General features: G+C 37.3%; 12 protein-coding genes across 16 annotated transcripts; 10 read left to right on the top strand and 2 right to left on the bottom strand.

Annotated features, from left to right (window-relative positions):
• Nucleotides 1-13: 13 nt before the first annotated feature.
• On the bottom strand, nt 14-3,373 carry LOC125256420. Its single transcript, XM_048172404.1, has 11 exons — nt 3,159-3,373; nt 2,848-2,977; nt 2,664-2,726; nt 2,529-2,582; nt 2,032-2,415; nt 1,793-1,894; nt 1,478-1,710; nt 1,188-1,360; nt 1,002-1,095; nt 365-712; nt 14-238 (listed from the first exon to the last, which is right to left on the bottom strand). The coding sequence occupies exons 1-11, from the start codon at nt 3,306-3,308 to the stop codon at nt 14-16; spliced, it is 1,956 nt and encodes a 651-aa protein (XP_048028361.1). The 5' UTR covers nt 3,309-3,373.
• Nucleotides 3,374-33,253: 29,880 nt separating this feature from the next.
• Nucleotides 33,254-35,966, top strand: LOC125257087 (keratin, type I cytoskeletal 19). Its single transcript, XM_048173526.1, has 6 exons — nt 33,254-33,993; nt 34,264-34,346; nt 34,751-34,907; nt 35,041-35,205; nt 35,375-35,500; nt 35,742-35,966. The coding sequence occupies exons 1-6, from the start codon at nt 33,541-33,543 to the stop codon at nt 35,964-35,966; spliced, it is 1,209 nt and encodes a 402-aa protein (XP_048029483.1). The 5' UTR covers nt 33,254-33,540.
• A 28,093-nt stretch (nt 35,967-64,059) lies between these two features.
• krt95 (keratin 95) lies at nt 64,060-67,784 on the top strand. The gene is made up of 8 exons (XM_048173419.1): nt 64,060-64,919; nt 65,000-65,082; nt 65,212-65,368; nt 65,541-65,705; nt 65,878-66,003; nt 67,019-67,239; nt 67,351-67,364; nt 67,465-67,784. Exons 1-8 carry the CDS (start codon nt 64,443-64,445, stop codon nt 67,524-67,526), a joined length of 1,305 nt encoding a protein of 434 aa, XP_048029376.1. The 5' UTR covers nt 64,060-64,442; the 3' UTR covers nt 67,527-67,784.
• Nucleotides 67,785-79,747: 11,963 nt separating this feature from the next.
• Nucleotides 79,748-106,583, top strand: npepps (aminopeptidase puromycin sensitive). The gene is given in 24 exon segments (XM_048172068.1): nt 79,748-80,073; nt 82,592-82,676; nt 82,822-82,899; nt 83,106-83,227; nt 86,130-86,237; nt 86,637-86,837; nt 87,443-87,539; nt 87,637-87,670; nt 87,899-88,013; nt 88,137-88,301; nt 88,559-88,663; nt 91,701-91,761; nt 93,155-93,264; nt 93,688-93,751; nt 93,868-94,007; nt 94,824-94,916; nt 94,918-94,959; nt 95,632-95,851; nt 100,220-100,362; nt 100,560-100,616; nt 100,702-100,809; nt 102,138-102,293; nt 102,420-102,467; nt 104,863-106,583. Coding segments are annotated over 24 exon segments (2,781 nt in total). The 5' UTR covers nt 79,748-79,791; the 3' UTR covers nt 105,010-106,583.
• A 1,105-nt stretch (nt 106,584-107,688) lies between these two features.
• Nucleotides 107,689-113,409, top strand: mrpl45 (mitochondrial ribosomal protein L45). The gene is made up of 8 exons (XM_048172142.1): nt 107,689-107,880; nt 108,133-108,322; nt 111,506-111,623; nt 111,730-111,828; nt 112,418-112,466; nt 112,589-112,738; nt 112,835-113,008; nt 113,217-113,409. The coding sequence occupies exons 1-8, from the start codon at nt 107,818-107,820 to the stop codon at nt 113,313-113,315; spliced, it is 942 nt and encodes a 313-aa protein (XP_048028099.1). The 5' UTR covers nt 107,689-107,817; the 3' UTR covers nt 113,316-113,409.
• A 600-nt stretch (nt 113,410-114,009) lies between these two features.
• Nucleotides 114,010-138,892, bottom strand: gpr179 (G protein-coupled receptor 179). Its single transcript, XM_048172139.1, is given in 14 exon segments — nt 114,010-116,331; nt 116,398-118,486; nt 118,488-118,712; nt 119,263-119,412; nt 119,984-120,070; nt 120,072-120,087; nt 120,171-120,309; nt 123,295-123,533; nt 124,066-124,175; nt 125,679-125,747; nt 125,995-126,206; nt 131,059-131,155; nt 136,536-136,644; nt 137,085-138,892. Coding segments are annotated over 14 exon segments (5,607 nt in total). The 5' UTR covers nt 137,975-138,892; the 3' UTR covers nt 114,010-115,156.
• A 1,060-nt stretch (nt 138,893-139,952) lies between these two features.
• socs7 (suppressor of cytokine signaling 7) lies at nt 139,953-157,947 on the top strand. Of its 2 annotated transcripts, XM_048172140.1 has the most exons (10): nt 139,953-141,872; nt 143,605-143,669; nt 143,933-144,037; nt 149,067-149,198; nt 152,141-152,286; nt 152,508-152,676; nt 154,684-154,812; nt 156,049-156,184; nt 157,186-157,326; nt 157,415-157,947. In XM_048172140.1, the coding sequence occupies exons 1-9, from the start codon at nt 140,509-140,511 to the stop codon at nt 157,304-157,306; spliced, it is 2,367 nt and encodes a 788-aa protein (XP_048028097.1). In that variant the 5' UTR covers nt 139,953-140,508; the 3' UTR covers nt 157,307-157,326; nt 157,415-157,947. The 2 variants fall into 2 exon arrangements, with proteins under 2 accessions (XP_048028097.1, XP_048028098.1); XM_048172141.1 differs by lacking the exon at nt 149,067-149,198 and having other exon boundaries at nt 139,957-141,872.
• Nucleotides 157,948-161,562: 3,615 nt separating this feature from the next.
• sp2 (sp2 transcription factor) lies at nt 161,563-176,408 on the top strand. The gene is given in 10 exon segments (XM_048172572.1): nt 161,563-161,706; nt 163,007-163,083; nt 164,390-164,791; nt 164,793-164,843; nt 164,845-165,153; nt 167,773-167,991; nt 168,141-168,426; nt 168,583-168,769; nt 174,244-174,437; nt 174,530-176,408. Coding segments are annotated over 10 exon segments (1,833 nt in total). The 5' UTR covers nt 161,563-161,699; the 3' UTR covers nt 174,631-176,408.
• A 5,384-nt stretch (nt 176,409-181,792) lies between these two features.
• Nucleotides 181,793-183,435, top strand: LOC125256419 (serine/threonine-protein kinase pim-3-like). The gene is made up of 6 exons (XM_048172403.1): nt 181,793-182,202; nt 182,315-182,395; nt 182,738-182,832; nt 182,910-182,960; nt 183,065-183,238; nt 183,424-183,435. The coding sequence occupies exons 1-6, from the start codon at nt 182,175-182,177 to the stop codon at nt 183,433-183,435; spliced, it is 441 nt and encodes a 146-aa protein (XP_048028360.1). The 5' UTR covers nt 181,793-182,174.
• A 1,991-nt stretch (nt 183,436-185,426) lies between these two features.
• abcc10 (ATP-binding cassette, sub-family C (CFTR/MRP), member 10) lies at nt 185,427-201,026 on the top strand. 4 transcript variants are annotated; one of them, XM_048172032.1, is made up of 24 exons: nt 185,430-185,520; nt 185,741-185,789; nt 185,879-186,102; nt 187,037-188,408; nt 189,310-189,537; nt 189,699-189,855; nt 191,276-191,439; nt 191,630-191,709; nt 192,397-192,568; nt 192,679-192,777; nt 192,906-193,095; nt 193,224-193,298; nt 193,391-193,570; nt 193,685-193,814; nt 194,677-194,869; nt 195,168-195,511; nt 195,829-195,998; nt 196,433-196,437; nt 196,510-196,593; nt 198,007-198,260; nt 198,586-198,731; nt 198,885-198,982; nt 199,076-199,188; nt 199,819-200,284. In XM_048172032.1, the coding sequence occupies exons 3-24, from the start codon at nt 185,915-185,917 to the stop codon at nt 199,958-199,960; spliced, it is 4,584 nt and encodes a 1,527-aa protein (XP_048027989.1). In that variant the 5' UTR covers nt 185,430-185,520; nt 185,741-185,789; nt 185,879-185,914; the 3' UTR covers nt 199,961-200,284. The 4 variants fall into 4 exon arrangements, 3 of the variants coding, with proteins under 3 accessions (XP_048027986.1, XP_048027989.1, XP_048027987.1); XM_048172030.1 differs by having other exon boundaries at nt 185,457-185,520; nt 196,433-196,593; nt 199,819-201,026; XM_048172029.1 differs by lacking the exon at nt 185,741-185,789 and having other exon boundaries at nt 185,427-185,520; nt 196,433-196,593.
• A 14,239-nt stretch (nt 201,027-215,265) lies between these two features.
• Nucleotides 215,266-232,349, top strand: wipf2a (WAS/WASL interacting protein family, member 2a). The gene is made up of 8 exons (XM_048172538.1): nt 215,266-215,714; nt 218,192-218,317; nt 221,116-221,248; nt 221,330-221,482; nt 221,557-222,180; nt 223,408-223,635; nt 230,966-231,067; nt 231,168-232,349. Exons 2-8 carry the CDS (start codon nt 218,258-218,260, stop codon nt 231,203-231,205), a joined length of 1,338 nt encoding a protein of 445 aa, XP_048028495.1. The 5' UTR covers nt 215,266-215,714; nt 218,192-218,257; the 3' UTR covers nt 231,206-232,349.
• A 5,190-nt stretch (nt 232,350-237,539) lies between these two features.
• cdc6 (cell division cycle 6 homolog (S. cerevisiae)) lies at nt 237,540-244,410 on the top strand. The gene is given in 14 exon segments (XM_048172537.1): nt 237,540-237,708; nt 238,338-238,489; nt 238,491-238,605; nt 238,710-238,979; nt 239,061-239,260; nt 239,508-239,662; nt 239,819-239,925; nt 241,663-241,802; nt 241,893-241,993; nt 242,110-242,180; nt 243,441-243,616; nt 243,736-243,846; nt 243,849-243,878; nt 243,988-244,410. Coding segments are annotated over 13 exon segments (1,692 nt in total). The 5' UTR covers nt 237,540-237,708; nt 238,338-238,363; the 3' UTR covers nt 244,078-244,410.
• The last annotated feature ends 5,331 nt before the right edge of the window (nt 244,411-249,741 follow it).

The raw sequence follows: 249,741 nt of genomic DNA, 5'->3' as shown, positions 1-249,741 counted from the left end.
CCTCTAGGGATGATCAAGTGTCAGGTAAAAGTTTAATACTAATGCCATTTAAAAATGAATGGATTTTTTGAGTCCCATTAGGTAACTTTGCATTGAATATGTTTGTAGTTATGCACTTACCTCCTTTGGTCATGTATTTACTGCATATAGCAGTTCTCGACAAGAAGCTGTTTACTTGTTCCACCTCTTCACCCAAGGTGGTGCCTGCTCCTTCTTGGTTTCGGCCACCCCACTTAATCTTGTGCACGGAGATCAAATATTTAACAAATAAAACAACCACATCTTTTAGAATACACACACAAATTCACAATTACTGATCATAAATACACAAGTCACAAATTTCATGTTCTGGAAAACTGTTTACCTCACATTTCCAAGAGTGGGCCTTTGCATGCATCACTGACAGGAATGGCTTCATGTGCAGGAGAGGAGAAAGCTCTGGACAATCATTAACAACTCTCTGCAGGTATGGCCAGTACTTGCATATTACGTCAGTGCACATGAACTGAACATTCCTTGGCGTCAGCTCCTTTTGGAGAAACAACGGATATGCAAATATTTCCCCCCTCATCATGTTCAGACTTCTCAGCAGCACACCATGCCGACAGACAGCCACCTCCATCCCCTCCTCATCCAGCTTGTTGATTTTCTTTGGGATGGACTCCCGTGCTGCAGTCCACTGACTCGATCCACAGACACCTTTTCCAGCGGACTATCAAGAGGAGAAAGAAATGTGATGATCCAACAACACTGTATTAAATTATGTTTGTGGATAAATGTCTAAGGAAATAAGTGGGGTGAAAAAACGCCAACAGACAAACATTTCAAATGACCACATGTTGAATTTTTGCTTTACTGCAAGCCATGTGAGATAGAAATATATGACAATTCAATGCATTGGTCTTAATTTTGCTATTGTGTTTACATGAATATGTGCATTGCTATTTTTTGTTCAGGAAATACAATTTTTGAAAGCACTATGACAAAACAATACAACCTACGTGCTTTGTCTTCTTATTAATGTAGTCCACGAACTTGGAAACATCTTCATCCTCACAGACAAAGACACCCTTGAACAGACCATGATCTTCAGCCCTTGAATATAATTACATAATTACTTAATGAAAAGCTAATTGGCATTAAATATTATTTTAATGCTTTTCACAGTGTTATAGAATTTCTGCTACCCTCTTTTGAAGCGATACAATTTCCTGTTACCATCGACTGACACAGCAAGCATAAATGGAGAACAGGCTGGACACTCAAACACTTTCAGTCCACAGAGCTGATCAATTTGGAACTGGCAGTATCTCCATTCGAAAAAACTTCTTTGAAAAGCATCTGTGCAGATCTTTCCATCCTGTGAAATAACACACAAAAAAAACATAAACCTTGTAAGAATGTAAGAGTAATCGCTCACTCCTAAACATGAAAAGATGAAAAAAGGAAATGATTCAGTAGTTCATTTAATTAATACTCGGCCAAAGAACTCCGTCCGCTGTTCCAATAAACTGACGAAGGACTGTCTAGAAAGTCCAGGAGCAGTCAATTTCATGTGGTCGTATGACACAAACACATCAATTTTATAAAGTGTTTCACAGCTTGCTGTGGCAGGCCAGTAACCAGACTTGATCAGGTGTGGGATGCTGGTCGTTCTGCTCATATGGCATGTTGAGCATGTGAAGGTTGGCAAGCTGACGTTGTAGCGACCTATTGAAATAATGTATAGTATAAAAACAAAGTAATCAAAAATTTTTTTATTTATTTATTTTTTTAAATACACTGGACTCACCATCAATTCCAATGAGAATAGCCTTTTTACCTCCTGACACCACAATGGTATCAGTGGCGCAGCTGCAAATTTGATCAGGTGTCTCTAGAGGCAAAAGACAATCTGGGAAAAAAAGTAAGGCTAGAAAATTCAACCTTTACCAAAAAACTATAGCTGCGTTATTATTATGATTACATGGAAATTCACATGATAGATTAACATGAAGGTATTATAAATTCTAAAACAACTGAATTACATGCCTTTTTCCTCAAAATGGAATTGGTCGTCAATATCCACCTTCACCAAAGTAGACGGGGATATGGCCCGAAAGAATCCCTCTACATCTGTCTCTCGGTTGTGCAGTTTCCTTTCATGGGCCAATATATCGCAGTCTGCACAGTACAGCTGTTTAGGAACACAGTCTTTACAGCGGATAACAGATCGCTTCAGTTGGCAGTGCTGGCACGGTCTGATCTCTGTGTACTCAGCTGTTAATAAAGATTCCACCATCTCGGGCCTCAAAGCTGCCCACTTCTTTTTAGCCTGGGCCATGCGAACTGACCATGTGTTTGAGGAGGTCGGATTTGAGCACTGAATGTCTCCAGTATCAGCCAACAGATCCTCTACCTCTTGATGAAGAGTTTCTGGATTAGAAAAAAAACTAAAGTAATTATAGTGTTCATGGCAGTTGGTTAGACGGATCATTACAAAGCAGTGATTATACTGAGAACTCTTTAAACAATACAAACATACACACCTATATCTTCAACTGCTGGCCAAACAGTGTGAGAAGGCTGTGATGGAACTTCACCTAAGAACAATGAAACAACAAAAAGTCACTAATAACTCTGCATGACTAGTTATTTTGAAAAGTGTTGATGTCATTACTCACCATGATCAATGTCTACTTGCCCAGACTCCAAAGATGACATAGCTGGACTGTTAATCGTTGTAGCTAAAAACAAATTAAGAGTAATTGAAGCATACAGAACAGCCAGATTATGATGCTACTCATTATGAGAGGAGAAACATGTATAAGCTGCAAGAATACATTGTGTAAAATATAACAAACATACATTTGGAAATGTTTGCCTTGGTGAGTTTTGGCCTTCTCCGTTTTGGCACAAGATGCCCAAACTCATCCCTCTCTACAAAAGAGACTGGTCTGACACGAGTGCTACAGGCTTGTTTGGTCTTCTTTTTCAGCTAGAAAAAAAAGGACATATTTTTTCTTTTGTAAATTCATGTTGAAACAAAATGCAAAGATGACCGTAAGCTAGGTCTTTTAAATATATTAACAGATAAAAATACAGCAAATTAATTCGAATTAAAAAGTAGTTAAATGAAAACAAAACAAAAAATTGAAATGAAATGTATTCATCATTACTGGTGGAGGGTTGAAGGTTTGTAGAATTTCTTCAGCCTCCTTGGTAGCTGCTTCAAGTGCAGCACTGGCAGCTTTGAGTTCAAGTTCCCTTGTAATAATTGCAGCTTCCTGACATAATTGGTCAAAACCTGAGTTTTGACAAGATGCCATATTGAAGATGAGAAAGAGAAATAATCAAAGAAAAGTCAAAAGACAGAGAGACAAAGGAAGAGAAGAGGGATGGATGGAGGGAGGGAGGAAGAGAAGAAGGATGGAGGGAGGAAGAGAAGAAGGATGGAGGGAGGAAGAGAAGAAGGATGGAGGGAGGAAGAGAAGAGGGATGGAGGGGGAAAGAGTTGCTGTGTATGTATGTATGTGTGAGTGAGTGAGTCAGAGAGAGAGAGAGAGAGAGAGAGCTTTTGAAAGAGATGGCTCTTAAAAGAGCCGTTGGGTTGATATGTCGAAGGAAGTCTATATGAAGGAGTAGTGTAGGATCTGAAGTAACTGCAAGGTAGAAAAAGAAATGCTGAATTACAATTTTGTGCATAGTAAATAAAAGGAATTAACAGCATAAATAACAAGGACTATATATAAATAAATGCTTGTGCTTTAGCTACAGATTAACACAGTAGAATAACAGTAACTATAGTAAAAGCATAGTAATCATTGCCGTATTGAGCTATAATTCCACCAATATGAACATAATAAACTGATCGAAGCTAGCTAACGCTAACGAGTTTAATCACCCTAGCTAGCGATATATGTTCAACTTTTTGGAACAAAACATGGTAAGAGATGGCAGATTAAATCCAGCGAGCATTATGGAGCCGATTTGATTCATAAATAACATATAATGGACTTATATAGAACATTATAAAAGGACATTAGGACAGCATATGACAGACTACTTACCGAGATGTGGCACGTGTAACTGCTGTTTAATATCGCGATGCTTTCCAATCGAGAGTTATTCAACGCGAACAAGAAATCGTACTATACAGTACGATTTAACCACGTAATTAAATCGTGCGAATTAGTACGAATTCGCCTTGCCGAGGTTGTTTTAAATGCAAGGAACAAATCGTACGAATTCGTACGACCCAGCTCGTACGAATTCGTACGATTTAGCCACTTGGTTAATTCGTACGAATTAGTACGAATTCGCCGTGAGATAGGGTTGTGGATTTTATATTTTCTGCAGGTAGATTTGAAACATGAAAAGTAATGCAGTTTTCATAATACCATCAACTGTTAGTATTTCGACAGTCATTGCGCTTTGATTGACTATATGTTCAAGTTGGATAGAAAACTGCTAGTTTTTTGACAGAACAACTTGATTTTGAATCAGGTTTGCTGTGTTTTGATAGTGTTAGTAAATGTTGAAAAACGTTTTTAGCATTTTGAAATGTAGAGTTTGTGTTTATTTAACAAAATATGGTTTTGGGCAGAAAATTAACTATTTGGCTGATTGTGTGATGTAGTGTTGCTGTGTTAAGAGTTTAGAAAAAGTATTTTAAGTTTTGGTAAATGATGTTAGCAATTGTTAAAAAAAAAACTAATAATACACACAACACAGGGAATTCAGTTTTCCTATCTGTTTACACATTTATCACAGTTGCATAACAGGAAAAGTATGAAAGGGAAAGTATACATAGCAAGAAAAGAATAAGAATATGCAAAATTAGGGAAAATAAAGAGGTGTAAGTGTAAAGGTGGTGGTGTGGGTAGAGGAAGGGGTGTAATGAGAAGCAAAGGAAGAGTGGAACAAATGAGGAGAGAGGAGGATTTAAAAAAAAGGAGGAGAGGAGAAGAGATGGATGGAGGGCATTGGTGTAGTGGTGTTTTATTTATAAGAACTTCAAAATAAAATACATTGGCAATATAAATCTAAACAATTTTTTATAGTTTTAAAGCAGTTGAGATAATTGAAAACTTTTGCACAGCAATTTGTATATTCTCAAATGTCGGGGTGGCTCAACTGCAAATATGGCTGTTTTATATGAATTGACAAGGTAATAACATTAAGCCTGATAATGCAACATCCAGAGCAAATCAATAGATCATTGTGGCAGAGTGAAAAAGTTTGTAGATCTCTCTCAAATACTGATAAAAACTACTCATTTCAAAAGGTTTCAGGCAGAAAATTAACTATTTGGCTAATTGTGTGATGTAGGTGTGTTGCTGTGTTAAGAGTTTAGAAAAAGTAGTTTAAGTGTTGGTAAACGCTTGTTAGCACACAGCAAAATCTCCAGAGTTAAATCAACTCTGCTCAGAGTACATATGGTCCCTCTCTAAATAGTGTTAAAATAACACTGAAGCAGAGTTAAAGTTAATGAGATAATTAAACAATTAATTAAGTTCGCAGACGTCCACACTCCCCGTCCGTGTGCAGCCCAATTTTTGTGATGGCACGGACATTTTTTGTACTGTACAACAGCCCATGCGAAAGTAAATTGAGTGCATGAAAACATAGGCGTAATTTGCGGGTGGGACGGGTGGGACATGTCCCCACCACTTTTTGAAAGGGTCGATATTGTCCCCACCACTTTTTGAAATATCTCACGGCACAGATATCTACAAAAGAAACACCTCTAGTTGATTATCAATTTGTGTTAATAATAGGCGATCTGGCGCTAGGATGTGTTGTTTTTGAAATCATGTTCAGTGCTCATTGTTGCTGTTATCAGAGGCGCAACAGTGTTCTCTTTGCGCTCGTGCACACTGCGGATTCACACGGACGAGCGCTTCAGTCTATCGCTTAACTGCTGCAGAGACTCTCTATTCATTACGTTGAAATCACAAAACAAAATACATATAAATGCGTCCCTGTTCTTGATATACAATCACTGATGAACATCTTTGGTTTTAATGAGAAAAAAAATTAAACATGGATGGATTAGAACCCTGAACCTCTTGCACGCTAAACAAAAGTGCTACCATTAGTCCATCAGGACAACACATTATTAAATGCGGATCCACATATATATTAACTAATGTACATACTCTCGAGATTAATGACATATTGTATTATAGCAGATGTAAGGAAAAATAATACAATTACAATCCCCCCCCCCCCCCCCCCCCACACACACACACACACACACACATTTCTGTCCCACCCACATTTTAAAACAAAGTTATGCCACTGCTTGAAAACAAAAGTCCACTATAGTGAGCAATCCACACGCCGAACGCATCTTTCCGCAGCCAAATACTTTTAAAGGCTCACACGCGCGTCCGTGTGCATGTTCAAAAAAATGAAGTATAATAGAAATAATGTTGTCAATAACTTGCTAAAGCCTATCTATGTTAAATGTTACTACTAAAATCATTAAGAAGCTGAATAAATGGACAAAGAAAGGGTCCATTACCATGTCTTAACGATGATCTATTGCATTTGACCGTCATTTTTAAAGTGGGTTTCTGAAACTTGTGCATGCAGTAATGTAAGTAGTACAGAATTTTAAATGAGTCATATTGGTTTTCTGAAAAAAACGTCTGCACATTTTAAGATACTGCAAAAAATGTGAATAAATGTAACTCACTCGTTGGGTTGGATAGTTTTTATTCAAAAATAAAATGCACATAATATGTGATGGAAACATATTTAGAGAAGAAACTAATAGTACATTTATTAGGAATAAAACGTGCATTAAAAAAGTCTGAGACAGAATAATTAATCAACTAGAATAATCTTCGTACTTATTGCATCTGAAATGATGATATGATCATTCTGAAATTCCAATCGGTCGAATTTAAACTTGGACTTGTTAAAAAGCCACTAAACTAAACTTAACTATTGTTTATTTTTATTGTAATGTCCTGTTGTCGACTGGGTGGATGCATGTATTCTTTTTTGTTGCCACTGTCTGCAAAACAATAGATTACAAATAAAAAGATTACAAATTTGAAAGTGAGAGGAGCTAATATCTGGAGTTAACAAGTAAATTGGAAATGCACGGTCATAAATTTAAATTATGTAGTGTAGTCACATTATTCATCTATAAACATTTCTTCTTCTTTCAATTCTATCCTAATGGACAAGAACAAACACAAAAGACTGAGTCTCTCTGTATCGCTCGGGCTGCACTGCAGTGTCTATTCACAGGCGCGATCCCACTACTGATCGGTACGGGGGTTTTGACCTGCTCCGTCTCCGACCTGGGCCGGTTCACCCCTCCTTAGACGACCTGGTGGTCCCGAGCTCCCCCAGGAGCACCATATCGATGCCGAATTTAGAGCGGACACCCGATCGACATAGTCCACTGCAGCCCAGAACCCCTGAGCTCAAGCGATCCTCCAGCCTCAGCCTCCCAGTAGCTTGGATTACAGGCGCGCGCCACTGCACCCGGCGAGAGCTGCGAGAATCAGCGCTGCTACTGAATCTAGTGCGCTCACAGCGACCTCTAGTGTGTGAAAACAGTTTAGGTTACAATTACAGTTTTGTTTCGATTGTGACTACAGAATTGACAAAGGTATGTTAGCATTTTCAAAACTCTAAACACATTTAGCAGAACATCCGTCTGTTGATGGATTTCATATTTTCTGCAGGTAGATCTGAAACATGAAAAGTAATGCAGTTTTCATAATACCATCAACTGTTAGTATTTCGACAGTCATTGCGCTTTGATTGACTATATGTTCAAGTTGGATAGAAAACTGCTAGTTTTTTGACAGAACAACTCGATTTTGAATCAGGTTTGCTGTGTTTTGATAGAGTTAGTATATGTTGAAAAATGTTTTTAGCATTTTGAAATGTAGAGTTTGTATTTATTTAACAAAATAGGGGTTTGGGGCAGAAAATTAACTATTTGGCTGATTGTGTGCTGTAGTGTTGCTATGTTAAGAGTTTAGAAAAAGTATTTTAAGTTTTGGTAAATGATGTTAGCAATTGTTAAAAAAAAAACTAATAATACACACAACACAGGGAATTCAGTTTTCCTATCTGTTTACACATTTATCACAGTTGCATAACAGGAAAAGTATGTAACAGGAAAAGTATGAAAGGGAAAGTATACATAAGAGCAAGAAAAGAATAAGAATATGCAAAATTAGGGAAAATAAAGAGGTGTAAGTGTAAAGGTGGTGGTGTGGGTAGAGGAAGGGGTGTAATGAGAAGCAAAGGAAGAGTGGAACAAATGAGGAGAGAGGAGGATTTAAAAAAGGAGGAGAGGAGAAGAGATGGATGGAGGGCATTGGTGTAGTGGTGTTTTATTTATAAGAACTTCAAAATAAAATACATTGGCAATATAAATCTAAACAATTTTTTTATAGTTTTAAAGCAGTTGAGATAATTGAAAACTTTTGCACAGCAATTTGTATATTCTCAAATGTCGGGGTGGCTCAACTGCAAATATGGCAAATATTTTATATGAATTGACAAGGTAATAACATTAAGCCTGATAATGCAACATCCAGAGCAAATCAATAGATCATTGTGGCAGAGTGAAAAAGTTTGTAGATCTCTCTCAAATACTGATAAAAACTACTCATTTCAAAAGGTTTCAGGCAGAAAATTAACTATTTGGCTAATTGTGTGATATAAGTGTGTTGCTGTGTTAAGAGTTTAGAAAAAGTATTTTAAGTATTGGTAAACGCTTGTTAGCAGTTAAAAAAACACTAACAACAGGGAGCATTACATAAATGATGAACTTTGATCTTTGAGGTTTGAATGATTTTTCACATAAATCAGTATTTCATGGAATAAGAATAAAATCTTTCCATGGTACTGACTGCATAAATAATGAATGAGAAATCCAGCAATTCATTTTTTCTATATCTTGGCTATATAGCCTAATTTAGCTAGGCTACTTGTGAAAAATATAAAGTTGAAACAAAATCCTGAAGTAATAATTACAAAACAACAACAACAACAACAACAAACAAACTGAACAAACAAGCAAAGAAAATAAAAAAAGAATCAAAAGCTAGTATAATCACATATGTGCAGCATTGGAGTTCCAGCTGTGCCAGGAGTCTTTCTGTGTGGAGTTTGTATGTGTCTCCGTGTTGACGATGGTTTCCTCTGCAGAGGGTTCATCCACAATCCAAACACATACTGGACAGGTGATTTGGAGACTGTAAGTTCGCCCGTAGGTGTTTGTGTGAATATGAATGCTGGGAGAGGCTCCTGCCTCCCCACGACCCTACATAGGACTCTGACACTCTTCTTTCCCCACCTAGGGCCGCGTTATCCTAATGGGCAACATGGGCTGCAGCCCAGGGCCCCGAACACTGGGGGGCCCCCGAGACAATCCTCTTTTGCATTTTAAAATGCATCGTCGTCACACACCCGAATCAAGAGTCACAGGTGCAGCGGACACGCACGCAGGAATACAACCAGGACAGTGGCGTAGCGTCTGGGTATGCAGGGTATGCACGTGCATATGGGCCTGGGTGGATTGGTGGCCTGCTATTACGGGCTTAACACCAAGCATCGCGTAATTTTCGTCATCAGGAGGGTTCGCGGACGTCCGCACGCCCCGTCCGTGTGCAGCCCAATTTTTGTGATGGCACGGACATTGTTTGTACTGTACAACAGCCCATGCGAAAGTAAATTGAGTACTTGAAAACATAGGCGTAATTTGCGGGTGGGACGGGTGGGACATGTCCCCACCACTTTTTGAAAGGGTCGATATTGTCCCCACCACTTTTTGAAATATCTCACGGCACAGATATCTACAAAAGAAACACCTCTAGTTGATTATCAATTTGTGTTAATAATAGGCGATCTGGCGCTAGGATGTGTTGTTTTTGAAATCATGTTGAGTGCTCATTGTCGCTGTTATCAGAGCGCAACAGTGTTCTCTTGGCGCTCGTGCACACTGCGGATTCACACGGATGAACGCTTCAGTCTATCGCTTAACTGTTGCAGAGACTCTCTATTCGTTACGTTGAAATCACAAAACAAAATACATATAAACGCGTCCCTGTTCTTGATATACAATCACTGATGAACATCTTTGGTTTAATGAGAAAAAAAAATTAAACATGGATGGATTAGAACCCTGAACCTCTTGCACGCTAAACAAAAGTGCTACCATTAGTCCATCAGGACAACACATTATTAAATGCGGATCCACATATATAATTATAATACTAATAAAACTAATATATAATACAATAATAATAATACTATATAATAATAATAATATAATAATAATAATAATAATAATAATACTATAAATAATACTAATGTACATACTCTCAAGACTAATGACATATTGTATTATAGCAGATGTAAGGAAAAAACTATCATATTAATTTTAATATCATATTATTATTATTGTAATAATACAATTACAATTCACCCCCCCCCCCACACACACACACACATTTATGCCACTGCTTGAAAACAAAAGTCCACTAGTTAGTGTGCAGTGCACACGTCTAACGCATCTTTCCGCAGCCAAATACTTTTAAAGGCTCGTACGCGTGTCTGCGCGAGACAGAAGCCATGTGCATGTTCAAAAAAATGAAGTATAATAGAAATAATGTTGTCAATAACTTGCTAAAGCCTATCTATGTTAAATGTTACTACTAAAATCATTAAGAAGCTGAATAAATGGACAAAGAAAGGGTCCATTACCATGTCTTAACGATGATCTATTGCAGTGGTTCCCAAACTGGGGTACGTGAGGTGACAAAAGGGGGTAGGCTACGCGAACAAAATGCTGGGTAGTTCATTTAATTCTACCTTAAAATAATATTAAAATCGAGCATGTATTTCTAACTGCCAAAATGTCGTAAATCCAGCACATTTAATCAAATTACCTCATCATTTGCAGTCAAAAATGACTCTATCCACACAAGCAGCATGATTATGATTTAAAATTTGCATTTGACCGTCATTTTTAAAGTGGGTTTCTGAAACTTGTGCATGCAGTAATGTAAGTAGTACAGAATTTTAAATGAGTCATATTGGTTTTCTGAAAAAAAAAAAAAAAAAAAAAAAAACGGCTACGTCTGCACAAAGATACTGCAAAAGATGTGAATAAATGTAACTCACTCGTTGGGTTGGATAGTTTTTATTCAACGAAATAAAATGCACATAATACGTGATGGAAACATATTTAGAGAAGAAACTAATAGTAAATTTATTAGGAATAAAACTGCATTAAAAAAGTCAGTGACAGAATAATTAATCAACTACAATAATCTTCGCACTTATTGCATCTGAAATGATGATATGATCATTATGAAATTCCAAAGCCAGAATCGAATCGGTCGAATTTAAACTTGGACTTGTTAAAAAGCCACTAAACTAAACTTAACTTAACTATTGTTTATTTTTATTCCTATGTTTTATTGTAATGTCCTGTTGTCGACTGGGTGGATGCATGTATTCTTTGTTGCCATTGTCTGAAGCCAATCCCCCCATTTACCAAAAGATGACAAAAAATAAATAAATAAAAATAAATAGGCTACCAATAATTTGATACAGTACAGCACATCAGTGCAAATCAGCAATTGTCATTACGGAAAAGATTTAACACTTCAGATTTTAAAAAGATTACAAATTTGAAAGTGAGAGGAGCTAATATCTGGATTTAACAAGTAAAATGGAAATGCACGGTCATAAATTTAAATTATGTAGTCTAAGTCACATTATTCATCTTTCACTTCTATCCTAATGGACAAGAACAAACACAAAAGACTGAGTCTCTCTGTATTGCTCAGGCTGCACTGCAGTGTCTATTCACAGGCGCGATCCCACTACTGATCGGCACGGGGGCTTTGACCTGCTCCGTCTCCGACCTGGGCCGGTTCACCCCTCCTTAGACGACCTGGCGGTCCCGAGCTCCCCCAGGAACACCATATCGATACCGAACTTAGTGCGGACACCCGATCGACATAGTCCACTGCAGCCCAGAACCCCTGAGCTCAAGCGATCCTCCAGCCTCAGCCTCCCAGTAGCTTGGATTACAGGCGCGCGCCACTGCACCCGGCGAGAACTGCGAGAATCAGCGCTGCTACTGAATCTAGTGCGCTCACAGCGACCTCTAGTGTGTGAAAACAGACTGTTTTCTGTTTTCATAAACTAAAGACAATAAACAGCGTGCACTGGGAAATGGGATGGGATTGTCAAATGATGACACATCCCTGTAATGCTCTAATGCAGTAAAACATTTTGGCACCATAAAATAATCTCCCGAACTGCTGTCAAAATCAAACAATAATAATATATTTAATTTCAAGTGTTTTCAATCATCAGAGATGAAAAAGTCGAAAGTAGTTTGTCACAATTGCCTTCTGAACTTTGTTATTGTGGGTCACAATGAGGGGCTACGGAAACTCTAAATGGACATGGTGATGGGAGAAAAAAATATGAGATTGGAGGAAAAATGAATTTTAATGCTTTTGTGTTTTCTCACAAATGTTTCCTGTTCCCCCAAGAAACTTTGCATTCACTCTCAAAATTTGAGTTCTTTGCAAATTAAAGTAAAGTTTCTTTGGGGGAATGTAAAACTTTTGCGAGAGAGAACACAAAAGAATTAAAATAGCTACAATTGTTCTCCCCTTTCATTTTTTCCATCACCATAGCCATTTAATGCCTCCGTATAGGGGTCTGATTGTTGAAAGGAAACTGAAAATGGAAGGGGATGGCTCGGTTGTTTATGTTCTTTTCACTCTTCATATAAAACACTTAAAGTGACCCCACATTACCTCTTCTACCTGTCTTTGCATAGCCTAGCTAACAGTCTACATTGTGGAATGTGATCCAACCCTATTTTGCTTTGAAAAAACAGCACAAAAGTATTATGGATTAACAGAAACATGGTATTTCTAAAGATAATTCTAATCCTGATTAATATTTTTGAACAAATGGTTCAAGAAACTGAGTTTAGCACCCTCTGCTAAACGCAAAAGTCTGAGTCTCTCTGTATCGCTCAGGCTGCACTGCAGTGTCTATTCACAGGTGCGATCCCACTACTGAACAGCACAGGGGTTTTGACCTGCTCCGTCTCCGACCTGGGCTGGTTCACCCCTCCTTAGACGACCTGGTGGTCCTGGGCTCCCCCAGGAGCACCATATCAATACCAAACTTAGTGCGGACACCCGATCGACATAGTCCACTGCAGCCCAGAACCCCTGAGCTCAAGCGATCCTCCAGCCTCAGCCTCCCAGTAGCTTGGATTACAGGCGCGCGCCACTGCACCCGGCGAGAGCTGCGAGAATCAGCGCTGCTACTGAATCTAGTGCGCTCACAGCGACCTCTAGTGTGTGAAAACAGATGTTTAGGTTACAATTAGGCAGGGTGAATTGTGATTCACACAATTCACCTCTGCCTAAAGCAAATACTGGAGGCAAATATTTTCACAAGCTGTTCATTTTCATCACTGTTAGTACTAATCTCCAAACAGGCTAATCAAAAAATCAGTTTTTCAACAAGCACAATTTCAACAAGCACACTTTTTCACCACACCTAAAAGTTTCATTTAGACACCTTTCATTTAAAGTATATAAAAAAGTGATATATAGCACTTAAAGTGGTTCTTGGCTCATAATCATAGAGGAATCACTTTTGGTGCTATCTTTAAAGGTGCTCTTCAGCACCTTTGTCAAATGGTGTTATGTAGAACCCATTAGAGGTGCCATATCACATTTTATTTCTTCAACAAAAATGGTGCTAAACAGCACCAACAGTGGTTCTTTGGCTCATAAAGAACCTTTAAAGGGCTTAACAGGTTCTTTTTATGGCAGTGGTGCTATATAGCACCTTAACCACCCCAAAGAACCACTGAAGAACCATTCAGGGGCTTACAGTTTTTCTCAATCGATTTGACAAATTTCTCCAAATGAATGTAGCTGTTCTCAAAACAATTAACACAGCAAACTAAACACACTCTTATGTTAGCAAAACAGTTCAGTATTCACTGCATAATGAAACACTTTTTTCTATTACAGTTTTTTTTCAGTTGCTAACAAGCATTGTTCAATACCGAAACCACATTTTCAAAACTCTTCACACAGTCAGCGAAACAGAAGTCAATGCAGACCAAACTGTGAACCATTTTTCATTGCTTTCAGACAAAATGCATTCAGTGACCACACTTTTCAAAATTCAGGAACTCTTTTCCCATTCGTACTCCACAACATGCAAAATACTATGTATTTTCAGCACATTTTTCTAATGCTAACACACTGCATTCAAAATGATTCAAAATAGAATGATGGCAAATTCCAAGCATTTATGCAGTAATTATTTTAAAATATTCTCAATTTTATAGCCAAAAATTTTAAAAAATAATCATTACAAGCTAGTTGCAATTTTAGCTGAAATTCCACCCACTCCAAAGCAAGAGAGAGAGCAGACTAGAACCATCACTGTAATTCACTATAATGAACAACTACACATGTTGTTACAGTAATGTGTAGAATGTATTTTATTTATTCTTTTTTTATTATCATTGCAGCCCTGGAGTTTTTTTCCCTCTTTTTTCACCTTTTGGTTATAATTTTCAAGTACTATATTCATATAAAAAAATGAAATTTTGATTTCAGTATTTCACAATTGCTAAAACACTTTCTTGAAACCATCACTCATTTTCTCAAAACATTAAACACAAATCCAATCTTCAAACTAATTTCACAAAACCTCTGACTCTTATGGCAAAATCAAACAAAGCTTTCAGATCATACACACATTAAACAATATATAAACACTACAGATCATTCATTAGACACTACGTTACAGTTTTTTTCAATTGCTAACAAGCGTTTAACAATACTTAAAGTACTTTTTCTAAACTCTTAACACAGCAACACACAAACATCACACAGTTAGCCAAATAGTTAATTTTCTGCCCAAAACCATATTTTGTTATATAAACACAAACTCCACATTTCAAAACGCTAAAAACCTTTTTCAACATATACTAACTCTATCAAAACACAGCAAACCTGATTCAAAATCGAGTCGTTCTGTCAAAACATAGCACTAGTTTTCTATTCAACATGAACATATAGTCAATCAAAGTGCAATGACTGTCAAAATACTAACAGTTGATGGCATTATGAAAAATGCATTACTTGTCATGTTTCGGTTCTAACTGGAGAAAATATGAAATCCATTGTTTTTATAATTCAGTTTCCTTTTACTACAGTGATAGTATAATGCATGCAAGCCATTCTACATTTTTGGTTGAGTGTTGAATGTGCATTCTTGGCAACAGAAGTGAATCATTATTTTATAGAATGTGCAGTAGAAAAAGAGAAGAAGAAAGTAACAGAATTGCTCAGGGCATGTGTACCCTATGCAGAACTTCAGTTGGCCCCTTGGTCGAAATTTCTTTCTGGGGTTGGGTGTGTGGTGTTGATGTTGCCCTCATAGAGGTTGGGATGGTGTCCCCTTGGTAGTTAGTGCCGCAGACCACATATTCTGCATATATGGAACAATGGTAGTGGAATCGTTGTAGTAAAAGATTTACAAGCTTTTACTGAAATGAAAACATGAAATTGATGCCATTGATCAACAACAAATCCAACATACATGGCCTTTGGTTACTGTTGAAGTTTTTTTTCACCACAGAATAAAGAAAAAGTATAAAAGGTAATTGTGACTTTTTATCCCACAATTCTTTTTTTCTTTTTTTTTTTTTGCAATTGTGAATATACATCTCACAATTCTGACTTTTCCCCCTCAGAATTGTGATATATAAACTATAGGAATTGAGTTTAAAAAGTCAGAATTGTGAGATAAAAAGACATAATTACCTTTTTTATTTTCTATTCATGGCAGAAATAAGCATAGGTTCCACGTGTAAGTGAAAAAACAGAGATGCACAGTCCAGCATTCTTCCTCCTCTCCCATACCTCTTCTTCTCCCTTGTCCTGATCCAACTTCTCCTTTCCTCCTTCATCTATTCTTCTCCCTTACCCAGATATTATTTTCTCTCTGCTCCTCTGTGTTGTTCTTCATCCACACTGAACAAATCCGATTCAAAGAGTCCTATTTTACTGTGTGTGTCCATGTAATGGAAAGAAGTTCAACCCCTGACTATACTTCCAACTGAGACTGGAATCTGCTATATTTCAGTGATCTGCTAATTAAAAATGCTTATCAGTTGTTTCAGTATTTGTTTTATATATGTTTTTTCAATACTTTTGAGCTGCTGTTGTTGCAGAAGTAGAGGTTTTATACTATATTTAAAGATTGGAACACTGGGTCTTCATTTCTGACTTGCTGTGTTTAAGCATTTGTAAATAAGATGAGAAAGATCCATGATTGTGGTATGAGGTAAGCATATATGAAAAGAAAATTTAAGCATTTACAGTGTTTTTCGATTGCTAAACGACAGTGAACACAACTGGAGCTACATGTGCAAAACTCTAACTACAGTCTGCACTACCAACAGTCACCTGAGCTAAACAGTTCACATCACCTGCAAAACTCATTCCAAGCAACACAACTCTTAACACATGGCTCAAAACAGGCTCAGTGCAGCCAAACACTATGCACAACCCTCACTGAGATAACACACACTGTCACTCAGAACACACTGAGAGTAAAAACACTAGCATCAAACTCCAACACAGAAAATACAAACTTTTCATCTTTACATTTTGAACAATTTCAGTGACTTCATACAAAGTAATATTTTCTTCAAAGAAAAGAGTGACATTCTTTCACATGATTTATTTACAGTTTTTTCGATTGCTAAACGACAGTGGGCACAACTGGAGTCACATGTGCAAAACTCTAAGTACAGTCTGCACAGCAGCAGTTCATGTGGACCAAACTCTAGTTTGTTTTTCATTGCTTGAACACAGTTTTCAAAACTCTACACACTTATCCCATGACTTTAACCACAACCTGCACAACACTGTGGATTTACAGCACTTTGTTCAAATGCTAACACACTGCTGTCAAAACTGTGAACCACACATTCAAAACAGAATAGATTTCAGCCTTGTGCCTTTCAAACACTGCTGATTGCAATTTCAGCTGAAAGCCTAAGCAGGTGTCTTTTTTTTTTTTTTAGACTTGTTAGTGAACACACACATACATATAGGCTATATATAGTTTCTACCTTTTTTTTTTTTTTTTCCTCATTACTGTAATTCCGTAAATTACTACAGACTATTGAAGCAATTTTCATTTACCTTAAAGAATTGTTGAATCGTGAAAGAATGTCACTCTTTTCGTTGAAGAAAATATTACTTTGTATGAAGTCACTGAAATTGTTCAAACTGTAAAGATGAAAAGTTTGTATTTTCTGTGTTGGAGTTTGATGCTAGTGTTTTTACTCTCAGTGTGTTCTGAGTGACAGTGTGTGTTATCTCAGTGAGGGTTGTGCATAGTGTTTGGCTGCACTGAGCCTGTTTTGAGCCATGTGTTAAGAGTTGTGTTGCTTGGAATGAGTTTTGCAGGTGATGTGAACTGTTTAGCTCAGGTGACTGTTGGTAGTGCAGACTGTAGTTAGAGTTTTGCACATGTAGCTCCAGTTGTGCTCACTGTCGTTTAGCAATCGAAAAAAACTGTAAATTTTTAGAACATAACAATTCTTTAAGGTAAATGAAAATTAGCAGTTTGCTTCAATAGTCTGTAGTAATTTACGGAATTACAGTAATGAGAAAAAAAGGTAGAAACTAAAAGTACATACTGTAATTCAAACAAATAATTGAGGGGCTAATCCTGCAAAATTGCAATCAGCAGTGTTTGAAAGGCACAAGGCTGAAATCTATTGTGTTTTGAATGTGTGGTTCACAGTTTTGACAGCAGAGTGTTAGCATTTGAACAAAGTGCTGTAAATCCACAGTGTTGTGCAGGTTGTGGTTAAAGTCATGGGATAAGTGTGTAGAGTTTTGAAAACTGTGTTCAAGCAATGAAAAACGAACTAGAGTTTGGTCCACATGAACTGCTGTTGTGCAGACTGTACTTAGAGTTTTGCACATGTGACTCCAGTTGTGCCCACTGTCGTTTAGCAATCGAAAAAAACTGTAAGAAATGTGTTAATTGATTGCATTTTGTGTGAAAACGACATGAATTGTGTTAATGGTATGGTCACAACAGACGGATGCTGTGCTAAATGTGTTCAGAGTTTTGAAAATGTGACTAAAGAATGGACAAATGTATGTTAGCAATTGAAAAAAACTGTAACTGTCTGAACACCTGACGGCTGTGTTTGATCAATTGGTTTATAGGGGTGGTATTTTGGAAAGCAGTGTCTTGAAATGGCAAAGAAGTGACATTATGTTAGTTTTCTGTGTCTAATGTAGAGAAGTGTGTTTAGCGTTGTGCAAAACAATGTGTGTAGTGGTTTGCAAAAAGTGTGAGGCTGAGAATGTGCTTAAAGTTGTGCAGATCTGAGCTGAGGTTTTGCTCCTTGAGTGTAGAGTTTCAGTAACTGTGTGCTATTTTAAGCAATCGTAAAAAACTGTAATGAGAATAGATGAAGATAAAATCTCTTATGGTAATTGCATTATGAAAGACAATAACTTTATGAGGAAAACCTAGGCTACATGTGATGAGTTATTACTTGAAGCATGAATTTGTAAAAATGCATTTTTGAAGAAAATGTAGCTACTTTAGGCTACATTACCTTCTTTGACACTATAGCTAGCCTACCAAAGAGTATGTAAAACTCTCAACTCTCTAGTGCACCCTACCTAGGGTGGTCGAAAGGTCTGTTTTCACACACTAGAGGTCGCTGTGAGCGCACTAGATTCAGTAGCAGCGCTGATTCTCGCAGCTCTCGCCGGGTGCAGTGGCGCGCGCCTGTAATCCAAGCTACTGGGAGGCTGAGGCTGGAGGATCGCTTGAGCTCAGGGGTTCTGGGCTGCAGTGGACTATGGCGATCGGGTGTCCGCACTAAGTTCGGTATCGATATGGTGCTCCTGGGGGAGCCCGGGACTACCAGGTCGTCTAAGGAGGGGTGAACCGGCCCAGGTCGGAGACGGAGCAGGTCAAAGCCCCCGTGCCGATCAGTAGTGGGATCGCGCCTGTGAATAGACACTGCAGTGCAGCCTGAGCGATACAGAGAGACTCAGTCTTTTGTGTGCTGTTCTGTGAACTTTATAAGCTGAACATAAAACGAAGCATTGTTGGTATTAAATTAAGTAGTCATATATTTACTGGTATAGGCTAAACCATGTCAGTTGCATTCCTAATTCCTAATAATAATAATTCGAATTATGTTTTGTTATCCTGTTTCACTCATTCATACGGAGCCCCTAAAGGGACATGGTGGTAGAAAAAAAAATGGGATGGGAGGATTTTTTTTTTTTTTTTTTTTCAAATCTTTTGCTTTCCCTCGCAAAGATGTTTTGCGTTCCCTCGCAAAGATTGCATTCCCTCGCAAAGATGTTTTGCGTTCCCTCGCAAAGTTATAATCGTTCCCTTGCTGTGAGCTCGGACGAACACTTCCTCTTTAATGTCCCGCTGGCTGGCAGTGGAGTTTTTCAGTTAGTAACATACGTTAATAATGCACACAAATAATGCGCGGCTCATAGAGTTTGAACTTGTTGGACTCAAAAATGAAGAAATGCAGTCAGTGCTGTCAAGCAGCTCAGTTGGCAATATATTCACAGATTCGAGCTTCCCGGATTAATAACTCGTGAGCTAAACGTTGTTAAAACACAAATGCAGCTACTTCCAATCATAGTAACCTAGACAACAAGCTACAACAACCCAATTTTCCTCAAATGTGTTTTATAATAAATTGGTCTCTATGAGCAGGCGGCGGAGATACACGCCTGAAGGGACCGTCTGAAAAGTGCAAAAAAATCTTTTTAGATTTTAGAGCTGTACAGCCAAAATGAACCCTCTTTGCATTACTGATCATCATGTACCTGTTATCACTGTAAAGCTGCTTTGACTATACTATACTATACTAAAAGTATACTAGACTAGACTAGTATCTGTGTAGTATAAACTGCAATTGAAATAAAGGTGACTTGATTTGATTTAGGCCGGACCCAACATGAAGACGTGATGCTGAAGCAGAATGAATCTCTCACTGACTCTGAACTTTGTTTTTGTGTGTGTATGTGTGTGTGTGTGTGTGTGTATTGTATCATGCTTTTCATTTAGAGTTTTCTTTGACCTTTTAGTCATTTGCATTTAGACTGCTGTATGTTTGCAGTATGTAAGTACTGTATATACAGACATTCAATACTATATAATATTGAATATAATACTGTACTTGCAGTACATACAGTAAATTCACATTACTTGTGATTTCTATACATTTTATGTAATGGCAAAATGTGTTTACTGTGTATACTTTTTTTCTGTAACTTCATGTTCTGGATGTTATGTTTTCCATTTTTTACAGTTTTTTACAATCGCTATGACAGTTTTTTCAATACATTTAACAAGTTTCCTAAACTCTTAACACGGTTAGCACAACATCCATCTTTGTAGGCTATACAATTAACACATTTCTTGTTGCTTTGATACAAAATGCATACAGTTAACACCAATTTAAAATGCTTGAACTTCTTTTACACACAAGCTCAACCAAGACCAAAACAATGTAATTTTACAGTCAAATTTACAAATGCTTTCACACTGTGTGTCAGAACAGATAACATCATGTTCTAAACATAACTTATATAGGCTAAAGTCAAAGTGAACAGCTGTTCATATTGTGAATTGAAACACAAATATATTCCCTGTATTTTATTCCATTGCTAATGAGAAACAGCTTATTGCAATTATGCAAATATATAAATCCAACATCACCATGTGCTCCGCAATCTCCAACAATGGTGCACTCCTGCATAAATGTGAGATTGGCCCCTACAACACCAACCGCCTTCTCCTGTTTTTAGAAGACCTGCACGAAAGACTGGTGCCAGAGGTAGAAAGGGGATGGGAGACCACTTGCCAATATATGTTATCACATGGGACAATGTGGCATTCCGCCATTCCCGTGCAGTCACAGCCTGGTTTGACGCCCATCCAAGGATGATGTCCATTTCCTTGCCCCTTACTCCCCTTTCCTCAACCCCATTGAGGAGTTTTTCTCAGCCTGGAGATGGAAGGTTTTTGACCATCGTCCACATGACCAAATGTCCCTCCTGGATGCAATGGATGCTGCATGCCAAGACATCACAGCTGAACACTGCCAGGGGTGGATAAGGCATGCCAAAAGATTCTTCCCACGGTGCCTTGCCAGAGAAGATATCAGGTGTGATGTGGATGAGAACATGTGGCCAAATGCAGAAGACCGGGCACATTAGAAGATTACTTTGGTTTTTTTTATTATAATTCCGGTTCTTTTTCTGTTTGTATATCTTGCAGTAATGTCCTTTTGCAAATAAAGTCTTCACTGCAGCAATTCTGTGTCTGTATTTTTTTTTTTTTTACATAAACTGTACATTTTATAAAGCTGCTCTGAGATGGTCATTCATTTTTTGTATTGAATTTCTGCAGCAAAAGAAACAAAATGCATGCATTTACTAAACCTCAACAAAACAAAAATACAGAGAGGCTTCAAAAGAAACTACAATGCAAAACACAATCTATGATCAATACAATATACTGTCTATTGTATAAGGGCAGACCTGACACCATAAAATAATGCAGTTTCTGTAATTTTAGCTGATGATAGTGTTTTTTTTGTCATTGTGTTATGATTGACTAAATGTGGAAGAGAACATGTGTTAGTGTTTTGAATAATTATTTGATTTTAAAACATGTTTGCAGTGTTTTGTTAGACATAGTGTATTGTGTTAGTTTATTATTGTATGTTGAAAGTTTTGGGGTTTAGTTTACAATGTGTGATTTTGAGCATGAAATTAACCGTTTTGCCATTTGTGTGTTTTAGGTGTGTTGGTGCGTTAAGAGTTTAGGAAAATTGTTAAATGTATCGAAAAAACTGTCATAGCGATTGTAAAAAACTGTAAAATTGTGCTAAAGCAATCGTAAAAAAACTATAATTGTACATCAAATTATTTTTTAAATCCAACTGAACTCAGTTCAATCAATTTGTCATTTGCTATCTGAATTTTCAGCTGGTTTGATAATTAAATGTGTGCATTATATTTGTAAAATACTCAAATCTAAATTACATTTGTGATACAGCGTAATAAAAAATGTATTGTTTTATTTCATCTAACAGGGTAGCCAGCAGGGGCGATTCTAGGGTCAGAGCTTTAGGGGTGCTGAGCACCCAATGAGCCCACTGCCACCACCCACCCTCTTTTCACACAAAAACAAAAAATATGTCTATTGAAAAATAACTTTATCATTTTAACATTGATTCAACTAACTCCAAAATCCAGATTTTTTTCTTTTTTTTTAGCCTAGTTATTAATTGAATAACGAGACACAAATTCAATTGTGTTTGGTCCCATTTATTTTTGATCACAGTGCATACACACAAACTTTTAGTCCAAAAGTGTGCACACTTGGAGAAATGCACGTTTACCTCAGATTTCATTAGATAGAATAAGCCGGGCCGCACGCCGGGTTTTAATTACCGAGGTCAGAAAATGTAGTTTCCTAGGGGGGTTCGGGGGCATGCTCCCCCGAGAAAATTTAGATTTCCCTGGTGTACATATGTGCATTTTAAGACGTTTTAAGGCCAACAAATTGGATAACAATAGCTTTAAAACCATGTCAACGAATACATGCCTGCACAGTTTTGAGGCAGCTTTAATCGCATGTTTGGCAATTTCATGACTTCACTTACAACAGAACAACGACCATCATTGCTCGCAGTTTCTTTTGCGCTTTATTTAAGCTATAATAAAGTAATTATGCAGCACGCGCCGGCGCATTTGCGCATGCAATTCTTGAGAGCGCGCCGCGAGCACAGTAGCTATAACGGCTGATTGGACAGTCGTGTTCATTTTTCTGAGTTTTACCGACATAGCCTGACAACATCTCAACCGCAGTTCACTGTTGTTCAACTGAAGCTCCCTCGTTTAACTTGCGACTGGCGCTGAGGCGAGGTCGGAACGCGCGTCTGAAAAGTGTCCCGTTTGTTGTGGTCGTAAAGAGAGCGTTTTACTTGGCGATGTTTTAAAAAAAGATTTATATTTTTGGTATTTTATATGCTCTGTTGGTGGTTTGAGGAGTAGCATCACCCAGGGGGAATATTTCCAGTACTCACCTATATGGTTTCGGAATCGGAACAACTCTAGGTAAAAGGAAAGAAGTGTGAGACACAGCTTTGGAGCAACTTAGTTGATTCACAACACTAGCCTACATATCGGGTTCTCACTCTGCGTGTGTTTCGCGCTGGATGACGGTCGTGCTGAGCGGTGCAGGTACAGAGGAGAAGTAGAAGAAGAGAAGAGGATGACATCATTTGCTAAGGGGGATGTTTTCATTTTCATCCTTAACACATTAGGCTACATTTTAAAACCACAAACTACGGAGTATGATTTGGACATTATTTAACCTTGTAAAAGACGAACAAAAATTTTAGAATAACATTTCTTACTCCAAGTTTTAGGGGTGCTGAGCTCCTTTTTAGGGGTGCTGAAGCACCCCTAAAAAGGGCTAGCCTCGCCCATGGTAGCCAGTAATCTATAAGCTACCATATTTATAATCAAAGACTGGATAACTTAATTTGGCCAGTTAGGGCTTTATTTAGTGTTAAGTTGTTGTTGCTGCGGTTTTTACCACATAATAAATGTGCACTCACAAAAGTCTGAGTCTCTCTGTATCGCTCAGGCTGCACTGCAGTGTCTATTCACAGGCGCGATCCCACTACTGATCGGCACGGGGGTTTTGACCTGCTCCGTCTCCGACCTGGGCCGGTTCACCCCTCCTTAGACGACCTGGTAGTCCCGGGCTCCCCCAGGAACACCATATCGATACCGAACTTAGTGCGGACACCCGATCGACGTAGTCCACTGCAGCCCAGAACCCCTGAGCTCAAGCGATCCTCCAGCCTCAGCCTCCCAGTAGCTTGGATTACAGGCGCGCGCCACTGCACCCGGCGAGAGCTGCGAGAATCAGCGCTGCTACTGAATCTAGTGCGCTCACAGCGACCTGTAGTGTGTGAAAATGGAATATTAAGAAATGATTAGGCTACGTGTAGCAGGGCGAACATTCAATTGGCCTGTCCAAATGGCCATAGCCCACACTAGCGGTCTTTGCACTTGACCACTTGTCTACTTTCATGACGTATTTCCTGTATTTGGCCCAAGTGTTTTAAGTAGACGTGAAGACTGTGTGTGTAGAACGTTTGATAACACCATGAGACTAGGTTGCAAAAAAAGCAAGTTTACAGAGCTTTTTTCATTTTTATTTTCAATACTTTTCATTTTAAAATAAACTTATAAATGTCTTTTCAGTAGTCCCTATAGCAAAAGACACAATTTAAAATTGTGGTGCTCTAATTAAGTCATTAAAAGCATGTTTTACTACCAAATTATATGCAATATCTAGGCCTAATTAATTGAACTTACATTGGAATGTTTTCCTCAACATCTCGCACTTTCAGGCCATGTGATTTCCGATCCTAATGCATGACGTTATACCTCGAATACTGCTTCAGAGTGGTGGATTTATTGTGTGTTCAGGGCACTGCGCTTTGGCATTTTTAAGACATGGGACAGGACAAGTATTAATTCATTCCTCATTTACGGGTCACACTCATACTCCTTCTGGTGAAAAGTGGCTGAACACCTCAAATTTAACTTTTTTTTTCCTCAGTAAAATCAGATATATGTTCAATAATATTTTTTATTTAGCCTAATATTTTGAATTTTTATATATATATATATATATTCTTCCAAATGAGACAGTGACTGACTCAACAGAAATTGTATTTGCCCTTGTCTTATTTATTTTTATGGTATGTGATTGCAAGAGACATGCATCACCAACAGGTGAGTCAAACTCCTAATTGCATCTTACTCTCATTTAATTAATTCTTTTAATTAATTATTGCACATAAAATTACACATGATTCTATTGAGTCAAGATTCCATTGCTTTGCGAGTCCTTTTCTAAAACTGAGTGAATAAGTTCATGAAGACGTGATGCTGAAGCAGAATGAATCTCTCACTGACTCTGAACTTTGTTTTTGTGTGTGTGTGTGTGTGTGTGTGTGTGTGTTTACTGTATCATGCTTTTCGTTTAGAGTTTTCTTTGACCTTTTAGTCATTTGCATTTAGACTGCTGTATGTTTGCAGTATGTAAGTGTATATACAGACATTCAATACTATATAATATTGAATATAATACTGTACTTGGAGTACATACAGTATACTTTAAATTCACATTACTTGTGATTTCTATACATTTTATGTAATGGCAAAATGTGTTTACTGTGTATACTTTTTTTTCTTAACTTCATGTTCTGGATGTTGTGTTTTCCATTTTTTTACAGTTTTTTACAATCGCTATGACAGTTTTTTCATTTAACAAGTTTCCTAAACTCTTAACACGGTTAGCACAACATCCGTCTTTGTAGGCTATACAATTAACACATTTCTTGTTGCTTTGATACAAAATGCATAGTTAACACCAATTTAAAATGCTTGAACTTCTTTTACACACAAGCTCAACCAAGATCAAAACAATGTAATTTTACAGTCAAATTTACAAATGCTTTCACACTGTATGTCAGAACAGATAACATCATGTTCTAAACATAACTTATATAGGCTAAAGTCAAAGTGAACAGCTGTTCAAATTGTGAATTGAAACACAAATATATTCCCTGTATTTTATTCCATTGCTAATGAGAAACAGCTTATTGCAATTATGCAAATATATAAATCCAACATCACCATGTGCGCCGCAATCTCCAACGACGGTGCACTCCTGCATAAATGTGAGATTGGCCCCTACAACACCGACCGCCTTCTCCTGTTTTTAGAAGACCTGCACGAAAGACTGGTGCCAGAGGTAGAAAGGGGACAGGTGGGAGACCACTTGCCAATATATGTCATCACATGGGACAATGTGGCATTCCACCATTCCCGTGCAGTCACAGCCTGGTTTGACGCCCATCCAAGGATGATGTCCCATTTCCTTGCCCCTTACTCCCCTTTCCTCAACCCCATTGAGGAGTTTTTCTCAGCCTGGAGATGGAAGGTTTTTGACCATCGTCCACATGACCAAATGTCCCTCCTGGATGCAATGGATGCTGCATGCCAAGACATCACAGCTGAACACTGCCAGGGGTGGATAAGGCATGCCAAAAGATTCTTCCCACGGTGCCTTGCCAGAGAAGATATCAGGTGTGATGTGGATGAGAACATGTGGCCAAATGCAGAAGACCGGGCAGATTAGAAGATTACTTTGTTTTTTGTTTTTATTATAATTCCGGTTCTTTTTCTGTTTGTATATCTTGCAGTAATGTCCTTTTGCAAATAAAGTCTTCACTGCAGCAATTCTGTGTCTGTATTTTTTTTTTTTTTACATAAACTGTACATTTTATAAAGCTACTCTGAGATGGTCATTCATTTTTTGTATTAAATTTCTGCAGCAAAAGAAACAAAAGGCATGCATTTACTAAACTCAACAAAACAAAAATGTTGAGAGGCTTCAAAAGAAACTACAATGCAAAACACAATCTATGATCAATACAATATACTGTCTATTGTATAAGGGCAGACCTGACACCTAAAATAATGCAGTTTCTGTAATTTTAGCTGATGATAGTGTTTTTTTGTCATTGTGTTATAATTGACTAAATGTTCCTGTTGGAAGAGAACATGTGTTAGTGTTTTGAATAATTATTTGATTTTAAAACATGTTTGCAGTGTTTTGTTAGACATAGTGTATTGTGTTAGTTTATTATTGTATGTTGAAAGTTTTGGGGTTTAGTTTACAATGTGTGATTTTGAGCATGAAATTAACCGTTTTGCCATTTGTGTGTTTTAGGTGTGTTGGTGCGTTAAGAGTTTAGGAAAATTGTTAAATGTATCGAAAAAACTGTCATAGCGATTGTAAAAAACTGTAAAATTGTGCTAAAGCAATCGTAAAAAACTATAGGCCTACATCAAATTATTTTTTAAATCCAACTGAACTCAGTTCAATCAATTTGTCATTTGCTATCTGAATTTTCAGCTGGTTTGATAATTAAATGTGTGCATTATATTTGTAAAATACTCAAATCTAAATTACATTTGTGATACAGCGTAATAAAAAATGTATTGTTTTATTTCATCTAACAGGGTAGCCAGCAGGGGCGATTCTAGGGTCAGAGCTTTAGGGGTGCTGAGCACCCAATGAGCCCCACTGCCACCACCCACCCTCTTTTCACACAAAAACAAAAAATATGTCTATTGAAAAATAACTTTATCATTTTAACATTGATTCAACTAACTCCAAAATCCAGATTTTTTTTCTTTTTTTTTAGCCTAGTTATTAATTGAATAACGAGACACAAATTCAATTGTGTTTGGTCCCATTTATTTTTGATCACAGTGCATACACACAAACTTTTAGTCCAAAAGTGTGCACACTTGGAGAAATGCACGTTTACCTCAGATTTCATTAGATAGAATAAGCCGGGCCGCACGCCGGGTTTTAATTACCGAGGTCAGAAAATGTAGTTTCCTAGGGGGGTTCGGGGGCATGCTCCCCCGAGAAAATTTAGATTTCCCTGGTGTACATATGTGCATTTTAAGACGTTTTAAGGCCAACAAATTGGATAACAATAGCTTTAAAACCATGTCAACGAATACATGCCTGCACAGTTTTGAGGCAGCTTTAATCGCATGTTTGGCAATTTCATGACTTCACTTACAACAGAACAACGACCATCATTGCTCGCAGTTTCTTTTGCGCTTTATTTAAGCTATAATAAAGTAATTATGCAGCACGCGCCGGCGCATTTGCGCATGCAATTCTTGAGAGCGCGCCGCGAGCACAGTAGCTATAACGGCTGATTGGACAGTCGTGTTCATTTTTCTGAGTTTTACCGACATAGCCTGACAACATCTCAACCGCAGTTCACTGTTGTTCAACTGAAGCTCCCTCGTTTAACTTGCGACTGGCGCTGAGGCGAGGTCGGAACGCGCGTCTGAAAAGTGTCCCGTTTGTTGTGGTCGTAAAGAGAGCGTTTTACTTGGCGATGTTTTAAAAAAAGATTTATATTTTTGGTATTTTATATGCTCTGTTGGTGGTTTGAGGAGTAGCATCACCCAGGGGGAATATTTTCCAGTACTCACCTATATGGTTTCGGAATCGGAACAACTCTAGGTAAAAGGAAAGAAGTGTGAGACACAGCTTTGGAGCAACTTAGTTGATTCACAACACTAGCCTACATATCGGGTTCTCACTCTGCGTGTGTTTCGCGCTGGATGACGGTCGTGCTGAGCGGTGCAGGTACAGAGGAGAAGTAGAAGAAGAGAAGAGGATGACATCATTTGCTAAGGGGGATGTTTTCATTTTCATCCTTAACACATAGGCTACATTTTAAAACCACAAACTACGGAGTATGATTTGGACATTATTTAACCTTGTAAAAGACGAACAAAAATTTTAGAATAACATTTCTTACTCCAAGTTTTAGGGGTGCTGAGCTCCTTTTTAGGGGTGCTGAAGCACCCCTAAAAAGGGGCTAGCCTCGCCCATGGTAGCCAGTAATCTATAAGCTACCATATTTATAATCAAAGACTGGATAACTTAATTTGGCCAGTTAGGGCTTTATTTAGTGTTAAGTTGTTGTTGCTGCGGTTTTTACCACATAATAAATGTGCACTCACAAAAGACTGAGTCTCTCTGTATCGCTCAGGCTGCACTGCAGTGTCTATTCACAGGCGCGATCCCACTACTGATCGGCACGGGGGCTTTGACCTGCTCCGTCTCCGACCTGGGCCGGTTCACCCCTCCTTAGACGACCTGGTAGTCCCGGGCTCCCCCAGGAGCACCATATCGATACCGAACTTAGTGCGGACACCCGATCGACATAGTCCACTGCAGCCCAGAACCCCTGAGCTCAAGCGATCCTCCAGCCTCAGCCTCCCAGTAGCTTGGATTACAGGCGCGCGCCACTGCACCCGGCGAGAGCTGCGAGAATCAGCGCTGCTACTGAATCTAGTGCGCTCACAGCGACCTCTAGTGTGTGAAAATGGAATATTAAGAAATGATTACGTGTAGCAGGGCGAACATTCAATTGGCCTGTCCAAATGCCCATAGCCCACACTAGCGGTCTTTGTACTTGACCACTTGTCTACTTTCATGACGTATTTCCTGTATTTGGCCCAAGTGTTTTAAGTAGACGTGAAGACTGTCATGTGTGTGTAGAACGTTTGATAACACCATGAGACTAGGTTGCAAAAAAAGCAAGTTTACAGAGCTTTTTTCATTTTTATTTTCAATACTTTTCATTTTAAAATAAACTTATAAATGTCTTTTCAGTAGTCCCTATAGCAAAAGACACAATTTAAAATTGTGGTGCTCTAATTAAGTCATTAAAAGCATGTTTTACTACCAAATTATATGCAATATCTAGGCCTAATTAATTGAACTTACATTGGTAATGTTTTCCTCAACATCTCGCACTTTCAGGCCATGTGATTTCCGATCCTAATGCATGACGTTATACCTCGAATACTGCTTCAGAGTGGTGGATTTATTGTGTGTTCAGGGCACTGCGCTTTGGCATTTTTAAGACATGGGACAGGACAAGTATTAATCACTCCTCATTTACGGGTCACACTCATACTCCTTCTGGTGAAAAGTGGCTGAACACCTCAAATTTAACTTTTTTTTTCCTCAGTAAAATCAGATATATGTTCAATAATATTTTTTATTTAGCCTAATATTTTGAATTTTGAGGGAATATATATATATATATATATATTATTCTTCCAAATGAGACAGTGACTGACTCAACAGAAATTTATTTGCCCTTGTCTTATTTATTTTTATGGTATGTGATTGCAAGAGACATGCATCACCAACAGGTGAGTCAAACTCCTAATTGCATCTTACTCTCATTTAATTAATTCTTTTAATTAATTATTGCACATGAAATTACACATGATTCTATTGAGTCAAGATTCCATTGCTTTGTGAGTCCTTTTCTAAAACTGAGTGAATAAGTCATAGATAATTACTTGATTGTCAGGTTGGGCACACATTTACACCCATGTTCAAGGTATTTTTCTTGTCTGGTTCTTTCTGGGTATCTGAGTCTTAACACATCTGACTGAAAGAAAATAATGCTGGAAGCTAATAAATCCAAATAAGATGATGAAATAATGCAACAGGGATCCCTCAATCTGAACATACAAACAGTTTTGCAGTCTTCTTGTCTTAACAGTTCCTTAGAGTACCTTTTTAGAGTACTAGCAAACCTACAAACCCATGAGTTCATTCAGTATGTTAACATTCAGTAAGCTTCCCAAAATATTTGAAAAAAGGAATTTTGTGTAACACTGTGACTACAAAGTTCTCAGTGGGTTCCTATGATTTCTTATGCTCTTTCTCAGCATACTTCTACAATTAAACACACACTGTTGATGTTGACAGAAAAAATGAAAGAATAAAAAACAGAAAGAAAGAAGAAGAAGAAGGGTGTCTTATAGTAACATAAACATGTTTAAAACAGAAAGAAGTTTCAGGGCATTTCTGTATGTCATGAGAGAGATTTCGCAAACAGCTTCAGTTTGTTCTTTCATCAGTTGAAATGGGGCTTTTATTCTTTAAATATTTACATCTATGAATAAAGTCTTTACTTATTAGGATCAGGTTCTTTATCAAAAGGTCTAGGTTGTTATACTGCAAAAATCTAAGTTACCTGAAGATTCAAAGGAAGAGAAATCCGTACCTGCGTACCTCCTTCCTCATGTTCATTTTTATAATCTTTATTCTGTGGTGTACATGTTTTCAGACATTCTTGTTTAATGCAATGTTTAATACACACACACACACACACACACACACACGTTTGTTTTTGTGATTTGTGGGGACATTCCATAGGCGTAATGGTTTTTATACTAAACCGTATTTTCTATCGCTCTACACTACCCCTACCCCTAAACCATACCCATCACAGAAAACTGTGAATTTTTTACTTTCTCAAAAAAACTCATTCTTTATGATTTATAAGCCTTTTGAAAAATGGGGACATGGAGTAATGTCCTCATTAGTCACCCTCTCCTTGTAATACCCATGTAATACTGTTAGATAAAAATTTCAATCATAGGTAGAATATTTGTAGTCTCAGTCATCAGTTTAGAAACAGGCGCCTCAACCCCTGTGATGTGTGGCAGCAGCAGCGCGACATCTCTGGAGAATGACCAAGCAGACATAGACATGTCATGTCATTATACAAATTTGTGTCCTGATATGTCACAAGAAAGCACACACACACTCACACACAGGCATACACACACTATATCTATCTATCTATCTATCTATCTATCTATCTATCTATCTATATAATGTCCCCACAAGGATATGAAATCACCTACATTGTGGGGACCAGCTTGCAGTCCCTACGAGGGTAATGGATTAATAAACATACTAAATTATGTTTTTTTGAAAATGTAAAAATGCAGAATGTTTTCTGTGATGGGTTTAGGGGTAGGGTTAGTGTAGGGGATAGAATATACAGTTTGTACAGTATAAAAACCATTACGCCTATGGAGAGTCCCCACAAAGGCAACAAAGGTGTGTGTGTGTGTGTGTGTGTGTGACAATGACCTGATTTTTTCTTGCTTGTGATTTTAATGAGTATAAAATTTGTCAATTTATGTTTTGAAATCTGGCAAACACACTATTATTATAACTTTCTGAGTTTCCCATAAGTCTCAATATTAAAAGTTTAAATCCGGAGAAATCTGTGAAAAAAACAGATTTCTTATTGAAATGAAGCCTCAAGAACCTTGAAAGCCTTTTTAGATGCAGCAGGTTTGAATATCCTTGGTAAAATCACACATTTAAGCCACATTTTCAAATTATTTTAATTGGTTTCTCTGACCTTACCATGAAGATTAAGCTTTGTTGTGAATGCATTAGTCTGTTCAGTGACCTTTGAGTCACGTGTATAAATGAAACTCCACCCGAAATATCTTCATAGTGTAAAATTGTTAAAATTACTCATACGTGTCTGCTTTGTCCACTTTGGGCACCATTTTTTATTCAAACATAAATACACACACACACACACACACACACATACATACATTCCTTTGCAGTTTCCTCATTAGGGTGGAAACTCAACTTTGGTCCTTGAGTACCAATACCACTGGTGCTGGCTGCAGGATCTGACACACACACATACACACACCCATCGACAAAGTGTAGAACCCGCCCTCAAGCTCCAACTATATAACAGGACAGAGCTTGGTTCAAAGGCACCATCTACTCCAGGACAACTCTAAAGACCTTTTGTGTAGTGTTCCTTTTGCCTTCATCCCATCTCTGCATTTATCCACCATGTCATACTCGAAAACCTGCAACGAAACTTGTCTGAAGACCTGCCCTGAAACCTGCTCCATCACCTGCCATGACACTTGTCTGAAGACCTGCCCTGAAACCTGCTCAATAAGCTGCCCGGAGACTTGCTCAGACACCTGCTCCAAGCCCTGCTCCTTCACCTTCCCCAAGACCTGCCCTGAGACCTGTCTGAAGACCTGCTCTGAGACCTGCTCAGACACCTGCTCCAAGCCCTGCTCCTTCACCTTCCCTGAGTCCTGTCTGAAGACTTGCTCTGAGACCTGCTCAGACACCTGCTCCCAGCCCTGCTCCTTCACCTTCCCCAAGACCTGCTCTGAGACCTGCTCAGACACCTGCTCCAATTCCTGCTCCTTCAACTTCCCCAAGACCTGCCCTGAGACCTGTCTGAAGACCTGCTCTGAAACCTACTCAGTCACCTTCCCAAGACCTGCCCCGAGTCCTGTCTGAAGACTTGCTCTGAGACCTGCTCAGACACCTGCTCCAATTCCTGCTCCTTCACCTTCCCCAAGACCTGCCCCGAGTCCTGTCTGAAGACCTGCTCTGAAACCTACTCAGTCACCTTCCCCAAGACCTGCCCCGAGTCCTGTCTGAAGACTTGCTCTGAGACCTGCTCAGACACCTGCTCCCAAGCCCTGCTCCTTCACCTTCCCCAAGACCTGCCCCGAGACCTGTCTGAAGACTTGCTCTGAGACCTGCTCAGACACCTGCTCCCAGCCCAGCTCCTTCACCTTCCCCGAGACCTGTCTGAAGACCTGCTCTGAAACCTACTCAGACACCTTCCCCAAGACCTGCCCCGAGTCCTGTCTGAAGACTTGCTCTGAGACCTGCTCAGACACCTGCTCCAATTCCTGCTCCTTCACCTTCCCCAAGACCTGCCCCGAGTCCTGTCTGAAGACTTGCTCTGAGACCTGCTCAGACACCTGCTCCAAGCCCTGCTCCTTCACCTTCCCTAAGACCTGCCCCGAGACATCTCTGAAGACATGCTCTGAGACCTGCTCCATAACTTGCCCTGAGACATGCTCTGAAACCTGCCCCAAGTCCCTCTCCAGCACCTTCTCCAATACCTGTTCCATGACCTCAAAGTCAATAATCATTCCTCGTCATTGTGGTATAGCTGCACCCAAAGCCTACAGTGTGTATGGCTGTGGTTTTGGAGGAAGGACGCGCATCTCTTCCTGCTCTTTTCGTTCGAATACTTGCTCCCCATGTCCATCACACAGAATTGATGGAGCATACAGATGTCACAGTGGACTGCTCAGCGGAGGACATGGTGAAAGATTTGGTGCAAGAATCATGGCTGGAGGGTGCTATGGAAGGGATTATGACTACCTCCAGAAGACTGAGAAGGCCACCATGCAAAACCTGAATGACCGTCTGGCATCCTACCTAGATAAAGTGGACTCTCTGGAGGCTGCCAATGCCACACTGGAGAGGCAAATCCGGGAGTACTATGAGAAGAAGGGGCCGATCTGCCAGAGAGACTACAGTTGCTACTTGAACACCATTGATTGCCTTCAGGAAAAGGTATAACTTGGAATATTAGAGACAATTAAGGGTGGAAATCTTCAAAATATATTACAAAAATTGTGTCTGATGTCTGAGATTGTAATAAATATGGCACTGATTTCTGATCCATATTCAGATGTGTACTGAAATATCTTTGCTTTGTGTATAAAAACTGTTTGCAGAGAATCCTAAGTAACATAATGTAAAGTGATAAGAAAATACTTTGTTTTAAACAAATACATAATGTTTGTTTTAAAGTTATAAATGAGCCAATGCTTTTCATTGCAGATTAAAGATGCTACTATCAACAACGGCAAAATCCTCCTGCGTATTGACAACTCTAAATTGGCTGCTGAAGACTTCAGGATAAAGTGAGTTTTATAAAGACATTTTCACATGTAGTTCTTTTGGAGCATTTGATTCAAAACATTGTGGAAAACTAATAAAGATCTATAAGCTCTAATTTGTGTTCCTTTTTAGTCCAAACAGTAGGGATATTACTTTTTTTTTTAGGCAAATAGAAACAGAATAAAATGGAAACGCAAGCAAATGTACGTTCATACATACATATACAGCTGTTAATTTGAACAGATGTAATCCAGCTATAAATATAGCATATAGACATTGATAGAGGAAACAATGAAAAATAATGGCTCACACTCTAATCTTTTAGATTTAACAAAAGTTATAGATGTGTTGCTATATAGCTTTTTGATAGATAATTGTTACATTTAGACATGATCATTTCACTCCCCTCCGACTTTCTACCAATCAGGTATGAGAATGAGTTGTCGATACGGCAGTGTGTGAAGGCTGACGTCGATAACCTGCGTCGCATACTTGATAAGACATGCCTGGCTAAGGCCGACTTGGAGATGCAGATCTGCGCTCTGCAGGAGGAGCTGGTATATTTGAAGAAAAATCACCAGGAGGTATGTAGAGGTTTGCCTGTAGCAAAATAATTGAAAAACTACAAAAAGCACAATTTTGTAATTTTGTGTTTTTAATGCAATAACTTGAATTCACATCTTAAAGCCATAATGCTTGAGCCATGTCTGGTTACAGGATGTGGCAGCACTAATGTGTCAGCTGACAAATGCAAAAGTGTGTGTGGAAGTGGATGCTGCTCCTCAGCAAGACCTAAAAAAAGTTTTGGATGACATCCGTTGTCATTATGAGACCATCATAAACAAACACTGCAGAGAACAGGAGTGCTGGTTCAAAGAGAAGGTGAGACTTCTAATTCCTCTACATTGTGAACACTATTTAGCCATCATACACTGTGACTAATGGTTTCAAATTGTTGTTGGATTTGGTATTAATACAGTGAAACAATATAGTTCAGTGACTCATGAGTTAAATAGCTCACATGATGTGTACGTTTATGACTCTCTTTAAGACGGCAGATCTGTGTAAAGATGCTTCCACCAGCACAGAGTGCCTAGAAACCTCCATATCACACATCTCAGAATTGCGACGTAATTTGCAGAACTTGGAGATCAAGCTACAGTCTCAAATCAGCATGGTGAGATGCAGGAAATACAGAAGTGTGACAGAGAAAAAGAAAGAAATTAAAAAGGATTGTGAGAGGCAGTGGTAATAAATTATCTGAGGCATAAAAAAGGCTTAACTAAATGTTAAATGTTAAAAGTTATCTAAGGTAAAAATGTATTTGCAGGTTTCTATTCAATAACTGTATAGTTTATTGTCTTGGATTAATGGAAATTTGTCTTTATTCTTTCTTCCTCTTCTCATCACGTACACAGACAGGAGCACTGGAGTGCTCACTGTTGGATACAGAGGCTATGTACAGTGCTAAGCTAGCATGCTACCAGAAATACATCGACACATTCGAGGCAGAGCTTTGTCAGGTGCGCTCTGGCATTGAGCAGCAGGGCAGAGACTATGATGCACTGCTGGACATCAAGAGCCGTCTGGAGCAGGAGATCGCCACTTACAGGTGCCTCCTGGAAAATCAGGGCAGTAGGTAAGTTCATATTTTTATATCACAGATCAAGGGTTTTATATTACATAATTTTTCCTGGCTTGACATGTATCTTTCCATCTTTCTTTTTTTTAGGTCCAAAAATTAAGGTAATTACAATCTCTATCTTCCATGTATATTCACAGCAAAATCCCCAGAGTTAAATCAACTCTGCGCAGAGAACATATAGTGTTAAAGTAACACTGAAGCAGAGTTAACGTTAATGAGATAATTAAGCGATTAATTAAGTGATGATTGAGCATTAGTGATGAACACCTGCTGTTAACAAGCAGAATCACTGAAGAAAAGAGAAACACAAAAACCACAACTGACTTTAACTCTGTTTCAGTGTTACTTTAACACTATTTAGAGAGGGACCATATGTTCTCTAAGCAGAGTTGATTTAACTGTAGAGATTTTGCTGTGTAAAATAAATAAATAAATAAATGTTATTCTTCTCTGCAGGTGGGCTGTAAACAGTGAATGCAGTGGATGGTCCTGGTTAAAGTGCAGTTTTAAGTACCACCACTCTGTAATGACTTTCTTACCATTAATTGTTATGTAATGACTTTCGTACCATTAACATTAACTTTCTTACCATTAACTGTTGTAACATTATGGGGTTGCTATACTGGGAAATGTATGGTGTGCATTCCTTATTAAAGTTCAATATCAATATTTTGGCTTTTTAATTTTTTTCATGTTTACTTATTTTTTGTTTATATCACAACTTGAAAGGAAACACACATTTTCTGCCATACATTTCCACATTGCACTACATTTTTCCATTAAGAGATCGTGTGTAAACAGTTTCATGTGTTAAATGCTGGTAAATGTAATATATTTGAATCTGAAATGGATGGAGCTCATGCATTGTAACAACTGAAATTGTACTATGCATCAATAAGTGTGCATTTTAATAATCTAAAAAAAAAACAAACAAAAAAAAACAAATAAAGTACAATGGAAAGGTAATAAACAAACTCTCACCTTAACCAAACAAGTTCAACTTTACTGCAAAATAAAGCACTGCAATGTCTAAACTCTCTTTCATTTAAAAATATTAGAGAAAGTTGTTTGTATACAGCTGCAATCTTTTTTTATGGCATTTTTGAAGAATGTCAGTCATGTTTTAAAACTCATAGCACACACACAAAAAAAGTTTGAAAAGTTTTTAATGATCTATTAAAGGTCACAGACTCAGGGGATTCTGCCATTCTTATGCTTTTAGATCTGACAGCTGCATTTGACACCATTGATCTTAATATCTTAATCATCGGCTGAAACACGTTGGTATTAAATGTATTGCTTTGGAGTGGTTTAGGTCCTATCTATCTGACAGGAATTTTTCTGTCCACTTTGGAGACTTTGTTTCCTCGTCTCACCCCTTCCATGTGGAGCGCCTAAGGCTCTATTCTTGGCCCAATGCTGTTGGCCCAATGCTCCCATTAAGGGTCCATTAGGCATTTCGTTTCATTGTTGTGTAGATGATGCACAAATTTATTTGCCGCTGATATGAAAAGATGCCAGCTCTTTAAAACTATTTTTTGACTGCCTTAAGGACATTCAAGCTTAGATGGCCCTAAATTTCTTCCATTTTAATGAGAGCAAGACTGAAATCATGATTTTTGGCCCAAACCGTACTTATAAGGCCTTCCAACAACATCTGCGCTCTCTACTTCCCTATGCTAAACCCTCTTAAAAATCTGGATAAAATAATGGACATAGACTTTAAATTTGATAAACAGATAAATTCTGTGGTAAAAGAGTTTTTATTAGTTAAGACTTTTATCTAAAATTATCTCTTTTTGTCATTTAATGAATTTGACAGGGTTATACATGTCTTTTTTTTCATCTTGTTTAGAATATTATAATACCCTCTATGCTGGTGTCAGCCAGGCCTCTTTCTCCTGCTTGGAGTTTTAACAGGAATGCACAAACATGAATACATTTCCCCCATATTGGCTTTCCTGCACTGGCTTCCAGTGCATTTTAGGATTGATTTTAAGGTTTTGGTGTTTGCTTATAAATCCTTATATGGTTAAGCCCCAACCTACCTTTCTGGCCTTATACAACTGCACGTCCTAACAAGGTCTCTGAGGTCTGCCAACCACATAATTCTGGCTAGAGCAGGTTGAAGCACAGGGGAGATTGTGCATTTGCAATTGCTGGACTACCTTACCATTGTCTGCCAGGCTGGCCCAGACACTGTCTGCCTTTAAATCTATAGTCTTAAAACATATTTTTATTCTTTGGAATTTAATTCAGTTTGAAAGCTGTGTTTTTTTCTCTTTGATTTGTTGTTGTTTGTTTTATGACTCTATGTACAGCACACCTGTTGTTTTTAAATGTGAAATAAATTAAACTTGAAACTTATTGGGTCTAGGTCTATCCATCTCTAAAATGCTGTCTTTTACTCTGCTTATTGGCAACTGTCCAGTTAGTATTTCCACCTAAAAGCCTTGGTGTTATATTTGATGATTTGCTGGTTCTTTTGGCTCTCATATTAATAATATTTCACTTAGGCCTATTGAATTTTTTTCATTTACATAATATTGCTAGACTCCGTTCCTCACTTTCTCGGCATTGTACTGAAGTCCTTATTAATGCTCTGGTAACATCATGGATTGATTACTGCAATTCTTTTTTATTTGGTGTTCCTTAAAAACTACTTCACCGACTGCAGTTAATTCAGTACTCAGCTGCAAGGTTTGTTACCAGTACACATACTCCTGACTATATAACATCTATTCCTTTTCAACTATACTGGCTTCCAGGTTGTTATTGTGTCCATTACAAAATTTTGTTGCTCACTTTCAAAGCTCTTCATTATTTGGCTCCTCTTTATCATCAGACCTTCTTCAGTCATACATTCCTTCACGTTCTTCATCCTCTCCTCGGGTCATTTTGACCCAAAATGAATATTTTTTTAAAAAATTAAAAATTGAGTGTTCATCAGAGTGGTCCAAAACCTTCTGACTTTTGTTGCACTTGAACTTGGAATACGCAAAACAAATTTACTGGATTTGAGGAGTTTATGTGGATGAATGGATGGAATGAATGGAACATCAGGAATATTAAAAAAAAAAAAAATGTAAAAAGTCTGGCACAATCCAGAACAAACACACACACAAATGAAGGCATGTGTTTATGTAAGAAAAATATCCATATTTAACACGTTACAAAGTAAAATAACTAGCTTCTGCCAGACCACCTTTATATTCAACTTAAAAAGAAAGAAATGAGAACTGACATCATGTCAGTTACACTTGTTTCATAAGTTGAATACGGAAGGTGTAGGACGCAGTGTAAGCGTTTTGAACTGCTAGAGGTGTCACTTTCTTCTTAGTTGAATAGCAACAACAAAATTAACACAAAATAAAGACCTTACTGGCCAAATTAAGTAATCCAGTCCAGTCTTTGTTTATAATAATAAAGTATATTATTCTTTATGGCTACTCTGTAAGATAAATGTACAACAATCCATTATTTTTTATTATATGTGTCACAAATGTAAGATAGTGTTTTACAAATATAATACACATTTAATGTTCAAACAAGCAGAAAATCTATAGATATAACAAATGATTAATTGGTTAAACTAATATCAGTTTATTTAAAAAAAAATCAGAAGTATTAAAATTAATGAGAATAGATTCAAATAAATAGGCTACTCTTATGGTAGATGGAAGACTCAGTCTAGTGCCTACATATGGTTAAACAGCTATTATTTGATTTTGTGTATTGTGCTAAACTAATTTAAAGCAGTATAGCTAACAATATAGCTACTAAAGAGACTGTAAAATGAGTCTGTAAAATGTAAAACTGTTTTCATACACTAGAGGTCGCTGTGAGCGCACTAGATTCAGTAGCAGCGCTGATTCTCGCAGCTCTCGCCGGGTGCAGTGGCGCGCGCCTGTAATCCAAGCTACTGGGAGGCTGAGGCTGGAGGATCGCTTGAGTTCAGGGGTTCTGGGCTGCAGTGGACTATGTCGATCGGGTGTCCGCACTAAGTTCGGTATCGATATGGTGCTCCTGGGGGAGCCCGGGACCACCAGGTCGTCTAAGGAGGGGTGAACCGGCCCAGGTCGGAGACGGAGCAGGTCAAAGCCCCCGTGCCGATCAGTAATGGGATTGCGCCCGTGAATAGACACTGCAGTGCAGCCTGAGCGATACAGAGAGACTCAGACTTTTGCATTTAGCTGGGGGTGTTAAACTCAGTTTCTGGAACCATTTGTTTAAAAATATTAATCAGGATCAGAACTATCTTTAGAAATACCATGTTTCAGTTAATCCATATTACTTTTGTGCTGGTTTTTCAAAGCAAAATAGGGTTGGATCACATTTCACAATGTAGACTGCTAGCTAGGCTATGCAAAGAATAACAGGTAGAAGAGGTAATGTGGGGTCACTTTAAGTGTTTTATTTGAAGAGTGAAAAGAACATAAACAACCATCCCCTTCCATTTTCAGTTTCCTTTCAACAATCAGACCCCTATACGGAGGCATTAAATGGCTATGGTGATGGAAAAAATGAAAGGGGAGAACAATAGTTTTTTTTTTATTCTTTTGCGTTCTCTCTCGCAAAAGTTTTACATTCCCCCAAGAAACTTTACTTTAATTTGCAAAGAACTCAAATTTTGAGAGTGAATGCAAAGTTTCTTGGGGGAACAGGAAACATTTGTGAGACAACGCAAAAGCATTAAAATTCATTTTATCCTTCCATCTCATATTTTTTTCTCCCATCACCATGTCCCTTTAGAGTTTCCGTAGCCCCTCATTGTGACCCACAATAACAAAGTTCAGAAGGCAATTGTGACAAACTACTTTCGACTTTTTCATCTCTGATGATTGAAAACACTTGAAATTTAAATATATTATTATTGTTTGATTTTGACAGCAGTTCGGGAGATTATTTTATGGTCCCAAAATGTTTTACTGCATTAGAGCATTACAGGGATGTGTCATTTGACAATCCCATCCCATTTCCCAGTGCACGCTGTTTATTGTCTTTAGTTTATGAAAACAGAAAACAGCCTGTTTTCATACACTAGAGTAGTGTTTCTCAACGGGGGCGTTCAGTGAACATCGGGGGGCGTTGGAAGCAAAATTTTTAAAAGGGGGGCGTTTACGAGTTTACACCAAAGATCCAGGGAAATGGTAAGACTTTATAATAAGATTCCATCTGTAAGGTTAATAAAAGTATTGTTCATTGTTAATTTCAACATTTCAACATTTTACCTCATTGAACGTTTTCAGAAACTGTATTTTTGCATGATTTGTATTTTTATTGGACTACTGACGACTGCAGGGTTCAGTGAGTGAAGGGTCGCCATCGGTCGAGAAGCGTAGCGCCGCACCACGTCTTTAAAATTCGAACACATTGTCTTCTTTGGGGCTGTTCACACAGAACGCGCTTTTCTGCGCTACTTTTTCTTTGTTTTTCTATGTAAACATGCGCTAGAAGGACGTGCAGAACCGTTGCGCTCGCGTCTTGATGCATGACATGGCGTTCTAAAGCCATAAATCAGTTCAGCTAAGTTAAAAAAAAAGTTTATAAAAAAAAGTTTTGTACGCACACAGGCAGCGCCACTGGGTCTGTCCGCGTTGCCCAGATACTGATACTAATGGTGCGTTCAAGTCATGTCGGAAAGATCGTATTTACGAGCAGAACCGACATGAATGCCACCACAATGTCGTAAATACCAGTGGGAAGCTCGTAATTTTCTGTAAGCTCCGATCTGTACGAGTTGGGGGCGTGTCAGTCAGAAACATAGCGAAATACCACAATACTTGCAGGTATTTAGCAGTGACATTGTCAGGCTTTTCTATTTACAACGAAGTAAGCTGATTCCCAGCAAAAATACGATAGCATCACAATATAAAAATGTAATATGTAACAATAAATTTTACAATGGCTTCATAAATTAATTAAAAACATAAAAAAGCAACATACAACTAATGCACATTCTTTGCTCTACATTTTCTAGAAGCAGAAGTGTTGTTATTTTGTGTAATTAATTTAGAGAAGGCACACCGCCATCTTACTCCGACGAAAGTGACTTGAACGCACCTACCGTCGTACACACGACTTCCCACCACGTACATACGAACTTCCCAGGAGGACTTGAACGTACCATTAGTTGCTTGCTGCTAGACGCGGTGCGTCGTAATGAACTTCACGCGCAGAACAGCAGATGTATTCAAATCAAAGCGATGTTAAAGGGACAGTCATCACATTATAAAATGCGGTTATATTTTTTTCCGGCATCACCGGGGCCCTCCCTCAGCCCGGGGCCCTGGGCTTAAGCCCAGGTAAGCCCGTGCATTAATGCGGCCCAGCCCCTCACTATTTCCCAATGTCAGATTTTGTTTTGCATTGCCTGCCTATCTCTGCCGATTTCAGAGTCTCCAAATTAATCCATTCTGCAACTTTTAAATACATAATTAAATTTTTAAAAACGAAATTATAGGCTTAAGTGCAGGTTCCTAAAGTTGGTCGTTTTGTCGCTATGGTTACACACACACACACACACACACACCGTTGGCGGTGCGCTCAAAGTCTGTCAGTTGTGCAGTTACCCAAAATCTCCTGAATGAAGTTAAAACCCATCATGTCACTGGATGAAATAAAATCGACTAGCAAAGATACAGGAGGCCGCCTTATAAACGAGTGTGTGGAGGATATTGTCATTTCGCCATAAGGTTTTGATGGCGTCATTTATTTATAAGGAGGGCAACACTCCAGTCCAAAAGGTGGCGCTAATGCACCTAAAGCGGTTTATCTTATGTATGCTTCGGCAGCTCAGTACCCAAGGAAGTCGACCGGAAGTTGAAGTCGGCCGCGTGCCGCCATCTTGTAGCAGAACTTCACTTGCGTTAGCGTCCCATTGACTCCCATTCATTTTGGCGTCACTTTGACAGCGAATAACTTTACATCTGAGGCGTTTAAAGACTCCATTTGTCCATTATTTATTTCTAAAGATACACGACAACGTATAAAGGGCTCCATTACCTTCTATGTTACATTATGGCCCCGTAGAAACAGTTTTTGTAAAAATAGGCTAACGATTGCGTCATAACCACTCGACTCTCTGTCGCACAGTAGAGAAATTACCGTACAGACAGGAGGAGAAGCTCGCAGGCAATAGTATGCATTAACTTAATATGGCGTACTGGCGTTACATTTTAAAATACTATACAAAATAATTAATCAGAATACTTACTCCTGCTCACTCACGCCAAAGAACTCCCCGCTCAAGCTCGCCGTCTCTGCAAGATTAACGATGGCAGTTTGCACGCACAGCTACCATAGACTGTAAAAAATATGGACGTAGTGTCCGTGACGTCACCCATAGAGTTCTGAACAGCAGTTTTGACGCAAAAATGAGGCTGCGGCCATCTTAGCTGCACGTGACCGCACGTCACTCACGGATAACTGAAAATGGGCAAAGAGGCGGGACGTAGTTGGAGCCCATGCGACTTGTTGCTGAAACCACGCCCGCCCTAGCTATCTATCTTAGACACTATCTAAAATATTAATAAAGATAACAATATCATTAGAAAGTACTAAAGGTTTACTGTCAATCTACAGTGATTTTTAAGATAACGTTATAGATGCTCTAACACCAGTAGGCTAATTAATTTGTGTGGGGTGTGCAAATAACACAAAAAAATCAACTGGGACTTCATACCTTTAATGAAATAGAAATCGCGAGATGAATCCAATCCGTTGCACTTGGGTAAAATGTCCATTTCAAAACGTAAAACATCGTTTATAATGTAAAACTCTATATGTACATATATAGGTACCAGATATCTGTATAATGTTCTCTCAAACTAATGAGCACGTGTCCAAAGTATAATTTTTCAAAATAGTGCAGCAGTTTTAGTTATATCCAAGCAGTGCTGTCGGAGTTGTATATCCTCCTGGTATTGTCATTGTAGTAAATCTCAGAAACAAAACTTTTAGCCAATGCCACGACGATCCAACAACGTGTGTTCCGCATGCGAGCACATGTACACAGACTGACATCTGTCTCGAGTATGCAGCAAGCCATATATTGTATAAAATAATCCAGAAAAAAGGCACAAATACGGCTGAGATGCCAAATTCAGCGGCTGGAATAGAGTGCCCTAGGGATGACGCGTTTTTGTAGGCCAACCCGGAAGTTAGCGGCGCGCAGGTTCCCTCGACTGAAAGCCTATTCATTTTTCCCATAGACTTTTGGAAAATCGCAGAAAATAAGCTCTGTGTTTAACAAAGGGTTATGACACTTACACGTTTTGTCTATCAAGATAATCTTTACAAGTTAACACAACATTTATAGATTTTGAAGCCTAAATAAAGTCGTCAGATATAAAAGGCTAACAGTAGGCTATAAACGGACTACAGCACACCATGGTCGCGGATCAACGTCGTCACCACCAAGCGTCCTCAAACTTTATTTAGAAAACAACTCTATTTAAAAACATGCTCACTGATTATGATCTGCGCTGTGTATGAATACTTATCCACTTTTTCATGAGAAATGCTGTCCAAATGTCCCGTTTTTAATGATGACGTCTAAAGTCCCCGCCAAAGGAAGTAGTCCCTTTTAGCAATTTGTTAGCAACCGCCGATTTGAAGACGCAGTAGAAGTTTAAAAAATCACAAGTGGGTTATAACTGGTGTGTTTTATGTCATAGATCAAAACGTGAAAGTATTTAGAGGCTTTGTTTACCACAGACCTTATTTCAGGCGATTTAGCAAAAACCCATTCAAAAAACCCATAGACTTTATGGCGTTGGAACCGGAAGTCCTAAAATGCTAACTCGCTTCCGGGTTTTGCCTACAAAAACGCGTCATCCCTGGGGCACTCTATTAGCTGAGGTAACATGACGGCTCACAGACAGCAGTGCCAATCCACCTGTCCCTCAAGTGACCACGCCCTTAATTATGCAGAAATTTAAGGCTTAATATAATTTAAACGGATGAGTTATAAAAAAATTCACCCCCCTCAGAGTTGTCATGAAGGACAAAATAAGCAGTATAGACCAAAACACAATGTGAACCAGAGTGTAAACATGTTTTTTTCTGCTGTAAACTTGGCTATTTTAACATGATGGTCAATGAGATTCTGCTCCCTTTTGCAGCCTGTCCCTAGCGGCCAGTCGATGAATCACAGTTTAAGTTACTTCCGTATTGGCTTCACGAGAAACTGGGGGAGGTTGCCGCTTGACAGCTACTAGAAGATTTATGCTGCGTTCACGTCACCTCGTATTTACCGGAATCTTGAAATGACAACACGTGACGTTATATTCGGAGCTGTTCACGTCCTTTTGGTCCTTGGACTGGGAATTATGCGTTTCCATGGCACCACTATCAACGCCTAAATGAATCTACAGTGGTCAGGTGGTACAAGCGCCCACGTGGTACATCTGGGAGCTTTCAGAAAACTCCCAGCTTACAAGCTGTAACTACGATCTCTACGAGGACGTGAATGCTTTTTACAAGCTAGAATCTCGTAACTACAGGAATTACAAGGCCGCGTGAACACACCTTTACATCTGTCAGACAGGTTGCTGACGTCATCAAGCTTAGTTTGAGTCTGCGCGTCAGAAACGGAAGTGCTAAAAATCGCTAAAAATGGGCTTCACTTGTCTCAATTGAGTTCCAATGGGGTCGATGTGTCCATTTCTTCGGCAGCCGGTGTTTATTTCTTGTATGTAAATGTAACCAACCGTAACATAGTAGGAAAGAAAAACGTGGTAAAGTAAAAATACTGAAATAAATACTGATCAGTGATAACATATTTTTGGTGGTTTTGTGTGCATTTTGGCGGTTTTTGAACAGTTTTGGGGCTGGAATTCATCAGCTGGATCTGCCTCAGCCTCTCTCCAACCTCTTTATCACAAGGCTCTGTCCCAGCCCGATCATCTTCTAAATGGTGTGCTTTTATTTATTTGTTCTTTATTAAATAAAGTATGTTTTTATACAGTTCATAGTATGTAGTCATTTGGTTGTAGTTATATTAGATTGCTTCTCTCTGTTTTTATAATCTACCCAGTCTGTCACTTCATATACCCTCCTACAAACAAAGTAGTACAATCCTGTGTTTCCCATACATTGACTAGACTGTGGCGGCCCGCCACATAATTTGTCCCGCCACAGTCTCAGAATGAAACGGAAATGAGGTTTGTCGCGATATATAAATTACCGTCTGATAATTGCGCTCTTTTATATGGCAAAAGTGGGAAACATAGAGCAAAATAAGTAGACTAGCACCAATTAAGTTTTCGTGCACTATATTCAAAGTCATCTGAAGCCATTCCATAGCTTCATGTGAGGGACAGAAGATTCACGGTCAGAAACTCGTCTTCCCTCCGCTACAGCTGTCAATCATTCAGCATTTAAACAGCGCGTCGCGTTCGGTAACGACAGTCAGCACGGTAAAACTCTCCAATATGATATATTCCCATTATAATACTTGATATGTAGATAAAGAGCTGTGGATTTGCATAAAATGACTTTCTCTTGCTGGAGTTTATTGCTGTTTCTGAACGATGTCATCATACTGGCTACAGGATGTCTGTTAGATCGCACAACACAAGGACTATGAATTCGTGTCACACGCGCAATAACTGGAATTTAAAAATGAAAGAAACATATGATTAATAAACTGTTAGATACAGTCAGATGTACACAGGGATTCTCTTTGTACCGTGAACTTTTCAATGCGCAGCACAACTGCGCGCTCTGACTCAATATAGCTTCAAGCGCATCATTCTGCACCCGGGATGCGCATTAGCGGTTTTTTTGCTGTTGTTTTGAAGCTTTTCATATTATCATGGTTTTGCACACTGAAAGATTATTAATAGCCTATTTTGTTCTGTCGTATCTATAGCTTGTTGCCCCATTAAAAAGCTGCGCAATACATTTAAAATAAGCGTCTTTTAATGTTACATTAATATAAATACATATAATCATTTACATATAAATCTAATATAAATCGTTTTTTCATTTCATAATACAAATAGTAATTTTAAACTTTTTATTAACATTTGGATTTATAAATTTACTGTGCAAAGTTTTTAGGCTAGAATAATTTTTGCTGCTGAATTATATACTCGCCTAGTTTACTTATTTATTTATTGGTCAGCTTATGAATATATTTTTATTCATTTGTTATTTTTCTCTATAATGAGATGGTGTGTTTAGTACATTCTGGATTGGTTAACAAATCAAAGATACAGGCTCCCACTAATAAATTAATTCAACAAAGGTAACCTCTTTTGCTACATATTTTTAATGGTTTAAATGTGTACTCTACATGTTTGACCACTTATGAACTATCATTTAGCCTACTATATGTTGTGTACATGACTAATGTGCCCTACCATCACCAATAAATAAATTACTTTTAGAGCACAAAATTGTTTACAAGAGAACAAATTTCTTTATTGATCTAGTCACGTAATTTTGCTCTCAGAATACACCAGATTTATGCATTTAAATTTAAAATGTACAAAATTTTCCTCCGGGGGGCATGCCCCCGGACCCCCCTAGAGGAACCGATGTCCACCCACCACAGTCTCACAAAATCCTGTGGGAAACACTGCAATCCATTCCCAAAAGTCATTAGAAATTAGCATATATATATAGAGAGAGAGAGAGAGAGAGAGAGAGAAATACGGGGAATTTCCCCCGAACCCCCCTGGCAGAACCACTGCACTAGAGGTCGCTGTGAGCGCACTAGATTCAGTAGCAGCGCTGATTCTCGCAGCTCTCGCCGGGTGCAGTGGCGCGCGTCTGTAATCCAAGCTACTGGGAGGCTGAGGCTGGAGGATCGCTTGAGCTCAGGGGTTCTGGGCTGCAGTGGACTATGTCGATCGGGTGTCCGCACTAAGTTCGGTATCGATATGGTGCTCCTGGGGGAGCCCGGGACCACCAGGTCGTCTAAGGAGGGGTGAACCGGCCCAGGTCGGAGACGGAGCAGGTCAAAACCCCCGTGCCGATCAGTAGTGGGATCGCGCCTGTGAATAGACATTGCGGTGCAGCCTGAGCGATACAGAGAGACTCAGTCTTTTGCGTTCTCCTTCATTGGGATAGAAGTGAAAGATAATGTTTATAATAATGTGACTACAGTCATTTTATGATCGTGCATTTCCATTTCTACTTGTTCACTCCAGATATTACCTCCTCTCCCTTTCAAATTTGTAATCTTTTTTAAATGTTAAATCGTTTCACTAATGGCAATTGCTGATTTGCACTAATGTGCTGTACTGTATCATATTATTGGTACTATACCGCCTCTCTCTGGAAGAAATGTGATATGTCTGTTAGTATTCATTGACTGCATATTCTATGTCCGGATGGAGGCGCTGTTTCACACTTTATTACAGTTTTTTCAATTACTAACAAACTGTTCAATACTAAAGCCACATTTTCAAAACTCCTCACACATTCAGCGAAACAGAAATCTGTGTGGACCAAACTGTGAATCATTGTTCATTGCTTTCACGCAAAATGCATTCAGTGACCACGTTTTTCAAAATGAACACTTTTGCACAGCTGGAACTCCAATGCTGCACATACGTGATTGTACTATAGCCTACTTCATTTGATTATTTTTTCTTTGCTTGTTTGTTCATTTTTCTATTATTATTATTTTTTTTTTCTTTGTAATTATTACTTCAGCATTTTCTTGTTTTTGTTTTTTCAACTTTATATATGTAAATTTAACTCTATATATGTAAAGATATAGAAAAAAAATAAATTGCTGCATTTCTCATTCATTATATGCTGTAATACAGTCAACCATGAAAAGATCTTATTCTTACTCTATGAAATACTGATTTATGTGAAAAATCCTTCAAACTTCAAAGATCAAAGTTCATCATTTATGTAATGCTCCCTGTTGTTAGTGTTTTAGGTCAGTGTGTTATGAATGTAATGTATGTTTTTTGAACGTGAATTGTTGCCAGTGTTATGATGGAGCTTATTTTGAGATATGAAAAGTTTTGTTGGTCTGAGTGAGTTTTGGAGGTAAGATGAACTGCTTGCCAATTCATGATGGTATCAGACTGTATGAAGAGTTTTGAAAATGTGGCTTCATTATTGGACAATGCTTGTTAGCAATTGAAAAAACTGTAATAATCAAACCAGCTAAAATAATTAATTGATTAACTATTATTAATTCATTGTAGCTAATAAAATAGTCAGATATATTAAAATGAATGAGAACAGATGAAAAATGAAAACTCTTATGCAGTTGCATTATGAAAGACAGTTACTTTAAATGAGAAGTGTCTAAATTAAACTTTTATGCATGGTAAAAAAGTGAGCTCGTGTAGGCCCATTGTACTCTAGTCAATTGACAGTATGCTTAAAATTGTAGAAAAATTGAATTTTTGCTTAGCCTATCTGTTTGGAGATTTGTACTACTGAAAATGAACAGCTTGTGAAAATATTAGCCTGCACAAGCTATCGTTCACCCTGCTTACCATTTTTTCAATTGCTAACATACTTTTGTCCAATCTATAGTCACATTTTCAAAACTCTAAACACAATTAGCACAACATCCATCTGTTGTGACCATACCATTAACACAATTTGTGTTGTTTATACAAAAAAATGCAATCAATTAACACATTTCTAAAATGCTTACATTTTCTTTTCACACAAGCTTATACCTAAATCATGGATCTTTCTGGTCTTATTTACAAATGCTTAAACACAACAAGTCAGAAATTACAGTTTTTTACGAGTGCTTACACACTAAAATTAAAAATAACACACAGTTACTGAAACTCTACACTCAAGGAGCAAAACCTCAGCCTAGAACTGCACAACTAAGCACACTCACACTTTTTGCACAACACTAAACACACTTCTCTACATTAGACACAGAAATCTAACATAATGTCACTTCTTTGCCATTTCAAGACACTGCTTTCCAAAATACCACCCCTAAAAACCAATTGATCAAACACAGCCGTCAGGTGTTCAGACACTTAAGTGCTTAACTGTAAACTCAACAATCAGGTGCAAGTACTATAAAAAGGAAAAAGGTGAGTTTATGTGTCTTCAACAAAATGGAAGGAAATGTTGCAGTAAGAGGGAGAGGGAGAAATATCATTTTGAATGTCCCGGGCCAACGCAGTGGTAACATCACATTGTATGTTGCAATCACGCAGAACGTGGTCCTCCACCAGCATGCCAACTTAGGCCCTTACAACAATGCCCACATATTCACATTTTAGACAGACTACACAAAATCATCACAGCAGAAGACCAAATGGATGCAGAGCAGATGAAATACATTGTCATATGGGACAATGTAAATTTCTCTGGTCCAAAACTGGTTTCATGAGCATCCACAATTTTCACTCACCATACTGTCCCTTCCTTAAACCCATTGAGGAGGGGTTTTTTTTTTTGGCATGAAAGGTTTACATTCTCCAGGTCTATATCAGGATATGCCTCATTCAAGAGAAGGCCTGACCTAATTGATGCAGGATCTGTGCAAGGATGGATTCAAGAAGATTCTTCCCTCTCTGTCTTGATTGAGAGGACATCGCCTGAGATGTGGATGAAGTGCTATGACCAGATCCAGCTAGGCCAAGAGATGATGCTTAGGTTTTTTTTCTATTTTTCATTTAAAATTATGCTTTTGTTTTGTCTCTACGGATGTTTTTGTTCGTGTAATATATTGTATTTGAATATGTTCTGATTTTCAGTCCAAAATGTAACTTTTGGAAAGGCATGGAGCTATTGAATGGTTTTACAATGTGGTGAGAAATAAATATTTTCATCAATGTGCAGTACTGATCTTGTGTTTTTGTTTGTTTGTTGTTGTTTTTTGTCAAATATATTAATGTACTTTACTCCAACAATATCTCTGAAAAAAAAAAATCAAACCCAGACTATATAATTAGAAAAGTATAAAAGTTACAAGTGTTTAAGATTGAGCACAGCAGTGTGTAAATGAATCAAACAGAATCAGAATGTATGAACCATGTGTGTTCCATACGGTGTCAAAGTTGGGTTTTGTTAAATTAATGTAACGTTTTGAATGAAGTGTTTCATTTTGCCAAAGAACTGAGGTGTTCTGCTATTTGTGTGTGTGGATCTGTGAATTATGTGTAGTGTTTTGACAAAATGAGCCTTATTTTTAAAATTGTGCTTAAGCAATCATAAAAAACTGTAACACCTAATGTTCCAAACCTTAAATATAGTATAAAGCTACTTTTGCAACAATAGCAGCTCAAAAGTAATGGAAAACTATATATTAAAAATATTGAAACAACTGCTTTTAGGTTAGATTTGTAGGTTAAAGACCTCTGAAATATTGAGAAAGCTGATTCCAATCTCAGTCAGGTGTTGAAATTCTTTTCATTACTTGGACATATATACTTTTGTTCAGTGTAGATACCGAACAACTCAGAGAAGCAGAGAGAGAAAAAAATAAGAGGAAGAGGAAGAGTTGAAGGAGAAGAGTTGGAGAAGAAGATGTATGGGAGAGGAGGAAGAATGTGTGCTAAACTCTTCATCTTTATATTTTATAGAAAGTAAACAAAGTAATTGTGACTTTTTATCTCACAATTCTGACTTTTTTCTCTAAATCCCTAGTTTACAGCTCACAATTCAGAGGAAAAAAAGTCAGAATTACCTTACTTTTTTTTTATTCTGTTGTGGAAAAAAGTTTTCACAGTAACCAAAGGCCATGTATGTTGGATTTGTTGTTTATCACCAACTACCAAGGGTAAAAAACATCATCCACCCCACCTCCAGAAAGCAATTTCAACCAAGGGGTCAACTGAAGTTCTGCATAGGGGACTCATTTGACCAGTAGCTGCCCTGAGCAATTCTGTTACTTTCTTCTTCTTCTCTTTTTCTACTGTACATTCTATAAGATAATGACTTTTAAATAGTATGTTGCCAAGAATACACACATTCAACACTCAACCAAAAATGTAGAATGGCTTACATGTAAGCATACTTTTACTGCTAGAGTTTTGACAGAATGACTCGATTTTTCAATCAGATTTGCTGTGTTTTGATAGTTAGTATATATAGAAAAGGATTTTTAGTATTTTAAAATGTGTATTTATTTAACAAAATATGGTTTTGGATAGAAAATTAACTATTCGGCTAATTGAGTGAAGTGGATCTATTGCTGTGCTAATAGTAAGCACTTGTTAGCAGTTGTAGAAGACTGTAATTGTAACCTAAACATCTGTTTTCACACACTAGAGGTAGCTGTGAGCGCACTAGATTCAGTAGCAGCGCTGATTCTCGCAGCTCTCGCCGGGTGCAGTGGCGCGCGCCTGTAATCCAAGCTACTGGGAGGCTGAGGCTGGAGGATCGCTTGAGCTCAGGGGTTCTGGGCTGCAGTGGACTATGTCGATCGGGTGTCCGCACTAAGTTCGGTATCGATATGGTGCTCCTGGGGGAGCCCGGGACTACCAGGTCGTCTAAGGAGGGGTGAACCGGCCCAGGTCGGAGACGGAGCAGGTCAAAGCCCCCGTGCCGATCAGTAGAGGGATCGCGCCTGTGAATAGACACTGCAGTGCAGCCTGAGCGATACAGAGAGACGCAGTCTTTTGTGTGTAAATTTATTCATTGTTTATTTATAATGAACAAACATCAATAACAAAATGAACACAGAATGTTATTGATAATTAACTCATTGTTTGATTCCCCAGATTCTATTTCTGAAATTCATTTTAAGGGTCAGTCACACTTTTCAATCTATTGACTTCCATGTAGCCTAGATGTGAAAGCAGAAGACCGGAAAAAATAAGATCACGTGACCAATACAAGATCAATGTCCTGGTGCGCCATCTTAGCTTAAAAGAGTGCAAGCTTTAAATCTACAGTACTGCAATAAAGTGGAGTAGATATTGTTAGATTTTGGATGTATTATATGTTGAATTATGTTTTTAAACAAGATGCCACTGAATGTTACATCATATCATGACAGTTGCAGTTTCTGTTCAGATTTTGCATGCTCAAAGTTTTTCCAAGAATGGATTTTTTCCAGAATTGCTGGGGAAATGGTTTATATGAAATACAGTGCTGAACTATTAGCACCTAAACCAATTGTGTTGGTGTAAAAACTGCTGAAATAGTCAAAACTAGAATAATCTCAGCAGGCCATATCATGCAGAGTATCATTTTTATTTGTCAAGCTTGCTTTACAAATATCAGTCTCAGGGAGGTTCATCAGGGAGGTGTCATTTGACAATCACATTTTACTTTAGTTAACAACAGTTTTTAATTCACATCTCCTCACAAATTAGGTGAAATGTTGTCAACTTCTGCCTACTAAAAAAGATTAAGATTAAGCAAAAAAAAAAAAAACACCATGTGTTCTAAATGTGACTCAAACTCATTTTGTGTAAAATGCCATTCATTTACTGCGAGTCGTTGCAATACAGTGACAAGGTTTTACGATTTCAAAAAGCAGTGAGTGAAAACCAGTGTTGGTTCAGTTGCATTTGTAAGATCTTAGAAACAATTTTAATGCCAAACATTTTAATGCTAATTAAGGCCTTATTTTTACTTTAATGAATTAAAGGCTCCACGGACATGTATCCAGCGACGAAGAATTCTTGATACCGTTGACTGATGAATCCTGAAAAGGTGACCTAAGAATTCCTCGGACAGATTGAGGCGCAGCTTCATCAGTGTAAGAAGAAGTTCCTGAGTAGGCTTGAGCGAATGTTTTGTAGTAACAGGAACAACTGATGACACAGAGCTGAACAACAGCATGAAAGTCTGTAAACTGGGCAGTCCTGTGAAAATTTTCATTTTGCTGTCATCAAATTATGAGGGATCAAGTACATTAAGTTTCAACTCGCTTTCCAATTCATTAACTTTTTCTCTCAGTGATTGACATTCAGAGTTTAAAGATTTAATCTGTTCATGTAAAGAGGCGATGTCACTGTGTGTTTCATCCGTCTGGACCTCAGTGCCTTGGACTTCAACCGTCTGGACCTCTTTCTTTAATGTGGAACTTTGATACAGGTTCATGAGAGCTGTTGCAGCTAGCTCTTTACTTGTGTTGGCACTGACAAATCTTTTCACAGAAACTTCTTGTGCTTAAAGGGTTAGTTCACCCAAAAATGAAATTCTGTCATTAATTACACACCCTCATTTCGTTCCAAACCCATAAGACCATTCATCATGGGAACACAAATTAAGATATTCTAATGAAATCCGAGAGGTTTTTTTAGCCTCCATTGAAAACAATGAAATTACCACTTTCAGTGTCCAGAAAAGTAGTAAAAACATCATTAAGTCAACGTGAAAAGTGGTTCAACCTTAATGTTGTGAAGCGATGAGAATATTTTTTGTGCAAAAACAAAACAAACATAACGACTTTATTCAAGAAATTCGTCTCTCCCGTCATTCTGCTACACTATATTCGTTGCAGCGTTTCCAGGTTCTACGTCCGAACTGTGACTCAGTATTGGCTGACGCCTGTTCACGTGAGCAGCACGAGGCATGTGTGTGATGCTGACGCAGGAGCCGTCCAATAATGAGCTGGCGTTTGGACGTAAACCCGGAAACGCAGCACTGTGCCAACTGTGCAACAGACTGACAGGGAAGATGAAAAATTGTTGAATAAAGTCGTTATGTTTGTTTTGTTTTTGCACGCAAAAAGTATTCTCATCGCTTCACAACATTAAGGTTGAACCTCTAGTCATGGTGACTATTTTAACAATGTTTTTACTACTTTTCTGGGCATTGAATGTGGTAATTTCATTGCTTTCAATGGAGGATAAAAAAAAAAAAAAAAAACAGATTTCATCAAAAATATCTTGTGCTCCAAAGATGAACGAAGGTCTTACGGGTGTGGAACGACATGAGGGCGTGTAATTAATGACAGAAATTTCATTTTTGGGTGAACTAACCCTTTAATAAAACACAGCAAATGGATTCAACTACTCAAGTGAGTCAGTCGTCATTACATACGCCTAAAAACTGCCCATTTGATACACCTTGTTTGTGTCATTTTTTAATGCATAAGTTGTTATGACCCAAGTTAAAAAATGAATCATCCCTGCACCCAATAATTTAGCAATAATAACTAAATGGCTACTTCCCTGTAGCACTCACACCCACATAAAGTGTTTGAGAGCTTGTCCTGACAAACATCAACGCCACTATCCCACCCACACCAGACCCCTTACAGTTTACCTTGAGGCAACACTCCACTTCAGGTGTCATATCACACATCATTCTCAGCCTGTTCACTCTGGGCAATAAAGACACTTACATCAGGATGCTCTCAGTTCAGCACGATATATTAACACACATAGAAACTCACCAGCAAACTCTCCATACTTGGACTTAAAATTTACACAAAAATGGATATTCAGTAAATAAACTTTCAGATAGTGCTTTGTTGCTTTTGTTGTATGAGAAAGATCTTGTGCATTCAGCATATCTCCTTTTGTGTTCAGCAGAGGAAAGAAAGTCAAGCGTCTTTGAAATAGCATGGATGAGTATAGGAAAATACAGTTTTAATTTGGGAGCAACTATTCCTTTAACACCACACTTTGTAGCATAATCTTGACTTGCCGACTAAAGGCCCTGATATGTGGTTCGTTTTGTTTAAAAATTGTATAAATGTATGAGGTGGCGATAATATTTTGAGATAGGTTTACAGTAGTAACAATAAATGATATTCTATATGATAAATATCATATGGGTATCATAAATAAATATGGGTATTATCTCTAAGGTGGATACTCAATTTGATATAAGCCTGTGATAATTACCATCTTAATCTAATAAATACCATACTTTTACATATTCTTCCGTTATTGAAAACTGTTGCTTGAATTACCTTGAACAAAACTGAAAATCTGTAAGAAGACCTTTGTTTGAAAATACAATAATTAATTTAATTGATTCTCATTGGCTACTTAACAACATTTTTAAAAACTTCAAACATTAGATCAAACTACCTCAGAATCAACTTTGCGCTGCTGCCCGTGATTGCGCCAAGGATCAGACACATTTGCACATGCATCTTGAAAAGCGGATGCTCTTACAACAGAAATAATCAATACTGAATTTACTTAAGTTGACAATTACACTATTTTCTTTAAGAGCTGCTGTGCAGCCAAAATTATATAGCAGTTATCACTGTAAAGCTGCTTTGACACAATCAGCATTGTAAAAAGCGGTATATAAATAAAGGTTGACTTGACTTGACAAACATACTTAGACTTTTCTGTCAGTACAAGTCAAGTATACTTCAATTTTAAGTACATTTCTGAGAAGTACATAAAAAGTAGACTGAAAGGATACTGTTACAGTTTTGTTATGTTCGTTTTAGTTTTCATGGACTTTAAGTTTGTTTTCATATGTCACGTCTTCCTTTGTTCTGTTTTCCCGCCACCTTTTAGTTGTCATGGTAATTCATTTAATCAATACAGGTGTTCTTTATTAGTTCCCTCATTTGCTTTGTATTTTAGTTCCCGCCTTTGCACTCTTTAGTTTTCTGGTATTCCTTGTGTTGCTGGTGTTAATGCACTGTGTTACGCTTTTGGATTATCTTTGAGTCTTCTAAATAAACCTTGTTGGGGTTTTTGTACTCATCTTTGTCTTCCTTGGAGCCATCGTAACATAAACTTTCTTATTTTTAGTTTAAAAAAAGTATACTAATAGCACACTTGAATGAACTTATTTTTGTAAGGGTGGCCTGTGATCAAAATTGGTTGGCAAGTTTCTTTGCATATAAAAGATATTAAAACCTTTCATGCAAAACCTTGCATGCAAATGTTCATCAATGTTCATTTTATCTTACCAAATTTTGACACCAAATATCTGTCTTGGTGTGAACAGGCTTAAGATCATAATGATTGCATTCAGGGTTACTTGAGCACAAGTACAAAATTAATGACAGCTTTTAGTTAGATTATTTAAAGATTAAGCAGGACAGCGTTACTGTTTTATGACATTTCAGGAATTTGGAAAACATGAGTTCATGTGAATCTCTAAACATAACCATGCATTAGCAGATTGTACAAAAATCAATTAATGATACAAATGAGTTACAATGGTTTAACCACAAATTTGCCAAACTGTTATAAAATGCCATGAGATTGTTGAAATTTCAACTAAATTTTGGATGCCGCAGTGGGTTTTACAGAGAATCACAGATTTTGTTTGAGAAATTATCCATAAGTGAATATTTTACAGCAAATACAATTGTGAACACGACTTCAGTTCACAAGCATTCTGTAGGCTTTGTTATTGCTAACCAGCCATGTTGTATTATATCCAATCTGTAAGCCAGTGCAAAAGTAAATCTTCATTTATCAATAGTAATAATCATTTATCAGAATTAACCCTTGTGCATTGTTCAAATTTACTACCCTTTCGTTATGTTCGTGGATGAAAACATCCACTAAATTAAACTGCTGTAAAAATGTATCAGATAAATATTTTTTTCAAATTTTTTTGCATAAATGTGTTAATCAACCTCAGTCCTGATCAAAACTACTAAATGTTTGAAAAAAATCCAGGATTTTTACTGTTTTATTGCCAAGTTTATGAAGTGATATCACTGATTTGGGGGGAAGAAAAACACAAAATTACTTATTTTTAATATAAAAAGTGATTGTGGACTGGATTTTTTTTTACCTTTTATCACAGTCTTGGACATGTGAAAGATTAGTAACAACATTGGTTTTGATGCATTGTTAGTTTTTGTGCAGCATCAGATTTCAGATTTTCATTTACTGTTCGTGGCTGTTTTTGCCCCATTGACTTCCATTATAACGACATTTTTTGATTGCAAAGCCATGACACCATATAATCATGCATTCTTGATTGATGGTGGTTTTCCCTGTTGGGAAGAGGTAAAATTTCTCATTTTTACAGTTGATCACCAGGTGGCACCATTAACCCTTTATATAGGCTTGTGCAAAAAAATGCTTAGTTTCTGGCTTTATATGGAGTTATATGGAGTATAACGGTATATTATAGTATGTGTGTGTGTGTGTGAGAGAGAGAGTAAGACCTTTGCACACTTACTTTGATGCGTCTGAGAAAATCAAAATATGCACCTCAGCTCTCAGAACTACATGGAGTAAACAAAAACAAAGTAAGTGTATTTATGCGCAAGGTAAGTGCGCAAAGGTCTTACTCTCTCTCTCTCACACACACACACACACACACACACACTATAATATACCGTTATACTCCATATAAAAGCCAGAAACTAAGCTTTTTTTTGCACAAGCCTATCTAAAGGGTTAATGGTGCCACCTGGTGATCAACTGTAAAAATGAGAAATTTTACCTCTTCCCAACAGGGAAAACCACCATAAATCAAGAATGCATGATTATATGGTGTCATGGCTTTGCAATCAAAAAATGTTGTTATAATGGAAGTCAATGGGGCAAAAACAGCCACGAACAGTAAATGAGGGAGAAAAAATTAAAATCTGATGCTGCACAAAAACTAACAATGCATCAAAACCAATGTTGTTACTAATCTTTCACATGTCCAAGACTGTGATAAAAGGTAAAAAAAAAATCCAGTCCACAATCACTTTTTATATTGAAAATAAGTAATTTTGTGTGTTTTTTTTCCCCAAATCAGTGACATCATTTCATAAACTTGGCAATAAAAGAGTAAAAATCCTGGATTTTTTTCAAACATTTAGTAGTTTTGATCAGGACTGAGGTTGATTAACACATTTATGCAAAAAAAATTTGAAAAAAATATTTATCTGATACATTTTTAAAGTTTAAATCTGTAACGAAATTTGCCCATCAGTGTATTTTTGAGGTTTTGAAAATTTTCAAAGCATTTTCCCAAATATGTATCAAAATAAGATTTGTCACCAAAAATCATTCCATTTGCTGAAACACAGAGAAAGTTGTGGCCAAATTAAGACTCAAAAACACCCCATAGTGGATGAAAACATCCCCAACAACACATAAGGGTTAAGAAAATATTTTCACAGCTTTGTGGAGCTTGTGTGGGTGTACCTGGGTAAAGTCCCGAACTGAAACTTTCTTTGATGCACACAAGTGTGGCTTGTAGGGCTGAGTGAGTGTGTGAAACTCTTTACCGCCCTAGTACATTAGTAATCCATTTAAAGGTATACATGTGAATTAAAGGTTTGACAATGCTCTTCATCATCAAAGTATGCTAAGACTTATCTGGTTCAAGGGAATCATAAATATGCTGAGTGAGGACTGTTGGGATAATCCGGGGAGAGGATGGTTCTGTCTGTGGATCCAATGCCTCTTGAACCTCTAATCCACATCTGTACCATTTGCTTCACACACTGTAAAATGTAATACGTTATATCTACTCTATAAAATATTGGCAGCAGATTACAAGCAATATTATTAATTAAATTCAATAAATAATATTGAGTTAGAAAAATAGTTAAATTAATTCCTTAAATAACAACCATTTAAAACGCGTAAAATTTAAGTGAAATTTAAACAAAAATGCCTGAATAACAGACAGACGTCAAAGATGAAATAAGGACTCTTTATTTTATATTGTTAGCATTGAAGACACCTGATGATAACAAGCAGAATCACTGAAGGAAAGAGAATGAACAGAGATTTAGATGTTGATGGTATTGAAAATGTTTGGTTACCATTATGGTGATCAGTGTTTTATTTAGTTGGGCAGTTTGACTCTTTGCTTTTTATGTCAGTTTGTGGTTTTTGTAATGGTGTCTGCTAAATGGTTGACTTTTAAGGAATTAATTTGATTTATTCTAACTCAGTTCTAAGTTGAATTCAATTAATAATATTGCATGTAATCTTATTTTATTAATTAGATAGAGTGTATTACTTTTTACAGTGCAGAACACATGTGCTTCCCACATACTTTTTTATCTTCTTGTGTTTTCTAACATTTTTTTAGAGATTAAATTAAATTCCCAACCAGATCTCTTGGGATCTAAACGCTTGGGTTAAATCCTACATTCAGTTCAAAGAAAGACATTTACCTTTAAAGGATAAGAGGTTCAAAAATAAACTTAAATGGGGTCAGACTAATTATATTGGGAACAGATAAAAAACTGAATTATGCATATCATCCTTAAATTTCTTTTTGTTTCTGATACAAAATAGCTGTGTAAGCTTTAAGCCTTACAGGCTCTTTCTGAAGTCACCGTTTCTCCACACCATACTTTTTTCTGCTGAGTTGACTTACTACACTCTTACTAATAAGTGGACTAAATCCCTTTTTAAATGTCTGACCTGTCTAGTCAAGCACCTGATTTAATTAGATTATGGAAATGGACACTTTCCAATACTACAGTCACTGTAGAGAAAATTATTGTAACGATTCCAGTTCTGTCTTTTGTTTTGTATGGACTCTTGCACCACACTAACTTTTGCACTTCACCCCAGACTATTTCCCATTCCCAAACTTTAAGGCAACCATGTAACTTACTTTTTTAAGTTAAACCAACAATTCTTTTTTACAGTGCATTTGAGACTAGGCATGTGACGGTATCAAATTTTCATGTTGCGATTAATTGCTGAAGCTTTTATCACGGTATAATGTATTATCACGGTATTAAAATAAGTTGCAAAAAAAATGTTGTCATAGTTTAACAGGTTTAAGAACTCTTTTTGAAATAAAACAGAAACAACTCTGAATGTTTAAATACAATAATACACTACAAAAATATATATAAAGTGAAATTTTCAAACAGATTAAAATGCAAAAGAATTAGGCTATAAAGAACAACAGATAACACTTTACAATAAGGTCTATTTAATGCATTAACTAAGATTGAGCAACAGCTACATATGTTACAGAAAGTTTAATTTTTTTGTTAATGTTAGTTTAGAAACACAACTGATCATTGTTAGTTTTATCTCAGGTCCATTAAAAAAGTTCTTTTGATTTTAGTAATGTTATTAAACAGTAACTAAGAAATGAATATTAACTAAGAATAATTAATGCTTTATAAGTATTTTTCATTGTCAGTTTGGTAATAATAAATTAACATGTTAACTAATGAAGCCGTATGACCAGTGGCGTAGCGTCTGGGCATGCAAGGTATGCACGTGCGTATGGGCCCGGGCGGATTGGGGGCCCGATACAGCCTACCCCAAAGTAGGCTATAGCCTAGGGCGTCCGCGCACCGTCCGCATCATGAAATTTTCGTCATTAGGAGTGATCGCGGACGACCGCACTACCAATCCACGTGCAGTACAATTTTTGTGATGGCACGGACAATGTGTGTGTACTGTACAACAGCCCATGCTGTACAATAGAGTGAACTGAGTGCTTGAAAACAAAATCCACTAGATAGTACGCAGCGCACACGCCGAACGCGTCTTTCTGCAGCTAAATACTTTCAAAGGCTCGCATGCGCGTCTGTGCGCGCGACAGAACCCGTGTACATGTTCAGAAAAAGAAGTATAATAGAAATAGTGTTGTCAATAACTTTCTATAGTCTATCTATGTTAAATATACTGAAAAACATTAAGAATCTTAATAAACGGACCATAAAATGGTCAATGCAATGTCTTAGCGATGATCTATTGTATTTGACCAGTATTCGCTTTCTGAAAACTTGTGCATGCAGTAATGTAAGTAGTACAGAATTTTAAATGAGTCATTTTAGTTTTCTGAAAAAACATCTACGTCTGCACATCTTAAGATACTGCATAAGATGTGAATAAATGTAACGCGTACACTCGTTGGGGTGGATACTCTTTATTCAACGAAATAAAATGCACATAAAACGTGATGGAAAAATATTTAGAGAAGAAACTTATAGTAAATTTATTAGGAATAAAACGTGCATTAAAAAAGACAGAATAATTAATTCATAACTGGAATAATCTTGATGCTGAAATGATGCTATGGTCATTCTGAAATCCCCCCCCCCCCCCCCCAAAAAAAACAAGGTGGGCCATAGACTGTAAAAGAGGGGGGCCGTAAAAGAAATTTGCATATGGGCCCGGTGCTGACTTGCTACGCCACTGCGTATGACTTTAGGTTTTACTAAACAATAACAAATAATCAGAACATTTCTAATCATTAGGGCATGTTGTAGTCCAGATTAAAATATAAAAATGTTTAGGTTTGAAAATAAATATCTTTTAAGTCTTTTTTAAGTATTCAGTATTTGGTGCTGTGATGAACAACACTGAGATTACAAAAAAATTAATGGCTGTTTGAAGCATTTTAAAAACGTAACCAGCGCAGTTACTTTGTTTGCACGGTTTCCGTGGTAACCGCTGCATGCTGCTGTTCCATCAGCGCCCTCTGCTGTCAGAGTGAACGTGCACTTTCATTTAGTGCGTCTCCTTCACTCTTCCGCCATGTGCTTCTCATGCACGATGGGCTTGTTTACATCTGAGCGCATGTCCTTTTGACGCAGAATACAGCGGTGTTGTACATTTTATACGAGTGATGGGTAAAGTATTCTTAATTGCATTATAAAAAATTAATAATTGGTAATAAATTATTATTTACGGTATTCTGAAGTGCCCACGATTACAATATCGTATATTCATTATCGCGATTTATCGCATTACCGAATATCGGCACAAGTCTATTTGAGACAGTAGAAAAAACAGACCATGTTACAGAAAATAAAACCAAATGTGCTAGAAAACACAAGCATCTCTCCATCATACTGTACATTTCTTTATCACTTGATACTAAATGCAATGACCACATCTATCAAAATTAATGAAATATTTTATCCATATTGTTATATTTATATAACTTACATTTAACTATACTTAATAATTATTTGTATGCTAATTCTTTATTGAAGAATTTTCAAAATAGTATTAAACAAAATTAAATATTTATTTATTTATTTATTCATTCATTTTGCTCAGTACTGAGAAATTGGAACTGTGGTCAGTGAGTGCTCTTATACTAGTCCTCCATAGTTATGGTCAGTTTAGTTCACATACAAGGCAAAACATTGTCGAAAATCAAATGTCAAGTGTCCCCAACTAAGCAAGCCAAAAGCAACGGCGGAAAGGAACCCAAACTCCAAATGGCTGCGTTGCCATTGTGTAGGCGCAGGTCCTCGATCTCACCTGGATAGGGCCCGGATTCGGCTGACTATGGTAAACCTTGGGATAAACAGAGAAACTAATATTAGTGTAGATGCCATTCTTCTGATGTAACGAGTACATCTAGTGTTGTAGGAAGTGATTCCATTTGGCCTATACTTATACTTAATCTTTTGATCGAGATATACTTAAAAGTATAATCAAGTAGGCTATTCTAAGAATAATTAGATTGTAGTTGTGTTTACTCTTTTGATTGAGTAGCCTTATAAAGTCTTATAAACTTATGAAAAAATATATACTAAAAATGTACTACTAGTATTAAAACAGTACACTACTAGTATACTCATAAGTTCACTTGCAGTGCAAATGAGAAAAGTAATAATGAACTAGTAGTGCACTTAAAGTTTCCTACTGTTACACTTATAGTACACTCAAACGTATACTTTTATATACTAAAAGTGGGCCAATTTAGTCCCAAGTGGTATTAAAATAGTACACTTACAAAGTTTACTACTAGTAAATTGACATTAGTATACTTGCTACATAATGTATACTTAAAAATATACTTAAACATTACTTAAGTATACTTCATAAAATGAACTTGAAGTATACTTCTTTTTCATAAGGGCAGAGTTGCTTCTGTTTCATAAATCTATATGAACAGGCCAACATTTTGCTAAGCGACAGTGAACAGCAGATCTTTTAACCTTTCCATTCAACTTTTTAAGAGTACAGTAACCCAATAGTTTTACTGGGACAGGCCATTTGCCCTACTCAGTATTAACTCAATCAAACACTGGGAGAAAAAGATACAATAAATGGTAACACTTTACAATAAGGTTCATTAGTTAACATTAGTTAACTACATTAATTAACATGAACTAATAATGAACTGCACTTATACTGCATTTATTATTTACATTTACTAATACATTATTAAAATCTTGTTAACATAGTTACTGCACTGTGAACTAACATGAACAATGAACAACTGTACTTTCATTAACTAATGTTAATGAAGATTAGTAAATACAGTAACAAATGTTATGTTCATGTTAGTTAATACATTAACTAATGTTTAACTAATGAACCTTATTGTAAAGTGTTACAGAATAAATAAAGGAGAGAAATCATTTTAAATGGACAGCAAATAACCAAAAATGGCATTCATTTCCCACAAAACCACATCAGGTGTGGAAGAATTTCATAGATCAAGATTTGTGTCATATATTCATTATCCTTGCATAACTGACAAAGGGCGTTGAACTGGCACAAATCACTTCCACACACCCTACCTCCTTCTCCCATGGACAAAGTACAGGAGCCGCCCTGCATCTCCGTCTCTATAAGAGATCAGAGCCGGGCTCAAATGTTCCATCCTCGTCAGGACAGCTCTAACGGTTTCCTTCAGTGTCCTCTCTGGGTTCATCTCATCTCTGCATCCATCCACCATGTCTTGCTCTCTCCGTACGTCATCCTGTTATGGTCCCAAGACCGTGACCTGTAAATCCGTAGTTACTCCAATTAGCTGTAGAACAATAACTTGTGCACCCAAAGCATACAGTGTGTATGGCTGTGGTTTTGGAGGAAGAACTCGGATCTCTTCCCCCTGTTATCGCCGCCCTGTTATCAATTGCTACCCAGATCTGCATTGCAAAATTGGTGGAGGATATGGACGTTATGGCGGACTGAACAGTGGAGTAATCGGAATCACCGCTGGGAACGGTGATTACATCCAGCTGAATGAGAAGGCCACCATGCAGTGCCTGAACGACCGTCTGGCGTCCTACCTTGAGAAGGTGCGCTCCCTGGAGGCTGCCAATGCCATTCTGGAGAGGCAGATCCGTGAGTTCTATGAGAAGAAGGGGCCGATCTGCCAGAGGGACTACAGCGCCTACTGGAACACCATCAACTGCCTGAAGGAAAAGGTACACTTGTGTACTTTTATAAGGGATGAAATGGTGGAAAACTTGTAACATATTAATGTATGATATACGTCTATTGATAGATTAGAAATGCTACCATCGACAACGCCAACATCCTACTGCAGATCGACAATGCTAAACTGGCTGCTGATGACTTCAGAATAAAGTGAGTTCTCTTAAATTATATTCCTCTGTAACCATAGTTTGGAAGCTTTAGCATCTTAAAAGTTCATTTTGGTCATGTTTAAAACATGATTGGTGAGTTTATGCCCCATCCTGCCTCTCCACCAATCAGATATGAGCATGAGCTAGCAGTGCGGCAGTCTGTGGAGGCTGACATCGCCAACCTGCGTCGCTTGCTGGACCAGATGACCCTGACAAAGGCCGACCTGGAGATGCAGATCGAGACTCTGCAGCAAGATCTAGCATGTTTGAAGAAGAACCACCGGGAGGTTAGTTTGCTTGTAGCAGATTAAACTATGAATCTTGAAAGTTTGTGCTATGTGCAAAGTGAAGCATGCTTAGAAAGGATTGCAATGGAAATTCTTTCATTAAATGAAAATTCAGAAGCCATGTGTAAATGAGTTAGTCAAGACCTGATGCATGAGCCATGTGTGGTTACAGGATGTGGAAGCGCTAATGTGTCAGTTGACAAACACAAAAGTGTGTGTGGAAGTGGATGCTGCTCCTCAGCAAGACCTGAATAAGGTTTTGGATGAGATCCGTTGTCATTATGAGACCATCATAGACAAACACCGCAGAGAACAGGAGTGCTGGTTCAACGAGAAGGTGAGACTTCAGCCTCTGTCTCTTTGACTCCTCTAGAGGTGAATCCCAATTTGCCATCACATATAGTAGCAGACATTTGATATTAAAACAGTAAACAGTAGGGTATGACAGTAGAGTGCATAACAAATTATACATAGTTCATATGTTGTGTGTCTTTCTTTCTCTCTTTAAGACGGCACAACTGTGCAAAGATGTGGCCTGCCGCACAGAGTGCCTAGAAACTTCTAGGTCACAGATCTCAGATTTGCAGCGTACCTTGAATTGTCTGGAGATCGAACTACAGTCTCAGATCAGCATGGTGAGAAAATCATCTGTTAATTTGAATGTGCATTAGCTGAACTAACCTGAAAAAAATATAATTGTTTTGTGTGATTTGAGCTTTAAGTAAGCAATAAGGTACAAGAGGCTGTGCTGTATCTTGAACAAGTCTCGGGTTATTGCTTTTATAAAACAGTTACCACACAATACAAAAATATGCATCAATGCAACTTTCATGAAGTAAACTTTCACTAAAAGCCTTCCTTCTGCCTGGATAAAATAGTCCCTGACTGTGAACAGCAACAGAAGTTACATTATTACGCCATTAGATGGCGGCAAAGACTGTCTTTATGAGTGTGTCAGTCAGTAGCGAAGACTTTTATATTGAAAATATTGAATTGTTGTGAACACAGAACAAGATGCAACTAAAAAATGCTTTGACTAGTGCTGTCAGTCATGGGAAAACCCCTTAACTGTTAAAGGACAAGATAATACATCAGACATTTAAACAGATTTATTATTATGAACATAGGACTGACCTGAAGGAAAATGATAAATCTGAATGCAGGTAATAAACTCGCTCACTCGATCTCTTTCTCATAATACTCTTCTACATAATACAGTAAGCTTCAATGAACTCTAATATCAATTGAGAACAAACAGTTTACATTGCTAAGGGTGTTGTGTAGTGATGCACAGAACTGTTGAGTGAAGCGGTCATAGCTGTGTTTAATCGTGAATAAAACACAGCTATTGATCAATCAGAATCAAGGACATGAACTAACCATTTTATAAGGCTCAACATATTTTAAAACACTAAGCATCATAAACTTGCCTACACTGTAAATGGTTAAAGAGAAAAACTGAGTATCACACTAAACCACTGAGGATCACACACTAACAGACTTTTATGCAATTTTACATATATTTCGGTCGGTTATGAATATGGCCCCTGAGTTAACTGACTTGCCTTAAAGAGACTTTGGTGACTAGAAATAACTATAAATTGTCTAGTAATCCTTTATTCTTTCTGCCTCTTCTCATCACGCACACAGAAAGGAGCACTGGAGTGTTCACTAGCAGAAACAGAGGCTAGGTACAGCACTATACTAGCAGGCTTCCAGAAACACATCGACACATTGGAGGCAGAGCTTTGTCAGGTGCGCTATAGCATTGAGCAGCAGGGCAGAGACTATGATGCACTGCTGGACATCAAGAGCCGTCTGGAGCAGGAGATCGCCACTTACAGGTGCCTCCTGGAAAATCAGGGCATCAAGTAAGTTCATCTTTTTATTCCAAAGACCTGAACATCACAAGGGTGGGAAAATGTGTGTTGTTCTTTCTGAAGTGACTTCACTAATGCACTCATCTTTTCCCCCTCTTATAGGACCCAAGGACCGGGTAATTAAAATCTCTCTTTATATTTTGTGATTGTGGGTGTGGTTTTGGTCAGCTTCAGATTGTATGTTATTTTTTAATATCTCTTTTATCTCCCTTTCAGGTGATGTGTTTGTGTGTACAACCCCAGTCGAAAAAGTGGTCAAATGTAAACAAGTCATTTGAACAACATCAAATGTAAACAAAGAATGTAACAAGGTTGTAGTGCAATGAAACATTCTGTACTGACAGTCTTACAATTCACCATTAAAGATCAGTTGAGAAGCAGTTTTCTTTCCTGTCTTAATGCACGTATTTCTTGTTAAAACAGGAAGTTTGGGCATCTGCAAAATGTACATTTTGACTATGTTTAAGAACTCTCATTTTATTTTAAGAGGCCTTTTATTGATATACTGATTGGAAGAGCCATTATGACCTTTAATAAAATTCAATCGCATTATTTTAGTCTTTGTTCCTATATTTAGAAACTTTAATTCACTCAATGGAGTGTATAAATCAATACTAGAACACCACCTTGAGATTGTTAGATGAAATGTAGTATACTTGAGAGGTTATAGTAACATATTATAGGCTTTTTAACTTTATTAATGCACTTTATTTATTAAATATTAATTCATATTAATAATAATATATGCATGTTTAAATGATAGACAAGATTTACATGTGTGTATAAACAGAATCGCTGAAATATATATTTCCATATTTATTTTTTATAAGGTTTACAAATTTACAAACATTTTAAGACAAAATAAATATTTGACAATAACTACACAACTGGACTGTTATAAGTGAAGTGGAAGTGGAACTGAAAGTGACATGTGAAGGCCAAGTATGATAACCCATTCTCGGAATTTTTTCTCTGCATTTAATCCAATTTAGTACACACATTAGGAGCAGAGTAGTGAACACACACACACACACACACACACCCAGACACAACAGGTTGATTTCATTACAATGCTAAAATCTTACCCCTTCGATAATTAAGTAATTAAAGAATATGACGTTAGACAAACGCAAAAGACTGAGTCTCTCTGTATCGCTCAGGCTGCACTGCAATGTCTATTCACAGGCGCGATCCCACTACTGATCGGCATGGGGGGTTTGACCTGCTCCGTCTCCGACCTGGGCCGGTTCACCCCTCCTTAGACGACCTGGTGGTCCCGAGCTCCCCCAGGAGCACCATATCGATACCGAACTTAGTGCGGACACCCGATCGACATAGTCCACTGCAGCCCAGAACCCCTGAGCTCAAGCGATCCTCCAGCCTCAGCCTCCCAGCAGCTTGGATTACAGGCGCGCGCCACTGCACCCGGCGAGAGCTGCGAGAATCAGCGCTGCTACTGAATCTAGTGCGCTTACAGCGACCTCTAGTGTATGAAAACAGATGTTTAGTTTACAATGAGGCAGTGTGAGCGATAGCTTGTGCAGGCTAATATTTTCACAAGTGGTACATTTTCAATACTGTTAGTACTAATCTCCAAACAGTTAGGCTTATCAAAAATTCAGTTTTTCAACAATTTTTTCAACAATTTGTGTTTTTCTAACACAGCTAGTCATTCTTTCAAAACCATGATCTCATGCTTTCATTCTAGTTGTACATATTTTCATTGTTTCATAACACAAGATCGTTGTGATAAAGAGAACATTTGGTTTAATCACAGAAACACAACAGTATGTTCTTCTTTCAGTTTTTTTTTAACATTCAGTTCATTCAATAGCAAACAATGCAAGATACATGTTTCAAATCATACTTGTTGCTGAAATAATTACAGGATACAGATGCCACATTATAAAATACACTTACATTACCTAAATTATAGTTGACATAAAATCCATAATGTTTGTAATAATATCTATTCAGTGTGTTATCAAAAGGTGTGATGAATTATGACCCAGTCATGAGGTTTTGTGTAGAACAGAGTGTGCTGGAAATACAGTAAATGTTCTCACTGTACCATATGACTGAATTTATACTGTAGTTGATCTTTACAGATGAAGGGTGAGTTACAGTAGTGGCAGTCTCTCTATACCATAATGCATCTAACTTGTCTAATGTTATAAAGTCAGTCCTTACAGTCATTTATACAGTCACTATCTCCTGCTCTGTTCACAAATTTCAACACCCGCACCCCCCTCTCTCACTCACACACATGTGGATTCCATGTTTTATGGGGACTTTCAACAGACATAATGATTTTTAAACTGTATAAACTATTATATCACCTAACTCTAAACCTATCCATCACAGAAAACTTTCTGCATTTTTACATTTTATAAAAATATAATTTTGTATGATTTATAAGATGATTTCCTTATGGGGACCAAAAAAAAAAAGTCATGGTAAACCCTGTGTTGAACCAAATGAACCAAAAGGATGGTAATACCAGTAATTTTAGACCTAGTGGGGACATTTGGTTCACAACGCAGGGTTTATCATGACCCCACACACTCACTTTGACAACTGTGGTCATCATCTAAGATGCTTATAATGTAAAAAGAAATCATTACATTTGGTTATCCATATCGGAAAATGCAAACAAGTTCTATAGAAACTATGCCTATAGAATCAATATCTATAGTTTTTGTATTAAACTAAACGAGAAGAGATGCAAATCAAAAGTTGGATAGTAATAGCATTATGAAAGGCAGTTACTGTGAATGAAACATTTATATAGATGAAACACTTATTTTGTGTAGTGAAAAGGATACTTTCTGATTTTGTGTATTGTACTAAGACAATTGAAAATACGCTGAAATGTTTGAAAATGGTGCACTTTTGATGATCTGTTGTGATATTAATACTAAGAGTTTTGAAAATTTAAATTGCACCAAAGCAATTAAAAAACTATTAGTATCTATGTGTTATCAAAAGGTGTGAAGTATGATGTTTCTAAAATGCTTGGATTTTCTTTTCACACAAGCTTACCCCATACCAAAATTGTCATAAGGACAAGAGAAGAGGTATGGGAGAGGAGGAAAAATGTGTGCTGGATTGTGCTGGATCTTTATGTTTTCCCCTTTACACGTGGAACCATAAGAAAGTTTATTTCTTCCATGAACAGAAAATAAAACAAGGTAATTGTGACTTCTTATCTCACAATTCTGACTTTTCTCCTCTAAATCCCTAGTTTATATTTTACAATTCAGAGGGGGAAAAGTCAGAATAATGAGATGTAAACTTGCAATTGCAAGAAAAAAAGTCACAATTACCTTTTATACTTTTGTATTCTGTGATGGAAAAAAGCTTCTATAATAACCAAAGGCCATGTTGGATTTGTTGTTTATCAATTTTTCATTTTTCGTTTTTTCATTTCAGTAAAAGCTTCATGTAAAGCTTTTACAACGATTCCACTACCGCTGTTCCATATGCAGAATATGCAATCTGCGTAGGGCACTTACTACCAAGAGGACACCATCCCACCCTCTATGGGCACCATCAACACCACACCGCCAGAAAGAGATTTCAATGGAGGTGGCATCTGAAGTTCTGCATAGGGGACCCATTTGACCAGTGGCTGCCCTGAGCAATTCTGTTACTTTCTTCTTCTTTTTTTCTACACATTCTATAAAGTAAAAAGAGTAGATTTCATATAAGGTAGAGAACAGAAACATGACAAGTAGCCTAATGCAGTTTTCATAATGCCATCAACTGTTGATGGTCATTTCTCTTTGATTGACTATATGTTCATGTTGGATAGAAAACTAGTGCTAGAGTTTTGACAGAAAGACTCAATTTTGAATCAGGTTTGCTGTGTTTTGATAGAGTTAGTATATGTAGAAAAGGGCTTTTTAGCATTTCAAAATGTAGAGTTTGTATTTAAGCTATTTAACAAAATATGGTTTTGGGCAGAAAATTAACTATTTGGCTAATTGTGTGATGTAGGTGTGTTGCTGTGTTAAGAGTTTAGAAAAAGTAGTTTAAGTATTGGTAAACGCTTGTTAGCAATTGAAAAAAACTGTAATTGTAACCTAAACGTGTTTTCACACACTAGAGGTCGCTGTGAGCGCACTAGATTCAGTAGCAGCGCTGATTCTCGCAGCTCTCGCCGGGTGCAGTGGCGCGCGCCTGTAATCCAAGCTACTGGGAGGCTGAGGCTGGAGGATCGCTTGAGCTCAGGGGTTCTGGGCTGCAGTGGACTATGTCGATCGGGTGTCCGCATTAAGTTCGGTATCGATATGGTGCTCCTGGGGGAGCCCGGGACCACCAGGTCGTCTAAGGAGGGGTGAACCGGCCCAGGTCGGAGACGGAGCAGGTCAAAACCCCCGTGCCGATCAGTAGTGGGATCGCGCCTGTGAATAGACACTGCAGTGCAGCCTGAGCGATACAGCGAGACTCAGTCTTTTGTGTTTGTTCTTGTTCATTAGGATAGAAGTGAAAAAATAAATGATTTTTGATGAATAATGTGACTAAATTAAGTTTATGACCGTTCATTTTCATTTTACTTGTTAACTCCAGATATTACCTCCTCTCACTTTCAAATTTGTAATCTTTTTTAAATGTTAAATCTTTTTCAGTAATGGCAATTGCTGATTTGCACTAATGTGCTGTACTGTATCATATTATTGGTACTATACCGCCTCTCTCTGGAAGAAATGTGATATGTCTGTTAGAATTCATTGACTGCATTCTATGGCCGGATGGAGGCGCTGTTTCACACTTTATTACAGTTTTTTCAGTTACTAAGAGGCATTGTTCAATACTAAAGCCACATTTTCAAAACTCTAAACACATTTAGCAGAACACCCGTCTGTTGTGGCCATACCATTAACACAATTCATGTCGTTTTCACACAAAATGCAGTCAATTAACACGTTTCTAAAATGCTTAAATTTTCTTTTCACACAATCTTACCCCATACCAAAATCATGGATCTTTCTGATCTTATTTTCAAATGCTTAAACACAGCAAGTCAGAAATAAACCTAATGTTCCAATCATTAAATATAGTATAAAACCTTTACTTCTGCAACAACAGCAGCTCAAAAGTATTGGAAAAATATATCAAACAAATACTGAAACAATTGATAAGCATTTTTAATTAGCAGATCACTGGAAAAAAAAAGTAATTGTCTTTTTATCTCACTATTCTGACTTTTTTTTTCTCAATTCCTATAGTTTATATTTCACAATTCTGAGGGAAAAGAGTCAGAATTGTGAGATGTAAACTCACAATTGCACAAAAATAAAGTAAAGTAAAATAAAATAAATAAATAAATAGTATTGTGAGATAAAAAGCCAATTACCTTTTATGCTTTTTTTATTCTGTTGTGAAAAAAAAGCTTCCATAATAACTAAAGGCCATGTATGTTGGATTTGTTGTTGATCAATGACAGCAATTTCATGTTTTAATTTCAGTAAAAGCTTCATACTACAATGATTTTACTACAACAATCTACTACCACTGTTCCATATATGCAGAATAAGTGGTCTGTGTAGGGCACTAACCAACAAGAGGACACCATCCCACCCTCTATGAGGGCACCATCAACACCACACACCCACCCCAAGAAAGAGATTTCAAATAAGGGGCCAACTGAAGTTCTGCATAGGGGACTCATTTGACCAGTAGCTGCCCTGAGCAATTCTGTTATTTTCTTCTTCTCTTTTTCTACTGCACATTCTATAAAGTAATGACTTATTCACTTTTAGATATGTTGCCAAGAATGCACACATTCAACACTCAACCAAAAATGTTGAATGGCTTACCTGTAAGGAAACTGAATTTTAAAAACTATGCATTTCATATTTTTTCTGTTGGTAGAACAAACAGAGACCTATAGGGTTGTGGGGAGGCTGGAGTCTCTCTCAGCATCTCGGCTCATAGGCAGGAAAATACCCTATGGCCGGTCCATCACAAGGACGACACACTCGCACACATTCATATTCACACAAACACCTACGGGCAAACTTACAGTCTCCAAATCACCTGTCCTGTATGTGTTTGGATTGTGGGATGAACCCTCTGCAGAGGAAACCATCGTCAACACGGAGACACGTACAAACTCCACACAGAAAGACTCCTGGCACAGCTGGAACTCCAATGCTGCACATACCTGATTATACTATACTTGCTTTTGATTATTTTTTTATTTGCTTGTTTGCTCGGTTTGTTTGTTGTTGTTGTTTTTGTAATTATTATTTATTATTATTACTACAACTTTGCATTTTTCACAAGTAAATTTCCATATGTAAAGATATAGAAAAAAAATGAATTGCTGCATTTGTCATTCATTATTTATGCTGTAATATAGTTAGTACCATAAAAAAGATCTTATTATGAAATACTGATTTATGTGAAAAATCCTTTAAACTTCAAAGATCAAAGTTCATGATTTATGTAATGCTCCCTGTTGTTAGTGTTTTAGATCTGTGTGTTATGAATGTAATTTATGTTTTCTGAATGAGAATAGTTGCCAGTGTTATGGTGGAACAAGCTTATTTTGAGATATGAAATGTTTTGTTGGTCTGAGTGAGTTTTGGAGGTAAGATGAACTGTTTGGCCAAAATTCATGTTGATATCCGACTGTATGAAGAGTTTTGAAAAATGTGGTTTCATTATTGGACAATGCTTGTGCAATTAAAAAAAACTGTAATAATCAAACCAGCTAAAATAATTAATTGATTAACTATTATTAATTCATTGTAGCTAATAAAATAGTCAGATATATTAAAATGAATGAGAACAAATGAAAAATGAAAACTCTTATGCAACTGCATTATGAAAGACAGTAACTTTAAATGAAAAGAGTCTAAATAAAACTTTTAGGTGTGGTGAAAATTGTGTTTGTGTAGGTCCATTGCACTCTAGTCAATTGACAGTATGCTTAAAATTGTAGAAAAAAATGAATTTTTGATTAGCCTATCTGTTTGGAGATTAGTACTAACAGTATGAAAATGTACTTAGCCTCCATTTGACCAGCCCCCACAAGCTATCGTTCACCCTGCTTAATTATGAAAGTAAATCAGTAGCAAAACCCGAGAGGTTGCTGATTTGCTGACGGTTGCTGAGAACTTGTATTTGTAAACTGAAATTTACACTCACAGCCCTGATGTGAAAAGCTGAATGTTTCGATTTGCACGCACAGACAACAATCAAAACACCCCTGTTACGAAGTTGCAGATTAATAGTTACAAATGTGTAAAATGGCATTCACATAAACAAAATGACAGACACAAATGTGTGAGACATATTGCCTTTACGCTTTACTTCAGTTTTGCTGTACAGCTTCAAGTCGGCGCTTACAACCTCTCAGATCTGGCAGTACAAGTTCAATTCCTGGCGCTTTGACTTTTGCTACTCGTTTTGCGATATTCCTGATGCAAAACTGACTTGAGCACTTGAAAGCAGACGTGAGAGAGCAGAACAGGGGTGGGGGTGGGGAGCCGTTTTATTGGTCGATGCCTGACCAATGAACAACACCATCCAGTGTGACTTGGTATGCGGTAATAAATATTTGCATATGTATGAGACAATATGTTCATTAAAATGTCATTAGTTTTAACAGGTTTTTATATAACACTAAAAGAGTAGTAAAGTCATTTAATTTGGTGGCTGCTACATGGACCACCAAAACGGAGCGATCTGCTCTATATAGTAACGTCATTGCGTACAAAAACGTCCCATTTCATTGGCTGACTCCAACCAATTTAGACTTTACTACACTTTTACTATAAAACTAATGATATTTTAATGAAAACAGGGATTTTATCTCAGGGCACAGAACTACCCCAAATGTGCGTACAATAAAATTACAGCACAATAAAATAACAGCACAATTTACTTGCATCAAACAACTCAGTAGGCTATGTATTATTAGTAATTATTATAATTATTCTTTTTGTTGATCCATTTCATTTATTGCCAAACTGTAAGAGATGAATTATTTTACTGAAATTTACATATTTAGCGTTAGGCTTTTATTTGTGTGATAAAACAACTGCTGCGATCTCAGGTTTATGGCTGCAGTAAATTTTACCTGCCACAAGATGGCAACACTTTTGATGCTTTGAAACCTTTCCCGAATCGTTTAGAGAAAAGCTTCAAATATTTAAGAGGTTTAATTTTTCCATCCCTACTCAATGGTTTTAGACCTTTTTGCAAATGTTTAAGACGAATTTAGCTGTTTTATTGAGTGTTTACTCATTTTGAGCCTGTTTTTTTAAATATTAACTATCTGTAACGTCATATCCAATCAGATTTCTTTTCACCCATATCCGCCACGCCCACGATGCAAGCACATACACACATTTGACTTTACAACACACAAACGCACACCTTTATTTACCTTGCTCTCCTCTCTTAATATGTAATGAGTTTACATAGATAGATTTTAATAATCAATTTAAAAATGTTGTTAAAAAAATAAATTAAATAAAAATAGTGCCCTCTCATGGCGCCCTCTCCCCCCCACCCCCGTTCTGCTCTCTCACGTCTGCTTTCAAGTGCTCAAGTCAGTTTTGCACCAGGAATATCGCAAAAAGAGTAGCAAAAGTCAAAGTGCCAGGAATTGAACTTGTACTGCCAGATCTGAGAGGTTGTAAGCGCCGACTTGAAGCTGTACAGCAAAACTGAAGTAAAGTGTAAAAGTAAATATGTCTCACACATTTGTGTCTGTCATTTTGTTTATGTGAATGCCATTTTACACATTTGTAACTATTAACCCTTTGAGCGGTACGGTCCCACATATGGGATTTTTATTTCAGTGCCCCTGGGCGTACGGTACCACATATGGGATTTCGAACGTTCAGCGACGTCACATAACTGCCAGATTCAAATTGTGCTTTCGCGCTCTGGCTACAAGACGGACGCGCGCAGCTCTTGTCATATATCACAGCTATGCAGTGTTTTCAGGCACATAATGTTTATTTTAAGGTTTCAGACATTTAAATATGCATAAGCACCATTAAAACAATACATTAAGCGTTTATAATTTACACATTGATGTCCGACATCAGTGGAAGCAGCAATAACAAATATAATTTGGCGACATTTATTCATATCAGACACACATAATGGGCCTAAGTAACTATAAAGTTTACTCTATTATTCTTCCAGTTCACCAGCCACTTACTTGCATATATTTCGGAAGAAAATGATGAATTAACCTGCTGTAATCCGACTGACAGGACTCTTGTGAACTGCAGCGCAAACTAAGATGGCGGCGCCCATCTCGCATTATAGATCAAGATAAAGATCATTTATAAAGGTTTTAAAACGACAAAGCACACTCACTTACACATATTTGAGAATCGGAATATCAGATAGTTGATGACATGGTAAGCAATTTTGCGAATATTTTAAATAAAAAAGGAAAACTAAATAATAGCGATCCATCTGTCATACAGTGTTATTGTTGCTGCATTCAGCGCTCGTGACACGCAAGACGCGTCGCCATGGAAACATTAAAGGCGAACGTTCTAAAATAACGGTCGCCTTAAAAAAACTCACTCTGGGGGGACAGTTAGAATATTTTAAACTCACGATCGAAAGGATTAATCTGCAACTACAACTTCGTAACGGGTGTTTTGATTGTTGTCTGTGTGTTCACATCGAAACATTCAGCTTTTCCTATCAGGGCTGTGAGTGTAAATTTCAGTTTACAAATACAAATATTAATATGACAAGTTCTCATGTTCAAATCAGCAACCTCTCGGGTTTTGCTACTGATTTACTTTCATACTTAATTGTGAACTAAACATCCGTTTTCACACACTAGAGGTCGCTGTGAGCGCACTAGTTTCAGTAGCAGCGCTGATTCTCGCAGCTCTCGCCGGGTGCAGTGGCGCGCGCCTGTAATCCAAGCTACTGGGAGGCTGAGGCTGGAGGATCGCTTGAGCTCAGGGGTTCTGGGCTGCAGTGGACTATGTCGATCGGGTGTCCGCACTAAGTTCGGTATCGATATGGTGCTCCTGGGGGAGCCCGGGACCACCAGGTCGTCTAAGGAGGGGTGAACCGGCCCAGGTCGGAGACGGAGCAGGTCAAAGCCCCCGTGCCGATCAGTAGTGGGATCGCGCCTGTGAATAGACACTGCAGTGCAGCCTGAGCGATACAGCGAGACTCAGACTTTTGTGTTTGTTCTCGTTCACTGGGATAGAAGTGAAAGAAGAAATGTTTATAGATGAATAATGTGACTGTAAGTTTATGACCGTGCATTTCCATTTTACTTGTTAACTCCAGATATTACCTCCTCTCACTTTCTAATTTGTAATCCTTTTTAATTGTTAAATCTTTTCAGTAATGGCAATTGCTGATTGCACTACTGTATGTCATGTCATATTATTGGTACTATACCGCCTCTCTCTGGAAGAAATGTGATATGTCTGTTAGTATTCATTGACTGCATTCCATGGCCGGATGGAGGCGCTGTTTCACATTTTATTAACACTCTTTCCCAAAATGAGGCCAATCTGACTTCTGAAGAACCTGCTGAAAGGTATAAAGCAGTCTTGCATACACAGATGGTTAATAAATAAAGGTTTACAAAATGCTTTGTATACAAAAGAGATGACCAAACAAAAAGAAAGACCAAACTATTACAGTTGAATACAGCTGGATTTAAATGTAGTGTAAAAACAAAGACTTGCCTAATCTGGGGTGCGTTTCCCAAAGCGAACTATGGTCGCAAGTTCCGTCGTTACCAATAGAGTTCAATGGGACTTACGACCATGGTTCACCAACGATGCTTTCGGGAAACGCACCCCTGACCGTTTCCAGGTTACAATTTATACAAATATGTTACATCATAAGTCATAACACATATTTATTCCTAAAATATACACAAAATATTGCTATTCCTATTTGATAACTTTAAAGCAGTAGTTCTCAGATTTATTTCAGTGATATCATCCTAATGATTAGCAAGAAGCATCTTCACATTTTTAACTATAATAGCAAAATTGCAATTCAAATATTTTATTGCTTTAAGATTTTTATTTTAATGATACAGACTATACTTTTAGCGTTGTGGACCTTGATTGATGATTTTTCAACAAGTTTTCTTTTGTATTCCACAGAAAAATAACAACTGTAAGTAAACGATGACATGTATTGTAAAATCCAATGAGATTCTAATCAAAACCGCTAAGGCTTGGGCCATGGAGCGCTCTCTACAGATTTAAATTCATATTGCACGAGTATATCTTTTTTCCCGTCCAGATGTGTATATTTCTGTTCTGCTCAGTCCATCAGTAAAAATAGTGACAAGAGGTCCGATTCATTTCCGCGAATCGGTTCTTTTGAACAGTTCATTTAAAAGAAACGTTCAAAACGGATTAAGCTAAATTTGCGTCATGACTTGGCATATTACATGCATATTAGGCTACATATTACGTGTAGGCACACATTGCTTTTATTATGTTTTGCAGTGTGCCAGGTCAGTTTCTTGTAGGCCTAGTCAAATTTCTGCAGCTCATAAAAACAAAGTCATTTAGAACTTATAAGTATAATTTGAATTTTCCTTTAAATTGCCTATAAATTATCTATTGGCTGAAAAAGTTTTTGCCTGTTGTAATAACATTTCTTATCATAACTGCTGTCATCATTTTAACAAAACATTTAATAATATATATTACTAAAGTAATATAATTTATTTTTTAAAAAAAATTGTAACATTTCTGCTCTTTGAATATTAAAATATCTTGCTTTTTGCCAAATCAGTCAAATCCTCGATTTTCGGTGCGGTCACAGTTTTTGCCGAATTTTCACATTCTAAAATCTAAAAATGCTGGGTTTATATGGACAAACTCAGGGACTGGGTTGTTTTCACCCAGCGATTTTTTTTAACCAATTTTGGATTTATTTTTTTAGCCAGCAATATATTAATATAGTAAAAGGCATGTTTTTGCTCACCCCCAAATAGGGGCAAATTTGTGGGGTATTTTAAGCTGAAACTTGACCAGACCAGAGACTTATATTACATCTTGTGAAAGAGGGCATAATAGGTGCCCTTTAACTCAACCTGCTGGGTTTATTTGCGCTCGAGGGCAAAATATTCCCCCTCGGGTTCAAGTTGATCACGCAAATTCGCCACTTTGACCAACAGAAAGCGGCTTGGTTTGAAAGTGACTTCTGTTATAATTGTGCTTCAAATATTGCTACGTTATTTTGTTGGACAACTGACCTTTTTTGTCCGCGAACTTTCACCTTAATTTCGCTCATTTGAGCTTCCAATGTTCCAAATGCAACGAATCGGTTCTCGGCTGATGATAACGAATCGAAAATATCTTCGGTTCAATAATGAGTCTGATTCGATAACTCGGTCCGATTCGTGAACGACTCGTTCAGTTCGATTCCTGAACGAATCATTCAGACCGGTTTTATGAGCCAGTTCAACCGATTCACTGAAAAGCTCCGACTCTAAAGAACGATTCGGACATCTCTAACCGAAGAGGGGGCGGGGCACAGCGAGGACCATCTCCAACGGTTTGTATGTTGTTTTTCATGAGTTGTCGGGTGTCTCTGTCAGTCATACGGCTAGCCCTACCCCGCAATCCGACTCTAACAGCGAAGCCCGTGTCTCTGACTCTCCGAGCAAGCAAATACCTAGTCCGTTTTAATTCGGTCTCCAGTGTATCGACATTATTCAGCATGCCCGAGCGGAGGCCCTTCGTGCGGTTGCCTACTGACGTCTACCCCGTCAACTACGGGCTGCGCCTCAAGCCCGACCTCGTCGACTTCACCTTCGAGGGCAAACTGGAGGCAGTCGTGGAGGTAATGTTGAACCTGATGCCATGCACCCCCTCTGCCCCCTCTGGTCTGGGCCCCAATGTCATGCCATCTTCATGTTAAGTCTGGTTTTCACTTTGCATTTTTATAACTCCTGATACTGTTGTTGCTGCTAATCTAACGAGCTACCTGCTAGTGAACCAGACAGCGGCTTTACACACCACGTCTTTCATTTTTACGAGTTCCAGTATGTTTGAATTGTATTATTTGTTATTAAGTACTTAAACCTAGTGTCCTCTGAGGTCTGGTTCTCACAATAAAGAGAATTAAGCAGTTAGTTTGTTGCCCCGCAAGCTAAAGCGCTAACTGGCGCCACACTGCTAACCATGTTAGCCTGCAGAGCTGCTGTCATAAAGCACGTAAATACAGACATAAATGTCGTAATTTAACCTCCTTCCAGGTGATATTTTTCACGTACATAGCTGAGACGATGAATCAGTCCTGTCTACAAGCTCCTGAGTCACTCTGAGCCTGTCTGACAGTTTACATGATACTTTATAGCTTACCATAATCACAGTGTAGTGTAGCGCCCGTGGAAACACTCAGGTGAAGTATGGACTTTGTGGCTGGGGATAAAATACGTTTAAAATACATGTAAAACTTCAAAATATGAGGTTCGTTAAAACTGATAAAGATCATGCATTATCATAATTATTCTCTTTTTTTTTACGTCTTTCTGATCTATATCTATAATGTATGTGTATGTAACTGTGTATATACACTGATTCAGAATATATATATATAATCTGAATCAGTGGATCTTATCAGTAGAATCACAGCAGTTATTACTGGGTAAATTACTCTGGTTGATCCTGTAAACAGATAGAAAAGATGATAGAGGTTAATGGAGGCCAGATGTGATGAAATTGAGGTTCGGCGTCCAGAATTGCCCTTTGCGTAAGATTGTTTGTGAAGTCTTTTTATAGATCAACAGCTTCACATGTTAAGTCATGTTGTACCCCACTCTCATGCAGCTGTGTTGTGAAACTCGCCTTCCGGTTGATCTTGATGCCAAGACTTATTGGAGCATGAGATTAACTACATTCCCCACGATGCTATACGCATTATGACTTGTTCCTGGAGAGATATGGCTCATGTTTATGAACGCCATTAAAATAGTGTAATGCTAGTGGCAGCCTTTTGTCACATGGCCAGTGCACTCATTGCATCCAAGTCACATCCAGCTTCAACAAGCCACATGTGCCCTCTAAAGCTTTACCTTGGCAGGTTCAAGCCTTTAAAACAATGCGTGTCTTTATGTAGGATCCAGTTCACTGTAAATGAAGTGTGATAATAGTTAGGTTGAGGAATAATTAAAACAGTGCATTTACAGACTCTGGGATGTATTGTGTCTCTTTGTCCGTGAAAACCATTTTATGGACATGAGAGCCTGAAAGCTATTGATCGTCCTGGGAAAGTTTCACTTCAGCAATAAATGCAGTCTTAAAACAGCCTATTGCAACATAAGAGGCTATGTTGGTCTTTTTATTCATAATCTGATTATATATGCACACGTCAGAATTTCGTAGCAGCAGCAGCAGGAGATGGCCCTTGAGCCTCCGAAAAGCCGTGAGGATTCAGGCGGTTCTTTTTCCATGTGCTTCGCATTTGCTTGTACTCCTGGAGATTTCCTACAACAAAACAGGAAGAGGGAAATCGTATGCACTATGATACGAGCAAAGATAAAAACAGCTGAAGTAGATGATCCCAACACAGTCGCTCACAGATTTTTCCCTTTTTTTTTTAATGTTTTTTGAAAGAAGTCTCACCATTTATTTGATTAAAATTACAGTTAAAACAGTAATATTGTGAAATATTATTACAGTTTAAAATAAGTGTTTTCTATTTTAATATATTTTAAAATGTATTTTATTCCTGTAATGGCAAAGCTGAATTTCTTCAGTGTCCATAATCCTTTAGAAATCATTCTAATAATTATTCTAATATCCTGATTTGGAAGCATTTTCTTCTCATTTTTATTATCATTGTTGAAAACACTTGTGCTGCTTAATATTTTTGTGGGGTCTGTGATGCATTGTTTCAGGATACATTGATGAATAGAAAGCTCAAAAGAACAGCATTTATTTGAAACAGAAATCGTTATAAACGCTGCTTGATCAATTTAATGCATTCTTGCTGAATAAAAGTATTTGCTTAAAAATAGTCTTACTGGCCCCAAACTTATATACATCGTTTTAAAATTTGTGGTTAGTTTGTCTTTCTGCATCAGAAAGACCCTGGCTTAGTATTTACTAAACCAGGAAGAATTTTCCAGCAGTGATTGGCTGGATTGTATGTAGGTGACGTGAGATTGTTTCATTTTTTTTTTTTACGACTGTTATCTGATACAGTATGAAACAAAGGAAGGTTCACAAAGCTTGCAAAAGGCAATGAAGTGTTATTAGAAAAGCAACCACACACCAAATACTGAAAACTGAGGATCATAAAATGACTGGACCCTTATAAATGTTAAAACTGAACTGTATGTCATTGTTCTTGACAGGTTACACAAGGGACAAACCAGATTGTGATGAACTGTGCTGATATAGACATAATTACTGCTTCTTTTGTGCCTGAAGGGGGGGAAGGTGAGTGCGAAACTCAACTGTAATCCACATTTAGTGATGTATTTGCTCGACTTTTGCCTGATTGCTGGTTCGACCTGCATTAAATGCTTTATAGTCTGTTTTCTTTTTAGGATTAACTGTGCTCATTTTCTCCCCATCCATTTAGAAATTAACGCTACAGGATTTAACTATCAGAACGAGGATGAGAAGGTGACCCTATGTTTCCCCAGCACTCTGCAAAATGGTAAAGAACTCATAATGTGGCCTGGAAGAAGCCTTCTGCTGTCATGTCAACAATCTCTGTGTAAAGAGTTGCTATAGTCAGTTTATTGACGCACGAAAGCGGCTTCAACAGCTTCCTGTTAAAAGATGAATGGCCTTTCTTGCTTTGTGCTTCTGTTTTATGTGCCTTTTGTTTTGTTTTTTAACCACGGGCTTCTTGTTTTTCAGGGTCAGGATCATTGAAAATAGACTTTGTTGGAGAGCTGAACGACAAAATGAAAGGCTTCTATAGGAGTAAATACACGACTCCTTCGGGAGAAGTCCGCTACGCTGCCGTCACACAGTTTGAGGTAAACTTCACATCAGGGTACGCGGTTCGTTCGTTTGTTTGCTCGCTCACTTTCTCTGCCACTGTTTGCTTTAGCCCTATCATTTGTCATGTCCCCCTCACATTCTGCCTGCTCAATCATTCACTTTCCTCTGAGATCTTGACTGAGGAAAGATCTTTCAGTAAAGATCTTCACAAGATCTTCACAAAGTCCTACAGCATACGCTTTTGTCCGAAGCGACTTGCAAATGAGGAAAAACAAGCAATTTATTATATAGGAGCTGATAATGGAGTCAAGCATAAGTAAAACTGTGAATAGCGGAGAACCTTTTTCAGACCCCTGTTACATAATGCATGTCTGGCCCATAATAACATGCTTATTGTTTCGTTTTAATATATTTACTGGTTTTATTATGATGCTTGTGTTATAAATCCAATAAAATAGTCATTATTTAGCTACTCATGCTTATTTCTTTCATGCTTGATGGATTTTAATGTGGGATGGACATTTAACTGAAAGTTTAGCCTCTTAACTTGAGCTTTGGTTGAAGTTAACTTAATCAGGGCTCAATGATAAGGATGTCCCGCTGGCTCGGGGCCAGTGTGAGAGAGTTGATGGAAAAGTAATTTGCCTTTTCAGTTCTGATGCGTTGCTACTGAAAAATTTACATGCATTGATCTTGTGCATCTGTTTTTATGCCTTGCTGAGTTTAAGCATTTGGTTTTCGTTGATGTTATCTACATTGTGTTGTTGTACATTTCACTGATTTGTCTGCAAGGCAGTGTTATCTAGCTGACTAAGAGCCCATCCACATGGAGATGTGTTTAGCTTTAAATGCAAAAATTTTGGATTGTATAGACGTTTTGTCCAGACGAATCCTGGCATTTTAGGAGCCTGAAACTGCTATTTTTTTGAAACCGGGTCCCAGAGAGGATAAATCTGAAAACGACACCCTTGCATTGATGTCATCACCCCACGTCTCGACCCTAGTCAGACACCACTACTTCATGTAACAGCAACAGCAACAGCAATAGCGGACTACATGCTTGTGTTTGTGCCGCAGAAGCTACCGAGCCTATTAGCTTTACTAAAATAAAGCTTCATTTCTAAGCTTTACTAAAGTTTGTTACAGCGCACAAAGTTTATGCACATGCTCCAAGTCTTATTCTCTGTTTTTATTTTAAAGTGGCAGAATTATAGTACCACATACTGATCTGGCATGTATACTATATCGTTTTGAGTTCAGTTTCAGTGGTTTCGTGTGTACGCAGATATTTCTTGAGACGAAGAAAAAAAAGAGATAGGGAAAGCTCTGGCTTCGTGTGGATGTGGCCTAACATAGAACTGGTTTTGTCAAAATTGCAAAAAAAAAAAAAAGATTTATTATAGTCTTGTTAAACTACAAACCGATCAGTAATGTTTTGCATCAAATGTCATCGTTTAAAAGCAAAAAGCATTATTTATATAGCATTACATTTTTACGTTACATATGTGTAATTTCCAGCTTGTTGCAAATGTTAGTTTTTTTTTTTTAGAATGAAAACAAAAATAGTGCCTTTAACAAAATATTTAATGGAAAATTTAATAAAAATGTTTGTAAAACAAATAAAAATATAACATTCTTTCATCACTAGGCTGGTGAAAATGTTGGCAGGGCAAGTGATCAGTAAAGTTTTGCTTTGCAAGCCATCATTTTCCAGCAAAAGTGTTTTATGTATGGAGTTACATTACAGATTATATTACAGGATACATTACAGTTTTCAGCTTAACCATTTCTTGAATTTAACAGAAAAATGTATTAAAAAATTAAATAGTTATAGCAAAAATAAAAATATATTGCTAAAATGCTGGGTTCCAAGTCACATTGGACTTTCTGGTGGTGAGAGAGCAGACACGGCTGCCAGAGATGCGCTTGACCTGGAAATATCTGACTGTCAAATTCCACCTTGGATTTTGACAGTCAGATTTTAAACCAGTAATTAATTTATGTATCACCAGTAAGTGGCAGAAAGAATGGGATGAAAATAAAAATAATAAGCTGTATGAAATAAACCCTAGTATAAAAAGAAGTACCTTCCATAACTTCAAATCAAGACATGATCAAGTCTAGGTGTTCACTAGGTGTAGACTGGGGCACACAAGACTTACCCATGGGTTTTTATAAATAGGCGAAGTTCCTCCTTTATGTCTCTCATGTAAAGTTCCTTTGACTATTAAGCATATTCTGTTGAATTGTAATTTTTATGATGCTGCTAGAAAACGCTTTTATTCAGAAACGTTGCTTGCATGGAATATTTCAAAATGTATCACCTGAATGTATTTTAGATTTTCTATCTTATGTTAAGTTGAATTTTTTTTTATATAATAATGTAAATTTTATGAATGATATTGACCTTTTTGTTTGCCATGTAAATAGCCATGATGCTAACATGGCGTAAAAACTTAATAACTTAACAAACAAACATTGCTAAAAGTAAAAATGTAGCATTCTTTTATCACTTGGTCATTGAAAATATTGACGAAAGGGCAAATTACTTTTCCATCAACTCTCTCACACTGGCCCTGAGCCAACGTGGTACATCCTTATCATTGAGCCCTGATTAAGTTAACTTCAACCAAAGCTCCAGTTAAGAGGCTAAACTTTCAGTTAAATGTCCATCCCACATTAAAATCCATCAAGTATAAATGTAATAAGCATGAGTAGCTAAATAGGATTTAATGGCAAGTAAAAATCAAAACTGCTGGCCCAACTGGGCAATTAGAAAAAAATGAGAAAAGATCAGAATGGGGTGCATCTACAGTTTTTGATGCCATGCAAATATTCCTACTCATGTTTGAATGACTGCAACCCAATCTAACCCTGAGTCCTCTCTTCCTTTCTTGCTGTCTCCATCTCTCTTCGACGTCTCTCACCTCGCTCCAGGCCACGGACGCACGTCGAGCTTTTCCTTGCTGGGATGAACCAGCTATCAAAGCCACTTTTGACATCACCCTCATCGTCCCAAAGGACAGAGTAGCCTTGTCGAATATGGTATGTGTCATTTTTTTCTTTTCTAATCCTTCCCTCTGGAAACAAACGTCCCTAAATGGCTTGATTCGCATTACTGTCAGATGTGTGCATTATCTAACCCAGGCCTAGAGGCATTGTGCCTCCCCTCGCAAGTCATGACACTTGCCGCACATTAGGCTTGCTGCGGTAGTCGGTGTTACACTGTGTTTGTGTTACCGCGGCACTGTCCCCAATGTTGTTTTGCTTTTCTATAGAATTAAAAACCATTTAGTTCAGTTGGACAACGGATGCTACAGTTATAAACTGAAAGCATCTTCTCTGCTCATGCTGACTTTATGATGATAGTTTAATGTGTGGTTCTGGGAGACTAGTTCCCATACTGAACACACTTATTCTAATCGTGTTTCCCTTTCTGTTCAGAATGTTGTTGATCGAAAGCCATATCCAGAGGATCACAGTCTGGTGGAGGTGAAGTTTGCCACTACACCCATCATGTCCACCTACCTGGTGGCATTTGTCATCGGCGAGTATGACTTTGTGGAGAGTCAGTCGTCGGATGGTGTGACAGTCCGTGTGTACACCCCTGTCGGAAAGGCAGAGCAAGGGAAATTTGCACTGGAGGTATGCAAACAGCTTCCTTAGTCTGTGATGGTTTCTTTTCTTCTATTTATATATATATATATATATATATATATATATATATATATATATATATATATATTAAACACCACAACTGTTTTCAACATTGATAATATGAAATGTTTGAACACCAAGAGCATTTTAGAATTATTACCGAAGTAATAGAAAACAGTTACTTTTAACTGTAAATATATTTAACTTTTATTTTTGATCAAATAAATGCTGGTGAGTATGACACTTTTTTCAAAAACAAAAAAAAAAAATTACCAACCCCAAACCTTTGAACGATATTTACAATATGATTATTTTATTAATATTATTATTACCATTATTATTATATCTATATGTTATACAGTGTCTATTTTGATTTATAACTGATAAGATGATATTAAAATTGTATAGTACTTGGTTTAAATAAAAATAAAGCACTAAAAATAGTTTTAAATGCCACAAATGAATTTAAACATCACAACATTATATTGTACAGTTTGAGAAATAGTTATTCATTTATTTCATATATTATTTATTGCTAGCTGTGGTTGTAATAATACTTTGGTACATTTTTTTTTTTTTTTTTTTTTCCCCAGGTTGCCACAAAGACCCTTCCGTTCTACAAAGATTATTTCAATGTTCCTTATCCGTTGCCTAAAATTGATCTAATTGCTATTGCTGATTTTGCTGCTGGTTTGTATGATTTTCATTAAACATGAAACATCTGTCATAGTCGACTTTGTCTATTATGTTTAGTTGTTTTAACTTTTGGTTCTCTTGTGTCCTGTAGGTGCCATGGAAAACTGGGGCCTTGTTACTTACAGGTGAATTTACGTTTTAAATGAAACAAACCTGAGATTTCATAAAACATCATGAAAACACAGAACCTTTTGCTTTTTTGAAAGCAGCTATTCAAGAGAGCTTCATTAATATTTCATCTTTCTTGGTCGCATTTTAATCCCCAGCATACCTAACAACATTAGCCTCATTATGTTCGTTCTTATGCATTTTTTATTTGTGGATTTTAAACTTTTGTGATTCTCCCCTTGCAGGGAGACAGCTCTGCTGATTGACCCAAAGAACTCGTGTGCGTCGTCCCGGCAGTGGGTCGCCCTGGTAGTCGGCCATGAACTGGCACATCAGTGGTTTGGAAACCTGGTTACCATGGTGAGTGTGTTCAAATGTTCAATGTTGTAGGTTCATACCATGCTACGTACTGTTTTAGTAGGTCACAATGGTATTTGAATATAACTGTTATTCAGGGTGCTGAGAAAATGTCTCTTGCTGCAGGAATGGTGGACTCATTTGTGGCTTAATGAAGGCTTTGCATCTTGGATCGAGTATCTTTGTGTAGACCACTGTTTCCCTGAGTACGACATCTGGACCCAGTTTGTATCTGCAGACTACACCAGGGCTCTGGACCTGGATGCGTTAGATAACAGCCACCCTATTGAGGTCTGCAAGAGATGGGTGTATCTCCCCCATAACCCCAAGTTCTCCCAGTGTGTGTCTCTGGTGTTTGTTGCTTTTAAGTGTTTGTGTGGACAGCAGGAAGTTTTGATTTGCACTTTGTTTGTCAGTCGGTCTGTCTACTCAGCCATATCCCTTACAGCATTTAAATTCCAGACCCAGATTTAGCCTGATGAAATATTGATCTCTGTGTCATGTTTCAGTGCCTGTGTGTGTGTGTGTGTGTTTCTTTGGAATCATAGGTTGATGTCGGACACCCTTCAGAAGTAGATGAAATATTTGATGCCATATCGTACAGCAAAGGGGCCTCTGTCATTCGCATGCTGCATAACTACATTGGCGATGAGGTGAGAGTCACGCTTTTGGCCAGCTGCAGAGAGACACTCGCAATGTAAATCTGTCAGACTGGTGGTCAATGTGGGTCCCCCAAGAGGATGTATGGAAATACATATTACTTATCTGTCTATTGTGCTGGAGTTTAAGATCTTTAAGCATTTGTAATCTGACAGATGACTTTTGTTGGTTGTTGCAACCATAGTTCCAGCCATCATTAATTCTAACAGTTAGGGTGTGTTCACACTTGGCAGGTTTGGTTAGATTAAAATGTCCGAATGCTGTTATTGTGGTTGATGTGAATAAGTGGTTTGAGTGAAATATGAGCGCAACACTGACCAAAGACATCTAAAATGAAACAAAAACAGGATGTGATGTCACAAAATGCGACCCTAAAAAGGACAGAATGCTCAAGGATACCTGGTTCTTCTTGACATAAGAGATATTTTGTCCATTACAGTTCTTAATTTTCTTCATTTCATCCCCTTGGAATTATAAGGTTCTATCTGACATTTTTGTCAAAATTAAGTTATTCACATATTCTTATTCTTTGACAACTTATTTACATTATGTGAAGTTTTTTTTTTTTCCCATGTTGTGTACATTTTGGGACTTTTTATTTAGAAAACAAGAAGATTCTACCTACAAAGTCAAATGGAATGCAAAAACTTTGAAGCTCAATATCTCAACTGCTCAGAATGCAAATAGAACCTTATAATTCCGAAGGGATGATTTGTATGTGTAACGGAGGAATTCCTGCTGCTGTTTGACTGATTTACACATTTTATAAGCTCTTTGTGTGTTCTCAGCTGGTAACAATACCATCATATGCCAAATAGAAGCTGTTTTTTGTTTTGTGTCTTTAGGTTTGGTGTTAACCCTTTGATGCACAAGCTATGAAAACCCCTTCTAATGCGCAACATGGGTCAAAAATGACCCGTATTCATTTCCTATGTAATTTTAATAATGGTTGAGTGTTTCTTTGCTGAATCTTTAAAAGAAATGTATTTTATCATTCATTTATTCCAGGTATTCTTAAATTCTTGTTTTTGATTGACAAAAATAAGTTCATTTTTTTTCTTTCTTACTTTATAAACAAACACAGTTTTTGTTTGTCTACATATACACACATTCAAAAATGACCCGTATTCATTTCTATGGAATTTCATTACAGTGTTTCTTCGTTCTTGAAAGAAATGTATTTTCTTCATTTTTCAGGTATCTTAAATGTCTTGTTTTTGATTTTAACAAATCTTGGTTTATTTTTTCTTTCTTTTTTCATAAACAAACACAGGTTTTGTATTTCTACATCAATTTTGCACAATGGGTCAAAAATGACCCATATAGAAACCTTTGCAAATTTTTCAAGTAGGACATATTTACTGCAGACAACTTTCATCCGCCACACATTTCACCTCTCAACATGGCTGCTTTTGTAATTTGATGGATGAAAGTCATATTTATTCATATAATAGGCTATATATTATATTCATAATTTTATTTTTTGTCATAAACCAATGATACTGTCACCTTTTACATCTAAAAGGTGTTCCTGAAAAGTAACAGTTTTGAACAAGGTTTTTCCAACTGAAAATATATAATATGTATGATCAAAGTGCTTTTGATTTTCTTTTTAGAGTTTAGTGGTCCTCAACAGAACTGAGGTGTGATGACATCACTGTAAAAAAAAAACTGAAAGTATATTTTGCACAGTCAAACGCAATTTAAATTTTTGCAGGTTGCACATACACAGTTACAAAATCCGGCGGAAATTATAAAAAGTTACAAAAATCTGTACGTGACCCTCACTATCATAAAAGTGAGGTATACATTGGCCTTTAGAATGGTAAGACACACACACACAAAAAAATCATTCAAAAAGAAAGGAAAAATTAAAATAAGGATTTGGTTATTGAGTAATAGATGGAATAATGAATGATGAAATTAATTTATTGTAAATGCAATATAGAAAAAACTCTTCCGGTGACTTTAGACCCATGTTGTATATGTCAAAACTGTTACTTTTCAGGAACGCTGACAGACATAAAGGATGAAATTGCATTGATTTATGCAAAAATGTAAAATTATGAAAAATATAGCCTAATATATTAAATATAATAAGACTTACATCCATCAAATATACAAAATGCTTGTTAAGATGTGAAATGTGTGGCAGAGAACAGTTGTCTGCAGTAAATATGTTCCTATTCAAAAATTTGCAAATATTAAAGATTTCTAAGGGTAATTTTTGACCCATTTGTAAAATGTGTAGAAACTGTGTTTGTTTATAAAGTAAGAAAGAAAAAATAAACATAAGTATTTGTAGAAAATCAAAAACAAGATATTTAAGTAATACCTGAAATAAATGAATGATAAAATACATTTCTTTCAAAGATTCAGCGAAGAAACACTCAGTCATGACTGAAATTCCATAGGAAATGAATACGGGTCATTTTTGACCCATTTTAAAATATGTAGACAAACAAAAACTGTCTTGTTTTAAAGTAAGAAAGAAAAATAAACATAATGATTTTTTCAATCAAAAACAAGATATTTAAGAATACCTGAATAAATAAATGATAAAATACATTTCTTTTAAAGATTCACAAAGAAAATCAACGTTATTAAAATTACATAGGAAATGAATACGGGTCATTTTTGACCCATGTTGTGCATTAGAAGGGTAGTGATACAAAAATGATTTTTATTAAAAAATAAGAAAGAAAAAAGAAAATGAGAATTTTGTGATCAAAAACAAGTTAATTGAGGAATACCTGGAATACTGAATGATGAAATTAATTTCTTGCAAAGATATAGAAAATTCGGGTCATTTTTGACCCATGTTGTGCATCAAAGGGTTAAAAATGACCAGGGCTAAATTAATCATTTTCTTTTTTCCGGACCAAAAGAACTAAGTGAACTGAAATACAAGTCTGAACATGCCCTTAGATTCATTCAGTTTGTTTGTTTGTTTGTTTGTTTGTTTGTTTTTTGCAGTTATCTTTAGAGCTTTGGTTTTGAATAATATTTGATTGAATTTTCTTTTTCTAGGATTTTAGAAAGGGAATGAATGCTTACCTTTTGAAGTTTCAGCACAAAAATGCATCTACTGGTAAGTTAACTTGCCATAATCGTTGTGAAGATTAAGCTTTAACCTCTAATTTTTATCTTGATGACTGGACAGCCTAAGGTTCTTGTTAAACCCAAATCAGGATTCTTTATAGCAGTTTTTAGGCCCGTTAAGATTATTACATAATCACCTATTAATAACTATTTGAAATCCAAATTTAGTGCTAGAATTTTAAAGAAAAAACTGGTCTTAAATATCTTTATAAATTGTAATAATAGTTGTAGGGCTGTCAAACGATTAATCGCGATTAATCGCATACAAAATTTGAAGTATGCGATTAAAAAGTTTGAGTTTGCCTAATATATGTGAGTGTACTGTGTGTAATTATTATGTATATATAAATACAAACACATTCATGTATATATTTGAGAAATACATGTACATAAGTATATCTATTTATTTATATTTTTATATATATATATATATATATATATATATATATATATATATATATATATATATATATATATATAAATAACACATTTCTCTTAAATATATACATTAATTTGTGTGTATTTATATATAAATAATAATTACACACAGTACACCCACATATATTATGCAAACTCAAACTTTTATTTTGTATACGATTAATCGCGATTAATCGTTTGACAGACCTAAATAGTTGGGCTTTCATCATGAAAACTGCCAAAGAAGCTGGGATTGTGGTAAAAAAACAGTCCCCATCATACATTTTTTCTCTTTGGATATTCCATTACAGTCAATGCAGTAACAATATGGAAGACAAGATCTGTCCACTTCTGTTTCATTGCAACTTTAAATATGAATAAATGACTTATATTGCTATGGGCATACACTGTATTTGACATTAACACAGCTCAATTAAGTTGTAAATCCCAGTTATTTGTTTGACAATTACTTATTAGCCTATATTCAAAATCATGACCTCTCTAGCAGTTTGATCTTGAACTGTGGAACGCTTACAGTGTGTTATTGAGGGAGTGACCTGTGTACCAGGTCAGAGTTTCACTGCATAAAAATAAGATGATATTTCTAACGTTTAGTTTGAGCTTGATTTTTGTCTGTACCTTTATGATATTTTCAAACCTTATACATTTTAATACAGTATTACAAATTATATTTTAGTAATATAAATTAGCCATTCATTTTCACTTGTGCTCTGTGTATATAGGAAAGTGTATCCATAAGGAAGTGATTAAGCATTGCCCTGTGGCCCATGATCTGATCCAGCTGTAGTAATTACATAGTGTGTTACATTGTAATTCTGACACAGCATAGTATTTGGCGGGAGTGTTGTGGGCGTGTGATCTGGCAGCAGCGTTGTTGTTATGCTTTGTTAATTGTTGTGTAGTCAGAAATAAAGGGTGTGACGTTCTCTCTTTCTTCATCCCAGAGGACTTATGGGAGTGTTTGGAGCAAGCAAGCGGGAAGCCTATTGCCGCAGTGATGAATTCCTGGACCAAACAAATGGGCTTCCCTATAATAGTAGTGGATCAAGAGCAGGTAACATTTACAGATCCATTCTCATCGTTTTTGTTTTGTTTTTGTTTTGTTTTTTGTTTTGTTTTGTTTTCGTTTTGTTTTCGTTTTGTTTTGTTTTGTTTTCGTTTTCGTTTTCGTTTTGTTTTGTTTTGTTTTCGTTTCGTTTTTCGTTTTTTGTTTTGTTTTGTGGTTTGGTTTTGGTTTGGGTGTTTTATTTTGTCACCATCCAGCACAGTGGGACTGTTTTTCTTTCATATTTCTCTAGATGTTCTTTCCCCTAAAGTTTTCAAATATAATTTAAATAACCCTCGGGGTATTGAGAAGTCTTGCTGAGATGGACTATGAGCTTCTCAGGGAGCATCTGGTAATAACAACTGTTGTCTTGGCAATACAAGATTTAATCAGAGCTGAAATAATTGGTTTTGATTTTTTTTTTCTCTCCAGCATGGCAGTGACCGCGTGCTGAAAATCTCTCAGAAGAAGTTCTGTGCTAGCGGACCACGTAATGGTACATGGCATGCAAAAAAAAAAAAAAAATAGCAGTTAAACTATGCACTGAACCTGCTGATGGTTTAACAATTTGTTTATCTGTCTTTTTCTGACTCTGTTTTATCTGTGGCCTAGATGAGGACTGCCCCAATTGGATGGTTCCCGTCAGTATCTGCACCAGTGAGGACCCAAGCTGCACTAAGATGAAGGTTCTGTTGGACCAGCCTGAAACCACAATTAACATCACCAACGTTGCACCTGACCATTGGGTCAAGGTCAGATTGCTGTGTTTTATGTATTTTATGAAAAAGGCTATTTATAATTTAAAAACCAATGATCTCTGAAGGATGACTTAAAGATTGACACCCTGTCTCATGAGCATGACAGTGGTGGAAAATGGACATATGCACTGTGACCCAATTATTATTCATGTGACGTATCAGTGGGATTTCACTACAATAAACATTCAGATTTTAGTTTTTCAAAAAGTGTTTGTTTGCTTTAGTTCTCCATATCTTTTTAGATTAATGGTATCAATCTCAGACAGGTTTTGTAAATAGTTTGCAGAGGTTGTTCCACGTTAAGTCACAGCTTCAAATACTTGTTTGCTGCTCAACAGTGGCTTTTTATACAATAATACAAATTTTTTTTTTGACTGCAACTTTCTTTAATAAGCCTTTATCTGACCAAGTTCTCTTGTGCTGTAAATTTCTCACAAATCTTATGATAGTTCAATATTCTCCATTCAGTTTTCACACAATATTAGTTGTTTTCATCAGAAAGACATTTCTTCCTCCCCATATTGCATGAGAACTGTAACTTGCTTAATAATGCGGAACAACAAGTAGGGTTTCCATTTACCCAAGAAGACCTGGCAAACAAACCTGTCCGAGATTGATAAGTTATCTAAAAAAAAAAAAAAAAATGAAACAAACACTTTCTTTGAAAAACTGGATGAAATCTGGATATTTATTATACTGAAATCCTACTGATTTGTCACTTGCATAATAATTTTGAACACAGTGTAAACCTAAATTACAGCATTATGCAAACTGTATGTTTAAACTGTGTTTATTTTCTTCCATGTGCAGATTAATCCAGGTACCGTGGGATTCTACAGGATCCAGTACAGTTCAGCCATGCTGGAGAGTCTGCTGCCTGGTATCCGAGACCTCACACTACTGCCCTGTGGACCGCCTGGGTCTGCAAAACGACCTCTTCTCTCTGGTGAGACGCCACACATGAGCCTGAATCATTGTTTTGCAAGTCAGAGTAGAGGCTCAGGTCTCCACTTGAGATCAAGAAGACTTGAGTGAAGTGTCAAGTTACACAGTCTTATGGAAGTCAGGTTCTTTCAAGCCTCCAGGTCTGACTAATACATTATAAATTATGAATCAAATCGTGTGAGTTTTGCAACTTAAGCTCTAACAAAACAAAGCCTTAGTAAAACTGTATGGCTGCTGAGAAATATTAAAGTTGGCTTTTTGCTGGAACAATAAAAGTGTAGAGAAAGTTATCAGATACTGTACCATGCAAGTATTTTTAATATCCATTGGCTGATTTCTGTTGATTTTTATAATAATGAACTATTCGTACAGCATCAAAAATCCAATTAAATGTAATTTTTTTTTCTTAACAGTATATCTAATTGTAAAGTTTATTATGTGCTTGTCTGTTTGAGTGCTTCATTGATTTAGTATTGGTGTTTCACTGAGCTCTTTTATAGGCTACAGATATTTTTTTCAATGTCGATATCATTGTGTTCAGTGTTGCTGAAAGGTTTCTTGGGAAAAGCAATTTCAGCAATATCATTAATCATTTTTGTCTCTCATCTCCGTCTGTGACCACCTTCTGTTTTTAATAGTGTTGTGCTGTCTCCTCTGTCTGTCATGCCCTCAGGCTCGAGCAGGTATGATCAGTACTGTGGAGGTGTTGAAGGTGATGGAAGCATTTGTGAATGAGCCAAACTACACGGTGTGGAGTGACCTGAGCTGTAATCTGGGTGTTCTGTCCTCTCTACTCTCACACACTGACTTCCACGAGGACATCCAGGAGTTCATCCGAGATCTCTTCACTCCTATCGGCATGAAGCTGGGATGGGACAGCAAAACCGGAGAGGGTGAGAGCCAGAACTCACAATTCATAAAGGGATAGTTCACACAAAAATTAAAACTCTGTCATTATTTGCTGACCCTCATGTCGTTCCAAACCTGTATGATTTAACTTTCTTTCTATGGAACGTAAAAAAATGAAATATTAAAAATTTGGAGCCCATCTACTTTTATTAAATGGACCAAAAAATATTCTGTTCCACAGAAGAAAGTAAGTCATACAGGTTTGAAACATCATGAGGGTGAGTAAATGATGTCAGAATTTCAAATGTTTGGGTCAACTGTACAATTATAGGGACCATATCCTGCATCTTTTGCTCCAAAGTCCATTTGTTAGCAAATGTTTTTATACTACAACAGTCATGATTTAGTTTTACATGACCATTTTCTCATCCTCTTAGATTTAAGGCTATTTTTGTACTTTTTTTTAATAAATGTTAATAATCTTGGCTGATATCTTTACATGTGCAATGAGAGACAACTTGCCTGCTAAGTTGCAAATGTTGCAAATAAATGCTGCATGTAGTTTTTATGTATATTTAAATGTGGGCAAGCATATGTTAATGTTCTCCTAGTTAGGATGTCATAGCCATGGCAATTTATACAAGCCTTTTTTTTTTTAGCTTATAAATGTTTTTAACCAAATTATAATACCAAAATTTCTTTGGTCAATACCAGTACCTGTAAAATTGCACTTTGCATTTTCAATACAATACAATTTTGATACTAATGCAAAAACAAATTTTATTGATTTAAGTTGAATTCATTTAACATTTATTAATAAATAAATGTTAATATTAATATCAGTTCAATTAAATTTATTTATACTTTTAAAAAATGCCATGTAGCCTTCAAGTATTTATTATTTTTTAAATATATAAATATTAGTGCAGTCAATTGATTAAAAAAATTAACTAATTAATGACAAATTTTCTGTAATTAAGTGTGCCTCACATTACAATTTGTAATATATTTGTATATTGTAATACTTATTTTCACATTGAATCTCCAAATTAATGTAGAAACAACATAAAGATGATATATTTTTAAATTACACTGTGTTCCAAATTTTTATGCAAGTGACGTATCGGTGGGATTTCAGTACAATAAACATTTAGATTTTAGTTTTTCAAAGAAAGTGTTTGTTTTATTTCTCCATATCTTTTAAGATAACTGGTATCAATCTCAGACAGGTTTGTTAAAGGTCCCGTTTTTCGTGGTTTTTTGAAGCTTTGATTGTGTTTATAGTGTGCAATACAACATGTGTTCATGTTTCGCGTGTAAAAAAACACAGTATTTTTCACATAATTTACTTATCTGTATACCGCTGTTTCCACTGTCATAAAAACGGGCTGATGACTTCCTTGTTCTTTGAAGTCCCTCCTTCAGAAATACGTAACGAGTTCTGATTGTGCCAGCGGTTCCTGTGTTGTGATTTGACAGCAGCTTAGCGAACCTTGCCCGGAAAGGTCACGCCTCTTACCATAACGTGGAGATGCACGCGCTCAGTGTTGTTGTAAACATGTCTTTAATTTTACCCTATCAATTTGAGCCGGAATCAGACCCGGTGATTGGACTGCGGGATGAAAATAACAGCGTTTCAACGACATGGCGACAAACACACTCTACAAACGCAACTCTTGTGTATTCCTGTGGGCGGAGGTTAGCCAAAAACCTGTTTAGTGACGTCATTAAAGAAGGAAGTAGAGGGATGTAGTCCAAACTGGCCGTTCGATGTAGGCGACTTCTGTTAAATAAAATATCTCGCTTGGCATTGAACTTTGAGCTTTAAAATTTTACAGATTTTATTTATACTCTAACAACAACATTACACACTAACTAAAGTTTGAAACATGGGATCACGAAGAACGGGACCTTTAAATAGTTTTTCTTGGGTAAAAGGAAATTCTACTTAAAGAGGTTGTTCCACATTATTAAGCAAGTCACAGTTCTCATGCAATGTGGGGAGGAAGAAAGATCTTTCTGAAGATGAAAAGCATGAAATAGTGCAATGTTATGCAAAAGGCATGAAAACAACTAATATTGTGTGAAAACTGAATGGAGATTATTGAATTATAAGATGTGTGAGTAATTTATTGCATAAGAACTCGGTCAGATATTAAATGGATTTTTTTCATCAGTTTCTAGGCAGGGGTATATTTAGCACATTTCATTTTCACAATAAGAAAATTGCTAGTTAATATTTGGTACCAGTATTTTTATGTGAGAAAACATCAGTATAACAGTTATTTACACTTATGCAATGGTCACATGTTCGTCTAGCACGTTTACATTGAATGAAAAACTATTTAAAAGCTACAGAGCTTACTGAAAACAGCTCCGACAGAGCCCAAAGCAGACTTCTTACATCAGCAATGTCCTGCTCTCGTACACGTTCATACCTGTAATCTTATGATTTGTTGATACATAGAATCTTAACTGTAACACTAGCCAAAGGATGTGGGGATACATCAGCATATCACTACTTCAGGAAGGGAAAAAACATAAATTGTGTTAAATATTTTTAATACGTTAAAAAGAAAATATTAATTGCAGAAATTAACTTTTATTTTTGACAGCCTTTATAACTGTATAAATATAAAATAATAACTTGAAATTTGAAGCAATATTTATAGATCAGTCAGTAATTAAGAACACAGTCAGTGTTTTATTTTTATTTTTTTTTAATTTCGGCACATCTATTAGGCTACATTTACACTGTAATAGTTCACCCAAATAACATAAAATCTAGACTGTTTCTCACACATACTTCCCTTAAACATAGTCTCTGGTGTCCCCAGAATATGTCTGTATAATTTCAGCTCAAAATACCCCACAGATCATTCATTATAGCTAGGGCCCTATAATTTCTGCAATCACAGAATCGCGGAATCCATTCATAAAAACGGAATTTACTATATAACGCGGAATGTCACGGAATTTGTCAAATTTTTGATGAATGAATTAAAAACAGGTCAGTACACTTAAATTAAATCGCGATATAGACTAGCGTCTGTGCAAAAATATTAATCCTGCACCGCCTCAAAAATGTCTATTTACAACATGAGCGATCCTGCATGCCTGTGTGCCTCTGAAATTAATGATGCGGAAGCGCAGTTTCATTTACCTCACACCGTGATTAAAAGATAAATTAAATGGTATGTGTTCATTTGATTGCCAGAAAAATTTAAATACAATTTAAATACACAAAAATAAATAAAATTTGAGGGGAAAGAATTAAACGTTTATCAAAGGGCCCTAAAAAAAAAAAAATAAATAAAAATTGTTAAACTTTTATTAAATTGTTGGTAAATTGGACAAGATTCATTATTTCAATTAATTAGACATGCTTTTTGATTACTAAAATGTAATTTAACCATTAAAATGGAGTCAAAAAATAAATAAAACTGAAAAAACGGATTCCAGAAAAATTAAAATGGAAAAAACGGAATTTGGGAAAAAATAAAACGGATTTCATAGGGCCCTATATAGCATGTCAAATTTTCCCCTATTTGGGTGTGAGCAAAACACACCGTTTTTGTGTGTGTCCCTTTAAATGCAAATGAGCTGCTGCTGCCAACCCCTTTCCAGAAGAGGGCAGAGCTTTAACAGTTTGCGCTTCGGTTGCTCAACAACAACAAAGCTGGAGAATCTCACGTAGCCAAAATGACGATTGTCAGTAACAGTGTTCAGCCTTACATTGTTCAAACTAGAGTCAGACACTGATGGAGAGACTCAGGAAGAAGTTACAACTTTTAGAATGCATCTGGATGGTTCTGAATGGTTAGTGGATAAATTTAGGTAGTTGCTGTTGAGTTGATTCAACTCATCGACTAGCATGTGGCATCATGTTAATCTTTTGAGCAAATCCAGCGTTGAATTGACCCTCGTTTGTGAAGCAGTCCGGCGTAAAAATACGACAACTCTTCCTCTTCTCTAAAGCAGCCCAACATGGCCTCACCCCCTTTGTTATATGTTTTGCTATGGCGTTAGAACTGGTACATCGTTGTCGCTTGCGAAAACAAACTGACGGCGCCGTGGATCGAAACGTGCAGATTAAGGGGCGGTAATATTATAATAAGATCCCTTTCCTGCGTCACAGGGGAGCGAAATCTGAACGGCTTGATTTTTCACATCCTTGCAAAGAATGTAACTTTGCCTAGGTTGTCCTTTTTCATGTTTTCTGAGTTGGTAGATGCACTGGGAACCCGATTATAGCACTTAAACGTGGAAAAATATTTTTATTATATGTCCCCTTTAGTGCTGTTTTATTTTAGCTCAGTGTTATTTATTTGATTAGTTGTCATTCATTTGTAATGAGACACTCAAATGAAGTGCACTTTTGTTTGATGCCTCTCTCCCTGTCTCTTGTTCAGGGCATTTGGACGCCCTGCTGAGAGGTCTGGTGCTGGGGAAGCTGGGTAAAGCGGGGCATAAGGCCACTCTGGAGGAGGCCCGGCGGAGATTCAAAGAGCATGTGGAGGGTAAACAGATTCTGTCTGCAGACCTCAGGAGTCCAGTGAGTCCTCTAGCATTACCATTTATAAGACAGATACATTTGCATCAAGGTTTAATCAGCATTTATCAGCCCTTTTTTTTTTTTTTTTTTTTTTTTTGTAAATGATGGTCCTGTATTGTTTTTATTCTGGATCAACATGTCCCTGTAAACATGTTTTTGTTGTTGTTGTTGTTGTTGTCGTTGTGGTTTTTTTTTAGGTGTACCTGACAGTTCTGAAGCACGGAGACAGCACAACACTTGACACCATGCTCAAGGTGACAATTAAAACGTGTCTGAACATTAGTTACAGCGTTAAAGCTGCAAACAAATAAAATGGCATCTTTCATTTTCTCTGCTCAGCTTCATAAGCAGGCAGACATGCAGGAGGAGAAGAACCGCATCGAGAGAGTGCTGGGAGCCATTCCCGCCCCTGACCTCATCCAGAGAGTGCTTAACTTTGCCCTGTCGGTACGCAAATACACACACACACACACACACTGTAGAAAATAGGTCAGACTGTGGAAAATTTTAAAGCACCAGAAACACACTTTGCAAGAGTGTGACATTTTTTTAACAGATAAAGGGAAAGGCAGGAAACATTAGTCAAGTCTTTAGTCAAGTCCTGTCATTAGGGGTGGGTGATATGAGCAAAATCTTATATCGCAATACGAGAGATTATATTTCACAATGACGATATATGTCAAGATTATAGCTATTTTATTTTATTTTAGCTATTAAAACTAAAGAAGCAAATAATACAACAAGAGGAAGAATACAATAGAACAAAGATACAAATTAAATAAACTTTCAGGTACAGTAGGTCTTTTTGGCAAGTAAGAAATACTACAGAAATTGAATAATCAAATGTAAAATTAAAAACTGAATATTCTTCTCTGTATGAATTAAATATAAATTGATTCTTACTAAAGATACAAAAGTTTTTCAGTCAAGAGCAGTGAGTGATTTTCTCTCTTTTGTTGTTTGATTGACATTAATAAGACAGAAGCAGGTATATTAAGCTGCTGTCACTTTAAGAACGAATATACTGGTACACATCAGTTTTTGTGTGCAACTGTTCATGTTCATTTAAGACAAAACTGACTGTGTTTAAATGTGAGTACTCCACACGATGGCCATTTTGACATCATTGTGTGTGTATTTGACCATTTAAGCACAATAAGCCACTAAAGAGAACTGAATTCGGGAGCGCATGCTGTCTGAGAGTCAGTTCGGTTGTGTGTCCGCAAGCGCCACATTGAGATCTTTTTTCATGACTTATTGCTCTTAACAGCTCATGCATGTCCTGTATTTCATCTTCTACTATGCAGATTTATTTACATACCATGATATAAACACAACAGCAAAATCTCAAACAATAGACACTTTATATCACCATATATATATATAATTAGTCAAACCACCCAGCCCTACCTGTCAGTGATATCCCGCCATATTTTACCTCAAAAAAGAAAGATAATTTTTTTTTTGTAAAATATTACAAATCTATTTTATATATTTTTATATATCTTTAATATTGTTTTATTCATTTAATTCATGTATTAAAGGACCAGTATTATTTCTGTCCCTTTGATTCATGTTTAAATATCCAATGCCTCAATTTTCCCCAGGAGATCAATAAAGCACCATTTTCATCTCTCTCATCTTTGAATTAACATTCTCACAAGAAATCCAATCTGACACACTCATTCTCTGAGCTCTAATCTGAGTCTGTAGGAATTAAACATCTCCAGTGACAGTGTGAACAGTGACACTGATTCTGGCTGTGGTATTTTTAGGAGGAGGTTCGTCCCCAGGACACTGTGTCTGTAATCGGGGGCGTAGCTGGAAGCAGCAAACAGGGGCGCAAAGCTGCATGGAAATTCGTTAAGGACAACTGGGAAGAACTTCATAACCGTTACCAGGGCGGCTTCCTCATATCAAGACTCATCAAGGTGAAACAAGTGCAATACACGAGTAGAGATGAAAACAGAGAGTAAATTAAATTAAGTAAATTAAATTAAATTAAGTAAATTAAAATGTTTATATGTTGATCCATTTTTTTTGTTTCTTCACCGCAGCTGACAGTGGATGGGTTTGCAATAGATAAAATGGCTGCTGAAGTTAAGGTGAGCATCATGTGCTTCTTTCTTATGTCACTTACAAAGCCATTTTAGCCTTTGACTGACAACGTTGTCCAAAGTGAATGGAAATTTACATAAAACACATTTTTAGTTTTAGTATGTTCTGCTATAAAATTTAATTTCATTGATTAGATAATGCTTAGAGTGTGTGAAGAAAATCTCTCTTGTGTTGAATTTAGTTAATGCGACAATAATACATTAACGGTTAAAAAATAGTGACGTTAAAGGGATAGTTTACCCAAAATGAAAATTCTGTCATTATTCACCCTCAGTAGTTCCAAACCTGTATAAATTTCTTTGTTCTGCTGAACACAAAGGAATGATATTTGGAAGAATGTTTGAATTTACTACCATAGTAGGAAAAATAACTACTATGGTAGTCAAGTGAGACATTCTTCCAAATATCATCCTTTCCCAAGAAATTTGCATACAGGTTTGGAATTACTGGAGGGTGAATAATGACAGAATTTTCATTTTTGGGTGAACTATCCCTTTAAAGCAGGCTCTGTTTGACCCTATGAATCACCCATAGTTAAAGCCAAGATCCAACAATCACAAAGAGTTTTGTGCTTTCTTACTTCTGATTAAAAAAAACAAAGTCTCAGTTTTGAAATTCTGACAATTTTATCATGAAATTTAAACAATAAATGGTACCAACCGCTGTAGCGCCTCAGTTATAGCGCGAGTCTTTTCTTCCGCGTTAATACAAAAAAAAGTTATATCTCGAAAACTATGCATGAACTTCAAAAGGTATGTTGAAAGATACAGTGCAACTTACTGGAATGTATCATGTCTCATGAAATTGCTTAATCTGTGTTTCAACTGTGGAAAGACAACTTGTGAACAATGTCACTTTACGTCATGTTTACCTCAGGAATGCTTTCCAGTGTTCATGGTTCCTTAGTTAGCTTTAAAAAAAACATGAGGAGCTTATTTACTGATAATTTTATGTTTGAATAAATTTGCCATGAAGACAAGTGGTTATGAAAACTACCTTATGTGATACTGAGTTTTATACAAACATTTCGATTTTTATTTGTGTAATCATTACGTAACTTTTTATTTTACAGTGCCATAGTTACATGTTACTACATGTATTTACTATAGTAATTACAGTAAATTATGTATAATTACAAGTAACTAACCCTAATTCCAAAGCCTAACCCTAACTGTAACTTTATAGTAAGTACATGTAATTAATTAATAGTACTCAGTACTTATTTGAGTAATTACAATGTAACTACGGCACTGTAAAATAAAGTGTAACCAATCATTATATCTGAAAATAAATATAGCAGCTGAAAATAATTGCTCTGTTTGTTAATCGAAAAATCTAACTATCTTTATCAGCAGAAAAATTTTGTATCGGTGTTATCATAAATGACTGGAAAGATTATGGAAATTCATTGTTCAGAAATGGATAAACCCTGTACAGGAGCACTTACCTGTTAATATAATGTATTCAAATAAGATTGAAAATGTATATATATAATCACACAAATGTATGCTTTAACTTAATGTATGAATGCCACCCAATTATTTAACAAAATATGTAACAAAGTAGTATTTATTTACAAAAAGAGTTTAAAAAGTCTCAGGGTCTAAATCATGCCAAACCTGTCATTCAAATGCCCTGGTTATATTTTCCCCTAAAAATCAAAAAAAGATATTATATATTTTTATATTTCCTTAGATATATTTTAAAATTATTTCTCTAAGATAGATATATTTAAATGTCTTTATTTTCTTTATTGTTGTGTTCATTTATATTATATTCTGTTGATGCTTATTTTCTAGTTATGTTTCTGCTATAAAATATTTCAGACTAGATATTGCACTTGGGTGGAGTAAAACTTGCTTGCAAAAACATGAAGTTATTTCAGTTCAGTTTTCAACACTGATAAGAAGAAGAAATCTTTGAGCTGCAGATCAGCATATTAGAATGATTGCTGAAGGATCATGTGACTGCTGAAAATTCAGCTTTGAAATTATAGAAATAAATTACATTTAAATTTTTAATAGTTTTTTTTATTATTAATATTTTTTGTTTTGTTTTGTTTTGTTTTTTGTTTTTTTCCCCTTCATGCAGCCTTGGTGGGCATAAGAGACTTTCTTCAAACAAAAAGTTTGAAGAAAAGAACAATATATTTTATAATAAAAAGTTGGATCTTTTTTCAAGAAATATAGGACAAGCAAACATTTCAAACAAAACTTGTCTCAGAAAGATGTTTGTTTGGTTTTTAAATGATGAAACAATAGATATCCTGTTAAAAATGAAGATCATTTGTATTGCCACACAAATGTATGAGTGTGAAAGAAACTGATAACCACTGCAGGTTGCTGCTGTTCACAGAAATGTCGGTGGTTTTTCTGCTTTCAGAGTTTCTTCGAAAGTCATCACGCGCCAGCAGCCGAGCGCACGGTACAGCAGTGCTGCGAGAACATTCTCCTGAACGCTGCCTGGCTCAAGAGGGACGCAGATGACATCCACCAGTACCTGCTGCAGCGGAAAGCGCCCCCAGTCTGACCTCTGAACTCTGACCCCCTCCCTGACCTGCTCACTCACTCCAAAATGAGCATCATCTGGCTATCTTCTGCGAAAACAGAAATGATTTCAAAACTGCAACTCCATCTTAAGAATTACCCAAGAGTCAATAAAGAGAAGTGAAACTAGGAAACAAGACTGTTGTTCACTCTTGAGTGTTCCCCATTCTGCCAGAGGGAGGCGCAAGTGCACTCGAGCAGAGCTGTGACTGAAACGCAAGAGATTCTCCATGTTATTTTATGAGCTGGTATTGCATGTACACACATCGTTCCCTCAGTATGGCACTCCTCTTATGCAGTGATATTATAACGCAATCATCTCTCTTTCCTCGCATTCACCGGTAGAAAAAAAACAAGCATGATGTTGAAATGCTCAATTTTAAGTTTGTTTGTTTGTTTGTTTGTTTGTTTGTTTGTGTTTTCTTTAGTTCTGTACAAATGACGATCTCCTCCTTCAGTTTTATTAGTAATGGCTATATATTTACCCAGTATATTTACCCAGAATCCTCTGCGGCGTGACTGGGCAGAATGGAGGTTAAAGGTTGGGATGCACTGGTAACCGAACGGACTCTATGGTAACGGCTCTGAATCCCATCGTTAGTAACGGTTAGGACTGAAGACGCATAAGCATGGTACTGTGTGTATATTGTAAACTGCGAGCATTAGTTCTGAGACCTTCAATTAATCTGAAATGTGATTATATATACATACGTCTTTGCCCTTGTCTCCTGTACGTCACTATCACCTGTTCTTCAGCACTTCCTGTGGTTTATACCTCCAGAAACTGCGAGAGAAATCAACACAGTGGAAGAAATGTCATTAGCATCTGCCATGATAATACAAAGCTGTTAGAGATACATTTTATAAGATTTATTTTACGGTTGTTGAAATCAAAAAAGCCCACAAAAAAATCATGATTTAATCTGGTTTCAAACTCGGAGGCCTTAAATTGGTTAACCGGATTGTTCGATGGCATGGTAGCCTTGTTGAACCTACAGAGAATTTGTTATCTGATGTGGCGTCCAACGCGGGGTTCATGATCATCAAATTCTGTCACTAAATCGTTCCCTGAAATGTGCTTTTGTTTCGAAATATAATTGATGTTCATTAAAGAAGATGAAAAAAAAAGATAAAAGATGGGCACAGCTGTATTGTTGGAATGCTATACTGGATTTATACATGTGCGGAATGACTCTTCATGCTCTTATGTTTGTGTGCATTTTGTAAACGATACACAAATGAACATGTATCCCTTAAATGTAGATTATGCCATTCACACAGTTCAAATGGGTGTTTCGAAAACATATCACTTATGAATATAAATGTAAATAATGATTTCAAATCATGTGCAGCAGGTACAATGGGAGGAAAGACAGAGGACTTTGATTTTATCAGCATTATAAATGCTCAGTTTTTGGACACTGAAGCACAGATATGATGATGAAGGTTCACTTGTGTTTGCACAGATTTTGTGATGGGAGCTTGTGTTCACTGTGCAACATGCAGACTGAAGTTTGCATGTCTGACCGAATTTCAATAGCAGATTTCAAACATCAATGATAGTGTCAGAGTCTGATTTCATAAGATTTTCTTTTACGTTATTGCCGAAAACAGAAACTAGGCAATAAAGAAAATCACATCTGATGCAAGAGAGGAACCTTGTGCAATGGACTGCTTGCATTTATAAAAGTATTAAAATTTAATGAAGTGATTCATCTGTACTCCAGCTTTAACATTAGCTGGTAGCTTATCAAATGCAGTCGTGAAAAAAATGGAAATAAGATTTAAGTCATGGGAAATAAAGTCATGAAAAAAAATTATACATTTCTTTAGTGAATATATGCTGTTGTTTTTTAGATATGCTCAGGGAGTAAATATTTTGTCGGCTGTAAAATGTTCTTTGAAAATGCATCTATATAAAATTGTTCTTAAAGGGTTAGTTCACCCAAAAATGAAAATAATGTCATTAATTACTCACCCTCATGTCGTTTCACACCCGTAAGACCTTCGTTCATCTTCGGAACACAAATTAAGATATTTTTGATGAAATCCGATGGCTCCGTGAGGCCTCTATATTCAAACTCTCAAGATCCATAAAGGTACTAAAAACATATTTGAAACAGTTCATGTGAGTTCAGTGGTTCAACCTTAATATTATAAAGCAACAAGAATACTTTTTGTGCACAAAAAAAACCAAAATAAAGACTTTTCAACAATATCTATATGGGCCGATTTCAAAACACTGCTTCAGAGCTTTACGAATCGAATCAGTGAATCGGAGCGCCAAAGTCACGTGATTCCAGCAGTTTAGCCGTTTGACAGGAGATCCGAATCACTAGCTCAGCTTAGAAGCTTCATGAAGCAGTGTTTTGAAACTGAAAAAAAGTATTCTTGTCGCTTTATAATATTAAGATAAAACCACTGAACTCATATGAACTGTTTCAAATATGTTTTTAGTACCTTTATGGACCTCGAGAGTTTTAATGGCTTTGCTCTCAATGCAGGCCTCACTGAGCCGTAGGATTTCATCAACAATATTTCAATTTGTGTTCCAAAGATGAACGAAGGTCTTACGGGTGTAGAATGACATGAGGGTGAGTAATTAATATCATTATTTTCATTTTTGGGTGAACTAATTATTTAAAAACCCTCATACTGCAATGACAAATAACTTTGAAGTGAACGAGTTCAGATACTGTAGTGCCTCTCCTTTCCACCGGAGGGCGCTGAAGATAGATCCGCATATGTTCGCCATTTTTCTGTTACACGAAGGAGTCAGTGTTGGAAGAACATGGCGACATCCATTTGTAGGACGTTGAAATACTTTCAACCGATAACGTGTCAAAATATTAAGGTATGGAGTTATTAAAATATTACAGGACATCTTTAGGAAACATTTGAATGTGAATTACTGCTCGCATAACTTGAGTGAACATGCATCTGCATGATAAAATGATATTCATTGAGTGTCAGCTAGAGACTTAAGTGCATGTTACAAATGTTTAAGTGATTTCCTTTGAAAAAACAAGGAAATAAAAGTAACGATTTTTGTAAAAAGTCAAATATTCATTTAATTTATATTCATTTATTGCCAAAATCCCTCCAGTATGCCGTGTCGTTGCTGGACGTGCGGCTGCCGCAGCCGGTGTTTGTTCCAATCCGCTCAAAGAAGCGCTACTTCATTCCTCCAGCGGTGAATGTGAAAACACAACCCGAGCAGGAGGCTAAAGCCCGGGCTGCGGGTGTGGTGGTCCGACAGCAGTACATAGAGAGACCCATCAACATCTCGTGCACAGGTAACGTTACGCGTGTCAAACTACTGTCATTGCCTGCACATTTACATGCAAACTCTTCCAGTCCAATGTCTAGACACACCTACTCATTCTTTAGTAAGTAAAAATAAATTGACTACCACTAGTTATATATTTTTATTAGAAAGGTGTACATTGGCACAATTCATTCCAATGTCAGGCATAACCATAATAAGCCTTCCTTATCAAACCCGTTTTAAAGGGTTAGTTCACCCAAAAATGAAAATTCTGTCATTAATTACTCACCCTCATGTTGTTTCAAACCCATAAGACCTTTGTTCATCTTTGGAACACAAATGAAGATATTTTTGATGAAATCAGAGAGATTTCTCTTTCTGTTCCTCCTTTGAAATCTATGCAACTTAATCTTTTGATGCTTTAAAATGTTAATACACATAAACATTCATCAACTCACAGATCAGCTGAGGTAAACGGAAGCTCAAGCATGTTTGCTTGATGCGTGCGAACCATTGAGGTTCATTCTCCTGTGTTTGAGTTTCTGCTAAAGGTTTGTTTTCACATGTCAAATAGTTTTTGTTGAGCTTCTGTTTATGTTCGCTGATCATTGTTTATATGTGAATAAAAGCCTAAATTTAATCTGTTCATCATATAAAGCGATTGAGTCTCTTCTGAATATCTGGACTAAACCGCTCAATTCATATGGAATAGTTTTACAATTTATTTATGAACTTTTTATGAAGTGTCAAAGTGTCAGTTGAGTAGTTGTCAATGGAGGGACAGCAAGCTCTCAGGTTTCATCAAAAATATCTTCATTTGTGTTCTGAAGATGAACGAAAGTCTTACAGGTTTGGAACGACATGAGAGTGAGTAAAATAATGATAGAATTTTCATTTTGGGGTGAAATATCCCTTTAAGATAGTCAACTGAAACATACACTACAGTTTAGGGTCAGTATGATTTTTGTTTTGTGTTTATTTGTTTGTTTGTTTGAAATAAATACATTTATTCAGCAATGATGCAAAAAAAGTCATAAAGTGGCAGTAAACTTTAATTGTGATGTTACAAATGAGTTCTATTTCAAATAAATTATGTTCTTTCAAACAAAAAAGTATCAGTTTCCACAAAATTATTAAACTGTTTTTAACTTTGTTAATAACAAGAAATGTTTCTTAAGCACTATATCAGCATATTAGAATGATTTCTGAAGGATCAAAAAAAAATCAGCTTTGATCACAGGAATAAATTACATTTTAAAATGTATTCAAATAAAAAAGTTATTTTAAATTGAAATAATATTTCACAATTTTAGTTTTTACTGTATTTTTGATCAAATAAATGCAGCCTTGGTGAGCATAAGAGACATAAGAGACCAACCCTAAACATTTCAATGTTAGTGCACAGTGCTCAGCGTAAATAAGTACACCTCCTTTGAAAAGTAACATTTTAAACAATATCTCAATGAACACAAAACAATTTCCAAAATGTTGACAAGACTAAGTTTAATATAACATCTGTTTAACTTATAACATGAAAGTAAGGTTAATAATATAACTTGGAGAACTAAATTTTCAGTTTTACTCAAATTAGGGTGATGCAAAAATGAGTACACCCCACTGAAAGTCTCTGGAGCAAAGCTAAATTTTAGACAAATGTCAAATTTAACAAGAATTCAACCACAGGTGAGTCTAATTATTCATTACACAGGTGTCCAGCAGACAGCTGACTATAAAAGGGTGTTAAAACCCCTTCCCATTTCATGCTGTCAGCAATGGCACCACATGGAAGAGAAATGTCACAAGACCTGAGAAAGAAAATAATTTCTTTACACCAGAAATGTGAAGGCTACAGGAAGATCTCCAAAGCTTTACTTGTCAGTCAGAATACTGTAGCAAAAGTGGTACAAACATTAAAAAAGATGGAACTGCAACCATCTCACAGAGACGTCCAGGTCGTCCACGGAAGTAAACACCTCGACAGGAGCGTCTTCTGATGAGAAGGGTTAAAGAAAATCGGCATGCAAGTTCACTGCAGTTATCTAAAGAAGTAGAGAGCCAAACTGGGGTGACTATTTCCTGTGACACAATACGGCATACACTGCAGAGGAATGGCATGCATCGGTGCCGTCCACGAAAGAAGCCTTTCCTAAAGCCCAGGCACAAAAAAGCCCACCTAGAGTTTGCCAGGGCCCATGCTGACAAAGATGAAGACTACTGGGACTCTATACTCTGGAGTGATGAGACCAAGATAAATGTTTTTGGAACTGATGGCTTCAAAACTGTATGGCGTCGCAAAGGTGAGGAATACAAAGAAAAATGCATGGTGCCTACAGTGAAACATGGTGGTGGCAGTGTCCTTATGTGGAGCTGCATGAGTGCTGCTGGTGTCGGGGAGCTGCATTTCATTGATGGCATCATGAATTCACAGATGTACTGCTCTATACTGAAAGAGAAGATGCTACCATCACTCCGTGCCCTTGGTCATCATGCACTTTTCCAACATGACAATGATCCTAAACACACATCTAAGGCCACTGTTGGATTTCTGAAGAAGAACAGGGTGAAATTGATTCAGTGGCTCCTGATTTGAACCCAATCGAACACCTATGGGGAATTCTGAAGAGACAAGTTGAACATCACTATCCATCCAGCATCCAGTCTCTAAAAGAGGTCATTCTTGAAGATAGATTTTGCAAAATGTCGCCAACTTGTTCATTCCATGCCTAGAAGAGTTGGTGCTGTCATTAAAAATCATTGGAGGCCATACAAAGTACTAGATGTAGTAGTTTTTGTTGTGGGGTGCACTCATTTTTGCATCACTCTAATTTGAGTAAAACTGAAAAATGTGTAATCTAAGTTATATTATTAACCTTACTTTCATGTTATAAGTTAAACAGATGTTATATTAAACGTTCTTGTCAACATTTTGGAAATGGTTTTTGTGTTCATTGTGTTCATTTTGTGTTCATATTGTTTAAAATGTTACTTTCAAAAGGGGTACTCATTTACGCTGAGCACTATACATTCAAGTGTGTCCTAAACTTTTACTGGTTCTGTATTAGTGCATTGAGTTTTGTGATATGTTTCTTGTTCAGATTCATCTTCAAAACCTTTTAAATCTTGAGCATTGCTCTTAAGATGTTCAGATGATAAATTGTTAAATAAGTGATGTTGGATTTTCATATTAGATGTGATCTTTTTTTTTTTTCAGCCGGCATCTTTGATCCGTACGTTCCTCCTGAAGGAGATGCTCGCCTCTCCACTCTGTCCAAAGAAGGTCTGAAACAACGCACAGAACAGCTGCGTCAGAGTGCAGCGTCACAGCTGTCGTAAGACCCACCTCTACCTCAATGTTTCCCTGTAAACTTCATACTGCAAGTCTAATCCAACAGAACTATGCTGGTGTAATATTGGTATGGTTTTCTGTTTGACCAGGTTTCGTAAAATAAAGGATCATGACCCCGATTTCTCCACTAAAGCGTTTCCAGAACTAGCTCAACAGATCTTCATAGACGCTCATGCAGCACTCACACAGTAAGAAACAACAATAGTTACTTCTTCAGAGTTTGCACTACATTTCAAAGCTTTTGTAGCATTATAAATGTCTTTACTGTCACTTTTAATCAATTTAATGCATCCTTGCTTTTGAATGGTAGTGTATAATGTTACAAAAGCTTTCTATTTCAGATAAATTGTTCTTTTGAATTTTCTATTTATCAAAGAATCCTTTTTTCAACAATAATAATTATAAATGTTTCCTGAGCAGCAAATCGGCATATTAGAATGATTTGTGAAGGATCATGTGACAATGAAGACTGGAGTAATGATGCTGAAAATTCAGCTTTGCAATAACAGGAATAAATTACATTTTTATTCAAAAATAGTTCTGTTAAATTGTAAAAAATATTTAACAATATTGCTATTTTTGCTGTATTTTGGATCAAAAAAATGTAGCCTTGGTGAGCAGAAGAGACTTATTTTAAAAACATAAAAAAATCATACCGATTTAAAACCTTTGAATGGTAGTGTATGTGGTATTTCTGTGGTATCTTTTGCAATTTTTCCCCACTTATAACATCTATGTTAATCATTATGTATTTACATAAATGTCATCTTTTCCCAGATTTAACAAAGAAAAGCTCCATTCTTTGGTGACAGAGAGGTGTTACCCTGTAAGTAAATCTCTATATGAATTTGAGTTAATTCTCATAATAAGAAGCAGCCTTATTTTAGTGTCCAGTGTGTCCTTGTTCAGCATTTCAGATAATCCAACCTGTGTGTGCATGTTTTGCAGGAAATGGTTCGGGGGAACCGTTATAAGACTCTGCGCTGGCGCTTCATTGAATCACTGGAGCCGCCGCGGGTGGTTCATGCACGGTGTCCTGACATGATCAGCAAGGGCAACCTGTACGGCCAGGTGACTCTCCGCATACATTCTAGACAGGTGAGTGAAGAAGAATAACAGTTGTGTGTAGGAGTGTGATTATATGGTAGTACTGAGTTTGGGCTTATCATATCGCTTCATCAATTCATCTCTCAGACATTAGCAATCTATGACCGGTTTGGCCGGTTGATGCTCGGGGATGAGGATGAACCCCGGGACGTCCTGGAATACCTAGTGATGGAGAGGCATCTGGTCAACCCTTATGGGCGCTGGAGACTTCACGGCAAGATTGTTCCAGCATGGGCTCCCCCAAAAGATCCCATTATTAAGGTAATTGTCTGCTATTTGTTTCCATAAGTGATCATTTACTTCATATGTATTTTTTTCAAGATATAAGAGGATTTTTAAAACACAATTTATATGTAATTTAAAAATGATCTAATAAATGTGATATTTGGATTGGGTGTGTAAAGGAGCAAGACATGGAATATTTAAAAGTGAGAGATGTTACTTAATATCTGACATCTGATTTCAACAGACTGTCATGATTCCTGGTCCAAAGCTGAAGCCCGAGGACGAGTTTGAGAACCTGAATTACCAGATACCAAAGCCGAAGGCAGTGCAGTGGTATAAGTAATTCTGAAAGTGGCGCCTTACTCCACCCAACACAGGTCCACTCTGTACAGACTGATCCCTAATAATTCAAAATAAATATTTCTGTATTTATAAAACCTTGGGTTGTTGCTTTTTTGCTTGTTTGTCTTTAGCAAAGTTAATTGAACTCAACATGCGATCAACATGCTGTTACTTCATTACACATGGAACTTAATGAAAATCGACACCTTGCAGTTGAAAAGTTTATTTCAGAATGCTCAATTGACAGTTACAAGAATATAAAAATAAAATGTTGCATTTTTACATTGACAGAAGTTAGTGGAAACTTCCTTTGGCTACTGTTGAAAATTGACTGTTTGTTCTTACAAAAATCTTACTTTATACAAAAGCACAGTCTTTATGTTCCTGGTTTGAAAAGCTAACATTGCAAGTACATTCAAAATGACAGAATAACTCAAAAACAAACTCTAACTCTGGTAGGAATTATAAGTGCAATCTAGTCATTACCTGTGCTAATCACTAAATATTTTAAGAAAGCAGCATGTAAATGGACTGAATTAAACATGTAGAAAAAGATGTTTGTAAACCCTCATTTAGTTTCACATGCTCACACAATGGGACTTGAAATTGTATTCTACAAAACAACAAGATGTAATTAATGTTAACACAAATCAAGAGTTCTTGAACAAGAACAAGATTAGATTTTTTTGGGGGAGGGTCACACTTTACATTACTGTCCATTTTACTGTATAATTTAACATAGCATACAGTTAAATACCAAGTCATGGATCTCATGTGATTAATATTTAAATGTTTTGTGAAAATATTTGTAATTAATGGTGCTATAAACTATATTATGAAATCACAACAGTTGTGATTTTTTTTTTTTTTTTTTTTTCCCCACAATCATAAACCTTGTTTGCCTTTATATCACTTTGCATATTAAGGTTTGCTAATATTTAGTTGACTGACATTTTTGGAGTTTGGAGTTTTGGAGGAGAAAGTGCGTCATTGAAATAACACCGGAAATCACACAATTACAACACTATTGTAATTACATTATGTTATATGGATATGTAGTAGCTGATAAAGTAATGTAAAGTGTTTGACAATTATGAGAATTTGAAGTAAAATGCATAACATGTTTGTCTAAACCAGTGTTTCCCAACCCTGTTCCTGGAGGCACACCAACATTGCACATTTTGCATGTCTCTCTAATCAAACACACCTGATTCAAGTCATCAGCTTATTAGTAGAGACTCCAAGACCTGAAATGGGTGTGTCAGACAAAGGAGACATGCAAAATGTGCAGTGTTGGTGTGCCTCCAGGAACAGGGTTGGAAAACACTGGTCTAAACCATTCGAATAGTGTGTAGACTAAAGATCTGTTTAAAATATATAGTGATGAACAGTCGCAACATGGAATTTTTCTTCACTTACTTATTTGATAATATTAGTGCATTGTTTTTTGTGTGAAAATGTGTGAAATTAATCTTTCTAAATGTTCCACCCAAGGTATGTTGGTGATACAGATTTTACTGACAATATAATCTACATAGCCATACAAACACAAATACACACAAAACAATACAAAATTAAACAGGGGGTTTGTGTTAATATAAGGCCAAAGGGAAATGTGCACAGGAGAGCAGTCTGTCTTGTTATCAGTCTTCAATTTATTATGCTGAGGAGGGAGAAGGTTGCTGTTCTTAGGTGAAATCCGTTCTTAAATAACAGTCAGTGAAATGTGCTGATGGAAGTGGAGGGATTTTCTGCTTAAAGCTGAAATGTGTGTCCAGTGGTCCATTTTGTAATAACGATTCTTTCAAGGTATATAAAGCACAATGATACTGCCCTTGTGGGTCACAAGTCTGAAGGAAAGATGAAGGCCTCTGCAGCAGTTTCTGCATCACCGTCATCTTCCTCTGGTATCGCCTCCTCCCAAGTGAAGACATCTGAATTATCATGCACTGTTATAGATTCTTGTCTGCCCCCTTCCATTTCCCAAGGGCACATTGCATCACGCCGAGCCAGAGGAGGGTTAACCCTCGTTTCCTCCACGGCCCGTGTGTCTAAGTCTGAAGGGTGTATGTCTGGGGCAGGTTGACTTTTGCTGCTTTCTGTTGTTTCTGCTGTCATTTCCATGTCATTTTCCCTGGGATAGACAGATCCTTGAGTGCTGTCTTGCCTTTTTGATGGGAGAGCATGAATGCAGTCTTGTGGCTCAGATTGTTTGGGTGATGCTTTTGCCTCCTGTGGACAGACATCTGAATAGACACTTTCTTGCTTTTGCAAGGTTTTCACTGGCTCAGCTGTCTCCCATGGACAAACATCTGCAAGAACACTATCTTGTTTCTGCAAGGCCTTTGCGGGCTCTCCTGTCTCCCAAGGACAAACATCTGCACGGACACTTTCTTGTTTCTGCAAGGTCTTAGCGGGCTCTCCTGTCTCCCATGGACAAACATCTGCAAGAACACTCTCTTGTTTCTGCAAGGCCTTTGCGGGCTCTCCTGTCTCCCATGGACAAACATCTGCACGGACACTTTCTTGTTTCTGCAAGGTCTTTGCGGGCTCTCCTGTCTCCCATGGACAAACATCTGCAAGAACACTATCTTGTTTCTGTAAGGCCTTTGCGGGCTCTCCTGTCTCCCATGGACAAACATCTGCACGGACACTTTCTTGTTTCTGCAAGGTCTTTGCAGGCTCTCCTGTCTCCCATGGACAAACATCTGCAAGAACACTATCTTGTTTCTGCAAGGCCTTTGCAGCCTCTCCTGTCTCCCATGGACAAACATCTGCACGGACACTTTCTTGTTTCTGCAAGGTCTTTGCGGGCTCTCCTGTCTCCCATGGACAAACATGTGCAAGAACACTATCTTGTTTCTGCAAGGTCTTTGTTGGCTCTCCTGTCTCCCATGGACAGACATGTGCAAGAACACTATCTTGTTTCTGCAAGGTCTTTGTTGGCTCTCCTGTCTCCCATGGACAAGCATCCTCATGGGCACTTTTTTGTTTCTGTAAGGCCTTTGTGGGGTCTTTTGTCTCCCAAGGACAAACATCTGCATGGACACTTTCTTGTTTCTGCAAAGTATTGATTGACTCTCTTGTCTCCCTTGGACAGACATCTGCATGAATACTTTCTTGTTTTTGCAAGGTTTTCGTTATCTCTCCTGTTTCCCATGGACAAACATTTTCAAGAACACTTTGCGGCTTCAGAAAGGTCTTGACATTTTCACTTGTCTCCCATGGACAGACATCTCCACAGACACTTTCTTCTTTCTCTATGGACTTCACAGACTCACTTGTTTCCCATGGACACACAATTATTTTAACAGTGTCTTGCTCTTGATCTACTTTCATTGATTCCTTGTTCGTAGCACCTTCCCTCTCGTCTAACTTCTCAGAATCCTCTACTTCCCATGGACAGACAGTTGCTTTCTTAGGCATTGTCTCTTTTAAAGAGGGTCTTTTAGTGCCTTTTGTATTTGACTCTGATTGCCAAGGACTTATGTCAGTTACAGGTGGGGGTGGTTCAGGAAAATCACTTTCTTCTTGCCTCAGTGTTTCACTTGTTTCTACGGAACATGCATCTCTCTGAGCCGGTTCTTGGTGTACTGGACTTTGTCTAGCATTAACATAAATTACCCTTTCACCAGGTTTTATTGTGTCACTATGAGTTTGGATTGATCCCTGTCTAACCTGAGAGATATTTGTGTCTATTACATAAGAAGGACATGCTTCAGGCTTCACATTTACCTGCTTCTGGGTGTCTCCAGACGTAGGGACTTCAACAGTGGTATTACATAAATTGTCTTCGGTGATCCTTGATGGGTCACAATCTGTTTCCCAGGGACAGACATCAGTATGTATGCTCTTAGTTTGCAATTGCTCTACTTCCACAACTTCCCAAGGACAGACATCAGAAATGCTGGTTTGATGAAAAGGTTTTGGGACATCCCATGGACACACTTCTGGATTAGGAACAGACAATAAAGATTTTAGTTGGAGCTCAGTTGCTTTGAAGCCATCATTATTTACTGTCATAGAGAGTACTTGCTTGTCACTGTATTGTCTTTGTAAGACACTGTCGTTCACATTCTGCTTCTTGACCTCCAAGATAACCTCTTCTGACTCCCATGGACAAATGTGAACTGGGGCAATATGTTTGGGGCTCTTTTCAGGAGAATCTGTAGATGGCAGCCGTATTGCTGTTTGCTTCACAAGGCTAGGTTTTGTGCCTACGGTAGTCATAGCCCGTCTGTGTGTCTGCGGGGTACGTTTGTCTGAAGTTGCACTGCCTGGGGACAATCTCATGGATGTGGAAAGGGATTTTTGTAGTGTTCCCTCCTTAACATTACTTTCTTGTAGGCTTTTCTCTCTACTCATACTTCTTCCAAGTTCCCCAATGCCCTTTGCTGCAAGGAGACTGTGGGTAGCAGAGTGGAAAGAGAAAACCCGAAAATCCTTTGGCTTGCAGGAGACTGTATGTGGCGACCCTGGAGCGCTACAGGAGATTGGAGGCTTGGGTTTTGTGGAATCAATATCTGACTGTATACCATTGCCAGTTTCTGTTGCAGGGGGAGAAGGAGGTGGTAAGTATTCCCAAGGACAAACATATAGTAGCGTTGGTGACGAGATGGCACCAGGTGATTTGGGTTCATCTTGATTTGAAAGAGAATATGTGACATGTTTTTGATTCTTGTTTGCAGGGAGTTCCTCTGGAACCTCCCATGGGCAGACCTCTGCCTTGTCAAATGACTCTGAGAGCAAGGCACTTGAAGTCTGCTTCTTTATGTCGACATCCACAGTTGGCAGGGGCTTTTCTGCTGGGGCAGCTTTGCCAGGAAGTGACACATTTTCAATGCTTCTACAAGTAGTCACAGAGCGGTGGTCATTTCGTTCTATAACGCTGAGTGACTTTTGAAACCTGGTAGGCTCGGGAAGTAGAAGGTTAGTGTCTAACGATAGATTGTGGGTACTGGCAGACTTGCAGACCAGCAATGTTGTATTGATGGATCCTGCATCAGAATGCTGGGAAGCCCTCTTGGCTGTTGTGCTCTTGATGGAGGAGCTTAATAGGGAGACCTCTCTTTCTGGGGTACAGTCATAGGCACTATGGGACTTCCGCAGCTTTGGAGAGGGCTGCATTAAAGTTTCAGTCATTGTGTTAATGCTTGTGGTTTGATGGACTTTTGTAATAAGATCCAGATCGGGATATAGTTCCTATTGCAGCACTGACATCCTTGTCTTCACGGCTGCATTGCCTGCTTAAACTTTCTGGGATCTCAGTGATCCGTTTTATAAGGGATCGTCCAATACTGAGGCGAGAGCTGCGCTTCTTCGGAAGGTGGGGATTGCTGTTTGCCATCCTCTTGGTCTTGTGGACTTCCAACTGAGAATATAGTTTCTTCAGCTCATCCTGGTACAGAGGAGAAAAAGGGTTTCAGTTGAGGAAAGTCACTGGGAGCAAAACAGTAGGATAGTTTTTGTGATGGTTTGTACTGTACAAAACATGATGTTCAAAAGTCACCAAGTTAGGGTAATATTTCAAAAGAGGACAAGTAAAGGCAGAGGAGGAGGAGAAAGCTAACATAGGTAATAATGCTGTCGTTTTTTTACATTGATTTTTAATAATGGAGATGCTCAGGGCATGTTGGCTCATGGGGACCATGAAAGGCAAACAATTAAATTATATTTTAAAAATATATGTGCGCCAGCATCCGCTCCTTTGGCACGGACTGCCAAAGTATACATTGGGCTTTAGTGAAATTTTTATGAAAATTGTTTATATGAGAGTTTAGACTTTGTTAATATTAGTTTGTTGACTAATTTACTGAAAAGTTCAAATTACGCTTTTAATGTAATTAATAAGCAGACATTGTCATAAAGTGTTAGTGTGTGTGCTTTTTTAAAATGGAAGTGTGAGCATGTGTGTGTTAGTAGGGGTGCAGCAGGGCAAGGTTTTTTACCCGAATGTCATCAGGGTCCAGGCTGTGGTCACTCCAACAGTTAGAGGTGAAACTGCTGTTGAGGTAAGAACATGAGCGTCGCAATTCCACCTCCTCCTCATATACCTCTGCAGCTATTTCCTCTCGGCCTGGCCGTGACATGTGAAGAAACTGCAACAGACACCAATGCTGATTTGTACTTGAGATAAGCTACATAACATAAACGTGAGAAATGTGTACCATACAAAGTTTTTCAGACAGTATTTAATAAATAGAATCCAGTTGTGCATGATTATGCTATGCATTAAAAAGTATGTACAAACTTTTGAGTTTGCAATAAAAGAGTATGGTTGTAGGACATACTACTCCATCATAAAAGGTTCTACTTCGTGTTCCTTTCTATTTTAAATTTCGAAAGAATTTTACAAACAGTTTAGGCGATATTAGCCAGAAAGCATTCATAGATGCACACCTCAAAAGATCAACAAAGAATTCATCATGCAAGCTCAGCTCATGGCTTACTATTTTCAATATACTACATTTTCATTCTAATCTGGCATAATATTTAGGACATTATACAGAATGTGAATTGGGATGCAAGAAGTGTTTTTTTTTTTCTGTTATTTAGACCGTTAACTTTATGCCAATATATTTACCTATTGCAATCGGATGTCATTCAAAATGATTAATGGATAGGTTAAAATAACATTGCATAAGTAAACAATGATACTTTTGACAGTACCTTAGGTACAAAAAGCAGGCCGAGTGTTACAGTAATTGTGACATGCGTGTGAGCGAAGAACAGCAAGAGCATCCAGTCAGGATGAATTCGATGGTCTGGCAAATCTGAAAATGACAAGAACAAAGAAGTCAACAGAACAACCTCTTATCATTATAAGTGTTCAAGCAAAACAACTTTATTACCCCACCTGAGAAGATGAAACACGGAGGAGAGCAGTAGCTCATTGTGGATAGCGATGGTCATGTAACGTGGTTCGTGAAATGCTGAAGGTACCGCCTTCACTGCACTGCACAGGAAACTGCCCCAGCACAGAAACAACAGCTCCGCTGAGAGTGAAAAAAAACTTTTTAAGCTTCAAAGGTTTTATTTGTCACATACACAAATGTACACAGCAGCAATAAGGAAATTCTTTTTTATGAGGAAAAAATGTGTAAGGACAATATGGTAACACTTTAGAATACTGATCTTTCATTAATGAATAACTACATAGGAACAAATGAGTAATGCATTATTAACACTCTAGTAACTACTATTAACTAACAAGTAACTCTGATGAATGAATTAGTAAGTAATAGTGCTCAGTTGAAGGTGGTAGTTCACTATTAACTAATCAGTAACTACTGTTTTTTTTTTCATACCTCCCAGAGAACTACTAAGAACTACTATATACATATTCATAATTAATGTGAATAATGAATAATGTATAATTAATTCTAGAGTAAAGGCCTTGGTAACCCACTAGTAATGACTGAAGTATTACCAAATACTTAAGAAGGAATTACTAATTATTTGGATCAGTATTCTAAAGTGAAAAACATGATAACTCTCTAGTAACTACTGAAGTCTTTGTAAACTTTTGAGGTTTTTGTAAAGTATTGGATAGTAATAACTCAAGAGTTACTATATAACTCTAAAGTAACAACTTCTTATTTGGATCAGTATTCTAAAGTGACGATCATAGTAACCCACTAGTAATTACTTAAGTGTTACTACATCCTTCTAAAGGAACTACTAATTATTTGGATCAGTATTCTAAAGTGAAGATCATGGTAACCCACTAGTAATTACTTAAGTGTTACCAAATATATCATAAGGAATTACTGTACAAAAACATCAAAAGTTTACAAAGACTTCAGTAGTTACTAGAGAGTTATCATGTTTTTCACTTTAGAAAACTGATCCAAATAATTAGTAATTCCTTCTTAAGTATTTAGTAATACTTCAGTCATTACTAGTGGGTTACCAAGGCCTTTACTTTAGAATTAATTATACATTATGCATCATTCATGTTAATTATGAACCTGTATATAGTAGTTCTTAGTAGTTCTCTGGGAAGAATTAAAAAAAAAGTAGTTACTGATTAGTTAATAGTGAACTACCACCTACAACTGAGCACTATTACTTACTAATTCATTAATCAGAGTTTATTGTTAGTTAATAGTAGTTACTAGAGTGTTAATACTGCATTATTCATTTGTTCCTGTGTAGTTATTCATTAATGAAGGATCAGTATTCTAAAGTGTTACCGACAATATAATATATACTCCATTTGGTCTGAACTAATGTTACTTTTTCAAAGTCAAAATATCTAATATTTAATGTTTTCTTATATATATATATATATATATATATATATATATATATATATATAAAAATGACTGGCACAGTTGTGAATGTTTATAGAGGTTCTTTCTGTGATATAATTTCCTGTTTTATGTTTTTCTTGTCACATGTTACAATAGTTGCCACAATAGTTTTGATTTAGTACTTGCCAACCAACGTAAGTTTTTCCCAAAAAAATAAAACTGCAGTCTGTAACTTTTTTTGGTTAAAAGTTATCCAAAATCAATTTTTGAGCATGTACATAACCAGCCAGTGTTCAAAATCTCCTTACCTTAGCCCAATTCACAACCGTAAGCTTGTAATAATGTTTTCTAATTTGGGAGGTACTGGTGGGTTTCCGCGGGAAATTCGAGCATGCAGCCGTTCGCTTTTGCGTCATTACATCACGTCTGTTTACATAAAGAAGGAGTCCTAGCTAGTAGGCTATATCATGTGAGGATGCTACTGGTAGCAGATCATTTATAGCCTTTTCTCACAGCAGCTGCAATAATTAAACTTATCATTTTGATGGCGGATTGTAATCCATAAAGGTCCAAATGACAATCGTCAGCGACAACTGGACATTCACCCGTAGTCAAAAAGCAGAAGACTCTGGACTGCGGAGTGGCTACACAAATTGAAATATACAGGTAACGCTAATACACACTAGTCACGCAATGTTGATGTTGTTAACATTAACAATTTGAGAACAAAGTATAACAATAATAATAATTTGCACGGCTTGACGTGATCTGAACTAAGCGATCGTTAGATTTAATCACCATTGGCAGCGCGATTTATTGTAATGCTTTTGGTCAGAATAAACTTGGCAGACATGTTACTTTTTGACATTTTATTGTAAAAATTCTTATTTTGGTCATACTTCCAAGATTACAATCTGTGATTCCGAAGTACAGTATCCACACCGATGTGGTGACTGACAGCAAACATTAGATTCATCCACGCTGAGGAGCCATGCCGAGGCACAACCTACGTAAAGATGATAATTTTGCAAATAACTGCAATTGCAGGTTTCAAACAGAGATGGCGACAAAGAGGCAAAACTTACGGACTGCAGCTTTAACTTAGAAACTGAAAATGGAAGATGTATTTGAGTTGTGTGAATTGCATTTGATGTATTTTTGAATAACATAACAAGTCCAGACTTAAAAGAGAGCATCATGACAAAATGGAAGAAAGCTATTTATGTACAACGTATATAAGATTTTAAGATCAATAGAAGAAGGAATATGCAATTAAAACAAAATATACAGTGTTAAGTATTATAGATTAGTGTAGCAGTATAAAAAATGCAAGGTTCGTTTTGTGTAAGCTGTCTTTGAATGTTCAAAGGAATTCTGAATGTGCCGGACTGATTGTATAAATGCATTTTATCTCCTGGTGTCATTTCAGTTCAGTCCTTCATTTACTTAGTCTAATTTATAACATTATAGCAGTAACATTATTATTATTTGTTGTGGTATTTTATTAGTATGGTAGGTAGTGGTTAATGCTGAATCATATCGAATGACAATGGTACTGTGTTCAAATCATCAACTAAATGCTTCAAAGAACATTAAATTATCCAGGACCATTCATCCTTTCATTTGTCTGATCTACTAATGTGCCCCAATTTCAATTAATCTCTCTGCCAGACACCCAAGAAAACCGATGAACTACTGCCACCAGTCAGAAATGACATAACTTACCCACAGCCATCATGTAGTCCCACCGGTCCAGGTCACACACATTGAAGCCTTGTCCTTCTGAGGTGGTGGAAATGATCAGCAATGGCACATTTCGGTCTCGATTCTGCAGGACGCCCACTGTCCATGCACACAGGAACCAACTGACAGTAAGCACTATAACTCCCAGCATCCTCAGCACACCCCTGGTAGTGATGTATGGCACTCTCTGGGCTGTACGTGACAGGAAAACCCTCAGAACCCTGGAAACATGTGCCCACATATAGGCTGATTAATTTTGGGAGTTTAATTAGGTTCCTTTGAGCTTTTTTTTAAATACCGATCACAGACTTCTAATGTAGTCTTAAATGTGACTCAGTTATTTTCTCTAATTACATAAAAAACAATAAAACTTTTAAAAAAAGATGTGCACTCATCTGTAGCTTAATAAAAACTGTTTTATTGTAGCAGGAGCGGGTCAACTCATGGAGGCCGACATGTCGTTGCAACCTTGTTATTGGACACATATGGTAACGGACTAAATTGATTCTAAATTGATTCTACAATGGAGAAATTAAATGTATACATATCAATCAATACATACCTATACATCTTTACGATTCTACAATAAACCAGTACCGCAAAAACTCAAATAAAATTACTGAGTGCATCTTTAAATTCCTTGAGAATTACATCTTATTACACAACATTTCGTCTGACAGATGTAGGTGAGACAGTTAGAAGGGAGGGCTGGGTTTGATAAATCTCAGATGACAGGACTGAAGTGCTACAGACCGGTACATCTTGAGCGTCACAGTTCCATAAACAATGGCAAAGCCAAGCAGACGGACCCAGCGGAGTAGAATACACCGGAAAGTGCTGGGTTTGAAGTATAGAATAAAGACCTGAAAACAAAAGACAAGAACAGTCATAAAACGAAATGAAATTATTGGTGGAAGGTGCAAAAATGCTAATTTTACAATGCACATTAATGAGGAAAAATGTATATTTTCAAACTTTTCCCAAATGACAAAATCCTTTGAATGAACTACACTACTAAAAAATGCTGGGTTAAAAACAACCCCAGTTGGGTTGAAAATTGACAAACTCAGCAATTGGGTTGTTGCCCAAACTGCTGGGTAGTTTTATTTAACTCAACTATTGTTTAAAAAGTACTGTATTGCTCACTTAAAATTAACCAAAGTCCCTTTAAGACAAGTCATTTCACTCGGCGGCCATCTTTGAAACGCCTCTCGGGCATCCTGGGCATCATGCAGCTCTTTGAATGGGGAAACATAAAATTCTCCAAAACTGTTCGCCAATCTTACGATTAAATTTCATATTTGTAATCACCAATCAAATCTAAAAAAACTGTATTTTTTAGGCTGGATCAAGCTAATGCGCATGCGCAGATGTAAATGCACGTCTCCTGTGCCTCATTTCAGAGGCGCGCGTCTGACTGTTTCTATAGAAACCAGTGCTTCTAACGGCTGCTGCAGTGACGCGATGACTTTACCAGTCGGCGATTGGCTCTTATTTAGAAGGCGGGACTTATTCCGCCATATTGCCCGTTTCACTTTCTCCCATTCAAAACAATACGAGTGACACGTCTTGTGTAGTTTTATTTAACTCAACTATTGTTTAAAAAGTACTGTATTGCTCACTTAAAATGAACCCAAAGTTGGAAATTAGCATTTATTAATATGTTTAATAAATTAACATTTATTAATACGTTTAATGAATAATAATTAAACAATAAACATTTATTAAATTGCTTATTAGTAAATGTTCAACTTTTGAATATTGTTGTTTCCCTATAATTATCTGTCTGATTTTTGATTTTCAACCTATTTTGGCTTCATTTTAGGCCAACCATATAATAATTTTTAAACTATAGTTGGGTTAAATAAAACTGCCCAGCATGTTGGCCAAACATTTAACTCAATGGTTGGGTTAAAACATCCCAATCGCTGGGTTTGTCCATTTTTAACCCATCTTGGGTTGTTTTATCCCAGCATTTTTAGTGTGTAAAGTTTGGGGTTGTTAAGAAGTTTTTTATGCTCACCAAGGCTGCATTTATTTAATCAAAAATACAGTAAAAAGTAATATTGTGAAATATTATTACAATCTAAAAGAACTGTTTTTTACTCAAATATATTTTAAATCTCAGTTTATTCCTGTGTTGGCAAAGCTGAATTTTTAGCAGCCATTACGCCAGTCTTCAGTGTCACATGATCCTTCAGAAATCATTCTAATGTGCTGATTGTTCAGTAACTCTAACCTAGTAACCAGTAACTAGTAAATTGTGTAATTTCTTGATCATTTTCTACCTCTTAAGTGCCATCCAGCTATTATGATTTCAGCTGCAGTGCAGTAATCTGAAAAGAAGATTTGAATCCCACACTCACTGGGAAGTAAAGCAACAGAGAGCCACACAGGATCATCTCCAGCAGCAAAAGCCCTGACGATCGGATCCGCTGAGAGACACAAAATGGAGAGAAGAAGAGGTGAGAAGTGGAGAGGGGAAGCAGAGGTGAAATTATAGAAGCTGTCAAGCATGCATCAAGTTTGTGCACATGTGGGACGTCTTTGACTTTGTTTGAAATGAAGCTTCATAACACATGGGTTTGTAAGATATATCATGTTAAGATATGCTATATATCATCATATGTGCTGAAATCTATATATATATATCTATATATCAATCATGTGCTGAAATCTTACCTTGGTACTTCTGCACTGATATGCTACCAGCATGCTAATAAGCACAAGGACCATGAAGAGGCCCTGCACAGCCAGGACGCCTGTTCTCAAGAGCCAGTCTTCCTGCACCCAACACGGGCCTCCATCCTCACACTCAGCACAGCCAGGCCAACAGGGCAGACACACAGGGACTTCTGGGTAACAAGCTTGGGTACTATTTACCTGGTTGTTCCCTGTAACACCATATATCATCATTTTTCTTTTTTAAATAAACCAATTTTTAATTAATTTAATTAATAGTTTCACCTAGAATAATCATAGAGCATAATTATGAAAAATACAAATAAATAAGTTGCATTAATAATGCACTTGGACTAAAGTCATGTCTGTTTGAATGGGTGTATCTAGGGCTGATTTTATTAACCTAAAATCGGTGTTGGCGAGTATATGAAACAGTGTCAATCAGCAGTTGGCCGGTAACATTTTTATGAATTCTATCAATGCAATGTTGTGAGAACATACAGTCAAACCAAAAATTATTCAGATGTTTTTGATATTTTTGGTATATTTTTACTAGTGGGTGTAGGACACTATAGTTCATTTGTGTAACTGAGGATAGCAAAATAAAGTAAACTGTGACATGTTATACCCAAAAATTCTTCATACAGTGGACTACCAGTAAAATTGATAAAAATTTGGAACCAAAAATTATTCAGACACTTTGACCTGCCGGTGCTGCATCGTCACGAAAGTTTAAGCCTTGCTAATTTAAATATTTAAGCGCAAGAAGACGCGAAAGGGAACTCAATTGTTACTCGCGCATTATGTGGGAAGTTTTCTGTGCGCAAACAACCGAAGAGCACCCAGAAATCCATGTCTCAGATAGCATGCGAATACTGAGAAAAAACTCGTTAAATTTCAAGAAAAAAGTCGAGATAAAATGTTGAGAATAAAGTAATTAAATTACGAGAAAAAAGTCATTAAATTATGAGAACTTTTTTCTCAAATTCGTAATTTAACGAATTTGTTCTCGTAGTTTATTTCAACATTTTATTTAGACTTTTTTCGAAATTTAACAGTTTTTTCTTGTAATTTAATGAGTTTATTCTCAACATTTTACCTTTTCTCGAAATTTAACATTTTTCTCATAATTTAACATTTTATTTAGAATTTATTCTCGTAATTTACGACTTTTTTCTCGACTTTATTCTCAACATTTTATCTCGACTTTTTTCTCGAAATTTAACGAGTTTTTTTTCTCGTAATTTAATTGACTTTATTCTCAACATTTTATCTCGACTTTTTTCTCGAAATTTAACAAGTTTTTTTCTTGTAATTTAATGACTTTATTCTCAACATTTTATCTCACTTTTTTCTCAATTTAACGACATTTTTCCCATAATTTAACAAATTTGTTCTCGTAATTTAACGACTTTTTTCTCGTAATTTTATGACTTTATTCTCAACATTTTATCTCGACTTTTTTCTCGAAATTTGACGAGTTTATTCTCAACATTTTATCTCGTAATTTAATGAGACTTTTTTCTCGAAATTTAACACATTTTATTTAGTTTTTTCTCAACATTTTATTTAGACTTTTTTTCTCGAAATGTAACAAGTTTTTTCTCGAAATTTAACAACTTTAATCTCAAGATGGTTTTATTTTTTTATTATTGCTTGGCCCTAATCCTCTTCCATACAGGTGCGCAAGGAAAACCCTTAATGTAATTTAAGAAGGGGTCCCAGGTCTTGTAAAATGATTTAAGTGAACCAGAGAGTGAGCATCTTAACTTTTCAAGTCCAAAACAGTAAAAAAAAAAAAATTCCTGTATCCACCTGTCATGCATTGGAGGGAAAGCATGTTTCCACTTAAAGGATCAGTTCACTTTAAATACAAATTACCCCTAGCTTTACTCACCCTCAAGCCATCCTAGGTGTATATGCCTTTCTTCTTTCTGATGAACACAATTGGAGTTATATTAATAAATATCCTTATGCATCCAAGCTTTATAAAGGCAGTGAACGGGACCAAGGAGTATGAAGCTTAAGAAAGAGCATCCATCCACATCCATCCATCATAAACATATTCCACACGGCTCCGGGGGGTTAAACAAGGCCTTCTAAAGCAAAGCGATGCGTTTGTGTAAGAACAACATCCATAATTAACAAGTTATAAAATAAAATGGCTTCTAGCTTCCTCCAGAATTCCTTCCATATTCACATTAGGAAGAAAGTGTAACACCTCTCGCAGTTACAAATGCTTAAGCTATACGTCCTACGCCTTCCGTATTCAACTTACGAAAAAAGCGTAACTGACACAACGTCAGTTCCTCTTTTTTCGTAAGTTGAATATGGATAGCGGTCTGGCGGAAGCTAGATATTTTAATTTATAACTTTTTAAATATGGTTATTTTTCTAACGCAAACGCATCGCTTTGCTTTAGAAGGCCTTGTTTAACCCTCCGGAGCCGTGTGGAATATATTTATGATGGATGGATGCAATTTCTTCAGCTTCATACTCATTGGTCCCATTCACTGCCATTATAAAGTTTGGATGTGTCAGGATATTTATTAATATAACTCCGATTGTGTTCATCAGAAAGAATAAAGTCATATACACCAAGGATGGCTTAAGGGTGAGTAAACCTTGGGGTAATTTTAATTTTAAAGTGAACTACTCCTTTAAGAAGGATAGACCGCCTGGCCAAGTTTGTAGTAAAAGCAATAACTTTACAATCTCATGCCACCAAATCAGGCCAAGGGGAGACCCAAAATAGGCTATAAATAGGTCAGGGTCAATATTAGTGTTGAGAGCTTTTTTAGGTGTCTCAAATACATTGGACCAAAAGGTAACCAGCTGCAGACATGTCCAAAACATATGCAGATGGTTAGCAGGTGAATGTTTGCAACGGTTGCAGGCAGCACTTTTGTCTGGGAAAATTTTGGATTGGAAGAGGAGTGTACCAGGTTCAAGATGTTTGGCCATAGATCCTCTGTAATATAGTCAGTTATGTCTTAAGTGAACTTAAACAGTTGAGAAAGAATATGTATGTTTATCAGTATTTTGGATCTGTGCATTAGCTCTTAAAGTGACAGCAGCCTAATATTCCTGCGGCTGTCTGTGTTTTGAATGTTAATCAAACAACAAAATACAAAGAAAATCAGTCACTGCTCTAGACTGAATAACTTTTGTAACTTTAATAAAGATTAATCTATGTTTCATGGCTGGTAAAAAATATTTATGGCCAGTAAATGTTTTTAGGTCACCAACCATTGACTGGTATGGCAAAAGGTTAGGCCCTTGGTGCAGTGTTTCTGCCATATATACATAAAGAGAGGCAAAGCTCAACTGTTCCAAAGAAAATAATGTACAAAAAATACATCAAAGCTAATGTTTTAATGCCTTTCTGCTATAATTTTGCCCAATCATTAATTGAGATACTTTTATACACTGTGTGCAGAATTATTAGGCAAGCTGACTTTCTGATCATATTTTTTTTCCAAGCACATTTTACCAATTTCAATCCACATCAATCTTAATAACTACTATTAATAATGTTTTTAATCATTTATAAGTGATATATAATTGTTCATGAAGGCTGGAAATGAAAAACGCTTTATATTCAGGTGTGCAGAATTATTAGGCAGGTTTGCTTTTACAGGCAAAATGAGCCAAAAAAGAGATTTAACTCAGACTGAAAAGTCAAAAATGATTAAATACTCATGAGAAGGACGCAATACTAATGCAATACTAGAAATTGCAAAGTTAAAGCATGACCAAGGGAAAGCAAAATGCTCATTGGGTCAGCGGGGTCATACAAAAACAGGTGGAAAAGAAAAGACACATGTTAACTGCAAAAGAGTTAAGAATTAAGGTGAAGAATTAAGTGTGAAACCATCAGGAACCCTTTAGTCTCCAGCGCCACCATTTTCCAGAACTGCAACCTACCTGGAGTCTCCAGAAGTGCAAGGTGTCAAGATCTCAGAGACTTAGGTTAGCTAAAGAATCCTAAAAAATGCCCGCTTTTAATAAGAATCACAAGCGGAAGTGTTATAAAATACATGAAGACTGGGTTTTTATAGGCCTTATAGACAGACAGATTGAGAGTGACTCCTGAAGGACCAGCACCACATCCTCTTTTACCACTGTTTGAAGAATTTATCTTCCAGAATCTGGTAGTAAGTTTTGGAAGATCATTTTTAGTCCATCTCTGCAAGACGGATATTTCAGGATTAGAGAGGGACTAAAAGTGAACTCCCACACTTTACTGCCAGATTCTGGAAGATAAATTCTTCAAACAGTGGTACAAGAGGATGTGGTGCTGGTCCTTCAGGAGTCACTCTCAAGCTGTCTGTCTATAAAGCCTATAAAAACCCAGTCTTCATGTATTTCACAACACTTCAGCTTGTGATTCTTATTAAGTGTGGGTCATTTTTTAGGATTATTTAGCTAACCTAAGTCTCTGAGATCCTGGCACCTTGCACTTCTGAAGACTCCAGGTAGGTTGCAGTTCTGGAAAATGGTGGCGGTGGAGACTAAAGGGTTCCTGATGGTTTCACACTTAATTCTTCACCTTAATTCTTAACTCTTTTGCAGTTAACATGTGTCTTTTCTTTTCCACCTGATTTTGTATGACCCCGCTGACCCAATGAGCATTTTGCTTTCCCTTGGTCATGCTTTAACTTTGCAATTTCTAGTATTGCATTAGTATTGCGTCCTTCTCATGAGTATTTAATAATTTTTGACTTTTCAGTCTGAGTTAAATCTCTTTTTTGGCTCATTTTGCCTGTAAAAGCAAACCTGCCTAATAATTCTGCACACCTGAATATAAGGCATTTTTCATTTCCAGCCTTCATGAACAATTATATATCACTTATAAATGATTAAAAACAATATTAATAGTAGTTATTAAGATTGATGTGGATTGGAATTGGTAAAATGTGCTTAGAAAAAAAATATGATCAGAAAATCAACTTGCCTAATAATTCTGCACACAGTGTATGGCTACATGTTAGCTATATATTATCTAATAAAATAAGTCTAAACCCTATGTAGACTGTTTCTGTGTGAAACAGAAAGCCTTACTTTTGTTTTGTATGTCTGGATTTGGACTGTAATAGCCCTTTTTGCATCGGCAGCAGTACTGACCCATCCGGAAGCCCTGTTGTGGGATGGGCTCACACTGGGGGGAAGAGAAAGAAAGAGAGATGAAGTCATTAGTCTGCTCATCTCTTTTACTTTTATCGGTAAGCAAATGTCTTGTTCCTAGAAATGGGAAATCAACACCGATGTTTCTGCCAGGGATTGTGGATGATTGTGTTCTCTCTGCTTTCTGCCATTAATTGCATGTGCAGTCTCTCATCAGCGGTTTATCTGTGAGAGTCGGCTGACCCACACATCAGACTCACTCTTGAGTTAATCTAAGCTAAATCCTAAATGGAGGGGTAATACCTCTATTGGTGGAGCTTTATCTTTTTATTCAAGGAAATCCAGCACTGTTCACATACATTTTTATGTTATTTTCACTTAGGAACAAGATTCTTATAGGATATATCAAGAGGATATTGTCCTCTTGAAGAAGAGCAATTAGGAATAAAAAAAATACTTTACACTCTATGTGTGTCTCTATTCAGTCTCTGTTTTGTTGTATTTTGTTGATTCTTAAAATGGAGTAATATTTTATTTTACAGATCTTTACAGTGTCAAATAATTCTTCAGTAAAACCAACACATGTTCTTGTAGAGTATATATATATATATATATATATATATATATATATATATATATATATATGATAGAGTTTGTGCCCAACATCATATGTAACCTTAATATAAATGGAAATATTTCATACATCATATCAATCTAATGTTTCATGCAATTAATGCAAAGTCATGACACAAAACCGTTCTATTAATACGTTGCTCCTTTCATTTATAGGCGGATCAAGTCAATTCTCATTAAATTCGTTCAGTGTGCCAAATCCTGCCGTTGCTTAACCTGCCAACACCTGTGAGCTTGTACTCTGGTAGGTCAGAATGATGGGGGGGGTCTGGGTCTTGTGGAAGGGGGGTGGGGGGTGGGGTGTATGAGGCTCTGCCTTCTGGAAGGGGGTCGGAGTGTGGTAGGTGGGTGGGGGGTGGGGGGGTGGTATGTGAGCATCACAGGATTATCGACCTAATCCTTCAGATCATCCTGCACCCAGTGCTCACATCTTTAAATAGAAGGTCTGGATGAAAGTGGGAGGATGATGATGGAAAACTGTGGGAACAGGAAATGGGAAATGTATATAACAGTCCAGCAATATAATGAGTAAAGCAGATATTAATATATTTCTTAATAATAACTTTTTTTTTAATATATAGAGATGCCAGATCTGATGGCATTATGAAACAGTGTGCAGTATTTAAAGGGATAATTCACCCAAAAATGAACTTTTTTTTCATCATTTACTCACCCTCATGTCACTCCAAACCTATATGACTTTCTTAAAGGGTTAGTTCACCCAAAAATGAAAATTATGTTATTTATTACTCACCCTCATGTAGTTCTACACCTGTAAGACCTTCGTTCATCTTCGGAACACAAATTAAGATATTTTTGCTGAAATCCGATGGCTCAGTGAGGCCTCTATTGCCAGCAATGTCACCAAACTTCTCAAGATCCAGAAAGCTACTAAAGACATATTTAAAACAGTTCATGTGACTTCAGTGGTTCAACCTTAATATTATAAAGCAACGAGAATACTTTTTGTGTGTCAAAAAAACAAAATAATGACTGTTCAACAATATCTAGTGATGGCCAATTTCAAAACACCGCTTCATGAAGCTTTATGAATCTTTTGTTTCGAATCAGTGGTTTGGAGCACATCTGTGAAGTCACGTGATTTCAGCAGTTTAATACACGATCCGAATCACTGATTCGAAACAAAAGATTTGTAAATCTTCGATGCAGTGTTTTGAAATTGGCCATCAATAGATATTGTTGAAAAGTTGTTATTTTGTTTTTTTTTTTGGTGCACAAAAAGTATTCTTGTCGCTTTATAATATTAAAGGGGTGGTTCATTGTGATTTCACTTTTTTTAACTTTAGTTAGTGTGTAATGTTGCTGCTTGAGCATAAACAGTAGGCTATCTGCAAACTTACAGCACTGTAAGTTCAATGCAAACGGAGATATTGCAATTTAATGCCTACAAAAATGACCGGTTTGGACTACAACGAACTTCTTCCCGGGTTGGTGACATCATAAACCCTGCAATTAACATAAACCCTGCCCATGAGAACACACAACAAAGTGGACAAGGCCATGTCACGTGGCATTATGGAAGCGGAAGAGTTGTCTACACCGGACGTGTGCGCTGCGACGTGATGCGTCAAAAGATAATAGAACCCATTATAATCAGTCATAAGGCAGGAACACACCAAGCCGACACCGACAAACTAGTGGCGACGAAAGCAGACTGCGGGGTTGGTTCACGTCGGCAGCGTCTGGTATCCAAAGTTGGCCTGAAACACCAAACCGACGCTCGACAGCAGACGGCCAAGTAGCACGTCCATTCTGCGCCTTGCGTAAGTAGAAATGCCTTTCCGTACCAGCAGGTGGCAGTAGCTGACCAGCCAATCAGAATGATCAGATGGCCCGACGGACCGACGACCTCCGACGCCGATTCGACATGTCGAATCGCCCGAAAAAGAGCAGACGAGGACCAACTTCAGCCGACGGTGCAGAACACACTGAGAAAACTTAGTCGGTCGACGAAAACTGCCCGACGGCCGACCGTCGGCTTGGTGTGTTCTTGCACTTGTCTACACTGGATACGGCGCAGAAGACAGCTTCCAGAATCTACACAAGTTCAATGCTGGATTTGCACCAAGGCTATTACTGAAAGATGAAGCAATTCCCACTTTAAAAGCAGAAGCTGCTGTTTATGGGCCCCTAACTGTAAGTATTTTTTATTGTTTGTATATGTCTTTTAAATGTATTATGTTGCTATTGTTTGGTTGCATCAAGGATGTAAACAAAGACCAACGCGTTTTTGCTTCGCTAGCCAACTAAGTTCTATTGCATACTTCTTTAACAAATGGCAACAAACACCAACAAACTTCTATGTTCATAGACAAACAGTTGTTCATGCTATAAATTAAACGATACCATTACAAGAATGCTACTACTCAATCATGTATTCAGCTACAGTAAAGCTTTAATCAGGATAAAACCGTATATTGAAAGCTAACAAACAGCAGTGACATTTACAATTGACAGCATATCTAAACACTTTAAAGGTCCCGTTTTTCGTGTTTTTTTGAAGCTTTGATTGTGTTTATAGTGTGCAATATAACATGTGTTCATGTTTCGCGTGTAAAAAAACACAGTATTTTTCACATAATTTACTTATGTGTATACCGGTGTTTCCACTGTCATAAAAATGGGCTGATGACTTCCTTGTTCTATGAAGTCCCTCCTTCAGAAATACGTAACGAGTTCTGATTGTGCCAGCGGTTCCTGTGTTGTGATCGACAGCAGCTTAGCGCATCTTGCCCGGAAAGGTCACGCCTCTTACCATAACGTGGAGATGCACGCGCTCAGTGTTATTGTAAACATGTCTTTAATTTTACCCTATCAATTTGAGCCGGAATCAGACCCGGTGATTGGACTGCGGGATGAAAATAACAGCGTTTCGACGACATGGCGACAAACACACTCTACAAACGCAACTCTTGCGTATTCCTGTGGGTGGAGGTTAGTCAAAAACTGTTTTAGTGACGTCATTAAAGAAGGAAGTAGAGTGATGTAGTCCAAACTGGCCGTTCGATGTAGGCGACTTCTGTTAAAGCGCTTGGCATTGAACTTTGAGCTTTAAAATTTTACAGATTTTATTTATACTCTAACAACAACATTACACACTAACTAAAGTTAGAAACATGGGATCACGAAGAACGGGACCTTTAACACAAGTACAAATGGAAATACTTACCATTCATAAACATCCTTTAAAAACCGTGCTTGCAGACGTTCTGCTTGACCCTCTTCATCATTACTGCTATCTGGGCTCTGATTTGGGCTCAATTTGATATGGCAATATAGAGGCTATTATTTGAAGCACATGTAACAACTAATGGTAAGAGGCGTGGCGTTTCCGGGATGCTTCAGCGAATCACAATACACTGGGCCAGCTAACCAATCTGAGCACATTGCGTATTTCGGAGGGAGTGGTATCATAGAATCAGGAAGTCAAACCAGCCATTCAAATGACAATGGAAACAGCAGTGTAGAATAAAGGTAAAATGCAGCATTTTTTTAAAAAAAAACAAAGCATTAAGACATGTTAAACTGCGCCCCATAAACACAATCAAGCCTAGAAAAAAAAACACTGAACCACCCCTTTAAAGTAAAACCACTGTACTCACATGAATGGATTTCATCAAAAATATCTTAACTTGTGTTCTGAAGATGAATGAAGGTCTTACGGGTGTAGAACGACATGAGGGTGAGTAATAAATTACATTATTTTCATTTATTTGGGTGAACTAACCCTTTAAGTGAAACACAGAAAGAAAGAAAAAATATTTTTGAAGAATGTTGGTAACCAAACAGTTTTAATTACAATTGACTTCCACTGTATGGACAAAAAAAACCCCTGAAACATTTATCTCCCACAAAAGAAACAAAGTCATACAGGTTTGGAACACCATAAAGAGAAAGTTATGACAGTATTTAAATTTTTATATGAACTACCCTGTTAGGTAATTGCCCAAGTATACATATACTCTAAAATGTGTCAATTTGTAAGGAATGTCAATCTAAAACCCTCATCCTGTCACATAATTTACAGCGAAAAAATATTAGAGGAGAGCAGCTGATAACAAAATTTTAATGCTATCATAATAGCTACATTACAGTGGAGAATCAAACATGCTCACAGAGACACGTACAAAAATAAATCACTTCACCACAAATGTCCTCTTGACATTTAGTGACAGAGTGTTTGGAGTGGATCTCTGAATGTGTTCTGCTCCTGCTTGTCCCTGGTTAGTGAAATCCACTCATGCAGATACAGCCTATAATATTTCATTCTGACCATCTGAAGAAGAGCTCTGAACCTACAATGTAGCAGCTTCTTGTATGACAATGAAAACATTTTCGATGACCTTTAAAGTAATTTTAAATACCCAGATAGTGTTGAGAACCTCTTTTCAATTTTTATTAAAAAAATTTGGTGACACTTTACAATAAGGTTCTATTCATTATCTTTAGATGATGCATTATAATAATCTTTATTAATCTATGTTAATTTCTAAATATGCTAATACATTTTAATAATAATACAAAACAATGAGACATTCTTCAAAATATCTTCTTTTGTGTTCTGCAAAAGAAAGTAAGCCATACAGGTTTTGAACGACATGAGGTTAAGCAAATAATGACATTTGGGGTGAACTGTCCCTTTAACTAATGAATTAAATCTTACTGTAAAGTGTTGCCAACATTTTAATGAAACTGAGCCCACTGAGGTGTCTGCAGCAGGTCCCATATGGCAGTATTGGTCAGTGACAGTGTACACTCACCTCCATGCTGGTACGATTACATTGGTGTGTGTTTGCAAACCAGAAATCTCCACTGGCACAATGATCCACATTGAATCCCTGGACATTGACGTCAACACGGATCACACCCCTACCACCAGAACACATAGAGAGACGACAAAGATACGGTAATGACAACAAAGTAACAGTAATGACAGAAGACTTATAATGAAATTAATGGGATAGTTAACCCAAAAATGGACATTCATCATTTACATACTCTCGAGTCATTCCAAATCTGATGACTTTCTTTCTTCTGTGAAATACAAAAGAAGACATTTTGAAAAATGTCTCAGTGTTTTTTGTCCATACAATGGAAGTCAATGGGGTTGACTTTCTTCAAAATATCTTGTTTTGTATCCCACAGAAATAAGTTAGTTATCAAGATAAATAATGAGTAAATGATGACAATGTCCATTTTTAGGGGGACTATCCCTTCAAGTGAATGAACACTAAGAGATGATTGAAAGGCGTTAATATTTGAGCATACAAAAATTCATTTAAACGAGAAGTTGAAGAAAGTGCACTGACCTGAACTCTGGGCTGAGGTCTGGCTTCAACCCGTAAAATGGCATTGAGAGGCTGAGTAACCACCCTGGCAAAAAGCGTCCATCAACACACTCAAGGAAAGGGGCTTCGCCCCACTGAACCCCGCTGCTATTGATCACATAACTATCCCCACGTGCCCACTTGGGAGTATCTAGGGTGCTTAGGTCATTTAGAAGAACCCGCTTAGACAAGGCATGGAGGGGTGGAGAGCTAGACTTGAATGAATCAAACCAGCTTTGGTCAGGGGCAGGAGGACGGAAGCTACTCCAGCCAGACGTCAAGTCCTGCAGGAGAATGTCCTGGGTTGTCCCTTTAGAGGCACGGAGCACCAGTTGGGGCTGTTGGATTATGGGGTCTGCGTCGAATGTTAGAAAAGCTCGTCTGACCAGGCCGGGCCTGTCCCCTTCGAGCATGGCCCGGACCAGTGCATGGTACCACTCGATATCTTCTCGTACACTTGTTTCTCTCAGCTCACTTGCTTGAAATATCAGGTTGAGAAAGTTGGCCGCATTGGTCAGAGACGCTATGGCTTGGTGCAAGAGAGGGAGAAGTTCTCTAGGTGGAGATCCCCGCTGAACAGGCAGCTGGAATGCTTGTGTGCAGGTAGAGGCAGCTAAAGAGGATGAATTGGCAGTATAGAGGTAGTTCTCCACGGCAGACCGGTCCTCCTCCGTGCTCACTTTTACAGGAGCCGGACTGGTTGGTAGGGGGCTGGGTGACGAGCTCTTCCCTGCTAAGGTATTTGGGTTAGTAGGTGTTGGGGTGAACTCCAAACTGGACGTGTCCTCAACTTCAGACACATTGCTGAGCTGAGCAGAAAGTAGGCTAGGCAATAGCAGCAGTAGAGGTAGCACACAAGCACACAGGCCCATCCTTGTAGCAACTGCTCCTCCAATGCTATTTGTGAAGGAAAAGATCGGCTTTGTGCTTTCTCACATCTTGAAAGATGCTTTCAAAGTGCAGGCCTCCATTTCTTCTCTTTTCCTGGCTTTGTTTCTTCTTTTCTTGTTAACCGATTGACACAGGTGTCAGCGGTGATAGTTAGAGTGCAACCGCACTTTGCTGCCAACTGTGTCAAATAAGTGCACTCCTCATATTCGAAGCTGAAGATGAAGCTCAAAGGAGGAGGCAACATTTACGTTCCATGCGTCCTGCAATCAGTTGGTCAGGTCCTTCCTGGATGTGACTCTAAACTCCAGCCAGTGTGGAGTTAATGGGCCTGCAAGAAACTGGAGTGAGAAACGAAGATCAACAAGAAACCGACAACATGTGGAATACCCCTGTTTCTCTCTCCGCTTACCTCTTCACTTACTCTGCAGTCCTCCTGTAAATCTCTCCCACTTTCCCATCTCTCTCGCTCCCTCTCCCAATCTCCCAGTAGTGGTGAGTGCTGAGAGAGGCACATCTGTTAATGTTGGATTGTTATGATGAGTGTATGTGCATGAGGAAGGGCTGATGGATGAGAGGATGGGAGGGTAATCCTCTCGGTTGGGTATGCATCAGAATTTCGCCGCTTTGTGGATTAACCCAACACTCCCCGGCTGGGTCAGTCATGAGTGGTCTTTTATGGACTGTGTATGTGTTTGTGTGACTTTGTGCATCTGTGGATATGTGCATGAAGCGCTTTACAAGTCTGCATCTGTTCAGCAGATGAAGTGCACTGAAATGTTAATCTCTGATAGACAAATTGCATTTTGAACTACAAATGTTTTGTACATCAATCAGGGAATTTTAAAAAATAAAGAAGAAAACATGTTCCACATGTGTACTACATGAATGAACGTCTGTCAGAGATGTGTGTGTGTGTGTGTGAGAGAGAAAGATGATTCAGACAAATCCAGTCATACTGGGTAATGCAGGCAAATCCTTGTTTTGGTGCCATGGCAACAGGGTTCTGAGATTCAACACTCATTCCTGTGGGGCCCCACCCCCACTCAGGACTGCAGAGGCTGTGACTGTGTGCCCCTATACATATATGTGTATATATATATATATATATATATATATATATATATATACACATATATATATGCACACAATTCTCAAAACCTATACTGTGTAAATGTTTTTTTATGGATAGATTTGTGTGTGTTCTGCTATGTGTCACAGTATTGTGTGGAGAGGATGTTGTCAATGCATGTAATATTTCTCAGATAACGTACTGTGAAAACAATTTTCTTCTGGATATTTGTGTAAACCCATAACTATAATAAACTCTTTGTGAACATGGCACGGTGTAAAGGGCTCTATGGGCATGTGTAAATTTTTTGTGTACAGCGACATCATTCGGTCCATCAATGAAATTGCATTTCACAAACACCGCTCAAATGTAAAGTCTTGACCACAGAACAATGGCTGAATGTAAACAATAACTGTATTTTGTCTCAATAGGCCTTTAATTGGCATGCACATCATGTGCAATGATTTTACAATATTTATAGGCGTAGATGATATTAAAATACTTTTGGAAAATGACTTAGTATATTCAATCTAAAACTAGCAGAATTATGCTACTTCTTTTCAAATTATTATTGCTGCAGCTTTTATTATAACATATTAATTAATTAAAATGCATTTTTGTACTAAATTGTGAAAAACATTTCCATATACATCCACAGCCTATGTTATGATGCATTATCATAAATTATTGTCATTAAGTTATCATTTATACATGCTACACATGTATAATTGGCATGTCCATCATCATGATATTCTTTTGGTTCTATTAATAGGCTTTGAGTTTGAGATGATTCTTTATTTTTATTTATTTATTTATTTGCATATCAGGATGAGAGTCATTATGATGATCAAATGATGATATCATGCAAGTCAATTGTCTTTGACTCATAATGAAACCGATTTGCAAGGAGAGTTTCATTTGTGTTGGGTTCGTGCGGTAAGGCGATGCCACAACAATTGATGCATCATAAACATCAGTTGGTAAGGCCATCTTCCAGACAACAGCGCGGTAAATGACATGAAAGCAACATTACAGCACGGTGCACGTCACTAAGGGGGACAGCACATAGCCTGCAGCCAAGTGGACAGCAATGGCACCGATAAGACCAAACACGAAACGCATCGAATTTGCGGAAGTGAGCGGGCGGGTGGGGCCTCGACAGTAATGTGACCACAGACGCCGTTAGGATTGCGTGAAACGAAGCGTTATGTATGACCCTACAAAGACCCGTGGAGATTTTTAAGGCCGGACGCGAAATGAGACGAGGACGTGCGCAATGTTGAAGGAGCGACTGAAATAGTGTTTATATGCACTAATTGTCTGGCGCTGAGTGAGAGGGCTAACTAACACCAAGAGGATTACCATCATCACACAACCGAGATCTCATGACTGGAGCAATGTGAAACGCTGATATCGCTCATTCCTTCAGTATATTGAGGAATAATAATGAACAACGCGCAAGATATGTCTCCCGATTTTGTCTTGATGCGCCTGGTCTCCGCGGCCGAGGATGACCGCTTGGACGAGGAGAATGGGAATCTGTCGTCGGGCACTGGACTGACGGTGGCTATCAAGGGGAACTTTGAATGCACGCAGAATCACGGCCACATCTCGGCGGTGAACAAAGCTCCGCAGGCCAGCGGAACGGAGGCACCTGACGCGGGAGTGATGGCGACTAGACCTGCGCTGTCTGTGCCGCCGCCTCCTCTTCATTCAACCGAGGCCCACGGGTACGATCTCACCCACCGAGGTGGAATGGGGCCTCAGCTGTTGGTATTCAGAAACATATCGAGAGACTCTGATGGATTTGCCGAGAACAGCTCGGAGGATCAGCGCAGGGCTTTTGAGGACCAAGCGGTACTCGCTTCGGAGTCTGGCGCTGTGGACGCTCAGCATCCGCCTACATGGACGCTGCATCCACAGCTCAAACTGCCTGCGGTTGCTACGGATACGGAGGGAGCCGAACTGTGCCACCGGCATCGCTTGATTACAGACAAACAAGACTGGCCGCCGGTGGTGGATCACAAAACGAGCTCGATGACAGAGTCGGGCTGGAGCTGCACGACGGCGCAGCGGCAGCTCCAGCTGCCCGACGGTCCTGTCCTGGAGCTGGCGAGGAAATTCGGCGAGCTGGGAGTCTCTCCGGTACCCGAATTTCTCCTCAAGGATGGCGAGCTGCAGCACTGCTCGTGTCAAAGCGTGCTCGGCTCGGCTGGAATTAGACAGGGAGAGGACCCGACCGAGACCAGCGATGCTCTGCTGGTCCTGGAGGGCCTCGGGTCAGAAGAGGTGAATGGCCTGGGCATCAATACCTGTCAGAAGACCGAGTCCCAAAACAATGAGCCGGGTGCGTTTGCGCTCAAGTGTTTCCCGTCGGTGTTGTCCGGACAAGCTATGGCGGTGTCCGGGGGACTTTGCTCACCGGCGTGTTGTTTGTTGCGAGACTCGGTAAACACCAGGCCTCAGGCTCCCACCACCGACAAACTGACTCCCGAGGTCCTATCCCAGGTCGTTTCCAGCCAGGACACCCCGTGCTCCAGCCAGGCGTCCACACCGAAGGCCCGGCCGGACAGGAGCACGACACGGGCGCAACTTTCCGCTGCGAGCGGAGGAGAGAAGACTCTGAAAGTACCAGGGAAATCCAGGAAGGGCTCGCTTAAAATACGCCTGAGTAAACTTTTCAGAACTAAAAGCTGTAGTGGCTCTAACAACCTTTTGGACAAGAGACCTTCAGTCACGTTCTCCATATCCTCAGCGGGCAGTTTAGTTGACATGTCTGGAGCGAGCGGAGGGGAACAAGACACGGCCAGGTGAGTTCTTCTGCCCAAACATGAATGAAATATTGAAGATTTTATGATTCTATTGTTGTATTCTATTTTTTTTTTAATTTGTTCTATTAAATTCGACAACAAGATTTAGAATTTTCGAGCTCTCTCAGGAATTGTTTTTTTTTTTTACAATGGAATCTTATGATTAGGCTAGTTATTTTAGTTTAAAAAAAGAACTGAGGTAAACATAATTTGAAAACTATTTGTGGTTGTTTTCATACAGCATAAACTACACTGTCATACTTCAAACGTGAATTTTCAGTCAGTTGTGTTCTTAAATATTGCTTTAAAAAAGCTGCTAACAATTTTACAAAATAATGACTACAACTTTCACTAGAACATGCGTTTTTGTGCAACCATTGTAGTCTTGATTAGCAATCTTTGTACAGTTCATTTAAATTTGTGTGCAATTTTATGGAGTTGCTTACACTGTCAGAAAAAAAATGTACAAGAATTTTATCTTTAGGGGTACAACAGCTTGGCACTGGGGCAGCACTTAAAGGGAATGCCTATAATATAGAGTAGTTATGTGTACCCTTAATACTATGAACCTTAAAGGGGTAAATATGGTAGAGTTGCCCCCCCATTGTTACAAGCTGTTGTATTCCTAAAGGTACAAAATTTAAACATTATCTTAAGAGTGTAGAAAAACACAGACCTTAATGTACTATTTAATCATAGACTTTTTCTAAAAATTGAACATTGCATAGAAAACCCTATATATTTAAAATACATTTATTTCATACTAAGTATAGTTTAAATCTATAGTAAACATACTGACATATCACTTGAGACTTAAAATTCTAATTAAACTTAATTTCGAGTAGGCTACTACTTGTGCACAATGCACATTTCTTAATATTAAGCTTAAAAAATGTATTTTAATGTCACTGATGTATGATCTTTGTATAAAGAATGCAAAATATTTAAAGTGTACCTAAAGTATACATGCAATAGTTCCACTTTAGCACAATCAAATATACTTAAGTATATCTTTAGTTGGACCTCAGCACTACTCCTGCACAAATAAAGTGCATTAAGTACAAAATTAGTTGTTAAAATTTAGCAGACTTTTAAGTATACCAGTTTAATATAACAAAAGTACATTTGCAAGGTATTTTTATTAAGTACATAATATGCAAATGTATTTGTAGTTTACTTTGCATGAAATAAATGTGTTTCAAATACATTTTAGTATATTTATTTTTCACTAGGGATGGTGTATTAAAGCATTCAGCGTTTACAGCATTATGGAACCAACTATGGTCTTTCACCTTTGGCTTTTCAGCATGTTGTGCAGCTTAAAATTTTATCCCAAAAATATTTAACATTTCAATCAACGATTTAGCCCCACCTCACACCTAATAGTGATTGAAATTAACTCGGAAATTGGACACTTTTTGCACACTTCACATTTTCAATAAATATTTTTAAAAAATTAAATTAATTTCATAAAACACATTTCATTAAACCTGTTGTACTTTAAAAATAATGATTTTTAATAGCTTTGAATGTGAGTCGCAAAATCATAATTGACCTAAGGATCACAGGTGAGTGCAGTTTATAATGTGATTATATGTGTACTTCTAATTCATTATAAACTCTAGATTAAAAAAGATAAATAATGCTATGAGATATAAAACAGAATTAATGTAAATGAATATGTGGTCTTTTTTTCATTTTAGTAATTAAAATGATGATTGTCTTTCTGCAGCCAACCTGGACTAACAAGGGCACAAAGTGCCTTCTCTGCGGCCTCTTTTACTCCCGTTTTCACAGGTAAACGAAGATTCAGGGGAACTTAATGGGGTGGAAGCTAAAGGAATCCTTGGAATACATTAAATGAAGGCACATTTGCAAGCCACTAATGAGCTTACACAGTGCATGGGAAATATAATGACTCAGGCACACGATTTGGATGAGATTAGTCTCATTTTAGGCCAATCTTTGGAATTATGCTACATTATTGTAACAAATGTTGTTAATGTCGTTCTTATGGCTCTTGTCATTAAGTTCTATTTGTACTATTGCTCTGGTTGCAGGAGAGACGGTGTCTTTGGTGGATGTGGACATCTCTCAGAGAGGGAGGAACTCCCCTCACCCTCCCACTCCTCCACCTCCCCCTCGGCGGAGCCTCAGTCTGCTAGGTGAGCTCCACTACGGATGTTCACACACCCCCTTGATCTCCTTTGTTTCTGCTTTCCTTCATTCTTACCTTTTACATCCCCATCTGTTTCACACTTTTTAAATATTTCTCCAGTAACCTCCCCCATGCCTCTGGGTTCCTTCCCTTCATCATTTGTACTGTCACCTCTATCTATACAGTTACATTCAAAAGTTTGGGGTCAGTAAGATTTTTTTTAAATTTTGAAAGAGGTCACCATTCTCAGTAAGGCTGCATTTATTTAAGTAAAAACAGTAATATAAATCACCGTTCTTTATTAATGCGCTGCTTTCATTGAAGCACACACACATACATCACTCATACACAGAGATCTTAGATTGCACTGCACGCACAGAAACATTCAGGAGCATAGGCGCCGATTTATGTTTGTGCCGGTGGGTGCTCAGTCCATATTTAGACAGACCCATGCTAAATTTGTATATTCCCATGTGGTCTAGTGGCAGAACTTTTGCTATGCGAGTCAGGCATTCTGGGTTCTAATCTAATAGTTTTTTTTCTTTTCTTTTCTCAATAAGACCAAAGATGTTCATTAATGATTGTATATAAAGAGGCCAGAGCAGGGACACGTTTGTGTGCAGTTTCAAAAAAGTGGTGGGGACATGTTCCACCCGCAAATTACGCCTATGAGTGTTGTCGCGAGTCGCGCTCTCACTGATATCTGATGATCAGTAGCGGCTCACTAAATAAAATAATTCAATAAATATCTGTTTACAATAAGCACTTACAATAAGTAGACCATTCTAGAGAAAGAGCAAAAAGAGAGTTTGAATGCATCAAACTTGGCATTTTTCATTAAAATAACACAATAGAAACGGCCTCAAATAAACTATAAAAAGGTGAAGATAATTGTGTTTGAAAGATGCAATCGATTTTTCATTGGTTAAATCAATGGAGAATATCTTGTTTTTTTCTGTGGGTGCTCGACCATTTCCGTGGGTGCTCGAGTCCCAGAGTCCCCACGGGATCGGCACCTATGTTCAGGAGCACAGAAACTTGTTATCAACACTGCCCTGTGACTTTTATTAATAAAATAGCTTCGCTACTGAATTGCTACATTTGTATTTCTCAGCAACAATGAGGTAAAGTCGCTGTTTTTGAAGTAATTAAACTCACAGCTTCATTGTTAGTAGAGAGAGACGCAGGTAATTCACATGCATTTCTCATCTCTTTCTCTAGAATCTAGAATGCTAGATGTAATTTAAGTTTCAATTCACATTTATTTGTATATAACGCTTTTCACAATGCATATCAAGATTACAATTTAGAGTGATTTGTTATCAGAGTTGACTTTTGTGCAAGTTATGTAATTTCAGAAATGTACATATAAAAATCGCACAGTTAGCTAACAATCTATTAATTTAAACAGTGTATTAATTTAAGGCAGAAACACAAGCCGTAACTGATGAAAATAACCATTATTTTTGCGCTGCAAACATCAATAACAGCTTTAACTTGTCAGTGCTGGTAACTGACCATGGTATAAGCAGATATTCCACAGCTAGTGATTTGAATGCACTTCACGTGGGGTGGTTCTTTGCCTCCACGTCGTGCATTAAAGTTGTTTAATGCACAGCTAGCCATGGATTATCCCTTATATATTTGCTGAATTTTCAGCAGCCATTGCTTCAGTCTTTAATGTTACATGATCCTTCAGAAATAATTCTAATATGCTGATTTGGTGCTCAAGAAACATTTCTTATTTTTAGCAGTGTTAAAAACAGTTGCTTCTTAATGTTTTTGTGGAAACCGTGATACATTTTTTTCATTATTATTTGATTAATAGAAAGTTTAAAGGTACAATATGTACGATTTTTGGATTCAAATATCCAAAAACCACTAGAACAGTGTTATATGTTTTGTTGACTTACGTACTTACATTATCCCAAATGTTTTCAAGAATGATTAAATCCAGAGAAATAAGCAATTTTAACCAGGACACGGACCATGTCCGTGCATCGCCTATCAATGACAATCACAAAGAACATGATTTCTGCCCGAGTCCTGTCCCGATTCTTTTCCACCAGCTGTAGACGTGAAGACAACACCTCACAAGCTATGCTTTTGTTTTGAATAAGTGTCCTCTAGCGGCGAAAATTTACATAGTGGGCTTTTTAAAGAACAACATTTATTTGAAATGTATGCTTATAAATGTCTTAACTGGCCCGTTTCATCAATCTTGCTGAATACGAGTATTCATTTCTTTTAAAAAATCTTACTGACCCCAAACTTATGAACGGTGGTATAAATAAATATTAAATGGATAAATAAATAAATGGAATTAACATCCATTCTGTGAGATTCAATCACAAGTGGAGAGCATTAATAAATACAAACATAAACATAAATATGGTTAACATATTTTGTGATTCTGTCATTCAAACCACATTGAGAAGTCCAAAACTAATTTGACCACATCACATTTGTAGTGTGAATGCTAATCCGTCTCAGACAACATCAAAGGACTGCTTACTCAACTGTCAATCAAATATTCCTAAAATTGGCCAGTTATAATCTGATTTTTTTTTTTTTTTAACTTTTTTTACATTTAAAGTAAGAGATTAAAGACCCTCCCCTCAAAATCTGATCACAAGTATTTGAAAAAGACTCTATTAAGATTCATGTTTCTACCAGCCAAACGCTGATCAGTTTTACCTCACCTCTGTGATCGAACCCAAGGCGGATGTTAAAGATGCCGTGTAGGACGTCAACCTACTTGCTTATTCTTTCACTTTGTCCTTTCATTTCCCCTTTTTTATTCGACCTTCATTCTTTTCATTTCATGGTAATCGGTGTCTCTGATTGCATTCTGCAAGCATAAAATTTGCAGAAGCGCCACTAAAAATGAGTTATTGTGTAGGTGTATGTGTGGTTAAACTTTACCAGTAGTTGGCACACAGATGAGCAGTTCCTTTTCTAATAAAGTGAGGCCACTGCACAGTTTCTTCCTGTTCATCAGCTCAGAGTGGTCTTTGGGATTGAGGTTTGAAATGATCTCAATACTGGTGAGATAGATAGTTAGATCTGAAGCAGTCTTTGTCATGAGTGAATTAAGATGATTAGGTATGTGGGATTTTTTAGTCCTTGTGTTTTAAGTTGATGATTAGGTGAGCAATATGCACATTTCCAGTAGAGAGGTATATAGGAATATTCTGGGTTCAAAACAAGTTAAGCTCAATTTACAGCATTTGTGGCATAATGTTGATTAGCATAAAAACAAACCTGTATTGTTTAATTATAAAAGAAAAATGGAGGTTACAATGAGATACTTATAATGAAAGTGAATAGTATGGAAGCTTGTTTCCGGCAATGAATAATAATAAAAACAGGTAATTGCGACTTTTTATCTCAGAATTCATGACTCCTTTTCTCACAATTGCGAGATATGAACTCACAATTGCGAGTTATAATGTAAGAATTGCAAGATATAAACTCACAATTGTGAGAAAAAAAGAATTGAGAGATATAAAACTCACAATTGCGTGAAATAAAGTAAGAATTGCGAGTTGTAAACTCAAAATTGCGAGTTATAAACTCAAAATTGTGGGATATAAACTCGCAATTGCTAGAAATATAATTGCGAGTTTATATCTCACAATTCTGACTTTATAACTCACAATTGCGAGTTTATATCATGCAATTCTGAGAAAAAAAGTCAGAATTGTGAGATAAAAAATAGCACCTTTTTCATTTTTTATTCAGTGGCAAGCAAGAGGAAACAAGCTTCCATAGAATAGAGCCAATTTTCGGGTATTTAAAAGCAGTAATTTGAAGCTTACAATTTTATAACAGTCACTTACATTAATTTCATTGTTAAAACCTATGTGTTTTTGAGCTGTGAAGCTGTTTAAATATTTTTTACAGATGTTTGAGAGTTGTAAAATCGGATATACTGTAACTTTACACTGTAGGTAGGCAAGTGGTTTTTCCACACTACAATCATGTTTACATTCTTATTGTTTACATCTTGTACTTTTGAAACAATGATACATTTTTAACTTGTACAGATTGGCCACATTCACTTCCATTGTAAGTGCCTCACTGTAACCCATAATTTTTTTTATTTTTTTTAAAGAAAAGGTAAATAATTAAAAATACATTTTTGTGGTAATCAACATTGTCACAAATGCTATTAAACAAGATTGTATTGAACCAGTGTTATTATAGTTAACTGAAACTAAAACTATAAAAAATAAATTTTTTGTTTCTTGAAATAAAATAAAAATGAACTGAAACAAAATATTAAAAGACTGTTTTTTTTATTTCAGCTGGTTGGCAAGGCTCATTACTCATTTTCATTTTGTTTGTTAAAATTTGAACTACAAGTAAAATGAAAACAGAAAATATAAAAAGAAAATCAAATTCATTAAAACTATAATAGTATCTCAATGATACACTTTATTGAACCCGTATATTCTTTTAAAGTTGCTCCACATAGTTTTTTCATAGCTGGGAAAAAATGCATTTTCCAGTGTCATGAGTGTGTGATTGAATGCAAATACCAGCGTGTGGATTTGCTCATGTTGTTTTCCCATGTTTCAGTTCCCCATGTCATATGCTTCCTGTCACGCTGTCTTAGTCTTCAAGTGCTATAAGAGGATCAGATATTGTCACATAATTGGAGGATTTGTCTTGCTTCTTTATGGTTCAGACAGGCAAAACTGTGTTATTCATACATAAAGCGCAGGTCACTGAATGTAATATTCACGTTAGTTCCGATACTGCAGTTTGCAGTTAGTCTAATCAAAATCTTCTGAAATCTGGCTGCATTTTGATCTATTTTTTAGTAATATATGCAAGAATATTGTTGCTGTCCCTTTGCTCTGAAGCTGAATGGTGTTAGGGTTGATTTTAGTCATGTTCTGATTCCTCTTCATCGCCTCGGGCTCCTGTCTCATTCTAACAGACTTTAACCTTCTCTACACTTCCATTGCTTTTTCTATGACATCTCCTTATTCTCCTGGCTCTGAACCCTCCCTCCTGCTCTCTTCCAGACGATATAGGTGGGCCGCAGCCTGGGCCTTTCCTAGTGAGTGTAATGGGGGCCTCCCTGCAGTCTCTCCCTCTGCCTCTTCCTCCTCCTCCCCCTCTCCACGCTACCATCCAGCATAGTCTCAGCCTCAATGGTAAGACTTGGGTGCAGTGGAGGGGGCGGTGTGTGTTTCAAGGTGTTTCAGGGCGCCTTTCTGGTTCTGAGCGCAGATGCCAACCTCCCCTTCCTTTTTCGCGAACCGGGTCATTCTCTACCCTCGGAAGCACCTTTATTCCATCGAATATAAAGGGAAATGGAATAAAGTGTGAACGTAACTGTGATGTTCTTGTGAAAAGCAAAGGCAAAGACAATACATGCCATCAGCCGCATGTATCGTTTTGTCAAACAAAGCTTTGGTTGACCGCGTGGTTTCATTTCTCACTTCCTTTTGCAGTTCGGAGAAAGAAGGCAGTGTGACTAATGTGCGTTTATAAAGAGAGGAAGTGTGAGCGAGATGGTGCCAAACCTAAGCTGTATTGTAGTTCTTTTGCTGAATAACTCGTATAGCAATATAACTTTTGTATAAGACATAAAGGTTGATGGTAATATATGGTAACTTTATTATCTATATAACATAGCATGTATACATATTTATTGGTAGTTGATATGACATTTCATCATTGGCTGTTTCCATCTAAAACGTATGCGCAAAATTGGAATATCGCATAAAATATTTGCGAATAAAGCACCGTTTCAATCCCATGTGTTTAAGAGAACAACATTGTCACTTCCTGGGAAATTGGCGCAAAATATCTATAATAAAAATGGAAGTTGCTTCAATCGGGGAAGCCACTGTAGCTCTTTTTTTTTACATTGTAAATGACTTGCGTCTCAGAGCGCACAGACGAAACGCAATAAACGCTGTCAAGATGCGTTCATATGCCTGGTGTTTGGGAACACCATCATGTGAGACACTTCTGGGAGAGAATTATACCAAATAATTCTGATGAGACTTTGGCTCAGGCATTTCAGAATGATCAAACCAACATTTGAGATGCTGTGCAATGAAATTGGTCCGCTGGTTAGTCTAGTTACCCAAACACATCCACTGTTGAGGCAAAGTCACGGGAGGTTTTTGTTGAGGGATTTATTCAGTGAATGTGTTTCCGTCGTAGCTCATGCCTTCTTATTGGATAAAAAATATATCTGCCTCAATTGATCACACACTGTATATTTTTTATGTGCGTATACGCAAATTGGCGTTTCCATCCAGTGTTTTTTAATGCAATATCCCAAAGTGCACATAAAAATAGGTGGATGGAAACATAGATAGTGAAAGATGTGTCATGGAGTGTGAAATGCTATAGGGGAGATGTTGTCACAAGATGTCACAAAAGGAAGTTGTTATAAGGGAAGTTTTGTGTTGGTTTTAAACACCCAGTTCAGAATCCTATTAAATTAGAATCATTTTTGTAAATTCTGTTTCAGAACAACTTTGTTTTGCTCTAGCTGTCTGGAGAGCACTACTGGGGCATGTTGTCACAGGAGATCAATGTGTTCAGTGAATTGGATCTTTATCATGGGAATATTGGTGAAAATGTTCGATTTTTTTACGTTTTGTGTCGATACAGAAATAAACCTGCACTGATAAATAGCAGTCAATGGTGTAAAAAATGTGACAACTAGACTTGGTCACATTCGAATTCATTTAGGGTGCGTTCACACTTGTAGTTCGGTTTCGTTTGGTTCATTTGGTCCGGACCAAAGAAGAAAAAAAAAAAACATTTAGTCCTGGTCCGGTTAGCGTTCAGATTGGCAATTTTATCACCGAACCAAAAGATACCGAACCTTAAGGCATAGGGATACATTCACAACGTGATTGGTCGGATTTTATGACGTATTGCCTATTTTGAGACGGAACTTAACGAACATCCAAAACAGTGCTGTTTGCTGAGGTAAATGCTCTCGTTGTGTGTGCGTAGCCTGCATGTGATGGTATTTTGGCCAGCTGGGAACTCGTGAAGAGCTTATAAAATGTGTAAAGTAGTCAAAACACCGGCGGGAATCCATCCACACACAAATGATCTGCTGCATGGAGACGTGCGTCTGATGCCTGTGATGGGCAAACTCACGACTATGACGAGAAAAACCGACATGCGTGAGGATTCTGTCCGTCTCGTCTTCCTGTTTTTGGTTCGGTTACATGTCTTTGGTCCGTGTTGCGTTCATATATCATTCGAACCGCACCAGAGTTCGTTTGTAAGCGGACCGAGACCCATCTTTTCAGCGGTCTCGTTCCGCTTGTTTGGTGCGCACCAGGGTTCGGATGGCAGCGTTCACATTATGTTCAAATGAACCGCACTAACCGAGCAATCGCACCAGGGTTCGTTTTAATCGAACCAAACATGACAAGTGTGAACGCACCCTTAGAAATATTTTAAATAGCACATATTTTTTAAGTCTTGTCTAATTGTTCTATATACCATTTTTAATAACCTTAAATTATTAGCTTGGGATATTTGTACTTTTAACAATTTACAATTAAAATAAATCACTTGTACTCCTGTCATACTGCAGGACTGTAAGTAAAAAAAACGAACAAAACAGGACCTAAAATATACCTAAACTAAACTAAAATGAATTAAACTGTTATTTGTCAACTTACACTAGCATTCAAAAGCTTGGGTCAGGAAAAAATACTTTAATTCAGCAAGGATCCATGAAATTGATCAAAAGTGACAGTAAAGACATTTATAATGTTACAAAAGATTTCTGTTTCTAATAAATGATGTTCTTTTGAACTTTAAATTCATCAACAAAAAAGTATTGAGGTAAAAACAAAAATATTACGCAGCACAAATGGTTTCCAACATTGATAATAATTCATAATGTTTCTTGAGAAGCAGATCAACATTTTAGAACGATCACGTGACACTAAAGACAAACTTTTGTCTTTAGTAGTGTTTGTTATTTGTCAAGTTATAAAATTAAAAAGAAGGTACAAGTAGTCATTTAGTTTTGTTGGGATACTAGTCTTAGCTGATTGCAACATAATATTTGCTGGTGTATTCAAAAAATGCTCCATTTGTGTCTCAGATGCTTTCTTCCGGGCACTTCCTCATTCTGCCGCATCACCAATGGAGACTCCGGCCCCTGCCAGAGTGGCCCCGCCCCCGATCATGTGTCCACTGAGAGGGGCCGATTCCAGCAGCTTCACTGCCAGCCTGAGAGAGCTGGAGCGGGTGAGAGACAAAAGCAGTTGACGTGAAGTCAAGAAACGACTTAAAATTTCCAGTCATATGATTATCATTGGGCATGTTTATCGTCAGACTTTTTTAACTATGAAACATCTCTGTGGCTTCCTGTGGTTGTCCGTTTCATTTAGTTGGTTTTGTGTGTTTTCTCTATAAAGAGCTTTTGCTGAACACTGTTGGATGGTCATTGTGTGTTTGTGTGTTTGCAGTGTGGCTGGTATTGGGGGCCGATGAACTGGGAGGATGCTGAAATGAAGCTAAGAGGAAAGCCAGATGGCTCGTTTTTGGTGCGGGACAGTTCAGACCCACGATATATCCTCAGCCTCAGTTTTCGCTCACAGGGAGTCACACACCACACGCGTATGGAGCACTACAGAGGTAAACGCACACGTATATACATATCCATAAACACACACATACTCTTATTTGGCATATCAGACTCAAATGTGTAGCCAAAAACACATGAAATCCTATGTTTACATACCCAATCTAAACCACATCCTCACAGTCTGAATAAAAGTTGAGTGTTGACTACACCGCCTGAACAAACAGATTAGATTTCATCACTTGTAGAATGACAGTGCAGACAGTTAGTCCTAAAATCGGATTTGAAAGTAGTCAATAAATGTTTTCACACCCACATTTAATTTCCTGCACAATTTTACTGAACAAAGTAAAATGACTGTCATTTATTAAAGTATTAAGTAAAGCATTTTTTTATATTTGTCTAATTGAAAATACATTTAAAAGCAAATAACACTCCCCATAGAAAAAATTAAAAGAAACCATTTTAAATAGTATTTTCACTTGACACCGGAATGTTAGCTAGCTTTACTGACGGATTTTATTCCTTTTTCTTTTTTCCTTTTTTTGTGTTGTTAGTACATAACAGACAATATGCATATTTTAGACATCACAGTAAACATTAGGGCCTTTCGAAGTTGTTTATATGAGTAAGCTAAATTAAACAATTTGTTTTGACTAACAATTTTTTTTTTATCTTAAGTGAAATTCTACTTTCATATTACAGCTATTTTAGCTTTTGTTTATTTTGAAACCTGTAAAGTTGTAAAAAGCAAATATATATATGTGTGTGTGTATGTATATATACAGCTCTGGAAAAAATTAAGAGACCATTCCAAGTTCAGAAATCAATGTTATATTTTTTCCAGAGCTGTGTATATATATATACATACATGTGTGTGTGTGTGTGTGTGTGACCCTGGATCCTGGTCATAAGTCACATGGGTATATTTGTAGCAGTAGTCAACAATAAACTGTATGGGTCAAAATGATTGATTTTTCTTTATGCCAAAAATCATTAGGATATTAAATAAAGATCATGTTCCATGAAAATATTTTGTAAATTTCCTACCATAAATATATAAAAAATGTATTTTTGTAAGTAATATGTGTTGCTAAGGACTTTATTTGGACAACTTTACAGATGATTTTCTCAATATTTAGATTTTTTTGCACCCTCAGATTCCTGATTTTCAAATAGTGGTATCTCGGCCAAATATTGTCCTATCCTAACAAACCATACATCAATTTAAAAAAAAAAAGACCCTTATGACTGGTTTTGTGGTCCAGGGTCACATGTGTATATATATATATATATATATATATATATATATATGTATATATGTGTGTGTGTGTGTGTGTGTGTGTGTGTGCCCCTGGACCACATATATATATATACAGCTCTGGAAAAAATTAAGAGACCACTCCAAGTTCAGAAATCAATGTTAAGTGGTCTCTTAATTTTTTCCAGAGATGTATATATATATATAATATATATATATATATATATATATATATATATATATATATATATATATATATATATATAGTGACCTACATACACACAACACCTACATAACATTTTGGCTTATGTCTAATAAAAAATTTATTGATATGGTCTTTGTAATAAATAATCATTTTACTTTGTATGAATGTTTTTGTCTTTGGGAAAATAACCCCTTATTTCACAGATGAGGCTTAAGCTAGTCCCAGACTAAAATGGATGTTTGAGCTGTTTTAACTGAAAGTAATTTGCACTGACATATCTTAAATATGTCTGTGCCATTATTTTGTCTTCATTACACCAGTAATGTTTTTTGCTAGGGTACATTTATAAAAGCTACTTAAATGTCCTAATAAGGCCTAATCCTGTTTAGTCTAAGCCCTGTCTGTGAAACCGGGCCTAAATACTTTTAATTAATATTAAGTCAAAATCAGAAAGGTTTAAACCAAACCATAAATATGATCTGAGAAATACTAATAAATTTGTCTGTATCAAATAGTAGTATTTTTTCAGTTGGTCCAAAGGATCTTTTTTTTCCAGTGTATTTATTTTCCTTAAATTTGTCTTTAACTCTTCAGGAACTTTCAGTTTATGGTGCCACCCTAAATTTGAGGACCGCTGCCATTCTGTGGTTGAATTTATTGAGCGAGCCATCATGCACTCTAAAAATGGAAAATTCCTCTACTTCCTACGTTCACGTGTACCTGGTAAGGCTACAAATATCCTGCTTATATGACAAAACATTAGCAGACAGGATTCTTAGCCACTACTGTTGAATAAAAAGGATTTAATTGTTCTGTTTACTGATGCAGGAGGGACAAATAGGGAGAAAAAAGTGCCTTAAGCTATTTAGCTTTAATTTGCTCCTGTGTTGCTTTTTCGAATATTACTTTTCATGCAGTGTGTAATATACATATAGCTGTTTGTCAATATAAAATGTCATCAAAGTTTTATAGATCAAAGTGCACAACAAATAAAGGTATTGTCTCCTAAAAGAAAGAACCAATTCTGAGCTGCTGAAAAAGTCATCAGCAATTCAAGTCTCACTTCTGTAACATAGACAAGACAGAGCAGGTTACATCTGGTATGAAACAAAGTCTCAGATTTCAAATTTTGACTTTTTTTAAGTAAATACCATTTTGTGGCTCATAACGTTTTGCGACAGATCGCTGTATCGCCTCAGTTTAAGCGACACGTTCATCTCTTCCTACTAGTTATAACACAAAATAAATTTGAATGAACAACAGAAGATATGTTGTTTCAAAGACATCAGTACACACCATTTTTCAAGTTCAAGTCCACCGACATTTATCTACTAACTCTCCTGTCTGGTTTGTCAGACAAAGTGGTGGATTTGGCGTTATGATTGGTCAGATCGCCGGTCAATCAAACTCCCAGTAAAGGGTGAATTGATATGGTAAAACCAAAGCTATATCACTGTGTATACAAGTGCTGAGGAAGCCTCTGGAGCTAAAATTAAGATATGGTAATGGCCGTTTCGTTTGTAACACATGCTGTAAGCAGTAGACCAATCACAACAGACTGGGCCATATGACCAATCAAAGCAGAGTAGGAGGGGTTTAGAGAGACTGGATCCTTTTTTGGACCATTTCAGACACTGTAAGAAAAGAGGTGATGCTGCAATGTATATTATGAGAAAATTAAAGTGTTTTTTAGCCTTGGATCCATGTACAGTAATTCTATTGTAGGAGATCAGCAAAACAAAATTAGGAATGTTTAAAATTGCTTAATAGGGGCACAGAAACGATTTTCGAATAGTTTTAGTTAACAAGTAACAACCATAGTTTAGTCTGAATTGTTTGTGTTAACAATATGTACAGAAGTAAGAGGCAGAGTTTATTTTGTTTGTAAAGACCAAAAACTGGTTTGTGGGTGTGAGAGATGAAAGGTCAGTGTAATGAAGTGTCTGGTGTCTGTCTCAGGGTTGCCCCCAACCCCTGTGCAGCTGCTCTATCCGGTCTCACGCTTCAGTAATGTGAAATCACTCCAGCATCTGTGCCGTTTCTGCATCCGACAACTCGTCCGCATAGACCACATCCAGGAGCTGCCCCTCCCCAAGTATGACTCAATTACACTTTACATTATTTTGCCGATTTAGATTTCTGATACACTATAATTTAAAAGTTTTAGGTCTGTAACATTTTCATATTTTTGAAAGAAGTCTCTTATGCTCACCATGGCTGCATTTATTGGATTAAAATAGAGTAAAAACTGTTATATTGTGAAATATGATTACAGTTTAAAATAACAGTTTTCTATTTTAATTTATTCCTCTGATAGCAAAGCTGAATTCAGCAGCCATTACTCCAGTCTTCAGTGTCACTTGATGTTTTAGATATTATTCCAAATCACTGATTTGGTGCTCAAGAAATATTTCTTAAGCTATATAAGGTTGAAAACTGCTTAATATTTTTGAGGAACCCTTGACACTTTTTTTTTCAGGATTCTTTGATGAATAGAAAGTTAAGAACTAGATTTCTTTTGTAAATATAAATCTCTTTACTGTCACTTTTGATCTATTTAATGCCTTTAAATGCATAAATTTCTTTCTAATAAAAAACTTTCTACCCATAACTTTTGAACAGTACATACAATACTGATAACTGATGCTATTTTCTAATAAACAAGGATCAGAGTATTGTTACGTTGCGGACTTTCTGTGTTCACCAATGTGAAGTTTTAGAGACCTTGTCCTTTAGACGCATTTAAGGTCTCATTTAATGTGTAAAACAGCAATAAATTAAGTCAAAAACACAGTGTAACCTATAAAGAATATGAGATGGAGCTGCTCTATTCAAAAGATGTACTTTAAAATAAATTGTATTAATATAAACAAATAAAATCATGATTACAATATCAAGGGAAATCATCAGTTTCATCAAAAATAATCAATTTTTGTCGTAATTGTGCACCCCTTAAACTTTTAGTTTATTTTCAAGTGGTTATGGGTGTATCACATACTGTATGTTTACCCACTGTTATTATCAATTTACACGTAGGCAAAAAATACTTTGCATACAAAGTGTCTATAAAACTAACTTTCCTTTTTTTCATCTTAGGCCTCTCATTGTCTACTTGAGGAAGTTCTATTATTATGATCCAGAGGAAGAGATGTATCTGTCAATCAAAGGCATGCGCCAGGCAGCAGGTGTGGAACAGGAAGCCGAGTCTGAAACATAGCCAGATCGCTCCTTTTCACTGTAAGTACTTGCAGCAATGACTGTTCTACATATATTATGTTATACTTATGCCAACTTATTTAATTAACGAAACAAAATCATTTTTTAGGATTTCTGTGTGTGGGTAATAGATGGAACAGCGCATGGACACTTCCTGGTGCACAGCTCTGCTCCAACTCCCTGCCAGTCTTCCAGCAGAAGCCAATGAACGTCAGCCGACTGGCCCCTCCTCTTGACCAATACGTGGACAGAGGGAGTACAGAGGAGTGCTGGAATACTGTCTATGTTGAGCAGGCAAATAAATCCAGAGACTGACATGATAGACAAAAGACTTGAAAGGTCACTGGACAGCAAACAGTGGACTTAAAAAATAATAAGTTAAACAAAAAAACGAACAAGGACATTTGACTTGGGGTACTAGCAAAAGCCTTCATCTGTAGGTTATATTACACTGGAGTTTTTAAACTGGCCAGTTTGTGAATCCATCTCTGTTTGGTTCTTCTTTCTTTCCTCATCAGGCCCCTGCCCCTGGGTGGAGTGTGTGACCCCTTTATTTGTCCTTTCTCTGATTGTAACTCCTTCAGTCTGATCAGGCCACATGAACTGTATTTTGAGTAAAAGACAAAGTAAACTTGAAAATAAGTGGTGGTTGACTTTTTCACGTTATTTATGATTTAGGATTATAATTGCTTGCTCTTATCGGTTTTTCCTTAAAACGCTTGAAGATCACTATATTAAGTTACCATGTGTTTGTTTGTTTGTTTGTTTTTGAGCACGTACTATCATGGTGATTCCAAGGTTTTCTTTAAATTAGCATTGTGTTCTGTATTAATAGCATGGTATATGACTGATAATTTTTCAGTATCATGGTATTACTGTTTGCTATCCTCATTATATAATGGTAACACCACAGTTCTTTTTTCTGAGGGAAGTTATTCCTAAACTTTTATCTGGGAATAAACACACACATGCACAAGTTTTCTTAGCTATCTAAATGGGAACATTGCAAAGCTGTCTATTGTTTATACAGGTGCTGGTCATATAATTAGATTATCATCAAAAAGTTGTTTTATTTCACTAATTCCATTCAAAAAGTGAAACTTGTATATTATATTCATTCATTACACACAGACTGATATATTTCAAATGTTTATTTCTTTTAATTTTGATGATTATAACTGACAACTAAGGAAAATCCCAAATTCAGTATCTCAGAAAATTTGAAAATTACTTAAGACCAATACAAAGAAAGGATTTTTAGAAATCTTGGCCAACTGAAAGGTATGAGCATGTACAGCACTCAATACTTAGTTGGGGCTCCTTTTGCCTGAATTACTGCAGCAATGCGGCGTGGCATGGAGTTCGATCAGTCTGTGGCACTGCTCAGGTGTTATGAGAGCCCAGGTTGTTCTGATAGTGGCCTTCAGCTCTTCTGCATTGTTGGGTCTGGCATATCACATCTTCCTCTTCACAATACCCCATAGATTTTCTATGGGGTTAAGGTCAGGCGAGTTTGCTGGCCAATTAAGAACAGGGATACCATGGTCCTTAAACCAGGTACTGGTAGCTTTGGCACTGTGTGCAGTTGCCAAGTCCTGTTGGAAAATTAAATCTGCATCTCCATAAAGTTGGACAGCAGCAGGAAGCATGAAGTGCTCTAAAACTTCCTGGTATACGGCTGCGTTGACCTTGGACCTCAGAAAACACAGTGGACCAACACCAGCAGATGTCATGGCACCCCAAACCATCACTGACTGGAAACTTTACATTGGACCGCAAGCAACGTGGATTGTGTGCCTCTCCTCTATTCCTCCAGACTCTGGGACCCTGATTTCCAAAGGAAATGCAAAATTTACTTTCATCAGAGAACATAACTTTGGACCACTCAGCAGCAGTCCAGTCCTTTTTGTCTTTAGACGCTTCTGACGCTGTCTGTTGTTCAAGAGTGGCTTGACACAAGGAATGCGACAGCTGAAACCCATGTCTTGCATACGTCTGTGCGTAGTGGTTCTTGAAGCACTGACTCCAGTTGCAGTCCACTCTTTGTGAATCTCCCCCACATTTTTGAATGGGTTTTGTTAGGAACACAGAATCGCATGAGATTGTCATGCGTGTCTCGTCAGTAAAGCCGGTTCTGTGATTAGCGGTAAATGTCCATCACCTGCTTTCAAATGGAGCGGCACTTAATATACAGAGCCGTAGTTCGTGGACAAGCTACGCAATATCGCGTTCATAATCGAAGGCGATTCATCTGCGATTATGAACGCGATATTGCATAGCTTGTCCACGAACTACGGCTCTGTATATTAAGTATTAATCGTGCAGCCCTAGGTTTTGTTTCACAATCCTCTCCAGGGTGCGGTTATCCCTATTGCTTGTACACTTTTTTTCTACCACATCTTTTCCTTCCCTTCGCCTCTCTATTAATGTGCTTGGACACAGAGCTCTGTGAACAGCCAGCCTCTTTTGCAATGACCTTTTGTGTCTTGCCCTCCTTGTGCAAGGTGTCAATGGTCGTCTTTTGGACAACTGTCAAGTCAGCAGTCTTCCCCATGATTGTGTAGCCTACAGAACTAGACTGAGAGACCATTTAAAGGCCTTTGCAGGTGTTTTGAGTGTGGCACCAGGTGTCTTCAATATTGAACCTTTTCACAATATTCTAATTTTCTGAGATACTGAATTTGGGATTTTCCTTAGTTGTCAGTTATAATCATAAAAATTAAAAGAAATAAACATTTGAAATATATCAGTTTGTGTGCAATGAATGAATATAATATACAAGTTTCACTTTTTGAATGGAATTAGTGAAATAAATCAACTTTTTGATGATATTCTAATTATATGACCAGAACCTGTATATGCAGCTGGTTATAAATACAAAACAACTACCAGTTTTTAAAACTGATGATTTAGCTTAATTTTGAGCACAAATTTGTTCCCAAAATATGTAAAGTAGGCACCCACATATTTTCCATACTTCAGTTTTTATACTCAGCTAGGAATGTCTAATATTGGGGTCACAAAACAAATAGCTAATATTGGGCTAATATTGGGGTCACAAAACAAATAGCTTTTACAAAAAGCTAAATTTCATGTTGGAGAATCGAAGCATTTTGTTGCTGACAAAGCAGCTGGTTGTTGCATTAATGAGATGCAGCGTCCATCACCTGTAGTAGGTTGCTTAAAGGGTTAGTTCACCCAAAAATGAAAATAAGGTAATTAATTACTCACCCTCATGTTGCTCTACAGCCATAAGACCTTCGTTCATCTTCAAAACACAAATTAAGATATTGTTGATGAAATCCGATAGCTCAGTGCGGCCTCTATATTCAAACTCTCAAGGTCCATAAAGGTACTAAAAACATATTTTAAACAGTTCATGTGAGTACAGTGGTTCTCTCTTAATATTATAAAGCGACACTTTTTGTGCGCCAAAAAACAAAATAAAGACTTTTCAACAATATCTATATGGGCCGATTTCAAAATACTGCTTCGGAGCTTTACGAATCGAATCAGGGAATCGGAGCGCCAAAGTCACGTGATTTCAGCAGTTTAACCGTTTGACAGGAGATCCAAATCTCTAATTCGGAACAAAAGATTCATAAAGCTCAGAAGCTTCATGAAGCAGTGTTTTGAAATCGGCCCATATAGATATTGTTGAAAAGTCGTTATTTTTTTTGGCACACAAAAAGTATTCTTGTAGCTTTTTTATATTAAGATAGAAGCACTGAACTCACATGAACTGATTCAAATATGTTTTTAGTACCTTTATGGACCTCGAGAGTTTTAATATAGAGGCCTCACTGAGCCATTGGATTTCATCAACAATATCTTAATTTGTGTTACGAAGATGAACGAAGGTCTTACGGGTGTAGAACGACATGAGGGTGAGTAATTAATGACATTATTTTCATTTTTGTGTGAACTAACCCTTTAACTCGTTTCAGAAGATAACAACCATATATTCTGAGGGAGCACCTGCGTTTAAATTGCAATAGAAAACTAACACAGTCCACACTGGTTGTTTGATCGAAATTGCTGTCAGTTACTTTTGATTGATATGCTTTTTCCATTTCTAACAGGGTGAGCTAAACGTCAGTGAAATTCAAACCTGTGTATTATTGGTTCGGCTTATTATTTTGACTTCTTCACAACGCCCGCCTTTCTCCTGAAAACTCGACAACCTATTGGCTAAATATATATCCTTCAACTGTCACAGAAATATTACCTTATCCCATTGGCCGGAACAAACGTCAATCAGACAAATGCTGTACTCTGACTGGTCCGGACGGCTAGCTCTCGCTGATTGACAAGTAACCGGATTGGCCAGAGGGCGCGGGTGGGGCGGTATCTCGTGTGGGCTCTTCAAGGCTTCACGGAGAGCGAATGTCGTCATGAGCGGTGGGTAGGAATTATAATGTTGGTGTTTATATTACTGTTACTTTCATAAACATTCTATTGAGCGAATGAACCGATACATATTTTATATCATAGCTTGCACACACGAGTTTTAAAAATCATGCGTAGCACGGCGATTCTGCCAAATGCACACTTCCGGAAACACGGTTCTTTTCCGCAGCGAAGAGTTTATCTGGCTAGTTAGCACCTTAGCATGCTAAGCAAGCAGTTTCCTCCTCCATCAGCGCACTCTTGAGTCTGTCTGCTCGCAGACAGAATAACTCTTTCATAGCGCTCTGCACGGTCGTAGAAATAAGTAAACGTGTAGACGGCTGATTAAAACATGATATAAAGACATATTTTAACGCGCTCATTCATAATAGCTCAACCACTTGCAGGCATCTGACGTTTAGCCTGTTAGCGTTAGCCGCTGGCTTCAGCCTGCAGCATTCATCAAACTGTATTTTGCATTTATATAGGCGTAAATATATAATTTTCTTACCTCCAACCACGAATTTTGCTGTAAATACACCTGCTTTGGTTATCAGCGGGTGTGTCCTGTTTTTCAGTTTGATTAGCTTGTTATGAGAGCAAGTTTTTCATGTAGTAAAGTTGCAAAAATGTTGAATTTGATAGAAGACAGATCACTGTGGTGTAATTCTTTTAGAATTACTATGAAATGTAACGACTTCAAATAAACTGTATAACTAGTTCGTTTTATATTATTTTATTTTTTATAACCTAGTTTCATTTCTCTGACAGCCAGTTAGCAAGCGTCATAACATCAAGTGTTTATTTGGATTGGGATCTGAGATCTTTGTACATGCGGGGTCAATGGGGTCAGTGCTGGGTTTTTACCAAAGATGTGCAGTGGATCTCAGTTCTGGTTCTGGAGTAGCCCAGCACTTCAGGACCAGGATTGAGAACATCTTATGGTGTAAAGTGCTATTAGTGGATTGAGTTTTAAACCCTGCCCCGCTGAATCACTCCTCTCCAGGGTTTAGATTATCGCAGGTAACGCCTCCTTAGGTACACTGTCATAACTGAAAGTGCATGCCATTCATGTTCTGTTTATTTTGGACAATCAGTTTATTCAATTTAATCCAGTTCTCTTTGCAAACATTGCTCATAATACTGTGGTGTTTAAAAAATAAGGACATGCCAAGTCTAAGCACAGAATTATACAACTAAATGACTTTAGTAGTTCAAATAAGTCCTCCTGTCTTATTTCATTCTCAAATGGAAATCACATTTGGAGAGTTGTTTTTGTCCTTGGATAAATAGATTCACCTCCTTCTTACAGATCAAAAGGACAGTATGGCCACCACTGTCGCAGTCAGCCCCAGTGAATATCTTCAGCCCTCCACCACCGCTTCTCAAGTAAGCTCCTACTAATGTCATTATTATTATTTTTATTTAGAACATAAGCTTAATAATTATATTCATATTATCAATGAAATCTAAATCAGTCATCTGAAATGCTTAAATGAAATTATCAATACTGGTAATTCTCACATTATATGTTCTTCAAATAAATATTCAAATAAAATATCTCATAAATATTGAGATAATTATTTTTTTCTAGTATTATTATTATTTATGCATCACATTGGTTTTTGCTGTAGTTAATGTATAAATAATATGAAATCATTCTAATTTTTAATGAATAAAAAGGGGATTAATGTAAGCAATAACATGGTATAAGTCACCAATTTCACCGACCTGAATAGTGATTCGCACTCAAAAAAAAACAAAAAAACAAAATAAAACATTTGTAACATTTGACAAAAAAATGTTCAGTATGTATGGCAGTCAAAACCTTTAAATGTTTGTGAATTAGAGGTTATTCATTAGATACAATGCGGTTTTAGTTTATAAAGATATGATTGTATAATATACTTGTGCTTCCTAGACCTGAGAAAGGTGCAAATGGTGTCAGCAATTTTTTGATTGCATTAGGAAAGTTAAAAGTGCATTTAGGCATCAATAACATTTGTAATGTACCAAATGAAAAACAGATATTTAAATATATTTAAAATCATTACAAATATTTAAGAATTTTGTAAGTGTAGGAAGACCGACTCAATTATGTCATTCACTGTGCTTCACAAGAGTGGGCGGAGCTAAAGAGATTGTTTGGCGCATTTTCATTGTGGTTGCTCTCTTGATTGGTGAAAATTTCTGTACAGCATCATGGGTAATGTAGTTTTTCACCACAAATTCCACTGTTAAAGACCATTATTTTAAGAATAATTTGAAATAATGCAGGCTGATGGCTTCAACAAAAGCAAATACCATGGATTAATCACCTTGTAGCTTACAGTAGGGCTGTATTTAAAGGTTTCCCTTGGAGATAATTCCCTATGGAGAAAATGAATGGAATTTTTACTTCCGGAAACCGACTGTTGCACGCTATTATTATTATTACTCTGGAATACTTAACTCTGGTCAGTTAAGTATTTTGGTATAATTACTGCTAAACTGTATATTTGACAGCTGTCCAAACAAATAATTTTCTTACAAAACTGTGCCAGTTTAATGTCTTTTGGTCTCTTTCTCCACACATAATGAAATATTGTTCTTTTTTTGTCGTGCTTGCATTCTAATAAGTGTCAGTCAGCTCAAACTCTGATAAATCTTTATAAGTTTGCTTCTGATAATTGTGAATGGACACTCTCACATGTAGGATTCACAGCCTTCCCCACTGGCACTTCTGGCGGCTACCTGCAGTAAGATTGGGCCTCCTGCTGCCCAAGCCCCAGTCAGCACACCACCATCTCAGCCAACCACGCGCCGTCTGCACCCCATCAAGCCTGCCCCTATTGCTCCGGCTCCACCCAAAAACCTTGGGTTCCTCTCGGCGAAAGGGAATGTCATCCAGCTGCCTGCGGGACTTGGTTCGTCAGGGGCCAGTCCCATTGTTTTCACTATTCAGAGCCCTTCACGTCCAGCAGGCACATCCAATGCCAACATCCAGTACCAAGTGATTCCTCAGTTCCAGGGGTCTCAGACCATTCAAATGATGCCTCAGGGAGGACAGATCCAGATCATCCCCGGAACCAACCAGGCCATCATCACCTCACCTGTTCACAGTTCAGGCTGCCACACCGGCCCCGCCTCCTCTGGCCCCGGCACCGGTATCCTCAGCAGAAGACGGTGGCGATCAAGCCGTCCTCTCAAAAGCGGCGGCAAAATAATGCCAATGTAAATGCTAACGTTGTACGACTCCCTAGTGGACTCACGCTCCCTCTTAACGTTACTACTAGTGATGTGGGAGGAGCGCAGATTGTAACAGAGACTACTGCTGCTCCAGTGAAGGGCAAGAGGGGAAGGAAGAGACAGGTGGCTATAGCCCCGCCTCCTCCTGCCCCTCAACCGGCCTCACCGCCACCTGTAGCTGAGCAGGTTGAAGCGCTGCTAATAGAGACCACAGCCGACAATATTATTCAGGTATGTGCATTTCTGTAATTCTGCTTTGGCTTTCTAAAAACCTTGAGTGCTTTAGCTCATAATTGTGTATTTTTGTGAATTGCTTGTTTCCTTGGATGTCGTCTAATAGATTTATACATTAAAATGACCTTAAAGGGTTAGTTCACACAAAAATTAAAATTCTGTCATTAATTACTCACCTTCATGTCGTTCCACACCTGTAAGACCTTCGTTCATCTTCGGGAACACAAATTAAGATATTTTTGAAAAAATCCGATGGCTCAGTGAGGCCTCCACTGACAGCAAGTTAATTTGCACTTTCAAATGCCCAGAAAGCTACTAAAGATATATTTAAAACAGTTCATGTGACTACAGTGGTTCAACTTTAATGCTATGAAGTGATGAGAATAATTTTTGTGCACCAAAAAAAACAAAATAGCGACTTTATTCAACAATATCTAGTGATGGGCGATTTCAAAACACTGCTTCATGAAGCTTCAAACTTTACAGATCTTTTGTTTCGAATCAGTGGTTTAGAGCGTGAAAGTCACATGATTTCAGTAAACGAGGCTTCGCTACGTCATTAGTGTTTTGAAATGTCAAAGGTTTGCATGACTTTGGCAGTCTGATACATGCTCCGAACCACGAAAGAAGCAGTGACGCAGTGTTTTGAAGCAGTGTTTTGAAATCGCCCATCACTAGATATTGTTGATTAAAGTTGTTATTTAGTTTTTTTGGTGCACAAAAAGTATTCTCGTCGCTTCATAACTGTAAGGTTGAACCACTGTAGTCACATGAACTGTTTTAAATATGTCTTTAGTAGCTTTCTGGGTGTTTAAAAGTGTAAATTAACTTGCTCTCAATGCAGGCCTCACTGAGCCATCGGATTTTATCAAAAGTATCTTAATTCGTGTTCCGAAGATGAACGAAGGTCCTACAGGTTTGGAACGACATGAGGGTGAGTAATTAAATGACAGAATTTTCATTTTTGGGTGAACTAACCCTTAATTGTTTACACTGTTCTGTGTTGGCATGTGTGTCAAGGGAAAAATCATAAGCTGGATTTGAGCTTCATTGCCATGAAGTTACAGAGTTAGATTTAATTTTTAATGTTTATTATTTTCATGCTCAATAAAGTTATTATTTAGATTATTACTGTAAATTATCAAGATTATTGTAAAAATTAGATTACTGTAAATAATTAGAGCAATGTAATTAAAGCATAAATTGGTTTAAAATAACTGTATATACCCTTCACATATTTATGTATTTTTAAATTAAATTAATTTTATATTTGCAACCAGATATCACTTATTAAACTCAATACTCAATAATACACCTCTTTGCGGAGGTCTGCTTGCACGAGTAAAATAAATAAATAACACTCATTTAATGTCTGAGAGACAACATAATGCTGGTATCACATTCACTAACCTGTCGCTCTTTAAATTCTTTGTAGAAATTGGGATTTTTGTCGGCAAGATGCTTTGCCGAGTTGGATGTGTTGGCTCCCTTCGCTTGCGTTATTTTGTAACATCTTTTGCAGACCGGCTTAGTGGTGTCCGTGGGCTTGCCCTGACTGTCGGCAATGCAAGCAAAATAATGCCATATTTCGTTTCGTGCATCTGCTTTTCTCAACAATTTGTGGACGGTCTGCAAGAGCACCTGTATTTACAACCATAGACATCATATAGGTCTATGTTTACAACCATACCTCTCGTTTCGTCACCATAAAAGCCGTTGCGCAGTTGAGAGGAATAAAGACGCACTCAATTTGCCTTAGAAGCAGCGCGCTGCCCCTGCCCCCTTCTGTCGCACTTTAGGAAATACAGCTGGCACTCAAAGTACCTGTACTAATAAAATGAAGAACCGGACCGTTTTTAAAAGCAGGGTATCGCTATACCTTTCTAGTACCAGTATATCGTGCAACACTACAACCTGTCCTATTTCACAATTAAAACGATATTGAGAAATTATATTGTGCTAATAAGCTATTTTTAAGATCGTGCCATAATGCAAAAAATTAATTCTCTACGTTACTGTAATGCAAAAAAGAATATTTGATACTACAAAGTATATTTACAGCATATTTTTTAATGTTTTATGCTGATTTTAAATAAGTTATTAATTTGCATTCATCTTGAATAATTAATGATCATTAATATTTAACAATAATTACATTAAAAATGACTGTTATTCTAGTATTTTTTCTGTACTATTATATTTTTATTAATATTTTGATTTAACTTTTTTTTTTTTTTTTTTTTGGTTTTCATTTTTGTAAGTAATTTTGTTATGCGTTTTTGCCTCTTTTTTTAATATTACTATTTAGAGATTATTTATTTTTTATTTCACTTTTAGTTTTAACTCAAGTTTAGTTTGTATTTATTTTTAGTTAATAATTTTAGTGGTAGACGCCAAGGCAGCATTTCTAATTTTCAAGTTAGATTTTCATTTTAATCCATTTTATCTAAATTTATATTTTATTTTATTTTATTTCAGCTTTATGAAAAATATTGTTAACAGTTTTAGTTAATAAATATGGCCTGGATATGTTTTTTTATAAAATTCTCTCTTTAAGTAGGTAGGCAACTGTTTTTCTTGATTGCGTCTGTTTCTAATAATGTCTTCCTGTAACAGGCAGGAAATAATCTCCTGATCGTGCAGAGTCCGGGGGGGAGTCAGCCTGCCGTGGTGCAGCAGGTGCAGTTGGTTCAGCAGAAATCCGATCAGCAGGTCGTCCAGATTCCCCCACAGGCTCTAAAAGTGGTACAGGCCGCCTCTGCCACACTTCCCCCTGTACCACAGAGACAGACAGTCACACCCAGTGTGCAGGTGTCCCCCCCAGAACACACACAGGTACGTAAAAAAAAAAAACTATATTATTATCTCTTTACAATAATAAAGTATAAACAAGGGCAGTGAATCTAATGTGTTAATTTTATGTCCGTTTGCAAAAAATGTAAAGAAATCATTAGTGATCTAATGCATGTGCTCTGCTGTGCCAGGTGCTGATTAAAACAGCCTCAGGTGAATGGCAGGCTGTACAGCTACAGGAGACCACGGTTACCACGCCAACAACACCCACCAGCACCCCCACACCTGCGGTGGTCACTAAAAAGGCTCAAACAGGGGCACGGAAAGAAAGGACTCTGCCTAAAATTGCCCCGGCTGGAGGGGGTCTGATAACCCTGAATGCAGCCCAGCTAGCTTCTGCTGCTCAGGCTGTTCAGACCATCAATATTAATGGTGTCCAGGTGCAGGGTGTTCCTGTAACGATCACCAATGCTGGGGGTGAGTGAGTGCTTCGCTTTGACAAACAAATGCAAAAGGCTAAGTGTTTAATTATTATTGATTTGTGTCACTTAACTCTTTCAAAGTCTTGGAGCAATGCATTCTGAATTATGTTAACATGAGCTGCATTTTGACTGATGCGTTTGTGTCTTTCAGGCCAGCAGCACCTCACGGTGCAGACGGTTCCAGGCGCGGGTCTGCAGTTGGGTGGTATGCAGACACAAACGCAGACCATGCAGGTGGAGCAGACACAGACGCTCGCACTGGAACTGCAGAGTCAGCCAGGAGAGAAAAAACGGCGTATGGCCTGCACCTGTCCAAACTGCAAAGACGCAGAAAAGAGGTAGCAAAGATTTTATTTATGAAGGCATTTAAAAAAAAAAAAAAATCTGTGCGACATGGGTAAAAATATTATCACGATATTTTTTTCCCATACCATTCGATATTTCAAATAATGAGAAATGAAATGCATTCCACATGTTTGAAAGAATTAATGTAAACAATAAAAATGTAAATAAATTTTTTATAGGCTATTTATCATATAGGCCTGCTGGTAAAAAAGAAACTTCTCAAAACTTTAATTTAAGCAGAATATCTCAATTGGAGATATTGGCTAAACTCCAGCTTACGTGTTTGTTGGTGTTTTCAGATAATCCCCACTTCTTCCAGTGTAGAGACAGCGTGTGGTTACCAAATTGCAAAGATTAAGTAAAAGACCAGGTAGGAAACATGTTCTTTTAACAGAAAAGCTCTGATTGGGGAATTTAAATTATTGAAATATGGCAACCGCAAACATGAAAACTCATAGCGGCTTGTTAAAAACAGTCTGTAATTTTTTGTCCCCTCTTTTTTTCCTAGACAAAAACGAGTGATTTTGGTCAAGTTTTTATTTTTTTAACTACACTTTAGTCTAGTCTTTTTTGTCGATATTACACTTTGATATAGTCACATTTATCATTTAATGACATTGGTGTCGTCTCGCCTTAGTTATGAAAAAAAGGTTGTCATTTAATTTTTTTCATCATAGATTTCATGAACGAAGCTGAAGAAAATGAGGAAATTACACCGCTCCCTTTGCCAAGTGCATTCCAAACTGCTACATACGGCACGCGTGTGCTCTGCTCACTTAGGGATGATCCACATAGCGCATAGGGATGAATATGCGTACTGTTACACCCCTAATATACACACACACACATTATATATATATATATATATATATATATATATATATATATACACACACACACACACACACACACACACACACACACACACACAGTACAGTCCAAAAGTTTGGAACCACTAAGATTTTTAATGTTTTTAAAAGAAGTTTCGTCTGCTCACCAAGGCTACATTTATTTAATTAAAAATACAGTAAAAAACAGTAATATTGTGAAATATTATTACAATTTAAAATAACTGTTTTCTATTTGAATATATTTCACAAAGTAATTTATTCCTGTGATGGCAAAGCTGAATTTTCAGCATCATTACTCCAGTCTTCAGTGTTACATGATCCTTCAGAAATCATTCTAATATGCTGATCTGCTGCTCAAGAAACATTTAATTTGTACAATTGTACAAAATATTTGTGTACAATATTTTTTTCAGGATTATTTGATGAATAGAAAGTTCAAAAGAACAGTGTTTATCTGAAATCTAATCTTTTGTAACATTGTAAATGTCTTTACTGCCACTTTTGATTGATTTAATGCATCCTTGCTGAATAAAAGTATTCATTTCTTTAATTTCTTTTCAAAAAAATAAAAATAAAAATTCTTACTGACCCCAAACTTTTGAACGGTAGTGTATAATGCTACAGAAGCTTTGTATTTCAGATAAATGCTGTTCTTTTGAATTTTCTATTCATCAAGGAATCATTGAAAATAATCATAAATGTTTATTGAGCAGCAAATCAGCATATTAGAATGATTTCTGAAGGATCATGTGACACTGAAGACTGGAGTAACGATGCTGAAAATTCAGCTTTGCATCACAGGAATAAATTACTTTGTCAAATATATTTAAATAGTACACAGTTATTTTAAATTGTAATAATATTTCACAATATTAATGTTTTTTACTGTATTTTTAATTAAATAAATGTAGCCTTGGTGAGCAGACGAAACTTCTTTTAAAAACATTAAAAATCTTAGTGGTTCCAAACTTTTGGACTGTACTGTGTGTATATATATATATATATATATATATATATATATATATATATATATATATATATATATATATGAAATTAGTTAATAAAATTGTCAAATTTTTATGACAGCCACTATGGTGAAGTAAACATCACAGATGCTTTGCTATAAGCTGCACCTGTAGGAACTACACTAACTATGGTGATGCAGATCTACTTCTGAGATGGTATTCCTGGAGCATCCACATTGTTGGAACCCTTCCGCATCGTCAGCAGGGATCTCAGGGTCTCCGGCGTTTTGCCCCTTAACCTGAACACCTCGCCTGAGTGGGGCAGCGAAGACTGACTAGCCTTCACCTGCAGAAGGGTTCCAACTATGGGCTCTCTTCAGCCACAGCCATCATGAACTGGACTCGGCTGCTGCAGCAATGTCCCTGGTGGCTTTCTTCAGTTGTTTAGACTCCAGGCCCACACTCTGGAGGAAATAGCGCACCAATTTTGCTGGGAACCCACGGCAGCCGAATTCAATGGAGTAGCTGGTTGCATGCCACCCCTTTAGAACAGCTTCGTCGACCAGGTCCTGGTACTTGGATTTTTCAGTTGATGGGGCGTGGCTAGCCTCTCTTCCCAGGGCACAGTGAGCTCAGCAATTATGATGGTTTTTGTGTTCTTGGATAACAGGTCCATATCTGGTCGGAGGGAGGTCACTGCCATGTTCCTGTGGGAAGACAAGCTTCCGCTTCAGGTCTACTCTCAACTCCCAATCAGAAGCTCGTTGCAAAATAGAGGGCGGGTTCTTGGCCACCATGCCGGTCTTATAAGTCTCATCTCCTTTCCTCACAAAGGTTATGGCTTCGGGTGGATGGACCTGCTTGTTGTTGGCTTTGACTCGCTGCTGTTCCACCCATTTGGTAATTTCCGTGAGGACCTTGTCGTGCCTCCATCTGTACCGCCCTTCTAATGCCTTTGGACAAGCGATCGGGATGTGGTTCAGTGTACAGGAGGCTGCTCCACATTGGTTGCAAGATGGGTCTTCCCCTCCGCCCCAGAACCTTATATTTCTTGGTGTTGGCAGCAGGTCAGTCACTGAAGCTCAAATTCCCTTGGTCGGTCTGCCACATTTCCTTCCACGACAGAGGTCGCTCCTGTGCCTGGTCTCATTGCGTCCATTGACCCTGAGAGGCAAGCCCTATCGCTTTCACCTGACGCTCCTCCTCTGCTGCCTCACGGACTCTTTGCACCACAAGGCCACCACAAGGCTCTGGCATCAGCCCTGCTCCACCTCTTCTCACTGTAGTGTCCAAGGCCCAGGCGTCCCTGGCATACCACACCCACGATTTCCTGGTGTTTCCAGTAGGATTCTGCTTCCATCACGGCTTGCTGGGGCTTCCACTTTCTGCCGCATTTGATGGTCTTGTTTGCGTATCTTACTTTCCCATCTTTCGACGTGAGGAGTGTACTGACTGCCCTTGCCTTGGTGGCTTTAAAGGTGCCCTAGATTCAAAAATTGAATTTATCTTGGCATAGTTGAATAACAAGAGTTCAGTACATGGAAGTCTCAAACTCCATTGTTTCCTCCTTCTTATATAAATCTCATTTGTTTAAACGACCTCCGAAGAACAGGCGAATCTCAACATAACACCGACTGTTACGTAACAGTCGGGGTGTACGCCCCAATATTTGCATAATGCCAGCCCATGATGTTCCCAACATTATAAAAGGAATTAGACAAGGGCAGCCGGTAAACGTCTGAGCTGCACACAGCCGAATCATCAGACTAGGTAAGCAAGAACAACAGCGAAAAATGGCAGATGGAGCAATAATAACTGACATAATCCATGATAGCATGATATTTTTACTGATATTTGTGAATTGTCTTTCTAAATGTTTCGTTAGCATGTTGCTAATATACTGTTAAATGTGGTTAAAGTTACCATTGTTTCTTACTGTATTCACGGAGACAAGAGCCGTCGCTATTTTCATTTTTTAAACACTTGCAGTCTGTATAATGCATAAACACAACTTCATTCTTTATAAATCTCTCCAACAGTGTAGCAATAGCAGTTAGCCACGGAGGACAGCCTCAAATTCACTCAGAATAAAACTTTTAACATCCAAATAAATACTTTACTCACATAATTCGAAGCATGCATGCAGCATGCATGACGAACATCTTGTAAAGATCCATTTGAGGGTTATATTAGCTGTGTGAACTTTGTAAATGCGCTGTAATATAGTCGACAGCTCGTGTGGCAGGAAGCTCGTGTCTTAAAGGGGCGGCGCCGAGTGTAAATCAGTGCATAGTTAATGGTGCCCCAAAATAGGCAGTTAAAAAAATTAATTTAAAAAAATCTATGGGGTATTTTGAGCTGAAACTTCACAGACACATTCAGGAGACACCTTAGACTTATATTACATCTTGTGAAAGAACGTTCTTGGGCACCTTTAAACTCCTCGACCACTGATGAGACTGGCAAGGGAAGCTTGGAGGTCTTGCTGTAAAGGTTGATTGCGCTGAATGATGGGGGGACTCCCAGCCATTTCCTCAAGAACTTACTGCACAGTCTTTCCATTCCTTCCACCTGGGACATGGGAAATTCATAAAGTAGTTAGGGCCACTGCAGCCGGGTATGATGCCATACTGAAAACACCAGACTCCCGAGCAGTTGGCTGTGCTCAATTGCCTTAAGCCAGGTGTTCAGCTGGGCCTTGGTATTAGTAAGATTGCCGCTGTCCTTTAAGGAGCTGTCGTACTGCTTTACGAGGCATCGGATCCCTTGATCTTGGATTGTTGGGATCTCCGAGCCTTGGATGTTGAAGATGTTTCCTGTTGGCCATTTAATTGTTTATATTTCCAAAAAAATAAATAATAACTTAATGTGTAAAAACTTTCTTGTGTAACTGAAGTGTTTGTGTACAAATCACATAATTTTGACCTTCAATATTATAATGTAGCACCAACTGACTCCCTGTATAGTTTACAGCATTAGATTTTAGATTTTTTTTTTCCCTGAGAAAATTTGCCATGTACTGTACCTGATATATATCCAAATTAATCGATATTGAATCAAATCAAATTGAATCGGAATCTAATCAAATCTTGTGAATCAAAATTGAATCGTGAAATTATATATATATAATAATATCCGGCCCTAGTAAACATAACTTAATAGACTCCACAGAGTAAGCTTCCTTTTAATCATTTCTTTATGTTTTGTCCAGATTCTGTTGTTTCTGTAATGTTTTCTGGATTCAGTGTTTTAAGACTTAAAAAATATGTATCATCAAAAATGAATTCATATTCATAATCCATCTTAAAATGTAATCAAATTACAATGTAACAATTAATTTACTACAGTTTGTTTTTGTCAAATAAGGTGCTGCACAACAGAACTTTTGCTTGTATTGTATTGCTTAAAATGGTAAAAAAAATAATTAATGTTGCTGGAGTGTTTGTAGTTGAAAGAACTGTGCCATTGATTCACACAAAGTCGAGCAGAATAGTAAATCTGCTTAAATTCAAACAATGAAGCAGTAAAATGGATTTCAGATTTCACAAAGTTTCTCATTGGCACACTTCTGATTACCATTTTATAATTAATGGCGGTTATGAAAGGAAATACTAATTGTGGCAGCCCATATTTGGTTTTTATATGCAACAGGCCAGGAGAGGTGGGGAAAAGAAAACACATCTGCCACATAGCAGGCTGTGAAAAGACCTTTCGAAAGACTTCCCTGCTACGGGCGCATGTCCGACTGCACACGGGAGAGAGACCCTTTGTGTGCAGCTGGGTCTTCTGTGGAAAACGCTTCACACGCAGTGACGAACTGCAGCGACACGCCAGGACACACACGGGTATGTAACCTCCAAGTATACACGTGCATGCACAAAATACAAATGTGCTGCTTCAGTGTGTAAATTCTCTGTTTATTTTTGTCTGCTTTTAGGAGACAAACGTTTCGAGTGCAATAAATGTCAGAAACGTTTCATGCGGAGTGACCACCTCACAAAGCATTACAAAACACACATCAACACAAAGAGCCTGTGAACATCATCTTTCACAGGATTTCAAGAACTTTGGGAGGATAAAAAAGAAAAATGGCCTCTAAGAATGGGAGGAAACAAAGGTCAACCCCCCTTCATGTGTACGACATGACCCTGGAAAGTCACCTGTTTATACCAGCTGTTTCAGGGTAGACTACACTCCCGCTGTCCACTTTTTTTTTTTTTTAACTCGCCCTCATTGTCAGAGGAAGGCTGGCAGGCCGTAAAGTGGGGCCCTCACCTAAGATTCACGAAGAACATGGGTGCCAATTGTGTTTTGGGTGATTTCCTCTGTTATACGGAGCGAAAAAGATGTCTGTCTCAGCACCAACAGACACTCCAGCCAAAAAAAAAAAGAAGGAAAGAAGTTACTTTTTTTTTTTTTTTTTTCCCCTCAATTACAATTTTTCACATGTATGTTTTGGTTGTTTTAGCTATATCATGCCCCTCACAATGAAGTGTAGCAGCTAATGGACAGTGTTTCCTGGCTTTTATTGTGTAAATGTTTGTTTTCATGCATACAAACATACATTTGTACATACTATAGCAAATTTGAATACAGAAGTGATGCTTTGGACAAACTCTTTGACCCACTTAAATTATTTTCAGTTGTTAAATGATTTTATAAAGTCTGCTTTATAATTTTAAACCGAAGCTTGAAACTTTGTATAACTTTAGTTGATTGGTTTTAATATCATTGGAGGTTTTGGAAAAAAAATATTTTGGCTTTTACATACTTGTTCATGGTTAGACAATCATGTCATGTGTATAAAGGAGCTAAACAGGAGGGTAAATATCTTGGTATTTGCTACACATTTAAAGGTTGACTGTCATAAAATAAGGAATAATTTATGTTAAAAAAAACAAAAAACATGTAAATGGAATCAAACGTATGCAGATTGTGTCTGTTAAAAGATTGCTAATGTGTCCATTCAAAAAATGTAGATATGAAGTTATGTTTATGTTCTGGTGTAAAGCAAGAAGAAATTTCTCACAAACCAGGATGCAATGTGACGAAAATGTGATTGTGGTTACATTATACCAATTTAAATGTTTTTATTTCATTCAAGGTACGTGTAAAGTGGCTACTGGATTTAATGGTTAGTTAAATTCAGTCATTCCATTTAAGATCATCTAAGTTTTTGTCCAAGCTCTCTAAAGGAGGCCTTAAGAGGGGAAACAAAATCTGTGCTCATGTATGTTTGTATAGTGTCTTGAGTTCATACTGCTCTATTTGGGTGTAAAATGTAGGATAATTGTTACATAAACATGTATTGGCTGTTGTTGCCAAACATGAAAGATGTGGACTGTGTACAGTGTAAATGAGAAGGAAAATACAACATTGTATAGTTTCATTCCTATAATATGTAAGACTAATAGATTACCCTTTTTATTGACTAAAAGTTGCCTTAGTCTGCAGCACCCCATATTTAAAGAGATTTGTCTTTTTCCAGGGAACTGCATTTGTAGACCTGCTTTATTATTTTTTTTATCTAACTTATGAAATGTTAAAAAATGCCAATTTATGTGCACTGACCAAATTCAGGGTTTTCACTGAGTGGATAATTTAATTATTTGGTTTATGTACCTATGTTTGATTTGAAAGAATAAAAAGTTCTTTATCCTTGGTAAACCCACATATAAGAGCCCTGGCTTTGAATATCGGTAGGTAAACTTGTGTTTGTATAACTTGTATTGAGGAGCTTAGACCAGAGAACTTGCTATCTTTTTCTACAGTCAGACCACCTCTCCCACTCACTCAATAAAGCATAACACAAAACACTCAGTGTTTCTCTGTTTTTGAATGCAATAGTTCAGGCAAAAAAAATCATTGACGCCCTGATGTCCAAACCTACATATGCCTTTTTGTCATGACTATGTGACTATATAAATGTGACCTGATCAAGTTACCCCAATTAAACCATTGGTGTAGCATGTTTTAACCCCTGTTAAATTTGCCAACGATAGGCTGGTACAAGTGCAGAGTAACTCTTAATTCATATAATAATGGTTCTGTAATTATTCACCACATTGTACAACACATTGAGTACATAATAAATTTCTTGCTGCTGCAACAACCTATTGGGATCAAATAAAAAGCACATGGAATGGATTTTATAATTCCCATGATATGTTTTTCCATGACGTAGCACTGGTTACTGGCGTAACCTTGTTTCGATGAATAGTGGAAGAGCACCAGAGACGGTCGAACATAGTGGAAGGAGTCTTGACTTGGCGCTTCAGATAGAGAATTACGCATTGTTGTGTCACCCGTGACCCTGACCAGTGACGTGTCAGAAGCTATATAGATTCCACTTGCATCACAGTCGGTCTCTGAAGTCTTTCTCTTAGAGTGACCAGAGACTTTGCAGGTCTTCCACTTCTCATAAAACCAAGATTACACCAGTAAACAGTTCTATTTTGCTGTTCCAGACTTCCAGAGACGGTTGAATGTAGTGGAAGAGGAATATAACCAAGTCACAAGAGCTACACCAACCAAAATACTGTCCGACAGTACAGCAGAGCTGACCAAAGGCAGAAGGGCCACACTGAGTCTGTAAAATCTTTTGAAGGTGATGTCCATGTGGCTACAGCACATATCTCAGAGAGAGGTACTCCACATAGTGCTGCCCAAAAAGTAGCCACCGCCTGAGTCGAATAGATGCTGGAACTGTCTGACCTGCCAAACCATATCCATGCACAATGGTACAAGTCTTCGACAAGTTTTGACAAGAGTGCGCCTTTCCGACAGGCACCAAACCAAACAACTGATCATGAACCAAGCACCATGAACCAGTTTATAACACGCACACAATGCTCTCACTGGACACAGAGTTGCCTGGGAAGCCTCTTCATGATTGAGCGTCTTAAGCTGAATAGGTTGGTTTACACACCAATTAGACAACACTTGTAGGTTGGAAAGCTGGACTCTTGTCAAACCTGATTATACTGAGTTCCCCTTCTGAGACATTGTAGGCTCATAGAGAGGGCGTGTAGCTCCACTACTTTTTTGGTTGATGTTATAGCCAAGAGAAAATTCAGTTAATCAACTCAATTAATGATAAGAGGTATATATACAGCAGACTTACTTCTGTTCGTTGACAGTTTGTCAGCATCACTCCACCACCCAATCTCCTCACCTCTAGCTCTAACTATTCTTATCACAACCAGGGGGACTACTCTGTGTTCGGGCCAAAATTCCGAGCTTAAAGCCCCCCCCGGACAGCATGTCAAATATGCATAACCTTTACTCTAAGTTATACGTAAGTGTGAACTCGTGAAAGACTCTATCTGCTTGTTCAAGTGACTCATAAGGTGCTGTTAAGTGTTAAGCACCACCTGCAGATCCCACTGGGTATGCACTACACATGCTGGTGGATTAAGACATACTGCTGCCTTTAAAAAAAGCCCCCACAAATCTATTCGCACCAACTTTGTGATAACAGGTTCCGCCGACCTGGCAATAGTTGCAGTGGACCAGTCACAACAGCAGATTAAACTTGCTGGCCAGCAGGGAGCCACTAGAATGAGTCTATGGAGTTTCTCCTGCACATGCCTCAGGACAGGCCAAAGAAATGGAATGGGAGAGAAGGCATAGAGGAGGAGATCTGGCCAGATCCTGGCCTTATGATCCTTGCTCCTCCTGCACTGTGAACCACTGCAGACCCTGTGTTGTCCCTCTGCTGGCAAAGATGTCCATTGCTGCAGTCCCATAAATTCCCCAAATTGACTGAATGATTGCTCTGTGCAGACACCACTCCCCTGGCTTTGGACCCAAACAAGAGAGTGAATCTGCAATGCTGTTGCAGTGACCAGGAATGTGTGCCACTCTGATAGACAGAAAGTGCTTGTTCACCCACATCAGCAGCACTTGTGAAAGTCGAAGGCAAGATAGCCCCTTGGCGGTTGATTAAGAACACCACCATGGTATTTTCTGTCCACACCAGAATGTGCCTCCCTGATTACTCCTGTCTGAAGTGTCTTAGGGTGCCATAGGAAACTGAAATCAGGTAGCTTGCATTGATATTGGAACTTCACTATGGCTCCCCATATAGCCTGCCTCCTGCATGCTGTGAGGGTGGCCCTCATTGCTTAAGAGTCTAGATGCAATCTCAGGAAGCGTATTGACTGGCATGGAGTAAGACAGCTTTTCTGTAGGTTTACTTCCACTCCTAAGGCACAGGCAAGGCAAGGTGACATGCTCTAGTAGGCGCTGTGCGTTGCTGGCAGCCTGTTGAGGTGACCTGGCACAGAGCAACCAGTTATCCAGGTATGGGAGAATCAACATGCCCTCCCACTGTAGAGGTTCTACTGCCGTTTGGATACATTGTGTGAAAACACAGGGAGAGAGGGAGAGGCCAAATGGTAGAACTCGATATTGGTATGTCCTGCCTTGGAACTTAAACAGAAGAAATCTTCTGTGATGAGGTGCAATAGTGATGTGGAAATATGCATCCTTCAGATCCACAAAAGTAAACCACTTGCATGGTTTGATGACTTTTGATGGCAGGACATCTATGACAGGCAGCATGCAGAAAGGAATGTGTTTGAGACTCCTGCATCTGAGGTCCAGGACAGGCCTGAAATTTCCATCTTTCTTGCAAACGAGTATTTTTTATGAAATATTTTGAATGAAATCCCCCAGGGTGGATTTGGGGGTTTACTAGCTCTATCACACCCTTCTCCAGTTGCTTCAAGAGCTCCAAAGATATAGCGAGAGTTTGACGAACCACTGTGGGTCAAGTATGTGTGCATAATGGGGGTCTGTGATGGAACTGAAGACAGTAGCTCATCTCAAGTATGTCAATGAGCCACTTGTTGTTCATAATCCCTCTCCAAAGCTGTAGTTGAGAGGTTGGAAAGTGACCCATCACAGACTCTGGACCATTAGTGACAACAGAGAGCGATTTCATTATTTTTAGGGGGTAGGTTGTCTAAAGCAAGCACAAGATGCCTGTGAGACTGTCCTAGCAGGTGTTGGAGTTGGGTTATGTGACGTACAGGCATTCGATGTGTGGATGGCCCATAACAACTACACTGTGCTCAAAGTGCTGGGAATGAGACTCCACTGCACGAACACTGGACCAAAAACCTGTCCAGGTAAACACGGTGGCTGGCGAAGACTGTTACGGCAAGCTTCTGGGAGTTTAAACTGTGCTAGCCAAACCTGCCTCCTAGCTTGTGTAGTAAGCCCAACAGCCTTCCTAATAGAGAAAGCAATCGAACCCAAGGCCTGCATGGAAGCATCAAGCAACACTGATGCAGTATTGTCTGGTGGAGTAATGTTGGTGGAGTAATGTTCACAGTAGAATGGAATGATAACAATAGATGAGTCATTGAATTTGAAGGCTTAAGTCTGAAGACAGTGTTATAAATTCTGACAAACAGATCATCAGCATGTCTACATTCTGGGCCGGGGCACGGAAGATCCTCTCTAAGAGATTCATCTGTCAATACCACCAGGGAAGAAATGCACAGCTCTACTGGAGGCATGTTACCAAGGGCATGTTACCTCAGTCATTACCAAGCCACATGATCCAGTTTGGATAAGAGCTGACCAAAATGCAGAAAAAACAACCTTTGTAAAGTCAGGACAGCTAGGCATTAATAAATCCTTTTGCTGAGAGACTGGGCGATGCAAGAGGCTTGAATGGCCCACAGGAAGAGGTGGGTCTAAATACAATTTAGCAAACACCATCTTGAGGGTATCCTGCAGTGAGAATACCACTGAAGCAGCAGTAACCTTCAGGCTTGAACCGTTATCACTACGGGAACACTGAGACTGGCAATGTGAAGATGCTTCATCCAAGTGTGTATAATAGTAATGCTCATCATTATCTAACGAGTCAGAAGCCGCAAGAGACAAGGTGTCTGGTTCATCTCTGGAAAAACTAAATGCCTGCTCACACCTGGGCAATGGAGAGGCCGACACACATGCCCTTGTCCTCTCGCTCAAATTCCAATGAGTAGGTGGCATTGATAATAAGTCTTGAATGCCATGAACTGTGCTTGCCAGCTCAGCTACTTGATAGGCCAATGTAACCAAGGGGGTTTGCTTCCTCTTCGAAGGCTTTTTATTTCTAGTGGCCAATTGCTTGCCCACTTGCATTGTCATCTTAGTTGGTGAAGCAGGAATTTGAAATTCAGGATCCAATTTAACCAGTCAATGCTATCTCACCTCCAAGGACAGAACTACACTCAGGGCATGGATCTACTAAAGCATCTCCGAGGTGATCAGTGCTTAACCAAGTGAGACATTGAATATGGGCATCCATAAGTTCCATTGGATCTGAGCAAAGAGAGTAGGAGACTGCCATAACTTCCCATACCAGTAAATGAAAAACCCCTGGTCAACCAATGGGATAATAATAAGATATTAGTGACAAAGAAACAGCAGCGTTGAAGAATAAGTCATTACAGTTGTTGCTACGGTAACCCCGTTAACCGAATATCACTCTGGTTTACCAGTAAGCATTCATATGATGTTGTCATCTAAGATGACAGGCAATACTACATGTGGTGTTGATAGAAACCAGCTTAACCACTGAGTTCACATAACATATTCAACTGCTAGTAGTAATCAATTCCATTGAAACCCTGGATAACCAGAGGGTATCTGAATCCGATGAAAGATTACAATGCATTAAAAATCCAATGATGAATCCAAAATCCATATAATCCATATAATCCTAAATAAATTCCCGAGACACAGCTGTAGCTCGGAGCAGTTGCTTACCAAAAAACAGTCCAAGCTCGAGAGAGATCTCTTCGCGTGAATGACCATGACACGACCGTGACATGAGAGGAACAGATATGTCTGAGGTAACCCCCCCAATATTCAAAGCCATCAGTTACAACCCCCCCCAATACAATACAACCATACCAACATTCAACCCCCCCAAAGTTGAAACCAAATCTACGCCCTTGACAGTATTATAAAAAAAAAGTTTTTTGAACATTAAAGCATGTTAACCTATTTAAAATATCATTAAATACCATTTACTATTAAATACCATTTAATACCATTTATACCATTATTAAATACTATTTAAAATACCATCATGTGACCCCTTTAACTTGAAGGAGTTGGTGAGCAACAATGCAAAGCTCTGCAAAGTTACTGTCTTGAAACCACAGGCTTCTCGAGCCACCTTTAGCATCCAAAAGGACACAAAAAGAGGAGCCACTTAAGTTTACCAGGTCATATGCGTAATTCGAAAATCATTTGCTATAGTAACGCGTGTTATGAATTCCAGGTATATAACCTTAAACTCATCGATTTTTGATTGTTGGGTTGACGGCGCTACTTTGGCGACATCTAGAGACTTTTCTGTGCAGAGTCTGAGTGCGATTTTTCCATTGAGATTTGCATTGGTTTTTCAAGGAGTTTGGAGAGTTTCGTTTTATTATTTGTTCCTTATTTATTCATTTTAATTTGTTTTGATCAATTTCTCTATTTCTTAGAGAATTTTTATTTTGAAGGAGTTCATAAGATAGTGATTTTATTCAAGGAGAGTTTTATTTTTTAAGTTGAGGATATTCATTTTGATGGCCAACAGCATAGAGACACAACAGGGTGAGTGTTTGAATGTTTTATTGATTTATTACTGGTCTAGTTTTAGCATGTTATGCTATTATTGTTTGTGTATGCTATATTGTTTGTACAAACAGATATAATTATGTCACAGGCCTGGCTCAGAGGAAGAGAAGGCAAGAGGAAGCACATCCCTCCACCTCTCATGACAGCCCTGCAAAACGCAGTCGCAAAGGTCAGGCTTATGCTTATGCTTAATATGCATCCAGAACAGTTAATGCTGAAATTGCTTGATAAATATCACTACAGATTTCACAGATGTGTATCATGACTCGTAGGTGAGTATTTTTAGAATTAGCTTAACAGCTCTTTTACTTGCTTAAAAATTATATTGTGAACAACAGTTTTTTCAGCAAAGTTTGGATCATATTGATCCTTTAGAGGCCTTAGAAATTTGTGTATCAAATAACACAATAGGCTTTATAGGGTTAAAGAAACATTGCTCATTTACTATTCTTTGTTATTCTAACATGTTTTATCACTTGTCTAACAAGACATTTCTTGTGATATGTTGCAGGATACCCAAAAAAGGCGTACAAAAAGGGCCATTTGCTGGGAGAAGGCAGTTTCAGATCCGTGTATGCAGGGACCCGCAGATTCGATCGATTGCCAGTAAGCTTTCAGCTGACCATTTGAAATAAATTATCCTATCATAAATTATCCATGTGCTTAAGTGTATCTCTTTGCAGGTTGCAATCAAATACGCCACTAAAGATGAGGATACCATGGAACTGAAAGTTGTAAGTTAACATCTTTTTGGTCTTCATGCACGCATACATCAGCACTCAGTCGTATACCCATGGAGATATTGGAGCATGTTTTTTTTTTTCTTCTACTATTGCAGGATGGCCAGGGTCTGGTGCCTCTGGAGGTCGCACTAATGAAGCGGGTAAATGCAGCTCTGGCCTGTCCCAACATCATCCAGCTTGTGAAGTGGTTTGACTGTCCCACTCAAGACATCATGAAACTTGAACAGCAAGATCCTTGCCAAGATCTTTCCACTTTCTGTGCAGAAAACGTAATATAACATAATATAATACACAGTATATATATATATATATATATATATATATATATATATATATACACATGAAGATGGAAGACCATTCAGTATCATTCAGTACCTGCATAAATGGCAAGGTGTATTTTTAAACCTTATAAAATATGTTTGTCTAATTTGTACAAATTCTAATTGTGTTTCAGGTCACCTCGTAGGTCATGGAAAAGAGGGACAGCCTTCGCGTCTGGCGGTCTGAAATGAGTGGCCACTCCATCCCTCCTCCAGCCTTAGCGTCTTGCAGGACTGGCTGGCCTTGGTTGCGTCTGGCACTTTGGCTTGAGGCAGTAGTTTTAGCGTCTTGCAGAACTACTCACCTAGGGATGCATATTGTAAATAGTTCAAGTTAGTTTGGTTAGTTGAGTATTGCACCATCCACTCATAATTTTAATAGTGGAGTCATCCAGGACAATGACACAAAACAGCTATTAACCTAATAAATATGTAGATAGCGATTTGTGTGATGATTTGTGATCTGTACACTGAACATCATCTAGACTAAAGGCACATTGATTCACATTCAGTCAACATTATACAATATATAAAATAAGTATGCAGCCTCCAATCTCCTTGCACTGTGAACTAAGTGAAGTCAAAGTTTATCTTTAAAGCCCAGCACATCTCTGGTAAGTCCACTATAGTGTTGAACTGAAGAGATTGGGGAGAATCTGCGCAGAAGAGAGGTGTTATTAAAATTTGTAATATATTTTTATATTGCAATACGTAATTTTACATAGAATCTCCAAGTTAATGTAGAAACAACATGAGATGGCATATTTTAATAATTTGTTTATTGACATGTTTTTCAAATACTATTGAAGGCCAGTACCACCGATATCAGTACTGCTACTGATGTCTATTAAATGTATTTTTTTCTCTCAGTTTCTATAGTTCTTATGGTTTTTTTTTTGTTTGTTTTTGACCCATGTAATCTTCTATTTTATTTTAATAAATAAGGTTATCATGTCACCCACATTTTACACACCAGTGAAATTTCACAATTCTTGATTCCATTTTTTATACAACAACAAAACTACTAGACTAACAAACATAGTCAGTAATAAAATAAGAACAAATAAACAAATTACATGATAGCACTAATAAATTTCAATAATGCAATCAAATGTAAAACAAAGAAGAATCTAAATCATAATGAGCTTTATTGCCATGGCAATCCTGCAGAGATTTAACAAGTTGTCAAGGGCCTTTTTGGACACTGTATGACCCCATTTCCGCAGATGAGTTAAAGGGTTAGTTCACCCAAAATGAAAATTTCGGTCATTTATTACTTACCCTCATGCCGTTCCACACCCGTAAGACCTTTGTTAATCTTCGGAACACAAATTAAGATATTTTAGTTGAAATCCGATGGCTCCGTGAGGCCTGCATAAGGGAGCAATGACATTTCCTCTCTCAAGATCCATAAAGATACTAAAAACACATCTAAATCAGTTCATGTGAGTACAATGGTTCAATATTAATATTATAAAGCAACGAGAATGAACGCTGATTCATTATGCTCCGATGCTTCCTGAAGCAGTGTTTTGAATTCAGCCATCACTATATAAGTCGTTATTTTGTTTTGTTTTTTGGTGCACCAAAAATATTCTCGTCGCTTTATAATATTAATATTGAACCACTGTACTCACATGAACTGATTTAGATGTGTTTTTAGTACCTTTATGGATCTTGAGAGAGGAAATATCATTGCTTCCTATGCAGGCCTCACGGAGCCATCGGATTTCAACTAAAATATCTTAATTTGTGTTCTGAAGATTAACGAAGGTCTTACGGGTGTGGAACGGCATGAGGGTGAGTAATAAATGACAGAATTTTCATTTTTGGGTGAACTAACCCTTTAACTTATTTGTCATTTGATCTGTGCAACTCAGCAACCTTTACACATATTTATTTTTTGTACTCTAGAATCTTTCACATACTATTATTTTTGACAGCTTGCAGCCCCAATTTTCATTTACTTTCATTGTATGGAAAAGAGCACCTTTGGCATTCTGCCTAACATTTACTTGCTTCTACAGTTAATAAAGAAAGTCGGGTTTGGAATTACATGAAGATAAGTAATTATTAACATTTTTGGATGTTATTCTTGGATAATATGACGTTGCTTGGGGGCCTTTATTTTGAAGGTGAGTCACCCACTCGCAGTGTTTGGCTAATGGCTTCACGCTCCGCGCTGACGTGCGAGATGCCTGGAGAATAAAAACATTACCGGTTGCTCACAGGTAAGAAGTAGAATTCATATTACGTGACTACAGAATTGTAGACAGAAACTAAAGCACGTCCTACTATGTATAAGGTCACATAATTTGTTTCAACCAAGAAACTTAAATGCACTGCCCGTTGCTGAAACATATTGTATTTCTGAAATGTCTGACAGAGTAATTAGAAAATATTCTGACTAAAATTATTAAGACGTGACATTGGCTCTGTTTTAAAACCTAGGGAGCTGCCTACCCAGACAGCACGTCTGGACAACATAGGTGCTGCCCAGGTAGGCTGCTCACTAGGTTTTGTTTGGTTAGGTAAGGAACTGTCAATGCACTTTGCCTGAACTTCACATTCCAAACCCTTTTGCCCTAGGACCTTATTTCAGCCCTCAGGGGTCTTCAAAGGGCCATGGGGGGAAATACAGGTGTGTTTGGAGCAGCTGAGTTCATATCAGAGCTCTGTCACACAAATTTAGACAGACCATTTCCTGTGTGGCAGAATGGCACCATCAGTCCCTGTGTCAACCAGCTTCTGTTGGGATCACTGTTACACGCTGTTATTGCTATCATCAGTGCCTGTTACATTAGTGTGCCCAGGTGAGTGTTTATTATATAAGGCTTATGCTGAAATACACAACCATTCAAAAATTTGGGATTAGTAAGATTTTTTTCCCAAAAGAAATTAATACTTTTATTTAGCACCGATGCATTACATTGATCAAAAGTGACAGTAAAGACATAATGTTATAAAACATTTTCAAACTAATGCTGTTCTTTTGAACTTTTATCAAATCCTGTTTTATGTTTTCAAAATTGTTTTCAACATTGATACTAATAAGAAATATTTCTTGAGCAGCAAATCAGAATATTAGCATGACAAAAATAGTTATTTGAAATTGTAGTAACTTCAAAATATTACTATTTTACTGTATTTTTATCAAATAAATGTGGCCATTTGTGGGCATAAGAGGTTTCTTTCAAAAACATAAAAAAATCTTACCAACCCCTAAACTTTTGAATGGTAGTGTGTATGTGAAAATCTTGTGAAAGTCAATGTGTCATGAAATCAAAATGGACCCTGTTTACTTGCATATAAAAAAACAAAATATGATCTTATTCTAAAGAGACGGTCATATTTACCATTTTATTTATACTAGGTTCTAGATGGTCATGCAGAATTCGCTGTGCTGACCAACAGAAAAATTGATTGTTTTAAAAGTGAGCCGCACTTCATCTCTTCACTTTTGGCAATTATAGACGATAGACCTTTTTTGCCCTAAAATTTAGCCAAAATTTTGCAAATGTGACCGCAACTTTAGTCATGATCCAGTCAATACTGGTTGTTAAATCAAGTCCTGAACAAATTTTGTTTTTATATCTTTCATTATATGTTAATTATATTGATGGCCAAATACTTTTTAAATTACTTTCAAATAAAATTTCAAACAATCTTTATAGATATACTGTATGTATATGTGTGTGTATGTATGTATGTATGTATGTATAACAATTCTTGTTTTATTCCCCACAGACTTACCCATATTGTATCCTCCCTTCCCATTGGCTGGGGCTTCAGGACCGCATCGACCGTGCTGTTGGCTCTCATGTTTATTGGAGACTTGTTCCTGGTTTTTAAGCTCCAGGCCCCAGACATTTATCTGGATGTCTTAGCCGATGGATGTGGCATACTGGCCTGGATGGTTCATTTTGGGGCCGTTTTGGCCTTACAAAGAACAGTTTACAGAAGGACTCGAGGTCCTGCTGTGCTTCCTGTGCTGCTTATTCTCTCCATCCCTAATCTAGCTTTTATCCTCACTGCCTACATCCAAGAAATCAATCGCCTTGGACTCTCAGAGACTCTGCAGGTTGTCCGTCTTGCTCTAACAGTAACCAGGGCTGCTCTGGTTCTGGTCTACTTGCTTGGTTATGTCTTTCCCTGTTATAGAACTCAAAGGGACCTTCTGTCTTGTAATGCAGAAGATGTAGCTCCTTTGATTGTCTCCTTTGAACCTGATGAAGGGGTGACTGTAGCTGAGGATGGCTGCAGCTGGCTGTCCAGGCTCCTCTACCTGTGGCTGAACCCTTTGCTGAAGCGAGGTAAACGTGGAGAGCTGGAGAGGCCATGTGACGTCTTTCAGCTGCCACATCGACTACGTACCAAAGCAGTCAATCTCCGGTTCTACCAGTGTTGGCAGAAATGTCTCTATCCAAGAGGCCAGGAAAAACCTGAGAGACTGGATAGACTTCCAAGAGGAAACCTGCAGGACAACTGTTGGAGTGAGGCTGAGCCAGAGAGGATATGTGAAGGTGGAACACAACGTGATGTCAAACTTCTGCAAGTGTTGCACAAGGCCTTTGGTCTACGCTACTACCTGCTGGGTGTGTTGAAGTTAGTAGCTAGTATGCTAGCTTTTGCAGGACCCCTGCTTCTCGGTGAATTGGTGGGTTTTATGGAGACAGAGGGGGCACCACTGAGCAAGGGTGTGTGGTGTGCCGTGGGGCTGTTTGCTAGTACCTTTCTTGCTGCTTTGCTGAGAAACGTCTTTGTTTATGAAGTATCAAAGGTTGCATTAGAGGCTCGGGCTGCTGTGATTTCCACCATATACAGCAAAGCTCTAAAAGTCAGTGCGTCTGCTCTGGCTCGCTTCAACATGGGCGAGGTTGTCAACTTCATGAGCACAGACACAGACCGTGTGGTGAATTTCTTCAACAGCTTTCATGAGGTTTGGAGTCTTCCCTTCCAGTTTGTCCTTGCACTTTACCTGCTTTACCTACAGGTGGGCGTGGCTTTCTTGGGCGGAGTGGGCGTGGCAGTGCTGCTCGTGCCTTTGAATAAAGTCTTGGCTTCACGAATTCTGGAAAACAATAAACATATGCTGCTACACAAGGATGGGAGAGTGAAGGTGGGACTGTTTTTGATATGTAAATCTAATAATCTGTAATAGTTTTATCTGTTCTTTGAATTTGGCTTTAAGTAAATACACTACCATCAAAGTCCCTTTCAAGGAAAGTCTGTTCACTCTGCGGCCATATTTGCGATGCCTCCGGGCAGCTATTTCGGGCATCCAAGACCAAGTCCTATCTATTTGAATGGGGGAATCCTGAAATTTCTGCTTGGCAAACTCACAATTAAATGACATATTTCAAACCAGCAAAAAAAATTGACATGACTTGTCCCATAAATGTTGTTTCTTATGCTCAAATAGCGTTAAAATAGCTATTTTTTTCAGGCTAGATGAGCCAATGCGCATGTGCAGTCGTAAGTGCGAGTCTCAGGTTTCTATGGGAACCAGAGCCTTTAAAGGCAGCTGCAGTATCGCATGACTTTATCAATCAGCGATTGGCTCTTTTACTTAGAAGGCGGGACGTATTCTGCCATACTGAACATTGCAATTTCTCCCATTCATAACTAATATAATTTGAAAAATAACTGTTATCTATTTTCATATATTTTGAAATCTACTGTATTCCTGTGATGGTAAAGCCAAATTTTCAACATTACTCCAGTCTTTAATGTCACATGATCCTTTAGAAATCATTCTAATATACTGATGTGGTGCTCAAGAAACATTTTTATTATCATCAATGTTGCTTAACTTTCAAAAATGTAAAAATCTTACCAACCCCAAACCCAATCACTACTTTTAATTCTACTAGGGGCCCTCAGCAAACTTCAATATGACTTACAATAAGACTAAGATGAAAGAAAGTCGTGGAGAATTTGCATATTGTTGTGGACGATGGAGGACCATGGAGTAGTAGCTTCCAGTGGATGATCAAATATCTGATGTGTTTTGTTTAAAGCTAATGACAGAGATACTCTTTGGAATTCGGGTCCTGAAGTACTATAATTGGGAGGAGCACTTCACTCAAAAGATTGCGGAGGCCCGTAAAAAAGAGCTACATCACCTGAAAGTTCTGAAGTACCTGGATGCTGTATGTGTGTACACCTGGGCTGCTCTGCCCGTGGTCATCTCTATCCTCACCTTCATCACATACGTCATGCTGGGAAACAATCTCACTGCTGCAAAGGTGTGTAGGTGACACTTTAAAAGGAGCATAAGTGTATACCACAGATTAGAATGTTTCTTGAAAAGGGAACAGAGTCTGCTCTGTGTTCAATTAATTAAAATATTTTTAAATGGCTAAATATTGTTCTACACCTTCCCTGCATTTTATATTTTTCTTGGCAGGTGTTTAGCACTCTGGCTCTTGTGGGAATGCTCATTCTTCCTCTCAATGCCTTTCCCTGGGTGCTGAATGGAACCCTGGAAGCTAAAGTGTCATTAGACCGTGTTCAGCGCTTCCTCACGCTACAGGATCAGGACCTCACCGTCTATTACACTCAAGGTATCTGACTTGTTTCTGAATGGTTAAAATAATCCATAGCACAACCCAAAAATGGCAGGGTGACATAACACAAATCCACATGTCTGGTGTTATTTTATGTTTCTCTCATTGATTCTACCATTGTTACATGGCTCTCTGGAAAACTTTATTTTAATGCAGAACTTTATTTCTGTTGATGAAAAGATAATAATTGTTTGAAATGATTAATTAAAATTAAAAATTTAAATAAATAATTGTAAAAAACAAAACTAAAAAAAAACAATAAAAATAAAACACTGACAAAAAAAGATTAAATATTTTCTTTTTCTTTTTTCTTTTTTTTGACCATTGAAGGATTACCCCAAGCTTTACTCACCCTCAAGCCATCCTAGGTGTATATGACTTTCTTCTTTTTGATGAACACAAGCTGAGAAATATTAATGAATATCCTGACACATCTGAGCTTTATAATGGCAGTGAGCGAGGATCAACAAGTATGAGCTGAAGAAAGTATCTCCATCCACATCCATCCATCATAAAAGTGTATTCCACATGGCTCCAGGGGGTTAATAAAGGCCTTTTGAAGCAAAGTGATGCATTTGTGTAAAAAAAAAAAATCCATATTTAACAAGTTATGAAGTAATGTAGCATATATTCTACTTACAAAGAAAGTGTAAAACTCTTGCAGTTCAAAAAGCTTACGCTACGTCCTACACCTTCCCTATTCAACTTGCGTAAAAAACTTAACTGACGTGATGCCAGTTTACACTTTCTGTGTAATTTATATATGGAAGGCGGTCGGGCAGAAGCTAGATATTTTTTTTTACTTATTTAATTATTTTTCTTTACTTCATAACTTGTTAAATATGGATATTTTTCACACAAACACATCACTTCACTTCAGAAGGCCTTTATTAACCCCCCAGAGCTGTGTGGAGTACGTTTATGATGGATGGATGTGGATCCCTGTCACTGCCGTTATAAAGCTCGAATGCGTCATGATATTTATCAATATTTCTCCAACTGTGTTCATCAGAAAGAAGAAAGTCATATACACCTAGGATGGCTTGAGGGTGAGTAAAGCTTGGGGTAATTTTCATTTGAAAGTGAACTAATCCTTTAAATATTGTTAGAGAACCATTAACATGAAATGAATTACTGAAATAAAGAAAATAACTAAAATAAAATACCTGAAATAGAATACTTCAAGTAAATAGAGGTCAAAGGGGTTCGAATGTCAAAAAAGTTTGGGAATCATTATTCTGATTCATCAATGTTTTTGTTTTCGTATTACTTTCATCATTTGAACACAGTTATGAAATTCACCTAAATGAAACTCTTTATGCATGGCAAATTAATATAATTAATAATATACTGTACATGAAACATTGATTAATACACTTAATTAGTGCATTTCATATCTGTCATTATTTTTCTGCAGTGTGTCCTGAGGACCCTCTGTCAGCTGTTCAGATGGACCAGGCGAGTTTCTCCTGGAAGCAGTCAGAGGATCCAGATTCTGTCAGTGTACCTGATGACAAGACAGAGGATGGGTCACCACCACACAGCTTTTATCTGCATGCACTCAATCTCAGTGTTAAAAGGGTATGTGCTGCAGCAGGAGCAGTTAGGCATTGTGCTTTAGTTGGATCATCAGTAGCTCAATTGTTTCACTTTGATCAATATTGAGAGAGAGAATTCTCCTTTCAAAACTTTTTTTTTTTTTTTTATTGTTGCAAGTTTGAATAATTAAAAAGTATGTTAGTTTGTAAATGTCTTTGCTTTCTGGCTCCAGGGCTCTCTGGTGGCTGTGGTGGGAAAAGTTGGTTGTGGGAAAAGTTCCCTGTTGGCTGCCATAACAGGAGAGCTTACCAGGTACTAATTCATAATATAATATACAAAAACAATATATTTATTAAATAACTCTTAAAGGCGGTTTTAAGTTGAACTATTTACACTACAGTTTACAAATTTGGAGTATAAGATTTTTTTAATGTTTTTGAAAGAAGTCTCTAATGCTCACCAAGGCGGCATTTATTTGATCAAAATTACAGTAAAAACTGTAATATTGTGAAATATTATTACAATTTAAAGTAACTGTTTTCTATTTGAATATATTTTAAAATGTAATTTATTCCTGTGACGTCAAAGCTGAATTTTCAGCAGCCATTACTGCGGTCTTCATTGTCACATGATCTTTCAGAAATCATTCTCATATGCTGATTTCCTGCTCAAGAAACATTTCTTCTTATTATTAATGTTGAAAACAGTTGTGCTGCTTAATATTTTTATGAAAATCGTGATACTTTTTTCAGGATTATTTAATAGATTGAAAGTTCAAAAGAACAGCATTTTCTTTTCAAATAGTAATCTTTTGTTTCATAAATGTACTGTCTTTTTTTCCTTTACTGTCATTTTTGATCAATTTAATACATCCATGCGGAATACATTTATATTTAAATATTTATAAATATTGATATTTAAAACCCTCATTATTTTTGCATTTATTGATTATTTGCATTTATTTTTTGCATATTGATTTTGTGGTTTTGTCTTATATAGGTGTGGAGGGGAAGTATCTGTTCAGGGAAGAGAGCAGGGATTTGGATTGGCCGTCCAGGAGCCGTGGATCCAGCATGCAACTGTGCAAGACAACATTCTTTTTGGCAGGGACTTTGACAGCATGTTCTATCAAGCTGTGATTGAGGCCTGTGCCCTTGCTGATGACCTAAATGTGGGCGTATATCTAGCTAACTTTATTTTGCATGCAGTTTTTCCCATGAATTGCTTGATTGAAATCTATGGAAAGTTGTAACTGACACTGAACTGTGCTGTTTTGTTCAGATCTTGCCTGGTGGTGATCAGACAGAGGTGGGAGAGAACGGTGTGACTCTGAGTGGAGGACAGAAAAGCCGCCTCGCTTTGGCCCGCGCTGTTTATATGGTGCAAGGTTTTGTTTTTTTTAATGTTAGATAAGATGTTTGTTTAATGCTCTAAAAGGCTCAAATAGAAAGTACATACAGATTTGAGCAGAAATAAGGTGTGTATTTATAGTGCATTTCATATTTCAGGATAAAGAAATCTATTTGCTAGATGATCCTTTAGCAGCTGTGGATGCTGATGTTGCCCATCATCTCATGGAGAAGTGCATCTTGGGAATTCTCAAAAACAAGACCAGAATTCTTTGTACTCATCGGATAGAGTTTGTGGATAAGGCAGATGTGGTGGTGCTGATGGACAATGGGATGATTGTAAAAACAGGTACCAACCGTCACCAGGCATAGGGGCTGTTTACTATGTCGAAAATCAGTAACTTTGTGAGTTTGTTAATGCATTAACTAATGCATTTACTAATAAAACTCTCTGCTTTGTCTGTTTCTGTGGTTAAGGGACACCAAATGAAGTCCTTTCTCTGGTAAAAGCCCCTAAAGACAGCAAGAACGACAGCAATGCTAAGGAGAAAGGTACTGATGCTTTTCAAATGAGTGAGTGAACCGTTTCCATTTTTTGTTAGTGCACTTTAACTGTGATTACGCAAACAAACCTTCTTTCCCAGATGCTATAGGCAGAGAGGAAGAGGAGGCCAATGAGCCAGAGCTAGAATCTGAGCTAAAGATGTTCGGGGAGGAGCAGAAGCAAATGGGCAAGCTGTCCTGGGCTGTGTACTGCTCCTATTGGAGAGCAGTGGGTGGATGCATGGCTGTAGCTGTTCTGCTCTCCCTTTTGCTAATGCAAGGTACTAAAAACTGTATCAATATGAGCTGTATGTATTATAAGAGAAATGTATGTATTATAAAAAAATCGCTATTAGATTAGTGTACAATCAATAATTTGATTTTGCTTTATACAGTCACCAAAAATGTGTCCGACTGGTGGCTCTCTCACTGGATTTCGCATATGAAGGACAATACGACTGAGCTGGTGTCACTGTCAGCTGATCCACTCTTAACTCTGACTTTCCTCTCTTCTGAGAGACTTATGTGAGTTAGATGTTTCATTATTTTTTTCTTTTCTATTATTTATACTACCATTCAAAAGTTAGGGGTCATTAAGAATTTTTTTTAAATGTTTTTAAAAGATGTCTTTTCTGCTCACCAAGGTTGCATTTATTGAACAAAAAATACAGTAAAACAGTAATATTGTGAAATATTATTATAATTTAAAATAACTGTATTCTATTTGAATTTACTTTAAAATTTAATTTATTGCTGTGATGGCAAAGCTCAATTTTCATCATCATTACTCCAGTCTTCAGTGTCACATGATCCTTCAGAAAGAATTCCAATATGCTGATTTGGTTCTAAAAAACATTTCTTATTATTATCAATGTTGAAAACAGATGTGCTGTTTAATATTTTGTGGAAACTGACATTTTTTTTCTGGATTCTTTGATGAATAGAAAGTTCAAAAGAACAGCATTTATTTAAAATAAGTGTTAATTTCTTTAAAAAAAATATTACTGACTATAAAGTATGAACAATAAAGTCACAGAAAAGTAAATTAAGAGTAATAATGACTTAACCTTTTAAAAAGGCAGAACATTGTATAATTACATATTTTCCAATGCAATAGGACTACTATTGTACTTGTACTAATACTAAAATTTCATGTTTTTCCCCCCAAATATAGTTTTATTTGACAATTTGCGTCTGACATGAAAATAACATGTAAAACATAGGAATGTTTATTTGGAGACTGTATATCTCATTTAAATTAATATAGAAAATCTTATTTTATGTCTTTTATAACATTCTCTTTTAGGTAGATAATTTCTTGTCACAGTTGGAACTCATTTAACTTGTCTTGACTGAATTATCTCTTGTTTACTCTAACTCTTATCAGATTTCATGCACCTGACAGAGGTTCAGAGGCTTCTGGAAATATGAGCTCTGAGCTGAAGTTTTACATGACTGTGTACGGATCTCTGGCGGCAGCGAACACTGTATTTACAGCTGCCCGTGCGTTTCTCTTTGCCTATGGAGCAATCTGTGCTGCTACTGTCGTTCATAAGAGACTTCTGTCTAGTGTGCTTAAGGTAATGGTCGTTGTCTCTGCATCTCTGATTGTGAGTTATTACTAAGCCCAGTTGATTAAAAGTAATTGCTAAAATGTGTAAAAAAACAAAACAAAAAAACAAATGTCTCATTTGTTTGCAGATATCACTTGGTTTAATATTTTGTACCTAAATAAAATTTTAAAATATAATCTAAAAAATGTTATATAATAATAATATTGAAGTCATTGTAATTATTATAATATATAATAATGTATAATGTTTTTTGTTTTATTTAAATGTGTATATTTACATTATTCATATGCTTCTCCCATTCTAGGCCACTATGACGTTTTTTGACACTACACCCTTGGGTCGTATCCTGAATCGATTTTCCTCAGATATTTATAGTGTGGATGACTCTCTCCCCTTTGTCTTAAACATTCTCCTAGCCAATGTTTTTGGGCTGCTTGGGATGCTTGTCGTCATGACCTATGGGTTGCCTTGGGTGCTACTTCCTTTGGTTCCTCTGGGGGTTCTCTACTACCAAACTCAATGTTTTTATCGTCACTCGTCCCGTGAACTGAAACGCCTGTGTAGCCTCACTCTCTCTCCAGTGTATTCACACTTCTCAGAAACCCTCAGCGGCCTGTCCACAGTGCGGGCCAGTGGACACACTACCAGGTATGAAAACTAGCTGTACTTTTTTCTCAAATCATTTAAATTACAACAGTCATTTGACTTTGAGGTGAAATATGACCTGGGCATTTTACTGACAGTGAGATTCACCCTTACAACAAAAAAATTTCATTTATTGTTTTTTAATAAATAAATAATGAAACAAACAAACATTGTTCAGTGTTATGAGTTCTCTCAATACTAATTACTGATTAAATGATCTACCTGATGAGGTGAACATTGAATACTACCTCAGATTTGTTAATTGCCCAACAGTGATTGTAATCCTGAATAAAACTGTATTTTTATGTGTTTGAGAGCAGATTTGAGGAGGAGAATGAGAGGCGTCTAGAACAGAATCAGCGATGTCTCTTCAATAGTAATGCTGCCATGCAGTGGCTGGACATTCGGCTGCAGATGATTGGTGTTGCTGTAGTAACTGGCATCGGCGTGATCGCTGTGATCCAGCATCAGCTCAAATCCATCGATCCAGGTTAACCTCTTTATGAGATAAGAGTATAAATTGACATTTTAGACATTTTACCACAGTGAATTAAAATGGCTTTAGCTTCATGTCAGACTGCCATGGTCAGAACATTCTCTGATGGGAAACGTGTGCTAACTTTACAAACAAAAATAGATCTGTTCCTGAACATTGGCAGTTAAGTAATTGTTATTTCTGTATCTTTACTATTTTTCAAAACAACATCAAATCATCTGAAAAGCCATGTCTATTACTGGCTTGTGCAGCAGACACAGACAGATTGACGTACTTCACTGGTCTCTAATGGGACATTTAGGAAACTCCGCTCAACTTGTCCAGTTTCATAAGATCATTGTCCGGTTTAACCATAAGGAATTTAAAATGGTTTTCAAGAAATTTGAAATTTGAGGTAGTAAAATCTTGACTCTTCTCTGTTCTGTCAGGTCTGGTAGGTCTGTCTCTGTCCTATGCACTATCCATCACCAACCTGCTGTCTGGACTGATTTTCAGCTTTGCACAGACCGAGATGCAGTTGGTGAGCATTGAGCGTACCGAAGAGTATTCCACCAATATCCCGCAGGAGCCTCAACAAGCCAGCATTGAGGTTAGAGAACTGATCTTTAGCCCGAAAACTGAATCGGTACCAATTGAATATTTTTTTTTTTTTTTTATATATTAAAGCAGAACTAAGTAACTTTTTTTACCTTCATAAATAGTTTTCTAAGTCCTTACGATGGTTAATTGACTTGTAATGGTGTGTTTGAGGCGAGCACTAACTCCCTCTGGCACGTCTACGCCAGAATACAGCACTTGCAACTTGAGCTGCACCGACCCGAAACAATCTCGCCTCATGTTCACATTCACGCGAGAGTGACAAAATGCTTTACGGTAATTCAAAAACAATGTATATTATGACTTTATAAGACAATTTCGAAAATTACCCACCTCCATCGAGTGTACTGTATTTGCAAATTACCCACCTCCTCTTTCTTGTACTGTATTTGCAAAACTGCTGCGCTGGTGAGCGTTGTAGTCGTTGTAGTCCAGAGCTGCGCTTGGAGTATTTACGACCGTGTGATTCACTGAAGGAAACTGTAGGGGGAGCTTCGCAAATCTTACTGAGTTCTGCTTTAATTAATTTATTTTTTTCAAAACCTTTTTCAGGCTTTTTGTTTCAAACCTTTTTGTTTGATTAGTATTAGTCTTACTTTTCAATAAATATATTGGAAAATAGAATGATACAATTTTGTATATAATTAATTTTTTATATTTAATTTGGTTTATTTTTATTTAATTCATAATTTATAATAAATTATATAACACCACTGTTCCTTCCACTGTTGTGATATATATATAAGGGCTGTCCCCGACTAAAGATTTTTCTAGTTGACTATTAGTTGTTCAACTAATCACACATTTATATTAATTATTAAATATATACTGAGGAGAATACTAAACCATAATGAGCGTTTAATATATATATATGTATATGTGTGTGTGTAATGAATAATTAGACTCACCTGTGGTTGAATTCTTGTTCAATTAGACATTTGTAGTCTAAAATTTAGCTTTGCTCCAGAGAGGGGTGTACTCATTTTCGCATCACCCTAATTTGAGTAAAACTGAAAATTTAGTTCTCAAAGTTATATTATTAACCTTACTTTCATGTTATAAGTTAAACAGATGTTATATAAAACTTGTCTTGTCAACATTTTGGAGTTGTGTTGTGTTGTGTTGTGCACTGTGTGTGTGTAATAATATATATATATATATATATATATATATATATATATATATATATATATATATATATATATATATATATATAAACTGTAATAATGAATGAAATGTTCAAGGTGTCTGAATAAATTTTGGTTTGACTGTGTATATATAATATATATCAAGAAGTTTTTGTACTCCTATCACAACCTCCTGGTTGGGAGACCCTATATAAAACATTGAAAAATGTCCTTAAATTGTAAATCACAACCTTAGCCTGAAACTATACCATTTGCAGGTTCAAGACTCGTGGCCTGAAAAGGGCAGAGTTGAGTTTGTGGGTGCAGTGTTGGCGTACCGGCCAGGTTTGCCCAACGCTCTTGATGGGGTCAGCTTGGAAGTATTACCAGGTGAGAGGGTTGGCATAGTGGGACGTACAGGCTCAGGGAAATCCTCGTTGTTCCTTGCCCTATTCCGTATGGTGGAGCTAAACCAGGGTCAAATACTGTTGGATGGAGTTGACATCAGCTTGGTCAGGCTTAGTAATTTACGGTAAGTGTTACAGTCACTGTTTGTTTGACACAAGTGTACATTTCACATATATTTGCAAGAAAGAATTTCACATAGTCAAAAAATGTGTTTATTTGACAAATGATCTAGAAATAGTCTAGAAATGTACTTCATAAGTCTGTCATAAGTCTTGTCTTTGTTTTATTTTTTTAAAAATCCTCAAACTTATTCTAGAAAAAAGTTCCAGATTAAAAGTAGATTTTGAACCTGAGCTTTTCAGTGTTTGTTCAAGGAGGTCTCAGTGTAGTCTCAGACTTTATGTCTGCATTCAAGCAAGTATTTGTTTTGTTTGTTTCGCCCTATATAGATCAAAGCTGGCCATCATCCCTCAGGATCCCTTCCTCTTCTCTAGCTCAGTGCGAGAGAACCTTGATCCCCATGGCCATCATCCAGACTTCCGGTTGCTAGACGTTCTTGAGCAATGCCACCTGGGAGATGTAGTACAAAGGATTGGTGAGAGCTGATAACCTTCGATTGCTGTGTTCAGCTTGTTCAATTCAAATCCATCTTCTCTGAAAGGATTTATCTATGGCATGAGAAAATGCTTTCAGTTTTTATATTAATTGAATTTTTCTTTCATTTATTTATCTGTCTGTCCCATTACAGGTGGCCTGGATTCAGAGGTTGGAGAGAGGGGAAAGTCTCTGTCTGTGGGCCAAAGGCAGCTGCTGTGTCTTGCTCGTGCTCTGCTCACAGAAGCTAATGTATAAAACTAATGTATAAAGAATTTCAAACAAAAATCTTTTATTCCCTCTTATCTTAACTGTGTGCTGTATTGTTCGTTTATGGTCCAATAGATTTTATGCATTGATGAGGCCACAGCAAGTGTCGACCAGAAGACTGACGTGCTTCTACAAAAAACTATCAGAGAAAAATTCAAGGATAAAACGGTTCTTACCATCGCCCACAGGTCACAAACTGCTTTTACATTTACATATGAATTTTTTTTTATTTTTAATTAAACTTGATACTGTTGTTTTATTGAATAAAAAAAGAAGGGAATCCCTTTATTCAACGTTTCTTTAGTGATGCGGAACTGATTTTCAGTTAAAAAATTCTAAACGCAGTCACACCCAAGCGAATAGTTTTGTGAGCCATTTATTAAATGAAACTGACAACAAAGATTGTCATGTTCACCATTGTAAAAGTATATTTAACTCTTTTATGATCGTTAATACCCTCAAGTTACCAGAATTATCTCTGTTAACCTTTGTACTGAACAGCCACATTTATAACATATATATATAACATACATTTATATTTAACAAACATAGCAGGCATTTTTGGGTAATGTTAACATACTAGTTAGTGCATGATTAAGTTTAAGTGAAGCTGCCACAGAAAATGACAAGTTCATCACTGCTTTAAGAAGTTGTTAAAGTCAGATTGAAGTTAATTTATTTTTTAGGGTGTCTTGGTGTCTGATTGATAGCACTCAAAGAAACAAAACCTTTTTTTTTTTTCCTTCTACCTTTTTTGTTTATTTGTCAAGAACATTACTGTTGCCATACAACCCAACCTAATCTTTCTTATCCCACAGACTGAATACAATCATGGACTCTGACAGAGTACTGGTGATGCATGCTGGGAAGGTGGTGGAGTTTGACAGCCCTGCTGCTTTGTGCCAAAGAGAGGACTCTGTTTTTCAGAAACTCTTACGTGGAGGGGAAGAGCAAGTTTAAAAAACTGTATTTTCAGAAAAGAATGTTGTTGGAGTCTAATGAATGGCTATTGCATATGTGCAAATACCTGCAGTTTATATCATGTTTTGCCATGTAGAACAATGTAAAACTCAGGGAAAATGGTTTGTTTTATAAATGGTCACATTTGTAAGGATGAAAATGTAGAAGTAAATGTTTTTTTTTTTTTTTTTTTTTTTAGTTATTTATCTGTTTCAGGTTTGTATATGTATTTTTTTTTTAATTCATTGGTTTTCAAGAGGATCTGCTCAAAGTAATTTTCCCTCTTCTAACAAGTAAAAAATTTATTTTTTTCATTCTTGCAAACTCAGGTGTGTGACTCTCACTGCGTTCAAATATTTAGTTCTGTGGTTTGAACACATTATGTCTTCTGAGAATTCACAACACATAATTGGTTTCATTAAAGGTGTGAACGTTCGTAATAAGCCATCTCCACCCAGATAACACGAGTGAGAGTGACTACACCTTGTACAGTTTCCCAGCTCATGAGTCATATGGGAGTACATGTGTGCATAGTTAAAACTTTTCTTTTTTTTAACCCATTCCTTTTGATTTCCTCCCATCAGTCTAGAATTAGGGAGAGGTTTGTTATTATGTCACCCTGCCTCCAATACAGAACAGTCAGTGATGCTGAAGTTGTATAAGGTATGTGTTTGGCCAGATCTGTGAGCTTGAGGTTAAACCAGTTTGTCCACTCTTGAAGTGTATTACATTCTGCAATGAGAATTTCATAAACAGTACGAAGGGAACAGAGGTAAACACGGTCTCATCCTGTGGAAACTGTCTTCAGCATAGCACATTATCACTGCTGATACCGAACAAGGATTTAAAAGCTTATGGGATACAAGGTAAGGCTTTTCTTTGCTGTTAAAGTTTACAGCGGTACCTTTGACCTTACTATTTTGTGTAAAAAGACTGAAAGTAAAGTTTGAATGTAAAGCAAGTGCATCTGTTTCTGTTAGGAATGACTATGCAGCGCTTGCACATGTTATGCTGATTTAATCATGTTTTTACTGTAGTTTATGAATGATTAAATATATTCATATTACAAATTGCATTTAAGTTGTATATTAAAATAAGTATTGCACAGGGATGGTTACAAGGCAGTTATTTAAATGAAAAAGTACTTTAACATTATTTCCTTGGGGACTGCTTTATCAACAAATTCCAACTGACTAGTACTGCATATTGAAAATAATGCTTCTGATTCACATTTTCAGATCCTGTACCTTTAATTTGTGATTAGATTTGTGAAATTTGTGAAGTAGAAAAGTTTTGTGCATATTAAATAGATCATATACTGTAGATTGTAGTTAGTAATTGGATTGTTTTTGGAGCCTGTTTCATTGAATTAAGACAATTAAATTATAGTTGAACAGGCTATCAAAATATGTGTCCTTGCAGATGATCATGGGAGCACCTGGTACCTCTGCGATTACGCATGTTTAAAACAGAGGGTGTGGTTAATAAGGTGAGGCCTGTTCACATTTTCCTTTGTCTGGCCTAACCTGTTCCTAACGCCCTCTTGTTACACTATCCCTGAACAATTCCTTGAATACCTCACAGTTTCATCTATCTGTTTATTTGCCAGTGGAATTAATGCAGACAATTTTATTAAGCATTATAGTCTTTCAGGATTAATTGTGCACCAAAATAAAAGTCCTTGTGTCAATTGGTAAACTGTAATGTAAATTTAAATTAAGTTTGTATTGTTTGGTCAGTCTTGTTCTATTTTGAGGGGTGTGCTTTTTTTTATTTACTGATTGCCCATATGTTCATAATTCATATGTTCTAGTCTGTCATTGCATTATGACCAGCCATTAACAATTACATGTGTGGCAATAATAATTAGCACTGAAACTTGGGTGTCTTGTTGCTGCTGAATCATTTCTTTTGCATTAACAGGTTTGAGCTTTGAAGGCTTTTCTTCACTATAAATATATACTTGTGAAATGGTATGTTATCACTTTTTTTTATCCTATCCTTATTTAAACTATATTTAGTTTATGCATTTTGTGTGATCTGTCAAATATATGTTTGAATTCTTGTCTAACTGTTATTAGGAATAAAAAAAAAAAAATGAATTATTAATGAAAATACTTGTAGTGCATTTGGCATAGGTACATGTTTCTCATCAAAAACTAATGTTATTCTGGTTTTATGAAATTTTTATGGCGGGGAAATTTACCATGATAGTATATTGTAATTTGCAGGCTCTTCATCAAAGAAGCCTTTCTGACAGCCTGCTGCTTGAGGATGATAATATCTCTGGAAAGAGATCGGAGTACACAGACCTGCACTTTCTTGAAGGTACAGATTTATGACTGTTTGATTATGATTTTTGTATATTTATTAAGCATCATTTTTTACAGAACACTTGTACTGTGAATAAAATGGCTTTTGCCATGAACCTTGATATGGTGAAAATATAAGGATAAGTTTGATAATAGACTGCATTACACATTACATTTGCATTTCAGGTGATGAAATTGTGGGTGCCAGTGGTCAGTTTGATCTGAAGAGGAATAAACAAAAGAAAAATGAAGTTGTGGACATTTTAAAGATGATTGATAATGACAAGAAGATGATGAAGCATGGTTTGAAATCCAGCAAGAGCTTGGAAAGTCTGGATGTCAAAGCTCCAAATGAGGTCTGTGCACATTGCATTAATTTTTTTTGTAACCCTGAATCATAAACCCACAAACACTTTGATTTGTTCTGATTACAATGTTTCAACAGGTGTGGAAAGATTCATATGACAAGCTCTTCGATACTAAAGTCAGGAAATTCATGAAAGGAAATAAAGCAGTTAAGGAAACCAGTTCGGGGCCCGTGACAGCACAAACACTTGACCGCAAAAGCAAGATAAACGTTGCAGCTTTACTTGAGAATGCAGATCGGATGCGTCTCACTCCATATGAATCAGAACCTGATGAGAAAGCGGGGCCATTCAAGATCCATTATGATACCAATGATTTTACTGGTGAATACAACTCAGATATGTTACTACAAGGTTCTGACCTAAAGAGAGCAGCAAAGATCAAAGCCAACATTGCAAGTGATGATTCATCGCATCAGCCCAAAATGAACTTGACTGATGTTGGAAGTGAAATCAACCTACAGGGTCAAACATATACAAATCCAGACATAAATGTTGGTATTAGTACACCAGATTCAAATCTTACACTGCCAAATACCCAAGGAACTCCTGTGATGCACCTGACAAAAGGTCATTTTAAAGGCCCAAATGCAGTGCTTAATTCCTCTGATATGGATATGGATGTACCATCAATTCATGTCAAGAAGTCAAAATTTAAACTGCCAAAGTTTAACTTCTCTGGAAACAAGAAAACGGACATCAATTATGATGGAAATATGAAGGGGTCAAAATTATCATTATCATCCCCTGAAGGAGCAGCAGGCCTTAAAGGTTCTGATATACAAATTGAAGGACCAAAGGCTGATTTCAGTGGTCTGAAAACAAACCTTCCAGACATAGACATGCCATCTGGAAAACTGAAAACACCCACTTTCAGCATGCCGGATTTTGATCTGTCAGGACCCAAAATGAAGACGCCTGACTATGATCTGAAGACCCCTGAAATGGATCTGTCAGCTCCAAAGTTTAAGGCAGACTTTGATTCACCAGACATTAACATCAGAGGTCATAAGCCAGATATCACAGCCCCAGACATGGATTTTGATATTCCTAAAGGCACATTTAAAGGACCAAATTTCAAGAAACCCAATCTTGATATGAATGCACCTGACCTTGACATAAATGCCCCTTCAGGTAAACTGAAGCTGCCAAAATTTGGCATCTCTGGAAGCAAGCCAGAAGGACCTGATCTTAAAATCAAATCTCCAGACCTAAATCTCAAAAGCCCCAAAATTAAGGGAGGAATTGATACCCCAGACATGGATCTGAATCTGCCTCAATCTGATTTGAAAGGCCCAAACCTAGATATCAAATCACCTGATATTGATGTCAATGGCCCTTCAGGAAAATTTAATATGCCAAAGTTAAAGATGCCAAGTTTTGGCCTGTCAGGTTTGAAAGGGCCCCATATGAATGTGGATGCTGACATTAAAAAGCCTGATCTTAATCTGCAAGCATCAACTCCAACACTAAATGCAGGGATAAATGGTCCTGACATTGACATTCATGGACCTAATGCTGATCTCAAAGGTCTGAAAACAGACCTTACGCTTCCTGACATGGACATGCCATCTGGAAAAATGAAAATGCCCACTTTCAAGATGCCTGATTTTGGTCTCTCAGGGCCCAAAATAAAGACTCCCGACTATGATCTGAAGACCCCTGAAATGGATCTATCAGCTCCAAAGATTAAGGCAGACTTTGATTCTCCTGACTTCAACATTAAAGGCCATAAGCCAGATATCACAGCACCTGACATGAATGTTAAATTCCCTAAAGGTAAAATTAAAGGACCAAATTTCAAGACACCCAATCTTGACATAAACACACATGACCTCGACATAAATGCCCATTCAGGTAAACTGAAGCTGCCAAAATTTGGCATCTCTGGAAGCAAGCCAGAAGGACCTGATCTTAAAATCAAATCTCCAGACCTAAATCTCAAAAGCCCCAAAATTAAGGGAGAAATTGATACCCCAGACATGGATCTGTCTCTGCCTCAGTCTGATTTGAAAGGCCCAAACCTAGATATCAAATCCCCTGATATTGATGTTAATGGCCCTTCAGGAAAATTTAATATGCCAAAGTTAAAGATGCCAAGTTTTGGCCTGTCAGGTTTAAAAGGGCCACATATGAATGTGGATGCTGACATTGGTCAGCCAGACCTTAATCTCAGTGCATCAACTCCCAAACTAAATGCAGGGATAAATGGTCCTGACATTGACATTGACATCCATGGACCTAATGCTGATCTGAAAAGTCCAAAAACAGGCCTTAAACTTCCTGACATGGACATGCCATCTGGAAAAATGAAAATGCCCACTTTTGAGATGCCTGATTTTGGTCTCTCAACACCCAAAATCAAGACGCCAGACTATGATTGAAGACCCTGAAATGGATCTGTCAGCTCCAAAGTTTAAGGCAGACTTTGATTCCCCTGACTTCAACATTAAAGGCCATAAGCCAGATATCACGGCACCTGATATGAATGTTGATTTCCCTAAAGGTAAAATTAAAGGACCAAATTTCAAGAAACCCAATCTTGACATGAATGCACCTGACCTCAACATAAATGCCCCTTCAGGTAAACTGAAGTTTCCGAAATTTGGCTTCTCAAGTAGCAAACCAAAGGGACCAGATCTTAAAATCAAATCTCCAGACCTGAATCTCACAAGTCCCAAAATTAAGGGAGGAATCAATACTCCAGACATGGATCTGACTCTGCCTCAAACTGATTTAAATGGTCCAAACCTTGATATCCAATCACCTGATATTGATATTGATGTTAACGGCCCATCAGGTAAATTTAATAAGCCAAAGTTAAAGATGCCCAGTTTTAGCCTGTCAGGTTTGAAAGGGCCCCATATGAATGTGGATGCTGACATTGATAAGCCTGACCTTAATCTGAAAGCATCAACTCCCACACTAAATGCAGGGATAAATGGTCCTGACATTGACATTCATGGACCTGATGCTGATCTCAAAAGTCCGAAAACAGACCTGACACTTCCTGACATGGACATGCCATCTGGAAAAATGAAAATGCCCACTTTCAAGATGCCTGATTTTGGTCTCTCAGGACCCAAAATCAAGACTCCTGACTATGATCTGAAGACCCCTGAAATGGATCTATCAGCTCCAAAGATTAAGGCAGACTTTGATTCCCCTGACTTCAACATTAAAGGCCATAAGCCAGATATCACAGCACCTGACATGAATGTTGATTTCCCTAAAGGTAAAATTAAAGGACCAAATTTCAAGAAACCCAATCTTGACATGAATGCACCTGACCTCAACATAAATGCCCCTTCAGGTAAACTGAAGCTGCCAAAATTTGGCATCTCCGGAAGCAAGCCAGAAGGACCTGATCTTAAAATCAAATCTCCAGACCTAAATCTCAAAAGCCCCAAAATTAAGGGAGGAATTGATACCCCAGACATTGATCTGAATCTGCCTCAATCTGATTTGAAAGGCCCAAACCTAGATATCAAATCACCTGATATTGATGTCAATGGCCCATCAGGAAAATTTAATATGCCAAAGTTAAAGATGCCAAGTTTTGGCCTGTCAGGTTTGAAAGGGCCACATATGAATGTGGATGCTGACATTGGTCAGCCAGACCTCAATCTGAGTGCATCAACTCCCAAACTAAACACAGAGATAAATGGTCCTGACATTGACATTCATGGACCTAATGCTGATCTGAAAAGTCCAAAAACAGGCCTTAAACTTCCTGACATGGACTTACCATCTGGAAAAATGAAAATGCCCACATTTGAGATGCCTGATTTTGGTCTCTCAACACCCAAAATCAAGACTCCTGACTATGATCTGAAGACCCCTGAAATGGATCTGTCAGCTCCAAAGTTTAAGGCAGACTTTGATTCCCCTGACTTCAACATTAAAGGCCATAAGCCAGATATCACGGCACCTGATATGAATGTTGATTTCCCTAAAGGTAAAATTAAAGGACCAAATTTCAAGAAACCCAATCTTGACATGAATGCACCTGACCTCAACATAAATGCCCCTTCAGGTAAACTGAAGTTTCCAAAATTTGGCTTCTCAAGTAGCAAGCCAAAGGGACCAGATCTTAAAATCAAATCTCCAGACCTGAATCTCACAAGTCCCAAAATTAAGGGAGGAATCGATACTCCAGACATGGATCTGACTCTGCCTCAAACTGATTTTAAAGGCCCAAACCTAGATGTCAAATCACCTGATATTGATGTTAATGGCCCTTCAGGAAAATTTAATATGCCAAAGTTAAAGATGCCCAGTTTTGGCATGTCAGGTTTGAAAGGGCCACACATGAATGTGGATGCTGATATTGATCAGCCTGACCTTAATCTGAGTGCATCAACTCCCAAACTAAAAGCAGGAATAAATAGTCCTGATATTGATGTACATGGACCTAATGTAGATCTCAGAGGTCCAAATACAGATCTTACACTTCCAGACATTGACAAGCCTTCTGGAAAAATGAAAATGCCCACTTTAAAGATGCCTAAGTTTGGTGTATCGGGACCAAAAATAAAGACGCCAGACTATGATTTGAAGACCCCTGAAATGGATTTGTCAACTCCAAAGTTTAAAGCAGACTTTGATTCCCCAGATATCAACATTGGTGGTCATATGCCAGATATCACAGCACCTGATATGAATGTTGATTTCCCTAAAGGTAAAATTAAAGGACCGAATTTCAAGAAACCTAATCTTGACATGAATGCACCTAATCTCAAAATAAATTCCCCTTCAGGTAAACTGAAATTTCCAAAATTTGGCTTTTCAAGTAGCAAGCCGAAAGGACCAGATCTTAAAATCAAATCTCCAGACCTGAATTTCAAAAGCCCCAAAATTAAGGGAGGAATCGATACCCCAGACATGGATCTGACTCTGCCTCCAACTGATTTAAATGGTCCAAACCTTGATATCCAATCACCTGATATTGATGTCAGTGGCCCTTCAGGTAAATTGCACATGCCAAAGATGCCCAGTTTTGGCCTGTCAGGTTTGAAAGGGCCACACATGAATGTGGATGCTGACATTGATCAGCCTGACCTTAATCTGAGTGCATCAACTCCCAAACTAAAAGCAGGAATAAATGGTCCTGATATTGATGTACATGGACCTAATGTAGATCTCAGAGGTCCAAAAACAGATCTTACACTTCCAGACATTGAAAAGCCTTCTGGAAAAATGAAAATGCCCACTTTAAAGATGCCCAAGTTTGGTGTATCAGGACCAAAAATAAAGACGCCAGACTATGATTTGAAGACCCCTGAAATGGATTTGTCAACTCCAAAGTTTAAGGCAGACTTTGATTCCCCAGATATCAACATTGGTGGTCATAAGCCAGATATCACAGCACCTGATATGAATGTTGATTTCCCTAAAGGTAAAATTAAAGGACCAAATTTCAAGAAACCCAATCTTGACATGAATGCACCTGATCTCAAAATAAATTCCCCTTCAGGTAAACTGAAGTTTCCAAAATTTGGCTTCTCAAGTAGCAAGCCGAAAGGACCAGATCTTAAAATCAAATCTCCGGACCTGAATCTCAAAAGCCCCAAAATGAAGGGAGGAATCGATACCCCAGATATGGATCTGACTCTGCCTCCAACTGATTTAAATGGTCCAAACCTTGATATACAATCACCTGATATTGATGTCAGTGGCCCTTCAGGTAAATTGCACATGCCAAACCTAAAGATGCCCAGTTTTGGCCTGTCAGGTTTGAAAGGGCCACGCATGAATGTGGATGCTGACATTGATCAGCCTGACCTTAATCTGAGTGCATCAACTCCCAAACTAAAAGCAGGAGTAAATGGTCCTGATATTGATGTACATGGACCTAATGTAGATCTCAGAGGTCCAAAAACAGATCTTACACTTCCAGACATTGAAAAGCCTTCTAGAAAAATGAAAATGCCCACTTTAAAGATGCCTAAGTTTGGTGTATCAGGACCAAAAATAAAGACACCAGACTATGATTTGAAGACCCCTGAAATGGATTTGTCTACTCCAAATTTTAAGGCAGACTTTGATTCCCCAGATATCAACATTGGTGGTAATAAGCCAGATATCACAGCACCTGATATGAATGTTGATTTCCCTAAAGGTAAAATTAAAGGACCAAATTTCAAGAAACCCAATCTTGACATGAATGCACCTGATCTCAAAATAAATTCCCCTTCAGGTAAACTGAAGTTTCCAAAATTTGGCTTCTCAGGAAGCAAGCCAAAAGGACCAGATTTTAAAATCAAATCTCCAGACCTGAATGTCAAAAGCCCTACAATTAAGGGAGGATTCGATACCCCAGACATGGATCTGACTCTGCCTCAAACTGATTTAAATGGTCCGAACCTAGATGTCAAATCACCTGATATTGATGTTAATGGTCCTTCAGGTAAATTTAATATGCCAAAGCTAAAGATGCCCAGTTTTGGCCTTTCAGGTTTGAAAGGGCCACATATGAATGTGGATGCTGACATTGATCAGCCTGACCTCAGTCTGAGTGCATCAACTCCCAAACTTAATGCAGGAATAGATGGTCCTGACATTGACATTCATGGACCTAATGCTGATCTCAAAGGTCCAAAAACAGACCTTACATTTCCTGACATGAACATGCCATCTGGAAAAATGAAGATGCCCACTTTAAAGATGCCCAAGTTTGGTGTCTCAGGACCAAACATAAAGACACCTGACTATGATCTGAAGACCCCTGAAATGGATCTGTCAGCTCCAAAGTTTAAGGCAGACTTTGATTCCCCTGACTTCAACATTAAAGGCCATAAACCAGATATCACAGGCCCAGATATAAATGGCAAATTTAAAGGACCAAACTTACAGACACCCAATCTTGACATGAATGCACCTGACCTCGACATCAGTGCCCCTTCAGGTAAACTGAAGCTTCCAAAAATTGGCTTCTCGGGTAGCAAACCAAAAGGGCCAAATTTTAATATCCAATCTCCAGACCTGAATCTTAAAAGCCCCAAAATTAAGGGAGGAATTGATACCCCAGACATGGATCTGACTCTGCCTCAAGCTGATTTAAAAGGCCCAAACCTAGGTCTCAAATCACCTGATATTGATGTTAATGGTCCTTCAGGTAAATTTAATATGCCAAAGCTAAAGATGCCCAGTGTTGGCCTGTCAGGTTTGAAAGGGCCACATATGAATATGGATGCTGACTTTGATCAGCCTGACCTTAATCTGAGTGCATCTACTCCCAAACTAAATGCAGGGTTAAATGGTCCTGATATTGATGTACATACACCTAAAGCTGATTTCAAGGGTCCAAACACCAACCTTTCATTTCCAGACATGAACATGCCATCTGGAAAAATGAAAATGCCCACTTTCAAGATGCCTGATGTTGGTTTCTCAGGACCCAAAATCAAGACACCAGACTATGATCTGAAGACCTCTAAAATGGATCTTTCAGCTCCAAAGTTTAAGGCAGACTTCGATTCACCAGACATCAACATCAGAGGTCATAAGCCAGATATTACAGCCCCAGACATGAATGTTGATTTTCCTAAAGGTAAAATTAATGGACCAAATTTCAAGAAACCCAATCTTGATTTGAACACTCCAGACTTTGACATTGATGCACCTTCAGGTAAACTGAAGCTGCCAAAGGTGGGCCTCTCAGGCAGCAAGCCAGAAGGACCTGATCTTAAAATAAATCTCCAAAGTTGAATCTCAAAAGCCCTGAAATGAAGGGAAGATTTGATACCCCAGACATGCCTCAGTCTGATTTGAAAGGCCCAAACCTTGATATGAAATCACCTGATATTGATGTCAATGGCCCTTCAGGAAAATTTAATATGCCAAAGTTAAAGATGCCAAGTTTTGGCCTGTCAAGTTTGAAAGGGCCACATATGAATGTGGAGGCTGACATTGATCAGCCTGACCTTAATCTGAAGAAATCAACTCCCATACTAAAGGGTGGGATTAATCATCCTGATATCGACATTTATGGACCTAATGCTGATCTTAAAGGTCCAAGAACAGATCTTACACTTCCAGACATGCACATGCCATCTGGGAAAATGAAGATGCCTGATATTGGTTTCTCAGGACCCAAAATAAAGACACCCAACTATGATCTAAAGAGCCCTAAAATGGATCTCTCAGCTCCAAAGATTAAGACTGATTTTGATTCCCCAGACTTCAATATCAGTGGTCATAAGCCAGATATCACAACCCCAGATATGAGTTTTAATTTCCCTAAAGGTAAATTTAAAGGACCAAATGTCAAGAAACCAAACTTTGACATTGACGCTCCTCCTGGGAAACTGAAACTCTCAGGAAACATGCCAGAGGGACCAGATCTTAAATTCAGCTCTCCAAAGATGAATCTCAAAACCCCCCGAATTAAAGGAGGAATTGATAGCCCTGACTTTCAAGGCCTGGGGTCTGATGTTGATTTTGATGCCTATACGCAAATACATACTAACAATTTTGCCGTCCCAAGAGGTAAAATAAAGGCAGCTAAAACAAATGATCTTGATGCTATAGGAATACCGACTCATCAGAAATATGGTGCCTCAGAACTTAACATGCAGGACCCCTACTTTGACTTGAACAGAAACATGAAATCAGGAAAAGTCCAGTGGTCTACAATGCAAAAACATCTCTCCGGCTCACCTGATATTACAATGGCTTTACCCACCTCAAAGACCAGAATCTCTGGTGTACATCCAACATCATCAGATGTTTACTACAGTGATATGTCTGGGGCACTCAGGTCAAGAGATCATAGAACAAAAGCAAGTAACTTTGATATGGATGACAACTGGAACAATATATCAGTGCCTAAACTTCAAGTTTCAAGAAGTAGAGAAAATTTGGCTTTGAGAAATTCAAATATGGGAATGAGTACCATGCAAAGATCACCCCATATGGGAGGTAATGCAGGTTATTATAAGAAAACACATATGGTTCCTGGACGTCATTACACTACTGATGACATATGCTACACTTACAAAGGGATGTCTAGAAGAGATGGATGGGGAAATGGGCAAGCTGACCCTAGTCACAGACAGACAATGAGACATCTGCAAATACATGCAATGGATTTGGAGGTTCCAGAAAGCACACTGAAAGGGTCAAAATTTAACGTTCTTAAACTAATATAGTAGGATAAATAAAAGGAAGGGACATGAGAGACAAGAATGAGCTTGTCCTTGGTAATCATGTTTACAGGGTTGTTAGTGGGATGGTTAGTGGGCCTGTTTGTATAAAACACTTCAAGTAGATACTGTAAGTGGGGTTGAGCAAACCTTTTAGAGATGCTATTTTGGAAAACATAAACTTGCCCTTATCATAGATCATTAGACTCCATAAAAAAACATTCCAAGTATAGTTTCTAATTTTTTAACATTTTTTTTTTTTTTAATGTATAATGATGTGGAGCTTGCCTGATTGAATATTGTATTTGAATATTGTATAGCCTATATATTTTGTAAATTATGTAAAATGCTACAGTAATGTATAAATACAATGTGGATGACTTATACATGTGCAAAAAGGTTTTGTCTGGAAAATAGTCTGGTGAATGTCTTGTTTCTTGCCATCTTTTTTTAGATACTCATCTATTATCTCATGGTTTTAGCATTGTTATGCTCAGTGATACATTAAGGATGGGGGATTTGTTTTGAAGGATATACACAATTTGTGAAATATTAATTCTAACATTGTTGCTACATCTTTTGTTGATATACAAAAGAAGTTTTTATTATAGAATACTTCAGATGTTATGTGATTGAAATAAACAAAATATATACCATTTGCTTAAGTGGTTATTTTGAAAAAGGATACTTAAATGTTATATTAAAAAATATATTGTTATATCAAACCTAGATAGCTGTTTTCTATTTATATTCTACATTATTAACATTCTAGCCTGTATTCAAGAACTGACAAAAAAAGATTCATTTTAGAAATAGCAAGTTAGAGCTTATTTGTGGACTTATTTGCATACTAAATTGTGATTGGTCTTCTTTTGCTTGTGTGGTCTGCAGAAGCTGCAGATGACTTTTTTGTCTTATTGACGACTTTAGTAAGAGTTGTGTGCTTTACTCCTAGAATGAGATTGCGCTTGTGTGCATACAGTTTCGAATCCAGCCTGGGTCATATCATTCTTTTCTCTTTTTCACTGTACATCTCTTACTATAGATGGATATTTTAGTAACTTCTAAAGTTATGTTAAAAGTGATGAAAATTCATTGATCAAAAGGGTGAAAACTCTGAATCTATCATGTAATATTATGTAGTAGGTCTATATGACTTTGAGAACTTCAAAATGAAAATCTATGGCCATTTTTACGTGAAATTAAATTTATTATAAGTTATTAGACATACCATAAGCATCTAGTTCCTAGTAGTCAACATCACCATGATAGATAGATAGACAGATAGACAAATAGATAAATAAATAAATAAATAAATAAATAAATAAAATGACACTGTTTTAATGACGTTTATTATGATTTTACATCAGTAATAATAAACTATTTGATGTGCCTTTAAAGGTGCTACAATTTCAGTAAGAGATTTTAATAATGTGATTAAAAGTATTCCTGGCAATTTAAAAACTTTGATTAAAGTACATTTAAGTTATGGCTGTTTAAACAATCATATTCCTTCACTTGCAATCAATGGTGCTAATTTATTAGATAAAAAATGCAATAACTTCTTTATTAGAAATGCTCTTTCTTCAACTCCAAGAGCCCTCCCTAAAGCACAATCTAAATGGTGAATTAAATGGGTCAAATGGGACAGTATAACTTTATAGAATTTATTTTCTCACCTGATGAGTGAAAATAAAAACTTTTTTTTCTGAGCCCTAGCTGTGAGACCACATAATTAAATTGGGACGCCCTCATTGGTCTAACATCATGTTGGTGGGCGGGGCATGCATCAAACAGGAAGTTGACTGTGAAATGCATGAACTGAGGAAAATGACATAAGCTTTTGGTAGTTTTAATAACTAGGTTCTAAAATTGTCATAGCTACTATATTGTACAAACTTTTGATAGAAACATGAATATGATGCACTACTGCTACAAAATCAGTAAAAAAATTGTTAATATCATCTTTCTATTTTCAGAATTAGGTTGTTTTTATTTTGTCCCATCCAACCAAACACAATTTGGGTGGATGGGACAGTATAATTTTGGGTGATTGGTACAGTGCTTAAATGCTTTGCTAATTAAGAAAATTATTAGCCTTGCAATAACCATTGTATATGCTCTATATGCTCTAAATCAGTGTTCCCAACCATGTGCAAGCCCTAATAAACCACTAAAATATTCATGAACTAGCTAGATTTTACTAAAGTAAAACAACCAAATTCTGAAAATATAAGCATTTTTTACATAATTTTACTGTTGCAGTAATAAAAGGTTTGTGCAGGTTAAATGTGTTTGTCAAACAGTTAATTGGTGATGGGCCAACATCTCATCCAAACGTTACCAAAAAAAAAAAAAAGGTTTTGGATCAGTTTACTTTTTTTTTTTTTTTTTTTTTTTGTATGAATTTTGAACCTAGCATTTTTTTTTTTTTTTTTACTTGTTTACTTGATTTTTAAATGTTTCCAATAACTTTTGGACTTTAAGCCTTCTTTTGTGGATGAATTTTAAAACTCAGAAATAAAGTTGAACAAACATAAACATGGACTCTTAATGATGATGAACAGAAAAGGAAATATTGCATATAAAATTATATCAAAGTATGAACTAACATCTGCAATACAGTAAATATGTGTACACTACCTTAAATCAATGGAAAGATGTGCTGTCCCAATCACCCAAACGTTGTGTCCCAATCACCCACATTTTTTTGCTCAGTTTACAGAAAAGTGTATGTCACACATCCTTTCATTATAATATTTTTTCCGGAAATTCAAAAACTGTCCCAATCACCCTTAATTCACCCTATGTTATCCAAACTCTGATTTAAATAACTTATGGACTTTTCCTCACAAACTTTTAAAATTAAAGAACTCCATTTCAAAACTGAAACTACCCTTGTAATTTATTTTTGTGCAGGTTTTCTGAAATTGTATCTTCTTTATGTTGCAATACTGAACAAGAATCAATTTTACTTTTGTATTATCAGTGCCCGTTCTCAAAGTTCTTTTGGTCAGAAGTTACCATGTTAGTTTTCTGCTGCTTTAACAAACTGGTACAAATGAATAAATCTATCATTTTCTTGTCTGGTTTTCATTCTAATGATGTTACACTTGATTACACTGTTGTACTGCTTTGTCTTCTGGGTAAATTTCATCTTCACAAAGCCAGAACTATCCACTGTAATCCCAATTTTAGTATGTTTTCTTCTTATTTAAAGTCCCCTTTGTCAAAACCTTTAAAATCAAAGATGTCGAAAACATTTAACATCCTTAAATCTGTTGTAAAGGAACTTTAAATTCATTCATTATTTTGTTTACATTGTCATACTGTGTTGATTTAATTCTTATAACCTCTTGTGATGTCCGTATGCCCCCTATTTTATTGTATTGTATTTTTTTCTTCTTCTCATTGTTAATATATGTATATTTAATTTTAAATAGGCTAAACTATTTGCGTTTTGGCAGATTACCATTGCAGTGTTACGCAAGGGAAAGAGGTTAGCCATAGTTACAGGTCTTGCTTTCCGGATGCAATCGGATTTTTTCGGCTTCTTGCCTCCTCCATTTTGTACCGACTCCGGGATTTCCGGGATTCGTAGAACTGGGTTCGCTGAAGCCCAGTGCTCCACCGTTGAACAATATCGCCCTCGAACATTGGGCAGAAATGTTAATAGCAACAAGCGATCCAGTTTCGTGAATTTTGACTTTAGTGCTTTCATTTCACACTGGGAACTGTTTGGGATAAGTTTGCAGAGTTGGCATTCATCTTCATTATGACAGCGAACCACAGTCAACTCTCGCCAGACTAGTTATTAGTTAGCAGTTTTTATTCGGTGGCCGATCAGACAGCGGATCATCGGCGAAAGAGCACCCGGTTACTGTTTAACATTAATGTTGTTTGGGACAGTATCTCACGTCGCGACCGACAGGTAAGCTTTGCCAAGGTCTTTACAGCCGGAAGAGCTGTAAATGTATCAAGTTAACCTATTTGTTACAGCTCTTATGACATGTTTTAATGGATACACAAGTGACTTTGCGCTAAGTTTTCCGCACATATAATGTTTTACTGGTGTTGTTTTTATTAATCAGCGAGTTGTTCAGACCGGTTTCGTAAACCAACCGATTCATTGAAATGATTCGTTTCAAAAAGAAGCATTTGTTTACGAATCTCCTTCATTTATGTTGTTCACAACATCGTTAGTCGCTCAAAAGTTTTGGTTTTGCCCAATACATACATATTAGTGCTTAAACCTGTATCACATTTCACGACAGTTCAGGATCTTGTTTGGTATGACAGGTATGGTCACTTCGGTCTGTGTGCACAGTTCAAATATTTGTTGACTCGAGATGATCATGTTAACCGACATTATACACAACACCTCATATTCACAATCTGGTTTGACCTCTTCTGTTATTCATTTCCTTCATTTTGCTCTAAAATGACTCTCTGCGATTTTAAACCTATGAACAAATTGGTCTGACATGACAGCAGTTTATGACACTTATCTTAAATTGTATATGGTATTTTTGTAGGCTATTACATGCTTTTAGAGACATCTTTCTGAGTGCCAAACTAAATTGAACCCTCCTAACATAGTAAATAATAGTCGGAAAAAATCTATTTTTTAAACTAACCTTTTGACAAAATATAAAACAAATGTAAAAATAAAATTGAATGTGCGTTTTAGAGTATGTTATCATATTTGATACAACAGCTATATAATATGATATGATGAGAATATGAAGCTCACAGTCGAGGAGGAAAAAACACCTCATTTTAAGATATATTCTTACATTTACATTGTAAAAATCATTAAAGATTCCACAGGAAAAAGACACGAGCACTACAATCTGAAGGAGGACATTTTCAGAATTATACTAAAATGCATTTTACTTGCTATAAAAAGTATCAGTCATAGGACAGAAGGCATGTAGATTGTGTGCAACAAGTTTTTCATCAAAATTTTGATCATGTTGATCATTTAGAGGCCTTAGAAAGTCATGTATCAAATGTGATACTGTAGGATTTATAGTTAAACACCTCTAGTCATGAGATTATTTACAGCTGCCTAGTAAAAATGTAGCATTGAAATCAAGTCTGCACTTTCTTCATAGTTTACGAGTCCAGTAAAAAGAGAAATACTGATGTATTTAACACAGTTGAAAGTAAATTTTCTCACAAAATGTTACTGTTGGGATTAAATGACAGCCTTTTTTAACACCAGGCATTGTTTTTGTGGTATTGATGTTGATTTTGTAGTGCGGATCAAATTTAGTCAGCTGTCAGTTTGAGAGAAGAAACTTAACTCCTACCTCCTTACACGTTCCTACTTTTATGCGTGTCATTAATCGCAGACATATTCTTGCAACAGCTTGGTGTAATAAACAAGGCCTCTGACAGATTTGGTATGGCTGATTAGACAGAGAAACACGCCGACCTGTTTTGACCTGTTATGTGAAGAATGCCAAGTTATTTTTCTGGATTGACAATGTTTTGTGGTACATTTAATGCTTTTAAAAGTTTAATAGGATGTTTTTTTCTTTTAAGGTGAAACTCTTTCATGTTGTATGCACCACATTTTGGGTTTGCCTCTTTCTGTGGCATTTCAAAGTTGTGTATTTGTTTGCCTCTACAGGTCACCAGGTTTAAATGTGGGTTGATGAGTTTGTGTAATACAGGCTGGTTTATTTCTTTATTTTAGTAGTCAATGTGTTCATGATCACATGTATATTTCAGGAATCAAACCACATGCAATATTTGTTTTAGAGGTTTGTGTGCTACCTTTGTAGTTTTATTCATTAGACATGTTCTTAGACAAAGTCCGGTTTAATAGAGCAGTAACATGCGTTTTGATCATAGTGTGTAACAGCTTGAATGTAAAGATGGTCATAAACATACAGGTTTTATTTAGTGTTTGCCTCAATCCTCATGCTTCACTCATTTTTACACTCTCTCACTTCCATTAGTCGTTGTGTGATAGATCCTGCTTAGCAACATTCCAGTTAGCCCTGCTAAAGTTTCATCTGTGGACGTGTGCGAGCACTTCTGTCTAAACTGGGAGGGAAAGTTTCTGGAGTTTTATACTGGAAAGGAAGACCAGTGGGGGAAAAGAGGAATTTTTTTTTTTTTTTTTTTAAATATATATATCTTTTGAATATTTTTGAATCTCCATAACCTTTCTTTTGTTTGCTGCCCACTGTTGAGTAGTTCCTGGAAGTGTCAGGTGGTTTGAGAGGTACTGTGATGCTACGTTGATGACGTTAACCAACACTAATGAATGTCACTGTTATGAGTCATGTTTTTAACTTTTAAAGGATTTTTTTTTTTTTTTTAGCTGCAACCGTCTCTTGATTTACCTGAAGTTGCACATGGAAGTCTGATGGCTGTAATTCTTTCACCTTGCAGAGTTTTTGTGTGGATACCAAGTGCAGAAGATTGAGGTGACTGTTGACTTCTCCAGAATTCACCAGTATGCCGATTCCTCCTCCTCCCCCTCCGCCTGGACCTCCACCACCCCCCACCTTTAGCCAGGTCAGTGTAAAGCGAAAAACAGGTAGCACATGTGTACATTCACACTGAGACAGCAGCAGTTTTTCTTCCTGACATTTCTTTAATTCATGTTGCTTTTTTCAAACCCTCATTGCTTATTTTTTGTTACACGATTCTCTTTACTCTTGTACTCTTTGTATTCATGTAGGTCTCATAGTTTTAAATTTTTTTAAACCAATTCCAAGAAAAGTTTGTTTAATTTTTAACTTTAATTCTTTAATACCTGAGTGTAAAAATGTGAATGTGTTTAATTCAGAAATATCATTGTTTTATATATTTAAGGCCATTATTTTGCAAAAATAAATAAATAAATAATTTATTAAGGTGGTGGTTCATTATGATATCACTTTTTAAACTTTAGTTCATAAACAACATCTGCAAAGTTACGATGCTCAAAGTTCAAAGCAAAGGGAGATATTTTCTTTTGAAGAATTCTCTGTTTAAGGAATACAAAACACCGCTGGTAGGGACTATGAGCTTCTTCCCGGGTTGGACACATCACTAACCCTAAAATTTACATAAACCCTGCCCCCAAGAATATGCAACAAAGGGGTGAGGTTCTTGTTCTATCTTCATGCAGCATATATTCTCTGGCTCTGTAGGATCTTACAACAGTTCCCACAGGAGTGATTTATAGATTATCATGACAGAATATGATAATCAGTGACTTTAAGATATCCCTCATCAGCTACATAAATTAAGCAACTAACCATTCAGAACACATCCTGTTGCATTCTACATGTTGTCACCTCTTCTTGAGTCTCTTAATCATTGTACGACTTTTTCCGACATTTTCAGTGAGTCTGCTTGAGGTAAAAAAGCGGTGCTAATGCTGTGTTCACGTCACCTCGTATTTACCGGAATCTTGAGATAACAACACGTGACGTTATATTCGGAGCTGTTCACGTCCTTTTGGTCCTTGGACTGGGAATTATGCATTTCCATGGCACCACTATCAACGCCTATGAATCTACAGCGGTCAGGTGGTACAGCGACCACATGGTACATGTGGGAGCTTTCAGAAAACTCCCAGCTTACAAGCTGTAATTACGAGCTCTACGAGGACGTGAACACTTTTTACAAGCTAGAATCTCGTAACTACAGGAATTACAAGGCCGCGTGAACGCACCTTAACACTATGTGCTAACATCTTGAAACCCCGCCCTCTGCTTAGGAGCAGCAGCTCATTTGCATTTAAAGGTGCCCAAGAATGCTTTTTCACAAGATGTAATATAAGTCTAAGGTGTCCCCTGAATGTGTCTGTGAAGTTTCAGCTCAAAATACCCTATAGATTTTTTTAAATAAATTTTTTTAACTGCCTATTTTGGGGCATCATTAACTATGCACTGATTTTTTCAGCGCGCCGCCCCTTTAATTTGCGTGCTCCCTGCCACACGAGCTCTCGATTATATTACAGCACATTTACAAAGTTCACACAGCTAATATAACCCTCAAATGGATCTTTACAAGATGTTTGTCATGCATGCTGTATGCATGCTTCGAATTATGTGAGTAAAGTATTTATTTTGATGTTTATATTTAATTCTCTATGAGTTTGAGGCTGTGCTCTGTGGCTAACGGCTAATGCTACACTGTTGGAGAGATTTATAAAGAATGAAGTTGTGTTTATGAATTATACAGACTGCAAGTGTTTAAAAATGAAAATAGCGACGGCTCTTGTCTCCGTAATTTCAGTAAGAAACGATGGTAACTTTAACCTCATTTAACAGTACATTAGCAACATGCTAACGAAACATTTAGAAAGACAATTTACAAATATCACTAAAAATATCATGCTATCATGGATCATGTCAGTTATTATTGCTCCATCTGCCATTTTCGCTGTTGTTCTTGCTTACCTAGTCTGTTGATTCACCTGTGCAGATCCAGACGTTACTGGCTGCCCTTGTCTAATGCCTTTCATAATGTTGGGAACATGGGCTGGCATATGCAAATATTGGGGCGTACACCCCGACTGTTACGTAACAGTCGGTGTTATGTTGAGATCCGCGTGTTTCCGGAAGTCTTTTAAACAAATGAGATTTACATAAGAAAGAGAAAGCAATGGAGTTTGAAACTCAATGTATGTCTTTTCCATGTACTGAACTCTTGTTATTCAACTATGCCAAGGTAAATTCAAATTTTGAATCTAGGGCACCTTTAAAGGGACACACACAAACGGAGCGTTTTTGCTCGCCCTCAAAAAATAACAAATTTAACATGCTATAAAAATTATCTGTGGGGTATTTTGAGCTAAAACTTTACATAAACACTCTGGAGACATCAGAGACTTATTTTACATCTTGTAAAAATGGCATTATACCACTCCTTTAACATTATGGAGTTTGGAGAGTGACACCACGTAAGGCTGAACTAACCTTGTCATAAAAAAATTGATATTTTAAGAGACTTTCTAATTTCACAGTCATTAGTGTCTGCAGAGGTCCTCTCTATTATATTGTTTCCAGTTTTATGGTTTTTCTGTATGTAGCAGCCCTTCAGCATGGAAGAAAAGTTTCTGCATGTTGGTCGACCACGTGACTTTTTTATTTGGTGGACAAAAGTTTTTTTTTTGTTGTTTTTTTTTTTCAATATTAATAAGAAGTGAAACATTGTTTCATTAATTAAAAAAATGTATTTTTTCATTAGAACCCTTATTTTAATGAATTTTAATTCTGAAATTAACAATTTTAGCATAGAAATTTAAGTCAATGAAGTCGATTTCAATATATTATTTAATAAATTAATAGATCTGTTTTGAAACATCCAAATCTGTTCAGGCGAACACCACACCTCCAAAACTCAATCAAAATGAAGTGAAAGGAAGGGGAGCTCTGCTGTCAGACATCTGCAAAGGCGCCAAACTGAAGAAGACCAGTGGGGTCAATGACAGAAGTGCACCTATCATTGAAAGTAAGTCAGCTTTGTTTATTTATGCTGAAAATACAGATAATGTTTGACGTGACCCACCTAACAACTTTCTTTTTTTGGCAGAGCCTGGAGGCGGAGGTCGAGGTGGTGGTGGCGGTGGTGGAGGTGGTGGAGGTGGCGGAGGAGGAGGTGGTGGAGGATTTGGAGGTGGATCTGGGCCGATGGCTATGGGAGGGTTGTTCAGTGGAGGAGTGCCTAAACTACGACCAGTTGGAGGTAAGTTCCCCTTTTACACCAAGTACTTCAATGATGGGTTATTATCTCTAAAACTGTTTAATGTATCTCCACAGACAGCTCTGTAGGACGGTCAGCGTTGCGGCCACCTGGTTCTCGCCCTGCAGTACCTCGTGTTGCGAGTCATTCTGAACTGGACGGCTCCAGTCGTGGTGATGGAAGTCGGTCCTCACCTCCTGAACAGCCACGAAATCACCGTCCCAATCTGCCGGATGTCTCCAAACCCACTAGCTCCGCAAAACCCACCAGCTCTGCTCCACCTCCACCTCCGCCATTCAATCGCGGTGGCAACCGCGGACCCTCTTCAGCCCAACAGAATTCTGGGGCACATAGTCGTGAGAAACCCCTTCCACCACCACCACCACCTGCAAGCAAGGGGCCTCCACCACCTCCATCTTCTGCTCGTGATGGACCTCCTAAACATCCCCCCCTTTCATCTCGCTCCTCTTCATCATCCTCCTCTTCTTCAAACGCACCCCCACCCCCGCCTCCATATCGTCAGCCACCTTCTGCAAATGGAGACCCTGCCCCTGAGTTGCCGCAGAGGCGAAACTCGCTGAACAAGAGAAGCCATGCCAATGCTAATGTCCGTACCCAAGCCCCTCCTCCTCCTCCACCGGCTGCCCAGCAGAACAGACGACCCCCACCACCAGTACGCGATCCAGTGGGCCGTAGCACAGGTAAAAAAAAATTTGAAGCCATTTAGGTCATCTCAAGATGTAGTCTGTCTATAGAGTGAAACAGTACCTGCCCAGTTTTCAGCAGTTCCTGAAGTATTTTTTCCATTCATCTTTGTTAAAGAGTTATAAGCCATGAACCAAACCAACCAGCTATGGGTGAATCACAACAATACAAACTTAGATTTGAAGCAACAAAGTATTTGAAAATCGGACAAAAAGACAAGACTGTATGCTTAACAGCTTTAATGAGGAAAAGAACTACAGCTCCCATGAAGCATTTCCAACAACATCAACGAAATAAAAACAATGTATAACTATAAAACTATTGATTTAAAGATGTTGATTATGTATATAGAAACAATATAAATTATTGCAGTAGTTTGAGAGCGTACTGTTAAAAGCTTATATCTCTATGGAGGAAAAGAATGGGATTTTTACTTCCAGAATCTATATAGTTCCAAAACCCATTACACACAAATGTGGAATTTGGGTGCAATGTTCACAATGCTTTTCCAATAAAATAAAAATAATAGTCTCCAAATAATGGAGACGGATATTGTCATGTTAAAAAAGCACCATCAAATCACCACAAATGTTTTACATTGGTCTTGTACGCTATATTCCAAGTCTTCTGAAATTTCACACAAAGCTTTGCATGGCTTCTGTAGACTTGGAATATAGCATACAAATCCAATGTAATGTGTATTTTGCTGCTTTTAGAGCTTGACAGTAGTGATGCACCAAAATTTCAGTAACCGAAATCCAAAAAAAGCAACAAAACTATCAGGTTTCAGTTTCGTTTAAAATAGTTTAGGGGTTGCGATATCATTGACTGAAACAGTGAAGTTTAATTAACTCTTCTTTGATGCACTTTATGCACAAAACATGGATAAGCTAAAAGAGGTAAACATGTCAGTTATGTACACTTCACTATGACCAAAAATGGTGCAAAAGTAGCAATATTTAAAATTTGTTCTACTGAAATATTGAGAGGTTGCTTGTTGCCTCTTGAACTTTACTACAACTGGCTTAATTTATCACCTGAGAAAACAACACCCTGAACAGCAAATTACACAATTACCCAAATTTAATCACTGAAACTGAAAACTTTCATTTCGGTTTTTAGTAAAAGATCTATTCAATGCATGAGTACTGTCTGTTGTACTGACTGTCTACAATATAGTCCTCTGAAATGCAAGCATCATTTAAAATGACTTGTTCATTCAGCTCCTCAGGTTCCTCCTCCTGCATCTCGTAATGGGGTTCGGGAAACGCCACCCCCTCCACCCCCTTACCGTGGCAGCCCACAAACATCCTCTGAACCCCCTAGTAGAGGGAAGCCCCCTCCTCTTTCCTCTACTGGACGTCAGTCTTCAGGGCACGCATCTTTTGCTCCTCCTCCTCCTCCACCAGTCCGGAATGGACATACGTCATCTGCCACCAAGTCTTTTTATGGTGAGTTCCATCAGTTTCATCAAACAGATGATGTAATCTTTTTTGGAACTTAGTTGCTAATTTGTTTATTCGTGGGAAGTATCTGTAGATCTGAACTTTGATTTCTAGCTAGTTTGCCGTACTGTTTCTGAAGTGTACTGTGCATCAGCACATGGAAAAAAAACCTGCAGTCAAATGACCTCTCAGTAATTCAAATGCAGCCCTCTTATTTCCTCATTACAGCCATCAACAAAGCCTTCACAGAACACAGAGATGTAATGTCAGATAAGTAGTCCTACAAAATAAGGTCATCATTTTACATTCAGTAACAGCCAGATACTGATCAGTAATTTACAAAAAAACATGGTTTTAATGTTTTCATACAGCCTTCTAGCAGACAGCTATAATAATAATAATTCATTACATTTATATAGTGCTTTTCTGGGTACTCAAAGCGCTTTACATGTGGAAGAGGGAATCTCCTCAATCACCACCAATGTGCAGAATCCACCTGGATGATGAGACGGCAGCCATATTGTGCCCGAACGCCCACCACACACCAGCTTATTGGTGGAGAGGAGATAAAGCCAATCAGTATATGGGGATGATTAGGAGGCCATGATGGACAGAGGCCAATGGGCAAATTTGGCCAGGATGTATAATGCAAATGTAGGCCAAGAGGAGGGTTTCCCAAACAGGGGTTTCAAACTCTTGGGGATTTGTGAAGGAATTGCAGGGGTTTGTGAGCTGATGAAAAGATAATAATTAATTAATTAATTATTAGTTATTGAAATTGAAATCATGATATGGCTTTAGTATGATTATAATTCAGTGACAGTAAATGTTGCTCCAAACTCCCATCTCTGCATGTTGCTTATTTAATCATTATAAAACGGTTAGTTCCTGTCCCTGATTCCGATTGGTCAATAGCTGTGTTATATTCACGATAAAACACGGCTATTGCCGCTTCACCCAACGGTTCTGTGTATCACTACACAACACCCTTATTAACCACTCTTAGCAACGTAAACTGTATGTTCTCAATTGATATTGTTCATTGAAGCTTACTGTATTATGTAGAAGAGTATTGTGAGAAAGAGATTGAGTGAGCGAGTTTATTACCTGCATTCAGATTTAGCGTTTTCCTTCAGGTCAGTCCTATGTTCAAAATTAAAAATCTGTTTAAATGACCAATGTATTATCTTGTTCTTTTAACAGTTAAGGGGTTTTCCCATGACTGACAGCACTAGTCAAAGCATTTGTCAGTTGCATCTTGTTCCGTGTTCACAACAATTCAGTCTTTTCAATTTAAAAGTCTTCGCTACTGACTGACACACTCATAAAGACAGTCTTTGCCGCCATCTAATGGCGTAATTATGTAACTTCTGTTGCTGTTCACAGTCAGGGAGAATTTTTTCCAGCGGAAGGAAGGCTTTTAGAAAAAGTTTACTTCATGAAAGTTGCACTAATACATATTTCTGGCCATGGGCGTATGGGACACCCCTGCAGCCCCTGCGGTGCGTGGGGGCCCCCACCGTATGATGGGGCCCATTGCAGATTCAGCTATTTACTTAGCCTTTGCTTTTTTTTTTTTAGAACTGAACTCAATTGACTAAAGATGAAAATAAAGCATCCAAGTGAAACCCAAAAATGCAAACAGAAGATCATAGAAAATAGTGGTAAATTACCACAAAAGGGGGAAAAATTCACTGTTGTTTCCATCGCCGTTTGTGTTACTGTTAGCGGACGTGTACCGAGACAAATAAATATGTTCGGTCTTTGCTGAGACATTATTATTGTTATTATTATTATTATTATATATTGCCCAAACGTATTTACCCCATCGCCAGCTCTGCTAATGGTCAGCTACCGGAATATCTGAAGTTCTTTTCCAAATGTAGCCTAGCCAATAAGTCTAGAGTTATTTCTTTAATCTTTTACTGTAAATACATGAATTTAGTTTAGGCCTATACCATTTGATGCACCGATCTAAATTACTGAAAATTTGCGGCCGAAACAGCAATTTACGCGCTTGGCTAGAAGGGAACCTTATATAACCTAGGCTATACGCAAATTTTTGTCTAACTTAGAATTTAGACCAGCTAAAATATATTGTTAGACCAAAAATATCTTATCAATTAATTAAGTAATAAAGACATGTAATAAAGTAATAAAGAAATTTAATAAAAACAGAAAGACGTCTATTGCTTCAGCCTTATTCAAAGGCCGCGGAAACATTAGTTTGTTATGCACTTCAATCTATTCCACACCCGACATTGTTGTTTTCTTCCTATTTATTAAATATAGGCAATTGGTTGATGAAACATTGATTGAAATTAAGATACAATTTCTACAAAACGAAATTCACTTTAAAGAAAGACTTACTATAAAACAAAACTTAATGAAGTGGTCAAAATCATGTCTGACCTGCTGCATGTCTCCCGACATTACGCATTCGTCATGCTATTCACTTTTCATAATCAACATATGTGAAATGTAAAAAAAATAATAATATTAGGTTATAGCCCAATATTTAAATATAAATATGAAACTAAATTGGCTAAATTTGTGTCTCTCTGGCCGATGAAAGCGCCGGCGCGTTCTGATGGATTTTTTCCTCATGACAGCTGAAACAACTTAAAACAGGCTTTTTTTCGTTCATTTTTTCGCGATAGCCTACAGATTAAGTGCAATGACTACAAATGGTCTACTTTTATTTGTGGACGCTCACAATAACAACAAAACCTTGTACTTTTGTAAAATAAAAAAAAAATAAAAAAACAGGGTGCACTTTCAGCTGTCTATGTGAGAAACTGAAACGTCTCAAAAATTAACTTAAACTCAGTGAATAATTGTACCTACAAGAAAGAAACATTCTCCATTCGATAAGAAATTCATAGGTCTGTATTAAATAAGAGGCAATCTATCCGCTGGAATGTGTTGTTTTTGAAATCATGGCCAGTGCTCATTGCTGCTGTTATCAGTTCTCATGGCGTTCGTGCACATACGCAGTCTTCACACAGACAATCGAGAGTTTCGTTCTGGTAAAAGCACAAAACAAAATACACACAACGTGTCCTTGCTCTTGATGTACAATCACTGATAAACACCTTTGGTTTAAATGAGGAAATTAGCCTAAATATTTATTCCTGCCGGTATTTTAGTCTGCGATATCAAAATCACTAAACATCATATAGCCTAGCATATATAATATTATTCAATAATAACATCAGATGAACCAATACAATGATAATTCACCACGATTCACTGTTAAATCAGTTTTTGTAAACTGTGGGGGAGACGGACTCAGGTGCACAACAAATTTTAACACATGACATCACTGCTTGTGGGAGGGGCCCCATCTCATTCTTTGCTGGGGAGCCTCACAGACATGCGGTACGCCACTGTTTCTGGCTTTAATATTTGTATTGTGTGGTAACTGTTTTATAAAAGCAATAAGGTACTCGAGGCTAGTGCTGAACAAGTCACGGCTGAAGGGGTTGCAGGCACTCCGCTTCGCGTCGTAAGCTTATTGCTTACAAATAAAATGTTTACTAAAAAGATTTAAAAAAATTTATTTCTTTACCTGCATGCCATGTGACCATTAACTGACATCAGAGAACCATTAATATGTTGTTCAGTTACTGAAATATATAAATGCTCCTACTAGGCTATTTTGAAGATTCATAGTTTTGCTTTGTAGGTCTCCTACAATAGGTTTACATGTATTAAAAGGTCAAAAAACATTTTAATTTTCTCATAATATACACTGCAGTGTATACTCACAGTGTCTGAAACGGTTCAATAAAGGATCCGGTCTCCTTTCCGAGAGTTTCCTCTGCTTTGATTGGTCTGATGGCCCAGTCTGTTGTGATTGTTCTATCACTTACAGCGCATGTCGCAAACAAAACATCCATCACCATATCTGAATTTTAGCTCCGGAGGCTTCCTCAGCGCTCAGCGTATACACTGTGATACGAAAAGTGACAATGGCGTTGATTTTACCGTACCAGATTTGCTTTCACAGCACAGAAAACAGCATCTTCTTGACATGATGACGACATGAACCAAACTCTTCCTGGCCTTAGCTAGAGCTACCGTGTTTGAGAGCAGGTCAAAGTAGATGTGGTTCACAGGCAGCCAATGGAGATCACAGACTGGCATCATGCATATTTGTTACAAACTTACGTAGGTGGAATTACTGACGTCTCGTTTCAGGAAGTTCAGAATCGGTTCTTTCTTTTGGGAGACATTAACTCCTATTTTTGTATTTCTGATCAAATAAATGTACCCGTGGTGAATATGAGTCTTCTTTCAAAAACATTAAACAATCTTAATGATTCCAAACTTTCGACCATTAGTGCTCAGCTTTAGTAACATACAAACTATTTTAACCCTTAAATATACAAAGAACTGTAGAATAGATGGAAAATATAATTATTTTATAATATAATTATTTTTCAAATATTAACAGGTTCCATATAAAGAGCCAGCAAAAACATTCCTGAAAATGTTCTACAGTCATCCTAAATTATGTGTTAAAGGTGCCCAAGAATCTTTCAAGATGTAATATAAAAAGGTGTCTCCATGTGTCTTAAACAATCTATAGATTTTTTTTAAATTAATTTTTTTAATGATTCATTAACAAACTTTCGACGCCGCCCCGACTATTGCCAAACGAGTGCTCAGCTTTAGTAACATACAAACTACAAGATGTTCGTTGCATTAACGAATTATGTGAGTAAAGTATTTATTTGGAGGTTAATGTTTTATTCTGAGTGAATTTGAGGCTTATGCTCTGTGGCTAATATACATTGTTGGAGAGATTTATAGAGAATGAAGTTGTGTTTAGCATTATACAACAAGTGTTTAAAAATGAAAATGTACGGCTCTTGTCTCCGTGAATAGATGGTAACTTTAACCACATTTAAAAATAGCAATAACGAAAATTAGAAAGACAATTACAAATTATAATATAATTATTTTTCAGTTAATTGCTCCATATTTTCGCTGTTGTTCTTGCTTGCTTAACAGCTTCATCTGTTCCACTGGCTTGTGTTATATGGGCTGGCAAGATTGGGGCGTACACCCCCAGCAGTCGGTGTTAAAATTCGCCTGTTCTTCATTCAAATTAGATTTATATAAGAAGGAGGAAACTGAAAATTTGTTCTACACTCTTGTTATTTAACATCCTAAATTATTTTTGTGCACCTTTAATGTTAGCCTACTCCCCTCCTCTCTCTGAAGTGAGTTTATTTTAAATTTTTAAAAATCAGGTGTTCAACTGAGTGATCTAAGAGCTTCCTTCAAACTTTCACATTTGAAATGGGAATGCACACACACACACACACACACACACACACACTTGTATATATGGTTTACGGGGACTCTCCATAGACGTAATGGTTTTTATACTGTACAAACTGTATATTCTATCCCCCTACACTACTACTGTTTAGTGTTTTTTTTTTAAGCCATTTGGTTTACAGGGACTCTGGAAGTGTCCTCATAAACCACGTTCACGTTGTAATCCCCATGTTATTATACACATTTGTGTCCTCATAAACCATATATACAAGAACACATTCCCAAAACTGGCACAATTCTCAACACACACATGTACAAATGAAGGGATGAGACTATAGAATATCCCCAATGCAGCACACACACACATCACTCACCAAAATTTTTTAAATATTTATAAAAGATATGTTCTTTTATGTCTAAATATATATCTGAATGCATAAAAAGCTCATTTAAAGGTGCCGAAGAACATGTTTTCAAAAGATGTAATATAAGTCTTAAGTGTCCCCTTAATGTGTCTGTGAAGTTTCAGCTCAAAATACCCCATAGTTTTTTTAACCGCCTATCATTATAAATGCGCCGATTCAGGGTACGCGGCCCCTTTAAATCTTGTGCTCCACGCCCCAAGAGCTCGTGCTTGCCTTAAACAGCATAAACAAAGTTCACACAGCTAATATAACCCTCAAAATGGATCTTTACAAAGTGTTTGTCATGCAACGTCTAATCGCATAAGTATGGTATTTATTTGGATGTTTACATTTGATTCTGAATGAGTTTGATAGTACGCTCCGTGGCTAAAGCTAACATTACACAATTGTGTATATGAATTATACAGACTGCAAGTGTTTAAAAAATGAAAACAATGACAGTCTTGTCTCCATGAATACAGTAAGAAACGATGGTAACTTTAACCACATTTAACAGAACATTATCAACATGCTAACGAAACATTTAGAAAGACAATTTACAAACATCACTAAAAATATCATGATATCAATGATCATGTCAGTTATTATCGCTCCATCTGCCATTTTTCGCTATTGTCCTTGCTTGCTTACCTAGTCTGATGATTCAGCTGTGCACAGATCCAGACGTTAATACTGCCTGCCCTTGTGTAATGCCTTGAACATGGGCTGGCATATGCAAATATTGTGGGCGTACATATTAATGATCCCGACTGTTACGTAACAGTTGGTGTTATGTTGAGATTCGCCTGTTCCTCGGAGGTCGTTTAAACAAATGAGATTTATATAAAAAGGAGGAAACAATGGTGTTTGAGACTCACTGTATGTCATTTCCATGTACTGAACTCTTGTTATTCAACTATGCTGAGGTAAATTCAATTTTTCAATCTAGGGCACCTTTAAGTTTTGTTCCCAGAGAAACTATAGGCCCCTCTAGTGGCTATATTCATAAAATATAGATTAATGTCATTTTTTTCCCACTAGAGGTCAGCAGAGACAATCAATGGATGATATTATTGACGCATTTACTAGAATTGGGCTGGTCTTTTTTTGTGGAATAATGTACAAAAATATGTTTATTTTCAATAAAAAAATTATAAAATTCAAGAATTTACAGGTAAATAAAATACAAATAACCAAAAAAATGTATATATACAAATTGAAAGATTTAGAGACCTTTTATCATAATAGACTGATATAAGATTTCTTATATAACAACAGCAACAAAAAATTGTAATGTACAAAAATATGTTTATTTTCAATAAAAAAATTATAAAATTCAAGAATTTACAGGTAAATAAAATACAAATAACCAAAAAAATGTATATATATAAATTGAAAGATTTAGAGACCTTTTATCATAATAGACTGATATAAGATTTCTTATATAACAACAGCAACAAAAAATTGTAATTTTTTTGACCCGACCCAGTAGAGGGGAGGAGTTTTGCACCCTGGGGAGGGAAGGAGTTAAACATCAGCATATGCAAAGCCACTTGTCCAATCCCCAGGTGGTGACAGATTAGCTTGTTATTGATTCCTAAAGGTTTTATATTTATAAAATGTTTGATGTCTCTTCTCAGATGATTTTGAGTCCAAGTACGACTTCCACCCTATAGAGGACCTGCCCCCACCTGAAGAATACAGACCCTTCCAGAAGATCTATCCCAGCCAAGACAACAAGGGTAAAGTCCTGACTTAACTTTGACCAACAGTTTTTCCATAAATAAACTTTTACAGGTTTCGTTCTCCACATTACCTCATGTCCTCTTTATCTTTCTCCAGTTTTAGTGAGAGGTGCTCCTCCACTGCCTCCTGTTTAAGGAAGATGAACATCATTCAGGGAAGAGAAGGACCTAAAAAGATAACACAAACACACACAGATATGCACATGCTGTATACAGTACACACAAACATTAATTACACATAAAAATACATCTAATAATGTGACAACTTTCTTAGGGAAACACTATTAATTCCTACATGCTCTCTGATCCAAACCACTCCAGAATGCTGTACCTCTAGACCTGAAAACACTGTGCAATATTCCTGTGCTGCCTAGAAAATGCACCTTCTGTTATTGTGTCTGATGACAGCGGCACAGCAAAGCAACCAAGTCAGAGTAGACAACTCCAGTTACCATGAAGCTAGATGTGTACATTCCACCTGTTTCTTATGACAACCAAAGTTTTTTATTCAATGAGAAAATGTGTAGCACTTGTAGATTACTGATGTCTATGCATATCAGACTCAAAGTCTGTATTTCTCTGGACAATCATTTTATTGTCATTTTTTATTCTTACTTTAATTATATTTTTTGCTTTACAAATCTATAAGGAATGAGGTCGTTTAAATAATAAGTGTTTGCTTACACTACAAAGGCCATGAAATAACCTTGTTTCTTGTTCAGTCCACAGTTATGTGTTTTCCTGGTCAGGCTACAGAATCAGAGCCAATATTGTCATATAGTTTTAAGAGGAGAACTGATTTTTAAAAATATTTTTATTTTTATCGGCTCTATGTTGAATCTAAACTACTTTATAACTGACCAAATATACACTAAGTGCCAGTGGATCTGTTGAAGACTGTTTTTTTTTTTTTTTAAAACAGTGCCATCTTTTGGCTCATCTGTACCCTTTTTCCTGCTGGGTACCAATGTTTTTGGGTCGTTTATACATTGCCTTTTTTCAAACCTAAGCTGAATTTCAAGAAAATAAATTTCAGGAGATTTATATAAAACACTACAAGTTTTTCTAATTGGCATATTTTATTTGTGTTGCATTGTATTTTATGATATAAAGTGACCAAGTGTGTTAATAATGTTCAGGCACTTTTGGCTGTTAAAGTATAGAAGCTACTATTGGGATTTGGTGACCAATCATTCTGACTTGTAAATGTCATTTTATCTATTTCTGAATGTTAAAATTTGTGTCAACATAATTGTGAAATAAAAGGTGAGAAAGGGAATTATGATTTGATTGTGCTTCTTTACCATAAAGGCATAATATAAATGTCGATCTTAAAATGACTGGTTTAACACAATTACTTTATAATTGGTCTTTTGCATATATTCACAATTTCATATTTTATAAGATATTTCTTAATGCATATATTGTTGCTACATGTTTTGTGTTACATATATTCTGCAGCTTACAGAGAAACAGAGAAAAGATGCCGTTGGAATACATTTGCATCTTTTTTTTCTAGCAGATGAATGATAAAACACTGATAGCCAATCAAAATCCTTCCTAAGTGAAGCAAGCATTAAAAATAAACAAGGTGTTATTGTTTGTTTGGTGTCAATGCTTATATGTATTTTTCATTCTTGGTATAAATGGGCCTTTATACAAACATGAAAAACATTAAAGAAACATGAAAGCTGCGCCACTCTGGGCGGCCTTTGAAACTTTGTGTTGGACAATGTAATGCCTTCGAGTAAAAAGGTTGAGAACCACTGATCTAGGAACCTCTGATGTGGTCTAAACAGGGAGTCTGTGTGGAGAAATATGTTAGCCAGCATGACCCAGTTGTTTTCTTTTAATGCATGTTACCAGGGTTGGGGAAAGTTACTTATAAATGTAGTGTGTTACGATATTGTAACATGTAACTAATTATGTTACTTTTAAAGGGAAAGTAATGTGTTACTTTAATTTTGCATTTTATATTTACTGAAGTTATATTTTTGCAATTAACACAGTAATTAATTCAAAATCTTCATAATTTATGTAACATACACCTTCATTTTCTTTTAAAAACAGATTTACGCTGCGTCCTAAATCACGTACTGTCTGAGGTACTACATTTGAATTTACTCTATATAGTATGAATATTGGTCGTATGAATGAAATACAGACACTACATCCGCCATGTTGTTACTGTCACGTGACCTATCAGCGTCAGATAAGTCATTTCACTTCCATTTATAAATCCCCTCCAGCGGCCTCATGGGATAGTAATGTGTCCATCAAATGCACACTTCAGAATCTCGGTGGAAGTAGTCCAGGGACTTTTCGCCTACTATTTTTCAAATACTATGTATTCGGACGTACTACTTCTTTTGGCTTACTATTTTTCTCATACTATTTAGTAGGGAAGTATTTGATTTCAGACACAGCATTAGATATTATTATATTCTGACCTTTTGTATGCCCAATAAAAGATCTCTTAACATTATGTGTTTATTACCTACTGTACAACTCTTTTTATTGAAAGTAATATGTATACATTTTTTTACTTTTGTACTTTGTGTCAGTTTCTGTGCACGCATGAGTTACTACATTATGGAGAAGAGAGAGAATTTTAGTAGTTCAGTAGTTTAAAAAATGTTCAAGCTGTAAGGGCCACCCAATTGGCCCAATGACAGTGTCCAGTATTTTAAATGTTTAATGGCATCTTTTTACTAAGCACTATAAATGAAGGCCAGTATTGCCGATACCAATACTGAGACTCTGATATGTCTCTGTTGGATCTAATGGATTTTTTTGCCATTAATTATAGCCATTCAACATTACAGTATAATTAAAAGGCATCATTTTTAACATTTTAATAGGCTTATAAAAAATATATAACTTTTACAACCCGAATTCTGGCAAAGTTGGGACGTTTTTTGAATTTTAATAAAATTAAAAATAAAAGACTTTAAAAATCACATGAGCCAATGTTTTATTCACAATAGAACATAGATAACATAACAAATGTTTAAACTGAGAAATTATACAATTTTATGCACAAAATGAGCTCATTTCAAATTTGATGCCTGCTACAGGTCTCAAAATAGTTGGCACAGGGGCAACAAATGGCTGAAAAAGCAAGAAATTTGGATGCCTGTGGTCTTTGGGCCCTCAGACAATACTGCACCACTCATCGGCATGATTGTATCAATGACATTACTAAATGGGCCAAGGAATACTTCCAGAAACCACTGTCGGTAAACACAATCCACTGTGCCATCTGCAGATGCCAACTAAAGCTCTATCATACAAAAAGGAAGCCATATGTGAACATGGTCCAGAAGCGCCATCGTGTCCTGTGGGCCAAGGCTCATTTAAAATGGACTGTTTCAAAGTGTAAAAGTGTTCTATAGTCAGATGAGTCCAAATTTGACATTTCTGTTGGAAACCATGGACGCCGTGTCCTCCGGGCCAAAGAGGAGGGAGACTTTCCAGCGTTTTATCAGTGTTCAGTTCAAAAGCCAGTACCTCTGATGGTATGGGGGTGCATAAGTGCATTCGGTATGGGCAGCTTGCATGTTTTGGAAAGTACTATGAATGCTGAAAGGTATATAAAGGTTTTAGAACAACATTAAATGAAAAATACGTCAAAGACAAGCACTCTTCAGCAGCTGGAAACCTATATCAGGCAAGAATGGGACACATGAGCCAATATTTTATTCACAATAGAACATAGATAACATAACAAATGTTTAAACTGAGAAATTATACAATTTTATGCACAAAATGAGCTCATTTCAAATTTGATGCCTGCTACAGGTCTCAAAATAGTTGGCACAGGGGCAACAAATGGCTGAAAAAGCAAGAAATTTGGATGCCTGTGGTCTTTGGGCCCTCAGACAATACTGCACCACTCATCGGCATCATTGTATCAATGACATTACTAAATGGGCCAAGGAATACTTCCAGAAACCACTGTCGGTAAACACAATCCACTGTGCCATCTGCAGATGCCAACTAAAGCTCTATCATACAAAAAGGAAGCCATATGTGAACATGGTCCAGAAGCGCCATCGTGTCCTGTGGGCCAAGGCTCATTTAAAATGGACTGTTTCAAAGTGTAAAAGTGTTCTATAGTCAGATGAGTCCAAATTTGACATTTCTGTTGGAAACCATGGACGCCGTGTCCTCCGGGCCAAAGAGGAGGGAGACTTTCCAGCGTTTTATCAGTGTTCAGTTCAAAAGCCAGTACCTCTGATGGTATGGGGGGTGCATAAGTGCATTCGGTATGGGCAGCTTGCATGTTTTGGAAAGTACTATGAATGCTGAAAGGTATATAAAGGTTTTAGAACAACATTAAATGAAAAATACGTCAAAGACAAGCACTCTTCAGCAGCTGGAAACCTGTATCAGGCAAGAATGGGACAAATTTCAACACCAAAACTCCAGAAACTCATAACCTCGATGCCCAGACGTCTACAAACTGTTTTGAAAAGAAGAGGAGATGCTACCCCATTGTAAACATGCCCCCGTACCAACTATTTTGAGACCTGTAGCAGGCATTAAATTTGAAATGAGCTCATTTTGTGCATAAAATTGTAAAATTTCTCAGTTTAAACATTCGTTATGTTATCTATGTTCTATTGTGAATAAAACATTGGCTCATGTGTTTTGAAAGTCTTTTAGTTTTCATTTTATTCAGATTTAAAAACATTGCAACTTTTCCGGAATTCGGGTTGTAATTTAGGGAAATTAAAATAATCTTCACATAAGCCCATTATAATAAATGTCACATTTAACTGTACCTTCAGTATACTGAGTCTGCGTAAACTTTTCTAAAAACAGGTGTTTTATGGAATAATAAGCACATTCTGTATAAGGGTTTTTTTTTTTATGATATAGCTTTTGTAAACCAACTTTTTAACCATGAAGGTGGTTAAAATACACTGATTCATTTATGCTCCAAAGCTTCCTGAAGCAGTGTTTTGAAATCGGCCATCACTAAATAAGTCATTATTTAGTTTTTTTTGGCACACCAAAAATATTGTTGTCGCTTTATAATATTAATATTGAACCACTGTACTCACATGAACTGATTTAAATATGTTTTTAGTACATTAATGGATCTTGAAAGAGGAAATATCATTGCTCCCTATGCAGGCCTCACGGAGCCATCAGATTTCAACTAAAATATCTTCATTTGTGTTCCGAAGATGAACAAAGGTTTTACGGGTGTGGAACGGCATGAGGGTAAGTAATAAATGACAGAATTTTCATTTTTGGGTGAACTAACCCTTTAAATACCTGTCCTCAGCTCTCTATACTTGTTGGATTCTGCTGATACTTAAGTTCGCCGAATCTTTTTCTCTCTTTCCCCTATCAAGAACAATAATTGTTACATTTGGGCTTTGTTTCAAATGTATTTTGTCTCCAGTCCTGCTATTGTATCATTTTGGAATGGTTGTGTTGATGGCTATGACAAATATTATCTTAAGGAATATTATTTAATTAATCTGCTGCTTCTTTTAGCTAAATTTAGTATTCATCAATGTAATGTTCACCTCTGTTTTAAAAAAAATCAGAAGCTAAACAATACCTAAATATAATGTTACAACCATCCCAGGAAAGATTTTATGTACATTTATCTGGTTAGAAACTAAAATATCCTTTCAAAAAATGTTCATGACACTCAGACTTTATTTGTTATATATCATTCATATTACAATGGTACATTTGAACAACTTTGGTGTTTATTTATCTAGGTTCCCTATTTATCGAAACGTCTAACATTTTAAGCTTTTTTTTAGATGTGTAAATTCGACAAAACAATACAAAATGGCAAAATAATATAAAATAGTATAGTATAGACCTTATTTACCAGAGAAACAAGCGCGCCGCCATCTTTATAAAATTGTCTTTGAACTTCCGTTTTCTAGCTCTGTACATTTTAATCGCTGCTTTTTTTAGTGGAATGTGTTAATAAAGTTATCATGAGCATTGTTATGTTTAAAGCAGATGTCTTAACAAATGTCAGTAGATCGGGAAGAGTTTAAAACGAGCAGTTCATTCATAAATGTAATATCGCTGTGGAAATACAAACCGGAAGTCAAAAGACAACGAGCGCAACGCTGAAAAGGGGCGGGGCTACATAAGGTCAATAGTACTGTATATTTTAGAATTCAGAATATTGCATCATATACTTTTGAGTATGTGCGTTTATGAGACAGGCATCAACGTGAAAATTTGGTCCACAAAATTGGTTAAACAAATTTTAAGAGTGGAAAAATGTGATGAAGGAATACTTGCCTTCTCTTTACGCAGCATTTCAAAACTGCAGTCCAAAACTGTCTTAATATTTCCCGGGAAATTCTTTCCGCCAAAACACCAACAAAGATTTTACCCGCCTTTACAGTCAAGCCAATGGGGGAAGGGACTAAGAACCCTATTGGTTCCTTAAAACAAGAGAACCTTGGGCAGCCAATGAAATGCGTTGTCATGGGTCTTCGTCACACGCCAGCCTCTCAGCTGTTCAGAGGAGGAGTTCACAACAACACATTTGGCGCTAGTTTGACGGCGGGTCAGAGTGGTGAGGAGCATCGAGGCTTACAAGGTGTAATTTTTACAGCGATTGTGAATACAATTTCAACTTTAATCAGGTAAGACATTAAATATGTTCATTCTTTAGTCCTCAAGAGATTGCTAGGCAGTATATTTTTAAATAAACTACTTTTATTTAGTGTTGTTCGGCGCGTGAACAAACAGCTTGGCGCCAAATGACCCACGACAGGAACTGTTCGCATTCACTTTAACAGTATTTGTAGGTCATCTACATGTGTTTTAATCTGCAACAACATCCAAAAATTGTAAATTTCTCTTATTTTTGCAGAGTGGTAGTGAATTAGAACGGACAGGAAGCATTGTGTGTTTTGAAAATAATCACAACGCGCCTGTAGGGCCCCAAATGGAAGAAACGCATTACTCATTTGTGGTCTTTGATCAGTGTGATAGGGAACAAAAATGAATTAAATCTTTGGAAGACTTGATGGTATTATACATCCCCAACAGAGGTTTTTAGGTTCGTATGTATTTAATGATTCACACCCCAGAGTCTACAGGACAAAATAACACTTTACTTGCTAAATTCCTCACAGTTTCCCTGTTTTCTCCTCAAAGTACAGTTTTGATGCTACTTATTTCAAACAGGGAAAGCTGACACAGAATAAATTGCAGTTTACTGATCATTGATTTCCTATTAACTTATTTATCACTGTGCTTTTATTTTCAGGTCTGCTTCCTGGTTTTAAACTAAAAATGCCCAGCACTCGCTCACAGAATCAGCCCACCCTTCAGTTCCCTAGAAGGAAGTCTTCCAGATTGGGTTCTCGACCTAAAAGCTCCTCTGAGAATGGCGTGGATGTCCTGGCCACCCCTCTGTCCACCTAGAAAGACAAATGTGGGGGATTCGCTTGCCGTCTGTCAGTCTCCCAGAAACTCTGTGTTGAAAAGCACCTCTCTGTCTGAGAGGCTGCCCCTGAGCCCTCGTAAACGCACGGGTGTGTAAATCATCACCTTTTAAACAACTATCAAGGTTGCTGTAATTATAGTAATGTGTTCTTTTATTTATGAAGCTCTTGGTTTTCCCATGTTTGTGTTTCAGGTGATGAAAACGGATGTAACCTCCCATCTTCTATGCTTGGCTCTCCGCCTAAGCAGCGCTGTGCTCCTCTGTGCTCCCCTCGTAAACTGTCCTTCAACGAGAACACACCGGTCTTCTCCTCACCTCCACGTCCCACCCCGTCCTCACCGAAAATTCCTCTGTCTCCTATTTCTCGTCCGTCGCCAAAACGGCTGCAGGAGACCCCCTGCACCAACCCGATCCCCCGTACAGAGGGAAAGATCCCTGTCACACGACTGTTTCCAGTAAAAAGTAAGTTTTAATATTAAAATTGGTGTTGATTCTTGTCACATTTTTGCACTTAATAATTGATCTCTATCTTTGTTCCTGTAGATTCGGGTTATCAGAGCATAAAGCAGGCTCTTCACACCGCAGTACCCGAACGTCTTCTGTCTCGTGAGGCAGAGAGAGCTGCCATTGTCTCCTTCCTGGAGAACCATGTAGTGGCGGAAAAACCCTCCAGCCTCTATATCTCTGGCGCTCCTGGCACAGGCAAGACTGCCTGTCTAAACTGTGTCCTCCAGGAACAAAAGGTGAGCTCAAGACAAAATATGGGCGTCTGTAAATCAAACTGCATATATTGTAAAATAGACTACTATTCAAAAGTTTGTATTTTTTTTTATTTTTTTTTTTGGAAGAAATTACCTTATATTCAGCAAGGCATGATTTAAATTTGATCAAAAGAATGAAATTTTAATTTAATGCCTGTTCTTTTGAACTTTCTATATATATAAAAATGTATAAATTTGAAGAGTCGTCTGACCTCTCTTCTGTTTTCAGGCTCTGTTGAAAGGAGTTCAGACTGTGGTTATCAACTGTATGAATTTGCGCAGCTCTCATGCCATCTTTCCATTGCTGGGAGAGAGACTAGGGGTTCCCAAGGGCAACAGCGAGGCTCGGCTGGAGAAACTCCTGACCAGCTCTGGGCCCACTGTGTAAGTTCGGCTCGCATTCAGGCAGTGCTTCGCTCGTGCTAATTTGCCATGAACCGTTTCAGGGTTTTAGCTCATTACTGTGACTGAGATCAGTTTTTGTAGGCCTTTTTTCATGTGATTTAAATCTTATTGTGGTGTATTTTTGTGTGGCAACAGGCTGTTGGTTCTTGATGAGATGGACCAGTTGGACAGCAAGTCTCAGGAGGTTCTCTACACGATCTTTGAGTGGCCTTACCTGCCCAAATCTCGTGTTTGTCTCATTGGTAAGATTGTCATAATAAATTTGTGCTATAAGAAACGGTATTGATTAGGGCTGGGCGATATGGTTGAAAACTGTACCACGATATCAGTGTTTCATATCTGTCGATATTGATAATTATTATTGGGGGTTTTTTTATGACCCATTTAAAATTAGGACCAGGAGAAAAATATATTACATTTAAACATTAGCATTTTAATCTTAACCTTCCTCTGATCATAAACCCCTCAGTTATTAAGACAGAAATGTCAACAACCATGGAAAACATAAATAATTAAAATGTAAACGTAAGTCTAAAGTAGGGTGACCACCCGTCCTGCATTTTGCGGGACAGTCCCGAAATTAGGAGCTTTGTTCCACGCAAGACTTAAGTAGTGTCCCGCATTTCATTTATGTCTGTATTTTTTTTTTTCATCCCTGAAATTACAATACCACAGTAAGAAATGTAATAAAAACTGAGAGCATCTAAAAATCTATTTGTGCAGCCATCATATTCTAGCTTTGAAAATAACCAACCAGCACAATCATAGAGAGGGTTTTCCTGCTGATGACAACTGAGTTAACAGGCAAAGAGCAGGCCTCATCAAAGTCTGTAAACACAACTACACCAGCAAGGATTTCATCTTCCACACTGGATAAGAACCTCAAGAGCTGCTCAAAGCTGCCCAAATCGATAATTTAAAGCATGTAATCATCCGTCCTGATGTTAAATATTTCCAACAAACGGCGGCGATCAAGCGCCACACACGGAAATGGTCAAGCACCTACAGAAAAATGAGATATTCTCCATTTGTTTTAACCAATACAAAATTGCGAAATTCAGACACGACTTTCTTCTCACGTTAATATTTCATTTAATGCAGGTTCTATGGCGTTATTATATTGAAAAATGTCGAGAGCGCATCAAATGCGTGAGCAATCTCTCCACTCACAGGCGGATTCCCCTGCACAAAACTGGACGCGCGCACGCGCTCTTGCTCAGATATCAATCTGCACGCTCAATCTTTTGTCCTCCTGCATGTGCAGCCGTGAATCTAGAATTGTCTTCTCTCCAGGATTTAATGTTTCCATAAGCGCAACATTATAGTGTGGGCACCCACCGGCAGAAACATTGGCGCATATGCCAAGTTTGCCAACAAATGTAAATCGATATTTACATAGCGTAATAGTTGTAAATTTATCTGTCTCATGTGTCCCGCATTGTCCCACAAAATCACATCTATTGTCCTGCAACAGATCAATAGTCAGGTGGTCACCCTAGTCGAAAGTCACAATGAACACTTTTCCTCTTTTATTTACAATTTCCTCGCTCGCTGCGGCACTCATTTTCTGCTTATCAGTCGCCGGTTACTGAAGAGGAATCCAGCAGCTGCAGACCAGCACGAGACAACGATATGGCTCAACCAAAACTGATACTGTTACATAACATGATTGACTCCCTACGTTGCTAGGTTACCAGAGAGCGAGTGCCTTTAATGCAACCAAACTTGCTTCGCAACCTCTGTTTTCTTCCGACGAAGAATAAAAAATATCGAACGTTTTATCAAACATATTTTTTGATATCGATCATGTGTCTATCACGGTGCATATCATTATCGTTTTATCGCCCAGCCCTAGTATTGATATTTGAAATCAACCCAAACACACCCCTGCCTTCATTGCTCCACCCCCAAAATGCAAGAGTGGATGTCTTCCGGATCATCCTTGAATGTCTGCTGACCTGTGAACTTTGACCCCTTAGGTATTGCTAATGCATTGGACCTGACAGACCGTATTCTGCCCAGACTGCAGGCAAAACCGCATTGCCGACCCAAACTGCTCAACTTTCCTCCCTACAGTCGCGAGGAGCTCAATGCAATCGTCCTAGACCGGCTCACACAAGTATGTCTACTTGCATATTTTCTGTTACTCGCATTTATCCAGTCTCACATTCTGAGCTAATAATACAATATTGTGTTTGTGTGCATTTAGGTATCAGGTGAAGGTGTTTTGGATGCAGCGGCAGTTCAGTTCTGCGCCAGGAAAGTCTCCGCAGTGTCAGGAGATGCCCGCAAAGCACTCGACATCTGCAGGTAAGAGAACAGGTTAAATTTAAAAACTAAAAAATGTAAAAACTGCTAAATCTCCAGCACATCAGTGTGATGGTTAGTTTTTCTGAGGTTCTCACACACCTGTTTCTGTCATTCAGGAGGGCTGTGGAGATTGCAGAAGCAAGTGACAGATCTAAAACTGCATCTGAACCTGCGGTCAGCCCTAAAGGTAGGAATTACTGTACTGGAAAATAAGTTACACAATTGACTATAAGCTGTATTGTTGAGAGAAAAAATAAAGAATCGCAGATAAGTCGCATCTGTGTATAAGTAACATTTTATTATTATATTCAGAAAATATATAAAACACCGGTAAATAAAACAAACATAAACCATTTAAACATATTTTTGTTCCCCTCACTCCACAACGAATCCTTAAATTCACAACAAACCAATTCAAAACAGGAATGAAAAATAAAACCTATAAAACAAACAAATTATAGTGACATTCATTATACATTTGTTATAAATGCCAAGCACACACACAATAAATCAATAAATTTATTTGACACATTTATTTATATGTTTTATATATTTAAAACACATTTATTTGAAGCAAAACTGAAACTACTGGCGTGTAGGAAATGCACTTTACAAAAAAAATTTACAAAATAGACTTGAACGAAACCAAACATGCGCACTTTGCACATTTTGATTGAAGACGTGATGGTGACAAGTTAATTGCAAGTCACTTTGAAATAAGTTACGTTCCTTTTCAGATAATAAAAGTAATTTATATTCTGTAAAATACAGTAGTGTTGTGATGTGTGCTTTCAAAACACTGCTTCATTAAGCTTTTGAAACATTTGCAAATCACTTGTTTTGAACCAGTGATGTAGAGTGTATATCAAACTTCCAAAGTTACGTGATTTCACCAAACGAGGCTTCTTTACGTCATAAATGTTTTAAAATTCCAATAGTTTGCTGCTAGAGGGCGAGGGTGATCTCTGTGAACCAGTGTCTATGAGTTTTGCCTGATTTTTGGATCAATTTCATGAATTTGTAGATATTTTAATGATGCATTTCTATAGTAAAAAGAACAGTTGTGGTTAATAGTCTCTCATTGGCCTTGTTAAGCAAGCTTTGCATAAAACAAACAAAACAAACCCCACAATATAAAGACACTTCATATTTTTGTTTTAGATGTGTTTTTTTTTTTGTTGCATTTAATAGACTACTTTACTTTCAATTAAACATTTGCAATTGGTTTGTAAAAGGCATCTCAATGCATGTTTTGAGCTGAGTTTTTGACCAGCAGGGGTCACTAGCACGTCTCGTTTCAAACGTTTCAAAACAGTGAATCATTTTTGTGAAGCAATTTTCAATTTATTAGTTCAGGCTTCGTTTCTCCCATCACTAGTGATGACCATTTCAGCATTATTTAGAAAGAAAATGAAATAATGAGGGATTTGTCTTGACTCTCTTGTAGCAGTGTCACGGGTGAGCGTTCCTCAAGTGGCACGGGTTTTGTCAGAGGTATATGGTGACCGCATGGCTTCCAGCAGCGGGGACGGTGAGAGTTTCCCTTTGCAGCAGAAACTTCTGGTCTGCTGTCTGCTTCTCATCATTCGTAACGGCAAGAGCAAAGAGGTCCAGTTGGGCAAGGTGAGTCAAAGTTTGATAAATTGTTTCCAAACCCCATAAGTGTAAATGTTCAGATTACATTGAGGAAGAAGTGTTGTGGTTTATTCTGGGACTGATAACCCTTCTTTCTGTTTCTCCAGCTGTGTGAAGTGTACAGTAAGCTTTGTAAGCAGAGGCAGGTCAGTGGAGTTGGACAAACGGAGTGTCTGTCTCTGTGCAGTCTGCTGGAGAGCAGAGGAATCCTTCACACTCAAAAAGGCCAAAGAAGGCTCGACTGACTAAAGTAAGAGCATTTATGAATAGTATGGGTTTTGCATCATATTAAGTAATTCATAACTTCAGTTCATTACTATTTAATGAGGGTTCTAAATTTCAATTTTGTTTTTTCCTAGATCTCCCTGAAGATTGAAGAGCGAGACGTGGAGAACGCTTTGAAGGATCGAACTCTCCTTGGTAGCATATTAGCGGCTGGTCTGCCGTAATCTACACAAGATTTTTAACTTTTTAATATTATTATTATTTTTTTTTTTTTCCCTCGTTCTTTTATTTTAATATTGATGAGCTGTGAAAGTCTTGTTTAAAATGAGATTTGCTTCTTTCTTTTTTTTTAAGAGGGATGATTTGATCCAAAAGGGTTAATGTCATTTTATTATGTTTGTGTCAAACATTTTTCCTGCCTTTTAAAGTGTAGGGTTGTTTTTTTTGTATTTGTATATGCTTCAAAACAGAAGACATTGCCTTCTATTTTATTTTGTACATTCGGCTTTGTAATGGGTTTTTGGGGATACACTTTTAATAAAGCAGAATGTACATGAGTTTGATTCTGAGTCACTTATTTAGTTCTCAAAACAATTTGAATTTATTGCACACTTAATAACAGTAGTTTTCCCACTGTTTTCCATCCACTTCCTGTAGAATTCAACTTGGAGTTTACAGTACTTTTTATGTTGTCAGCCTTTGCATACTTGTGTATAGTTTGTGGATATTAAACCATTTCACACAATTCATTTTTTTTTTTCCCCCATTTAAAATTTCACGTGTCTGTCCAGCCTTCACTAAAGATATGAAGCCAAAAGGCTGGTCAGCAAATCAAGATGAATAGTTTTTATTAAACTAATTGCAGAAATATTGCTAACACACTATAACCAATTCAGTTGGCACAAATTCCCAATCCATTCATTCAGTTCTCAAAACAGACATGTTTCACTTGTTTTCACACATTCCAATTTTCTTAGTGAAAATGCCCTAATTGTACAGTTTTAAAGGTGCCCTAGAACTTTTTTTTAAAAGATGTAATATAAGTCTAAGGTGTCCCCTGAATGTGTCTGTGAAGTTTCAGCTCAAAATACCCCATAGATTTTTTTTTTAAATTCATTTTTTAACTGCCTATTTTGGGGCATCATTATAAATGAGCCGATTCAGGGCTGCTGGCCCTTTAATTGCTCGTGCTCTCCGCCCACAGAGCTCGCGCTTGCCTTAAACAACATTAAAAAAGTTCAAACAGCTAATAGAACCCTCAAAATGGATCTTAAAGTGTTCGTCATGCAGCATGTCTAATCGCGTAAGTACAGTGTTTATTTGAATGTTTACATTTGGTTATGAATGAGTTTGATAGTGCTCCGTGGCTAAAGCTAACATTACACACTGTTGGAGAGATTTATAGAGAATGAAGTTGTGTTTATGAATTATACAGACTGCAAGTGTTTAAAAATTAAAATAGCGACGCTCTTGTCTCCGTGAATACAGTAATAAACGATGGTAACTTTAACCACATTTAACAGTACATTAGCAAAATGCTAACGAAACATGTAGAAAGACAATTTACAAATATCACTAAAAATATCATGTTATCATGAATCATGTCAGTTATTATTGCTCCATCTGCCATTTTTCGCTGTTGTTATTGCTTGCTTACCTAGTCTGTTGATTCGGCTGTGCACATCCAGACGTTAATACTGGCTGCCCTTGTCTAATGCCTTTCATAATGTTGGGAACATGGACTGGCATATGCAAATATTGGGGGCGTACACCCCGACTGTTACCTAACAGTCGGTGTTATGTTGAGATTCGCCTGTTCTTCGGAGGTCTTTTAAACAAATGAGATTTATATAAGAAGGAGGAAACAATGGAGTTTGAGACTCACTGTATGTCTTTTCCATGTACTGAACTCTTGTTATTTCAACTATGCCAAGATAAATTCAATTTTTGAATCAAGGGCACCTTTAACCATGTTTCATTCATAAAACAAAAACAATGCAATTAACTCAAGCATCACAATGTAAGCATCACAACTCAAATAGCACACATTTATACATCAGTAAACCTTTTTTTTATGTAAACAAGGACGCTATTTACATGTGACAAATATGAAAAAACCAAGGCCAACAAACATGACAAGTCTATTTTGATATAACTCCTGTCCTATGTACATATGCAGTTTTGGGGGTAATGCATTACAAGTAACGTGAATTACTTGATAACCCTCTGTTTCTCCAGCTGTGTGAAGTGTACAGTAGGCCTAAGCTTTGTAAGCAGAGGCAGGTCAGTGGAGTCGGACAAACGGAGTGTCTGTCTCTGTGCAGTTTGTTGGAGAGCAGAGGAATCCTCATACTCAAAAAGGCCAAAGAAGGCTCGACTGACTAAAGTAAGGAGCATTTATGAATAGTATGGCTTTTGTATCATATTAAAGGGTTAGGCCTAGTTCACCCAAAAATGAAAATTCTGTCATTAATTACTCACCCTCATGTCATTCCACACCCATGAGACCTTCATTGATCTTCAGAACACAAATTAATGATATTTTTTGATAAAATCCGATGGCTCAGTGAGCCCTCCATTGCCAGCAAGATTATTAACACTTTCAATGCCCAGAAAGCTACTAAAGACATATTTAAAACAGTTCATGTGACGTTAGTGTTTCAACCTTAATGTTATGAAGCGATGAGAATACTTTTTGTGCGCCAAAAAAACAAAATAACAACTTAATTCAACAAAATCTAGTGATGGGCGATTTCAAAACACTGCTTCATGAAGCTTTGAAGCTTTACGAATATTTTGTTTTGACTGAGTGGTTTGGAGCGTGTATCAAACTGCCAAAGTCACGCCCCCCAGTGGTGAGCCATTGAATTTCAAAACACTTATCACGTAACAAAGCCTCGTTTACAGAAATCACGTGACTTTGGCAGTTTGATACGTGCTCTGAACCACTGATTCAAAACAAAAGGTTTGTAAAGCTTCAAAGCTTCATCAAGCAGTGTTTTGAAATTGCCCATCACTAGATATTGTTAAATAAAGTCCTTATTTTGTTTTTTGGCACACAAAAAATATTCTTGTCGCTTCATAACATTAAAGGTGATAGAGAGGATTTTTTCTTTGACTGAGAATCCAAAGACTGTTACTGAGTTTTTGAAATGAGCGCATGCGTAAGAACAACCCCCCTCCGTCACAATACATTTCAAAGGAACGCCTCCCAAAACTCGTAAACACTCGTATTGGAACACGAGTGTTTACCACCGGCATTCAATGTGTCGTGTTTTTTGGATTCATTATGTCGGACTCACCGCAGGTAACTCATAATCTGCAGATGTTACTCCTGTCTCCTGACAAAAACATTGCATGCGGCGCCTGTAGAGTGTGGAAAGTTACTGGAGAGCGCAGGCGTGCTCGTCTCTCAAAAAGGAACGTCACGGCAGTGATTGACAAGCCAGAGGGCCAATCGTTTACACAATGATCGCGTAAACGATTGGCTGATGTTTTTAAGGCCCTACCTCGTGCACAGATGATGTATATTAATATTATTACTTTCAGTGCACCTAATAAATAGTCTTTTATCAGTTAGTAAAGACAGTTTCAAGTAATATTGCAAAAATGTATAAAACAAAACATCCTCTTTAGCACCTTTAAGGTTGAACCACTGTAGTCACATGAACTGTTTTAAATATAGTAGCTTTCTGGGCATCTGAAAGTGTTAATTGCCTTGCTGTCAATGGAGGCCTCACCGAGCCATCGGATTTTATCAAAAAGATCTTCATTTGTGTTCTGAAGATGAATGAAGGTCTTATGGGTGTGGAACGACATGAGGGTGAGTAATTAATGACAGAATTTTCATTTTTTGGGTGAACTAACCCTTTAAGTAATTCATACTTCAATTCATTATAATTTAATGAGGGTTCTAAATTTCAATTTAGTTTTCTCTTTCCTAGATCTCCCTGAGGATTGAAGAACAAGAACGTGGAGAACGCTTTCAAGGATCAAACTCTCCTTGGTAGCATATTAGCGGCTGGTCTGCCGTAATCTACACAAGATTTTTAACTTTTTAATATTTAAAAGTTTTTAAAAAAAAATTACTTTATATTAATATTACTTTTATAATATTTTAAAAAGTTTTAAATATTAAGTAATATAAAGTAACCTGTCCTGTGTATATATGCAGTGTTAGGGGTAATTCATTACTAATCAGATTACTTTTTACTAGGGCTGTCAAATGATTAATCATGATTAATCGCATACAAAATAAAAGTTTGAGTTTGCCTAATATATGTGGGTGTACTGTGTGTAATTATTATGTATATATAAATACAAACACATCCATGTATATATTTGAGAAATATTTACAAGTATATTTATTTATTTATATTTTTATATAATTTATGTTATATATAAATACATTTTTTTGTACATAAATAACATATTTCTCTTAAATATATACATTAATTTGTGTGTATTTATATATACATATTATTTACACACATTACTCACACATATATTATGCAAACTCAAACTTTTATTTTGTATGTGATTAATCGCGATTAATCATTTGACAGCCCTACTTTTTACAAGTAACTAGTACAGTAACGCATTACTTTTAAATTTACAACAAAATAACTGAGTTACTTTTTCAAATAAGTAACGCAAGTTACTTTGTTTTCCAATTTTTTGATTGACAGCTCTCCTGTCCCCATGTTGAGAGAAATCGAGAGTAAGTGCAGAGGCATTGTGTGCGCTGAGTGAAACATGGTTATTCTAGACTAGCTCTAAAGAGTATGTTTTCTCTTACTTCTTCTCCAGCGCAGCTGAAAGGCTTGTTTGTTTGAACTGCGCCCTCTACTGTACAGGCCTTAATTTGCATTTCCTTAAGCCTAAAGGCTTATTCATTTCACTTTTGGTGTGAAAGGGCCGTTACATTTGCCAAAAAACTTGTTTTGTTGTCATTTTTTACTTCCCACAAAAAGTAATTAACGCAATTAGTTACTTTTTTAGAGAGTAATGCAATATTGTAATATATTACTTTAAAAAGTAACTTTCCCCAACACTGTATATTATGTGTTTGTGTGTGTATCCAGAAGGAGGGGTGGAAGCATATAAAGGAATGAATACATTTTCATCAAGGATAATAGGGGTTGGAGGATGAAGAAGAGAGAAAATAATAATAATAATATATCTAAGGCTGATCCCTCTGTGGTCATGGCATAAGTTGATCCCCTTCCCATGTCATGCCACAATGGGACATTAGGGAGAGATGCAACAAAAAAACCATCACACACATGCCACACTTAATCCTTTTTTATTATATATAATACCTTCATTAAGCTTTTTTTAAGATGTGGATGTGTCTCAACTAGTGTGTGACGCATTAAAAAAGCAAGGCATGGAATGCAAAACCAGTCCAAGGCAAGAAATCCAAGGTGAAAAAACAAGACGGCGGGAAGGCCACCCACACCACACCCACCCATAACTAATCCACACCACACCTGAATCTTTAAATGTTTTTAACTAGGTTCAGTATTGATCAGCGGTGTTGCCTCTTCCTATCCCTAGATGGAGGTGTATAGTTGAGGTTAGTTTCCAGGCAAAGAAGGTCAGCGGATTCATGACTGTTGGAAGGTAATGAGAGATTCCAAGTGGAGTGTAAGTCTAGTGTATTGTTTGGATGGACAGGGACAGGTTTTCCATGGAGATGCAATCTATTAGTAAGCTTTTCCAAGGTGCAATATGAATGGTGTTCCTTAATTTCCAGTTCATCACTCGCACCACAAGGAGTAGTTGAGTTGATTAAATACACAAACATTAAGTAGCAAAACTTATTTTTACATGTACTGTATTTTTGCAGAACTGATAAATGGCTGCGTAAAGGGATGTGGAGAAAG

The sequence above is a fragment of the Megalobrama amblycephala genome, linkage group LG21 (assembly GCF_018812025.1).
Source record: "Megalobrama amblycephala isolate DHTTF-2021 linkage group LG21, ASM1881202v1, whole genome shotgun sequence".
Taxonomy (NCBI): Eukaryota; Metazoa; Chordata; class Actinopteri; order Cypriniformes; family Xenocyprididae; genus Megalobrama; species Megalobrama amblycephala.
This window is presented reverse-complemented; position numbering and strand designations above follow the sequence as displayed.

Bases quoted from the DNA above. Each gene is read 5' to 3' on its own strand.
- mrpl45 (XM_048172142.1), top strand. From the start codon at position 107,818: ATGGCGACATCCATTTGTAGGACGTTGAAATACTTTCAACCGATAACG. The intron at 112,467-112,588 runs GTAAGTAAATCT...CATGTTTTGCAG, and splicing joins TGACAGAGAGGTGTTACCCT to GAAATGGTTCGGGGGAACCG. The intron at 112,739-112,834 runs GTGAGTGAAGAA...TTCATCTCTCAG, and splicing joins TCCGCATACATTCTAGACAG to ACATTAGCAATCTATGACCG.
- LOC125257087 (XM_048173526.1), top strand. From the start codon at position 33,541: ATGACCTCAAAGTCAATAATCATTCCTCGTCATTGTGGTATAGCTGCA. The intron at 34,908-35,040 runs GTATGTAGAGGT...GTCTGGTTACAG, and splicing joins TGAAGAAAAATCACCAGGAG to GATGTGGCAGCACTAATGTG. The intron at 35,501-35,741 runs GTGAGATGCAGG...TCACGTACACAG, and splicing joins TACAGTCTCAAATCAGCATG to ACAGGAGCACTGGAGTGCTC.
- LOC125256420 (XM_048172404.1), bottom strand. From the start codon at position 3,308: ATGGCATCTTGTCAAAACTCAGGTTTTGACCAATTATGTCAGGAAGCT. The intron at 2,978-3,158 runs GTAATGATGAAT...TTTTTTTTCTAG, and splicing joins AAACCTTCAACCCTCCACCA to CTGAAAAAGAAGACCAAACA. The intron at 1,361-1,477 runs GTATTAATTAAA...GTTATTTCACAG, and splicing joins GGACGGAGTTCTTTGGCCGA to GATGGAAAGATCTGCACAGA.
- krt95 (XM_048173419.1), top strand. From the start codon at position 64,443: ATGTCTTGCTCTCTCCGTACGTCATCCTGTTATGGTCCCAAGACCGTG. The intron at 65,369-65,540 runs GTTAGTTTGCTT...GTGTGGTTACAG, and splicing joins TGAAGAAGAACCACCGGGAG to GATGTGGAAGCGCTAATGTG. The intron at 65,706-65,877 runs GTGAGACTTCAG...TCTCTCTTTAAG, and splicing joins AGTGCTGGTTCAACGAGAAG to ACGGCACAACTGTGCAAAGA.
- LOC125256419 (XM_048172403.1), top strand. From the start codon at position 182,175: ATGGCCAACAGCATAGAGACACAACAGG. The intron at 182,396-182,737 runs GTCAGGCTTATG...GATATGTTGCAG, and splicing joins TGCAAAACGCAGTCGCAAAG to GATACCCAAAAAAGGCGTAC. The intron at 182,833-182,909 runs GTAAGCTTTCAG...ATCTCTTTGCAG, and splicing joins GCAGATTCGATCGATTGCCA to GTTGCAATCAAATACGCCAC.
- socs7 (XM_048172140.1), top strand. From the start codon at position 140,509: ATGAACAACGCGCAAGATATGTCTCCCGATTTTGTCTTGATGCGCCTG. The intron at 152,677-154,683 runs GTAAACGCACAC...TTAACTCTTCAG, and splicing joins GCGTATGGAGCACTACAGAG to GAACTTTCAGTTTATGGTGC. The intron at 156,185-157,185 runs GTATGACTCAAT...TTTTCATCTTAG, and splicing joins CAGGAGCTGCCCCTCCCCAA to GCCTCTCATTGTCTACTTGA.
- abcc10 (XM_048172030.1), top strand. From the start codon at position 185,915: ATGGGGGGAAATACAGGTGTGTTTGGAGCAGCTGAGTTCATATCAGAG. The intron at 193,571-193,684 runs GTACTAAAAACT...TGCTTTATACAG, and splicing joins CTCCCTTTTGCTAATGCAAG to TCACCAAAAATGTGTCCGAC. The intron at 198,732-198,884 runs GTGAGAGCTGAT...GTCCCATTACAG, and splicing joins AGATGTAGTACAAAGGATTG to GTGGCCTGGATTCAGAGGTT.
- wipf2a (XM_048172538.1), top strand. From the start codon at position 218,258: ATGCCGATTCCTCCTCCTCCCCCTCCGCCTGGACCTCCACCACCCCCC. The intron at 221,249-221,329 runs GTAAGTCAGCTT...TTTTTTTGGCAG, and splicing joins AAGTGCACCTATCATTGAAA to AGCCTGGAGGCGGAGGTCGA. The intron at 223,636-230,965 runs GTGAGTTCCATC...GTCTCTTCTCAG, and splicing joins TGCCACCAAGTCTTTTTATG to ATGATTTTGAGTCCAAGTAC.